Source organism: Lathamus discolor, chromosome Z (assembly GCF_037157495.1).
Source record: "Lathamus discolor isolate bLatDis1 chromosome Z, bLatDis1.hap1, whole genome shotgun sequence".
NCBI lineage: Eukaryota > Metazoa > Chordata > Aves > Psittaciformes > Psittacidae > Lathamus > Lathamus discolor.
Genome location: NC_088909.1, coordinates 109,527,605 through 109,815,962, shown reverse-complemented (window position 1 = coordinate 109,815,962; position 288,358 = coordinate 109,527,605). Strand labels below are relative to the sequence as shown.

At 48.7% G+C, this 288,358-nt stretch overlaps 2 protein-coding genes and 1 long non-coding RNA gene across 8 annotated transcripts; 2 read left to right on the top strand and 1 right to left on the bottom strand.

The window, feature by feature from the left end:
- The first annotated feature begins 37,001 nt into the window (after positions 1 to 37,001).
- On the top strand, positions 37,002 to 64,503 carry SMAD7 (SMAD family member 7). Of its 3 annotated transcripts, none has more exons than XM_065661602.1 (5): positions 37,002 to 37,133; positions 37,240 to 38,649; positions 39,231 to 39,284; positions 44,067 to 44,138; positions 62,606 to 64,503. In XM_065661602.1, the coding sequence occupies exons 2-5, from the start codon at positions 38,157 to 38,159 to the stop codon at positions 63,142 to 63,144; spliced, it is 1,158 nt and encodes a 385-aa protein (XP_065517674.1). In that variant the 5' UTR covers positions 37,002 to 37,133; positions 37,240 to 38,156; the 3' UTR covers positions 63,145 to 64,503. The 3 variants fall into 3 exon arrangements, with proteins under 3 accessions (XP_065517674.1, XP_065517673.1, XP_065517675.1); XM_065661601.1 differs by having other exon boundaries at positions 37,237 to 38,649; XM_065661603.1 differs by lacking the exon at positions 37,240 to 38,649 and having other exon boundaries at positions 37,006 to 37,133.
- A 24,256-nt stretch (positions 64,504 to 88,759) lies between these two features.
- On the bottom strand, positions 88,760 to 243,155 carry CTIF (cap binding complex dependent translation initiation factor). 4 transcript variants are annotated; one of them, XM_065662903.1, is made up of 12 exons: positions 243,010 to 243,155; positions 213,742 to 213,954; positions 207,830 to 207,913; positions 190,578 to 190,651; positions 189,581 to 189,685; positions 186,266 to 186,341; positions 157,951 to 158,027; positions 131,969 to 132,410; positions 129,895 to 130,224; positions 110,010 to 110,165; positions 95,079 to 95,132; positions 88,760 to 93,321 (listed from the first exon to the last, which is right to left on the bottom strand). In XM_065662903.1, the coding sequence occupies exons 2-12, from the start codon at positions 213,919 to 213,921 to the stop codon at positions 93,106 to 93,108; spliced, it is 1,794 nt and encodes a 597-aa protein (XP_065518975.1). In that variant the 5' UTR covers positions 213,922 to 213,954; positions 243,010 to 243,155; the 3' UTR covers positions 88,760 to 93,105. The 4 variants fall into 4 exon arrangements, with proteins under 4 accessions (XP_065518975.1, XP_065518977.1, XP_065518979.1 ...); XM_065662905.1 differs by having other exon boundaries at positions 129,895 to 130,194; XM_065662907.1 differs by lacking the exon at positions 243,010 to 243,155 and adding an exon at positions 196,067 to 196,201.
- A 94-nt stretch (positions 243,156 to 243,249) lies between these two features.
- Positions 243,250 to 286,281, top strand: LOC136005739 (uncharacterized). The gene is made up of 3 exons (XR_010608865.1): positions 243,250 to 243,306; positions 255,239 to 255,330; positions 286,030 to 286,281. It is a non-coding gene; the product is annotated as an uncharacterized LOC136005739 (long non-coding RNA).
- The last annotated feature ends 2,077 nt before the right edge of the window (positions 286,282 to 288,358 follow it).

Genomic DNA, 288,358 nt, shown 5'->3' with positions numbered 1-288,358 from the left:
TGACCTAAACAATAGCCATAAACTTCAGGCTGCCTTTATCTCCTCACTTGGTTTCTCCCCCTTCCTGACAGGGCACATTTGGGCTGGGAAAGTGGCAGCTCCTGGTGACGCTGGCATGGAGAGAGCTCATAAGACCCCGTGTCCACAGCGGTCCCAGAGGAACACGAGCATCACCAATGCCACACAAGGCAGGATTGCCTCTTTTCTTCCTTTCTTTGTCTTTCCTGCTTGCTTTGGTTTCTTGGAGGACGTGTTCATGGTATGTCAGAGGCCGCTTGCCCCTCTTACAGAACCATTGCTGTAGGACCAAAGAAATGTTCTCCCAGAGTCTGGCCGGTTTTGGAGTGGAAACCATCTCTGGTGGAGCAGTCAGTGTGGTTGGAGGTGGATTTGCAGCATGTCCATCCCTAACATAGACACAGAAGACGTTTGCCATTTGCACATCTTCCACTCATCAGAGCATTTTGTTTCTCTGCTCAATTGGGTGTGTTACATGGGATGTACAGCCACACCAGCACACGTCAGCAGCAAGACCAAGGGCCCATGACCAGGTCGCCATGGCCAACAGGACTAAGAGTGGCCTTGAGAGGATGCAGGTGATGCTCTCCTGAAAAGTGACCCTTTACCAGGGAAGAAGGTAGGAGTCTGAAGCACGAGGACAGATGCGTTGATGCCACATTGGAGGGTACCAACTTCCCCACTGGTGTGTCCTGGAGACAGATGGCAGATGCCCTTCTTGACTGGGGAAGAAACAGCCATTTTCAAGCAATACCTTCCTGCTTGTTGTCACTGACTCTCTGCAGCCAAGTGAAAGTCCAGTGTGTACAAGAAGGAGTTAGAGAATAAACCAGAAACCATGGTCCAGACCCGAAATACTAATAATGAGGAAGAAAATAGACTGGTTGGGAAGAGACCAAGACTAGACAGGCAGCTTGGATGCAGGTGTATATCTATATATATAGTATGTACATGTCAGAACGGCTATCATTATTCATTCATGGAATCATAGAAACACAGACTGGTTTGTGTTGGAAAGGACCTTTAAGTTTATCCAGTTCCAACGCCTGCCACAGGCAAGGACACCTTCCACTAGAGCAGGGTGCTCCAAGCCCCTGTGTCCAATCTGGCTTTGAACACTGCCAGGGATGGGGCAGACACAGCTTCTCATTGTTCTATTCTTCTTATTATTCTATCACCATCTATGAAACGTCTCTCTTTCATGGTACCACCCTACCTACTGAAGGGCCATCAGTGGAGGCACACTGCAGGTTGGGTTTGGGCAGGTGCCCTATGTAGTACACTATAAAGAGGCGATGGGTGAGTAGTTACTACAGGTAGCATCACAGCTGCATTTTGGGCAGGACTTTGAGGGATCACAAGGCTTTTCCCAGGCTGGTTTCATCCATCCCATCCGAGCTGGAGCTTTGGGAGCACGGCAGTGGGTGCTGGGGAGCAGGAGCTGCAGGCACCGAGGCAGCGCGCCCTGTGTAATGAGTCTGGTGATGATGGATTTACCTCGTCTATTACCTTGTGTGGCGCGTATGTTTATGTTCTGGCTACCAGCATTAAACGAAGGCAGATTAGTTGTGTTTGTGCAGCTGCCAAGCTCGCTGTTGTGACATTTCCATCTGCTTTGCTGTTGTATAACCCTCTGCTCACACTGAAATTAAGAGCAGGGAAGAAAACCTCTCCTTCCCTGCTCCTGCACAGGGGCTGGCAGGGCAGCTTATCCCCCAGCCCTTGGCATCAAGTCCCAAAACTTTCCCTTCAACATAGACCTGAAATCCCATGTCTTGCCCCATGGCCAACAGAGAGCAAAACCACTGTTGGCAGTGATGTCTTTCAGCATCACAACTGGCTCTGATAAGCTTTGAGGGCTGACAATCATCTCCAGGTCAACGCAATTCAGGACCTGGTCTTTGTGAGCCCTTATTTTCACCTCTCTGGTGTGAACCAGCAATAGCTATCAGCAAAGGCAGAGCTGTTTCTGACATGGCATACCCTTACCCTACCTCATCCCCCCCCAAAAAAGGTGGAGTAGGATGGAGAGCATCTCTGATGCGTTCCAAGTGACAACCTGCAGATACCTGCTGGCAATGGCTGGTGGAACCAGTGCTTTTTCCTCAGGTCTCCATGGTCTGGAGCTTGGGTCTGCAGCTCATGGTCTGGCCTGCTGCACCTCATCCCAGGCAGTGGCCCCAACCCTCCATGGACCATAAGGACCAGAGGTTGGCCAGTGAATCACAGAATCATAGAATAGTTAGGGCTGGAAAGGACCTTAAGCCCATCCAGTTTCAACCCACCTCACACTAGACCATGTCACCCAAGGCTCTGTTCAACCTAGCCTTGAACACTGCCAGGGATCTTCCTGATTTAAGACTTGGAAGAGGATTTGGCACCCTGCCCTCCCCATGTAAGGCCAGATGGAGAGGGGTTAGGTTTAGGACAGTTAGATAAGAGTTAGGATTCTTATTTATGCTGTTGTAGCTCTGCCCATTCAAGTGTATCCTCACTTCCTAGCTTTCTCCTACCTCCACAGTAACCTTTGGGATGGCAAGCTGGTGGGGTGAGTGTGGGAGATGATGAAAGATGGGGAGGTGAAGGAACTTGTACTGAACATACTGTTGGCTCTTGGCCTGAGATGCTGGGCCTGCTGAGGGCCTTGCCAAGATAATTTTTGCTGGGAGGATACACTGATGATGACAGCCAGGTATTTCTTTGATGCAATTCTGTGTATTAATAGGGAAAGTATGTAAAGTCCTGTTTCCTTGAACACCGCAGGACCAAGTAGGCTGCACAGCCTGGAGCCCAAGCCCAAGCCTGCCTGCAGCCACTCCTGCATTGCATCTCCCCAGCTCCCTTTCTGGTACCTCCCTGGCACTTTGCTGGCTTCCTCTTTGCTTTCTCATCCCTCTGACATCGATTAAAATATGCACACACACCCTCTATGTAAGCAGATGCAACCCAACCAAAGCCTTGGGAGAAAGAGCAGCCTCTCCTCCATCCTTTACAGGGATTCCCAGGCAAATGGCTCATTTTCCAGCCCAGCTTTGCCATGGTGGTTTGTGGCCTGTGTGAGAGTTTCTCCCATTTTGGCTTTCACCAAACAATGGTGAGAAACTCTTCTTTCCTTTAGTCCCAAGGCAATATAGCAAATTGGCCAATGTGATGCTCAGCTTCAGCTGAACATGCCCCTGGACCAAGCTGAGGACTGACGGCTGCTCAATTGCATCCTCTTGGAGAAAGGGAGATGCTCTGCAACATGCCTGTCTGTCCTGCCCCATGGAAAGGGTCAGGAGGCCCCTATGGCCATCATTGTCCCTCAGAAAGCTGCCCCAGGGGATGCTCAGCCTACACTGTCTGGGTACCATTACCCTGGGTATGGAGCAGAAGTCAAAGAGGGGTTACCTCTGGGTCAGCCATTGCTTGTGATAGAAAAATACCATCTTGGGGTAGAGAGGAAACCCCAAGGAGATGACTGCAAAGACCAGTGCTCCCAGAGGCTGCCCAGGACTGTAACGGACAGGCATACGAATAAGGCATGCCTGGACATAGAACCATAGAATCATGGCATGGTTTGGGTTGGAAAGGACCTTAAAGCTCATCCAGCTCCAACCCCTGCCACGGGCAGGGACACCTTCCACTGGAGCAGCTTGCTCCAAGCCCCTGTGTCCAACCTGGCCTTGAACACTGCCAGGGATGGGGCAGCCACAGCTTCTCTGGGCACCCTGTGCCAGTGCCTCAGCACCCTCACAGGGAAGAGCTTCTTCCTTAGATCTAACCTGAACTTCCCCTGTTTAAGTTTTAACCCGTTACCCCTTGTCCTGTCACTACAGTCCCTGATGAAGAGTCCCTCCCCAGCATCCCTATAGGCCCCCTTCAGGTACTGGAAGGCTGCTATGAGGTCTCCACGCAGCCTTCTCTTCTCCAGGCTGAACAGCCCCAGCTTCCTCAGCCTGTCTTCATACGGGAGGTGCTCCAGTCCCCTGATCATCCTCATGGCTTCCTCTGGACTTGCTCCAACAGCTCCATGTCCTTTTTAAGCTAGGGACACCAGAACTGTACACAGTGCTGCAAGTGGGGTCCTCATTTCTCTGGATGGGTGCTCAGAGGGATACAGGAACCAACAAATGCAGCAGCACAGCCTTGGAGAAAAAGCAATTTCTCGAGGAGGAAAAAGGTACTGAATTTGTGGGTCTGCATCCACCAAGATAGATTTATGCATGGGACATCCCGAGACAGAGGAAACCAGGGGATCTCGGGGTGTTGAGTAACCCAGATTCCCAACATGTGTTTAGCATGGGATGTTTTTTCTGGGAAAAATAAAAAACAAAACCAAACTTGTAGCATTCATGAGTGTGGTGCACACACGGCACAGCATAAGGAGGGAATGGCCTCTGTGCTCGGGACAGAATGTCTCAGGGCTTCTGACGAATCACAAATGAAAGACAAACATCATGGGGCTGCCGCCGCTGTGCATCACCCCACTGCAACCAAGGCGTGAGCTGGGAGTCGTGACCAGACTCCCACACAAGGCAGCATGATGGAGATACATGTGTTTTATTTCTTTTCTGCATGACGGACGCCTATGGCTCCTTTACAGGGCACTGAACCATCGAGCACTCAGAACACCCGAATGTGCTGCACACAAGAGCAGAACATCTGGATGTGCTGTACAATAAACAAGACATGGGCAAGTCACACCCCTCCAGATAATCCATTGTTCAAAGTGAAAGCTCGCCACAGAAATTTGGAAAGGGGGTGGGGAGAAGCGGGGCAGGACTCTTATTATGCTTGGAAACGATTTAAATATGTCAATATTAAGGGAGCATAATTACCACTCAAGCAATTCCAGCAAACAAGTCAGTAACAGTGCCTGCTTTACGGGAAGTGCATTTCCTCTTGGCAATCTCTGGCTGGGAATTATCAAGTACGCTGTGCTCCTGCTCCCTTCCATCCGCTTCACTGCTGGCACCAAAGGGACCAACATCTTTTAGCCAAGCCAGGCCTTGGAGAGATGTGTGCTGGGGTGCATGTAGTGCGCATGTAAGACCATGCTGCTCAACATAACCCACTTGGAAGTGATGCCCTAACCCCTGAGCAAGGTCTGCTGCAGGTCTGAGGGCACTGAGCAGCACCAGGCTACTGAGGAGCCCCATCCCATGCTATTCTTGGTGTCAGTGCCAGCTGTGGTCGAGGTCACCAGGAGCATCTTCGTGCTACTCTTCATCCCAGAGCATTCCCTGTAGTCATGAAAAGTCAGAGGAAGGAGAGGCCTGTGGTTAAGGGACCCTGCTCCATACCCAGATCTCCTGAGTCAGCTCCCAGCATCGCCACTGACATCCCATGTCACGTCGGTTGAGTGACCTCACCCTTGGTGACGCCAGCTTCTGCCTTATAAAGCCCTCCTGTGGTCAGCTGTGTGGCAATGCAGAGTTAAGCTCCGGCCTGGGGAAGTTACTAATGGTCTTTGACATCTTCTGTTTTGAAAACACTGAACCCAAAAGTGAGGTTCCTTGAACCATTAGTCATTGAAGGAAACAGCACCTTCTCAGAGCTGCTGAGAACCTTCCCAGGACTGCTGAGAGAGGACAACCTCCCTGTCCCTACTGGAGATGGCTGGGGTGCATCTGTGCTGGTACATGGTCCAAGAAGACAGTGAAACCAGACGATTCCAATGAACAAAACCCATCTCATGGGAAATCTACCCTGCAGAGGTAGCCACCCTGCATCTGTTCTCTCCAGGATCACCCATGGGTGCTGCTGACCCCTCGGGTACCTAGTGCCATTTATGCAAGAAACCACTGAGGACACCAAAATATAATCTTCAAAATACAATCAATCACCAAAGCCGTGGCGATTAAACCTCATCATTCCTTATCTAGAGTCTGTATATAATCCTTATAATTGATTCTATGTGTTTTCCAACATCCCGGTATGTTCTGGAAGCGCTTCTCCTTGCAAACGGTGAACCAAGACTGAACTCAGAACACTAACCCATCTCCACCAAGATGCTGAACCACTCTCCACTCTGTTGGGTCCCAACATGGGGCAACAGTAGTGCCCACAATCTATCCTTCATCAAAGACCAGTCCCAAAGTCCAGGTAGGGCAAAGTGATGCTCACATGACATGCTGCAGGCATTTGGGTTTGGTCATTCAAACCTATTTGGAATTCTTCAGGAATGTGAAGAGTCCAAATGACCAGCTGTCAGCAGTTTGACTAGTTTTGAAGTGCATTGACTCAGCATTGACCAGGATATTCTCACAAGCCTGATGTGACATGTCTGAGTTCTCGTTATAACACATAGACCATGGTATGGGCCCTTTTAAATTCATTAAAAGCGCCTGAGTATTTTTAATTGATTTTTTTCCCCAATATCTACCCAGTTTGAGTCCTAATCCCATCTAACAGCTGCAGAGGAGCTGTACCAAAAGATTAGCTCATGTTTAATGTCTGGCTAGTGCCTGAAAGGCATCTTGAAAATGTAAAATGCCACAGAAATGCTGAATAATCTTATTTCTGTTGTCAGCACTCCCCTTTGAGCAATGCCCTTATGCCTGACGAATACTCACTGCAAACAGAGCGAACATCCTCTCATTATATTTGAACAATCAGATCTCAAGCCCTGACGTACAGAAAGCCCACCACGATGGTGCCTGCCTAGCTGGGGACATTGTTTTTGCTGGGCAGCCCTGGTTTTGAGTCACCCCAGAATTTCTCAGTGAAAATTCCTGCCTGTTGCTCAGCCCCTGCCTGCAGTAGCTACTGCTGCGCAAGGTCCAGCCTTCGGTGCCTCAGCAAAAAAGGTAACGGATGGGCTCTCCCATCCACATCTTAAGGGGGAACCTGAGCTAAGCTGCTTCATTTTCCTGTGTTTTACCCTTCATGAAGAGTGTTGGCAAGTGTTGTGCTAAATCCTCATGAAAAGCCGCCACTGGGACAAGAAGTATTTTTTAAGCATATTTTTTTCCACTACATTTTACCTATTGAGGAGGGGATAGCCCCATTCCCTGCACCCGGAAGACACTCCACTCTGTATTCTTTGATTTCTTTCTTGCATCCCTCAGATCACACCAACTCATCCCATCACTTTTCTCCCCAAACTGCCCCAGCTCATGGCATCTGGGAGTTGGTCTAGATGACCTTTGAAGGTCCCTTCCAACCCAAACTATTCCATGATTCTATGCTTCGGGGGAGGCACGGCTGCCCGTGGCCACACTCCGCACCACATTGATCATCACAGTAATTCCTCCAGCGGCGTGGGGCACGCTGTGCATTAATCTGCTCCCGTTAGCTGTAATTTGATAACATTAATGCTTGGAGCCCAGCCTGCAGGAGCATATGGATGGCTTCCCAGTTGCGCCAGGCTCCTGCTCTTTCTCACAGCATGCTCTGACGCAGGGCCGGGCACCATAATGCGTGTGGTTTGGTGGGGGGGGAAGCCTCTTAATGTAGGTAATGCACTCAGGAAATCGGTTGTGGAGAGAAAGGTCAACAAAATCTTTGAGGAGGCAACGGGGAAAGGCCCTTTCCATTGCCCGTTGGAGCTCATTGATGTGCTGATGCGGGGTTAGAGTGATGATGGACTCTCACAGCATCACAGCACCAGGTTCATGTTGCTTATAGTGAGTCCTGGAGTTGACGTGAGCAATACCTCAGTGCAAGAAAGACATGGATCTGTTGGAGTGCGTTCAGAGGAGGCCACAAAAATGATGTGAGGGCTGAAGCACCTCTGCTATGAGGACAGGCTGGGAAAGCTGGGCTTGTTCAGCCTGGAGAAGGCTCTGGGGAGACCTTATTGCAGCCTTTCAGTACTTGAAGGGGGCTTAGAATGAAGACGGGGACAGAGATTTTAGTCAGGCCTTGTTCCCAGGCAGGATGGCAGAAGGGATGCTGATGTTCTACAGCATGGACCAAACCATTCTGATTTGATCTCCTTTGTCCATTGCAATGTCTTAATATTACCTCACCACTGCAAATGAGATTGCAGAGGCAGTAAAGCACAGCCACCACTGCACCAGTGTGCTGGGCTGCCTCAGGGCTCTCTGCATCCACAGTAGGTGCAGGGATGCTGTGAGTTTGACTCACTGGGAATCCCAGCTTCTGCAAGGTGAGAGACTATCGGGCTCCCACTGTCTGGCGATCCTGCATCGCTCTTCCCTCACCAGCACAAATTGCGGTCCTGGATCCAATGGCCAAGGCTGTGCTGGCCTTGTCCCCACTATAATTAAGGTATGAGCAATCGCTCTAGTTTTGGGGGCTTAATTTTTTGACAGCTAAAAGTAGGAGAGATGAATCTCAGCCAAAATTTGAAACTTTTGCCCCTATAGGATTATATTATGTATATGTGTCCCATCATGCCATCCTCAGAAGAGAGGCTGGTCTACAATGGTTGCTCCATCTCCATCACTCTTGAGTGGCCACAGTGGACATGGACGCAGAAAATTTGGGTTACTCACCCTTTGGCTGGATGACAGCACCCTGGAGCCAGAGCTGCTTTCTCGTCCTTTCCTGGTGAGACACATGGCTCAGTAAGAATGGATTTTCTCAAGGCGGGACAACAGTATTTGGTGCCTGAAATCAAGTAAGTTCTTTTAAATTTAAGGTCTGCTAGCAACCGCCCAGCCAAAACCTAATGTAGATGGAAATACAGGAGCTGGAAGCTTGAATCCTTTGAGATCAATGATAAAACTGCTGTTGTCTTCGGTAGGGCCTGAGCACAAAGAAAAACCCAGCTGTGTTACAGGGAGTAATCGTTCTCCTAAAGCAGTGGGTCATGCGAAAAAGTGATTTCTGGCTGTAATCCCAGCAGTATTATGCTCAGAAAGAGGACTGAGACATTAGTACAGAGGAAGCTCAATACTTTGTGTCTGGTTTATTTGTTTGATGAAAAATTATCAAGAAATGAATGGGAAAAGTAGTTATTTTCTCTACTACATAAATGGTATCCCAGAAAATAATTTCTCTTCCCTGTAATAAATCTTGGGGTGGAACTTCTCTGACGGGCATTTCATCCTGGCTGTCAGCTGAGATAGATGTATGGGAAGATATAGAAATAAAATAAGGAGATTTTAAAATAATCTAGATTCCATATCTCTATCAGACATAATTTAAAGTAAGCCTAACCATCCATGTTTCACTGCCTGAAGACAAAACAAGGTGTAACATATATCCCTTCAGAAGCCCCTGAGATGATTAAGAGAAAAGCTTTCATAGAGCATATTTCCCTGAATAAACAACAGCTCTCCTTCCCAGCGTCGGCACCAAGTACCCCTCCTTGGCAACCTCAGCACCTCAGAACATGAATTTCGGGTGGAAAAAAGAAACTGGGGGTGCAAAATGCGCCATGGAAAGAACATCATCTCCTTAGGCGACGCATGGTCTCCAGGGAGACCCAGGGCCAGCGTGGTTTTCAATCAAATATTTAATATCCACCTCTGTATGGCCTCAGAAACCCTTACCCTGAAAAGCCCCGCTGAGGCAGAACATCCTGCTCATGTCATGCTTTCATATGGACGCAAGCCTGGATTTTAACCAAGCGTCCTAATGGAGATTAAACAATTCCACAAGCAGCTGCTCTATGGCAATATTAAGTGGAGACTGGATGAAGTTATCAATTTAGATTGAACCAGGGAAGTTCTGCTAATGCACTTGAACAAGAAAGGTGCACAGATGGTAACTGAAATGCTTAGGAAACTTCTTAAGAAAATTCCAGCTGAGCCTTATAAACAAATGTCCTTTGTACAGCCAGCATCTAAGGAGCAAGTGAGGGAGATTGTCTGAACTCCTTTAATTAATTTTGCTTTTTTTTTCTCCCAACAGGGACCTGCCTGAAGTGTGAGATGTTTGAATTATCAGTACCATTCCAACATCCACATGGCCGCAGGGAGTAGAAAGGGAAGGCAAGAATTTACACGTGACCCATCAGTGCTTGTTAAAGAAATGGCAATTTGGGTTCTTAAAAAAAAAAAAAAAAAAACAGAGGAAAGAAACCAGCTTTATATAATTCTTTTCCTGCTCGTTTCTGTGGGGCAGGGGTGTTTCTGAGTGCAGCAACTTGCATCCATTCACAGAGGTCTTTGAAGCTGCCCAAACACAAAACATCAGGGCTGAAGACCCGATGGAGGTTGCTTGGCTTGACACGCATGCAACTAGCAGCAGAAGAAGGCAACACAGCTTAGCTGATGGCTTTGAACTTGTGCATATGCCTTCCAATTATTTAGATGGCCTGGTTAGATAAACATCAGCACCAGGGATTGCCATTAATATGCACAAGAACAAATGTTCCCGATGCTTAGCCAGTAACTTATTCAAACCAGTTGGTAGGGAACAGGGCTGTTGCACTCATGTTGCCTTCAGCCCCAGAGCCTTACAGGCAAGAGACTTGTCTGAACCCATTCACCTCTCCATACCCCCTTACATTCAAACAGGGGCCGAGTGATGTTGTGTTTGAAAGGTCTTCTAGTGTGCTTCAGTGTCGAAAGAGCTTTTCCTCTGCAAGAGGTCATAAGCAGATGACAGGGTGTTTGAATTTTGCTGGGGAATTGAGCAGGCTGCATTATCAGCATGCTTCCATTGCTGCTCCCCTCAAAGAATGGATCTGCTCACCTTCAGTTGGTTTCAGTGCCAGCTGGTTTCACCTCCATATATTTCAGTGCCAGGTCCCCACAGCAGTACCAGGAGGATGCTGCCTTCTGTGGCTGTGGCTCATGTCACCTTGTCCAAGTCCCTCCTTTGACTGTACAAAGAACAAAGGGCAACCAGGCTCCCCATGGGGTGCTGTGGGTCTTGCTGTCCATGGCAGGACTTGAGACCAAAGTGGTACCCGAGACATCAATGTAATTAAGTATAATTGAGCTCCTGGTCCTCAGCTCACCAGAACATCCAGAGGTGGTCTACAAAATGATCACCACTCCCAGTATGTAACATCAGGCAGAATTAGCAACACGTCTCATTAAAAGTTCCTGCCAGGTGATGGTGTCCTGAAAAGCAGCACACAAATCCCAGTGTGACATACAGGAGCCCAAGCTCAGCCTGCCTTTGGCAGCCATCCCCTCTCAAGCCCCATCGTAAACCACCATCTCCATTCACCTGATGGCTGTGTCAGGCTTTGTGCAGCTTGTCGTTGAAAGCTTGAGCCCTACCCTGGCACCTTTGGCCATCAGCAAGGCCGTTCCCCACCACCCGGCATTACTGCCATGTCTCTCATCTCGATCAAACTTCCCACTGACCACATAAACCACTGCGGAAGAGAACCTTGCACAAGGACTCCCCCAGAGCAGGGACAGTTGTGGTTGAGCACTGGCAGCACCCCAGCTCTTTCAAGATGACCATCAGCAAGGAGAAGCCCTGAGCTTTCCCAGACACTGGTAAGAAACGTTCTTCTGCAGCATGAGCCCAAGCACAGGACGATGCCCATTCATTGCTACCAACTAAACCAAGGCAGAGCAGGTGGGAAAAGAAAGTGTTAGCTAACACAAATAAGAGAAACAATAGGAAAATAAAGTAAACTAATGAGGTGACAGCACTTCCAGATCACTAGTTTTCCAAGTACTGCCTGATTCTGTTTAGCTAATTTTACCCTTGGTCCGCATAGGAAGGTGAGTTCATCCTACATGCCTGAAGTGCAGCACCTTGATACAGACATAAGCCAGATTTACAGATATATTTGGTGTGGTTTGTATGTCTGTAAGTTCTACTAGGTCTAAGCTGTGGTATAACCTGGGCTTTCTGGGGCATGAGACCTTCATTTGGTAGAGACTGATGGAGGGAGAAGAAGATGAAATGTGGATTCAGCCAAGACAAGCCAAGAGGAACAGTTTGCTGTTCCAGTTACGGGTTACCAGAGTTAAATTACTCTTTATGTAATGGTATTACTTACCTTTGCAAATCCAGTTGATTGAGGAAAAAAACAAGAAGACACTGACAGGCTCTTTAAAAGTAAGTTTTGCTATATATTGAAAAGATAAGAGCCAATGGCAGAGATGTGCACTGACATTTCTGAAAGCCAGGTGATGTACATTGTATGTGAACTAGGGTCAGTGATTACAATTTTGATGCGTTAAGGGGTCTGTGTCTTCCTTGCCTAACAACAATGTGCCACATGCAGGTAATAAGGACATTCTTGTCTTTGGAAGCACAGCAAAATTACTCACACGTTGGAAGAGGATGCTAGAGGGAGGAGTTATCTCATAATAATAAAAATGACAATACAGGCCAGTCAACTTCCCTTTAAAAACAAGCCCTACCATGTGCCTTATTCCCTGGCATCCAATTTTAAAAGTATTTCCCTTTTTTTTTTTTTTTTTGAACCTGGACAGTAAATGCTGTGATGTTAAGGGATTTTCACTGTGCAAAGTAAACTTTTTCTAGATCACAGCCAGCCATGGAGAGCAGACACCTATTATCCCAAAACCTTCTTGACTAAAGGACCCCAAAACCGCCCAGTTTCTCTGCAGCCGTGTAAATAATGCCCTGGGAATTCCTGTAAACTGTTGCTATTTAGATGAGAAGCACCTCATAGGGTAGATGGAGACTTATTTTCTCCCTCCAAAAATAATTACATATTGATGCTCAGCTTTATTCGTGCTTACAAACACATGCTAATGTATTGAATGCAACATAATGGCCGTGTGCTGAAAACCTTGGCCCAGAAAAGGACATCCTGAAGTCCACAATGCTGCTCACTCGAGTAAAGACCACTTGCAACAGCAAGAATTTGGGCTGTGCAGGCATCAGTGATTAACGAGAAACACAAATGGTTGAGATCAAAACTTTTCAGAAACCCATTAAAGAAAAGGCTGGTGCCAAATCCATACAAACACTCTTTGCAAGACCAATTAGCTGACGTATGAAACAGAAAAGAGTGAATAGTATAATCACCTTTCCTGGACTCATTTCTGGCACAGCCTAACTGTATTCCATAACTGTCTACCTGGATGCATTATTCACATGCACATATATTTCCATATAATCACATACTGGTAGAGAGGTTGCACTTCTTCTTTAAAACGCTCTTTATATTAGGAAAAGGAGGAATTTCTTCTTGCATCTTCACAGAATTATAGAATCCCAGACTGGTTTGGGTTGGAAGGGACCTTAAAGCTCATCCACTTCCAACCCCTGTCACGGGCAGGGACCCCTTCCACTGGAGCAGCTTGCTCCAAGCCCCTGTGTCCAACCTGGCCTTGAGCACTGCCAGGGATGGGGCAGCCACAGCTTCTCTGGGCACCCTGTGCCAGCGCCTCAGCACCCTCACAGGGAAGAGCTTCTGCCTAAGAGCTCATCTCAGTCTCCCCTCGGGCAGGTTCAAGCCATTCCCCTTGGCCTGTCCCTACAGGCCCTTGTCCCAAGCCCCTCTCCAGGTTTCCTGCAGCCCCTTTAGGCACTGGAGCTGCTCTAAGGTCTCCCCTTCAGGAGCCTTCTCTTCTCCAGGCTGCCCCAGCCCAGCTCTCTCAGCCTGGCTCCAGAGCGGAGCTGCTCCAGCCCTCGCAGCATCTCCATGGCCTCCTCTGCCCTTGCTCCAACAGCTCCACATCCCTCTTGTGCTCCTGCCCCACAGCTTGATGCATCTTGGCTGCAGATCTTGATGTATCTTGGTTGCAGATCTTGATGTATCTTGGTTGCAGCAGCCTCCTGTGTTTCATAGAAAGTGTTTTCAGAGCAAGTCACGGTGATGCAGCTTCCTTGTGTGCCCCACACCTTGTGCAGAGCTATGCCCAGCACCTCTGATGCATCATTGTGCATCAGGTTCCTGTTGGGAAAGAGTGACAGGAGTTTGCATCAACTCTGAAGACACCAAAATGGCCTTGATCTGCAAAAGTTTTTGTAAACCTGTGCTTGAACACCAAGAGGTAGGGATCTCCAACACCCCAACATCACACAGGGCTGACATCCTATCTGCCCCCAAGTAAGAGTCCAATGACAACAGCAGACTGGGAGGAGATTTGGCTGGTACTTGCGGGTATCCAAAATGTTACCCCAAGAAAATGGCCTCAGTATTTTTAACACAGGGTTGTTTCTCCAGCTGCATACAGTCACATATAAATTCTTTCTGCTTCTTTGCTTGGAGAGCTAATCCAGAAGCTAATTCATATGGTATTTAGTGCAAATCAATGCTGACAACAGTAACTCATTGCCTTTTGTGTTATCCAGTATGAACCAGATATCAAGAGCCCTACTCTTGCTCTGAAATTGCAATTTTGAAAAGGCTGTGCAGCTTTTAGTAATACACATTAGTTGACTTGATCTTACCTGTCAGCCATTAGAAACAAAAGCTGTGTATAATATTTTGTTGTGTAATTATGAGGTCCATTTCAGTACTCCATCTGCTGTTCTTGTTCACTGATGCTTATATTATAACGTATGTTGAATAATACCTTGACATTTTATCATCTGATAAAGCAGGCAGATGTACTGGTCAAACCAGGACAGCAAAGATGTCCTTAGGCTCAGGGCACCAGTCCCCAGTTTCTTCTTACCTGTGGTCCAGGAGAGCAGTGACCCTACTCACAGAGGGGCTTCCTGAGCTGCTGAGAAGCCATCCAGATTTTCTCTTGGGAATGGGGTTCTGAGCACATGGGTGTATCTTCTGCAAGGGTCCACATTCCCTCCCCTGGCAGTGTTCAAGGCCAGGATGGAGGGGGCTTGGAGCAAGCTGCTGTATGGAAGGTGTCCCTGCCTGTGGCAGGGGGTTGGAACTGGATGAGCTTTAAGGTTCCTTCTACCCACACCAGTCTGGGATTCTGCAGTATGTCACAACCAACAGCGGCTGCTGCTTTGTTGAGCTTTTCTTATTAAAGCACAACAGGTGCAATCCCCACACAGACAGCGTGCCATCATCAGAAGACATTCAAGACTCTTGCACACCTAGGGCAGGTTTCATAAGATCATAGAATCCCAGACTGGTTTGGGTTGAAGGGACCTTAAAGCTCATCCAGCTCCAACCCCTGCCACGGGCAGGGACCCCTTCCACTGGAGCAGCTTGCTCCAAGCCCCTGTGTCCAACCTGGCCTTGAGCACTGCCAGGGATGGGGCAGCCACAGCTTCTCTGGGCACCCTGTGCCAGCGCCTCAGCACCCTCACAGGGAAGAGCTTCTGCCTAAGAGCTCACCTCAGTCTCCCCTCGGGCAGGTTAAAGCCATTCCCCTTGGCCTGTCCCTACAGGTCCTTGTCCAAAGCCCCTCTGCAGGTTTCCTGCAGCCCCTTTAGTGGGGTTTCAAGGAAAATGAGTGAATCCTAGAGATGCAGCAATATAAGTAATAATCCAGTCCTGGATTTGGCAAATGGACAATGGTTTATATCCAGAAACAGAGTGGAGGCACGATGGGCTGATGCCACCCAGCAGGCAGCCAGGACTGCCTTTTCTCTGAGAGAATGGGGATTGTTTGCCCTGGTTGCTTTCCAGATTCATTCTGCTGCCTCGGAAGTGAAAGGATTTCAAGGAAACATTTGAGATGCTCATTCGGTGACACCCAAACTTTTTTTTATAGTATGGCTCAGCAAAATGACTTGGTATTTCACACGGGAAGGCTGCACGGTGCATCAGCACTGGGAAGCGTTGGAGCCAGAGCAATGCCACATGGACAGTGCTTAGTTCATTGGGCATCTGGAGCGGTCAAAGGCCAACAAGATTTTCCAATCTCCTCACTGGTGGTAGAAGGAAAGCGATGAAAAGTCTTTGGGGTGCAACATGAGCTGACTAAAAGAAAACTAAAACAAAAGCACTGATTAACTGTGCTATTAGAGGTCCATCCACTTTGCTGGAGGAAAGAGCAACATCTTCTAGGATGGATGCTTGCTAATAAATCAGGAGGGCTTTGTTCATCTGCCAGCTCCCCCACAGGCTGGCTGGGTGGTCTTGCTGTGAGTTAAATCTCTTTAACCTCAGTTTCTCTATCTGCAAGATGGGGGGGGGGAGGGAACTGTGTATTCCCCTCTCCCCTTTACTGAATGCTGAGCTCCCAAAAAATCTTTTAAAAATTAGGAAGTGCTATAGGTATCTGAGGTGAGGAGCCCCTTTCACCCTGCGCAACCACAGGGTTTTTTTAAGATAGGGGGGATCCAAGAGAGGAGATAAGTCAGCTTCTCCCTAAAGAAAGATATGGACAAAAATTTCTAAATCATGAACAGGACCCCTTCCAAATTCGAGGAATTGCCAGAAGCCTTCCATCAGCACACTGATAATCTGCCGCCTAGGAAGGTAGCTGGCAGGGACTATCTCAAAACATCTGATACCCCCTCGGATCTGGCAGGGTTTCCTACAGGAATGCCATGACCCGCTTCCCATGAGGAAGAGGACAACATGGAAATCAAAAGGCCATCACAACTCCAGCTCTGCTTCTGAGGTGTGCTGCAAGACACCATGGATGGGGAGGTGGATGGGGTTCACAAGCTTGGCAGGAGGAAGGAGCAATGTGGGCTGCAGCAAGTCCTCTTGCTAAACTCTGCCCCACCGTGCAAGACAGCAGAGGGGAAGAGCTGGTGGAAGCAGCATAGGAAGAGAAGAACTGGGCATGAAGACGGATGGGGTTAAACCTAATGGATCACACCCAACTCCTTGCAGGAACAATGGTCAGACATCAGGATGCTCATTAAACCAGATCAGGTTTCCCCATGCTCCCTAAATCAGGACTCATTCAGTTACACTTTATTAGCTTTATAGTTTTTCCTAATCCAGTCTGGTTTTTAGTTAATTGATTTTTACCTTGGATTACCTTGTTGTGTAACAGCCCTTGCTGAGATAAAAAAGTGTAATAAATAGAGCCTGGGTCCTGCAATTTGGTTATTTCGGTGGCCCTAAAAGTGTGGTCAAGAACATTGTAAAAAAGATAAATCTGAACATCCATGGGGTCTGCCAAGTCAAAGAGCTGCAACTCAAACATGAAAACAACCATCCAGAGGGAACTGGATTTTGTTTTTCAAGGTAGCCACTCTAGATGTAATTTTACCATCTTATACCTTTCTATTCTCCTGTTTCCTTCTTAATTGTCCTTTGGGGAAAATTTTGAGACTGCATTTCATTATTTTCTATCATCAGTTCCACAATTTGCTAATGCACATAGCAAGGTGTTAGCAAACAGGAGGAACAGTAAAAACCACTCTGCTCACTTTGCTGCTGTTGAGATAGCGTAGGTATAATGTATCTATTTACTGAATTATTGAATTACGGAATTACAGAAAATTGCTTTCCTCCTGCAGATGAGTGTTGGCAAAATTGGTCATTTAATTCTGAAAGACTGGGATAAAGGTAGCAGTAATTACATCAATGTCATGGCAACACACGCCAGCGCTGTGAGGATCATAACATCTCCTCGCTGCAGTCCTCGCTTGGAAAAGAAATAATATTTTTGGCAGCACTTCAGCTCTAAGTTTTCCTTGGACCATCTCTCCTGGGGAAGCATTCCCCATGCTACCAGGTCTGATGGGTTTGGGGGAGCATCTTCAGCCAGCACCACTCCAAGCACCCTTCAGGCAGCTGCTTCTGCTCTCCCCAACTGAGAACTATCAGCAGGCATTTGACAGCACCTTCCCACTTGCTATATAAATCCTCCCCAAAGCATGCACGGAGTTTTTCACTAGAGCAACCTCTGCAAGAGCACAGGGCCAACATTTCATGCTGTCTTTGCAGCCTTCTCAAACAGTCAAGCAGTCTAAGGGTCTTCGCTGAGCAGTGTGATAATGGCTGGTGTGGGTGTGGGGGCTCAGGTTTTTGGCTTCTCCATGTGACAGTAAATGTAAATTATCTTGCTATCCAAGCTTATCATATGGGAATAAAATCCTTACAGGCTATAAATTACTCTGAGTCTCCAGGATCTACAACTCACCCTCCCAAAAATCATCTCTCTTGCCTTCAGCCAGGGCTCAGTTGACTGTATGGGTGGAGTATGGGTGGGTTCCCAATGATATCATGGAAGGATGTGGGTTTGCCTGCGAATTCCTGTGTCTTCTCCTGAGCTAATTTCACTCTTTGTTTACTCTTATCAGGACCTCTGCAGCCAAGAATTAATTAGAAGCACTGCTTTAGTACATTGGGGTCCTATCAGTTCAAGGCATTGTATGCACACAAAGCCAAGAAGATCTGCACAGCTTAAAACACATTTTTAAAGGAAACCATTACTAAGCATTATTACTAGTAAAAAACAAAGCTAATTACACTGGCAAAAAAAAAAAAAAAACACTTGAGTGGGGAACATCTCTCCAGTTTCACTGCATAAAGCAAGCAGGGCTAGTGGGTAGGAAGAAGATGTTTTAGTAAGGACTTTGGCAAACTTTTTGGGTTGCTGAAGAGGTTTTCTACTGCCATCCACCAGGCCTGGTACCTGGATAAACCAGGCCAGGGAGGCTCAGTTGTTGCATTGCCTGGGGCTATAGATTTTTGCTTTTGTGATTGGTTTGGGGTTTTTTTAAGGATAAAAAGCATCCTATACAGAGTGATACTGTATCATGCAGCATTAATGCAGCTACTTGAAGTGAGATACGCGGAGGTTATTTGCTTCCTCTGTTTGCTAACATAAATAAATCGTGTGCAGATTAAGTGCTGTGCAATGAAGGCAGCATTGTGCACCATGGTCCCCAGCAGACACTTACATCTCCTAGATAAGATGCATGTCAGTGAAGGCTGATGAACTACAGACTTTCACATAAAACTTACTACTAACTACTATTGCTACTAAAAATATCACCTACCTATACCTTGCTAAAATAAACATTTATATGCAGAGATAATCCCCAAGCTTCCATGTGTAAACCAACTGGTGTTGGTTAACTGTTAGAAAAAGCTGTGCCAGTAAATGCATTGCTGCAATTTGCCTGTTATAGGCTCTCTTCTGGCATCATGGCCAAACTATTGACAGGAGTTGGGACACATCGGCAAGTGGAATCAAATCCAGGCTGTGTGTCCCAAAACAAACAACAAAAAAACCCTGAGAGATGTAATCTATTTTTTATTGGTTTTAATTTGAAGAAAATCATTAGTAAATATTTTCACTTCATCATTTTCATGCCGATGAGAGCATCGGACCAAAATAATAGAAGCCTCATTTCCTCTTAGGAAACTAAATGAGAAATGAGGCTTGGAAAGCAGCTCGTGAAATCAGCTAATCTGTTGCACAGCTCCAGGAGAGGATTACCCACAGCAAACGGAGCTTTAGGACCCCCTTTCTTCACTGACACTGTGCTAGGAAGCTCTGCATAAGCAAACCCTGGGATAAACCACCCCATCCTTGTGTTGCTTCTGCCTCCATGCATCTCCCCTTGAGATAAGTAAGTCCATATTCCATGTCTGGCAAGTAGACATCCTTAGCCATAAAAAGGTTTCCGACCTACAGGAGGCATTTATTTGTTTTTCTGTTGTGTGGGAAGACAGGTCACTAAGTAGTCATTTGCCAGACAAAATCAACTCCAGAATTCAAAACCTTCTACAATGGCAGACCAAAAGCCAGATGAGAAACTTATTCAAGCATTCTTGTGCAACATTTCTGCTCAGCGAATCTATGGTTTCATCTGAATATTTTGCAAGTGCACATGAAGTAATAATGTTACTAAAGTTACCCTTTATAACACTGATGTTGTTATTTTAACTTTTTTTCCCCAGGATGGACTGAATTTTGTCATTAATGCAATTCTAGGTTCAAGCAAGATGATCTAAAACACCTTGGAAGCATCACTGAAGTGCCTCAATGAACACCTTGTTGTTGATGCCCAAAGACTGGACCATCTCAGGCAAGGTACAGCCAGGTATATTGCTTGGTTTCTTCGTTTGGATAAATACCATAACAGCAACCTGCTAGTTTATGCAAATCAGACCAAATGCAGCTATCAGTTCTCTTAAACTGCTTTTGACCCTGCTTATTTTCGCATGCCTGGGATGGAAATACTGCGTGTGAGGCATCATCATGGCCTTGAGATAAAACAATATAGCTCCAGAGCCGTAAGAGAAGTAGCTGTCACAAGGAAGAGTTCATCAGGTAAATATGAATGCAAAAAATAGTGAGATACATGCCAAAATCATGTACTGGGGCTCAGTACATACAAATCCCAGAATAAAGATAAGCCAGCCTAACCATCTGGATACATATGTCATACAACAATCTATGCAATTTGGATTTTGCAAAAAAAAAAAAAAAAAAAAAAAAAGAAAGAAAGAAAAATCAAGTTAACTCTAAACAGGTTTTTTCTACCACGAACATCTAAATTGGAAACTCTTTGAGCAAGCTGTTCCTTTTCTATTCCAAATCTTAAAACAAAAAATCACCCAAAACAGGAACAATGAAATTCTGACACAGAAATCAACGCAGACAAGCCCCCTTTCAGTGTTAGATATTTGTTTTCCTCTATTAAGTGTTCCTAGTAGACACATGAAAGAAAATATCTCAATTTTCACCTTTCACAATGTGATTTCTAAGAAGCATTTTTTCAGTGCCAAGAAAGATCAGTCACGTTATTGCTGGCAGTAAGTAGCACTCCCACAAGCTGTTAAATTCTTTACCTGCAGACAAGTGGCTCTTGAACAGGTTAAAAAAAATATTTCCTGCCTTTTGAAAGAGACCCAAAAGGATTATGAAATCGCTGTAACTGATAACCTTCAGACAGCAGCTTTATCAAAAGGCAAGGATAAATGACGAAATTCATCCAACATCCAACTGTTTAAAGTCAATAAGTTCAAACTGGAGATGAATTGCCTTCAGCAAAGCCAGGGTCTACAAGGTGTTGTGTTAATGAGTACAGCGAAAGAACAGCAGATACTATGGTTGACAGTAGTAGTATATATATGTGTGTGTATATACATACAAAAATATGTGTGTGTGTGTGTGTGTGTGTACATAAAAATCTAGAAATAGAATACAACACTTCAGAGGATTGAAACCACAGATCTGGGGTAAAATTAACAAAGGTGCCAGCATGATACAGAAGCCTATTTCCCAATTTAAAGGAAAAAAATCCTACAGTCTAGACTGGGAGTCTGGAGCCAAGAAACTCCTGCGGTCACTTTGTCCAGGAGAGGAGACAAGCTCACCCACAACGTATCACTGTAAGAGCCCAGAAAGGGTCTGTTCATTGTGCATACCCTACAATCACTTATGACCAGGCTGCTACCTGAAAAGGGTTTTGATGGGTTACTCTCATATTAAAGCCGTAAGTCCAAGACCTAAGCATGCAGTGAGCACTGGGACTGGAACTGGGCTGTAGATCCTCCTTCCTAGGACCTACCACCTTTTATTCATTTCATTTATGGCTGTCCCATTATTACCTCTGTGACAGTAAGGTCAACATCAGAAAAACAAAGTCCACGCCACCATGTGATCTTCATGGTGGAACACAGACCAAACCCAGCTTTCCAGGCAGTGACAGCTTTATCTTTAAATACTTTCAAGCTCTCCATGATACCAGTAGTAACCAAGGATGTTCTACTTCCCGTGGGAACAAGCTTTGTTTCCAGACATATTAAAAGTACTTTAGGTTATTCTGGCATCTTACTTGAAATAATCTCATTGGATTCCTGCTTTGACTGCGTCGTTTAGGTTTGTCCTGCATTTCACAAAGCACAAGACCACGGTATGAGAACTAAGTAACTCAATCCTCTATGTCTGTGCTACCTTCCTCTCACTCATGTTTTAAAAATTCACAAGAAAAACTGTAATTGTTATTATTTGTTATCTGTCAGTGTTAGCACCTTCACAATCCTGGAGGATCTCTTCATTCTGAAGAGAATCCTGCTCCATGAATAGCTTAGCATTCAGCTGGATGGGTAAGTCAACAGAGGGCATGAACCACCTTGGAAACGAGAAGAAAGGAAGTAGCTTGTTGGTAAGACTTGAGGATTTATTGGCAGAGCTAATGTGTATCAGCAGAAATATCCCTCCAGTAGTGTAAACTCTGATTATCAATACAGACAGCTACACCTGCTCTTCTAGCCCATGCCACTTGGGAGATGAGGCTAAGCTACACAAGAGGAAGAGTTTTCAAGTCAGTACCAGATGTATTTCCTGAGCAATACCACTGCTATCTGGCTGCAGTGGTAGAATTCTGCTGCTAACTCCTGTGAGCATAGGCAAGTTCCTGGACTACCCATCCTCAGCTGGAGGGTTAAATATGCTGAAAAAGTATTAATTCAGAATATTCACCTACAGCCACACCTGATGGGAGCTTGTACCAACATCCAAGCCAGGAAAAGGGCAGAACAGACACTCTACGAGTACAGCACGAGCAGAGCTACTGGGGTTACTGAAAGACATGATGACAACTGCTACATTTTCCTATGTCCTTTGATCCCAGTCCAGATGCTTTTCTCTCTGTACCATCCACATCCCTCCATGAACAAGCTCTGGGTGAGTGAAGCTGGGCAAAGGATGGCCTGTGCTTGGGTTCACAGAGTATGAAGCATGTATCAGCAGGTAAAAGAAAGCCAGGAATTTGAGATTAACACTCTCGTAGATAATATTTTGTCCATCATACATGATAGGGGACTTGGAGGCAGACCTGTCACCTGCAAAGACAACTGAACTCATGTTTTGAAGCTAAGTTTCCCTTGAATTCCTCTCTTTATTCTATACCATAGACTACTGTCACTTTCTGGACATCTTCTCTCAAGCCAAACCTATCAGAATAACTGGATTTAATATTATATCACAAAGTGACAGGAGAAGTTAGTGATATGTGTCACCTCTACATGCCATTTCCCACGAGGCCTAGAAAAGATCATCATACTTTATTTTATGATCAGCGGGTCATTCATCTATATCTGCTTTGAAGCCACAGTAGACTTTTTGCCAATCACTAATAGAAACTAAATCAACACAGCCAAACAGTGTCATCTATCAGTGTGGTGAGTAATTATGAGGGATTCCTCTTTAAATAGATGCTTAAGTAAATATAGAAATATCATTTTACAAACTCTGGCTCAAGAAGAGGTGTTGGGGAATTACAAAGAAGGGGCACCTCCATATGCACATATATAAATCGCAAATGCGACCCTACACTGTTAGCAAGAACACAGCAAAGTAGTTTATTTTGGCTCTTATGTGTGTGCTTTCTGCAATGCACCGTGATCAAGATGGAAAAGTAGTTTTCTATTTCCAAAGCTTCATTCATAAAATGACCTTTTAATTGAATTGTTTTCATTCTAGTGTACTATGCTATTTATTTCCCAAGGAGGCTATTGGGGCACTACTTCATATAATACATTATGAGTTCATGCAATACAATGGAGGGTTATAGCCAGCTGTATGATCCTTCTGTACCTTTCACAGATATATATATACACCTGTTTATTAATGACTCAGTAGCACTGACCCCAAAGTATTCAGTGTTCTGGCGGATGTGAGTTATTTTTCTCTGCCCACTTCAATCCTCCCTCTGTGTCATCAGAATGCAGTTTTCAGCCTCATCTCTGCTCCTGTAAGGTCAGGCAGGTTGAGAGGTGGATGTTTCTCAGTGTCCAGTAGAGCTGTTTGCTACCCGTAATGAAGAAATATAAACATTGAGGATGGGTTAGTTTGGGAAGTTCTGCTCTTGTTGTGCAAAACTCAATTAACTATGGGAAGAGGGAAGCAGAAATCAGTAAGAGGAAGCAGTGGGGAAGCAGAAAGGATTTCAAATGCCTCTGTAATCATCTGGAAATCAGACAAGTGGCTGCTGACTCCCATTGACACCTACCAGCATAATACCATAACGGTTCACCCAGCCAGCTGAGTTCAACTCCCAGACAAATAATGGAGATAGTGGTATAGAGGGAACAGGCAGACACGCAAGAGAGACTGGGGTGCAGAGAACCACTGCCAGGCAGGAAACCAGGGCACCTCAGACTGGAGACAGAGGGAAGAGGTACCTGTCACTGGCAAGTGAATGGTTGCACTTGGACCATCTGGGCTTTGAGCACTGTCATCCCACATGTCAATCCCTTCACCTCCACACACTCACTGCCTCCCCTACTCCTACTGATAACCAGAAAGGAAGAAAAATGCAGAACTTCCGCAGTATCACTGACTTGGCATGAAAATAGGTTTGCAGGGAGGCCAGGAGTCAGGATTCCCCACAGCCACACAGAGGGAGGCAGCAACAGGACATGGGCTTTTTCAAGAGGATGTCCCCACTTCAGTGCTCAGCTGGCTCCGAGCTCAGCAGGATCACCTGGCAGAATGCCATATAATTGTTTGCTTTCCATCAAACGGGGCCATGCCATCACTTTTTTAATGGGAAATTGCAGCTTGCAGCTTACAGCTTGCAGCTCCTCAGTGGCAGCCATGGCCGGCACATGGGCTCGGTACAGCCAGTCAGCAGGTCACGGAGGGGATCCTGCCCCTCTGCTGCGCCCTGGGGAGACTCCCCCTGCAGCCCTGATCCAGCTCTGGGGCAGCAGCACAAGAGGGACGTGGAGCTGCTGGAGCGAGGCCAGAGGAGGCCATGGAGATGCTGCGAGGGCTGGAGCAGCTCTGCTCTGGAGCCAGGCTGAGAGAGCTGGGCTGGGGCAGCCTGGACAAGAGAAGGCTCCTGAAGGGGAGACCTGAGAGCAGCTCCAGTGCCTAAAGGGGCTGCAGGAAACCTGGAGAGGAGCTTGGGACAAGGGCCTGTAGGGACAGGCCAAGGGGAATGGCTTGAACCTGCCCGAGGGGAAACTGAGATGAGCTCTTAGGCAGAAGCTCTTCCCTGTGAGGGTGCTGAGGCGCTGGCACAGGGTGCCCAGAGAAGCTGTGGCTGCCCCATCCCTGGCAGTGCTCAAGGCCAGGTTGGACACAGGGGCTTGGAGCAAGCTGCTCCAGTGGAAGGGGTCCCTGCCCGTGGCAGGGGTTGGAGCTGGATGAGCTTTAAGGTCCCTTCCAACCCAAACCGGTCAGGGATCCATGGAACAGCTGCTCCCAGCTGGACAGCGGCAGCATCTCCCTGACTGCTGCAGACCTCCCTGGATGCAAGCATTTGCTGGGCGCAAAGCAGCGCTCCCTGAATCAAACCTCGCTGAGCTGCAGTGCACCACGCGCCTGCGCCGGATCCTGCTGTCTCACCTGGACCACGCGCCTCCCGGGTGCAAGCAGGGTCCCATCAAGGGTGTCTCACCCTTACGGTGGTGGGTGTTGAGGAGAAGGGAGAGGAACTGGTGTCTGAGGGGTCTGTGTCCTGTCAGCCACCATAAAGAGACTGTGGACAACCTCAGACCACAAACGTAACTTTCCTCTTGCCAAATTTCATCAAGGTGAACACCATCTTATAAATGTCCAGGTAAATACCAGTCAGTGACCAAGATTTCATCAACAGCGAAATAATCGTTCCAATCAACGTCGAACAGTCTCTGAATTCATGTTTTTCCTACACCGTGTGGGGAATAGTGGTGAAGTTCCTTGGAAGATGCTGGAACAGAAATGCACACTGCCCTCAGGGGCACACACAATGGGATGGGATTTCTGTACGTTACAGCATTCCTTTAAAACCATGTCATCTAATGACAGACCTTCTTTTCGGGGTTGAGAGAAACCATCTTTGTTATACGATTTCCTCCCTCTTAGCTGTGTCTCGTTCTGGTTTTTGGAGGGGTGCACACCATAGAAGACATGTTAAATAGTAGAAAAACTCATGCTTTGCTGTGTAGGGCATGCTTTTTGAGCGCAGGAGGGTTAATTGCGCTTCTATATACTGCACATAGTCCATACGACTTGGAGTAATGAGGTGAGGAACCTGTTAGTAAGACCTGGTAAACTGGGGCAGGGGGGCAGAGCATAGATTAAAGCAGGAATGCCGTGTACTCGATGAAAACCTCTGCGGGATTAAAATCTCCACGCAAATTGTGTTATTTAACGAAAAAAATTGTGTTTTCAACCTGAAATTTGCTGTGTTTTGGTTTTACTATCTCCCCGCGGCCCACGCAGGCCCACACAGGCCCACGCAGGCCCACGCAGCCCCCGGCTCTGCGGCCGCAGCCCCGCACCCTTCCCCGCAGCAGGGCCGGGCTCGGCCGGGCCCCGAGCACCCGCTGCCGCCGCCGCCGCCGCCTGAGTCACGGCCGCGGAGGGATGTGGCAACGCGGAGCCGCGGCGTCGGGCGGGGCCGGCTGCGGGCGAAGGGCGGCGGGGGGGAATCCCCACGCCCGCGGCGGGGGCTGCGCTGCCCGGTGCCCGTGGCGGGGGTCCCCAGCCCAGGCAGCGGCCCGCGGGCAGGGGCCCAGTGTGGGGCAGAGCAGAGGACGGACGGGTTCAGTTCCGTGTTAAACAGTAACTAATTGCGGGGTTCTTTTGTGTTTGTCACTTTTATCACGTGATAGTCATTGTATTATTTTTATTATTTGTATTTATTTCCTCAGCCTCGGTCAACGGCGGCTCAGGGGAGTCCTTAATCACCATGTTCCAGTATTTAAAGGGTGGCTACAGAGACTCCCTTTTGACAAGAGGTCCTATGGAAAATACAAGGGTGACGGGCACAGGTTGCTCCTGGAGAAATTCCTGCTGGACGCAAGGGAGAAACTCTTTCCCAGTGCGTACAACCAGCCATTGGAATAATCTCCCCAGAGAAGTGGTGGGTTCCCCAATGTTGGACACTGTTAAGACCTCACCTGGAGCATTGTGTGCAGTTCTGGTGTCCTCAACATAAAAAGGACGTGGAGCTGTTGGAACAAGTCCAGACGAGGCTATGAGGATGATCAGGGGCTGGAGCACCTCCCGTATGAAGACAGGCTGAGGAAGTTGGGGCTGTTCAGCCTGGAGAAGAGAAGGCTGCATGGAGACCTCATAGCAGCCTTCCAGTATCCGAAGGGGGCCTGTAGGGATGCTGGGGAGGGACTCTTTGTCAGGGACTGTAGTGACAGGACAAGGGGTAATGGGTTAAAACTTAAACAGGGGAAGTTTAGATTGGATATAAGGAGGAAATTCTTTCCTGTTAGGGTGGTGAGGCACTGGAATGGGTTGCCCAGGGAGGTTGTGAGTGCTCCATCCCTGGTAGTGTTCAAGGCCAGGTTGGATGAAGCCTTGTGTGGGATGGTTTAGTGTGAGGTGTCCCTGCCCATGGCAGGGGGGTTGGAACTGGATGATCTTGAGGTCCTTTCCAACCCTAACTATTCTATGATTCTATGATTCTAAGATTCAGCTGGGCAGGGTGCTGGACATCCAGTTTAGGTCATGGTTTCCTAGAAAGGTTGGACCAAATAATCCAACCTGTGATTCCATGTTTTTACTATTTATCTTAGCAAACATTTCATCCTGCTGCAACTGGAAGATGCTCTGAAGCCATATGGGAGCTCATCTCTTTTATCCCAGAGCGGCATCCCAGCGGGTGCTGTGTGAGAGCCTCCAGGGAGTGTCGTCAGCAAGAATTCTGTGTGCAGGGAGGTAGCACTTAAAATAGTTCAGATGTATAGAAAACACATCCTTGCTCCTGAGACACTGAGCAGTCTTGTGTTCACGGTAAGTCAAAGCAATTAAGAGGGCTTTCTGGCTTTACTTAATCTAATTTACCACATTTTTCTGTAATGAATATGTTGCAAAATAGTTTAACTACTCCAAACTAAACGAACCTTCAAATCAGTGCCAATTTACCCGACCTGCTGTTCTGCAGGCTGACGAGCTCACCATTGAGACGGAGGAAGACAACATACTTAAGACACTCAGCTTACAACTCACCAGAGGTATCAGGACAACATGTCGAGATGTTAACTAGCGTTAAACCTAGAAGCTGAGACCTTGATGTCCCTTCTTTCTCCTTCCATTCAAATTTTGCATTGAATTTACAGATCCTGTGACTGGAGCGGAGCAAGAAAATCTTGAATTTGCAAACATGAATGGCCAACTGTATGTTTGCTCGCCATATATATGGGTCAAATCTGTAATCAGGCTAATGTAACCCATCTTATCAGTTAAGCACATGTTGGAATTAGTGCCGCTATCTAACAAAACTACCTCCCTAAGTAGTTACCTCGCAGGGGAACAAGTGTTGGTGCGGATGCCCTGAGAGCTCTCAGCTCCCATTGACGCCCTTCGGAGGTGAGGCTACTCCTCGTAGGAGTCAGTTTGGTCTTGAGAAACCTGAGCTGCAGACTTCCTAGCACATCACCATAAACAAAGAGAGTAATAGTAATAATAATACTTAGCACGTAAGGACAAAAGCTGTTAGGGCTGTGAATGGGATGGTTCTTGCGAACCTCTGTTTATGGTGCCGGTGATATCACTCAGTCTGGCAGGAGGTCTGCAGCTCGGATTTCTTAAGGCCTTTAGGAGGTGGTAATTGTCTCACTTTTGCTTTAAACACAGTGTTAATTACGTTTTAAACAATGGCTATAAAGCCGTCCTTTAATTCTTTGTGAAGTGCTCTTGCCTGTCTCTATGATTTTGGACGGGTGAGTGTTGGAAGGTGCTGGGGAGAGTCACAGTTAAATACCATCACAAGGGCTTATAAAATGAAAAGAAAAAACAAATTGGCTCAGTGTAGTTGATACCCTTTAATCTCAAAGTTGTGTCTGCCTTTGAACTTGAAGGCACAGTTAGCATAGGATCCATTACGGTGCACTTTCCCTTTTTGCTTCTAATCAGTTCTCCTTTCCATAGGTGGTGGTGGGTGGTTCAACTTTGTGTCATTACATTATGCCAGCAAACCCCCTCCAAATCATAAAAAAAGTAAATAAAAATAGCATGCTTGTAATATCCTTTGGATATTTAAGATACAAATGTTACTTTTACTTTTTTTTTTTAAAACACCAAATATTAATATATTTAGGAAATGGTGGGCCATGTTCTGCAGTCCCTAGGACACCCATCCAGCAGCCAACAGGTATCTCAGCCAGTAAGGCTGCTTTTACCTTCTCACAGAATATGTAATTTTTCCTCTTAAATGAGGAGAACAAGTCTGGGCCTCCTTTGGATTAATCACTGCTATCAGATGTCATGCCTTCTTCCCTCCAGATGAAATGAATGTGCAGGTTTGGGTAACGTGCTTTTGAAAATCCAATCTTCAAATTACACTTTACTATTAATTCTTTTTTTTTTTTTTTCTTCAGTTTATGCAATTTGGATTATGAAATCAGGGCAGTCAGTTCCTGTCCAATATTATATTTCTTGTTTACCTGAAACTCCCTTATTTCAGGTTCAAAGGAAGTTTCTTATCCTGGAGGTAGCGACTATGAGGTAGGGTCCCAATTTCATTTCAGTGCCACTCTTCAGTTCTCAAGCAATTTCCATTACTCGGATATTTTAGAGAAAAACTCAATTCCATGCAGGTTGTTTTCCCTGGAACGGAGCCATGTGGAAGACTTGTCATGAAAGCATTTCTGTTGGGTTTAATATTTGTAAAAAGCTATTAAAAAATCCCAACCCTGCATTTAGACAAATGAGGACTTTTCAATTATCTGTTTTAATACACTGACTCTACTAATTCATAAATTATCGGGTTCGAAGGGCTATTCCTACTGTCTAGACTACCCACCTGAGTAACTCTCTGCATCCATACAGGTTTAAACCAGCTGGAGCTCATCTTCTGAATACCACCAAAACCTCACCTCAGAGTTATTATTGACAGAGCATCAACCACAACCAGTGCTTAATTACTCTACTTGGATCATTACTATTGAAAAACGATGCTTCGTTTTTCCCTTGTATGTTCCAAACAGAACAACTAGGTTTTGGCTGATCCTGTATTGTTGAGAGACTGAAGAAACAGTTATCAAAACTGGTTTTTTCACCTGTACAGGTGTTTCACGACTAAGTCATTGTGGACATACAGATAAAAGACATTATCTGTGTGCAACTGGCCTGATTTGGGAGCATCTTTTACTTGTTTACATCTTCTCCATTCCTTCTTAAGCACAGCATGGCTTTAACCTGCCAGAGAGGAGACTGAGATGAGCTCTTAGGCAGAAGCTCTTCCCTGTGAGGGTGCTGAGGTGCTGGCACAGGGTGCCCAGAGAAGCTGTGGCTGCCCCATCCCTGGCAGTGCTCAAGGCCAGGTTGGACACAGGGGCTTGGAGCAACCTGCTCTAGTGGAAGGGGTCCCTGCCCATGGCAGGGAGTGGAACTAAATGGTCTTTGAAGTCCCATCCAACCCAAACTGTTCTGAGATTCTATGATCATAGAGAGCCCAAAATGTTTATTAGAGATATAATGCTTCCATAGAAATGCAATATAAAGAAGCATTTGAGAATTTGTTATTTTAAATTATAACTTGTATTTGAGGACAAGAAAGCTAAACCATGTTCTTTCAGGCAGACTGTTGCAGAATGTTAACTGGAATACTCAACACTTAAAATGTCAGTGCTTTATAAAGGGCTTGTCTCACAGATGTCTGATCATTGACTTATTCTTTTATGTCAACCTGTAGGTCAGTATGAAGAATGCTGCTCCCAAACAACCCATCATAAACATGAGAATTTTCTTCTTACAACAGGCTAATCCCACTCTCTGGACAAAATTCCCATTAGAGCCAGTGGGAATTTTCCCTGGAAAAGACTGTGAAAAGCACAGGCTGATATCTCACCACACATGAGGACATGGCTAATATATCAGCTCCACACTGCATCTGGCTGAGGCACTGCAATAAATACAGAAAGACACATAAATGATGGTAAGGTTATGACCTATCCCATGAAAAAGGAAGGAACTCCAAAATTACACCCCTACCTGCTAGCAATAGGAAATAGAGAAGCTGGTGATTTTCCTCTTGCTTTGCTTGCTACTCTCCTATCCCTTTTATAGCTATTTCCTTCTGCCAAAAAAAGAGTTTGGCCAGGTTTGTTTGATTTTTAAAGAAAGAATTGTTCTTCCTGCTGGTAAACTGATCTGTATGGCAGTGGCACCTCAGCCCCCTCTTCTGGGTAAGCAGCCGATGCTGAGGAAGGGCACATCCCTGCATTGTGGCTGCCATCTGAGCAGCCCAACTTTCAGGACCTGATAAATCCCCCCTAAGGCTTGATACCTCCCACCAGAAGTCAGGAATTAGCCTGATAATGTTATGATTGAAATCCTGCTTTTAAGTTGGCAGACACCCCACCTTTCCCCAGTCCCCCCTGGCATAGGTGTTGTAATGTCATATATACCATATATATATAGCGTCCAGGAGGCAGTGGATCCACATGTGGGATGTACCCTGGGCTCTACAGGCAAACCGGGACCACTGGTTGAATCCAGAAAGCAGCTGTCTCCATCCCCACAGGGTAACAGACACCCTTGTTTCCAACAACAGCCCCAGCTCTTTCCATATACCCCATTATCTGGTACAGAGCTTGCTTGGACCAGATAAGTAACTACAAGTGTATGTAACTACAAATAAAACATAGCAGCTTATGCATCTGGCAAATGTACTTACTTGAGATGAAGATTTTTATTTACACCATTATTTTATTTACACATTAAAATGCTGAAAGTGAGATACCAGCAGTATTAGCCATTCTTGCAAAGCCGTTTTGCTGTTTCCTGATAGAAAAAAGAAACACCTTTTTTGAGAGCTTACCCACCAAAACAAGTCTCAAAACAGAAAATTGCTATTTTAGACATCTGAAACACAGAAGTACAAGGAAAATACAAATGAAGGAGTTATACATAAAGCAATGCATTAACATTCAGTGTTTTATATGAATATTGAGCCTCCCACTCTGCTCTTAAGGAGCTTCACTTTAGAGTACACACAGATCCCACGGGCATTGGGATCTCTGAGTTGGACTGCTGAAGGAAGAAGCCAGTCTCTTCTCAGCGTAGTAGGTCTCAGCAAAAGGGATTTGCAGGCTTTCTTTTATCTGCAAAGTCAAATATTCCACCTGCTTCTGAGCCTGCCTTTTACATTTTCCCCTCAACAGTGTTTTCTCTGTCTGGCCAGTGGCTCCCAAATGGCATCAGGTTTGCTTGTGCTGCAATCCCCAGCCCCTGGGGTCATCCTCTCCCAGACAGCCTGACCTAAATCCCTTTCCTTTCACCTCCAGGTCACAAATCCCACTAGTGACATTCAGCCAGAGCTGGACTGAACCTTGTGTTCCCACTAGTGACACTGCACTGCCATCACTGTTTATCTGTGGGATAGTGGTGTGACACGGGAAAAGATGCAGGTTTGACACAGATTAAGGGATGCTGCACGGCTGGAGATGCCACCAAGGGCAGGCTCTGCTCCTCCTGCCCACCTCGGCTTGCATCATGGTTGTGGGACACCAGATGCTCTTCTGCAGCACCTCCTGCCCTCTGCCCATGTTCATTCTTCCCTTTCCTGTAGCACTCTGGGTCTAGCCTGATCCCTGCATTGTGTATGTTCCCCTCTGATGGGCAATGTTATGCCAGCATCTTGCATTCAAACCAGAAATTTCTACTAGAATTAGGGAGCAATTATATGCATCTAATATTTATGTATCTATAATTTCCTTTATGTTGGCATAAATAATCCAGGTAAGGAGACAGCCTTATGTTTAACCCTTGCCTAGCTACAAAACCTAACCAGCACATTTCTGTTGTGGTCAAACTGTAAAGCTAACAAAATTTCAGCTAGAAAACACACATTTAAAGTCAGCTGTGTGTGAGTGCTTTGATAATCAAAGTATTCCCATGACTAAGCCAGCACCAGTGCCTGCCATAGCTAATGATGGACCACTTGATTTGCATGGACTAATTCCCAGAGCTGGAAAATGAAGCGTTTTCCCCGTGCCTGACAAGCAAAGGCAAGGGTCCATCTCACCAGGCTTTTTTAACTCGTTTATCCTACCTATCTGTAGTGAACCTCTTTCCAACAGACACAGTCTTAGAGTGCACCAGCGCTGAAATAATGGTTTTCTGCTTAAAGTACTGCATGATTAGAGAGCATGAGGTCCGTGTCTCCATGTGTCCGGACACTCAGCACTTAGCTTGTCCGGAGAACAGTTTTCTTTGCGGACCTGAGGTCTCGTAGCTTGGATTTGCTGCATTGATAGAGAGGAAGAGGACCTCGCGCGCAGCCAAAATGGCATCGTAACCCAGACTTTGAACATTGAGAGCTCTGCTCTGAAAATAAGGCGTAAAAATAGCAGCCGGGCCACAAGCTCAGCTATTCCCAGTGTGCACAAAAGGATGGGAGAATGCCAGGAGCCTGCCTGCGCTGCCTCTGCCCTGCCTTCAGCCTGGCTTGTTCTCTCCTACCTCCCCTGAATGGCTTTTCACTGCTGTTAAAAAGAGAGACATACCCCCAAAAGAGCAAAGTGTGTTTGTTCTTGACCCTCGCCTCGAAAGTGTATGAAGAGGGATCAGCTCTGTTTGTTTGTACCCGGTAATGATGTCAGGAAAAGGTTTTTTTCCCAAGTCTGGTTTTATCCCCTTTGTTGGAAGTGCCTTTGGTGAGTCTCACACCCTGGTGCTGTTAGCACAACAATTAGGTTAACAGTGCCTTGGCTCCAACTGTCTGTCAAAGGCTGAATTGCAATGCAAATTAACTCGGCTTTAGCTCTTCAAAGACAGATGGGTTCGGAAAAGGTCCCCAGAAACCTCCATGAGAACTGAGGGTGAGTGATGGGGAGTGTGGGCTGGGTGGGATTTTACACGCAGGACCTAATGCGTTTCGCACGAGGGATGCCATACATTACACAGATACATTATAGGAATGCAGTTCATTACAAATGCACGATAGAAATGCGCTGCATTATACACATCCTTCCAGTACTTAAAGGGGGTTTAGAAGAAAGATGGGGACAGAGCTTTTAGTCGGGCCTGTAGTGATAGGGCAAGGGGTGATAGTTTTAAACTAAAAGAGGGGAGATTTGGATTTAACATAAAGAAGAAATTTTTTATGAAGTAGGTGATGAAACACCAGCACAAGTTGCCCAGAAAGGTGGTAGATAATGGATGCCCCATCCCTGGAAACACTCAAAGTCAGGCTGACGAGGCTTTGAGGAATCTGATCTAGTGGAAGGTGTCCTTACCCATGGCAGGGGAGCTGTACTACGTGGTCTTTAAAGGACCCTTCCAAGCCTGCCCTGTGATTTTAGGACAGGTTTCTTATCCAGGCTGACATTTCCTGCCCAGGGGCAATGCAGTCCACAGGTGGCGGGTACCACCACCCCTTCTAGAGCATCTCCCCAGCCCAGGTACCAAGCCCATTTTTATCTGCTTCATTATACTTATTTCTGTATTTTCCATATGGGCACATACATATGGCCTGTTCAAACAAGTTTTCAGGGTTAATTAGAAAGCAGTTCTTTATCGGTTATTTAATATTCAGCACTTCTGGAGTAATTTTCACCTGCAGAAATCACAAAGACAGGCAAGGCTGGTGGTCCAGCTCTACTGATGGGCAACCAGAGGATCCAAAGCCCTGGTCCCTACTCACAGGGAACAGGGATGTACCCAAGGTCACCTGGAGTACCTATGGCAGGGCCCCCTGAAATATATTAACTCCCGAACCCCATTCCTGTGCTCCATCCTTTCAAGGCATACACCATGTTATATTTTCTGTCACTCTGTTCATGACAATAAAGCAATCAGTTGTCAAGTCATTGAGGCAAGAGGAAGTGCAAAGGGAGGGAAAAATCACCCTAAAGATGTCAATCTCATTTATAGCAGCATGGAAAGTTTAAACATCTTTAAAAGTACACTGCACATGTTAATGGGCAGTGTGTCTTTCACCAGCAGATATGGGAATGAGAAGTAACTTCTTGTTGGTGGTTTTCTTTTTCCCTATCAATTTCCCATATGCATCAGAGTAGAAAAGGGGTTGAGGCTTTCTAAAGAAACAAGGAAATTGGCCTCAGTGTGCATGAGCTCATTCTGGAGGCTGGTGAACAAGATGTTAAACTGAAAAAATACTGCCAAATTTCCACTTTTCAGGGTGAAGAAGTGACTGTTTTAAAAGCAATGGGATTTTCCTGCAAGTGAGGATGCAGACACTGATGCCGGCACGTCCTCTGGCACCCCAGGTGATGCTGTGAGCACCCTGCAGCTCACATAGCGTCTGCAATGGCGTTGGCTGTGGCATCAGTGACTGCAGAATTTGCTGGGACATTTCACAGGCAGGTTCTACTTGTGCCATTAATTTGGAGGTGAAGTGAGGAGTCCATCCGCTTCCCCACAATCCAGCTCCATAACAAACCTTTATGGTTAACTAATAAGTTATTACTTGAGATGCTGGCAAATAATGTTCTTCCTCTATTAATTTTTTTTCATGCTGTTTATCACAAAGCAGATTTTGAGCAGATTTTGGGCCTGGGTGCATGGAGTCTTATTAACATTTAATGAAGCTGCCCCAAATATAGCCCCTTTCTAACTAATTTAGACGTGTATTCTGCAAATACTATATGTGATTCCAGGCCCTTTAGGACTCTCCCTGACCTGCTCATGTGAGTATTTGCAAGACTGGGCTCTAAAATTATCCCTGCCTGTGCCAAAGGCAGGCATCCAGGACAGACAATCCTGGGAACACCCTGCATGCACGGCACGTTAGTTTTGTGCCCCCCGTCCCCTGTGTTTTGCAGCTGGTGTCCTGTTTAGCTGGGGGCAGTTGTTTTAGAATTAGACTTGTTTATAGCAGGTGTGCGTTGAGAGTTTTGGCTTCTGCTTGCAATGCAGTGACTGATTTATCAACGGCTGAAGCAGACTTATATGATAAAATTGCTTCTCATCTGTGGGAGAGCTGGTAGGATGGGTGCTTCTCCAGCTGTGCGAGCCTTGGCCCTGGGAAATCTATCCAGCCGTTCTGGCTCCCGTGCAGACCGCAGTATACACTGCCCCTTGGTGGCTCAGTTTCCCCATCTGCAGGTTCTTTCTGATAGAATTGGAATAGAGGGGATCGGTGGAGTATCTGGGATGCCAGATTACTACCGCTAATAGTACCCACAACAAGAATAGTCACAGTGCTATGTGCTGGTGATTTCTGCTTCTTGTTTTGTGAAAATTGGCTTATAATCAATGACTTATTTTCCCTTCCCTTGGTGACAAGTGCTAAGTGCAAAGTATTATTAGCATTATTGGGGTTTGTGCCTTGCCCTCTTTGATGCCCAGAATAAGCATTATTGGGGTTTGTGCCTTGCCCTCTTTGATGCCCAGAATAATATATCTATATACCTGTGTGGCAACAGCACACGAGGGACGTGGAGCTGTTGCAGCGAGCCCAGAGGAGATGCTGCAGGGACTGGAGCTCCCAGTGCCTAAAGGGGCTGCAGGAAACCTGGAGAGGGGCTTGGGACAAGGGCCTGTAGGGACAGGCCAAGGGGAATGGCTTGAACCTGCCCGAGGGGAGACTGAGATGAGCTCTTAGGCAGAAGCTCTTCCCTGTGAGGGTGCTGAGGCGCTGGCACAGGGTGCCCAGAGAAGCTGTGGCTGCCCCATCCCTGGCGGTGTTCAAGACCAGGTTGGACACAGGGGCTTGGAGCAACTTTGTGTAGTGGAAGGTGTCCCTGCCCGTGGCAGGTTAGAACTGGATGAGCTTTATGGTCCCTTCTCATGCAAATCAGTCTGTGATTCTATGACATATACTAATGTATTTTATTATTTTATTGTAAAAAAGAAGAAATACTTTTATAGGCGGATTTATATTTAATCCTTTAACATTTACAGCCTCTCCCATACACGCGTGCTTGAGCGGGACTCCGTACACTGATGGGTACGGACCGGTGGGGCTGGGGACCTGCCTCTCGGCACCCGCGCAAGGTCTGGGGGGGGGGGGGGGGGGGCGAGGGGGTGCTCAGCACCTTTAGGCAACCCGATCCGCCGCTTGCGCAAGGCGGTGCGAGATAAATATAATACACACACATATATATGTGTGTGTGTGTATATATATATTTATTTATTTTTCCCGGAGCGACACGGTGTCTAGACACCCACGTGACGGGGCCGGGCCGCGGCCGCGCCGCTGCGCACTGCGAGCAGCCTCCGCCGGCACCGGGAGGGACCCGGGCTGGGGCGGGGGGGGGGGGGGGGGGGGGGCGGCACCGATCCCCGGCTGCGTTCGCCGTTGCGGCTGCCCCGCAAGGAGACAGAAAGGCGAAGGCAGTGGTGCGGGTCGGGCGCGTAGTTATAGCGGGCGGCGGAGAGAGGAGGGGAAAAAGGAGGGAAAAAAACGCGAGGAGGAGGAGGAGGAGGAGGAGAAAGGGGAGTAGGAGGAGGAAGAGGAGAGAAGAAAAGCAGGAAGGAGAGGAGCCGGGGGCAAGAAGGGGAAAGAAGCACCAAGAGAGACGCTTCGGAAGCACGGGGAAGGGTGGCCGGCTGGCGGGTCCCCGCACTCATGTAAGTATCGCCGCGGAGGGACGCGGAGCGGGGCGGCAGAGAAGGAAAGGGAGACATAGCCCCACTTCATTTATTCCTCTATTTATTTTCTTTCTTTTCGTAGCAGCCGGACCAAGACTCTAGTTTGTGTGTGTGTGTGTGTGGATTAAAATCCTTTGGGAAGAAGGAGGGGGAAAAAATAATTATCACGCAGACCCCCGCATCAGGACGAGCTGGGCTTTCAGAAGGGATACAACACTCTGGATGCGCCGCTGCTGCTCTTTTGTGACAGATGCCTAAACCGATTCCGACGCCCGCACCTTAGGGTCGGTGTTTTTTTGGGGGTCCTTACATTTTTATTTAATTTTTTGTTTGGATAGGCATCTTTTTGGCTTGCTTTTTACATTTTAACCTCCCGATTGCACCCGGCTACGCCTCCGATCCTTTTTCCTCCCCCCTTTTCGCCCCCCTTCCCGGCACTGGCGGGTTGATGGGAGCCGCGGCCCCCGGGAGCCTTAGGATCCCCCGCGGCTCCAGCCGCGCTCCGCAGCCGCGCAGGGCGGCGCGGCGCCGGCAGCAGCGCGCCTCCCCCCGCGCGATGCGCCGCAGACTCTAGACGGGATTTATTTTTTTATTTTTTTTTTTTAATTTTTTAATTTTTTTTTTTACCCCTTTTATTATTTTTCTTTTCTTTTTTGGGCAAAAACCAGGGCGAGGAGCGTCGCTCTCTCTCCTCCCCCCCGCTTCTTCCCCCCTCCCCCCGTTTAATTTTTCTCCCCTCCCCTTTCAATTTTTGTATTATTACCGGTTTGGTTTTGCCCTCCTCGGCCCGCAGCGCGCACAGGCGCGGGCCGGCGCAGCCCCCCGCCGGAGGCGGCGGGACCCGCGGCCGCAGCGCGGAGACTGGCGCATGCCACAGCCCGTCTCGGGTCCTCCGCCACCGCCGGCCGCCGCTGCCCGCCGCCGCGCACTGGTTCCCGGCCCCTTCATGCGCGGCGGACGATATGCCCGTTTTGTAGCCGGGGGCCCCTCCTCTCGTCCCGCATGTTCAGGACCAAACGCTCGGTGCTTGTTCGGCGGCTCTGGCGGAGCCGTGCGCCCGGCGGTGAGGAGGAGGAGGAGGAGGAGGCGGCGGCGGCCGAGGCCCGGGCGCATGCCTGCGGCGAGGGGCGCGGGTGCTGCCCGGGCAAGGCGGGCCGCGGCTGCGGGGCGTCCGCGGGCGCGGAATCGGAACTGAAGGCGCTGACCCACACCGTGCTGAAGCGGCTGAAGGAGCGGCAGCTGGAGGGGCTGCTGCACGCCGTCGAGTCCCGCGGCGGGGCGCGGACCCCCTGCCTGCAGCTGCCCGCCAAGGCCGACTCCCGGCTGGGCCAGCACTCGTACCCGCTGCCGGTGCTGCTCTGCAAGGTGTTCCGCTGGCCAGACCTCCGGCACTGCTCCGAAGTGAAGCGGTTATGTTGCTGTGAATCCTACGGCAAGGCTCACGCCGAGCTCGTCTGCTGCAACCCGTACCACCTCAGCCGGCTCTGCGAGCTAGGTAGGGCTGCGGGCTGCGTGTGTGTGCGCGCGTGTGTGTGTGGGCAGGGGGGGTCCGATGTGTGCGACGGGTGCAGCCCCGCTCATCCCCTTCCCCACTAAACTCTTTATAAATTTTACCGAAATCCCCCCCAAAACAACCCCTCAAACCCCTTTTCCGTGGCCGTGATTTATGTGGTTTTTATTGCTGTTATTAATTCGGGGGGTGGGCGATCACCCCCTCCGCCGCCCCGTCCCGGCGCTGCCTCCCCGCCGTCCCCGCTCGGTGCCGGGGGATTAGGGGCGCCTGGCGCGGGCGGGCGGCCGCGGCTCCGCCGAGCCAAGGAGGCCCCGATCAGACAGCCCGAGCGGCAGATAGCAGCGAGACTGGCGCCAGACGGCCCCTTTTGTTTATCTGACAGCTAAATATCAAGGCAATCACCGCCTCGCTGCCCTGCCTCCAACCCCCAGAGCTAAGACAAACAGTTTTGCTAAAAGAATGCCACTGTTATCATAAGTTCCTATCTTTTTTCTCTTTTTTTTTTTTTTCTTTTCCTTTCTCATGGCTCTGCCTTTATTTTCTCTGTACTTTTCTAATTCCAGAGTCTCCCCCTCCACCCTACTCCAGATATCCAATGGATTTTCTCAAACCAACTGGTAAGTGGACTTTTTCAATGCAGACTACAGATGAAAAGCAAAATAAAAGGTGGTTGGGGGGAGGACTCAGACCCTTTCCCAGCCCGTTTCTCAGTCTCTTTTCTCTGAGGAGCCCATCTCCTGCCTTTGTCATGCTGTGATGCATTTTGCTATTGGGCTGGCTTTTGCGCTTCTGTGCCCCCCCTCCGATATCCCTGGAAGAATTAACATCTGATTTATCTAAGGCATCCTGTGCACAAAGTCGGGTTTTAGAACTCTGGCAGGAAACTCCAGGAGGGATTGCAGTGCAGCACAGGCCTCCCTTTGCCGCTGGAGCCACTCTGAAAGCCAGGAAAACCCACTTGTAAACCCACTTGTAAACCGCGGCGCTCCCGCACCCCTGGGTGAATGTGTGGGGATTTAGGTTGGGATCCAGCGCCGCATCTCCCTGCTGGCTGGGAATCCCAGGGAGTTGATAGAAATCCTCCTGTGTTTTAAAGGAGCCTAATTCCGCATCACCAGGTTGGAAAGAAAAACTGGGAAAAGGGATTGAAAAGTTACTTATTTTACCTGTTTCACTTTTTTTAGCAGCACTCTGCATGCCTGTTGCTTGTAATTGAATGTCAGGGTGCCAGGGGAGAAGCCCATTTGAGGCTGGCACCAGCTCTTTTGCGGTTGTCTGCATAAACTGCTGGTTGGCAGCGAGCTCGCCGGCTGTGAGATAAATCAGGCTGGGAGAAGGAGGAGAGGTGGGAAAAATCGGAAACGGGGAGGGAGGGAGCACGGGGAGGAGCGGCTCCCGGCTCCCCGGGCAGGATTAGTGGATGTGGAGCGTTGGCTGGAGCGCGGTGGTCTCTGTGGTTGTGTCCCTTGGTTGCAGCAGGCAGGAGGGGCACGGTGCTGCAGGGAGCAGGGATAGATGTGTTTCTGAAGAGCAGTATCAGGTCATTTGTTTGTTTTGGTGTTTGTTGGGTTTGTTTTGGGTTTGTTTTTTTTGGACCAAAAGAGCAGTTTCTGTAAAATTGCTGCTCTTCACTTCCTCGGGATTAAAAGAAACCCCAAATTGGAGGTTGCTCCAGACATACGGGGCACCGTTGTGGAGTCCCAGCCTTCCCCCCTTGGGGACTGGACTGTTGTTTCCCCCTGTCTGCAAACTCTAAAGACTAGTAAGTCTTTTTATGGCTTGTAGCAATAAGCAGAGCTGTTGAACAGATAGCTGTGTTGCAAAGCTGGTAATGTTTTGCTTCGGCGTGAAAGAAACAAGAGATAAAAGGCTGATGCATGAAAGAACAATATCGGGATTAGGTCTGACATCCCGAGCACATGCTGGGATGCAGGAGGGTTGTTCCGTAACAGACTCTGAGAGTCTGCTGGGTCATGAAGGTTTGTGAGTTTGGGTGAAATTGGCATGATTCTGCCTGCATCCGTCCAGCTCTCCCCTAAAAGTTTGTATTTCTGCCTCTGTTGCCTGCCTTTCTACCCAGCAATGATGCTTGCATGGGATGCCAGGGGGTTCGGAGCTGTGGGAGAGAAGGGTTAAAGCTTGTCTTTGGTTTTCTGTGAAGATGTTAGGGTAAATCTATTAGCAAGGTTTAAGCATCCAATCTGCCTCTGCCAGGACCTCATTTTCAGTTAGCCGAGTGATATATTTATTCATTAGCAAGTGTTGACATAAGGTAGCAAAATGTGTGTAAACAGAAAAGCCGCAGAACATGAATGTGCCATTTCGAAAGGAAAAGTTATTCCTATCGGCCAATAGGAAGTGATTAACGCTGCCCATCGGAAACGCAGAAACAACTGGGTTACTCACCAAAAAGTCCTCCTTTTTTCCCTTTTTGAAAGAAAACCCCATTTGGCAGCTGAACTCTGACTAACAGGGCAGCGACAGGCACAAGCGGAGCCTGGAAGTCTGTTGTTGCAGGTGGGTTTTGCAAGCTCAGGGTTTCTCAGTGTTTCCTCTGCGGAGGTTTCCCATCCCAGCATCAGTGCCATCTCCCGCAGCAGTTTCCCGGGCATAGGTTGAGGATTGAGAGAGGGACAGTAGGTGACAGTGGTGAGGAGTAAAGCCTTTTACCTCGCTGATGCACATGAGCCATCTTCTCCCCTTGGGATCTTGTTTGGGAACAGTCCCTCCATTTAGACTTGGGCAGCTGCATCTGCCAGTGGACATGGGAGTGTGCATCAAGCAGGAAACTTCTGCTTTTCCATCAGGTGTGATGGGGTAATAAAAATACTTAAACATTTAATGCTGCATCTTGTAAGTGCTTCATATGGACAAACAGACAGGAATACCTGGACTGATATGAGCCCTAGCAGTGGTTGTTAGTGCTTACGGTTATAGAACCATCAAATGGTTTGGGTGGAAGGGGCCTTAAAGCCCATCCAGGTTCAACGCCCTGCTACAGGCAGGGACCCCTTCCACTGGAGCAGCTTGCTCCAAGCCCCTGTGTCCAACCTGGCCTTGAGCACTGCCAGGGATGGGGCAGCCACAGCTTCTCTGAGCACCCTGTGCCAGCGCCTCAGCACCCTCATGAGAAGAAAATTCTCCCTTTTGTCTAATGTAAATCCCCCTTCTTTTAGTTTGAAACATTATGATGCGGATTACATTTGTTTTTGGAGGTGAGGGAGGCTGAGGCAGGCTGTGTTACTGGCTGGGGGAAAGCAGGGATGGTGGAGAGGGAGCTGGGGGTCTGCTGCAGGCAGAGTCTGTGTTGATGGGACAGATGTAGTATGTGTGTGCTTGCCGTAGAGCAGAAAGATCTGCCCTTGGCAGCTGGGTTACCTGCAGGAAGGTTGTAGGTCCAGGCTGCCTTGATCATTTATCAAGGAGAGGACATTCCCTCTTCCTTACACAGGATGTTTGCAGGGATATCTGCTGGTGGCTTGCATGGAGACAGGCTCACCTTGTCATTCTGGAGGCATGTGGGTGCTCAGCATCCCTAGTGTCCCTGCAGAAGCTGCTGCTTGCAGCCGTGTTGGAAGTGAGACACGTAGGAGTGCCTCCAAATAATTCAAGCAGATATCCTGACCGATCGTTAGGTGGGGCAGGGGGCTGCAATAGCTTGTGTCCTTCGTGCTCCTGGATGGCATGGTGGTGCTGGAGTGCGAGAGTGCAGGAAACCCACTGAGATGTGGATGCAAAGCTGAATGCCCTCCTCTGGCATTGACTTTCAGGGGAGCTGGAGGTTTGGCAGCTTCTAGGAACTATTCAGCACCTTGCAGGGTCAGGCTGGTGGCCACCGGGAATGTCTCCATGATGGTTTTATATTGCAGGAAGGCAGTTTTGGGAGGGGAGTCCCATGAAGTAGGCTTGGGTGAACCTCTGATCCTGTGACAGCTCTGTGTCCGATAAGGAGACTTCAGAGGGTAATTAGTTACTGAAGGGGACTTGCTGTTGGGTAATGGGACGTAGGAAGGGACCTGACAGCTCTAAAGAACTGATGAAAGCACATCACCCCATTGCTAAGGTTATGAATTTAACATCAGGATAGGATTCTGTCCTGCTATCCTGTCCCGTGTGCTAGCAGAGGACGTGGTCACTTACGATCCTTAGAGCAAGACCACACAGAAAAGCACAAATTATGTCCTTTATCCTGCAGGGACTCATCATGGAGCTGTAACTGGGGGCAGAGGGGGCCCAGTGCAGGGCAGGGTGGTCCAACCTGTGCTCAGAAAGCTTCTGTATGCCAAGCAGTTGAAGGCGTCTTAGGGAAGGGGCTGGGGGAATCTTCTGTATGAACTAGAAAGGGTTAAAAAAAAAGAAAAACCATATTTCTTTAAAGCGTAGAAAGCACGACAAGGCATTTAGAGAGTGTATCATATACAGCATTTCACAAGTAAGTCCATTTCCTGTCTCCCCTATTGTTTTCGGTTTGATTAAGTATATCCTGTTAAACTGTATATTCCTGTTAGGGCTTCTACTTTACTCTGATAAAACAAGGTTATGCAGACAGGAATTTCTTATTCACTGGGATTTCAGGGATGATATCTGGGAAAACTTACCAGCAGGGAGAAAACTATCTTTGCTCTCCTGGTGGTGGCCCTTGCTTTGAGATAGAGCCATGAACACCATGATGGCATTAAGGAACCGAAATTTGAAGAAACCCTGTCCTGGGTTCAGTTTGCCTTTAGGACCAGGGGGTCAGTGTTGGCTTCTGACTGTTGTCACCTGGGGGAGCAGGCTTGGGGTGGGAAGCTCCAAACCTTGAACTTGAACACCTCTAATGGGGCACCAAATCTAACCCTGCCCTTGCCCCTTCGTAGTGCATGGAGGAGTAACTCCAGTTGGCCACCTGCCCCGGGAGGTGACAGTGGGGTGTCAGATCTGCCACCAGCTGGTGGTGACCAAAACCAAGGGGGGGAACTCAAGCAGGGACCGTTTGCCACAGGGCGGCGAAGAGACGTTTCCCTTTCAGTTCCCATTTTGGTCAGTTCCAGATGTTGCCTAGATCAGGTGCGCAAAGCCACGATTTAAGCATTTTTGGGAGCTTGCTTGCATCAGAACGACAGCAGCCCTGATCTCATTACCCGGTGACTGGGCCAGAGAGGTGGCAGCCAGTCTGTAATTTCTGCTGGTCTATAATCAGCGTTGGCTGGTGATGAAGCGCAACGCGCAGCCTTGATTGAGGCAGCGAGTTAGGGTGGATGCTCCTTGATGAACTACCGTCTCTGCGCGGACAATTAGTAATCGCTTCCTGCTAAACCCTTTGGAATGTGTGTTCTGCTCGCGGCGATGCTGGGAGCCTGCACAGAACCGCCTGTGTACTTACTGATGGGTTTTTGTCTTCTCCTCTGCTCCCGCAGATTGTCCAGACTCTGTGCCTTCCTCCACTGAAACAGGGGGAGCTAATTGCCTAGCCCCTGCGGGGCCTTCAGGTAAGACATCTCTTGTTGCACTTGATTTTGACCATGGGTTGTGTTGACCAAAAGTCCTGACCTAAGAAAAAGGGATGTTGGAGAGCTCTGGGGATGTACATCGTTGAAGAAGGCATGCTCAAAGGGGAAATTGGGTTTTGTTTCAGTAGGAGCCATGTACCTCATGCAGAGGAAATAGGGGCTCTGTCCCCAAAACCCCGTATTTCCTTTGTATTTCAGCCTTACGCTCCATTAGTTTTCAGACTTGGGGTGAGTGATGTTGGCCACCCATTCATTTGGATACATTCATTATCAGAGCAGGTGCGGTCATGCTTTGCAGAAGGATTTGGCGTCGAGCTCTCCTTGACTTGGTGGTGGCACCTCTTGTCTCTGGGACAAGAGCTATGCTTGGCCTTTGCTCTTGGTAGCGTAACCAGCATCCCAGATCCAATATGTGAGGCTCGTGGTGCTTGGGGAGAAAAGGTGACCCCGTTTTTCTAGAGGATGTTGCAGAGGGAGTTGGACTCGGTGATCTCAAGGGTCTCTTCCAACTTGAGATACCCTATGATTTCCCTCATTATCCCATTTGCCATATGCTTCGGCCTCTGGGTGCCAGAACGGAATGGGGTTCGTTCCCCACCCTTCTTGAGCTGTTCATATAATAGGATGGTTTGGGTTGGAAAGGACCTTTAGAGGCCATCTAGTCCAGCTCCCAACACCTTTTCCAAGGTGTGATGTCTCCAACACCTCATCTCTCACCCCAGACCGGCCAGCTCTGTGGCTGGGCTCTGTCTCTACCAGGATTAAAGTGTCTGAAACCGTGTACCTGCATGTACTTGCAGATGATTGAAGGTGTTCCCTTTGTGGGAATGTCTCCCTGATTTATGATTTATTCATTGCCCTGAAACTGGAATTTCAGAAATAGGTCGGCGGCGGCCGCACGCGCGTGTGCATCTGCCCCTGCCTCTCTCCAGGAACTGCGTTTGGTGTGGATGTCTTTAAGTGAGCCTTGTTTGTTTTTCTTTGGGTGTAATATATACCCTGTCTGTTATTTGAGAGGGGAGCATATTGTTTGTTCAAAGGCCCTAATGAGAATTAATCAGAGGGGGAGAGGGAACAGAGAAACTTGTCGCTGTTTTGATTTTTTTTTAATGCAGAAGGCTTTTGGGGTTTTCTGTGTTTTGTTGCTATTGGAGCCCATGGCTTTAGGGAAGGAAAAAAAAAAAAAAAAAAGGGACTGTAAAAAGAAAAAAGACAAGAAGCAAAACAACACAATAAGGATGTTGTTAGATCTTTTTTTTTTCTTCCTTTTTCCTCCTGAAATACACCCGTTGCGGAGGGGAGGAGAGAGTTCAGTTCCACAGGATACCACATGAAATAAGCAGAGGAAGTACTCGCTTTTAAAAGGGGGCTTTCTGTAAGGTTCAGCCTATTGATAACATCTCGTCTGGCTGCTCTGCTCCCGAAGGGAAGGCGGGAGGTGGGGGCTTGGGCTGCAGGAAATAACACGGCTCGTTCCTGGTGCCTCCCAAAGGGCTGCGGGAAGGGGACCCCCAGCTCCTTGATAGAGCCTCCTCCCCAAAAGAAAGCACATTTCCCCCCTGGAAATGCATTTTTTTAAACTTACTTTATTATACTCCTGTTATTTCATTGGATCAAATTGGGTTTTTGTCTTCCTTATCAAAGGTTTCCCCCCCACCAAAGCCTGGAAACAGAACCTTTTACGATCATTAACCGCTCTTTTTTCCTCCCCAAATGTAATTGTAGCCATTTAGTTTAATGAGGAGCTGATAGGAGAGTTGACTCATGAAGGGATACGGTTAGCTACCCAAGCCCTGAAACAAAGCCGAATGCCTCCACATGAAAGAGCATTTGTTTTGAATTTGCTCTGATTTACTGGCATCTCCCTTCCGCGTGCAGAAGTGCAGCGCTGAAAACTCCCAACTGGAGAGACCCAGTCGAGAAAGGAAAATAAACGCACTTCGCAGCAATCCTCCAAAGCTCACTTTCTCCTCCTTTTTTCTACCCGCCTCCTGCATATTTTAGTTAGTAGAAGAGTGCATTCGAGAGGGCTTTAACAACTTATTGGCAGGGTGCATGGGGAGCACTTTGGCTTGGTTTTATCTACGTTAGGGCAGGTGGGAATGGGTGATGCTGGGTGGAGAGTCCAGCATCCCCTCTAGACCAGGGCTGTACATGCAGGATTTGCAGCTCTTTGAAGGAAAGATGGCTTTAAGAAAGGCGAAACCACACTGGTTTTGGTAGGTTTGGAAACTGGAGCCAGGGGGCTGAGGTAGAGGATGTCATGGGTGAATGGTGGTGATAGGTCCCTATAGCACCGTAGGCTTTGGCCACCATTGATGAGCCGTGGATGCTGATGTAATAGCAGTGTTCAAAGTGAGTAGACCTGCCCTAAAGTCTTGATGCAGGAAGGGCAGGATGTAGTGGGGCAGGCGGCTCTCAGCACCAACAATTTGGGAATGGGGCCAGCCTGGGGTTCACAGCCACTGGCAGGAAAACTTTATGGGGGGTGGAGAGGGTGATGGCAAGAGAAGCATGAAAAAAGGGAGCCCTTGCAACTTCCCTTGAGGATCCTTTGATGATGCGGAGTCTCAGGTCCAGCCACTGCCGGGATTGCAGTCTCCTTACGGAAGCTGAAGGCAGTTTCATTGATGGATACCAGAGGCACTGGAGGATGTAGGAGGGGGAGTGGTGTGATTGAGGGTGATGTATGGGGAGTGTTTCCCCCTTCAATAACTATCTGAGCTGCTCTTTCCCTCCCTGTGCTTTCTTTTTTCCTTCCTGGGCCAGGAATGCAATATTGGTTAGTCCTTTATGCCATGCTGGTGTCCTCTTCTCATGCCACCTGTGCTGTCTCTTCCCCTGCCATCCCATTCTCTAGCTCATGTACCCCTCGCCCCGTGTTCCCCAAGGCACTGCCTCTCACTTCCATACTCTTCCCTTTATTTGTTTTCTTATGTGTTTTATTTTTATCAGTGGTCACTCTGTGGGTAGGTCAGGACTCCTAGCTCATGGTGTCTTCCACCAACATGGTTGTGCTCAGGTGTTACTCCTCCAGATCCTTTCAACGTGGTTAAAGAAAGCAGAAATAGCCCATTGGAGATAAAAATAATTCCTGTAAATAAGAGACAGAGGGTGGCTTTTCCTGTATTTTGAGCTCCTCAGCAGATGTGTTTGGTTATGACTCTTCGTTCAAACAGGCAAAGCTGTGCTTGGAGAGCGTGGAGGTGGCCAGCCCGTAGCCCAGTGACATCTGATCGGTGGGAGCCAAATTCCCATGTGAGCCATGGAGAAACTGTGCTCCAAGGGTAGAAGTGCTCGATGGTGTTGATGTCCATGGGGTGCTTGATGGTGTTGATGTCCATGGGATGCTCTTCACCCAGCCCTGGATGTCTCCCTCTTGACCTGTGTATGGTGTAGGATGGGCAGCTCTTGGCTGGTGTAGGGTTTGGTGACCATAGTGGTTGAGAAGGTGGTTTTCTTGCAGGACAGATCTGCAGAATGGTGCTGGTTCTGCTCGCAGAATGAAGCTCTCCAAGAAACTCAGAGCTGGCCATCACAGAGGGAAAACAAGATGAGCTGGCTTGTGGCCTCGCCACCTCCACTGGGTTTTATTTATAGAGGCTGTTCATAACATACCAACCCAAGAGTTTACCCAGATTTCAGCCCAATCCTGTTGGCTTGCCCTGACTCTGGAACCGCCCCACGGTCTCTGGAGCCAGTGGACATTGAACAGTGGTGCTTGGTGGGTGTTGAACCGAGGTTCCCCATGAGACTTTTGGGCATCAAGTGCACCCTCAGTTTCTCCCTCCGAACTCCTCTGCGCCAAAGAGATGGGGGAAAAACCTCCAGAGGCTGGAGAAGCATCAGCATTGCTCCCTGCTCCGCCTCGGACCTTGTCAGGTTTAAGGGACCGCTAGGCTGAATGACATTTCATTCCAGGATTGCGGGCGGGCTGGGAATGTTTCACTATGTCTTTGATCCCTGCTGGTATCTGCTCGCTGGGGAACAAGCACCTTGTCCAAATCCGGAGCTATTCGCCCCTGAAGCGTCTCTCCATCGCTCCATGTAAACAGGATCCCGCATGGTTTCTCCGGCAGAGTCCTGCCTGTGTTTTCCCATTCCCCCCTCCCTCTCATACAGAGTTTATAACCTCCTGTGAAATGCTTTTATTTACAAATTGGCATCCTATTATAATCTGAAATTGAGACATCTTCCTGTGGAACTAGGATTGTATATTTGTCCCAGGCATAAACAATTGCTTGGGATTTTTTTTTTTTTTTCCTCAAAGTCACTTATTCTTGGTTTATTTTTGAGCATACGTCCTTCTAATACTTTTTTATTCGCTCTGAGCACCCTTTCTTTCCCAGCCTTATTGGAGACGCGATTCCCCACCCGACACTTACCTAAAACCCACCATCCTGTCCTGGAAAGGACAAGGTTATCAGGGGTTAACGCCAGGATGACAGCACTGGAGCCTCTGGAGCAAAGCAGGCTGCCTGCCAGACTAGGAGCCTCCCGGCTCGCCTCACACATCATCTGACCCTGGCCGGCAGGGAGGAGGGAGCCGGCGCTTGGCACCAGCCCTGCGGCTCTTGGCTTGGCCACCAGCTCCGGCTCCTTCAGCCCCGTGGGTTGGGTTTTGCTTTTAAGGGGGATCTCGCCCTGCGGGAACCCCCCTGAGACACAGCTGGGGCAGCCCCCGTGCTGCTGCGGGGATGCTGAGGGCATCCTCCCCCTGGCTCTTGGCCGGTCAGAATCCCCCCAAAGCAAATAGGACCTGTTTCATAATTACTTTTAAGTGCTTTAGAGCCCTTAGAGCTTTTCCTAGATACTCTTCTAGGATGGGTTTTAAAAAGAACCCTGATGGCAGGAGTGCTCTTCCCATTAAATGCTGGGTGTTTCAATCCATCCCCATACAGCTCCATTAAATCCGTTTTTCCGGGTGCCGGTGAGTTTTCCCAAGCAAGTGTTGCCTTGAGAGCAGCTTATGATAAAAAGCAGAAGACCCCACCACTGAGGAGTCCTTCACTGGGGACCGTGATGGGGACCACTCAGTTTTTATCCCACAACCTTGTGCTTTTTAGGGAGGAACAAGAACAAAAAGAGGTGAATTTTGGAAGCTGGGTGTCAATTCAAACCATGCCCTGCTCGCATCAGACGTCCCGATGAGCGCCCGCAACTTGATCGCTGGGGACATTTAAAACTCGATGGGACAAAAACACTCGTAGAGGAGCAGCCCCGGGCTGGCAGGGATGCGGGCTGCATCGTTTCCATCCCCGCTGTCTGCCAGCGGGTATCGCTTACACTGGAGGAACCAGTAACATTACCCACATGCATTTCCCCGCCGACGGCATGGGGGGATGCCTATTTCTAACCGCGGCGGCCAAGACCGTAAACCTCGATGCTGGGTTAACATGGGATATACCCCATTTTAGGGTGCACAGGGGAAAATGGGATGTGCGGAGCCCCTCCCGACGCTAACTAGGTGCTTTAGGAGGGCGATGTGCTGGGTGCTGGCTGGGGTCTGGTGTGATGGGTGCCAACCCCAACCACTGTCCCTGGCCGGCTTGAATGACCCACGCCGCAGCCTGGCTGCCTGCCTACTGTCACAAAGGAGCTTCCTTTCCAGTTTATTTTCAGCACTGAGATATTATTAACCGCTGAGGCACGGTCTCTGTTCTAACCACCCTTGCTTTTTGCCTAAATCTCTTTGTTTTCACCCCGTTGGCTTGCCGGGGCTGTGGTCTTGGCTCTGGTGCTATGGAGCAATGGCTGTGTTGGGGCTGCTGTTGAGGAACAGGAGGGCACTGGGGAGTGAGCAGTCTGATCCTGCATGGGGCTGAATTTGGGGAGCAAAGGAGCTCAGGGTCACACAGGATTTCCACCCAGTGGCTGTGGATTAGCCTTTGGGTTTGGTTTTGGGGTTCTTTTCTGTTTCCCCCCCCTCTCCTCCCCAATTTTTCATTTCTTTCAGTAAAAGCATCTTGCCAGTTTTGCCAGCTGCCTCTTCCTCTGCTTTTTTTACTAATTTTTTATTCATTCTTTTAACCTTTTACCTTTTCCTTTATTTTTCTATTTTTCTTTAATATGTTACCTTTTTTAACCTCTTTCTTTATTTGCTTTACCTTTTTTAATTCCCCCCCTTATTTTGCTTTTTCTTCTGTTTTTCCCTTTTTCTTTTTTCTCTCCCCCTCCCGCCCCCCTTTTTTCCTTCTTTTTAATCTTTGAAACTTCTTTAATGCAAGAAAAGATGTTTTCTTGGCAGGGATTTTCCATCCCAGTCCTGGGAGGGATGGGAGCACACATCCCCTGTGCATGGACCCACTGTGGGTGCCACTCTGGGGCTGGGGGCTGTATCTTTGGTGATGGGCTCAAGGTGTCAGGTCCAGCATGTTTTTTCCAGAGGGTTTTGTGCTCCTTGGGATGTGCTGTGCTGTGCTGTTTGCTGACAGACGGCCCTTCCCTCCCCTCTCTGTTTTTACTTTCTTTTCTTGTTTTCCTCTTGTTTTTTTCCCCTCCCCTCTTTCGGGTAGCCATTTAAATGGGTGATGATAACTTTCACCCTGTTAATTAACAGGAAGCATTGGGACAAGACAGGAAATTACATCAGTCTTTTATGAGGAAAGAGCCAAGAGGGAAAAAAAAACCACCCTACAAGAAAACATAGTTATTAGTGAAAGGAAAGAAAGTGCCGGGGGAGGAGGAGAGAGAAAAGGGGAAGAAAGGAGGAAAAAAATCCCCATCCCATGGGCTCTGTTTTTCCGAGGGAGGCTGCTCCAGCGCTTGATTTTCTTACTATGTTGAAAAATATTTGACTAGCAGGGTCACCTTTGCTTGAGTGCGACGCTCCAGCTTCCCAAGGAACCTTTTTTTTTCCCCTTCATGCCTTTTCTCAGCTTCCTTCCCCAAACTGTGAGGCCTAGGAAGCTCTTGGCCGGGAGACTAATTTTGGTTTGGCTGCTCAGCCCTTCAAATTGGTCCCCACCCAGTGTCATTATCTTGGTTTTAACTTGCAAGAGGAAAAAAAAAAACACCCTGTAAGAGCTGGCTCAGCCCTTCTCTACCCTTTTAACCTCGCTGCATGGAAAAACTCCCTGGTTGGGTTGTGCCGGCAGTGCCGAAGCACTGCGGGGTGGTTGCAGGAGGTCCTGGTGATGCTCCTCCATGGCTGATGGTGGGTACGTAGCTCTGTGGTCCTTCCTCGGGATTGAAGTAAGATGCCGGTGGGGTGGTTGTGGAGGTCCTGGTGATGCTTCTCCGTGTGTGACGGTGGGTACCCGGTGCTGTGGTCCTTCCTCATCCTCCCCAGGGATGAAGTAAGATGCCCTGTGAGGTGCTGGGTTTTGGAAAGCCATCTTTGGGCTGAAGTCCTGGCTTCTGTGGGCTTTCCTGGCTTTTACCTGAGCCAGGTGGAAAGGCGAATTTTGCCATTCAGTGAATAACTCGGAACTGCTCGGGCTGTTAAGCCTCATTGTAAATATGTACCTGTATGCGTATGTAATAAGTGAGGCTATGGATGGTTAGAAATTCCATGAAAATGTGTTCAACCTGCATGTATATGTATAGGTTGAATATATGTGTATGGAATGTATTAAATGTATCTGCTATATTACATGTCTAATTATGCATAATATATAGGTTATATTCAATATATGATGTATATATCCTATATAGGGAATTCTGTATTATATATAGGTTGAATATATTCATTATGTAGTGAATATAGCCTCCCTCTCTCTCGAATTATATCTGATATATATATTGAATATATTAAATATATAGTGAATATATTATCTCCCTATATAGAATTATATATACTATACATATAGGTTGAATAGATTTTGTTTGTAGAGCTGTGAAAACTGCATCAGAAAGAGCTTGCTTTGCATTGGAGAAACTCTGGCGATGGGAATATACTGAAGTTCAAACATTCTTCGCCTTTACATCACCAAGTTGTCTCTGGATTTGGTGATTTTGGTGATGGAAACAAATGGGTTGATTCTATAGGTGCTAAAAATTGCCAGGCATCACCACTGAGCAGGAGCTCCCTCCCCATAGTAATGGCAGAGGGGCTGTGTGTTTGCACATTGGTGTGCAAGGTGATATTTTTTTTGAGTAGAAAAGCAGGGAAAAAAGCAAAATAGTAGAGAAATTGAACCTTGAGATGGGTACTGCTTGCCCACGTGGGGTGGCTGTCGGTGACCCTGTGGCTGGGCTCTGGCTGTACCTTCCCAGGCAGAGCGGATAGAGTAAATAACTCCATATAATCATCCTTCGAGCAGGAATCAAGTAACAGGAGTTTTATTTGGAAAAGGAGTTGGGAGCCTGAAGTTACATCACTGCATTTGAACTGATGAATTCATTTACTTTGGAAGCCAGGCTGAGACTTTTTAGCTCATGATAAGGAACAAACTCATAAATCTTCTTGTGTAGAGGCCCGTAGTTTTCCTGTTCTTTGTCACAGCCAAGTATGGAAAATGTGTCTTGGGTGTCAAGAGCGCAAAGCCTTGACACACCTGAGATGTTGCACCGAGGTTTGTTTGCAGAGCAGTCAGCGTGGTGCTGGCTTTGCCAAGCGGTGGGTTTGCCAAGCTGGGTTCATCAGACTTGGCAAACAAAGTCCCTGGGCTTTGTCCCCATGGGAAGATGCTCTTGGCTCTTGATGATGCCTCAGATCCTTTGGGTTTTAAACTCATGGCAGGATGTTGCTGGGTCCCGGTGGTACCCAAGTGCCCTGAGCTTTGTCCTGATGGGAGGATGCTGCTGGGTCTTGGTGATGCCATCCGGGCTGTGGCGTGGTCCCCACGTGGGACACAGTTCTGCCGCTGGTGGGATGAGCACAAGGAGCTTTTTGGGGTTTTGTATCTTCTGTTAATCCGGGTGCTGCCGACCTGCCCTGTTTCATAGCCTGGGGCAAAACTCTGCCGGCCTCCGTCTGCGAAAGGGGGTGCCAACTCCGCCGGAGCGCCGGGAGGGTTAATTACTTAATGAATGTAATATTCTGTATAATTGCTAAGCGTTATTAATCCAGAGCAAAGTGAGAGGGCAAGGGGAGGGGTGTGTGCGTGGCCAGGCTTGTGAACTCCCATCCGAACGCTGTCTGTCCATCCATCCCTTGCCCCTGCCCCTTACCCGGGTCGGGGCTGATGCTGTCTGTCCGTCCGTCTGTCCGTCCCTGGGCGGTGACCCTGCCTGTACGCCAGCGTGCTTCGCCGCCTGCTCTTAGGAATCAGCGTGATTAGATTATGAAGGCAGACAGAAGTAATGATTAACTTTTTCAGTCTGCATGCTGTCTCCAGTCTGGCGCTGGGTGTTTTTTTTTCCCCCTAAGTAGGCCCTGGCCCCGCGTCGACAGGGTATTAGGTTGTAAAGAAAGCCAGGAGGAATGAAGGCAAGGGAGGGAGGGGAAAGGGAGCAGGGGGGAGCCTTTTCCATCAGATCCGGGACTGGAATTTATTGGCAGGAATGCAGTAAATGCTCCAAATGCCAGCCCAGCTAAACAGTTTTCATAATTGTTACAGAGCGGGGCACGACGAGCGTGAAAAGGACTTTTGTTCCAATGCTGCTTTTTCCATGGGTTTACATCCCTGTGAGGGATGCTGCTCTGGAAAAGGGAGCTGGGGTGGGGGGGGGGGGGTGGTCTTTCTTTTTTAGGGACACGCACACGTAATTACGTCTGTTTTCAGCATTTGGGGAGAATTGCAGGTCAGTGTGCTGCAGGGAGAGGCTTTTCTTGGGTTCAGTATTGAAATGAGAATGGCAGCGATGCTGTGTGTATGTGCATGGAATGCAGTTAGGAGGGAGGGAAAAAGGAATCCTAGCACACATCTGTGTATTAGGTATCCGTTTGGAAATCCTAGACTGCTCTGCTTCAGTTTTTATTAAGGTCTTTACAAGGGTTTTAACGTGTAACCCACATAGCTACATGTTGTCGATGTAGAGCTGTGGCTTTCCTGGGAGCTGTATCCCTGACCTCCCTGGGGCATCCCTGGGTACCAGGTGACCTCCCCACCTCCCTGTGACAGCAGAGCTTTGTTTTTAATTGTCAAAGCGTTTTAAGGTCCTCATCCTCTAAAATGGATCATGGTGGCTGTGTGTAGAGGGACTGGCCTGGCTTGGTGGCCCTTGGTGGCTTTGGCATCCCTGTCCATGATTTATCCCCATTGGAAAGGTGATGGGCAGGATGCTGTCATGGGAGCCTCCAGCACAACCCAAGCCGTAAGAGGTACTTTGGCAGACTCATCCTCGAGGCTGACTGGCACTGTAAGCCAGGAGCCCTTTGTGTGCTGGTTTCTCTCTCTCAGAAGGTTTCTGGTTGAGTCCTGGGATGGGTATGGGTGGAGGAGAGGTGTGTCTTGGTAGCTGCTGAGGTTAAAGCATGGAGGTGTTTGCTTGTCTTGGGAGCTGGGGCTGGTACCAGCCTCAAGTTGCTTGGTGGTCTCATGGCAGCATCTCATGAATGCTGGCCTGGGCTTCCTGTGTTTTCCAGAGGAGCCTCTTGGCTGATTGTCATTAAGATAGGATTATTCCAGGCTGCTGTCGAGGCAGGGGAGGAGGGTACATGGGATCATCCTGCAACACCTCCCGAGCCAGCAAGTCTTCCCAGGATATCCCCACCAGCACAGGAGAGCAGGAACAGGGACACATGGAGCAAAAATAGGATTTCTGGGTCTTTTTCCATACAAACCTGCACTCCTTCATGCCTGTTCGGGTGGGCCAGGGGTCTTAAAACCCCCGTGGATGTTGGCAGCACCCCTCTGGAAGGGTCTCCCCTCTTGAAGCATCCCTTCATCCCACCCAGCAGCTGGGTTGGAGCTTGGGGAAGGGATTCCCGTCCTACTGCTTTTTAGAAACAAGGGAAAAGTTTTCCCACACCTTTGAGGGGTGCAGAAGGAGAGGCAGATAAAGAAGGCTCTTTAAATTAAAACTTCAAAAATAATTAGACTGACTGTATACTAAACAACAGCAAAGAGGCCCATTTACTGTAAATATTATGAATGGATTTGGCTGGCTTCTTCATCCCCACCCTTCCTCTAAGGCTTTTCTCTGAGCTGAGTCGAAATTCGGCCTTCAGACAGCACGGTACTCTATAATTTGCATGGCTGATGAGGCCTGAAGCCTGGTACGGAGGAAACTGGAGTCAGCTGGCTCCTCTCTAACCGCTGGAGACAGGCAGACAGGCATTTTTGGTGTGTGCCTGCGTATTTCCCGCCCTGACCCCCCCTTGTAGCTTCAGCCTCGCTTGGCTTTTAAAGAAAATGGGCACAAAAAAAGGTTCTTCTCTTCCCGAGTCGTTTTTAGCCGTGGTAATTGATTAATCACTGTAATTAGACAGTAGCAGTGACTAATAGGATGTTTATGAATCAAATTTCTGGTTTGGTGGACTCCATGAACTCAGCAGTTTTACTTTGGTTCTTTCTTCACTGTCCTTTGATGCCCAGGACATGGGGGAGCTGGGGTTCTTTTGCACGTATGTATTGATCACCCTGTATTTTCCAAGCTTGGACATCCCTCCTGGGTCAGTCTTGGGCTTACTGATGCTCACTCTTGAGGGTTTGTAGGTCTGCAATATACTTGCAGGGACCCTTTCTTGGGGGGCTTTTATGTCCTATGCCTGAATTAATCCCCCAAGGTCAGGACTGGGTTCCAGATGGGGAGAAGGTTGACTCATGGTGCCGCCAAATTGTGTTTCCCAGCCATGGTGAAGGTGATGGAAGTTCTTGGTTGGGTCACCAGGGGACCGAGCAGAGCGTTCCCAAGTTCATACGTTGCCAGTAACGTGGAGTTTGAACTAAAACCCTCGTTACAACTATCAGGAAATTCCAGACTCCTTCCCCTGATGGCTTCTGCCAAATTTGACTCTGTGTTCCCATCATACTCGCAAGGTTTCAGATCTGTTGGCAACATCTCAGCTTCTGGATACCAGCCCGTAGGAAACTGCAGCAAACTGAAGTCTTAGAGGGAAACTAAGGTGGACCTTTATTTTCATGCAAGGGTGACTTACTTCGCTAGGAGCAAGAAGCCATTTAAGTGATTGGGTGGACAACTTGTTAATAAATTACATAAATAATCTTAAATCTCTTTAGCCTGAATGACTACTGTATATGTTGAGTAATAAGAGCTGCCTAATTAGACATAGACACAAATTTATGGTCTAGCCTGTCAATCCGCGGATTAAGGACTCCATAAGTACCTACAGACACGATGGGCTGTAATGGCTCCTAAAGAGATGTTATGGTCTATCGTGTCAATAATCCACAGATTAAAGGCTCCCTAAGTATGTGTTGACGTGACCGACTGTCCCAGCTCTTTGGGGGCTCTTGTGTTGCCGCAGTGGAGGGACCCCATGAGCCTGCAGGGATGCGGTGGCATCCGTGCAGTGGGTGAGGGTGTATTTTCTCTGCAAACAACAGGAGCTTAACTCATGACCATCCTCCAAATTAGCCTCTCAGAAACCATGCACGCCATCAAAAGCTAGGTGGGGTGAGGAGGCTGAAGCTGTCTAGCCCTTGTGTGCATGGAGACATATAAAAGGTTTGGGGCAAACATTGCTATGGGTGGTGTCTGTAGGCTGCCCACAAACTCCGTTACAGGCACAAAGACCCTTTTCTGCAGCAGGATATATCCTTTAATTTGGATTCTTTTTCTTTCCTTTGCTTTCGCAAAGCATACCTGGAAATCTGGCTTTTGAGGATTTTTCATGGGGTTTTTTTTTCTGTTTGTTCCCCCACCCAACTAGCCTGTAAATTACTCAAGAGACTATAAAGGAAGTAAAATTTCCCCTTTTAGTGCCCATTTCTCTTTGCTTTGGTGAGCTGTGTGGTTGCACATCATGCTCAGTGTTCTCCTCACCTCCACGTAATACCTCTTGGGTTCTTGAGTAGGGGTTCAAGCATGCTTTTTTCCTGAGATCCTGTAAAACCAGCACTTCCCAGTGACACCAGGGGCAAAACACAGAGCTGCCCTGGGGACCCTCAAGAACAGCACGCAAAACCCCATTCAAAGCTCCGCGGTTTGTGTCTCCATCTCTTCCACCTCGATGAGTAGGAGAAGATAGGACATGGCTTTGTCCCGGGCTCACAAATGCAGCTTAAGGTCAGCCAAGAGAGATTACCGGGTGTGAGACACGCTGAGCTTGGTCTGAGCCTTGGCCCTGGCCAGACAACACGTTGTGCTGACACCAGCCCAGCCAGGTTTTTTTAAGCACAGATGCCCTCCACGTGTGCTGACGGATAAAGGAGGAAGGACCATAGGTTCTGCTGGTTTTGCAGCAGAAAGCTGCCTCTTGCGAAGCCAGGCAGGGATCTTGCCATCCCTCCAGGTCTCCTTGTTGCCCCCAGGAGCTTGAACTGGGTCCTGGTCCTTCTAGGCAGGGTCCATAAGACCAGTCTCCTTTTGGTGCTGCAATTTCTTGGTAGATGTCTACATTAATTTATCTGCTGCCTTTACCCATTTGTGTTGGGTTATTGGTTGTGAGTGCCATGTCACCTCTGCAGGTGGCCCAGGGGAGGGTACCACAAACCTGAGCAGCCTGGTCTGGTTAGACATGTCCATGCTCATTGCAGATGGTTGGAATGGATGAGCTATGAAGGTCCCTTCCAACCCAAACCAGTGTGGGATTCTGTGAAAATGAGGAGCCTTCTGTTCACAGTTCAGGGGGGATGAAACTGTCATGAATATTGTGTCAGGGTTGATGTTTGGTGGGAGATCCATCTCCAGGGGTCGCAGAGGAATGAGGGGGTGAGATGGGTGAGAAGTTTAGGAAGAGTATGCTTTGGGTCAGAGCATGGTTTGAGCAATCTGCTCTAGTAGAAGGTGTCCCTGTCCGTAACAGGGGGTTGGAACTGGATGAGCTTTAAGCTCCCTTTGACACAAACCATTTGATGATTTTATAATTCTATGAAAGCAGCTCTTAGAAAAATAAATCTGTCTATATATAAAAGTATAAACACATAGTTTGAAACTCTTCTACAGTTGGACAATGTAATTTGCATCTAATCCTGATAGTGTTGAGGAAAAACCCAGTTACAGGTATTTAGAAACCTAATCAGGAATGCAGCTGTATTCCCATTTTCGGCAAGGGAGTTGCTATTATTGCGGATCCACCAGTGACAGTTTAGATAGCTCTTGACTTGATCAGATGGGAGTAGTCCCGGCGGGTGAGATAGCTCAGTGTGTGCTAAACTTGCTGTTTTCTTTAGAGGTCGGTTGATTACAGGAAAACCTTTAGCTATGTCAAAACAAAACAAAACAAAGCAAAACAAAAGATCCCCAGCTCACCTCCCCTCTCCGTTCATGAACTTGGCACTCGGACAGGGCTGAGATCCGAATGCTGGCCAGGAACTGCGTTGGTTTTGTTTGTATTATGTTTTTTTATTTATTTTTTTAAAAAAAATCAGTTTTGCTGAAATGTTTTGATTCTTCCTGAGTGAAAAAAAGAACGGTTTCTTCCCAAGCTACTCATAAAACTGACAGGACTTGGAAGGAAAAAGTACAGATTACAGGGTTTCATCATCTTAAAAGTGTCCATGTGTCGAGCAGAAAAAGCCACACCAGAATGTTCCTGCCATTTCCAAGGGATGGAAGGTGTGAGTCCTCCTGCTGCAGCTTGGGAGAAGCAAGTGTGGGGCCATTGCTGGTGAACTGGGGTGTTTCCATGGTGTGAATCTTCTGTACCCACCTTCATCTGGACCACCTTGGCTTCACCTTAGTTTGATTATTGCTCCCATGTCCCTTCCTGCAGGATTTCCCTGTGGAAATAGCAGTCTTTTCAGCTTTCCTCCGCGGCGCAGGGTGATGCTCTGAGCCCATGGGCAACATGTGCATTCAAAGCTAGAGAAATCCTGGCTGTGGCCTTTTATTGAGGAGTTTTGTGCAGGATTTGATGTTTGTGATGGTCAAGGCAGGCGGTGGGAAACCTCACAGCCTCTCACACTGGTTGGTGTGTTGGGAGGTGGCTGGGATGGTGCTTTTGGGGAGGACTCCTTTCTCACTGAGGGATGCGGCAGTAAGTTGGGGCAGCTTAGGAAGATGCAGGAGTGTGTAGAAAATAGGGGGAAAAGATCAGTTTTCCAGTGGGAATGTGATACTGAGCAATGTGGTTGTGCTGGGGTATCCCTGGTGATGAACCATCTGCACTGAATTCCTTAAAAATGCTAACCCAGAGACTTTGGGGTATCGAGTTAATGCCTTGATTTCTCCCCTGCAAGCAGAACTGTGCTCTGCTTTGGATCCATTTCTCCCTAGACCCGGCTATGAGTGATCAATACAACTAATTCTCTGCATTCCTGAGGGCAGACTCGCTTTATTATTTGTTTTATTTATTTATTACATACTTTTTTTCACAATAAGCTTGCACAATGCACTGGGGGGGAGCATGGCGGAGCCCCTGGGTGGGCTGTAATGCAAACCATGGAAAATACTAATAAACCAGCGATAGCAGCAAATGGAGGGATGCTTAATAACTAAATAATAGCACGGATGTTTATAGCACTAAACATGATCATTGTTTGCTGGAATATGGGAACGCTCCCAGTTCACTGGGAGTTTTCCAGGCATTTAGAAAGGGATGTGTTTGCTCTGAGGAGCTCATAAAAACGATGCTTTTAACTGAAAACAAGAATCCCAAAGCGTTTTCCAGCCATCTCTGGGCTGTCGCACATGAGGATGAGTTGAGGGTGATGTGGCTGCCAGTTTCCAGGGATCTGGGGTTTTGGGTGTATTTGCTGCTGCAAATCCCGGCAGAAATGGGAGTTGGATGGTGAGTCGCTGCCATGACCCCAGGTTGCACTGGATGAGCCCAGTGGGGTGTTTTGGGTCAGAATCTATCTGTTTGCTTCATTTGCCCAGGTCCATGGTCATCGCCAGCAAAAAAGCCTTTTGGGGAAAGAGATGCCGATCACTGTAGGAAGCATCAGTGTCATTTTTCCCTCTTCCCCTGCAGCTTTGTCCTTCCTCCGCTGCTCAAGTGATGCCATCAGCTTTTCTCACCGCTTTTCCCCGTGGATGCCAGAATTAGGGAGGCAGGTGGGAGTGGGGAGGCTCTGCTGGGGTCCCAGCAACCATGAAAAGCAGCTTTGGTGGCGGCTGGAAGGGAGGCCTGATCCTGTTTATCCGAGCTCAGCCCTTATATTCTCATGGCTTTTTGACTAGACATCCAGTCAACAGCTGAAGCCCGCAAGCGGAAGAGGCTCTGGCATATTTATACTGTGTCCTGGCATTGGTTCCCTAAGGAAAAAATATATCCCAGATTACCTAAGACTTGTCCTTGAGGTCTGGTCACCCCATGTCATTGAAAAACCTAGTGGGATTCATTCATGAACTTCCAGCCCTCCATAAAGGTCTGTTCATTCATAGCCAAGGCAGTTTTCCTTTTTTAGGGTTTTTTTTTTTCTAATGTGCTGGCAATTAAATAACTCTTTGTAAGCAGCAATGAGCTGCTTGTTAAGTGGTCTTCACTAATGCAGGCACAAATGTCAGGTGAAAAAGTCTTTCTCCCCCATCCTGGAGGGATGCTCTTATGTTCAAATAGGTAGAATCCTATAGGAATTTCAGCGGGGGTCAGTGGCAGATGATCCAAAATCCCCTCAACTGCTGTAAAACAAAACCCGGGAAGCTCTTGAGTCTCACTGGCAATCAGTGGGATGGATGCAACAGAGGGGGTTGTTGAAATGGGGATGGATCCAGGAGCATCCCCCCAAATTCTTCTGTCTCCAGGGCATCCCCCCCCTTTCCCAAATTCCTCTGTCCTGGGTGGGTGGGAAACACCATCCAGGGGGTCCTTCTTACCCTGCTGGGTGCACCCTTGGGCGGGGGGCACCCCATTTGTGTTAGGGTACAGGGAGCCCAAGCCATTCCCTCCCTCGGTCCTTTGTGCAGTGCCAGGTTTCAGCAGGATTTGTTGTTATCCACAACAAAGTCTCGGGAGGCACCGAAAAGGGGGGAAGGGGGTGTGTGTAAGGACAAACCAGGGCATGGATGCTGTCCCAGGGAATGCCCCCTGCCAGAACCCCCATCCCCAGTTCCACCCAGGAGCGAGGGTCCCTCTTTCGGGGCTTTCAGAGCCAGGCCCATTTTTAGTCACTGCCTCCAGCAACTGCAGAAATATTTTCCTCGCTGGCATAGAAATGAGGAAATTAAAAGTGTGTGGCTGGGCTTTTTTTTTTTTTTTTTTTTTCCCCTTTCTTTTTTAAAAGCACAGTGCAGGGCTTGAAGCACAACTCGGAGGCGGGAGAAAAGAGACGCCTGCGCTGGGGAAACGGGCTTATTAATAGCAAAAAAACTATAGAAAGCAGGGCAGCCAGCATTCCACTGCCATTGCTCATGCTGGAGGGGTTTGGGGGAGCCATTCAAGTGATGCAGGGAGAGCTTTTGGGTGCTGGGTGACCTGATGTCCCATAGCTGCTCCCGTGGTGCAGGGGATTATTTTGGTGCTCACTAACTCACATTCCCAGCTTGATTTTTTTTTTTTCCTTTTAATATATATATTTATTTTTTTTTAATGCAATTATAGAGATGAATAGTTCCCAGGTCTTGACATGCCTACTGAGGCTGGAAGGAATTACCCACTGCGCAGCGCCGGGCTGCTAGGGATCCTCTGTTAGGAAAAGGGGCTTTTTCATGTTTCTCAGCTCCCCGCTCCTTGCTTTTTCCTCCTGTGTCGTATCCTTGCTGCTTGCATAGGGTAGCTACAGGCAAAGGAGTTGAAAGGGCTACAGGAACGTATTTCGGGGGGGGGGGGGGTGTTCATGTTTTTTAGCTGTTTTCATTAAGAAGAGCAGTATTCCTGGTCTCCACCGTGCCACCATCTGATGGTGTTTCCTGTGGCTTGGGGTATCAACTGATGTCTCCATCTTCTGCATCACCCAGTCTCTTCCTATGGGCAAAGAGGAGCCCCATGGGCTAAAGCAGGGGAGTCCTCGTCCTCCCTGGTCCCATGGGGTGACCTTCAATGCGCTTTTCATAGCAGCACCTCATTTGTTTTGGTGTCTGTGCACAGTAGCTATTTATGGAAATGGATCCATTGTCTGGTGGATGAAAGAGAATCGGGGGGTTTAGGATGTTGATCTTGATGGATGCAGCTGCTGGAGCATCTCATCTCTCCTGTTGGCACTGAAGGTGGTCCTGGTGATGGTTTGGGTGAGGGATGGCTCCACTGTGGGTGCTACTACTGATGGGTCTCAAGCCACTTCTGAAGGTGGACCTGGTGATTTAGAACGTGTAACTCCAACCATAGCTAGGCACAGGAATCCTCCAAACATGGGTAATCTTAAATGGTCTTAATAGTAGCCTTAACACAAGGCTTTTGGAAACGGTGGGTGTGCTACGGGCGTTAGTGTGTGCATGGAGAATATCATGAAGACATGGGCCGGCAAAGACCTGCCAGCATTGTATTGCTTTTGGGTGATATTATACCCCCAGTGCTTAATTTCTCCTTTCCTTCCTTTCTTTCTCCTGTTCTGCAGATTCTCAAGTACTTCAGGAGCCGGGGGATCGTTCACACTGGTGCGTGGTAGCATACTGGGAAGAGAAGACACGTGTGGGTCGGCTGTACTCTGTCCAAGAGCCCTCCCTGGATATCTTCTATGATCTACCTCAGGGGAATGGTTTCTGCCTCGGACAGCTCAACTCTGACAACAAAAGCCAGCTGGTTCAGAAGGTCCGCAGCAAGATCGGCTATGGCATCCAGCTCACCAAGGAAGTGGACGGCGTGTGGGTATACAACCGCAGCAGTTACCCCATCTTCATCAAGTCGGCCACACTGGACAACCCTGACTCCAGGACGTTGCTGGTTCACAAAGTGTTCCCGGGATTTTCCATCAAGGCTTTTGACTACGAGAAGGCATACACCTTGCAGAGACCCAACGACCACGAGTTCACGCAGCAGCCATGGACTGGATTTACCGTTCAGATCAGCTTTGTGAAAGGCTGGGGCCAGTGCTACACTAGACAGTTCATCAGCAGTTGCCCATGCTGGTTGGAGGTTATCTTTAATAACCGGTGACTCGAGACAAAGTGGGCTTATGACATCTACTCTACTTTGCTGCTATCGTTTCCTTCTGAGTGCTTGCTTTTCATGCGAACTCTTTGTGTTTCGTTTTGTTTGTTACCCTTCCTGCCCACGTTGAGAAATAGCTTCTGAAGAGACTTCTTTTTTTTTTTTTTTTTTTTTTTTTTTTGCCTTGGGTATTTTGATAAATATATCTATTTTTTAAAAGTGTGAATGACCAATACTCAGAAGGGCGAGAGAAGGGTTCTTGGGGATAGATTGCGTACGGTAATTATTTCACGCCTCTGAAAGGGTTACCTATGTGATCAACAGATTTGGAAGCCACTTCCTATATGTTACAGCTCCTTCTCTTGGATAAAACAACAAGATACCTGTACTTTTTATGCACCACCTTCCCCTTGCCGCCAGCCAGCCCTGGTGATGGTGATACAGAGACCCCTTCCCCAGTGGTGCTAACCTGATGTTGCCACCGAAGGATGGTGCAAAACCTTCCAAACCAGGTCTTTACCCAATCTTTTGATTTTTTTATTGTATTGTTGCTGGGTTCACGTCTTGTCACTGTGTTCATCTTTCCACTGCTTTGTTTTTTTAACTTATGGTCATGCATTGATGAAAGGGGAGAAGACAAGAGCGGAGAAACTTTGTGCATGACCCATGCTTTATAATTTGAACTGAGATGTGAAGAGACCGAAGTTTAAACCTAAAAAAAAAAAAAGAACTCCCAAACCAACAAAACAAATGAAAAACAAATGAGAAAAAAATCAAGAAAAGGTGTCCACTATAGTTGGTGTGTTGTGACCAGCCTAGATCAGGTTATCCCGGTACCATCCAATCTGGAAATAAAGTTGTGCTTTCATTTCTTGAATTCATACACGAGTATGATACTTTTACACTGTTCTTGGCTCAATGAGCATGTTTAGACCATAACATAAGCTATTTTTCTAAATAAAAAGGTTTAAATGAATAAAAGAGCATTCTCATTGGCATTTTGGCATTACAGTGCTTTGAAATTAAAACGCAGGTTAAAAAAAAAAAAAAGACTCCTTAAAAACCCCCTGAGATTTATTAAAGAAAAAAAATTGTATTTTATGTTATATAAATATATTATTACCTGTAAATATAAAGACGTTTTATAAGCATCGTTATTTATGTATTGTGCAATGTGTATAAACGAGAAAAAGTAAGAAAGATGCACTTTGCTTTAATATAAATGCAAATAACATGCCAAATTAAAAAAAGAAAAAAAAGAACACGAGATAGATTGGTGATCTTTTCTATGGGTGTTGTCATCCAGATGAATGTTTTTTTCTAAAGGAGTTTATGTTCCATTAAGAAATAAAGATGTACACTTCATCCCAGGCTGTGCCGAGTGGATTCTTTAGTGACAGAGAGATTGAGATGAGCTCCTAGGCAGAAGCTCTTCCCTGTGAGGGTGCTGAGGCGCTGGCACAGGGTGCCCAGAGAAGCTGTGGCTGGGGGTTGGGGCTGGATGAGCTCTGAGGTCCCTTCCACCACGAACCATTCCATGGTGCTATGATTCTAAGTGGGTTCTGCATGGGGTCCGTGGTGGGGGCACCCACCCCAGCCCTGTGTGTGACCACTCTGCCGTGGGCAGCACGCAGATCGGGTCAGTCCAGAGCTCTGGGCTCTGCTGGGCTGATTCAGTGCACGTGGCTCTGTGCTCGCTGATGGTACCCATCAGCCCAGTTCTGCAGGGGCTGGCTGGGGGTGCCTGTCTCGCTGTCAGAACTTGCTGGGATTTTCTGTTATTATTCTTGGTTTTCATGATTTGAACTTAAAAGGGCCCCCGTGCTAAGGACCCATCTCCCACCTGACACTGCCCCAGTCCCTGAAATACCACGGGAAGCCAGGCTTCTGTGCTGGGCATGGGTGTCACCAGGCAAGGAGGAAAGCTGGGGGAGCTGGTTCTTGCCTCTTGTGGGGAGGGACTTTGAGTGGAAACCACCAGAGTCCTGGGGTCTGCAGCGTTTGGGGAAGCCAAAGGTCCATATGGGTTTGTAAGCTCCTTGGCAATGTGACCAGCCTCTGCTGCCCTTTGTGTGGTTGGTGGCCGTAGCAGTAGGTCAGGCTTCGTGCCCGTCTGGACCAGGTTAACTCAGTAGTGTGCCCTTCTGTTCAACAGAGACATGCCCAACACAGGGGATTCACTGAGATACAGTATTTGGTTTGTTCTGAATGTCCTGTGCTTTCATTTGGGTTCATGTCACTTAGGTCCACGAACCAGTTTCAAAATGGCTTTTGATCAAGTGCAAGGTGTGAATGGAAATTTCCAGTATCCTGTCTCTTGTCCTTCAGGTGGGATTCAGCAATGAAGGCTGAGAGCGTGATCGATGCACCCACTGTCTTGCTTGGTACACGCTAAGGGACAACTGAAAGGGCAGATGTTAGGGTCAGTACCACCTACACTACAATTTAGCTCATTTCCTTTCCATTCTGCACCAGCAAGACTTGAAATACCCAGTAACCACATCATCCCTTCGAGGTCGAGCAGCCAAACTGGCAGTGACAGCTTGCATCAGAAACACAAAGAACAGCACTCCCACCCTTGTCCTTAACACCCACTCAGGCAATGAACCATTAAAGGTTCATTAAAGGCCAAGGGGAATGGCTTGAACCTGCCCGAGGGGAGACTGAGATGAGCTCTTAGGCACAAGCTCTTCCCTGTGAGGGTGCTGAGGCGCTGGCACAGGGTACCCAGAGAAGCTGTGGCTGCCCCATCCCTGGCAGTGCTCAAGGCCAGGTTGGACACAGGGGCTTGGAGCAAGCTGCTCCAGTGGAAGGGGTCCCTGCCCGTGGCAGGGGTCGGGGCTGGATGAGCTCTAAGGTCCCTTCCAACACAAACCAATCTGGGATTGTGTGATAATACAAAGAGGAGAAATGATCCAGCAAAGGCCAAAGGCTGGCTGTGGAAATGTCCCCATTATGGGCACAGTGCTGGTGGGCTGTTCTATCCCCTGCAAGATGCAGCGATGGTCTGCTAGGTCTGGAGCATCTTCCAAACCCACCATTCTCCACCTTGTCCTGTGTCACGGCCATGGATGCAGACATCATGCCCTGGCTGGACCTTCAGCTGAACATGGCTTTCCAGATCAAATGTTACAGCGGTTGTCTGGAAAATGAGCTCAAACACCTCACGGAACGCTTTATTTTATGGGATCTTTACTTACATTTATCTGTTAAAATAAAAGACCATGCAACACTGTTCTCAGTGAGAAAGCTGGGAAATAATCGGCAAAAACTATGGCTGTTCAATACTACAACAGCTTTAGTTAAAATGTTCCAGTCTTCACCTCCTGCTGAGCTAATCTTAGCCCTCATTCAGTGCAAGAAAAGAAAGAGGAACGCAACAGAAGGACGCTGAGCACCAGCTCATCTGTGTCCCCATTCACCCAGAGCTTGTTCAGCTCTAGGGCTGATAGATGCACGGTAGATGGAAGTAGTCTGAAGCTTAAAATAGAGATTCGAGTTTAAAGGGAGGAAGCATTTCCCTTTGGCTGGGGTTTGCCGATGCTGTAAATCCATCTTCAGGGCTCAGCAAAGCTGCAGCTGCATAAAGCAAAGTGCTGACCTGGTATAAACCTGGTCTGATGGAGTTGTATTGTCCGCACCAAGGCTTGGTCTCATTGTACCATGCTCAGGTCACACGAGTCCCAGGCTTTAACACATGTGCTTGCACAAACCCCGAGTGCTGGAAGTAATTTGGGAGAAACGCAGTTATGTGGCTGCTCTTGATCTGGTCAAATTTGGACAATCCTGTAATGCCCGGATTAAGGAGCAGAACCACAGCCCTGACCTGCCCTTGGATGGAGGATCTGTGGGTAAAGCCAGAGCCTGTTCCTTCCCAAGTGGAAACACTGATGTCCAGCCTCCAGGTCAATCCTGACCGACAGTGTGATGCCCTTCTTGCTCCATGCCCGCTGCACCTGAATTCAGGCACCTCCCACCCCTCCAGCTGCATGGGCATCCAACAGAGCAGTGGTGACCCTGGGACCTCATGTATCAGTGTGCTCCGTGTGGCTTAGCAGTGGTTTCCACTCTTCCCTCCTTGGAAATCACCTTACAGAAATCTCATTCACTTAAGAGGCTCAGACATTAGCTGGTTGAGACAGTCTGAAGTCCTGATTTCCCAGTCTCCCTTCTCTCTTACTCGTGAAAGGATTTCTCTGGGAATTCGGGATGTCTGAAATCAGCCTGTTCTAGTTAACTGTACCCTTGCTTTGGACCACCAGCATAATCAGCGCTTAGTCTTCTAATGATATACTGCAATACAGTAGATTAGAGCATGGGTGGGTCTGTTTTTCCTCCCCGGTGTTGCTGAGTGGCAGTTGAGGAGTACAACAAAGATAGGCCAAATTATGTAATTTTTGCGGCTAAATATGCTCCAAGTGTGAACTGCTGATAAAAGATAATGATTGATGTACTGCAAGAGATGGAGGTAAAACTCTGCCATTTTGAGATCATGGTTTTCCACATGGGGAAACCATTTGCTAATAGGTTTGCACTGGGATCCTAGTGCATAGCCATGATCCCGGTCTCTCTTAGGTGATGGTCAGCATCTAATCTGCCCTGCATTGCCCCCAAGGCATGTGTGGGCTCTTGCAGGTTGTTTGCAAGCCCATCAGGTGAATGGATGCTTCTGTCCATATAATCCTCAGGACAATGTGGTGGTTATGGTTTGGTAGCTCCAGACAACCCAGAGTAAGTCCTGGGAAAAGTATTTGCTTTGTGCTGGTTGTACTTTGCTCTTCATGTTTACTGGTATAAAGTTGCCCCATTGAAGCTTAACTTAGGCTGCAAATGGTATTTTGGTTTATGTATATATATCATGTCCTGGTCTGCAAGGACTTCTGGAGGCAAAGTGGTGAAGAACGGGGTTAAGATGAATCGGTAAAACCCACCCATACATGGAACCAGCATTTTCTTTGTGCTGTCTACATGTGTTTAAAAACGCATCCTGGTTTACTGGGCACATGGTGGGAGACAAGATGTTGAGGTGGGGATACATCCGTGATGGTCTGAGTGAGGAGAATGAATGTGTGGTGGGACAACCAACTGGGAGACATGTTCACAGCAAGAAGTGATGGATGGAGCTTCTGCTGTGCCATTTGTGTGTACATCAGTACGGACTCGCATGAGGCCCTGAGCTGGCTTTTTGGGCCCGGTGTTAGAAAGAGAAACACACAGGCAGCCTATGAGCAATCAGCAATAAGAAGTGTGCTGGGGATGACAGCAAGGCCAGGCTTGGACCTGAACCCTCAGCTCACGGCTGGAGACATCTGTCCCCTGTGTCACCAGGCTATGACCTTCCGGCTGGAGGCCGGTAACGAGTGGTGTCCCTCAGGGATTGGTGTTGGGACCGGTCTTGTTCAACATCTTTGTCGCTGACATGGACAGTGGGATTGAGTGCGCCCTCAGCAAGTTTGCCGATGACATCAAGCTGTGTGGTCCGGTTGATACGCTGGAGGGAAGGGATGCCATCCAGAGGGACCTTGACACGCTTGTGAGGTGGGCTGATGCCAACCTTATGGAGTTCAACCACGGCAAGTGCAAGGTCCTACACCTGGGTTGGAGCAATCCCAGGCACAGCTACAGGTTGGGCAGAGAAGAGATTCAGAGCAGCCCAAGGAGAAGGACTTGGGGGTGCTGGTCGACGAGAAAATGAACATGAGCCGGCTGCAGTGTGCGCTCGCAGCCCAGAAACCAACCGGATCCTGGGCTGCATCAAAAGCAGCGTGACCAGCAGGTCGAAGGAGCTGATCCTGCCCCTCTACTCTGCTCTTGTGAGACCTCACCTGGAGCATTGTGTGCAGTTCTGGTGTCCTCAACATAAAAAGGACATGGAACTGCTGGAACAAGTCCAGAGGAGGCCATGAGGATGATCAGGGGACTGGAGCACCTCCTGTATGAAGACAGGCTGAGGAAGTTGGGGCTGTTCAGCCTGGAGAAGAGAAGGCTGCGTGGAGACCACAGAGCAGCCTTCCAGTATCTGAAGGGGGCCTATAGGGGTGCTGGGGAGGGACTCTTTGCCAGGGACTGTAGTGGCAGGACAAGGGGTAACGGGTTAAAACTGAAACAGGGGAAGTTTAGATTGGATCTAAGGAGGAAATTCTTTCCTGTTAGGGTGGTGAGGCACTGGAATGGGTTGCCCAGGGAGGTTGTGAGTGCTCCATCCCTGGCAGTGTTCAAGGCCAGGTTGGATGAAGCCTTGTGTGGGATGGTTTAGTGTGAGGTGTCCCTGTCCATGGCAGGGGGGTTGGAACTGGATGATCTTGAGGTCCTTTCCAACCCTAACTATTCTGTGATTCTATGATTCTATGATGGGAGAACATCCCTGCCCAGCCTTTGCGCACTGGCACAGTAGAGCCGGAGGGATGTCCCTGGACACTCCAGTGAGTCATTGTACAAGCTTTTGGGTGGCTTAAAGATGAACTGAAACACAAACTGAAACACTCGAGAGGCTCAGGTAGCTCTTGTGGTTGATGGGGACATCACTGCTTAGTCACGTTTACCAGCCAAGGTCCCTGTCATTAGCTTCAGTGGAAAAGCCTGGGACATTCCCTTTTCATCATGCTGGCTGGACCAGCGTCCTAAACTGTCAGATTACCCCTGGTGATGAATCTGACCGTCCTCTTTGTTTTGTTTAAACAGTCTGGTTTCTGAGAGCTCAGAGGCTCCAATGCTCACACGTCCACCTGGCTGTCAGCTGCACAAGTGACTCCTGAACGCTGTGACAATGCAAACCAGATTTGAAAGGTGATGGAAGTCTGAGGGTGGATTCAGTTCCTGCTTTCAGAAATGAGAAAGGCTGGGTGGAAGCAGAAGCCCTGTCCTGGAGCAGAGGTTGGTTGAGCTGTTATACCATTACTTGTCCTCCTTGAAGGACCCCGGCGTAAGAGCAAGGATGTGTTTTGCTGTCCAGGCTGCAGCAATGGTCCTTTGGTGGCCACATCTTGAGATGCTCATTAGTTCAGTGAGCAAGGAAAAGCAGGACTGAGAGGAGCAGGACTCAGCTTCAGTGGTTAAGACACCTTGTGCAGGGGGAGATTGATGTCCCCATCCCAGCCTTGGCATGTGCCTGTTGCCATATGTGATAGTGAGATATTAATTGCAGAGGATGGGAAGCCCGTGTGTTCTCTCTGTAAATGCACACCCAACTGAGCTGAAACAAGAGGGGGGCTCTCCTTACACCACCCACCCAACCACTCAGAGCTCATCCTGCAGGCACCACTGCGAGGTGGAAGCTCTGAGCTCCTTCAGACAGGAGGCATTCAGCCCCTTCCAGCCTGATGTTGTGGGCAGATGCTCAAACTTGTTGGCTCCATCGCTTGCAGTCTTGCATCTCTGCTGGGTTAAGGACTGAAGGAAGGGAGTTTGAGGCCCGCTGGGTGTTAGAGCAGCTCTGAGAGTGAAATCTGGCAGGTTTCATTAGCTTTCAGGGTGGTGAAGTGTTCACAGTCTTTCTTTGTATCAGGCAGGAACAAAGCAGCATAAGTCAGACAAGGGTATGGGTGCTGTTGGTTACCAGGGTTACAACATGCATAGGAAAAAGGAAGAAAATCATCTATGTATTGCAAGGAACTAACTATTAATGTTTCTGTAGTGGTGATACTTGGGACTGGCATTACCATGGATGTATTTATATCCTCTGTCCTGTAGAAAATGCGTAAGTTATTCCTAGGCACGTGTGTACCCAGAGCTAGAGCTGGGCTACCAGAGACCTCTGTGGGGTTGTCGTGCGAAAGCAGAGGGGGTCCCCTGTTATCCTTTACAGCTGCCCAGGTGAGAATGCCAACCTGAACATGCTTAAAGTTAGTTAAAAATCAGGTTCTAACCCCAAATGTATCATCTTTTGCACAGGGCAACCTGCAAATAAATGAGTAGGACAGCTTGTGGTTCCACACCAGTCAGTGAAGGGACATAACTGGCACCCAGTATCACACCTCCTGAAGCTCGTTAGCTCAGTTTAGAGAGGGTCAGAGAACGAGTTTTTCATCCCATCAGCAAGGCAAGCCAAGGCTGGGAGCTTGCAGGAGGAAGCAAGCAGAAAAGAAAGCTGTTATAGAAGGGGTGCCATGAAAGAAAGCAGAAATCAGGTGTCAAGGCATCTGATAGCTCCTGGTGGAGGTGAAAGAACGGCACATCCTGATCGTGATGGAGCTGGGATGGTGGTGGGATCCCCCGGAGCTCTGGGTGGGCAGGGTGCTCGCCGAGGTGGCCATGAGAGATCACCGGTCAAGGGGGAACATTGGTGCCAACAACACAACCCCCTAGAGATGCCCCCGCATCCCAAACCGCCCCACTGGAAGCTGCATTTACCCCTTCGCCTGGAAGCCCAGGCCCTGCGGTTTGGTTTTTCCAGCCCGGCACGCCATGGGGAAGCTGGGATGCATTTCATGGTTGGGGAATTCTCTGGTTTTAATAACTGATCGAGAGCGAGCAGTGGGACAGAAAGGCCTCGCGCAGCAACGCGGTGCTTGCGGGTTCCCCGGCCGAACCGCTTCCAATGGGGAGATGAAGCCCAGCAGCGCTGGAGGCAGGGCATTGCCTCGGCAGAATGGGCCATTAAGGGCTTAGTGCCTCCACAGCCAGGCAGAGGGGATTGCTTTCATCTTCCTGCCTTGCAACATCTGGAGCCTGGACTCGTAAAACTTTCATTGTTGCTTTAACCCTTCAGGGCCTTTTTGTTTTTAAGGGTTTTTCAGGGACGCGAGGCTGCAGTTGGTGCAGCGCTAAACCCGTGCAGCAGCATCGCCGGTTGGAAATGCTGCCAGCTCCGTCTGCTGCCCATGGAGAGAGGGACAAGGGGTCCTCAACCCCCAGGTAGGATCATCTCCTGAAGGATTATGGCCTGAGAGAGGCTGGTGGCTGGTGTCACCCATCACCGGTGCTTCAGTGGGTATCCTAAAAGAGCAGCCCTGAGGAGAAGGACTTGGGGTGCCGGGTGAGGAGAAGCTCCCCATGACCTGGCTTCAGTGAGCGCTTGAGCCCAGAACCCCCCCGTGTGCTGGGCTGCACCCCCAGAGCGTGAGCAGCAGCTCAGGGAGGGGATCCTGCCCCTCTGCTGCGCTCTGGGGAGACCCCCCCTGCAGCCCTGATCCAGCTCTGGGGCAGCAGCACAAGAGGGACGTGGAGCTGCTGGAGCGAGGCCAGAGGAGGCCATGGAGATGCTGCGAGGGCTGGAGCAGCTCTGCTCTGGAGCCAGGCTGAGAGAGCTGGGCTGGGGCAGCCTGGAGAAGAGAAGGCTCCTGAAGGGGAGACCTGAGAGCAGCTCCAGTGCCTAAAGGGGCTGCAGGGAACCTGGAGAGGGGCTTGGGACAAGGGCCTGTAGGGACAGGCCAAGGGGAATGGCTTGAACCTGCCCGAGGGGAGACTGAGCTGAGCTCTTAGGCAGAAGCTCTTCCCTGTGAGAGTGCTGAGGCGCTGGCACAGGGTGCCCAGAGAAGCTGTGGCTGCCCCATCCCTGGCAGTGCTCAAGGCCAGGTTGGACACAGGGGCTTGGAGCAAGCTGCTCCAGTGGAAGGGGTCCCTGCCTGTGGCAGGGGTTGGAGCTGGAGGAGCTTTAAGGTCCCTTCCAACCCAAACCAGTCTGGGGTTCCATAAACCCAACACCTCTTGGGACTTTCAAGGTCTTTCCAGGAGGCATCACCGCCCGTGGCAGCGCGGCTCTGAGGTCAGGTTGATTTTTCAGCGCAAGTCAGCCCTGATGCTCCTAATCCAAAGCCTTTCAGCTTGTGGAGGTCACGCCGAGTTCAGGAAGCAAATTTCTCACCTGGGGCATATTTTTTGTTGCAGGAAAGCAGATCTCCAGATAGGGACCTGCTTTGTTACAGGAAACCGATCTCCAGATACAGACCTGCTCGTCGCTGGGGAAACTCCGGGATGATGGAGATGGGGTGATTCTGGTATTTAGAGCTCAGAAGCTTCAAACACATTCACCTTCCAGTGGAGACGGGCAGCCCAATGAAACAACCTCAGCTGAAGCAATAAGGGGTATAGGATCATGATAAGGCAGGATTCAAGGAATGCCTAAAATGGGCCTGAAAACAGAGATGGTCCATACGAAGAGCAGGAAACCATAGCAGATCTTGGTCAGATGTTTCTGCCCCAAAGCTCTCACCCATGGGCTCTCCTTGGTGGCTGCTGGGTGCCTATCACAGGCTCACAAGAACCTGAGAGCTCCAGGAGCCGTGTGGGCATGAATACCCAAGAGCAGACCGGGTTCCCCACTCCTCCAGCTGCAGGAGAAAGGGTAAAAGGGCAGGCTCAGGGGCTGGATGGGCGAGGGGAGGACTGTTAGGAGCTATCCTGACTTGAAGAGGATGTAGGTAATTTCCCCTTATTGAAATGGCTGGGTTGGCAGAGCTTGTCTGGGCTCAGGGATTCCTGATGGGAGTAGCTGAGGGACATCCCCAGGCTTGACAAGCCCAGGGCTATGTAAAATCTCCTCCATCAGACACTGAAACCTGCAAACCTGAATGTTGTGAGGTATTTATCTTGTCCAAGTGAGCTGCACTGGGCTGAGTGATGGAGAAGGAGGAGGAATGTGAGACCTTAACAGAGACACACTGAATATGGGTATATCCTTCCCTATCCATCACCTCCTGAAGCAACAAACTTCTGCCCCTCTGTGGTTTTGCTTTAAGTGGTTGTATCTCAGGGTCTGCCCCAGATCCCTAAAAGCTGAACTTTAAGCCTGACTTTTGGCATCTGGACTATGAGTGTGGTCTCTGCTTCACATCCCACAGTTATCCACTGGTCCATGGTAGCCTCGCTCTGCCAGTTCTTCCCACTGCTGCAGCCTTTCTGAAGCATCCCTAACCTTGCCACATCGCAGAAACTCTCTGAACAAGCTCCAGCAAGCTGCTTCTGCCTCAGTTTCCCCTTCATCCCAGTTATCTGCCCCTGTGCCTTCGACAGCATCCAGGACAGCTACCTTCCACCACCACCAGAAGCTGCTTATTTTAGAGCCTGGTGATGGCGTCTCCCCATCCTTATACACCCATTGCCCAACGGAGTGCTGCAGATGAAAGCTGCATGGCTTCCTGAAGGAGAACATGGGAAGGGAAGGTTGCAGCAGGCACATTAGTGCTGCCGCCACTGCTGGTGTTTGTAGAACCTCCACGCCACGAGACATCAAAGAGGGGATGGCACCCTGGGCTTGCAGGCAGCGGGGAGCTGAAATGCCCTTCAGGTTCAGGCAGGCCCTGCAGTTTGCTAAAAAAACCCACTTCTTATTAATCTGTGATTGAAACTGTAATTATGTCATCGCTCTGAACAGCCTCATCGACAAGTTCAGGCATGGGGAGAGCCTGAACCACTGAGGCTGGTGTGCTGCTTGCTGTGCACAGCCCAGCCTGGGCCTCCGTCCTGTGCTTGCTGCCAGGGTTATTCAGGCTGGCAAACCCCACTGTGGTCCACGGTGTCCTTTCCAGTGGTGACAAAAGGGTGCTTGGTGGCAAAGATGCTCATGGGAGCTGTGATGGACTCATGTGGTGTGTGGGCGCTGTCGCCCCACAACACTGATTGTCCTAAGCTCTGCCACCCACCTTCATGGGTGCCCAGCTATCACCACCATACACCATCACTGAGGCTGGCTTCCTCTGTTTCATGCCTGAATTGGGCCCCCTTTGCAAATGCAGAACCCAACTGCAAGGTGCTTAAACCAGACAGAAGACACTCAACACAGCCAGCACCTTAACTGAGGGGTTCCTGTGTCCCAAAAAGGCCTTTTTTTTTCTGATGCTGCTGATCTTCAGCCTCCCTAAATGCCAGCTCGGGTGGCTGATGCTGCCCCTACAACGGGCACCGGCACACACGGGGCATCTCCCATCCTGGGGATGCTCAACCCTTCCTCCACCCAGGGCTGTGTGACCCAGCAATCCCCCAGAACCACATCTCCGAGCCTTTCTGTCCCCAGGAGCTCCCAGCACTTCATCCCCCAGGAATCCAACCCTGCTCCCCCATCCCCACGCTTGCTTCTGCTCTGAAAACGCTGGTTTCAGCTTTCATTGCTCTCAGATGTTTTTTGGACCTTATTAAGTAACATTGCAAACGCTGATGTTAATTAAAATTCCTCCTAACCGCTCGCTGCTCACCCTTGTCTTGTAACCCCTCCTTAAAACCTCATTAATTTTTGGGACCTTCCCAAGCCAAGGCTCTCCAGACCCAGCTTTATTTGATGTGTTTCTCCATGCCACATTGCCTCCTCCGTTAAAAACCTCCAAGATGTAAAGCGTTGTCTGCTTTCTCTTCATCACCATCTTACTATCATTTGTCTGTCCTTGGAGCTTAGGCCTGAGGAACATCAAAAGGATTTATTGTGCTTAAGCTGGTCTTTCATCTGTGCCAGGAACACAAGGGCCGGCACTATCAACAGATACATGACATCTCATGGAAACAAGCCTTTGTCTCCCACGTTCAGGGTTGGTACAGGGGACATCTCTTCAAAAGATGACATTTTAGGAACCGAGCTCCCATCTGTTCATGATTGGACCTGGATATCTGGAAGAATGTCTACTAAATCTCTAGGGTTTGCCATTAATAATGTCTGATCTACAGGTTTTTTGGCATCCGATGCGTCCTTTGGAGATTTGTTAGGAGATGCAGACCAGGGAGAAAAACACTCAAGTGAGAAAAATCCTTCAATTTCAAAATGCACCCAACCAAGGAAGAAAAATGAACTGAATAATAGAAAACGGGGCTGGAAAAGAGCACTGGAAAACAGCTAACCTACCACTCAAACCAAGGGCAGTTCAGGTGTCCTTAAATCACTTTTGATCTATGTTTTTCCAGCCCGTTCTTACAAACCTTAAATGCAGCTCCACTGTTTTTTTTCAGGCAGTTTTTCCAGGCCTTAATTGTCCCCTCTGTAGGCAAACTGCCCTCTGTTACCCAGGCTGCATCTTCCTTCCTGCAGGTTAAACCCATGACTTCTTAGCCCTTCCTCTGCTATTATGAAGGGTTTATTTCCCTTCTCTCAGCAGCTATATTTTACGATTTACTATGTCCCCTTGCTGTTTTTCTTCTCTAAACTAAACAACCCCAGGTCCTTCAAGCTTCCTTTTCGGGATATCTTTTTATTTTCTAAGCACTTTACAGACTCTCCTTCAGACTCTCTCTGTTCACCACCTTTATTACTAAAGCATTATCTAGCATTTATTAAACATTACTTATTCAGGTAAATGCTATTTATTACAGCATCTTTATTCTTCTCGTTATTATAGAGAATTTCTATAATAGCTGTTGTCCAGCCATCTGCCAGCTCTTTATTGCTTCACAGAGGTGAGGGATGTGTGTGTTAGAGCATTTATTCTCTGCACCAAATTGCAGTAAGACCATAGGGAGGTTGGGGGGGGGGGTGGTTAATGAGAACCAGCTCAGTGGTTCCAACTTCCCAACCACCACTCGTATGTGCTTCAGGATTCCATTTCCAAAGAGGTGTGAAACACACGACAGAAATTTGTGGTTCCTCCGTGGTCCATGTAGGTTTCGGGGAACCCCTGGATGGGCTCAGTCTTAACTTGCAGGGTCCCATGGAAAATCAAGGTGAAGTCCCTTTGTCTGTGCTGGGCATGGAGTAGCACAGCAGCCCAATGTTACACGAAAGCAAGGACAAAACCACCTTTAATCCATTTTCAAATGATGATTTTCTCCACAAAGACATTTTGATAAGAAAATATATTTTGTCTTATTGCAATTAGCTTTGAGTATACAATTGCCTCCACTGATGATAAGGACCCTGGGATGACAGGAACAGCATCAAAGGTGAGATAAGCAACGGCCATCAGTACACAGCGGGTTTCTCCTTCAGACAGCGGACATCAGACCCCCTGCTAGAATAAAAACATCCAGCCCTACCCAAACACACAGAGATAGAAATATTTTTCCCCTTGAAGACCTGGCCCAGGATCAGTAAGATAAAGCAGCAAACCGTGTGCGTGCACTTTGTGTCTGCTAAGGGTGTTTTGAATGCAATGTTTTGGTAGAGATATCTGGACACATTGCAGAGATACTGGGCAAAAAGCTCCATTTACTCCCCTGCAGATATTAATTCAGGCCGTTTGACACTAAAATACCTCTGACTGCTTCTTCATACAAAGAAACATGGAGAGGGGCTTTGGACAAGGGCCTGCAGGGACAGGCCAAGGGGAATGGCTTGAACCTGCCCGAGGGGAGACTGAGCTGAGCTCTTAGGCAGAAGCTCTTCCCTGTGAGGGTGCTGAGGCGCTGGCACAGGGTGCCCAGGGAAGCTTTAAGGTCCCTTCGACCCAACCTGTTCTATGATTCCATGATTCAGTAGCATTGAGTGGTGTCAGCTCCACCGAGGGTGATGATGCTGAATCCCCCTGAGGCTCAGTTTCAAGCCCACCGTCGGTTAAAGAAGTGGCAGGAGATGCGACGCCCATGGAGTGGACATCGTCCTGGAGTTGAGGCACCGCCACCAATGCTGGGCAATGAACCGTCCCCACAGCCCCCCTTCTGGATCGAACATGCTGGATCTGGGAAGGGGTAGCTCCCAGAGCAGTTTGTACATCTGAGATGCTCAGTTGTGGCCATTACTTGAGAGGGAGAAAATGCCCTGGCATTAGGGAAATGGAGGGGAATGTAGGGAGCAGAGGGCCAGGAAGGAGGTGTGAATTTTCCTGTGGGATCCTAGTGGCTTTTCCCCTCCTTCCTTCACCTTCCTCCTCTTTGTTTCCCCTCTTTCTCCTTCCCTCAGGCCAGGACAAGTTCTTTTATAAGTTCCAGGTCCCTTGTGAAGTGACCCTTAGTCCAGGTCCTTTTAGGTGAGCAAAGCCCCTGCCAGCCACTGCTGATTAATCATTACTCCCATCCTCCTGCTTCTCAGCCTTGGTAAACTGCTCTCTATTTTCTTTTGTGTTCACAAACGGACGACAGTTAAAATAAAGCTTTTTAAAAAAACCCATTTCCTACCAAAACCTGCAGTTCGGAGACAATAAACCCTTTTGGAAAGGGTCCATGGGTAGAGGGGTTGTCCTTCTTCAGAGGTGTAGGTTAATCTGCACCAGGGCAGCAGTATCTGGAAACACGATTTCGTGGTGACATTGGTGGCCTGGCAAAGGGACATGGCAGAGGCTGGCTGTTACAACACCGAGCACTACAGCCCTCGGCATGATTTCCATTGGCACCTGCACTTGGAAGCCAAGCGGGGGACCTTTGCTCAGTTTCCTATTAACCATTTAGCTTTAGTTAAAGGCATTCACCAGTCAGCGGTCACTGGCTAAAGGAATAATCCCTAACCATCATGTCCACCTATTGTTTTTGTCACTGATCTGTCCATTTTGGTACTGAAGAGGAAGGGAGGAGATGGGTGCAAAGGGAAAAGAGGTGCGAGCTGGAGCTTTTGGGGATGAAAACCCTTACACTGCAGTATGCACAGGGATGAAGGACTGAGCAATGCCGAAACCCCCATAGTGCAGACTGAACTTGAACCCTCTCCCTGTGTATGGTTGTGAATGGGCAGTTTTGGGGGTGCACACTCATGAAGGAGGGTGAATGCATCACCCCAGTCTGCCCCAAGTGCTTTGGTCCTGGTGCCACCCCGCTGTCCCAAAGGACCAGGGGCTGCCCGTGCTGTGCTTAGCTGCTGCAGGGCTGCAAGTACCACTCCAGCTGTGTCCCTGTGTCCTTCCCACGCTGACATCCGTCCCTTGTAAGTCAGGGGGACAGCAGCAGTGACCAGGCTGCCGTCCAGCCCTTATCTCCTTCCTATTCCTTATCTGCTTCCACTAGAAATTGGATTGGGAACGGGTGCCCCGGGAGCAACACGGGGAGCTCGAAACGGAGCAGCCGATGGGGGTGGCTGATAACGGCGTTTCCTGGAGACGGAGCACTTGGGCAAGGACTCGTAGAAACAGCTCGAAGGGGCTGAGATGGGTGAGAATAAAGAACCCCTCTGCAGTGCTGGATTCATCTGCCAGCACCGAGATCCTGTCTGACACCTCGGAGGGGAAACAAACCTGCAAGGGACCCTGAGAACCACACCAGGCTGCCCAGAGAAGCTGCGGCTGCCCCATCCCTGGCAGTGCTCAAGGCCAGGTTGGACACAGGGGCTTGGAGCAAGCTGCTCCAGTGGAAGGGGTCCCTGCCCGTGGCAGGGGTTGGAGCTGGATGAGCTTTAAGGTCCCTTCCAACACAAACCAGACTGGGATTCTATGGCCCGGGGTGACCCTGTGAGGCTGCAGAGGATGGACAATGCTGGTGGCCAAAGCTGTACCTCTCATGAACTGGGAGTGAAAAGGGCAGCTCATGCACTTGGAGCGGGTCATGGCTGGAGATGAAGACTTGTGCTGTGAAACACCCCAAGGCAGCAAGGTCAGGCTGCCAGCGGGTGAGTGATGCGGGTCAAGCACAGGTATCGTAGTGAAGCACAGGTATGGTCCCCTGGGACCAGTGAGGAATTAACACCAGGGCAACTCACCCCCACATGCCCTCATCCCATGCATACGTGGTCCCAGGTGGTAAGGGGCAGTCATACCCCAGTGAGACCTTGGGCTGATGTGGGGTTGGGGTTTGCACACACACACAGGGGTGACAGTAAGGGACAGAGGCCACCGGTTGTCCTCCAGAGACCTCCGTAGTGCTCTGGGTGGAAAGCGCGATGGTGCCCTGCCGTCTGGGCTCAATTCCAGGCTCGTCATGGGACTCCCAGCAAATCCCCCGGGGCAATCCGATCTCCGGGGCGCTGGGCACCTATCCCTCCCTCCGGCACGCAGGGTTTTCCACGCTTTAAGGTGCCAAAGTCCATTGACAGTCCTGGTGTGACGGGCACACCCGAGGGCAGCCTGTGCCACCCTTCATAGGACAATGCAGGTCACCCAGCGGGGAGGAAAGGAAGCAAAGTGCGAGAGGGATGAAGCCACTTCACACCAGTGTGTGAAACCTCGGAGAGAAGACATCAATCACCCCTGTGACACATCCAAACAGCCGAGGTTACACCGCTGCTCCTAGATGTTAGCCGGTTTTATTTCACGGAGCAGTCAGACTTGATGATGAAACTGTCTGAAGCTTCATGGAGACAAATGACACATGTTTCCCAGTAGTCCTTGAATGGCTATCAAATGTGTCATAGTTAGGAGCCAGCCTGGAGGGACTTTTTCTCCAGTAGATCCTATTCCAGGAAATGAGTCTGCCCTGTGCATTCCCTAAATTTGCCAGTGATCAGGGAGGCTTCTTCGTTAAAAGTAGAAGGTCTGTTTTGGTGAAGTTTCTACTAACTCTTGAATAACTTAGGAGGTGAAATAACCATGTGGTTAAAGTCCCTGCTCTTGGAGGAGATGGTCGGCTCGTCAGGAAGCACAGCTCTCCCAGGAGTGACGCAGTGCCATTCCTCCTCTGCAGCTCTGCTGGGGTCTGATGTGAAACCTTCATAACCATGTCCTTGTGCTGCTGCTCATGGCCCAGAGGGGACCTTCCTCACCCCAAGTGAGGTGCTCAGCCTTGTACGTGCTCTCTGCACCATCCACACACCTTTGCATGGGTGCCAGCAGCTTGCACAACCCACGGGGATGGGGTCAGGGATGTGGAGCACAGCACTGGCTCCCAATCCCATGGCGTGTGTCCAGGCAGGCAAATTCATCTCCACTATGGGGTGGCCACTTGGAAACTGAGGGTGCTGAGGCGCTGGCAGAGGGTGCCCAGAGAAGCTGTGGCTGCCCCATCCCTGGCAGTGCTCAAGGCCAGGTTGGACACAGGGGCTTGGAGCAAGCTGCTCCAGTGGAAGGGGTCCCTGCCCGTGGCAGGGGTTGGAGCTGGATGAGCTTTAAGGTCCCTTCCAACCCAAACCATTCGATGGTTCTATGATTTGGAATAGTGTCAGGTCCATATGAACCCCTTGGTGATGGTGGAAGGCTGCCTGGAAGCCAAACTAGCTGGCATGGGACAAAACTGTGCCAAAAAGCCCTCAAAGCATCCCCAGTGTAAGGAACTGTGATCCTTTTGCACAGTGTGGTACCCACCAAAACTGCTCCCATCCTGGGCTGGGCTGAGCCAGACTCAGGGCTGACCTATGTGTGGCACAAGGAAGGCTTGGTCAGCCTGCACTACCCCAACCCCAAATACCTGACATGAAACAAGTGACTGAGGCCACCACATCACCATCTCCAACAGGAAATAACGGCAAGAGCCTCTCCAAGCAGATGAGGCAGCCAAACTCCAGCAAAATCACAGACAGAGCAGAAGAAATCCAGTGCCCCCCCCCTTTATGTCCCTCCCCATGAACTCTTTTAAACTTGGAAAAGCCAAACCAGGGCTGAGTTCAGCCTCAGTTCAAGTAATAGATAAAGTTCAACTCATTTCTAATTTTATCCCTAAATTTCCCACCAGGAAGCAGGCTCCGGCACATGTGGATAATCCAGCTCTGACCATCACCCCTCCATCAGCCCCCTGGGGTGTCCTCAAACCACCAGGTGGGATGAAGAACAAGGACATGTGTCCCAGCCATCCCATGAGAGCATCTCCTGGATGCAGGATCATGGTGCATCGCTATCCCATGTGGCTGGCCAGGTCTCCACATCACGGCTGCTTGGGCTTGCCTTTCCTCAGGGCTCTTCTGGGTATCCCTGTTTCACTGCTTCCCTTAGGATCCAGTGCCAAAGGGGGCAATTAAGTAGAGGAGAGGGTAATTAGGGGAGGAACAGGGCTGTTCATAGAAAGGCAAGAGGAGCATGAGGCTCCCTGCAACCTCCTAGCAGCATTTCCATGGGTGATGCTGGTGCACATGGATGGTGGCGATTGAAGGTGGGATTTTGGGATGTGAACCCAGAAAACCCCAGTCAAAGTGCGTGCAGCAGCACAAAACCCTTGCGCAAGGTGGTGGGATCTAAATGGGAACTCCAGGGAGCAGGATGGTCGCCTCTATCCAAAAAGGTGAGTGCAGATGGGGACAGGCACAAGGAGAACTTGTTATCCCTGGGGAGCAGACATCCATGGCTGTGGAAAGGGAGAGGAGGTGGCCAAATGTGAGAGCATGGAGCTGGAGAGGGGAAGGAGCCCTGTCTGCAAGCACGAAAGAAGCAAAGGGAAATTCGGGTTACAGGACAGAGACCAAATAGGGCAAAAAATAGGTAAATAAGGCCAAAAATCAGAACCCAAGCAGCAAAGCTGGGCTATTTGGGCACTGGGATAGCAGTGAGCCCCTGCAGCACTGCTTTTAAGTGCTCACAGAAGCAACAGAAGTGCAATTTTATATGAAGAATACACATGAGGATGTGTCCACGCAGTGATGTAAAAACCACCTGCAATCCCCACATGCAGCACAATCCCTCTCCAAAATGCTCCATCACCCCCCCCCCCCCCCGAGAAAGACTGCTTTTATCTTTAGGAAACCAGCCCAAACCCCTTGTTTTCAAGCAGACACGCTGCATTTTTGTGCTTTAGAAGAAGAGCAGAGCAGGGCTGCAAACTGGGGTTTGATTTCTCGCACGAGTTGTAAAACACAGCCCTAGGGATAGAAGTTACCTTTGCTGTAAAACAATCCACGACCTGGATTTCACAACCGCTGTCGTCTTTCTCTCCCCAGAGCAGTATTTTACAGCGTTTGCCCTCAAACCAGTTTTTCACCAGATGATGTGTAATTGCCACCAGACAGGTTTCTGCTAACCCACCTCCTGACGCAGTTTGTCCTCCCACCCTCACGCTGCTGCAGTCGCTGATTTACCGAACCTGGCCTCTTCCAGACTTGCTTTGAAGGGTGAATTTGAGCTGTTTCAGAGCTCAAACATTAAAAATAACAGCAAATGTTGCTACAAAACTGATCTCTGAGCTTGAAGGTGCCCTTCTCACCCAATGTGCTGGTGGCACTAACTACTGGGAGAGTGAAAGGCCAAGGGGAATGGCTTGAACCTGCCCGAGGGGAGACTGAGCTGAGCTCTTAGGCAGAAGCTCTTCCCTGTGAGGGTGCTGAGGCGCTGGCACAGGGTGCCCAGAGAAGCTGTGGCTGCCCCATCCCTGGGAGTGCTCTAGGCCAGGTTGGACACAGGGGCTTGGAGCAAGCTGCTCCAGTGGAAGGGGTCCCTGCCCGTGGCAGGGGTTGGAGCTGGAGGAGCTTTAAGGTCATAGAACAGAGTAGAATAGAATCATAGAATAGAATCATAGAAGAGTCAGGGTTGGAAAGGACCTCAAGATCACCCAGTTCCAACCCCCCTGCCATGGGCAGGGACACCTCACACTAAACCATCCCATCCAAGGCTTTGTCCAGCCTGGCCTTGAACACTGCCAGGGATGGAGCACTCACAACCTCCCTGGGCAACCTATTCCAGTGCTTCACCACCCTAACAGGAAAGAATTTCCTCCTTAGATCCAATCTAAACTTCCCCTGTTTAAGTTTTAACCCGTTACCCCTTGTCCTGTCACTACAGTCCCTGACGAAGAGTCCCTCCCCAGCATCCCTATAGGCCCCCTTCGGATACTGGAAGGCTGCTATGAGGTCTCCATGCAGCCTTCTCTTCTCCAGGCTGAACAGCCCCAACTCTCTCAGCCTGTCTTCATACCCTTAAACACAAACCATTAAACCCAAACCAGCCTGGGACTGTGTTATTCTATTATTCTATGGTTCTATGGTTCTGTGTGGTCTCATGTCTCTGTCCCTGGGGCTGATGGATGAGGAGAAATACCTGGAGGTATCTGAAGGATTAAGGGCTGCGCTGGGAGTTTCTGGGAGGGCCAAGCCCCAGCTAAGGTCCCTGATTGCCCACTGGGGTTTGGAGAGGGGACGGCAGGTGAAGAAGATGGTCCTGCAAGGCTGCTGGAGGGGATGAACCTGCAGGATACTGCATCCATCCCACTGCTATGGGCCCTTCTTCAAGGTATTAAAACACAAACTTCCCCTTAGTGTAAGTCCTGAGACCTGTCTGGGACATACTTACCTGCAGTAAGGGAGATCTGTAGCTCTGGGGCATGTCTGGACAGCACAGTGGAGGATTTCTCCCTCTCCGTGGTGGTCCAAGCTAAGAGAGAACCGCTATGGTTCAGGAGATGTTATCAAGGATGGGAGCAGTCAATGCTCATCGGGATTTCATCCAGGTTTTATGCCATGGACAAAGAGGTACAAGTGGCAGATACTTGGCTGTGGTTGACATGTGGGACCTGGGGAACCCTCAGCTCAGCCAATGCATGATCATGGCACATCACGCTGATGCTGCTCACATGTGCATGGCGCTCTGGCTCTGGCTACAGCCACAGGGGATTGCACATCTGATGCTGGGGCATGGGGCTGTGTGCCCAGAAAGCCCAGGCTGCTGCAGACCTCACTATCGTTATTTCAAAGGGGAGAGATTGCTGCTTGTTCCCCATCTCCACTATCAGGACAACAATCAAAGGGAACTCCTGTCTGGTGCAGGCATGAAGCAAGAGCTGATGGGATTTGTCTTTGGACCAGGAAGCCTGGGGATGGCACTGGTAGCTCTGAGCATCCCCCAGGTAAAACCCAGGGCTGCCTGCAGAAGTGTGGAAACGGTCCCTATAACCACCCATTTTGGCTTTGCACAGGTTCTAGATGCTCAGGAACCTCACAGGCTGCTTTCTACACCTCTCCTGCGTGTTCAGATGCTCACTGCAGCCCAGTTCCACAGCCAGCCACATCAATACCAGTTGCAAAGGCACTGATCTGCTCCAGGCCCTGGTTTCTTCTCACAGCTCCATCATCAGTGGGTCACCAGCAGCATCAGCAAGGTCTGTGCAGCTCCCTCCCCATCTTGGCAGTGAATCTACACATTCCTGCTATGTATTTGGACATCTGGGAATGACACATGGGGATGGACTTTAAATGCTGATGTATTTCCTCTGGAGGGGCTGGAAGATGAGGTGCAGAGGTTGAAGAAGCCCCAGCACCATGCAATGCGAAGTGGAGGTGACTGCTGCTCCCATCAGGACTTTGCCACCTCCCAGCATCTCTTTAAAAAGTGGAAACTCTTGATGGGAAAGCTCTATGGGAAGTTATTGAAAAGGTCTGTGCTAATAAAGTCCACTTTGTTTAAATGTTACTGCTACAGCAACATAACATACATTGAAACAAAATGCTTTGTTTGGTGAAAGACTCGGGCGATTTAGGGCGGAATGGTATTTTGAAATCTCGGCTTTTCTCTTGAGAGGGATGTTTGCATTTTTCCCCATTAACTCTGTGGCATGGCTATGACTGGTGGGAAATGGTTAGCCAGCGTTGATCCAGCACAGGATGAGGCATCCGTTTAGCATTCAATCCACCAAGGCTTTGCTCTTTGCAACCACTAACCCCCCTTGAAGGCTGCAGCTCTGAGGGGAGCGATGCCATTTCATGGGGCAGAGGAACCTAAACCTCCCTAAGGCAGCTCCATTTCCGTGGCCTGCCCTGGGACCATCCATCCTTGAGAGCCCATGCTCATCTTAACAATGAGGATAACCAGAGCAACATTCCAAGAGTCACAGGCATCCCTGGAAATCAAATCATTACATGACAGCCCAAAGATGGGGTATGTTTTGTAGGAATCCGCATCTAGGAATTAGTTCAGAGAAGTCCTGAGGAGGGGGACAGAAAAAGCCAGGCTCAGCAGTCACATTTATGTGGCCACATGAGAATTCAGCTTTATAATTAGAGATCATAATATAGGATCCAAAAGGAAGAGTTCGTATAACAGAAGGCTCAGGGGAAACCTTACCACTATGTTCCAGTATTTAAAGGGTAGCTACAGTGCAGGCTCCCATGGAAAAGATGGGGGGGTGATGGGCACAAGTTACTCCTGGGGACATTCCAGTTGGACACAAGGGGAAAATTCTTCCCAATGAGAACAACCAGCCATGGGAATAATCTCCTCAGGGAAGTGGTGGATTCCCTGAAGTTGGACACTGTTAAGACTGGGCTGGACTGGGTGCTGGGGTATCTGGTGCAGGTCATGCTGTGCCTAGAAAGGTTGGACCAAATGATTCTTGAGGTCTCTTCCAACCTGGTATGACTGTATGATCCTATACAATTTTATAATGTGCATTATTGCTTTAATATTGTTGCTCGTTCTGCACCCCAAGCAATAATTGCTTCAGCTACAGATCAGCTTGCAAAACACAGCAGCAATGCTGCTACAGTATGTGTGAATGTGCTTTGTCACTTAGGATTCATCTTTGTTACCCACTTCGCCAACAGCACGAGCATTTAATAACTCCTTTTAGTATCCAGTATTAGATATAATGCTGCTGGAAGAGGAGAACAACCTCTATCTGCAGGTTTGCTGTGTTTTAGGAAGGCCGAGGAAACTTTGATTCATGGGGTTGCTTTATTTGCTGTTGTCTGGGGTTTTGGCAGCCACAAGGAATTCACAGGGATGCTCCTGCACCTTGAAAGCTTCAGATCTGAGCAGTGCCCATCCATCTGCTCCAGAACCTTGTGTTCGCTGCAGGCTGCTTTCTCATTTAACATCTCAGTGGTCCCAGGGAACGTCCCCTCTCTTGGCTGCTCCAATCCCAACTCCACTGTTGATAAGCTCTGCCTGAGCTGGTCCAGATGCCTTGATGGAACAAACCACACTCCAGTCCCAACACACCCTGGAGCTGTAGGGCCTTGTTAGGGAGGCTGATGGGGACATTTAGAGATGGATCCTTGGAAAGGGTGGCTTTGGAGGAGATATGGATGGTTTCATCCCTCATTTACTAGCAGTGATTTGTCTCGCTTGCTGCAAAACTTCCACCCACTTGAAGCAGCAACAGGAATCATGGGAAGGACACAGGAGAGTCATTAGAAGTACCATGATAAACCCAGCTCCTACTGGGTCAGCTTTTCAGTGGCAGATGGCATGGACCAGCCCATTGTTTTTCCCTGTGCTATCATCAAAATAACCCAAAGCAACATCTGGTGATTGCCCAAAGGACTGAACAGGGGGTTTACAGCTTACGCAAATAGCCAGGAATGAGCCCGTGGTCCATCACAAGGCAATTTGGGGAGGCAATGGGAAATCTGCCCTCCATCACTACAGGTTTTACGATCAGGTTGGAAAACTCCCTCAGGAAGGGTGCTGGTGTGTTTGGTCCTGCTGTGGGGCAGAAGGACGGAGCAGATGGAGCCCCACATCACAACAAACACTGCCCGGTACATCATGTCGTTGACCTTCTGTGTCAGCACTGAGATGAGGTGTGGGGACACTGCTGTCCCGCGTGTGAGACCCACTCTGGGCGTGCTGCTCTAGGGACCTGCAGCAGAAACGGGTTTTGGGGGCGAATAAAGCACAAGGGGTTGTGAAAAAGGGAAGCAAACATCATGGACCAGCTTGGCTCCATGAAGGACATGGGTCACTCTCCACCACCTGACCTTGGCTATGTCTAATTTACTAGTGTGGATGTTGCCTGTGATGGCTGAGACCTTAAATGCAGGCAAAAGGGCGGAAAAAAATGAGCTCTTTGGGAAAATTGAGTTAAGCTCATATAAAATGCTTTCCATGGACTGTAAGGTTAGTAAGTAGATCCTAGGAGATGCAAGAGGAGATGATCCTGAAAGCTAGCAGCATAAGTCAGGAAGCATTTAATAAACCCAAGGCTCTCTCCCTAAGCAGATACGGGGTTGCCTGGACCACTGGGTCACTTGCACTGCCTCTCATTGATTTACTCATGGGCTCACAGCGATGAGCGGAGCCCCCAGCCAGGAGGGATCCCTCTGCCTCAGCCCCACCTTCTACCACCTCCTGTGAGCCTTCATGCTGCAGGTCGGCCGGGGTCCCAGCACACACACGGTCACGTACAGCGTTTCACAACAGCGTTTCTTCAAAAGCAGGAACTGTTTCACCTCCAAGCCGCTGGCCACAGCCCAGTAACACAGGGGCACAACGCTCACCTCCTGTGACCTGCGCGGCCTCCCGAGCCAATGCATGCATTCCAGTTAGCCAAAAATGAATTGGCTCGGCTTAGAGAAGGGTTTTCCAGAGCTGACTTCTATGAAAAACTGCTTTCCCAAACATGTTGCAAAAGGTTGGATGCCCCATCCCTGGCAGTGCTCAAGGCCAGGTTGGACACAGAGGCTTGGAGCAAGCTGCTCCAGTGGAAGGGGTCCCTGCCCGTGGCAGGGGTTGGAGCTGGAGGAGCTTTAAGGGCCCTTCCAACCCAATTCTGTGACTGTGCTAGAAGCAGAAGTGGTTTGTGAGCCCTCACTGCTGCTGTGTGCTGCAGCACTGGGTGAAGTGGATGTGGTACATGTGGGGTCCTCAAGCAGACCTCCAGGTCCAGCTGAGGTTGGACACAAAGAGGTGGCTGGGCAATTCCCTTGGGACAGAGGCCAGGGAGTAGGTGGCTGTGGAGGCAGAGACAAGAGAGGGGCCTAATCCATCACCTAAGGACTTCTGAGCCCTTTGCACCACTCCCATGGGCTTCATTCTCACCCCATAAGAAAGGGGTAGAGGGATAAACTCAACCGGAGCCATATCACTGTGAAGGATCCGACCTGGCACCAGGACAGAAGGCGCAGTCCCTTTGCCACATTTCCAAGCAGAGAGTGGGATGTTTTGTTAGGGATGTTCTTGCCCTCCATATCTTCCCCTTCTTCCATCATAAACAAAAGGAGGGTCTCTCCCAGACCAGCACAAGCGATAGCGCACACCCAGAAAGAGATGGGAAGATGTCAAGCTTTAAACATTTATTACTTGATGATCCATTTTATAGCATACAGTGGGTCTGGATGTTCTATAAACAAAGACTGAATTGCCACAAAGAATTATTAGCTCCCTTGTTGTAACAGTCTCTGGAATCTGAAAACAACAACTTTGTGTTTTCTCTAGTATGAATACCTAGCCTTTATTCTCCCCAAAACATTTTTTCATCTTTTTGTTTTCTTAAAAGCGCTCAGTTTAACAAATAGGATTAAATTAAAAATGTCGCTTTTTCAAATGCAAATAAATACATTTAAAAAATAATAATAATGAACTGCTAGCATTAACTCTGTGTTCTGCAGGGCACCGCAGCTCCCTTGGTTATCCACAGTGGACTTTGCAACCCTTAGTGTCGTTCCTCCTGAAAAAATACTGAAAGTGTCACTGGGACTGGCTAATAGCTAACACCAAGAAGAGCAAAATTAGTGTAAAGCCATAAAATACCTAGCGGAGAAATAAAGTAAAATAAAATCATATTTAAGATTTTTGGGAGGCTTCCAAGTGAGGGATGTTATAAAAATAAGCATGAAAATAAATCATAAGTTATTCTGACAAGTTTTCCTTCAGAGCCATCAATCATGACAAGAATAGACACTAATTAGTCTCCATCAGGGGAACAGAGGAACCAAGCAAATTGCCTAGTTTTCCTTTTTTTCCCCCCATTTTCATTTCACCTCCATAGACATGAGACTTCTCCAAGCAGGGGTGAAACCCCTCATGGGAGAGAACGGAGCAAGTCACTTTGTGGGTAGCAAAAACCTTCAATTTGGAAATGATTTCACTGGGAATGAGGTGAATTGGATGCTGTGGAGTCTGGCAGGGAGCTGGCAAAGCTGCTCTGCATCCGAGGGGGACCAGCACGGTGGTGGTGCAGAGCATCGCTCCTCTGCAGATGCTTCAGACACTCACCTTTACACTAGCCCGAGGTTTGGCCACACACACATTTGGCCTGAGGAGGTTATTTTCCCCTTTGCTGATGTAGCCACATGGGGACAACACACTAAATCCCCACACGGACACTCCTATTGAGCAGTGAAGACAAAACCTGTCTAATTCAGGGAGACATAGCCAGTCGCTTTGCGCCTTCACAATCTGGTCTAGTGGAAGGTGTCCCTGCCAGTGGCAGGGGGGTTAGAACGTTAAGGTCCCTTCCAACCCGAACCAGCCTGGGATTCAGTGAAACACACTCTTTGGTGACTGTTTCTGAAGAAAGCCAAAAAAGAGAAGTAAATACTCAATGACATCACCAGGAATCCCAAAACCTTCCCAGTGCTGCTCCCCGTCCTGCCCTATCAAATGAACTTGTGGCACCTCTTTTCCCAGCATGGTTCTATGGTTAATGATGCCACGTGCCTGCCAGCTCCGTCCTAACGGACTTCAGCAAGGTAACATTGGCAGCACATAATTATGGGAAGAAAAACCCAACATTCTGGTCAACATTTTGACTCTCACACATTAACAGAGTGACCGATGTACCAAAGCAGTTAATGGCTGCATGAATGTACGTTAATAGCAGAGATAAATGGCAAGACATTAAAAAACAACGCATTTCACATAGAAGTTCTTCAGTGGGAGAAACCCCAGTGTTGGAGGGGAAAGCCTTGGGCAAGCCTGGTTATTGGGGGGTTGCAGGATTGCACCCCAATGGGAAAAGTGAATAAACCTTCACAGCTGGTAGGGATAGGGTAATGCTTAAGCAGAAATACGGCCATGTGGCTTACACTTTGCGGCTGAATGCCTCCTGCTGCGCTGATGGGTGAAAATACAAGATTCTTGAAGCAAAATCCCCAATTGTCCGGGAAAGGGATAAGTGGCAGAGGCCAGAGCAGTGACCTGGATCACTGTAGGGAGGATCCCTGGCACCCCAACTCATCAGGCTGTCCCCTGGTTTAGGGACTTTCTGTTCTTTAAAAACAACAAGAAGACAGAAGTGGTTTTCAGGTCTTCTCCCAGAAGACCAATGCTGTGCCTGGGTGCGCTGCGATGGGTTTTATATCCCCTTCACATCTGCTCCCCGAGAAACCAAGGAACAGGAAAAGCCAAAAGCAATGGGAGCAACCCTGAGCCTTATAATACTGACGGGCTTTGCTGCCTTAATCAGCTGCTCATTAACACTATCAAACCCCATTGCTAATAACAAAGTTGACCCAACGCAAGGCGCCATCACCATGTGAAGATCCCAGGCTTGAATCCACGAAGTAGAAATCAGTTTTTCCAGACAGTTCCAGGGCATTCCAGCAGTCATTTTGCTGCTTTCTGGGTAGACTGGAGAACTGAATCTGCTGTTTCCAGCTCGTTCCTCTTGCTGCATATGCGGATTTGAAACCGCATCTGCAGACAAACAGATGAATATTCAAATAATATCGAACTACAGCAGCAGGTCTCTTGCCTCCTGCAATGTTTTGTCTGCTGGAAATTTCTGCCCTTTAAATGTTGCAGCGAAAGCTTCCTCCCCATCACAGACAGACCAACACATTCATAAGGCACCCGAGAACATACTGCACATCCAGAGAGGTCAGGGTGAAATCTCTCTTCTCTACAAACCATCAGAAATTCAACATCTTGCTTGAAAAAAGGGGTTTGAGCTGCTGAGTTCAGACCCAGGCTGCCTGGTCCAGGGTCCATGTGTGCTGGCGTGGTGGCGTAAATTCTCTTCTTATCACCAAGAAAGGAAAGGAAAGGAAATAGTGAGAAGAAAACAGGATGGGCTGCCAACATCATGTCTTCTCCAGCTCCCATTCCACTGCGCAGATGGGATGGTGCAGCTCACATCCCCATTAGGCTTCACCAAAATAAGCACCTGAAGTGATTTGGTAAGTCAAAACATTACTAGACAAGCAAACAAGGAGACCACCAAGTCTTGATCATGCTCTGGGGTGTGATGCAACTGTGTGGCATTCCTCCCTGCCAGCCTCCTTGCCCTCTGGGCATTTCCACACCAAGCAGCATCTCTCCATCACCCCCTGCAGCCACCCTCTCTCTCAGGATGCTCCAGCATGGAGCCACACACTGATCCCAGAGCAAACTCTCCCTCTCCAAATACATCACCCAACCCTCAATGACATGGTGCTACTTACACTAAACACAGGACAGAGCCACTCCTGTACACCGCACACCTAGAAACACTGGATAGCAAATTCAGCTAGTTAGAAGCCAGCCTCAAAACCTCTATTTTTGGCTTTTCCTATGTTTTCCTTTTCCTTTTTTTCCCTCCTTTTTGCCATACGCTGCTTGTCTTCTCTATGCAGTCTCCAAAAGAACATCAAACCTTCATTTCTCCCTCGCCCCGTACGTTATTAGGCCCAACTATAACAGGCCTGGATTTAAATGTATAATTACAACCATAACAGTAATTACAATAAAGCACTCCTTCAATGGAAACAAAAAAAGTTACTACAGAAAAAAAGAAGGGTTATAGTGGCTGAGGGATAATGGCGACTTGAGCAGCAAGAGCCGCGGAATCCCCTGTGTCCCAGAGCTCACAGCTCAAGGGACACGTTTCTCAATCCATCGAGGAGGTTACTGGCAAGATGACGGTGGGTACGTTACTTCTGATCCCTTTAAAACACTCCTTTTGCTTCAGCATCTTCAGGTAACCCGTCATTCAGCTCACGGGAAGGCATTGCTTTTCCTCACCCCCGAGCTGCTTGCAACTGTCCGTGCGACGATACAGTGAAATAGGAGGAAAATACAAACACTTGAGAGAAAGAAAACCCAGTGCAAATGAGAAAGTCATCCCGCTCTCTGATCTGCTTTCAAAGGGGTGGCGAGTGGAGGGGACACACACAAACACACACAGAAAGTCAAAGACAAGAGGAGGGGAGGGTGGGGGGGAGAGAAAACCTAACGCAAGCCCCACTCGACAAAAGCCATCAATTATGAGCGTCTGGTGTAGTGTGTGTCTGGCTTTGTCCTCCCGAGACATCTGCTGCCTGCTGTCTCCTGCCAGTTGGCGGGGCAAGGCAGGAGGACGGCGTGAAAACAATACTAGCCCCCACTTGGATTCATTTTTTTCCCTTCAAATTCTCTGTCTTCTTTCGAAAGCCAAACAATAACCCGGCGGGATGCGCTGCTGCTGCTTGAGCAATGAGTTCAGGAAAAGAAACCCCTAAAACAAAACCACGGCAGGGAAGAGGGGTGGCACTTGGCGACGCAGCCAAAAAAGAAACATGCTTCTCCCTCCCCACCCCACAAACGTATTCTCAAGCATGCTGGGGTTTGGTCTGCTGGGGGATTTAAATCGGAAAAGCTCTTGACACATCCCGTCGAGGCGCACATCTTCTTCTCGTCCCTTCCCACCCCATCTTGCCCTCTCCCCTCAAGCCGTCAGTTTTTGGATGGTCTTGTTGTAGTACTGCGTGATGGTGGGAGTCAGCGGGTTCCAGTTGTTGGCGTGCAGCTCAATGACCTCCAGCAGCAGGGACCGCGTCAGCATGGACTCGGAGGGACACAGCATCTTGTCACGAGCTATCGCCAACAGCTCCGTCATCATCTCGGGCAGCTGCTCCTCCAGCAGACGGCCGCTGCTCTGCAGCTGTCAGGAGAAGAAGGGGTCAGCCATGGCATAGTGATCCTTAGGGGTCCCTTCCACATTGAGATACTCTATGATTCTATCATATTAAAGCACCCCACCAGCTCCTACAGGCGCCTTCCATCCCTCCAATTCTCCCCTGCTCGCTGTGGCAGGGCAAACAAGCAAGGTTAAAGGCATCATGGCTTTTGAAAACCAAAACCACCCGTCAGCAGGCTCCAAGAGCTGAACATGAAGGGTGAGGTTTTCAAAAGCATCCTTGCCGGGCTGCTGGAGGAGTGAATGGCTCAGCTCCCACTGACTTCAAAGGCAGCAACACGGGATTACCTTTGGAAAGAAAGAAATCCCACCTAAAAATCAAGCTATTGTCAAAACAAAGTGCAGGCTGTGATGTGGTATTCCTGCCTTTTACCTGGCCCTTCATTTACACGCTGATTCACAGCTGTCAGTGACTCCCAGTCATTAATCGGAATAAGCAGAGCCCTCCTGTATGCATAACAAATCCTGCCCTGCGAGATCTGCATTTATATCCGTCATGCTGCTTCTCTGAGGGCTTTTTAAGACAATTACTCCTTGGAGAGCCTCTATGGAGCAGCACAAGTTCCAGGTGGTCCCACAGAGGAGTAGGTCCGAGGATGGTGTGGACAGCAATGAGTCCACCATCACAAAAGGCTCACGAGGTTTGTACACATTGCTCCCCAAAGCCCTGACATTAAATAATCAAACTCTCCTCGGTTGCCTGTTGCTTTGCTGAATTTCAACCATTCAGACTGCAATTAAACCACTCTTTGCTAGGAAAGCATCCATCCCCATGGACCAATCACTTCCCAAAAGCAAAACTAACGAATCTCAGCTATATTTGTACCAGCATCTCCCTGCAAAGCTGCTGCTGAGCACAGCAAACCTCTCCATGTGACTAGGTTTTGCTCAAATACAAGTGTTTTTGTGCTTAAAAAGATAAATGGGGGGTGAGGTATGAAGGAATGAGGATGATGTAATTTTGTGATGAGAGCCCAGCTACCAAACTTTTTTGCATCCATTTGCATGCATCAGAAGTCCAGTGACACAGCCTGAAGGGCCTTTCTTATCTCATGGTGATACCTCTTATCTGCCTTGATGAGACCCCCCTGCAGTCCTGCATCCAGCTCTGGAACCCTCAGCAGAGGAAAGACATGGACCTGTTGGAGGGGGTCCAGAGGAGGCCACGGAGATGCTGCGAGGGCTGGAGCAGCTCTGCTCCGGAGCCAGGCTGAGAGAGCTGGGCTGGGGCAGCCTGGAGAAGACTCCAGGCAGACCTTATTGTGGCCTTTCAATACTTAAAGGAGGCTTAGAAGAAAGATGGGGCAGAGTTTTTAGTAGGGTCTGTTGTGACAGGACAAAGGGTGATGGTTTTAAACTAAAGGAGGGGAGATTCAGATTAGGTAGCAGGAAGAAATGTTTTAACAATAAGGGCAGTGAGGCACTGGCACAGGGTACCCAGAGAAGCTGTGGCTTCCCCATCCTGGCAGTGCTCAAGGCCAGGTTGGACACAGGGGCTTGGAGCAAGCTGCTCCAGTGGAAGGGGTCCCTGCCCATGGCAGGGGGTTGGAACAGATGAGCTTTAAGGTCCCTTCCAACCCAAACCAGTCTGGGATTCTATAAGGCAAAGTGGCAACAGGGGCTGTTCGGGTTTGGAAGCATGCTGCTTGGTATGTGTGTAGCCAAGGACAAAAGGGGCAAAGCAGTGAGGACTGGAGTTGGTAGTGCAGATGCTTGCCTACCTCCATGGAGCAGCAAAGCACAGCATCTTCCTTCACATCCTGAGACTGCAACAACTGCAAAAGAGAGGAGAAAAAGGTGGTGAGAAATGCACAACCTCCTGCTCCTTCTCCCTTATGACCTTCCTTCCATCTCTTCGTCCAGTTTGGCTTTTGCTGCTTCCAGGAGGAAAGGACAGAAAATCAGAAAGAGGGGAGGAAAGATATTATCAACAGAATAAGATAAACAGTGACAAAATGCAGGGTGAAGGGTTATCACCTGAGTATCCACTGCTGAGAGGGGCCAAGTGGGGCAGAATAGAGAGAATTTGGATGAACAACTTCCAAAATAAATTTTATTTAGGTTACACTGCTTTTTTTATCCCATGCAGGCGATGAGAAAATGCACTTGTTTCACATACACAGCGACTAAATACAACCATCAGATGACAACACTCGAGCTGCACAGCCCTGTTTGGAAGGGAAGGGCTCTGCCCAAAAGGCAGCCACCCACCACCGAACCTCTCCATTCCCTTAGGGACACTTCCAACAGCCACAAAATTACCTGATGGGAAAGCATGACATCCAATACACCGTAATTAATACGTCTCCTTCCAGACTGATTACATAGTGGTGTAAGTGCAATGGGTTGCACTGAAACTATAGCGTCTTAGGTGCACCAACTCAAACCCTGCTCTCCTCCCTATGAACTTTCCATTACAAACATTAGCTGGTATTCAAGCAGCTTTTAGGAGAGACCCAGAATGTTGCTGTGCATGGAAAGGCTGATGCTTACCCCTCTTTGTTCAGACTCAGGGTATTCAGTGAGGGTCAATGGCTGTACCAGGCAATGGCAAAGTGCAGGAAATCAGCATTCCAGAAACACTGGAACCATGGTAAGGACCCACAAAACTGTGTCAAATATACATGTTTTTTTCTTTGTTTTCAACTTTACGACTGTGTCATTCACACACGAAATTGCTACTGTGAGTATTTTGCTAAAAACAAGAGAAACCACCGCTGTTCTGTTTTTCAAGTAGACAAAACACTGTTATTCTCCATCAGCCAACGAAGTGAGATGGAGCGTTATGAAAAACACTGTGCCATGAGATGGCTGATAAAATTCCAAGTGCTGTCAACATCTGAAGCTACAGCCACAACCATTCCATAACCTTGGGCTGAACAACCGCTGCTGGCCCTGTTTAAGCAACAACCTTGTGTGCAGTGGAGGGATGAATGCATGCACTAAACACAGGGAAAAAGGAGAAAAACTGTGAACGCTGGCTTCATCAGTATCTGAAATTCATCAGGGCAAAGCAAACTCTGGAAAAGTGGATGAATTAATTAAAACTGCCCATATAAAAATTGCTCAAATGTGCTCCACCGCCTTTAGTTAAAATCACAATTCTGATTCTCAGCCTTATCTCCATTCGTTCGTGTTTCGTTTCCTTTACAAATAAACACCTACTTGTTTACCAGCTGCATAACTGCTGGAAAACAGCAAAGGAAAAAAATAGGTAATTCTAGGAATTATCTTCGATCTCAAGGTTTTGTCTTCCCCCTCCTCTGTTTCCAACAGAAAGCGGTGTGTTTGCTTAGAAGATGTTTATACCACAGCGATGAACATGCAGTCCATTGTTTTTTATCTCACACTAGCCAAAGGTTCAGCCAGCGTTTTGCAGATGCAACAGCTCTGCCCCTCAGCCCCCTCCAGTTTATCTTTCTGCTGAATTGTTTGGAAAATATTAGTTAAGCCCAAGGCACATGCTCTGAGATAAGTTCTCACAAAGAGTTCGCAGATTCCTAGCAAAAAACGGTGAGATTATTTTAAACCCAACAAGGGAAAAAAAAAGAAATCACTGAAGGACAAAGACTGAACTTGATGATCTTCAAGGTATTTTCCAATCTAGCTGATTCTATGAAATATAAACAGGCATTAGCCCAGAAATTCATCCCTGGGTTATGTAGCTCGTGAACATGGCATGAAGCAGGGCTGCGAATTAAATATTTATTCACCTTTCCTATTTTTGGTATTCTTAAGAACATAACATGAAAATTAAAGCTACAAAAGTGGAGTTAGGACTTGTTAGGAAAGACCTATGGTGGCCTGACTCCAGCCTTTCCTCTGCCATGGTCCCCTTGATGACCATGCTGGGGATATGTGCCAGGGAAAGGCTGCAACTTCACTTGAGCTTTCCGTGCCCCAGCTTCCCACCTGCACTGCTGGGACATGCCTCCCTACCTTACAAGGTGTTTTTGAGGATGAATATGTCACTGTCAAGTGACTGGGTATTTGGCTAATGAGGAACAGTCAATGAAACAGAGATCATATCTTGTCCCCAGAGTTGGGCAGGCACCCTCTACCTTCACACTGCCCTCCTGGACCTCATCTGATGTGACCTGGCTGAACAAGGAGAATGCATGTGTTCCATCTTGTCCATCACATAATCCACCTCATCCATCCAGGCACCATGTGTCCCATCTCATGCATCCAAGCACTATGGGCTCCACTGCTCCATCAAGGTACCATGTGTCCCATCTCATCCATCCAAGCACCACGTGCTCCACTGCTCCATCAAGGCACCAAGAGGTACCAGTCCCAAGGGCCACAGTTCAACCTCTGCCTAACACTAACACTAACATTAACACACTAACACTAACACTAACCCACTAACACTAACCCACAGCCTGCCCACCAAACCCAGGCACAGCCCTGTGCAACAGAGCAGGGCCCAACAGGTAGATCTGCTGGTGCTCTAGGAATCAGAGCCCCAAGTTCACACCTACATGAACATTCTTTGCATGTTCCTGATCATAACTATGTTTCCAGCATGCTGGAGGGGGTCTCTGGAGCTTCCACAGGGTGCAGGCACCATCTATCTGCTGCTGACCCCTGCATGCTGGGACAGAAGGAGATCCAGGAGCTCAGTTTGCCCTCACTAGCTTGGCATGGGCACTGCTGAAGGCAGATAGCAAGGGCAGCACTGCAAGGGCTGTGCTGCATGGGGTTCTGCCACCGACGTCCTCAACCACCAATGACGTTTTGCATGGATTTCTCAAAGGATGCTTCATCCCTACCAACAGCTGCCCCATGCGAGCACCAGGCACCCCAAAGTGTGGGCTGGTTGCATCAGCAAGAGCACAGTGTTTCCCAAAGCTGTTTGACCCCCATGTTGGCCCTGATGACACTCCAAGAAAAAATCAGTCACAGCATCCCAGCCTGGTTTGGGTTGGAAGGGACCTTAAAGCTCGTCCAGTTCCAACCCCCTGCCACGGGCAGGGACATCTCACACTAGACCATGTTGCCCAGGGCTCTGCCCAGCCTGGCTTGAACACTGCCAGGGATGGAGCATTTACCACTTCTATGGGCACCCTGTGCCAGCGCCTCACCAGCTTCACAGGGAGGAGCTTCTTCTTTATATCCAACCTGAAAAATGGTGGAAACACTTCTAGACCTCCAGGGAAATCACAGTCCTGAAGTGCCAGCACTTGTGTGACCATAAACCTGAACTCAAGCAATTGCATCCATCCTTTGCAATCTAATTCATATTTACTTAAAATAGTTTTAACGTAAACATGCTATACCCATTTACCTCAGCACTCCCACACTGGAATTATTATTTAACTATTTATAACCGCTCCTCCCTGCTGTGCGCATCTACCCAAATCCCACCATCCCATCCCTCTCCACCAGGTTCCCACATGGTCCAACCTGGCTGATGAAGGTGGACGAGGGAGTGTGGGGCAGACAGCAGGGCAGGTGAGCTGAGACTCACACGCTTCTTGGTTTAACCTGTAATCATCCCCTGGGGCCGGGGCTGTCTGCGAGAAAAACTTCCCTTTGCTCTCCAGCCGGTTTCCCCCGTATCGGGCGAAGCCGGGCAATGAAAGCAGCAGTTCCTGCTGGAAAGCAGACAAAGAGTCTGCTTGATTTCCTAAGAGAGGAGGCTGCATGCCAGAATCTGCCCGGCCAGTCATATAATACCCAGCCTCGGTTGCGAAAGGTTTCTCACTTTTGTTTCTAGTGCTGGACTAGCAGCTTTGCACGCTGGTGGAAGATACTGGGCTCCTCTTCCAAACTTAAGTGTCCTGCTGAGAGATGGAGCACTGGCCAAGGTCCTCTGTGAGGCCAGCTGCCCATCTGGGCTCTGGGTGCTAAGAATTTTCGTAACCAGCCCAAAATAAATGGTAGGTTCTGCTCCTGGATGTGCTGCGTGTGGTGGGGGAGCTGCAGTGCCTTGCAAGGAGGCTCCTGAGTGCAACTGGTTTCTGTGGGATGCTACTGGAAGCAGTCTTCCCTGGCCTCCCAAAACCTGCTCTTCACATCTTTTCAGAGGTAAGCATCATCAGCCCCATGGGGTGGGCACGCAACAGAGGTTGAGGGGGCAAAGAAGCCCAAAAGTACATCTGTGCTTCATCGTGGAGAGAACCAGCTTGGTCCTCTTGAACAGCAATGGAAGCACATGTCCTTGGTGGAGCCCTCCATGAGAAAACCAGAGAGCTAAGCTGACAGGATGCACATACCAATGAAAATTTGGGTTTATTATCTGCTTTCTGAGATCATCTGGGCTGCTGAGCAGCAAAAGTGCTTACCTGGTACTCTCAGAGGTGCTCGCACCACGAGCAGGACCCGAGAACCTGCCCCACCATCCCTTATCACCAAACCACACAGGTTTAATTGTGTTCTTCAGCAATTCTCCCCAGGAGATGGAGTGGGAGCAGCCCAGTGCATACATTACCCTTTCCAGCTGCAACGATATCTCTCCTACGAGGCACAATACTAATTATTGTGTATGATATCTCTTGCAAAATGACATATAAGCAACGCTTGCCACAAACTACCTCTTAGCATGCAGTGTTTTCTGATGCTTTGGTGATGACTCTGGTATGAAAGCACAGAAAGCTTGAAAATATCCACCCAGAGCCATGGAGAGGTTGGGATGTCTTTTGAGACATGGTGAAAGCTGGACTGACCACAGCCCACGTGCCGCTTGCCCCGGCTCCCCGACGGGCATCTCCGGTTCATCCATCCAGATGGCAACATGCATGGACATCCAGACAGCCTCGGGCAGGAAGCTCCAGCCTCACAACCGCTCTGCGGTCCCTGCCCACAAGTATGCTTTTCATCTAATGTGGAGGTCATGACGAGGTGCCTGCTGGTGCTCACCATGGGGAGCGTGGACCACAACCACAGAGCAACTGATGTGTTGTGAACGCATCATCCAGGTGTAGCAACCACTGGTGTAAAATGGGGTAACGGGTGAAAATGGAGACATATTTTGATTAGGAAGAAGGAAAAATATCAGCTGCTTGTGCCACTTGGAGCTCAAGCAGAATGAATGTGCTGTACTTGAAAGGGTGCAGCAGAGATGGTGCTTCCCAGACCCGTTTTTAACCAGAGGAGCCCATGGGAAGGGCTATGGTGGACTTTGTTATCAATAAGTTAATTCTGTTCCAGCTCTGTGGTTGGGGTCATCATGGAGACCCCGCATAAGGGGGTTTGTAAGAAAGATAGCACAGTTTTTAGTCAGGCCTGTGGTGACAGGACAAGGCGTGACAGTTTTAAACTAAAGGAAGGGGGATTCAGACTAGGTAGAAAGAAGAAATATTCTACAATGAGGGTGCTGAGGTGCTGGCACAGGGTGCCCAGAGAAGCTGTGGCTGCCCCATCCCTGGCAGTGTTCAAGGCCAGGTTGGACACAGGGGCTTGGAGCAAGCTGCTCCAGTGGAAGGGGTCCCTGTCTGTGGCAGGGGTTGGAGCTGGATGAGCTTTAAGGTCCCTTCCAACCCAACCCAGTCTGGGATTCCATGATTCTATGATCATCCCCTACAACCACACAAGTGCTTCCTGCTGACATAGCTCTGCAGGCACTCTTGGTGGACTAATAGACCACAGCTGGGGAACTCCTGCCCCAAAAACCTCCTGGAAGCCCTGTGGTCTGCTAGATGCATCCTCCCAGGAGAACAAGCCAGTTCTGCTGCACTCCACAGGCGTTCTGCAGAAAAACATCAATAGCCATTTTCTGCTCTTCCAGTGGCCTCTTATCGAGCTACTGTCACACGTCTTTAAGATGCCTCGGATAAGATCCATGGGACTGCTTGGCTCCCCTGCATGGGGACAGTCACACACTTCTATGAGCTACAAGCCATTGGTACAGCTCCACTTCTCCAACTGTCACAAGGCACGGTGTGGTGAAAAAAGCCAGACTGGGGAAAACGCGAAGTACAAATGAGGGTGTGTGGGATGAGTAATTACAAAGCACTGCACCAGTAAGGCCAGTTTCTGGATTTCTACAATCCACTCCTGTTATAAGAATCAGCTCCTCAAACTAGGACAACAGAGGGTCAGCAGGGCTGATCCTGCAAACACCAAGGTGTGACAGTGCTACCTCTCTAAAGGGGTGCTGAGCTCCTTTCTGGGCATACCCTGGGAGCGAGGGAACTCAGGCGAGACCTTTCCCTAGAGAAGAACCAAGTGAGCACTTGTAAACAGAAGGCCTTTAGAAGTCCACAGGCATAAGTGGCATCTTCTCTGCTCATCCATTTGATGCTGAGGTTGCCCAAACACAAAGTTTTGGGGAAAACCTTTTCCTTTGGGGAAAGCGTAAAGCACAGGCTCTGCTCCAAAACCTTATCTGTTGGGGTCCAAAACCACAGCTGAGCTGGGAGAGGCAGTCTGTGTTGGGCTGTACCCATTAGCAGTGGTGTTTCTCTCCGCGCCACCTTCTGCTCATGCCTTCAAGCCCACTGAAGATGCACGAGCTGCCACATGCATCTCATGGAGGGGTCCCTGACCTGGGTGGACTGGTCTCAGCCTGGTTGAGAACATGCTGACAGCAACTCAAGCTGCTCTGTTATGAAGAGGCCACCAGCATGGGTCACTGCTGGTCCCACAAGCAGCTGCCCAGAGGAGGTGGCACAACAGGGAAGGAGCTCTGGGTTGGAGTCGCTTGCAGTAGCATGGCTGCATCAAGAGCTATGTCCATAGGAGACACTTTCCCTGAAGTATTTTGGACAACTTGAAGGAATTTGTTTGGTGGCACCTACTCGTTTTACAGTGATGTGCTGGTCTCAGCTGAGGAGGAGACTTCTGTTCCTCTATTACCCAACCAGGGCTTCCTGGGAGGATGGCAAGAAGAGATTAACTTGTTTATTGCATCTAGCAAACCAAAATACTGGTTATCCTCCTTGTCAGACTTCTGAGGAACTCAGAGACGCTTAACAGCAAATTGAATTAAGGCCAGAGGAACAAAACCCTGTACCCAGTCATGGGAAACTCCTCCTACTCCTTTCCATTGTAGACAAGGAAAACCATGAAACATGACTCTCCCCAGATCTGGAACAGCAGAAAGGATTCCTGCGAAGATGGAAACCATTAAGAGGCAATTACTGCAGACAATGATGAAGAAAATCTGGTCACTCATCAACCCAGACACTGCAACCCCGCAGTAGCCCGATGGTTACACATCCCCTGGCTGGAGGTGGACCTTCAGGACCTGAAGGTGGGTGAGACAGACGGACACAGCCACCCAGTCTGTGTACACAGGGAGACCGAGCCACCCAGACGGCCGGCTTCATCCTGCCCCGGCTGAAGACATAATAACCCTGGGAGAGGAGGATGTGATCTCATCCCAAGGGTCCCGGGGAAACACAAAACATGGAAAGAAGCAGTGGCGGGACCATCGCGCTTGATTGCGGCAGGCTCCACCCTGGCTCGCCGGACGCTCCCGGCTTTCCTGGCTCTGCCGAGGGCGAGAGCGCATGGCGGCGGACGCAAATAGTTGTGTTTACATCCCATTGAAAGGGGTTTTTGGGAAGTAACAATGCCTGGTTCGGAGGGCGAAGGAGAAAAACAAAGCCACGCGAGGAGGAGGGACCATCCTGTGAGATGGTATCTAGCCGCGTTTCTTTATCTGCCCTCATTGCTTCCTCTGCCTTCTCCGTGGGTCCCAGGGAAATAAGGGTGGCATTTCTCCTCCCCTATTTAAAATATGCCAAATGAGTCCTGTAGCTTTCCAAGATTACAAGTTCCTGCGCACAGAATACTCAATAGAGCAGCTGGGCTCAAAGGCATCACGCAGCCCTCCTCGATTTGGTCTGTCCTCATGTGCTTGCAAATAATACCCTATCTTCCTTCACCTTAACTCTGCCCTTTGACCAAATCAATGCCAGTTGAAGGGAATTACCTTTTTCCCATACAAACTGTGTTTGCAGGAGGGTTTTTACCAGTACAGCTATTGGGGGGGGGGGGGTTGCCTATGTGGGAGCTTTTCTGCATGGCTATTTATTTATGTATTGCACAGCTATTTATTTATTCATTGCACAGAAGGCACAGAGGCACTGGGACATCCCTCCCTGCTGGGAGCATGCTCTTACAGACACACATGGACCTGTCCCTGCTCTTTGCAGACTCCTGCTCCTGCATGCTCCCTCGTGCCAAGGATCCAAACGTCCACATCACCCCACTTTCTCCACATCCCAGACTTTTATTCCAGCTCCTCCAGGTCTTCTGGATTCCCGTGACATTTCCCCACTTGTTTGCTCTCCCCATTTCTCACTCCTTTCTGTGTTCCTCTGTCTCCTCTTTCTCCCTTCTTCTCCAGCATCCCTTCCCTCCCACGCCCACATCCCTCATCTCTCCTCCTTCTTTTCCCTTACAAACCACTTCCCAGTTTGTCCCAGTCCTGCCGTATTGGAGACCAAAGCACTGATATTTGCAGAACCAGATGGGGGGAACCAGAAGGGGCCTTTTATGAGGAAGTAAGTCCTCTTCTTCATAAAGGACTTATTTCCTCCGGTCAGATCTGGCCTCATGGAGCTACCTGGGTGGAAGGGTGGCACAGGGTCAGGATCCAGCCCCCTTCCTGCTTATTCAATACAGGAAAAAATCTGTCTCATTCCCTGACTAGAATAATCTTAAAAATCCTAGTATCTCATTATAGTGTCACCCCCCCCTTTTTTTTTTGACTCAAGAGGCTGATGCTTTTTTAAAAATGAAAGTGATAAAAAAAAAATAGCAGCACCCCATGTTAAAAGATAGAATTTTCTTTTCCAAACAGCACCACCCTCCTCGCTCATCTGACTGGAAGGTTTTCCTCTCTCTTCCTCTGAAGGAGACAGTGAAAAGGCAGTGCCCTCTTGAAGTTCAGACGTTAATTACCGTGTTAGAATATTTTGCTAAATTACACAGCATGGCCCCAGGAGATAACAGGCACTAAGAGAAGGGAGGGGAGTGGATACCCGTCTACACGCTGCACCGCAGACTCAGACGTAGGGGGAAGGCAATTAGACAGGGAGTATTTATCCTCCCTGCACCACCACCCCGAGGCTTTCAGTTAGCAGCGTTTACCAAGGCAGGGAAGCGATGGGAGTGTGCCAAGATTTTAAACGATGCTGAAATGGGACAGTCTCTGCCAACCAGACTGGAGGTAGGAGACAACTCCTGCAGAGCAGCAACTGTCCTGCCTGCTGCCAGCCTGCTGGGCCTGCTCCCTGCTGCCTCTGTGGGGCTGATTCACCGCTCCCAGGCGCTGCCCTCCATCCCCAGGGATGTTAATGAAACCATAAAAGCATCTGTCTTACGTCAGGTCAATGCCCACATCTCCGTCATGGGTGGTGATGCTCAGGGTGATACCCCCTGGGTACTCACCCAGCCCCAGGAGCAGTAACCCCCTTACGGTGGAGGGATCTCCGTGAATGGATCCCATAGACAATTGCACAAAGGGGTTTTGCAGTTTGATCAGTCTCTCTGTGATGAAATGCTCCCTGGGGTTTGCTTTGAACCTGCCTTAAAAGCCCTGTCCTATGCACCCACGGGAGCTCAGACTGGGACAGTGCCACAGCAACGCTACTCCTTGTCATCCCTGTAATCCAGCCACTTGCATCCAAGATAGGATGTCGTGGGTGGACAGCCAAATGGGTAAAAACAATGGTTGGATGGTTGGGTTTAGAGGCTTGTAGCTACTCCACCTGGAGGCCAGTGGAGTACTGAGGCATCTATCCCACGACCTGCCCCATCTTTATCCATGACGTGGAGGAAGCGGGACCATGCTCTTGTGAAGTAGATGACACCAAGCTGGGGGGATCACTGAATGTGCTCAAGGAGCTGCCATCCAGAGGGACCTACATGGGCTGGAGGAAAGAGTCAAGAGGAACCTTCAACATTCAACAGGAAACAAGCCCTGCACAAGAGAAGATCACGGGGGCATGGGTAAGGGGTGGGATAGGGTTATTATGGGGGGCAAGATGGGGCAGGGCCCACACTGTGCTGCTTGCCCTTGTGGGACCCCAATCAGTGAGGTGCCCTAAGGGGACCACAGTGACAATGCCACATGGCATCTTCTTCATCTCTAGGTCCCACAAGCCTGTTTTTCCACCTCCTCGCTGCACTGCCGTAGGCAACTGCTCAGGTTACCTGGCTGTAAAGCCGGGTCTGACTGCTGAATGGTGTCATCAAAGTAAAGAGATGCACCCAAAGCAGCACTCGACACCAACCACCTCGGCTGGAAGTGGCTCCTCCTGGCACAAGGCTGGCAGGAAGGTGGCAGCTCCCAGGCCCAGAGGCACCTCCTGGCTTGGCATCCGAACAACATCCGCTCAGGATGAGACCGAGACGCAAGAGGAGCCAAACCTCCTGACACCACTCATCTGTCGTGGCTTCTGCAGAGCATAGCCATGGACCCAAGCTGGATATGACCCTTCCTTCCCTGCAGACTTCAGCCATCGCAAAGAACTGGGCTAGGTCCTTCAGAACCCAGCCCTAATGCTCCTCCTCACCAGCAGCATCAGCGGATGAAGCAGGGAGGGCAGTGAGCTGGGCTGGCCCATACCAATGCTGTTGACAAACACAGATCCATGAGCAGCACAGAGCTGGATGAAGAACAACCAGCTCCAGCCATGGTTAGGAAATGGCTACGGAAGGCAAAAGTGGTGACAACCAGTGAACAATAGATGGGAAACAATATTCATTATCCCTATGTCTTAGGAGCCATGTGGCACTTGCCGCACCAGGCACAGGGCTCTGGAGTGCTCCTGCCCCTTAGATGGTTCAAATGGCATTTGCTGGTCCCTGGTCTTCACCCATTTTCTCCATTCTGCTGACTGCTGAAGGCCACAGAAAAGAGTAAGTGTGGCCAGACTGCGAGAACCAAAGTCCCTTGGTTGCTCTCCTTGGTTTTACTTGCTTTTTGGGGACATACAATGTGAAGTATTGTTGGAACAGTGCTGAGTGTAGTCCTCTGTTTGGGCCTGGGGCAGAGGTTTTGAGGCAGAAGGATGTCAGCACGTTGACTCCCCACCATCCTGGAGGGGCAGAAGGAGATGTACAGGGACAAATTTGGCATGGTTTTGTGAAATAAAGTGAGGCCAGAGTTGGGAGCACATGGGCTTTAGGGCTGGAAGAATACAGCGGGACATCCCTCTTGCTTAGACCATCACAAGCAGGAGCCAGGAGAACTTCCTGAAACTGCTGAAAGTGCTTTCATCGAGCCAGATAAAAGACTAATGGAGGAATGTGGTCCTGGAGGATGCCACCACTGGTCCCATGCGAGGAAGGCTGGAAGCAGGCAAGTGCCAAGCTCGTGGTTCCCTGGCTGCAGCACAGCTATCCCCAGGGGAAGCCTTTCCCTGGGAACAACGCCCTCTTCCAGCTCGCCCTCCATTCCCCGAAGCACCGAGGGAAGAATAGGAGGAAAGCTCTTTCTTTTATTTCTATTTAACTTCTCTGCTTTGTTATTCTTTTCCCAGGCTCCCCAGATTCGATGGCTGCAATAGCCCTCTTGTTCTCATCTGTGAAGGCCTCTCCTCTGGTTGCCACAAAAATCCCTCCTTTTCCCCAGCTGTCTTCAACCCTGATCGTTGGGCTGAGCTTGGGTATCTATTTCCCTTCTCCAACCTAAACAACGTTCTATTCCAAGCAGAAAAATATGTTTTGATCCAAACCACCATCCAAACTCACCGTGCTCCATCAAACCATTTTAACGAGACCTGGACCCACCTTTTACTTCCCTTGGCAAACCATCTCTTTGCCTAAAAGCCCAACATTGACCCCACCAGACCTTGTTGTGAAGACACTCTCTGCCTGCACAATCTCACCCCAAACCCTCAGGATGCTTCTCAAAATTGAACTTTTTGATTCAGCAGACAGCAGACGCAGTCACCATGTTGGATGTGGTGGGAGACACTTCCTTCTCCCCCCATCCTGTTTTCCAGCCCAGGTGATGGGCACAGAGGAGGATGTGGCAGAGCCCCCCGGGATGGGGCCTTGGTGTGGACGATGTCTGTGCCAATGGGCACAGCCACTCCCTTGGCTCCAGAAATGCTGCCCAGGCGAGGGAGCAGCTCTGACCCAAATTTCCTTTGCTGTGATTAAACAACCGTTGCCGTGGCTGACATAAAGATCCAGAGGTCTGCCCACTTCCCTGAGGACGGCGATGAATGCCGGTTCCATTACCCAGCAAACCCCAGCATCACCTGAAATGAACTGCAATTGTGATTCTTGATTTGCTTTCCCCAACCCACAAAACCAACCCGTCCAATAAATAACACTGGCATTACCACCCAGTGTCCCAGCCACGTCCCCTCCTCACCCATGTCCCTGCTGCCATCCTCGCTTCCTCTCACGCGGCCCAGCTCCACAACTAATGGTGTTAATAAACTTTTATTTCTGGGGGAAAGGAAAGGAGCTGGAGAGAGGAAGCTTTGCAGGGGTAAGGGAAGAGACATTCCTGCCTCAGTCATCAGGCAACTTTCCCCTTCCTCTTGCTTGCTCCCTCACTGACCTTTGGCTGAGCCTGCCCAAGCTATAAAGGAAAAGGGAAAAAGAAAAAAGAGACAGAGAAACTAAAAAGCCAGAGGAGCTGAAAGGACAGGGAGAGGGAGAGATGTTATCTCACCTCTGCTAATGATTTATCATCAAAGGACGGTGGATGGAGGCAGGGGGAGCTATTTATGACTGTAGGCAGCACAGAGGGGTTTTGCTGAGGGATGCCCAAGGGGAATGAGTTAGGGGTGAGGGGCTGAGACTGAACATGGGGATGTATGTGCTGATTGGCAGGAAGGGGAAAAGCCCCATAATGGTGCACGTTATGAACCATAATGTACTTTATGAACCTGTCCTCATGCAAGCAGAGGTTCCAAACCTTATAGGCTACAGTGACACCCCCTCCTTCCCTGGGACACCAGCCCATGAAGCTCACCAAAGAATGAGCACTGTGAGTGATTAGGGAGCTTCCATCATCTCACAGAGCACTCAGCAGGGCCAGCCTGTGTAAATGTCCCTGTCCTCTCCTGGGGGCAGCTGGAAGAGCTCACCACCACCACTTTGGCTGCACCTAGAGCTTGGCTCTGGCAACCATCTCAGAGCCTGGCACCTATCACTGCTGATAAATAGGTGGTCCTGTTCTCCTGGCTCGGCCCCGCGTTTCAGAGTTAGCTGAGAGTGGCAAAAACCCCATCCCAGAGCCACGGAAGAGGAATGGCAAGAGTCAAGGTCACAACCCCGTGGAGTGAGCAACCACAGATTAACCACTGTGATGGTTGATCAAAGACTCAGGCTCACCCATGTCAGGTAAGGGAAGAGTCTTCTCTGACAAATGACACCACAGGGACAGAGCTGTCCTGCTAAGGGACAGAGTTGTACCTTAAAGAAGCAAAATTTACGCATGACACCTTGATATAATTAGTAAAAGCTTTTTATGGAGCTGTCCTGTAGCAAAAAATATTCCTTATATGTGAAGTTCATGTCCTTCTGCACACCTTTAGGCCACCACTGTGCCCCCACATACCAGCAAGGTGACAAGAGGGGCTGTGGTGGCATGGTGAGGGCAGACAGGAAAAATACTGGCAGAATCTGTGTCATGGCTGTGATGGGAAGCGGATGGGAATGGGGACTTTGCTAGACGCCAAGATCTTCCCCATAAGGTGACACATATCCCTGTGGGCAGAGATTTTGGGGAAGTTAGGCTATTCTTAGCATCCCTTTCCCACCTCCTCCTGTGGATATGTGTGCCTCATCACGATGCCCGGACTCTTTCTCACTGCTACAGTCACCGTCTGTGAACCCTACCCACAATATTACTGTGAAGACAAAATGTTTATGATGTGTTTGCATTCAGAGGAAACTTCCCATGCGTGTAAAAAAGTCATCGCTGGCAGTTTCTTTATCCTTCCCTTGCCCAAGGTCTAGCGGAGAACTTATTTTACAGCAAGTTATTTATGGCCCAACAGAAGCACTGCTGACAACTTGAGATTCACAGCTCCAACCCTGGGCAACCAGGCAGATTTTTCTGAGAAAGCCTTCTACAGACAGCAGCAGGAGACAAAACCATCTTTAGAACAGGATGGGGGAAAGCCCTCTCCTGCTCTGCTGAACATTAACGCTTCAGTTGCCTTTTCTGTTTGCCCACACCGAGGTTTTCTGCTACCACCCCAAACCATGGGGAGTTCAGGGTCTGAAATGAGCTCATCAGGAGCTCAGGTTCTGCCACCCTGGTGGCACAGCTGGGCTTCTGCTGCTCTACATTGGGAGTAAGGACACATGGGACCTCACCTCTCCCCCCTCTTTCCTCCCCTTGGGTCTGTCTCATCTGTTCAGGTGGCTTCACCTGCTTTTAAGAAGCTTTTTAAGCCTTTTAAGCCTCTTATTGGGGATTTTCACAATGTTGGGATTTGCAAACTCCAGCGTCGAGTTTGCAGATCTCAACTGTTGGGCTTTGCAAACCCTTGGACAAAGGGGTCTTGCTTGGAGGACATGCTTTTAACTAGCAAAAATACAATACGCAGGAAAAGCCACACATCCCTGCGGATGTAGGTACTTTTGGGGTGAGAAGTGTTGATGCTGGCAAAGCAAACCTCTAGGAATCATAAAGCAAACATCTATGAATCATGGGCTCCTCACTGCTGCAACACAACAGCGTGGCCCGCAGGTGGAGAAAGACAAACTGTGAAGGCATTTACCTCCCTGAGGCAGGTATAAATGGGGCAGACAAGGACTCGGAAGGGCTCTCCGGTGCTGCTCCTCATGGTGCCGAAGACCTCGCAGAGGAAGGTGATGAACCCCAGCCAGCGCTCCACGTCCCGCTGCTGCAACTCCTCCCGCATGGTGAAATCCTTCTGCAGGAGGGACAGAGACAACAGGCTGCATCAGCAAAACCGCATCACCCCGGGAGAGGCAACGGCTGTCTAGAGAGAGAACTAGGAGGAAACTGAAACTCAGGGTGGTGGGGAGGAAGACAGACAGACTGACTCTTTAGTAACAGTGGGGAGATTACTCAATGCATGCAGAGTGGCTGCAATTTCAACACAAGCAAAGTCACCAGAAAGCAGGTACTGTAGAAATGTCACCAACCCCTGCAATAACTGTCATGGCTTGCACTAGGGACAGTGTCCCCCGTGCCCTGCCCTTCCCCTCAGACAAACACAGGGGCTTTCCTCCATATGCACAACCAATATTGAATGAAAGCAGCAACAAAGAGGTTGAATGATACGCAAGGGGAAACGCAATGGATGCTGGTGGCCATGGCAGGGTGGTCAAGGTGGACCTGCCTACCCTGTTGATTCCAGTAACTTCCACAGACCTGGTGTCTGGCCAGGGGCATCCTAATGGACTGGCTGTTCCCTGGGGTCTCATGAAATTAAGGTAGAGACTGGCTCCCTGCCTGAACAGAAGAACATCAGGGCATCCTGGTCTTGGCATTAAAAGGTCACCCTTCCCCGGAGCTGACGGTTGCCATGGCCAAGGATTATCCGAATGACGTGATTTATGGAACAACATCAGGAGGAAGCATGCAGGGAGGTAGCTGACTCCCCATCAGTCCTCCAGCAGGGGAGAAAAACAAGGGCTTTACCTGAAGGCAAAGATATGAAAATGGGTACGTGCGTGTTGGGATTGTGTGGCAAAGGGGCTGTGTTTTTAAAGGGGGAACACAGAGAAGCAAATAAGAAGCCTTCTACGGGACTCCAGAGCATGCATCGCACTTAGAGCCAAGAGGTCTTCCCTGGGCTCTCAGCAGTGCTGCAGAGCTTCCAGCAAGATGTCCCACATGAATTTGCTTGTCCGCCTCTGTAGCGACTTCTGTGTCACTGTGACCTCTCTCTATCGAGTGACCTGTCCTCGGCATTAAAAACTGGTAGACATTGAGTACAGGGAAATTAAAGAACAGGACAAGTTTGTTCTCAACACCATGTGTTCCCAGGGCGGGTTGCACAATGTTTGAAATCCAGTGACTAAATAAATCATCTTATTTCTTTTTCATCTCCGTTTATTCCTACTGCCTGAGACAAAAGGGTTTGCTGCTGCGAGTGCTCCAACCTGCAGCTGCACTCTGCAGAGGCAGGGAGATATAAAAGCCACCACACCAAAGTTGTCTCTCATGCCCCGGACAACACACGGGAGATATTTCTTTTGAAACAAAGGTAAGTAAAGCAGCTGCTAAAACAAGCCAGGCAAAGGCATGATGATTGCTTTCATGACACAACCGTATGCATAGAAGATCCAAGACAAGAGCTATTTATATGTTTCATTACAAAAGGGGGAAAAAAATACATTTGCATATGCAGGAAAAAGACTTGTAAAATAACCGAGGCACTCATTAACCAAGCAGTGATGACTAATTCCTCTCTACACCCATTTCTATAAGGCAATTGCCCAACTGTGTCTGTGACTCTGAAGTCAACCTGAAGCCAGATCTTGTTGGGTCTTTGCGGACTCTCTGGGGGAGTCTGCAGAGTTTGTCCTTGCATTACCCAGCCAGTCCCAGGGTGGTGATGGAAGAGGAGAATGGCTATTTGCAGCTCAGGTTATCATCCCGGAGTCACCAAATTACCTGTTCTGGAGTTTTCACTTAAATAAATGGTTACATTTATTATTAATAAATTATTAAAATAAATTTAAATATTATTAAGTAAATAGTATTAAATAAATACTTAAAATAAAAAAGCAAAGATAGACGAACTCCTACCTATTGAGAAATAGAGCGCAAATGAGAGCATCCCATGCCCCTTCTCTGCACTGACAGGGACCTCCAGCCTTGCCCACCCACAATGCAACCCACTGGTGACTTTGACCCTGGGACAAAAAGCACCCTTTCAACCCTGGAGCTCTTCTGTGATGCCCTGAGACCTCTAAGCGTGTCCTGCATCTCACACCACATCCTACCTGGCTCCATCCCCATAGCCATCCTGCTCCCCCCAGCCTGGATGCCCTCCAGTAGCCCCCATGTCCTGCCTGGGATAGTCCAACACTGATGTGTCCGGGGAGCCAGGCGTATTTTGGGATCCCTGGGGAACGCTGGGAAATTCCTTGCAGGTCGGGATAACCGCACAAGCTCTGTGGTCCCAGATTACTGGGAAAGATAAAAACCACTGCAGGAAGCTCTTCTCCTTCCTGTTCCTGCTTCGAACACATTGCCCCGCTCTGCAGCCTTGCAAGGGAGAAAACCAGCTCTTCAGCGTTTTATCATTAAAAACACTTTTTTTTTCCCCTCTAAACCCCCCCCACAAAAACAACCAACCAAACACAAAAAGTCCGTAAAACAACCACCAAACCAAGCCAAACTCATCATGGGGGCTGGGCAGGAAGGGATGACACCACTCAGCACCCTCTTCCCTTCATCCTATGACACCCAGTGGGTGATGCCACCTGGTGGGGACACCAATGGACACTTTGCCAAGCCTGAAGAAGACCCTTGCAAAATAAAAAGGGACTGGGGTCCTCCTTGGACCCAAAAAGCTTGTGCAGGCTTTGATGGAGCCCATGAACGAGGGAAGAGGGGGATGGAACGTGGGATGGATGCAAAGGTCACTGAACATTTTCACCCAGAATGTGATACTGCGGTAGGAATAATTTTGCCCCATTTGCAGCCTCAGAATTGGCCCAAATGCTGCAAAAGGAAATCATCTGCATGCACTCCGCAAATGGGTGTGATACTGATTCCTTTGACCAAGTAGGAAAAGGAATTGCACTTTTTTGGGACAACGACTGCCTATAGGCAAAAGTTGGGCTTGCCAGAAGTGAACCTCAATAGTAGCTGGACTTGAGTGCCAGGGCTCTCCTGAAGCATTCTGAGATACCCATCCCCTCCAGCCTCACATGGTGGTGCTACACCAGTGTTATGGTGCACATGATGAAGATGATCTGGGGTGGATTTGTCCTTAAATTTGTCCTTCAGATAGCAGCTCTGACCATTACCATGGCACACACAGACAGGTAAACCAACACGAACGCTATGCAGAAGTATCCAGCCTCCCTGGGGAAGTCTATGTACAAAGAGATCACTGCTCTCATCCAGGTAATGTGGTCAATGAACTTGTATGTCTGATTGACCTGGTAGCACACCGACTGTGCTCCCAGAAGGACTCACAACCCATCACGCTGGGCATGGAGAATGTGGAGACCACCTCAATCTCTTCTCCAAAGGGTGTGCCACCAAAACAGATGAGCCAGACCAACAGCATGGGTGAGGTGAAGAGTTGGCCAGCAGCAAAGAGCGGCTCAGCATAGAACAAGCCCATGTCCCGTGTGCCCAGGGCACATCCAATGGAGCCGTGCCCTGACCCACACACCTCCATACCAGCAATGGGGAGCCTTGAGGAGGCTGGAGAGTGCTGAAACCACATGGCTAGGTCACTGCCCTGCCCAGTGACCTTCATTTGCTCTGGAAATGCCTCACGGAGCTATATAAAAATAACTAGTGGATTGGCTTGCCCCATGCTTAGGTGGTGATGTCAGCGCAGTAAGCAAATTATCTTTCATCAGTTTGGCTGTATTTTTAAACATGAATTGTATTACTAATTTGGGGGTGCCCTGGCCCGTAGATAATCTGGGCGCGTTTACTGGATGACCTTCCTTTAGTGCCTATCGCTTAAAATAAAATGTATTTATACCAGGTAGCAGGGTTGACTTCCCTTCTCTGCCTGGTTTGGGAGAAGAGTTCATTGGGAAACCATGTGGCAAGTGGAAGGATGCCAAGGGGACCTCTGAAGAGGTCTCATACAGGACAAGTTTGTGGCACAAACCTGAAAGCTAAGCATGTTCATCATGCTGGGCCTCACCATGTGTGATGGGTAGGTCAGGGCTCAGCCCACCATTCGATATCCCTTGTTGGACTCTTTCTAAGCTTTGCGGAAGCTCCTGCCAGCAATGGAAATAGAAAATGCCTTTATCCTGGGGCTCTCCACTCTTGCACCCAAGTGAGAACCCACTCGTAGATGGGCCTTGTAGATGCAGCTCACACGATACTACCCTTTCTTGGCCCAGACGTAAGACCTCTCCAAGACCACGATGAAGACAGAAGAGGCAAGTGGATTTGCGACTTCATGGGATAGGAGGAAAATCCACTTTAGGTGGGCAGCAGAGTCAAGTGGGATGAGAAGCAGCGTTTTGCCATCAGATCTAAGCCCTTGCTCTAGCACAGACAGCTGCAGCCGAAAATTCATCCCTTGGGACTTTGCCACACTGTTTTAAGACGAGTCCCAAATAACTCTTCCCTAACTCTGGGCCCACCGCCTCATGGGTGACTCTGTCAGCAGCAACTCGGAGGGCAAAAGTTTAGCGTGGGATAAAAATGAGGGTTAATTTAAGCATCGCCACCTTCTGATGGAAAAAAAAAAGGACAGATTTAGGCTTGTTGCTCTGTAAACACAGGGCTCTTCCTCTGGCAGTTCTGCTGTTTACTCAGTCATTGTCAAGGAGGCAGGAAATACTGAGTCAGAAATACTGTGCAAAGAAGAAATGTATAATGCTTAGATATCAGTGCTAGGCGCTATATAAAAAGCTGAGAGAGGCTGTGCTAAATACTTGATCTTTTTGGCAATGTGCTCCAACAAAAGGTTGGAGCCTTAAATGGCTCTTCGGAAAAGGCTTTGAGACAAATAAAACAGGTTGGAGGAGGGAGCTGGTAGATAGAAGGTGAGACAGCATCCGTCTCTTGTTGCTGTCCTGCAGAAGCACAACCTCCACCTGCTCCCTCTCCAAACCCTCCTAGAGAGGGCTCCAGTAAATGACATTTTCCACACTTAACAATGATGCATTATTCCCTGTTTGCAATTTCAATAACACCTGTATTTAGGTCCAGGCTTGGGGGAGGCTCTGGAGTGCAGCTTTGCTTTCTGGGGAGTATAACCCAGTGAGATGAGTGGTTTATAGCACTGGCATTCAGAAGGAGCTCAGGAGGCGCTGGAGAAAGCTCTGTCCGCACCCAGGAGTGACTGAACACCCCCATCCATGGATGCTCAGGGTTCAGTGAGTGCCTCTGAAGCAGAGCTACCTCCCACATCTCACCCCACATGGACACTACTACATGAGCTTCTCTGCTGTACAACCCACTGGAGATGGTGGGACATGAGGTGGGACCATCAGCTCTTCTATGGGCTCTGCTTTCCTCAACAGCCTCTCTGCCTGCATCACGTTGACACTCCACAAGGACTGAACCATACCTAGGTCCCACCACATCATCCCTGCCCTTGACAGCTGCCCTGCCAGCACAGGGACACTAAGACAAAGCAGAATAGGATGATAGAAAACCTGCTACAACTTCCACACAAGACTGGGAAACAGCAGCACAAAAGACAGTTTTATTTCCAGTCCTGTGTGGGCTCCCATCACCTCTGTACCCTGATTTCACAGCTGGAAAATGGGTATTATTTGCTCATCTTCCTCTGCAAAGCACTTTGGGGTGTGTGACTGAGACATGCAAATCACGACAATTATTATTACTCCAACAAAGGAGCTATTGTCATTTAAAGCAGATAAACTTTCAGATTACAGATGACACCCTGTGCCCAGCCTCACAAAGGTTCCAGCTTCACCCAGCCATGAAGCATTCTACTCCCACAGACTTTCATCACTCCATTTCCTCTGGATTTGCACCAGAGGAACGTGCACCGGCTTCTTCTTGGGGTGTTCTGGCCACTTTGGGAAGAGCAGCAAATCCTAGTGGTGGCCTTCAATACGGACCTAGTTTCATGATGGCCACAGCTCTGCAAATGTTTCTAATCACAGAGGTTTCCAAAATGCATTGTGAGATGCAGATCTGGGTTACCAGACAGTGGTCACCATCCTGTGGGCACCTACCACCCACAAACCGGTCACCAGATAACACATAACTTGCATTAAATGACTGATTCTACAAGAACAACTCAACAAAGATCCTGCAGCCATCAGACAGACACAAGTAGTGCTTATTCCTCTCAAAAAGATTTGGGTAGGAAGGGAAATAAGGTCAAAACCCCCTGGTTCTTCTAAAGGAGATGCTGAGCAAACTCCCACTCCCAGCATTGAGAACATCCCTGAACCTGAAATTCCTCAGGTTTGGGTAACCCGTCTTACCCAAATCCGTGTCCCAAACACCCTGAGGTGACCCAGCGAATGGTCACTTGAACCTCCTGCCCCCTGGCCTCACCATGACCTCTCTGTCTGGCTCCAAATCTGGGATCATCAGCAATTACCCACCCAATGTGGGTGTCTCACAGCTTGAGCTAGCAACACCTCTGAGGTCCCTGAGGGCTGCAGAGGTGCAAGCAGTTAATTATTGATTTAGGTGAGGTTTAAAGCACCCAGGTGGGAACATAATGATGGATGTGCCAACAGAAAGGTGTTGCTATTGACCTAGTGGTTGGTAGAGATCTTGGAGCACTGTCTGAGTGGAAGCTCTAACATCATAGCATCATAGAATGTTTGGGTTGGAAGGCACTTTAAAGCTTTAAAGCAGTTCCGGCCCCTAGCCACGAGCAGGGGCATCCTCCACTAGAGCAGGTTGCTCCAAGCCCTGTCCTTGAACACTGCCAGGGATGACCAGGAGCAGTTACCAAGGCTGATACCATGTTATCACAGGAGTATTTCTCCTAATGATTATCAAGTGGGACAATGCACAGAGCAGAAATACTCCGCATAAGAGAGTGGGATGCCCTGGGAGCTCTGGTTGCTTCACCAGAGGATGTCTGCCAGCACCTCCTCCAGCAGTACCCAGGTGACAGAGCTGTCTTCCTCATGACTTAATTTTTATTGCCGCCCTTCCTATCTAGCACCTTTCTGGATTCCCAAACACGTGCCAGCATGTCCGCTCAGCTGGATAACAGCAGTTTATCACCACTTTAAAGCCCTGTTATCCCATGAACCCAGACACAATCACACAGCAAAACGTCACTGCCTTCCCCAGCCAGACCCTACAGCAAGCAGAGGGAAACAGACAGACAGCAGCACATGTAGATATAGGGAACTAATGGTATCTTTGAGAGCCAGAACTCAACCTCTCAGTCCCGTGGAGAGGGACTGGTAGGGAGACAAAGGACCATGAAGAAATACAGATTGATTTCCTTGCTGGGTAGTTGTCAGAGCAGCCGGGGTGCCTCTCTGACCACACTGAAAACACCCCATAGCTGTAACTGTGCCATCCCTGGCAGTGCTCAAGGCCAGGTTGGACACAGGGGCTCGGAGCAAGCTGCTCCAGTGGAAGGGGTCCCTGCCCGTGGCAGGGGTTGGGACTGGACGAGCTTTAAGGTCCCTTCAACCCAAAGCATTCAGTGATTCTGTGAGCTCAAGAGCATGCAGTCCCTGGGCCAGCAGCTCCCTGCCTGCTATATGGAAGTGGTAGGAAGAGAGAGATCAAGCACAGTGGATCCCTGCTCTCACCAACATCCGCAGCAGTGTTAGCACCCCCACTGCATGGAAAAACGTATTAGTATAAATCTCGCAGCCCACGGGCTGCATTCCCCAAAGCATGAGCTCAGTGTAAAACCATGCTGGTTTGAAGAAATCCCCTAACCAAGCGTATAGGAGCTGGTTTATATGTGTAAGGATGGTTTGATGGGCAGCTTTCAAGCCCTTCCCTGCCTCAGGGCAAGGTCTGAGCCCCAGCACCATCCCCAGTATCTGCTCAGAGGCCACTTCTGTGCCTGAAAAATGCCAATCCCACAGCCAATGATAACTTGGGGTGATGACAGGGACTCCTACAGAGGCTGATGGATGAGAGGCTGCTTGCAGATGCCTCAGCTGGAGATGCTCAGCCTTGCATCCCAGAGGGAATGCATCAGGAACTGGATTTTGCCAGCAGGCTGCTCTCTTTATTTTAAGCTCTGCTCATGCAATGCTTCCTCTTTGTAAGAGGGGTCAGTGAGGATGGGCCAAGTTTGCATAAGAGGAGGAAAAGTGGCTGTGGAAGCAGGTGTTGCTTCGTCCAGGCTCAATGGCTGTAGAGATTCTGCTTGCATTCAAAATGAAGCTGTGCCCACTGAAATGCCAGCCTGCCTGTGTATGAATGAAAACGGGAAGGGAAGAGCAGCAGGCAGCTAATCCTGTTTGCCATCAGCAGTTTTGTAAGGGTGCTCCTGGTTAACAGTTAGGGTTGGACAGCTCAGTCCAAAGAGGGATTTTCCTGGGTGCCTGGATGCTTTCCTGTGGGATGCAAAGATCTTTCTAGAGTATATACTGGGTGGTGTTTCACCATGCAGTGGGACCATCAATCTGGCTGTGGAGTGCAAGACACCAAGGCTTGACCTCTGCTTCTCCACAAGCCAGAAACGATGGACGAATGAACCCCAGTGGCTACCCCAAAACCTGCCCCTGAATAGGAAGCTGCTGAGCTGGGTGGCACCGGGAAGTGGATGGACCTCAGTGTACACATGGCTACAAACAGGTCCAAGAGTATCGGGCATTATAGAATCATGGTGTGGTTTGGTTGAAGGGAACTTACAGCTCACCCAGTCCCAACCCCTGCCACGGGCAGGGACCCCTTCCATAGAGCAGCTTGCTCCAAGCCCCTGTGTCCAACCTGGCCTTGAGCACTGCCAGGGATGGGGCAGCCACAGCTTCTCTGGGCACCCTGTGCCAGCGCCTCAGCACCCTCACAGGGAAGAGCTTCTGCCTAAGAGCTCAGCTCAGTCTCCCCTCGGGCAGGTTCAAGCCATTCCCCTTGGCCTGTCCCTACAGGCCCTTGTCCCAAGCCCCTCTCCAGGTTCCCTGCAGCCCCTTTAGGCACTGGAGCTGCTCTCAGGTCTCCCCTTCAGGAGCCTTCTCTTCTCCAGGCTGCCCCAGCCCAGCTCTCTCAGCTTGGCTCCAGAGCAGAGCCACTCCAGCCTTCGCAGCATCTCTGTGACCCCCTCTGAACCTGCTCCAAAAGGTCCACATCCTTCTTACACTGGGGGCCCCAGAGCTCTATTATGGCCAGAGATCTTGCCTTTCTCCTTTAAAAGGAAGCAAGAAACCCAGAAAGATGGATGTATGGAAATGTTTCGGGTGGCGGAGCACGGGGGTCGTGCAGGCAGACGGCCAGATTCATCATGGGATGAGATTGTCCTCCATCTGCTCAGAGCCTGAACCGCACGGGTGAGGAGGGAACCAGAGGAGTTAACAGACTCCCAGCCAGAGATATTCGTGGCACCCAGAGTTCATGCAAAGTTTCATACCGGGACCCTTTTCTAAATTCTTTCGGTCATGGGAGAAAACATTGCAACTGTTTAGTCTGCAGGGAGGTGGTGGCTCTGGCCCAGCACTCGACATCGCTAAGCAAACATGCCGGAAAGCAAAGGGGCTGACAACCCTCTTATCTCCTCCGTCTGCTTTTCACCCGGTCTCTCCCGCCGCCGTGGCCAACTATCTGATGGGCATCGGGTACTGAAGCTCCCCGCTGGAAACACAGCTCTGTGGTCCCTTGGATGGGAGATAAGTGACCACTGAAAGATAGGACTGGAAGTACCAGTCTGCTAAAAGATGTTATTTACACAAAAGAGCTCTGAAAATCTTCCTCAGGGGCTAATATTTACCAATCCTATGAAGCCAGATAGCTTCTGCTATAGCAAACGTCATACTTGGCTGTTTGTTTTTAAATAATGTAAAAGATGCATTGATCTTTCCTGCTCATCCCCTGAAGCATGCAGGCACCGAGCACCTTACAATGCCTCTAAAGCTGCCCATCCATGCTGGAAAAGCTGAGATGACAGAAAAGAACTGCAGAAAACAACATTAACCTGCAAACCCCCTCGATCCCTCCAAACCTTCTATGTCTAAATGGATGCTCATGATTACCATGACATATTTTGAAGCATATGCCCCATTACTAGCAAGGCCAGGCTGGACTGAGCTTGGGGCAACCTGGTCTAGTGGATGAGCTTTAAGCTCCCTTCCAACCCAAACCACTGTGTGATTCTATGACTCTGTATTGGCAAAGGAGCTGACTGTGAGCATCACAATGTAAGACCACCAGATACCATGGCTAGAATATTAAAAGAGACGCAAGGTAACACACCTTAATCTTAACGAAGCAGAAATTAAAAGGTTTTGCTTTTCCAACCTCACAGTATTTCTTTAGCTGGTTCATTTTTTGCTCTCACTGTCACTGCTTTCAATTCCTGCTGCTCCTGCACCAGAGGTGATGTCACTGGATTTGGGTTCCCTGAGCTGCCAGAGATGCTCCTTCTATCCCTTCTTCATTAAAAAAAGCCAGTATGTAGAGCAATATTAATCAAAAAAACCCCAACAAAACAACAAAAAACAAAGTGGAATTAATCCCTGGGAGGGGAAAAGGAAGAACCGGCTTTGGATGCTCATCAAGGGAGAGAGTATGGGGGTGCTCCATGGGTGGCAGGACCACTGATGGGGTGGCACCATCCAGCCACACATCATCTGCTCCTGGCCTCAAGACCCAGATGCTGTGTTTCACACTGGTATCAGCCCTGGCCAGGCATGGGACAGGGATCTGAAGTAATTCTCATGTGTCCCCTTCCTCACCTGCCATGTATCCTCTGCCTCCTCCACTCCAAGGACTTGTCCCACTAAAGCCACCATTGTTCTGCATTCGCTTGTTTAAATGTCAAAGGCATTAAAAAGATGAGGTTGTGCAATACAATACCCACGGGGAAGGTAAAGGTCCGTGGCAGCAGTGTTCCTCCAAATCCAGGTTTTGACAGGTAGGTACATACTGAAACGTCCAGCAGTGGAAAAAACCCTGAGCCTAATCCTGCCTGTGGGTGACCGTGCTGTGACACCAAGGCTGCAGGTCTTACATGTCCCTCCGGGGGCCACTGCAGCAGGCCAGCTATAAAAACCAGCCAATTATCTGCTAAGGGCAGCTTGTGCTTGAGCGTATCAATCAGCCCACTCAGATGGAAATTGAATTTGGTACAAATTCCTGTGGCTCAGAGAGAAGTCCTTCAAAAAAGGGGATTTACTGTGGGTGAGTAAAAGAACGTCCTCTGTATCTTGTGTGCTGATGGACGAGTGATGCCAGGCATGGGCAAAGCACAAGCTACCACATCATTCCCCCTTCCCAGGAAAGAACAAGAGATGCTGCCCTCTCTTCTACCCAAACCCTAGCTCTGTGCTGACCCTAGTGCCTGCATCTGCTCTGGCCTTGGCTCAGGAGGTGTAGTCCTGCTTATCCAGCATACTCCCCCTTCCAGAAGGGTGCTTCATCCCATATCAGAGTGACTGGGGGGTGTAGGGGTTTGCAAATAGATCCCAGTCAGGGTGATGCATTGTAGAGACCCAGTGAGCCTCGTTAAATCCTGTCCCCAGGTGAGGTGAAGGGAACTAGCTGAGAGAAGGGCTGGGGATGGCAGGGTGACTGTGGGTACCAGCAGCGGGGAGCTCCCAACCCCACAGCATCCTGAAATCCTCACCCTGAGCCGGATTTATGCTGGAGCAGGCAGGAGCAGATGGTCTGTCAGGAGGGTGCCTTAGGCCGGCTGAGTCCCTGGGCTGGCAGGAATGTGCCCCTGCATCCTGGGGCTGGATTTGAGCCTTCCAGGAGAAAACAGAGAGCTGGAGCTGATGCCAGTCCAGCCTGGTCTGAGGGGATCTCATCATTACAGTGCCTGCCCTGCCTCCAGCACAGCAGGCTGGGGTGGGGGTCCTCAGGCATTTCCTCACCTCTCAGTCCAGGGATAAATAGACTTTGAGGCTTTTTGTTTTGCTGCCTTTCCTACCACAGCCTCAGGGGGACCTGAGCATCCTCCCCTCACCAAGCAATGGCTGGGAGCAGGTAGGAGCCCACCACACCGGTAGCTCGGTGCCTGGATCGGTCCCAGAGCTGCAGCAGGCTGCAGGCAGGCTGCACAGTCTGCAGTCTCCACCTAGAGCCCGGCAGAGCTGCTGCTCCGTGTTGCCAGCGCGCTGCAGCCCGTGCACAAGGTGTGCACAGGTCCCACAGCCCCTGGTCTGAACGTGACTGTGCTTGCAGCAGGCAGCCAGGGATGCTCCTGACAGTGCACACCGCCAGCCTGCAGAACCACGAGGAGCCTCCGCTAAGTCTCACCACCGTGGGGAGATGCCCAGAGAAGGCATCCATGGGCCAGTGGAGATGGTGGGACAGCAAGTACCATACCTGAGGACACCACACACTGGACCAGTGGCTAATCCCCACCATGGCCTTGCAGACCCGGTCTCTCCAGGGGTAAAGGAGCCATGGGATAACACACACACTCACAGAGCAAAGGTGATGGCTGCTTTTCCACAACACACCTGAGCCTTGTAATATAAAATCTTATCAGCACACTGAATTCAAGTAAAATATGTCATTCTTTGAGGCTTTTCTTTTCTTGTGACTTACTCCTGCTTCCCACCAATCTCTCAATTGCACAATGTCCTGCTGCTCAACACTAAACACCTTCTCTATGCAGATCCATGAGCATAGCTGCACTGGATGGACTCCAGCCCCCTGCTACCCGCAGAGCACTGGCCCTATGGACACCTCGAGATGCAACTCAAATGCTTGAGGAGCTGCAAGCCGCAAAACCCACCCCCAGGACTGGGCTGAAGACTGATGTGCAATGCAGTCCCACAGCTGATTTAACCTGCGATCTGGCTCCTGCTGCTTGTGGGGCACAGCTCCTGTGCCCATGCCCTCCTTCCTATCAGTGGGAAATTGTTGCCTTTTTTTTGCACTTCATTAAAAGCCCAGATCTTGGGATAAACCCCTGTTCGTGCTCCATTAGAACTCCAGATCTTGGGTAAAACTCCCTTTTGCACTCCACTAACCCCCCCCTCACCTCACCATCACCCTCCATGGAGGTGATACCCGGCGCTCCCTCATAGCCGCCACATTCCCACGTCATGGAAAGGCTCTGAAGGAGCCAGACGGCTCCGCTTGGGAAAAGCGGCAAGTTTAAAGCACGCAGCCCGATATTTAATCCGGGGCTCTCCGATAGCTCACAGACCCGCATGGGACCTTGTCCGCCAGCGGCTCCCGTAACCTCAACCAGCAAAGCCAAGCGCTGTCACTGTGGGCAGACAGCAATGGCTTGGCCAGACCCATAGGTAACACGGGTCCGGCTCCAATTGATGCCTGGCTCTGCTCTTTACCTGCTGGCACATGCCCCTGGCTCCCTCTCCTGCTCAATGCCAACACTTGCACGGGTTACAATTGGCTCTGATGGCTATGCAACATTATAATAAAAAACATGATAACCCATAAAAATATAGAACAATAAAATATAAATAAAATTATCAAAATATAATCATAATACTAAAATAATAACTACTCTGTCACAGAATTACCAAGCATCTTCAGAGACGCTACCAGGGGCAAACAAGAGGGAATGTGTCTCCCTCCCGCTCCTCCTTTTCTCTATGCTTGAGAACAGGCAGCTGGTGATGCTCCTCAGAGCCATGCCTGGGCTCCCCATCCTCCTCCCCATATACACACTATATATATAGGTGTGTGCATGGATTTAGAATTGCCTGTGAACTCCCTGGGAGTACAGAAAATAAATCCCCCCCTTTCACAGTGAGTCCCTCAGTGGTTTAGCAAACCAGGACAGTGCTGTCAGCATCAGCGCAGAAATGTGAGGAAAAAGGGTTTCCAAGCTCTACAGGTTTCTGCAAACCCCAGATGAAAGTGTTTCAGCATGGGCAGCATCATTTGCTATTTCTCTGCCCATGATGGGCTCCTGTGGGGCGCGCACATGTGGCCCACGCACACACCAGCTCTGGGGTTCAGCACCAAGATGTCCCTCATCCCCCCAGAAAAGATGCAGGGAGCAGCTCGAGCTGAGGAAGCTTTCACCAGTGAATCACCACCTCATCTGGGTAAGAGCTCATCAAACTCTCCTGGAAGAGACACCAAAGGCAGCAATGCTGGGCTTGTGCACAGATTGAAGAGGTAGATGTGGAGCTGAAAGTGCAAACCCTCACTGCTGTGGCATTAGAGACGCACACCTGTAAAGCTTTAGGGTTTGATCCAGGGACCTTGGGACCTTTTTTCCCCTGTCTTTCGGTGAAAAAACCTTTCTGATGTCTCCTGGCAATGTGTTTTCCTAGGCAAGTGGTATCCCTTGTCTTGTGTGTACAGAATCTGGACCATCTGCAGTTAAATTAATTAAAACCAGCCATGGAATGAGGGCCGATGTGTTTGCAGACAATGCTGGACACAGTGTACAGGTCAGATGCTCTCCAGCCGCACTCAGACTCTCCTGCCTCCACCTCTGTCAAACCACAAGCTGTGCCCCACTGAAGACCCAGACCTTCACCATGTTAAGGGGGAAAAACTCTGTCCTTTAGCATTAACCATGTATATTACCTCCACATCCCAATCCCTGCAGTGTCCCCTTGGTGTTTTTATCCCCACAACCCCTACGATGCAGATAGGGCTGCTACCACCGGGAGGCTGTTTGCTCAGATAAAGAGGAAGCCTATGGGAAAGGAGGGATTTCAGCTGTTTCCCCCTAAAGCTTCATGCTCAGCATGGTAAACACTTGATTTGCACCCTGATTTGCTGAAGGGAATCCATCAATCCTCTAGTACCTTATCCCACAGTATCTAAATCCCAGAAGGAATTCAACCTAAATTTTCCTTCACCTGGGCTACAAGAACATACTTTTGGCCACCTTCCTGGTTAAGCCCCTCCAGAAGTGGTTACAGCGACCATATTACACCCAGAGGAATCCACTGAAACCCAAGTACAACCTCTACCAAAACACACAGGATTCAACTCAGGTTTCTACAACCAGAGCAAAGCCCAGCACTGACCCAAGGAAGAGCCATTTCTGGGGCAACAAGAGATTAAACTAAGACAATGAAGAAAGGGGGAAGGGACCTTAAAGCTCATCCAGCTCCAACCCCTGCCCCGGGCAGGGACCCCTTCCACTGGAGCAGCTTGCTCCAAGCCCCTGTGTCCAGCCTGGCCTTGAGCACTGCCAGGGATGGGGCAGCCACAGCTTCTCTGGGCACCCTGTGCCAGCGCCTCAGCACCCTCACAGCAAAGAGCTTCTGCCTAAGAGCTCAGCTCAGTCCCCCCTCGGGCAGGTTCAAGCCATTCCCCTTGGCCTGTCCCTACAGGCCCTTGTCCCAAGCCCCTCTCCAGGTTCCCTGCAGCCCCTTTAGGCACTGGAGCTGCTCTCAGGTCTCCCCTTCAGGAGCCTTCTCTTGTCCAGGCTGCCCCAGCCCAGCTCTCTCAGCCTGGCTCCAGAGCAGAGCTGCTCCAGCCCTCGCAGCATCTCCATGCCCTCCTCTGGCCTCGCTCCAGCAGCTCCACGTCCCTCTTGTGCTGCTGCCCCAGAGCTGGATCAGGGCTGCAGGGGGGGTCTCCGCAGAGCGCAGCAGAGGGGCAGGATCCCCTCCCTGAGCTGCTGCTCACGCTCTGGGGGTGCAGCCCAGCACACGGGGGGGTTCTGGGCTCTAAGAGCATGCTGCTGAGTCGTGTATGCATTAGGGTGTGCATTAGGGTATGCCACAGAGTATTCAGTATGCATTAGGGTACGCTGCAGGGTATCCGACAGGATATGCAACAGGGTATGCAACAGAAATAGCCTTCCTCCACTGGCACCAAGGCATTTCCAAGCGCAGGGATGTACCAAGCACTGGCTCTGGCTGCAGGCCAGCCTGTGCTCTGCAACAGGCTCTGCTGTGTCGAGATGTTCACTTCGTGGTGGTGTTGGCTTCTTTTTTTTATTAAAAGAAGGTATCAGCCTTCTGTTTGATGTGCTGTTGGCCGCGGTTGCTAAGGGGAGCAGTGTACAATTACAGCCCCAGTGATGTCCACTCTAATAATACACTTGGCTCTGCATAGCTCAGATGCAGACACAGTTCTGCTATAAAGAGCACGGCCATTTCAACAGAGGAATACTCCAACTTATGTTACATGTGAAGGGTTTGTGGCACGTTGCTTAACCGAAAGAAAAAATACAAGCACCACAGCCTGGGCATGCCAGTGAGTGAAACTATGACAAGCAAAAACCTCTCGCAGGAGACTCACTTTCAATTTATTAATTAAGAAGGCATTTCTACGTGTCCACCAAGATGTTCTCCCATGCCCCCATCTGCCCAAGCTCACCAGGCCCCGTTTGGCCAGGTCCATCCCAAGGGCTCGCACAGCTCAATGTTGCTCTTTGTACCAAACACCAGCCCCAACAAGCAGCTAATCAAACACAAGTAAATGAGCATCCCTCAGTGCCAAGCTCCTGCATGGCAGCATCTCTCCAAGCTCAACCCATGACTCCCCTTTCCATGTCTCCCCGCAGTATCCCGGAAGGTTCTCAGCACCCAAATTCAAGCTCAGCCCATGATTTGGGACCAAAACACAGAGTGAAGGACAAATTCAAACCAGAGTTTTCCTGATAGATCCCCTTAGAGCCTGAAATAGTGCAGCACTGGCCAGAGGGATGCTCTTTAGAGGAGCTGCTGGCCGGGAGGGGGATGACATGATAGCATTCCCATCCTGCGGCGCTGGCATCTGTTTTGGGATCAAAACAAGCCCCCTGAGATAAGCTGCGAACATGTGCAGCCCCTGAGCACAAGCACCTTGTCAACAGCTGAAGACACAGGAGGGGCCAGGTTAAAAAGACAGTTTATTGCCTGTTCCATTGGAAAACCCCTTGCTGCTTGCTTTAAGGGCTGGTGGGGTTATAGGGATGCTGTCTATAGGTACCGGCATTCTAGTTTGGAGCCTCGATGGGTTAATGCACTGATTTATGAGATTCTCTGGTGCTGTTGCCGTCGCAGTCCCAAGAGAAAGGGACAAACAAGCCCCTACAAAACAGGAGCATCTGCCAGGAGCAGATGTGGGGGGGGCGAGCGATCCAGCCCCAGGCGCCAGCAGCACAGGGCAGGATCACGTTGATCCCGATTTATCACACCCCGGCAGAGTAATTCCCCAGCTCGCCGGTGCCCGGCGAGCCGAGCTCCTTACGTCCGGGGATCAGATTAGTCTGAAAGGTGCTAGAGAGACATAAATCCTGCTCTGGAGCAAGTGTTTTATTAAAGGCTTTTTGTTTTGTTCTGTTTGTTTTCATTTATTAATGGTAAATTATCCAGAAATGGCTGATGGAAAACATCTGATGGTAGAGAGGCCAGGACTGGAGCTGGGAAACGTTACATTATTGACCCTATATCAACATGTTGTACTGATATATATGTATATCAATATATCATATTGATATTGAACTATCAACATCATATCATCAAACATATCTCAGTATATCATATTGATATATTAATATGGTATCCACATTGCTTCACAATATCCATATATTACCCAGTATACCATATGGATAATGTATCATATACCAGTACCGTCAACTCCCTGATCAAGGGAACTGCAATGAATCGTTTGTGCTTCATACCCGGGTCTGTTTCCAGTCAGGGCTACCAAGCCTGAATACATCACAAAAATTCCCAGTTTTGGGCTTGACCAGAGTACTTAATGAATCTGTGTGAATATATCCGATTGTTTTGGTTGGAAAAAGAAACTGTGCTTGGAGAAAGTCAAATCCTTTACTATACGAAAGGAAATGTTACATTATTTAATCTCACATAGCACTTTGCTTTTGACCTGTAGTGATCTGTCACCTTTTGCCCCATCAAGACGTTTTCCAAAAGATGTGCAGTTTGGGGCTGAGCAATTCCCTTTTGTGCATTTTTCTATGCTCCAGCACATGAACTTGGTCACCAGCACTCCCCGCTTGCTCTTTGCATTTCACTTCTTCCCACCTTTCCACAACGGATGTCATTCTCCCATCACACTGAGACTGGCTACATGTTTCTGGGAAGCACTTTGGGACTCTCTGGAGATACGAGATATATTATTTATCCTATGTTCATGCTATGAAAAGCTGAATACGAAGCGAGTTATTATTGAACATGACACTGTGGATAAGTCAGTCCACTGGGTCTGTTGGTAGGGGTGGAAATGCTGGGGCAAGAAAGCAAGTTAGAAGGGATGATGGAAGAGAACTGCCATCATCCTCAGTTTTTGGATGACACCCTGCTCCTTCCTGGCCATTGCTCCTGGACTCTATTTTGGACTTATTAGCATTGTTCAAACAAATGGGGAAAGACACAAGAATGTGCTGGCATGGGAAAAGCAGGATGCATGAAGGGTTTAGAGCCCCCTCCAGCTCCTTGCATCTAAATCTGGGACTGATGCTGACAGCAGTTTGCCTCCTCCTGCTTTATAATCGCCTTGGAAATAAATTGAATGGAAAAAAATCACTACCTGGTACATGTAATGGGCAGATGTGTGTGCATCCCAAGGGAAAAGTAGAGAAGGGGTGGGCACAGAGAAAGATGCTGGGTTTGATATATACCCAGAGCAATGAGAGAAGCAAATCAGGACCACTGACTTTGCAGAATGATCCTAGGTTACACTAAATATTGATTTTTATAGTTTTATTTTGCTCCTTATTTCCCTGCTTGCTGTGTTGCCCAAAAGGCAATTCAGCCTGCACAAGGCAGAGGCAGCCAGGCACAGCATCCAAAGGATGATGTCCAAGAAGTGCAAGGCAGGGTAAGATGATGTGCCAATAACTGAAGCAGTGCTGAGCACTGAACGTGTGCAGCAGAGCAGAGAAATGGAGCAAGAGATTGTACATGCCACAGACGACATGTGTGTGTGAGGGAATAGCTAAATGGAAATGCATATTAAATTAAAGACAGAAATTAATGGTTTCAGCTCCAAAAGTACTGTTTCCAGAGATACTGAAAGGTTCATATGAAACCCTCCCAGAAAGCAAACCCCCTTTGACAGTGGCACTGATCCCCCAGCAGACCATGGGTAGTTGAGGACAGGTATGTTTCCCCATTATCCACCACTATCATGGACCAGTTATTGCAGCCACTGCTTTCCTTCCCCCCACCCCCCAGCTCAAACTTTGCTGTCATTCACAGTTTTGGAGCAGAACAATCAACCAGCACTGCATAAACCAAGTCACCCAATAATCAACAAATGCCCAAATTACTATAGTCTGGGTCGCAATCAGAAACCAGAAGTGAGCTCTTTATCCAGGTGATGCAGCCAACAACCTACTCAGGGACCACGGAACCACAGCACCACAGCCTGGTTTGGGTTGGAAGGGACCTTAAAGCTCACCCAGCTCCAACCCCTGCCACGGGCAGGGACCCCTTCCACTGGAGCAGCTTGCTCCAAGCCCCTGTGTCCAACCTGGCCTTGAGCACTGCCAGGGATGGGGCAGCCACAGCTTCTCTGGGCACCCTGTGCCAGCGCCTCAGCACCCTCACAGGGAAGAGCTTCTGTGACTTGGTATCTCTCCAGACTTCAGTCAAAAAAAGCAGTAAAGACCCTCCACTGTAAGACCCTCCAAGTTCACTTCTCTTTATGCCATGGGGATGCTGCCACAAGCAAATCACTTGTTTCGCAGATGGGCCCTGGTGTGAGATACCATAATTCCGCGTAAGCTCATAAAATGGGAATGAAGAGCAACTTGACATTGCCCTACACTGCCATGATATCTATGGCAACCACTAAATATGTGCATAGACAAAATTGCAGGTACCCTTCTGTTCTCATCAACTGGCTCCAAAAGGAATTTGGTAATGGCTCAGCTCCTGCCCAAATACATGGTAAGACCAGGCGGGGTGATGCTGGAGGCATATAACCAATTAATTTTATCTCTTTACCTGCAACATGTTGAGGAGCAGACTCCGGAATTTGGTTCCTTCCACCATGAAAAGGGCCATTTTGTCACACAGCTTGGCTGCTGTGGAAGCAAAGCTGCGGTCTGTCACCGCTTTCTGGTAAATGGTCTTGACTATCTCCCCCAGCATCTCCTCAGAATTGGTGGAGTTCTGAGCCTCCTCCATGAAGGTGGTGAGCTTGGAGTCAACGTCACTGCTGTTGTTCCTCATGCTGTTGAGGATTTCAATTAGTTTGTCCATTTTGTTCTTTTCAGGGTCGGTGGTTTCCACCGTGACTTCGTCCTGGTCCGTGAAAAGGGAAAGACAAGGCGTCTGTTACACAAGGAAAAAACAGACATATCAGCCCATGTCCTTCCACAAACTGCAAAGGGGAAAGGGGATTGGGAAGACATAAAAACAGACATAGAAAAATCAAAGCATCTTTTAGAGTGGTCTCATCTCAGCATTGAAAGACACAAGTGAATGAGTCCAGCCCCAGAAATATTCTATTTCTCCATTCCCCACAGCACTCAATCCCAGAGTCCACCCCCTAGGCTCAAGTAAAAGATGTGCTCAAGGGTCCTGAGCTGGGATATTGCGGTCTGACCACCCCTGATTGCCTCTGGCATCCCGGACCAATTTCTGGGGGTTTCTGCAACATGGTGATAATGGACATTTTTGTCTCTATTTTGAAAGCACACTGATGTTTGCAATATACTCAGATAACAACCCTACAAAAATGTCTTTTTAATATATATTTAATAATCTAAATTGAGATCAAATGACACATGATCCCAGCATTAGAAAAACTCTTAACTTCTCCATCTCTTGGCTGTTACACTTTTCACTTCACATCATTACCACAGAATTCATTGCTTCTTTTCAACATTTAATTATGCATTTGCCCTTTTCCCCCAGTGTCAGCCATGCATCCTGCCTAGTTTGAGTTGCTCCCTTCTGATCTTAAGATGTGCTATACAAGATACACCTGTAGCAATTCCTGGACAACCCCAATGTCAACCAGCAGTTGGAGTTGTCCAAAACTCTCATCAGGAGGCTAGTTGTGTTGACAGCACCCACCCAAGAGTAGGTGCTTATGTGATGTGTTTCTTACAAGACTGTAATTCACGTGGAGAACATTAAAATTAATATTCTGAAAGTCTCTACTATACTCCCATTGCTTTAAAGAACATAAAAATAACCAAAATAATCTTTTCCTCCCCCTCATGACACATACATAAATAGTAAAGGCACATGCATTCAAAGGTATACATTTCCAACATGCACTCCCATGGAACTGTATATGTTCAGGTTATTTTTGCTACGTATTTTGGAAACCTCATTGGAGATACCCCACAGATGCATTTTCCAGTCTGAAAAAAAGAGTCTCAAGAGAAACAGCCTGAGTTTCACAGGGGCGAATGGATGTATCATCTCCGAATTCCTCAGAAATCTGAGGCTGAATATTGTTTCCAAAAAGGATTTCTCCTCCGTCACTTTTATGCAATAGTTTTGTTATTGTTGGTTTGTTGGAAGGAAGAAGGAAAGATAAGGGCATTTCAATTCATTGCTGAGATAAACAGATATCAGCTTCTAAGTAGTTGACTACCTATTCAGCACTCAAAAGTTGATGCTTGAGATTTAGCTCTGTAACTGTGGATAGACAAATTGCCTTTTCAGACCTCTTTGCAAAGTGGTCTGAATGTTGAGCTCTGCAGACTGGGAGGCAGATAGCTGGGATCAGCCTTCAGGGAAGGGGCACCCAAATTGCACCTCACATGTGCACCACCCTTCTCCAGTGGTCTTTGTGTGGGTAGGGAAAGAGTTCCCAGTCCTTCTTGGAGAACTAAAGCTGGTAGCAACCTCAACCAAGAAGTCAAGCTAAGAGCTTTAGCACTGTGTCAATAAAAGGCCTCCTGAAGAACCACAAAAACACATCAAGAGAAGTGTTGACACTGGGAGTTTGTTGGGTGCATTCATGGAAAGGTCCCTTGAGCCCACCACCCTTCGTATGGAGAATGGCCAACAGAAAGATTGTTTGAAAAAGGAAACTCAAAATTTCTCTAAGATATAATACCTTTTCTTTTAGCCTCCTCCGCAGCCTGTCTTTGGAGGACTGAAGCAAATTGATCTTGGGTCTTTCCCCAACGCGCTCATGAATACTGTCTTTCCGCTTGGTCTCTGACTCCTGGTTGTACTGCTGAGACTGCTTCTCCACAGCCTCTGGGCCTCGGTGTGTCTCCACGGGGATATGCACCGGGCAGATGGAGGTGTCCTCGATTTTCAAATTCTCAGTCTCTTTGGCGTTTCTGTGCGTTTCTTTGTCGTTGGGTGAGTGCTTCTGGTTGTGGTGCCATCTCCGGTTCTGGCTGTAGCCATGGTGGCCCGTCCTGCCTGAGGAGTGAGGGGCCTGGCCGCCTTGGTAGAGTTTCTGGTGGTCCCTGTTGTGTTTGGTTCCACCTTGCTGATGATCTGCGTGCTGCTGAGACTTATTCCCACCAGGAAGTCTCTGCTGCCGCCTGGAAAGCCAAAGAAAGTCATTAGTTCACCCTTTCCTTCATGGTTCCGTCTGGTCAACACATCTGTCCCACCAAGCAGCCTGGACCTTGATGGGTTCATCCCTGGAAACGTTCACAAACTGTGTAGATGAGGCCCTCAGTGACATGGTTTAGTGGTGGCTTTGGCAGCGCTGGGGAACAGTTGGACTTGATGATCTTAAAGGTCTTTTCCAACTGAGCTGATTCTGTGATTCTGTGGGTGGGCTCTGTGAGTTTCCTTGCCACAAAGGGGAGCCAATTTCTTGGCATCTAACACAACCTAGTACCAATTCACACCTCTAAATCTCTTTCAGTAACAAACATATTTCAGCTGAAAGTTTTCATGAACAGTTAGAAATCTGGGGGAGATTTTCCTGGAAACCAAAATCATGCTATCTGTTTTCTGTGTTGCTTCCACAGTAAACCAGGGAAGACCTAGACAGTGCCAGCTGAGCAGCAGGAAGTCAGGCAGGCAAGAAATAGCAGGAGATATTTTGTCCTGAAGACCTAAGGAGCTCCTGATACACCTGGCTTACAGCACCATTCGTTCCTCTTGCTGCCACCACTGCTGTACCAACATAGCATACTGCTTCACTGGTTTGCAGTGAACCATTTGAAGTGTACCAATAATTTCAAATTGGAAAAAAAAAAAAATTGAAAAGCAAATAATTGAGTAAAAGAAGTGCCCACGCCAATGGTTTTGTTTGGCCTCTCTTTATGCATGCTCTTCATCTTTGCTATGGTGGGACAGGATGTGTGTACAGACATGCTTGGCTCTGATACACGGAGCCAGGACCATTACCTCCAGATAGGAGGCTATGTGAATACAGCTCCAAATGGATAACACAGCAGCCACAAAGAGGAGGAATTGCCTGCAAATTGTTTGCTGAAGTGACTACAATAGCTCAGAAGGGATGAGCAAGCCCTCGTGTGCTGGCTGTAAGCAAAAGCTGAGATGGCAGGTCCCCAAAAAAACAGTGGTTGAATGGAAGAAATGCTTTGGCAGTCTTAAACATTTCATATTTCCACATGGGCTGCAGCATGGCTTTCCCAAGTGGAGAAAGCAGGGCTGGAATGCCATCATTAAGGATGCAGTTAAGATGGAGATGGTCCTGGCATCAGCTGCCTTCACTCAGGACAGCACAGGGCTGGCCCTAGTCACAGTGGCCACACTGCTGCCCTTTTAACACTCATTATTTGCTCTGAGAACATGTGGGATGTCTTCCCTAATGCTCAGCTCCTTACAAGGCTGCTGGGAGCAGCACTGGCTGCTGACACAGGACATAGAATTGTAGAATGGTTTCGGTTGGAGAGGACCACCCAGTTCCAAACCCCTGCCATGCACAGGGACACCTCACGCTAGACCATGTCGCCCAAGGCTCTGTTCAACTTGGCCTTGAACACTGCAAGGGACAGAGCATTCACCACTTCTTTGGGAAACATCTCCCCAGCATCAACCCCAAAAACAGGGATATAGCTGTGAATGCTGCAGTGACCACACCAGTCTGCATCTGCACTGATTACAGCTGTTATAATCCCCCTGCTCAGCCTCATCCCTTACTCCAAATCCCTGTCTCCACTACGATAAACAGCAGCATTTATTTTAAACCCATCGCAGAGCAATTAATTTTGTTTTCATCATTTGCACCACTCAGGGGTGCTTGAATGAAGGAAGTGGCCATTCACAAATACATTTCAATGGTCAATGGCTAAACAGTCTCCAATCCTGCCTGCCAAAGCAATCTCACCATCAAATTTGTATTCCTTGGCATCTCCAGGAGTTAAAACCTATTTTCCAAGGCCAACTGGCTCTTAACCATAAAGAGCAAGGGCTCGTGTTTGGTGAACGCAGGACGAAGAGGCTTGTTCCTTGTGGCAGTGGAAGGAATTTGTGTTTAGTCTCAGACCACCAGATCCAGTTTTCTGAGATATTCAATGTGGGTTTCTTTTCTTTTTTTGCAAGCTGAATGGCAGGGAATTAAAAAAAAAAAAAAAAAAAGGACCTCGGGGAAGCTTTCCTGTTTTCTGGAGCTTACAAGCATTTTATGAGTACAGATTCTCCACATCAAGTTTTCCTGGCATTTCTTTGTTTCCTCTCAGTAACGCAATCACATAAACCGCTTTGTAAAGGGCAACGCTTATTAAAAGGGGAATGTCAAAATAAAAGTTAGTTAAAGCCCTTATCTAGCACTAAGCCCTCACATGCTTAAGTGTGCAAGAGTTTTGCTGATATAATTCAGCAGTTGCTTTCTGTGGTTTTGCTCTTCTCTCCTCTCAAACATCGGTGTTTAACTGTTTGGGTGCACTTGCAGCCATGGGTTATAAGCCACACAGGCTGCTAGTGTATTTAAGTTGCAAATATTGTACAAAAATTATTAAAGTTGCACACAGACACAGCTTTAGTTTAAGCAGAGGTAAGGCAAAATGCCTGGAAATGAGCTGGGAACCAACCTCTGCTGTAAATTCCTGCAAGAAATGTGTGCAGAAACACTTTTTTTCCCTGAAAGACAATGGTATTATAAACCAAACCATTTCTGTTTAAAGGCTGTGAGAGAAAAAAGGTTTAAGATCAAAAAAAATACCCCAAACAGTTAAGCCAATGTGGAATGTGTGAAATTGTTCAGTTTGGGGCTTTTGCCATAGGCAGAAGACAAGCAGTTCCGTCCCTGTACAGGACAGCTAAAGGCAATATCCCCATGGCAAGGGGCAGAGCAAACACAAACCAAAGCTCTGCAGTCACCAACCACAGGACGGAAAACACCAGAGTTAAACAAGTTAGGGGAAAAAAAATGCAAGAAATAAAAGGCAAAGGAAGGAGAATGGCAAACAAGGAGCAACGTCCGTGACTTGGCAGCAGGCAGGGGTCTAGACAATCATCCAGCATTCAGGCAAAGACTCGTTGTGTGCTTTTATCTTCCCAACACCCCAGCGAAGAAGAAAAGCCAAGAAGAAATAGGACTCTGCAGGGAGGAAGAGCCAAAGCAGGGAGAACGGGGCCCAGATCTTTAAACTTTCTTTAGATGCACAGCACTGCAAAGACTGGGAGGCTGGGATGACCCATCCTTGCTCTCAGGTATGACCAAGGTGCTGGGGACGTAGAGAGCCCCAGGAAGGGGCAAAATGGGGATCAGAGCACCCCACCACATGCACCCACAGTGGGTTGAGTTGATGGAAACAACCTTGTGCTTCTTTAAGGGCAGGAGTGTAGATGCCACTATGGTGGCTTGAGGTGACTCGCCAAGCTTAGGGAACCAGACCATATAGGAACCCAAAGGGATTTTCCAACCCAGGCTTTTAAGTTTGCAACGCTGAAGGAAGGAACAGCTGAAGCTTGAATCATGCACCAACACCTCCAAGAAAAGCAAGGATTCACCCCAGAAAAATGCCACAGTTCAGGGGAAATCCTCCTTCTGTCCCTCTGCTCATCCTTTGCTGTAAGAACATGGTGCCTTGCAGGGAACTGTACTTCAGCTACAAGAAAACGTGTCTAGGCAGCACAGTGGTCTCTTACCTCTTGACTCCACTAACACCAAATAACTATTTTCACTTCAAAGGCCGAATTCTGATTCAGCTCAAAACTCCCCCTGTCTTCAGAGGGACCGGGGATTTGGCCATCGGTCAATGTGGAAACTAAAGAGACATTCAGAGTCACAAAGAAACTCCAGAAGTACTAAAAACCAAGGGGAGACAGTCAGGGTTGCCAAGCTGGAAATAGGATGGTATCGCTTCTGCTATCGTTTCTGCACTGATTTTATTTAATTAACTAAACGAGATACCTTTCAACAGAATTTAGATGTGACAAATGTCTGCTCTGTCGGAGGAGCCTACACAAACAAATCTAAGGCTTCAGCTGTCTCGGTGATTACCAGCCTACGTGCTCAGAAATACAGGATTCCTGCAAGTTTTTACTACATGGTTTGCTCCCAAGGAAAGGGGAAGGCACAAGGCTGGGGAAAATAACTCCAGACACGTGGACAGCTGTGGTCTAAAACACAGTTGCTCCGTCCCGTCAGCCCTGCTCACATCCCCCTGAGCGAGACGAGTCCTCTGAGAGCCCCCACCATTTGTCTGGCATGTGGAGAGCTGGAGGACAATGCGGGGTTACATTCTGGTGGTTGCACGGAGATTTGGTTAGGCAATTCTTGCAAATAGTGAGAGGAACAGAGTTGCAACTCCAGTGGCACTCGAGACATTTACCCTGCGGTGCAGAGCATCCCGTACGGCTGAATGGATCGTGATCCCATCTGTGGGCTCAGGGACTGGGTGCTCTGCGTGTGCTGGCTGTTGCCTTTGAAGAACAACATTGGATGCCACTCTTGCCCTCAATCCCAGGCAACCTCCCCATGGTACAAACCCTCTGGAGCATGCTAAGCTCCTCACAAGGGAGGGATGCTGCTTTTGTCCTGCTTTTTTGCAGTGCCTGAAACCTCACGGACGTGGATGTGGCCACCCAGCAATTCACAGCTAATACAGACTTGCAGCCACTCAGGCAAGAGGCTGAGAATGAAGATTGGTGCCATGGTCAAGGTCAAACCTTCTGCATCCCCTTCATCATTCTGGTACTTGAATGGCAACATTCCTCACTGCATTTTGCAGACAGAAGTTTCTCTCCACCTTTTCTTCTGCCCAGGCAGGATCTCACCTCTGTGCCAAGATCAGGCCAGGAATATAATGCTAAGTCTCGGGAGCATCTCATGAGCATCTTCGCAATTAACATGCCTGTGATTAATTAGCAATTGCTGTTGTAAGAGCCAGATTAAGATCTTCTGCAGAAATGGACTCTATGGGACCTTCCACTCCCATGAGGACCCCAGATCCCACTTATCCTCAAAGCTGCAGGAGCAGAGCACCCTCAAGGCATGCAGCAACTGTACCTCAAATGGAGGACTAGAGAGATGGCTCTATGGGATGAAGGGCCACCTCTCTCCATCTTCTTTCTGAAAATTCCATACTATTGTCCATTGAGGTAGGAAAATTAGTAACCCACATCTCTGAGTCACCACTGAAAGAGTTAAATTCAGAGACTGATAGTGACTAGGTTCTTCCCAGGATACCCAGCCTGGAAAGGGAAAGGGCAGGAAGAAACAGAGTCCTCAGAAACATCCCCTGAACAAACCAATTTATCCAGGCCCAGCCTTTCTGTACTAAGCATATTCCAGCCAGACCAGCTGCTTCACCTTGTGTGATGCAGCTCCACATATAACCAGACTGGCACAGGTGCTGCTGGAGGTGTTTGGGCATAGCAGTGCTGTTGTGGTCAAAACACCCATCACCACTGGCTCTGGGCATCAAAGGGACACTGTGGTCCAAACTACAGAGCCTGAAGGATCCTAGCTAGGAGCTGGTGCAATTTTATAGGGTCTAAAACTGGTCCTGGATGTCTGGAGAATATTGCTATTAATCTAATGAGGAGAAAGGTCTGAATTTCTTTTCTAGAGGCCTGACTTCCTCCAAAATTGCTCTTCACCAATCCTACCTCCATGAAAGGTATTCTGGTGTTTTATGGGCTTATATAATGAGAACTCAGTGTTGCTGTGGTGCAGGAAGCATCCAGTCATGGCCATTTTCTATCCTCACCATGGCTGAGTGGGAAACACTCAAATAAGCTTGACAGTTCCACACAATTTAATCAAAAACCTCAAAACCCCACAGAAAGCAACAACCACCAGCTCCAAGGATGAAGAACACAGGACTTCTGTGTGTTTTCCCTTTGGCTTTCTCTCTCAAACTGATTTCGCTTGGCTCCAGTTTAATTTTTGTTTGCATTTTTGTCAGATGAGAAGGGAACAAGATGTCATGTTCACTCCTGAGAACAAAAATGAAATTATTCACACTTCTATTATGCCTTTCTGTCAACATGGTTAAAGTCTACCCAGATGACCAGACCCAGACCACACATCTGTATGGACACAGCATTCTGGAAGCGTAGAATATCCACTTGTCAAAATGGTGGTGATTAGGATCTAATATCATCTTTGCGCAGTTTAGATATAATGCATGCTTTAGATCTAGCATGTACGCACCCTTGGAAACATACAATGAACTCCAGAAGGCAAGCACAGCCAACAAAAACAACACTATGAGGGTAGAGATGTTTTTGATGAGGCTCACAGCATCTGGCTGCTGGGAAAAGCATTATGAAACCTTCAGACGAGCTGCATAGTCAGGCACAACTCCTCTTGTCAACACCTTGGTCTTGGGGTACAACCGCTGCTGACAACCCAAGGGAGAGTTGTCAACAAAATATCTGTCTTTGTTTGCTAGATATGAGTTAAATTGGCCTTTAAAACATCACTAGGTTCACTATAAACCAACAGGGTAGTACTGACTTTTACAGTGAGGGTGCTGAGGCGCTGGCACAGGGTGCCCAGAGAAGCTGTGGCTGCCCCATCCCTGGCAGTGCTCAAGGCCAGGTTGGACACAGGGGCTTGGAGCAACCTGCTCCAGTGGAAGGGGTCCCTGCCCGTGGCAGGGGGTTGGAGTGAGTCTTAAAGGTCTCTTCCAATCCAAAATATTTATTGATTCTATGATTTTATGATGGAAGAGCTTCTCATAGAGACACTCACAGTACTAATGCATGGCTGTAGGGTTAATACAACGCATGGTTCATCTTGGGATGCACTACCTTATGTTATGAGATGCTAAAGGATTTGACCTTTCCAAACACAGAAATGCACCTGATTTCTCCCTGTGCCTTCCTGCAGCATCACTTCAAACAATCGGTGTCCGCTACTTCCCCCACCACAGTAGTGGACACGCCATTCACATAGAATCCTAGAATCAACCCTTCCTAGGTTGGAAAAGGCCTTTAATATTATGAAGTCCAACCATTACACCAGGGCTGCCAAGGCCACCACTAAACCATATCGCTGAGAGCCTCATCTACACAGTTTTTGAACACTTAAGAGGACTTTTGAACACCTAAAACACTTATGGGACCACCAGATGAGCACACACTCTGCAGGCTGTTCTGCAGGAACAAAGACAGCGCTGCTGTGATGAAAGGACACGAGACAAAGTCTATGGGAGCAGACTCAGCAAAGCATCGAGGAACAAACTTGTCTATTGCTGAAGTCCAGTGCAAGTCCTCACGTTCTGCAAGGCCTGGCCGCACAGCCTGACTGAGTCAGCTATTTTCTTCTAAGCTTCATGGAAATGAATCTTCAGGAGGAATTTAAGTAGCTGTTTTGTAACACCAGCTTGGGAAAGACATCCCAAGTACAGATGGCATGTGAGATAGCTCCAAAACAGCTCTTTAAATGCTTTGCTGGATCTCCCACAAATCATTAGGGATGTCCAGATGGGGGCCCTTGTTGCACAGAGCGGGCAACCAGCTAGGAAGACACCCCCCAGTCTTCGAGGCAGCCTGCCCAGACTGGTGTAGAAATCACTGCAGTGATTCCATGTAGAAATTGCTTGGAAATCGTTCTCTCCATAAACTACATTACTTGGAATCATGTTTTTGGATTCTCAGCGTACTGTAAACATGATTGCAAAAATTACATGAAAACCATAGGAAAATACAGTGACGAGGAACTGGATCCAGTTTAGATGGAATAGTTTAAACTTGAAAGACACATCCACAGTACGCAAGGTTCGTTCCCACAGTCTGCTGAGGGGATGCTGGTAAGAATGTGACTTGAATGAATATAGATCAATCTTTTACTACTTTGCAATAAAAGAGCTTATACCTCAGACTCCAGGCTGCCTCCTTTAAAAATACACCAGGGCTGATCAGTTATCTCGAGATCTGATAATCCTCCAAGAGATCTAAACTTTAAACCCATGCCAAGATGCACAGACACAGCCCACGACCATCCCTCCATGGTCCTGTCCCTCAAGATACAGCCTAAATAGTACGTACAGGCAACCACCTGCTGCCTTTTTGTTCAGCTGTCTTCCCTTAGACCTCTGTGACTCTTTGACCTGCAGTTAGGAGACATCCTAGGTTTTTTCCATATCCTATTTATACCAGTGCTTTCTAGTGAAGAAAGAATTGTCTTTCCTGTAGAAGCTAAGGCAAGATTTGACAGGATCTCCTAACAGCTGTCCAGACATATGAGATGACCCAAAGTCAATGGCAAGCAATTACTTCCGACACGGGGATCTGGTAAAACACCAACCCAAGGAGCAGAGATGCTTTATACATAATGTGTGCCAGAATCCTTTATCAACACATTAAATAAATTGCTTTAAAACTGATGCAGTGTGCTATAGCTTAGTGTAGAGCTTTGAGAGCTAGGATTCGTCTGGACATTGACTCACTGCAACCCAGCGACAATCCTATGCAGTTTCCCAAATGTTCACCTAAGTCTGTCCCACTGTCAAAAGAGTTGTGTCCTCTTGAACCCATTCCCACCTCTTCTCCCATGCTACCCCCAGCACTCGCATGGATGTACTGGGTTGATCTACTCCCAAAATTAACTTTCTTCTGGCTATCATCAGTTTGAATGGGAGCACACTGCCTGGGGGGGAGGCACAGAGCAGGGTCACTTTCTGCAGCTCCAGTGCCACGTGGCTGCTGGCCCTTGCTTTAATCATGGAATTGGGATGATCCATAGCATCTGCACAACGCTGGGAATGGATGGAGCAACGTTAGTTTAAATGAAAGAAAGAAGCCTGTTGTCCACTCGTGCCCCGGAGGCTGTCACGCTAAATAAAGACATTATCAGAGAAAGAGCAGAAACTCAGCGCCTTCATGCCTGTTAATGACCCCGGCACCTTCCCAATCAATCCAGGGACTCTCTTTCCCACAGATGGTCCCTTGGAGACAGACTGCTGTGGCTTTAGTAGGAATAAATGGAAACAAAACAGTTAACAAATACCCAAAAATAGAGCGTAGTTAACTTTCTTTTTTTTTTTTTTTTTTTTAATATGGAGATGAAAAATCCCTGGGTGATTTACATGCCAGCAGAGATATTAGCTGCATATAATAGATGCAATATTTTTAATACTAATATTTTGGGCTGAGACAAGAGTGGGAATGGAAAGTATTTCCAGTGCCTTGACTTCTTTATTTTGCAAACATCAGTTGCTAACTGGGGTCAGACAGAAATACTGTTTCTGCAACAAGAGCCCAAACAACTCAAGCTGGCAACTTCTTCACACACTAACCATGCCAGGAGGCCCTGCAGAGCTTCAGCACTTTGCTCCCTCCCAGGTCTCTGGGGCCAACATCCCCATCTTGGGCTTGCAGGGAGAAGGAACGAGGTAGTAAATGCTCTCCTGCAGAGAGGGTGGCTACTTGCCATGGCCGAAAACTGGAAGTCACCACCCAAAGCATGCAGCCACACCACTGGAAGTGCTGCTGGGCTTCTTCAGATGGGCCGGGTCTTATGGGAAGACCTTGTGTGACACAGGGGATGCCATGGAACCTTTTTTTACCCATCAAAAGCATCGACCTCTGATTGCCCTCAGTTCAGCTGCCAGATAACTCTGGAGAACAACCTGGCAGCAGAAAGCCTTTGGTACTTGTTCCAAGAGATCACCAGCAACAGCACATTTATATTTTCTAGTGAAGAAAGAATTGTCTATAGAGGAGCATTGAAAACAGGATAAATAAACAAGTTATTTCACTTCATATTCACTCCAGCGAACAGCTGCTGACAACACCTCCATGAAAGCATGCTGGAAAACAACGTGTAGATGGATAAATCCATTTCCAGTACTGAGGAGCCATGCCGGAAACACTCCACCAAAGAGAAAGCCATTTCAATAACAGATCGGTTTCCTAGTGCAGAGGAACCTGCCGCTATATTTCCTTCCCTCAATTCTGCCTGGCTGAAATAGCATCACGTAGACGGTTGTGTTTTGCACTCCATGACACTGAAAGAGCAGCCTGGAAGGACAGTCTCATGGGTGACAGGGTTTGCATATATGAGGATCTGGTGCCACGGGTTCACTGCAAGGTCTGCAGCAGGGGAAGGTCCACTCACGCCCCCTTCCCTTCTTTCTGCCTTGGTTTCCTCGCAGGGAAAGAGGGGATGCTGAGAGAGCCCTCTGCCAATGCGCACATTGAGGTCGATGGGCAACAAAACACCACAGCGTTGCTTCATCTCTGGCTGTTTTCCCTGGGGACAGCTCTTGCATTGGTTCCCTGTGACTCTTCCTACAGCTGATTCTCCCAACACACATTGCCCATGCAATGCAGACTTTCCTGACAGGTTGGTTAAAATTAAGTCACATCTTCAGCTACCAAAGCAACACCAATACAAGCAAGATAACCAAGGTGTCCTGGATGCAGGGCGAAGGAGATGCTCCAAGGTCCAGAGTACCTTTCCAGGCTGGGAGACTGGCTGAGAGAGTTGGGGTTGTTCAGCCTGGAGAAGAGAAGCATCCAAGGAGACCTCAGAGTACTCCTTTAAGCGACCTTTAAGTACAGGGAGACCAGGAAGGGAGACTTTCCAGTACTCAAAGGGAGCTTAGAAGAAAGATGGGGACAGAATTATTAGTAGGGCCTACAGCGACAGGATAAGGGGTGGTGGTTTTAAACTAAAGGAGGGGAGATTCAGAACAGATATACGATGAGGTGGTGAGGCCCTGGCACAGGTTGCCCAGAGAGATGGTAGATGTCCCATCCCTGGAAATGTTCAAGGCCAGGTTGGATAGGACTTGGAGCAGCCATTCAATGGTTCTGTGATCCCAGAGGCACTGCAGAATGCTTCTGTTGATGGTCTTGCTTTCAAAGCAAACTCTATTTTAAATGCTGACTCCCACTTTGCTGAACACAACTGAAGCGCTAAAGTACTGCTCAAAAGGCACTTAATTTGCAGGCACAGCCATGTGAGCACTTCTCATGACATGAAATGAAGAATGGTTCAAAATAACCAAAAGGAGGTATTCACATAATGAGCCATTAAATCCATTAAATTCACATAAAACACCATTAAACCATTAAACTGTTGAGCTATGCTATAGGGTGTGAGTTCCAGAAGTTTGCAAGGATTGAAAAAGCACACTGCCAAAGTCATAAAAGAAAAATCCATCAGGATGTACTGGATACAAAGATAGGCAAATGTGGTCCTGTCGATCCTCAAAGTATAAATTCCTAGAGAATCATACATTTTGGTTGGAAAGGAACCTGAATATCGTTGAGTCCAATTAAGATGACAGCACTGCTGGGAAGGAGCATTACATGCATACCTTGCTCTTTACATGCTCCTCTTGGTGTCCATTTACTGATGATCAAGCCTGGTAGTCTGGTGTTACCCATCACACCCCTCCTCCTGCTTTTACTGACCTCTCAACCAGCTCCAGCACACCATTAGCCTCTCTAATTGCAAACTAAGAACTCCTGTCCTGTGCTGATGCAGGATGGCATGGCAATGAGAAGCGAAGGCGAGTTATCTCCCAGCTGGGTAAGGGGCTGCGGCACAAGGCTCTCTGCATGCACAGCCAGCGGCACACTTGGGCAATTACTGCTGCCCGGCTCACGTGCTGTAATTCATTAAGCCACAGTAACGCAATCACCCAGCTGAGCCCTTTTAGGAACAAACCGCCGAGACAATATTGTCCTCTGGGGACCTGCAGTTCGCAGAATTAATTCAGTGCAATAACTCCCAGCGATGCTGCGGACAATCAAACCGAAAAAGAAATGATGATCTGTATCTAAACTGCCTGTAACCAACACCTCGGCTGATGGCCTGCGACCGCTGGCTCTGCTCGGGCAGGCAGGGCAAGTGCTGACTGTGAACTTGGGATTTTCACTTAATCCTTGAGGAACCTCATTGTGAAGGACCAGCGCTCCACTAGACACAGAATCACAGAACTATTATGGTTGGAAAGGACCGTCTAGTTCAAGGCAAGGGCCAGAGCAGGTTGCACAAGAACGTGTGCAGGCTGGTTTGAATGTCTCCAGAGAGTGAGACTCCACAACCTCCCTGGGCAGCCTGCTCCAGGGCATCTGACACCCTCAATGTAAAGAAGCTTGTCCTCATGTTGAGGTAAAACTTGTTGTGTTTTAGTTTATGGCCATCGCTCCTCATCCTGTCACCGGGCACCACTGGAAAGAGTCTGACACCATCCTCCTGGCACCACCTTTGAAACATGTGTGAGTTGTTCTAATGTTGTTCTAATGTTTGAGACATTAGTGAGTTCTTCACCTTGTTCCACAGGATGCTCAGATTCGGCTGGTGCAACCTACTCATATGGTTTAGTTTTAGGAAGTCCTGCGAGGAGCAGGGAGTTGGATTCAGTGATCCTTATGGGATCCTTCCAACTTGAGAAGTTCTATGATTTCTTTCTGAGATGCAACTTTAGTGCAGCTGTTTCTGAAAACACGGCCTGTCCTTCACCATTGGTTCAAAGCTTCTCAGCCTTAAGCAGGACAGTGACTATTATTCTAACAGCACCTCTGCTTAGGTGCTGTCAGCTGCCTGGAAGAGTTTTTTGCATCGCTGCACCCTACACACAATGATTTAGTTAGATGCTAGTATTGCCACTCATCACCGCACGCAAGTACACCACCAGAGACTTACTTTTGTCCTTAAAAAGAAGGAACTTCTCCCTAGTTTGCTCAGGACAAGAGCTCTCCCAGAAATGGCGGCTTTTCACAGCCACCATCACACTGGCTCAGTTCTACTCCCTGCTCAGCATGGATGGCTGTGACATCCTGTGTGGGTTTGCCAATGTTCCCTCTGCATCGCCAAAGAGAGTCTACATGGTGGCTCCAGAAACACCCACCAGCTCCCAGGAGAGCATGGAGAAGACAGAAGCACAAGGAGGAGGATGAAAACATGACTTCCAGATGCTGCTTCAGGGGTTCAGACCCAAACACCATTACACCTAATTAATTAATCCTACTGAGAAGGAAAAGAGTGTTTCAACCTTTTCAATTCCTTGCCTTTCTTTCTCTTTTGTTCCAACACCATGTGTTTAGTAAATGCAAGGCAAATCATTTAGCTCAATGATATCTTTCAGCAAGCACCCAGTCCATCTGAAACATTCCATTTTGTTCCAGCTAGGAACAGCACTTCAGCACTAAAATAACATCTTTATATTGTTGCTTTCTTTAATAAACATCCTCTCCTCTCACTGCAAAGCCTTCAGTAAATGGCCCTGGAAGAACAAAAGACATTTCTGTATTGTTTTAAGTTCTCTTCCTTTCTGAAAACCTCAATTAAAACGGTGAAAAAGCAAACGTGTCACTACTATACTCTGTAATTATGAACTCATTTCTATTCACTTGCCCAGCAGGAGAGGTTTGTCCCGGTGACCTCTGGGAATGGGTTTCTAAGGCTTTTCCAAAATTTCATGGCCTTAAAAACGACACGTTCATGTCAGCCGTAAAACACGTTCACCTTCCCCTTCACCCAAAATAACTTCCAATCTTAAAATCCAGGGTGAGGGCCATTCCTGTGCCTATTTTTATTTGTGAAAGGAGGCCTAGCGCTGGCCATGAATAGATCGGCATGGGAGCGGCTCTGGAAATAGTGCAACCCTTCAAGACAGCGTGCAAATTGCATGAATATGGGCTGCCAGCTTATTGTAACAAGTTTTCAAATAAATATCGTGCATGGCACGCTCCTGAGTAATAGTCAGGGTTCTCTTGGCCATCTTTCCAGAACAAAAACTATCTGGCTCAAAGAGGACACGTGCAAGTGCGATGCCAACCTCTTGCCAATGTGATGCTTGCAGGAATAAGTGTGTTTTCAGTAGTTAAAGTCCCTCTGAGAAAACATTTTGTGAGACAAAAATGCTGGTACAACTTGGTTATATATGTATATATTCTGGTTAGATATGCATGTGTCTATATATATCTTTATATATATATATATGTGAGAGTGAAAGATAAGGAGGGCAAATAAAAGGCAAGACCATTTTGTCACGAGAGTTTAAATAGTAGACAGGAAGATCATGCCTGAGAACTCAGAATCAGGTAATAACAAATGCAGAACTGCAGATTTTCACATAAAAGAATAAAGTAATACTGTCCTTTTTAAAAGCTAGAAAATTGCTTTAAAATTCACACATAAACCACAAGCCACACTGCTTTAAAGTCCATTCCTGATTGTCCCATGATTTCATGTGCTCGTGACACACCTAGGCAAATGCATGTCTTTTCTTTCAAAAGTTAAGACCAAATACAAGGGAGCACACAAACATCCACCACACATCTTAGGTAGATCTGAGGTCTCTACAGCTCATCAACCAATTCCCCAAATCCCACCAAGGATTTGGGTCATCTCATGTCTTCTCTGAAATTTAAGTACCAAAGGCATCACTGCTACGCACATCCTGAGATGCCACCGTCTCCTCAGACTCCCCCAAGTTCAGTCAGCTCCTACCCTAGGATTCATTATTTGGGCATCCACCATCAGCTCCCTTCTGGAAGAAACCTTCTAGAAGAAGATGAAAATTGTTATTTGAAGTAAAAACAAGTTCAGGGTTGCAGAAGGAACTGGAAATGCTTTTAAGGGGCTTAGAGCTAAACCCTTCCACCTCTAGTGGCAACAGCTCTGTTGACACCTGTGTATGAAAAACCAAGGGCAAAAAAGCTTACTACACACTTCACCCGTGAAACGCCAATGACTGCCGTCAACTCCTGCTCATTAGCAGCGCCAAGCCACCTAAGCTGGTAGACCTTGGTAGGGTCTACCTACCTGGGTAGGTAGCTACCAGGTGATCCATCTACCTTCCTTCCTGCCCAGTTGATGGGTAAGAGGTGCTCCTTCAGGCCAGTGAAGCCAGGCAGCCTAAAGAAGGGGTTGAGCTAAACACAAGATGAGGGATCTCACCCGCCTCAAGAAGTGCCAAGGCAGCACTCTCCGTGAGCCTGAAAACATCTTGGTGGAAGCCCTTGCTTTCCTTGGCTAAGAAGAGATTTCCCCTCCATGAGATGGGAGAGAACGGGATGCCCATTCTCAGGTCTTTGTTCTTGCTGAAGAGAGACCACAAACAAATCCCTATCCCAAGTCCTTCCTCTGGTGTGAGGCATTTTGGCTCAACTCCTCCCACAGCTCTTTGTTTTTCAGACTTCCTTGGTTCTGGTCAACATGGGAAGGCAAAATAAAGCAAGGAAACCTGCTCTCATAAGATGGGCAGATTCATTTTTATTATGTGAAGGCCAGAAGATCTCAGTGAGAATCTTTCCAGGGCTCTCCAAGCATCTCTGATTGCCACCTTTGGGAATTCTCACCTTGTCCCAGGAGAAGGGGATTCCTCCCTCCTCTCCATGCAGCACTGGATTATTGTAGGGTTGCTCACAAAGTTCAGTCTTGTGCAGGACAACTGTTCCCCACATAACTTACAGCAGCAAGATGCACTTAAGGCATGGAGAACGTAAGCATGGGGTAAGGGTTACACAGATGGTGGGTTCAATTTGCCTGATCATAGGTGTCTGCCATGTCAGAGGCCAAATGTGAGGTGGGGATCTAAACTCCATGGCAGCCAAACCAGGAGCTGGAGACTGGGGAGCGAGTCACCTGGACAAATGCTGCTTCACACTGAGGTGAACCATCCTCCAAACTCCACAGACCATCTCTAGGTATAATGGGAACTTTAGTACCGAATTCATATATGGTTAACATAGTTATGGACACATGTGTGACACAGATGGTGGCATCACTGGAGGTGCTTTATGGCATCTTGTCTGGCTCCCACGCCATTTTGGTGCAGGTTACACAAGGTTCACTCTCTCTAGCTCCTTGCTTGGATGTCATGATATGTGAGGGCATCTGCAACAGCATCTGTGATCACAGAGGTGAAGCTCAGCAGTTCTGATAAAGGTGAGAACCGAAATGAGGTCTTCCATGTGTCCCCCAAGGCTGGATATAGAAGAGCTGTTGCTTTGCTAACCTGCTCCTTAGCTTCAGAGCCACCCTGAGCTCTTGCTCCCTAATGCTCACAAGAATGGGCAGCAGCAGAAAAGGAGTGAACAGCTTTCAGTGTCAACGACTTACTGTCCTTCAGATCAGCCCCTACTGCCACACAGGAACAAGATACCTCTTAAATACAGAGGTTTGATGAAATTAGATGTCCCTCCACCACAACCACACACAGAAGTTATGGATATTTTTGCTGGAGCAATTATTTTTCTTTCTGTGAATTAGCATCATAAGAACCTGACCTTATCCAACAGGCCATTACATATCTATTGAGGTTTCATAATAGTAACGTGTTTTGCTGGTGGTACATAAAGTCTTTCAATCAGCTGCAGAGATGGAGAAAAACAACCTGCAAAAGCTTCCTGATGCCATGAAGTCTACTGGCAGCTTGGCAATTCAGATTAAATTTAGTCTGCAGGACAGGGGTCACTTCAGTCACCATGATCATAAAAAAAAAAAGGAATAAAAAGTCTTGTGTTGTAGAGTATTTATGTAATGACAAAGCTGCCCTCAATAGAGGTGGCAACCCTGCAGCTGGGAAACGCACCCAGTTCTCTCCTGCCACTGCCTCCTGGCATTAAAAATAAGGAACAATGAAAGGAAAGGATTAAATCTGCTTAGATGAGTATCTTTTAACCCTTATGCACCATGCCTTTAGGTAGGCATAGAAGCAGGATGCAGCAGATATGGAGAATGACAACGGATTCACATCTCCTGAAGATCTGCTCATGTGGAGCGTGTCCTGTTGAACTCATGCAGGTTTATCTTTCTCTTTACATTAGTCCTGAGCCCACAGAGCTCTGATAATTACAGAAGTATGTTTTCCCCACATTGCAAGAAGTGCAAAATCCTTTCAGTTGTTGCTGGCATCGGGAAAGGAGCTGTAAATATGGCATTGCCTCTCGTGGTGTGTTTTGCCGGCAGGATGGCAGCCGCACCATCTGCCTTGAGGGTGACTCATGGCTGGGCATATTCTCACTGACACCCTCAAATGTGTAAGGGCTTAGCGCTGATCACAACGGCAGAAACAAGAGCAGCTGGGTGGAAAACCTCTACTCACCCCGCCACAGCTTGAGGCATGGGTGACAGGCAAAACAAACACCCCAATGGGTGCTGAAGACCAACTGCTCCACCTTACTGTTACTGGTATTTCACATGGACCACACAGATAATGGGAAGACCCTACAAGTGGTGCTGGGGCTGGCAAGTTGCCCTTAGATGAGCCAGTCCATCTCCGATGCTAGATTTAAAACTGGCTGAACTTCAGATGGCTTCTACAGAGCTATTTGATCATCCATGCCCCGGAGGTACTGGAGCTGGGATTAATGCACAGGGATGGTGTTGGACTATTACAGCCCTGTGCCAGGCTGTGTCCTGTTCACCGAGCCCAGAGCAGGGTACAAAGGCAGCAAGGGGTCTTGATGGAGCCAAACCACCACGGAGCTGCCAGCTCCAAGAGGTCCCTCTTGTTGAGAAGCTGCAGTGCTGCCCAGCAGCTCCACCCGCAGCTGAGTCACTTCAGCCGGATGCCCATGGCTTGTCAGGCGGCAGCTTTTTGATCACTGAACGACTGCTCCTTCGACAGCAGCCTGGTACAGGCTTTGTTCTCAACAGCGCCATGACCCCTGGCAGAGTCTTCTCCTCGACGCCTGGAAGGAAGGGCAGTGGGGCTGGGTGATGCCAGTGCGTCTGGCCAGCCTGGCTCTGCAGGTCGAAGGGGCTCCCGCTTGATCCCTCTTGATATCATCTCTGCCCTGCTCCATCACTGCCTTGGTCCCAGGAGCAGCTGAGGGACTAACCACGTCCCAGTGACACCAGGTCTTCGTATGGACCTACCCAATAGCCTCATGAGAGGGTATGGGAGTAACTACAAACACAGGGAGGAAGGACCTTGTGCCACTGCAACCCCCTCCAGTTCCCTACGTCTATTACTCCCTTGTTGGCAATCAAGGCAGACATTCCTCTGATTTCCAGCTTTAATTAAATGGCCAGTTTTATCTGCTTGCTGTTCACAGCAGCGTGTTTCTTCAGCAGAAACAGCCCTTCTCCCTTAGTGCCATCTAACCCCGGGTACTTCGAGAGCATCCGCATCCGCTCCCAGCCTCTGCTGGGCAAGGCTGAGCCAGCCAACACGTGAGAAGCAGCGTTTCCTTCTCTGAACTTTCAAGTTTATTTTATCCTCCGCATCCCTGGGTGACCCTGGATCCTCACATTAACAAACAGAAAAACCCCGAAAACCAAAAGCAGATAACTTCTGCTTTATATCTCACCTCAAATCTACCTTGCTAATGGCTCCATCTCACTCCAATTCCTGCAACTTCCACCCGACCACATACCTTCCCCCTCAATGAGGAGCTCTTGCCCTTGAAGGAACGAGCTGGGCAAAGCTGATCCCTGTGATGTTTTATGACAGGGTAAAGTGGTAGAGTGCCCTTTATGGTGTTTTGAAAGGAAATTGTACAGGAACAATGTCCTGAGCAGCGTGGCTATTGAAAACCCTTCACAAAAGGAGTTTGCCACAAGAGGAAAAGCAGCTTAATCAGTCAGACTAATCACTGTAGGTGGCTGAGTGTCCCCGAGGGTCTGTAAAATCAAACATAATGGGAAAAGAAATACATCACAGCTTGCCTACGCTCCTCAGCGGAGCCGCTGGCGGATCTGGGACATTCCCTGCCTGGCCCCGAGCCCATCGTGACCGTCCTTTGGGCTGTCCTTATGCAGGACCACACTTGCATAGGAGGAGGTGGGCTCTGGTTGGGGAGTCAGGACAGGGGTGCACTCACCCCAGCTAACCCAGCTCTTGGTGTGAGCAGGACGGGTCAGCGCAGCTTGCACAACCCTCCTGCTTCAGGAAGAGGAAACCGTCTCTGACAGCCACTGGGGCTCTCCAGGGAAGGAGGATATTTCTGCCTCCCCCGGCTCTAAGTCTAATTAAAACCAGCAAACAACACAAAAATAATAATCCAGACTGTTTTTTCCTGATCATTTAAGTGTAAAGCCAAGCTAGCGGTAGGAAGCAAACTGGGACAACTTGGGGACATTTCTGTAATCCTGCTGTTGAAAGGCATCAAGTATTTGGGGCATGCTGAAGTGAGATGGGGAAAGGACACAGAACCACAGAATCATCAGGGCTGGAAGGGACCTTTGAAGACCATCTAGTCCAACCCTCCTGCCTATGGGAGCCTCTTGGCTTCCACCCCTTCTCTCCATGTGTAAGCCAGTCTCCTGCTCCAGCTCCTTACCCACATACGAGGGCTTTACGAAGGATGGATTTCCCAGGTGCAGAAACACCCCTCCTACCCTGCCATCCAACAGGAGATGAGGAGATGACACAAAGCTCAGGCATAGCTAAGGGTCCTTCACCCAAGGCTGGCTGTGGTCCCCAACAGCCCTGGTGGGATAGGCAGAGCAGCCCCTTCTGTCTCTGCTCATCCCAAAGCCTGAAGATGGAGGAAGGACATGGGATCCTTTTTCTACTGAGATGACAAATTCAGATGCCTTGTTTAATGAGGGGATTGATTAACACTTAGGCTTCTCTATCTTCTCCAAGGCATGAGGCTGCCCTACCTTGTCATCCTCTTCTGTCCTTGCCCGCAGACTGACCACGAAAAGCCCCATGAGATTCAAGCCAACATCTATGTGACTACATGGAGATTTATTTTTGGTAAGGTATCCAACCTGATTTGACTTTTGAAGCCAACAAGACATGGTGATGACAACGGTGCAAACTTCTTAAGATTTCCCCAGCAACATTTTCCTGGTCCTCAGCAAGACTGTCCCCTTCTTTAGGTGATGCAGAACGATTTCAGTACTGCTTTAACCAGAAGATTAAAGGAATGAGGAGTTCTTGACCTTGAAGGCACGAGCTGGGCAAAGCTGATCCCTGTGATGTTTTATGACAGGGTAAAGTGGCAGAGTGCCCTTTATGATATTTTGAAAGGAAATTGTAGAGGAACAATGTCCTGAGCAGCGTGGCTATTGAAAACCCTTCACAAAAGGAGTTTGCCACCAGAGGAACAAACTCACCTGTCTGAACTCACTGCGATTTTATGTATTCCTTGTAAATCCTATCTAATCCGGGCAACATTTTTCACCACTCCTACAAGGTTGGTGCATGCATTTCAGGCTATGGGGTTTGGCCAGCTGGACCCTCCATCCCAAAACACATCATATCAGGATGCCATGGGAACTGGAGAAACACTGTGCAGCACCAAGCTGACCTGTAGTGCTTTGACAGATACTTAAGAAATGGTGTTTTGGGCAACTTCCTGAAAACACAAGGGGTCAAACTCAGAGCCCACCAGCCCAAGAAGACCACGTCCCAGCACAGCCTGTGCTTGGCTAGCAGAGAAGCATCAGGCTGGGAAAGGCTGAAGGAAAGAACTTGAGAAATGGGTCCATTGTGCCCCATATCCAGAGTCTTTTTTTTCACTTGACCGCTTGCATGAGAAATCATGCCAGGAGAGGTCCTGCCACTGCCCAGGGAAGGTTCTTCCTTCCCTAGAGGTGGCTGCCTATGGGAAGTCAAACCAAGTCACCTTTGGGTCTTGTGTGCCAGCAAACATCGGATCAGTGTTTAGGTCAATCATAGAATCATAGGATGGTTGGGCTAGAAGGACTTTAAAGCTCACCTGGTCCCAACCCCTGCCACGGGCAGGGACCCCTTCCATAGAGCAGCTTGCTCCAAGCCCCTGTGTTCAACCTGGCCTTGAGCACTGCCAGGGATGGGGCAGCCACAGCTTCTGTGCCAGCGCCTCAGCACCCTCACAGGGAAGAGCTTCTGCCTAAGAGCTCAGCTCAGTCTCCCCTCGGGCAGGTTCAAGCCATTCCCCTTGGCCTGTCCCTACAGGCCCTTGTCCCAAGCCCCTCTCCAGGTTCCCTGCAGCCCCTTTAGGCACTGGAGCTGCTCTCAGGTCTCCCCTTCAGGAGCCTTCTCTTCTCCAGGCTGCCCCAGCCCAGCTCCCTCAGCCTGGCTCCAGAGCAGAGCTGCTCCAGCCCCCTGAAAAACCCTCACTGGTGTTTAACACTGGGACACACTGACAGCTACGAAAAACTTGTCTCTGCTCCCCCATCAAGCTGTGATGCTCTCCATCACACTCATCAGGATGTGGCTGTTACACCTCAAGTGTTAAACCAACAGAGAAAACACTGGCTGTGGGATCTTTGCTGGGTGAGGTGGGAAGTGCAGTACTTCCACCAGGTCTTTTGCTCTCATTATAAGCTCTGCAGCAAGAACCTCACCACCTCTGTAGGCTTTTCCACTACTCTGTGCAACCAAACCCTCCAGCAGATGAGCCTCTGACGTTGACCGCTGTTACTAAAAACACGTCCACACAGTGATCCTTAACTGGGAAGGACTGTTTGAAGCCTGTTTTGATGATACCTCTGATTTGGTCTTCATATCTGTCTTATGCAACAAATGAAGCATGCATCCCATGAAAAAATGACTCATGGGATTGAATATAAGGAGGAAATTCTTTCCTGTTAGGGTGGTGAGGCACTGGAATGGGTTGCCCAGGGAGGCTGTGAGCGCTCCATCCCTGGCGGCGTTCAAGGCCAGGTTGGACAGGACCTTGGGTGGGATGGTTTAGTGCGAGGTGTCCCTGCCCATGGCAGGGGTTTTGGAACTAGATGATCTTGAGGTCCTTTCCAACCCTAACTATTCTATGATTCTATGATGTAAATAGCTATTGTATATGCAAGGAGAGAGCTATGGCTGCACACCCATAGGGTTGCTTATCCTGAGGGCAGAGAAAGGTGCACAGCAGAGACCTCAGGGTAGGTGAGCCACTCTCCTTCACAACGCAGTGACAGCATTTCCCGAGGAAAGGTGACGGGAAGGAAGCGGGACGGGCGCTAATTATAGCACAGCCGGACGTCAGCATCGCTTCGCATGAGAAACAAAAGGTGCTTCGCTAGCCCAAGACGTGGCCCCTTCGGAATGTCACTGTCAGGGAGGGGAGAGGCAGCATGCGCTCTGCGCAGGGAACCAACATCATCTAAGACTGCATGGAAACAAAACAGGCAGATTTCTGGGTACCAATGTGCTCTATCAGCTCTTTATGCTAGCTGTTACATACAGCACCAGCCAACCTGAAGGTCAGCTATGAGGCAAGGTCAGGTGGACCTGTGCATCGTGCATTGGCCAGCTTGGGTTGGCTCCTCAACCCAAGCTGGATGTGTACTTGTGAGTGGTGACTCCTCCACATGGCAGCAGGATGCCCACCATGATCACCCAGGATGTGCCAGCACCCCTCTTGGATGAGGGGGATCCTGGGCTGCGAGGGTTGTTGCACCACATACAAGGATTGCTCCTGAGATATGGGGCACAGCTTAGTGCCAAGTGCTCACCAGTTAGGGAGAACGGGGAAAGCTCTTTGATGAAAACCAGACCAAGGCTTTGAGGCCACATCTGCTTCTAACTGCTGGATCAGGAAAACCCTTTGATCTTGCAAATCCATTGCACGTCAACCCTACTCCCATCTCTGGCTGCTGCCAACCACTTTCTGAGAAACCAGCTCTTCCTCCCTTGGGTCCACGCATCCAGAGCTGCTTCCTAACCCTGCTCCCAACCCACGTACCACCAAATGGCCCTGCTCAGCCTTTCCCAAGCTTCACTGCTTTCGACGCCTCATCCACGGTCAATTTTGAGTCTCTCTGTATCCAGATGAGGTTTGTAACAAAAACCCTGTAACTCCCAATTCTTTTTCTGGCCATAAAGTCTCAGCTTAAGGGACGTGTGTACGACCTGTGTGGCTCTACTAGCTCCAAAATGAAGCTTTTCTCCCTCATAATGATGCCTGGGACATTAAGATAATAGCACTGCAATAAAGTGTGAAAAGCTTTGTAACCTCTTTGTGCTCCAATAGAGTATAGGGTTTTTTTTTTTTCCTATTCCCTTTTTTCTCTTTATTTCTAACTTTTGTTCCCTATCTCTACCATATTTTTCTCAAAAAATAACTATTCTGAGAGCTCTGATATACTGCTGAAATCAACTTGAACAAGCAAATGCTCTCTAGGGGCATCTCAAACAGCGCTAGAAGGACTAAAACTCTCTTAGAATCATAGAATCATAGAATAGTTAGGGTTGGAAAGGACCTCAAGATCACCTAGTTCCAACCCCCCTGCCATGGGCAGGGACACCTCACACTAAACCGTGTCACGCAAGGCTCTGTTCAACCTGGCCTTGAACACTGCCAGGGATGGAGCACTCACAGCCTCCCTGGGCAACCCATTCCAGTGTCTCACCACCCTAACAGGAAAGAATTTCCTCCTTATATCCAATCTAAACTTCCCCTGTTTAAGTTTTAACCCATTACCCCTTGTCCTGTCACTACAGTCCCTGACGAAGAGTCCCTCTCCAGCATCCCTATAGGCCCCCTTCAGGTACTGGAAGGCTGCTATGAGGTCTCCACGCAGCCTTCTCTTCTCCAGGCTGAACAGCCCCAACTTCCTCAGCCTGTCTTCATACGGGAGGTGCTCCTGTCCCCTGATCATCCTCGTGGCCTCCTCTGGACTTGTTCCATCAGTTCCATGTCCTTTTTATGTTGAGGACACCAGAACTGCACACAATGCTCCAGGTGAGGTCTCACAAGAGCAGAGCAGAGGGGCAGGATCTTCCTAGTCCCAGACACATTGCAGAGGGAAAGAGACCCTGAAAACCCCCAGCATCAAACCATGTGTTGTGTGAAGAAGGAGCTGCTGAGGTCCCCAGTGAAAGCTTAGTGGATGGGACCATGCCTTTTCTGCTTAAAGAATTATTTGAGAGACTGTTGTTCCCCTCCAGCTCCCTCTATCTGAGCTTTTTAGCTTTTTGCAATTAAAATAAGTATGCTTTTTGTGCCTAAGCTTTGACACCACCATGGATGTCTGTGGAGGAGTTAGGCAGGACTGCATACCTTCTGCTCTTTCCATTTTATTGCATTCATGGCTGCTTAGGGCTGAAACAGCCTCATGTCTCCTGCCGCACGATGCCCTATCAACTGGGCTTTAAAGCTCCTGTATTTCCTCCTTGGATGTTATCTGAGTGCTACTTGGTCTGGGCTGTATCTCACCCAACCATCTTCCAACCCCAGCCCAAGGCAGTTTTTTTGCTATCAATCCCTGCCATCTGTGCAGGAGACAGGGATGCCCAGGGGAGCTGAATACTTCTGTCTGCTGATGGTTTATCTGAAGAGACCAGGAAGAAAAATAAATAGAAGTACACGTCTGGTGTGGTCCCTTGGACCGGATGGTTTTTCAGGTGGGAGGGAAGAACCAACACACAATTCCATGGCTATGGTCCGCGCGTAGCTTTGGGCATGGGTTTTCAGGCAGGAGACCCTTTGGGCTCCTTTCCCACAGCATGATGCACTCTTTAGATGGAGAAGGAAGACTCGGGTGAGCTGGAATGGGAGCGGGATGCTCTAACTTCCACTGCCTTTGCTCAGGGAGCCCAGCGCAGCGTGTGAGGAAGCCCACCCAGCTCGCTCTTGCAACACAAGCAGACCTCATCCTGCTTTTAACCATGTTTTGGTGATCGCAGGGCTGTGACCCAGCTGAAACAAGACCTTTTTTTTTATTATTATTATTATTTCTAAATCACTAGACTAAATTGCCTTTTAAATTGCGCACAGGAAAAAGGAGGGAGCCCCAAAGAGGAGAGAAAACAGAGTCTGCTGCTGCTGAACTGCCCAGCCCACAAAAGAATGTATCTAGGATGCCTGAGCAAACTCTTTTCAGCTGTTTTTCAGTCGCTTGGGTAAAATGTGGGAAAGCCACGCACAGAGTTAACTGCATCACAAATGTTTGTGGGTCAAGAAGTGATGGGGAGACTTGAGGACACCAAGTCCTATTACAGGTGCCTGTAGTACTTCCCCGAAAATCCCCCTGTGAGGAGGCATCACAGCTCAGACACAGATTTCAGCTCATTCTAGGAGAAAACATCAGCCACTTTTCCTCCTGTTCAACCACATTAACGTTGCAAACTCCTAGTTCTAGAAAAGCTTTATTGCCATGGTTGTGTTGTCTCAGCCACAGCAGAATCCGCTGGCAAAAATAAAGCTGCATGTACAACTAACTCCCTTATTCCCTGTTTATTTTCTCATTTAACCATAGTCACAATTCCTATCAAGGACTCTAGATGCCCTCATATAATTAAATATGCAATTTACGCAATTAAATACCCAATTGACCCAACTAAATTAACTCAATGGACTGAAATTGCCAATGCTACAGGAACTCAGCTGCCTATTTAACACATCCCCTCCTTTACAAAGAAGGCACCCAAGGCATGCTGCAAAGCCTTCCCAACCGTATCACTTCGCAGGTGACCCTGAAAGTCAGCAAATTATGTTTTTCAATAGGAAGAGAGGAAGCATGTTGCAAGGACTCAGCTTTTTATGGATAATACTGTGCCAGCTGCCTCTTCTAATACAAGTGGGGGCATCTGACTATGATAGAATAAGTGTAAGTGGAAGAGGAGGTCCTTAAGATAGTCCTGGAGCAATATAGGATGTACACCAGATTTAAAAGACAAATCAGGGGGACGCATAGACCCTGCATTTTCAGAATGTTAAAGCTCTAATAAGGGTTTATGCATTACCCCAGAACTGATAAACACCAGTATTGTACAAACGCACTCCAGAAGACAGTGGGGGAAGATGTACAATGAAGAAGAGAAGATCAAAAAAAACACCCGTCAGTGAGATTTCACCTACCTCCGGTCGTTTCTCCTCCTTCTGAACAGTTTTTTGGTGTGTGCGATCTCAGCTTCATGAGGCAATGGGTGGTAGCCCTGTAAAACAGAGGGGAAAGCAGTGATCAGCTCCAAGATACAGGAGGCATCAACATGGAAGGGCACAAAGTGAGACAGAGCTGTACACCCTGCCGGTGCCGATGTACCTAAACCATCCACTTTAACAGAATCACTGGTTTGGGTTGGAAGGGACCTTTAAAGCTCACCGAGTTCCAACCCCTGACACAGGCAGGGACCCCTTCCACTGGAGCAGCTTGCTCCAAGCCCCTGTGTCCAACCTGGCCTTGAGCACTGCCAGGGATGGGGCAGCCACAGCTTCTCTGGGCACCCTGTGCCAGCGCCTCAGCACCCTCACAGGGAAGAGCTTCTGCCTAAGAGCTCATCTCAGTCTCCCCTTGGGCAGGTTCAAGCCGTTCCCCTTGGCCTGTCCCTACAGGCCCTTGTCCCAAGCCCCTCTCCAGGTTTCCTGCAGCCCCTTTAGGCACTGGAGCTGCTCTCAGGTCTCCCCTTCAGGAGCCTTCTCTTCTCCAGGCTGCCCCAGCCCAGCTCTCTCAGCCTGGCTCCAGAGCAGAGCTGCTCCAGCCCTCGCAGCATCTCCATGGCCTCCTCTGGCCTCGCTCCAGCAGCTCCACGTCCCTCTTGTGCTGCTGCCCCAGAGCTGGATCAGGGCTGCAGGGGGGGTCTCCCCAGAGCGCAGCAGAGGGGCAGGATCCCCTCCCTGAGCTGCTGCTCACGCTCTGGGGGTGCAGCCCAGCACATGGGGGGGTTCTGGGCTCAAGCGCTCTCTGAAGCCAGGTCATGGGGAGCTTCTCCTCACCCAACACCCGCAAGTCCTTCTCCTCGGGGCTGTTCTCCAGCCCGGGCTGTCTGCCTTTCACTGTGTTGTTTCCTTTGTGTTTATATATTTATCCAAAACCCAGCTGTAAAAATATCGGCGAAGGGATGATGTGAGCAGCATTTCGAGGATACTGGAGCGACCCAACATGAGCTACAGCTTGCAGGTTGGTTGGGGCTGTGCCACAATGCCATTAGCAAGTCAATGACCACATCACGAGCACCTCATTGAGACTCTCCACTCCTGCTAGCCCTGTGGGCAGCACAGGTGGCATCCACCTTACTGGAAAGAGCTGAGATGACAAGGATGTTAAATGACTTGCCCAAGCGAAACCAGTTGAAGAACTCTGTGTAACTCAAACTTGTTGCCTCTCCACTGAAGGTGCCGACTTTGTGACTTGGTATACTCAACTGATAAGCGGGATGCTGTATTTACCATCCTACTATGGGCATTGTGAGGCTTCATTAATGTCAGCAAAGAGCTCTGAGGTTCCTGGATGAAAGGCACTGTGCAAGTGCAAAGTATTATTTATTTTCCAGGGACCACAGAGCTGTCATAACCATAATGAATTTTATTTATGCAGCTTTGTACTCTCCCGGCTGGCAATAAAAGCCCTGTAAAAGTCTCTCCTTTTATTTCCATCCCAATCTATCTTAGCTTCGGAGCTCCAGCTGCTGCTGGTGAATCACCACACATGAAGGGCCACGAGGGAGCAGCCTGGGCAAGGGCAAGGCAAGGTTCCCTGGGTGGGAACACATTGAGCAGCAGCTTTGTCACATTGGCATGACAACATAACACACCGAAGAGGCTTCAAAATGACTGTTAATTTTAGTAGCGGTTAGTGAGATAATAACATTTTTAGTTGCTCTGGTTCAAGATCTAATGGAGGAGTTGCTGGGGGTGGTAATGAATTTAGGCTTGCAGACCACAGGAAGCATCCCTGAGTTCAAGACCAACAGGGTTTATTGTGACCATCCATGCTGGCCATCTACACAGAGCCTGGAGAACCTGCAGTGACCCTACAGCTCCCACAGCAGCTGGAGCCTTCCACTTTGGAGATGTTCCCTCTTTCAGACTTCAAGCAATGCAGAACTCGCCAAGCCCTTGGGTAAGTCCTGGTGCTGGGTTGCACGTCCCCATGTACCCAGAGAAGCTGTGGCTGCCCCATCCCTGGCAGTGCTCAAGGCCAGGTTGGACACAGGGGCTTGGAGCAAGCTGCTCCAGTGGAAGGGGTCCCTGCCTGTGGCAGGGGTTGGAGCTGGATAAGCTTTAAGGTCCCTTCCAACCCAAACCATTCTGGGATTCTATGACTTGAACCTTGCTTTGGACATAGTCTTGAAGTGTTCTTCTTGAGAAGGCAGTTTCTCTTCTAACTTTCTTCTCCACTTTTAACTCTTCCGGAGAAAAACAGATGCACCATGATCATACAGTCTAGCACAGACGTCAGAAAGCATGTTCAAGAGTAGCACCCACTCTCAGTGGCCAAATATCCTTCTCCCACTAAAACTACCTAACACCCAGAGGTGCCACACCAGCCACATCATCCTACATAATCCTTCATAGCAAAGATACAGGGGCCATTGCAACACGAAGTTGCCTTAGCTTTCTTGCAGATCTGCTCACCCAGCAAGGATGTGCTCAGTGATATGCATTGGTCTGTTATCCTCTGCTCACGTCCCTGCACCCAGCAGCAGAAGGAGCTCTCCTCATGTTCCCTACATCTCATCTCACTGCTCAAACAAAGCCCATCTTTGAGTAAGAGTTAGTTTGGGAGTCGGGAAAGCTGGCAACCTGCTCTCTGGTGGCTGGGTTCTCAACTAGTTAAGGTCTCACCAGGTCTGACTCGGTTCTCCTGCACCCAAACAACTCGTGGTTCACTCTGTATGGCATCTTTGATGTCTAATAGCTTAGAATCACACTGAGCGTTCTCCATCACCGAAGGACTGTGGTTTGAGTCTTCCTTGTCCCTTACTTTCACTGAATGCATAGGAGGAGCTTAATATCTCCAAGATCTGTGTTCCTCTGACAATTTACTTGAAAGTGGCCAATGGTTATCAAACCAAATGAGAAAAGGAAGGGAGGGAGCAGACACACACAGCCCAATCACAGCAGCCGAGCTAGTTTAGGCAATCAGGTTAAACACAGTACAATGCTCAGGAAGGCTGTTTCCAAATGCTGTACTACCACAGCAGGCTAAAGCTTGGGGTATTTTTAAGAATTTAAGCTGCACTGCAGACATATGCAAATACAATTACCCTGGAAAATGAAACTATCTCTGCAGAACACAAGGACCTAAAGCACTGACTTCCTCAATGTGGAGCCTTCATTTGAGTCTCAGGAGCTGCTCTTTCCAACTAGAAACCATATATATGGTGGTGCATTGCTGCATGTCCTGACATGCAGACAGCACTGGGGTGACAGATGCATTAATTACATGGGAATAAGGCTCCTAATCCAAGGAGAACTCTTAGACACTGCCTGTGCCTAAGCAGCGGAGCACTTTGTGTCCCCGTTAAGAAAATCAAGCATCTCCCTTCTCCAGCTGAGCAGTTCCCTTCCTCAGTCCCCGTCATGAGACAATGTTTTGGAAAAAGCCCGTCACCAATCCCTACTCTTGTCTATTTTGGTGCCTAAACAGAGCTAAATTTGGAAGGGAGAGAAGTCGACTCTTTTTGTGCAGCAAGCTGATGTAAAAGGAAATATCAGCAGCTTGCAAGAAGGGTGGAGTGGCTGGAGAAGACAGAGGGTGATGGGTGGATGGTGACAGGCCAGAGCCCCGAGGCGCGATGACTTGGCTCTTGGGTTCATGTGGAGGCTGCTCCCCACCGTGGGTCATGCAGGACAGCAATGAAGTGCCTTCAATAAGGACAACATGGATCTGAAATGCAGCTCGTCCATTTTTCAGTGGACAAATGCTTTATGATGCTGAAATCCCTCAACAGAGGCAAAGGGAAACGTCTTTCAAGGCACAAGACTATGCTATGCTCCACAGCGGGTCTACAAGAAGACCTACACAAGAGGGATGGGTTTTGCTCCTGCTTGGGCCTGAGGATACCATCAAGCCCAGGTGCTCTTGGTTTTCATAGGCAGGTTTGCAACTTCTCGGTGGGCAGCCAAATCACATTTGGTGTCTCCCCTACATAGGTTTTAGTTTGCTATTTATTCACAGGCGGCTGGGGAAGAACATGGCAAATCAACATCTCAGTGCTGCTGGTTCTGGAAGCAAGGGGTATGGGAAAAGGGAAGAACAAGGAGCCCATGGTCTGAGGACGGATTGCTAATAGAGGTAATTTTCAGTTTTGGAGCTAAACACTGCGGTTTACACAGTGGGAAGCTTGGAGGAGAACCTGAGAAGCCCATGGGACCTCTAATGCGTGTACGTGTAAGTCAAGTTAAAATCATAAACATGCACGCTCTAACAGGAAAGGCTGATTGCTCTGGAAAACAAGGGGCGTTCAGGACTGGTCTGCTCTCTGGGCAGCCCCCTAGAGATCAAATATGTTGTGATGTGCAGATTCATTTTCAGATGTTTTGGGAAAAGCAGCTCTTGGAGAAGAAGGAATGTGATGAGCGGCAAGCTTAGGTCACTATCATATGGCCAACCAAGGGAAATGTGTCATCTACTGGAATTGCTGCGGACAAGATGGCAGAGGGGAGTGGGTCTGATGCCTAAGTGCACTCTTCTGCACTTTACCTTCCTAACAAAGGTGTCTGTCCAACCTCAACCCCCTCCATCTGCCTGTGGGAATCTGGAAAGCCGGCAGCTTTCTGGGCTGTCCCAGACCCATTTACATCAAAGTTTAATGAAAGAACAAGTGAAAAGCTTTCAAGATCTTGTTGGCAATATGCAGCAACCTAAAAGCCTCTGCCTCTCCCTTCACTGATACCTGCCTCTGGCCAGCAACATCCCTCTCCTGAGCCACCCCACCCCACATCTCAGCTCAGTAACCCACGGGGTACTGGCCTGGGAGGGACACAAGGAAGAAGAGCAGGACCAGCCTGCTATGAGCAGGAGCTTTACTATCCCTTTTCTCTGGCCTCCTCTGCAGCAGCATCAACTGAAGAAGCTGTAGGAAGGCAACAGATTTGCTTCTTTCACTGGTGATAGTAAATCACATGGCAAATCACTAACAGATAAGCAGAAACGAGGCAGGGGCTCTTCTGCTGCTGCTCCTTCTGTGACCACCTTCAGATAGCAAACCCCAGGGACTCCTTCAGCATCTGATAAAAACTGCCTTACAAAAGGGATGGTCCTATTTGGGACCAACCTGTGCCCTCCTTCTTCTCCACTTCTGCACTTCTCAAGTGCAATTGTTGCCTGGGGTGGCCAAATTCATGGGTATTTCACAAAGACTCTAGGGGCTGTGAAAGGTTGGGGTCCATTGCTTCATCCCCATGATCTTATGCCTAATGCAGCCTGACTTTGAGATGTGAAACCTCATTCCACAAAGTGACTGTCTTCACTCATACCCACTCATTCAGCCTCCTCCACAGACATGCCCCATGCAGAAAGTGATCTTCACTCATACCCACTCAGTCAGCCTCCTCCACAGACGTTCCCCATAGAAACGCTTCCAGCACACAATGGTCAAGCAGACAAAGATGCTTGAAGAGGAAACAGCAACACTGAAACCTTGTGAGTGAATGAAAGGTTGAGAAAAGCCACTGGACCGATGGAAAATACCCCAATGCTGGGTTGACAAGAGAAAGAAAAGAAATGATCAGGCCATATCACAGGATCAGTCCGCATGAGCTTTATCTCAAGAGCCTTTTGTGCCCTTAAGAAACATCTCCGCCCTTGCTTATCTTGAGCAAATGGTTGCAGAAGGCCTGAACTGAACAAACAGGTTATTAGGCCTTCGGTAGGCACTGGGAGTTTCACTCGCCTTTATTGCACACAAAGTTCAGGGTGGGATTTACCTTCCAGGGAGGTGGATGGGGTGAGGTGGGGCTGGTTGAGTGCAGCCCTGAGGATGCCCCATCTGCCTGCGCAGAGGGAACAACAGAAGAACCTTAAAAGAAATAAATATATTGTGGTTCCAGAAATGATCCACAGAAACCAACCCAGTGACCTCCAGTACCCCGAGATAAGGCTTTCATCTGCCTACAGGATGGATTATCCGTGCCAGGAAAGCCTGGGACAGCACAGACCTGCAGCTATATTTAACTTCTATTGTGCAGGTCCTGCATGTGTGGTGCGTATGGGGTTGAATGTGCCAATGCTCAGCATACCCATCCCACTGCACATCAAAAACACGGCAAAGGAGCTGCTACCTCCCCACTGGTATCACCACCACCACCCAAGGCCAGCATTTATCAACACATATAAGTCCTGTGGGAACTTCCAGCAGAGCCATCTCCTTGGAGGCCACTTGCTGTTGCCGCTTCCCCTTCCAGGAACTCCCAATGGTCCGCTGGCCACTCTCCTCTCTTACACAAGGGGAATTCTTTACCTCTTGAAAGGAGAGGCACAAACCAAAGCCTTGACCTGCTTTGGAAGCCGTGGAAGAAGACAAAACGATGTCAGGAAGCTGCTTGGAAATTATTTCCTCTTTCTGTTAGAATCTAAGTGATAAATCTGTTCCCTCAAATTGCAAGCTATTCATTTTTTTCCTGGAAGGTGCTTGTAATAATAGCTGCTTTTGAAAAAGGAATCAGTCGGTGCTCAACATCAATGGAATAGGAAAGTGCAACAATTTTACAAAATACTCCTCACCCAAGATAAAAGGCAGGTAAATCCTTACAGCACTTCACTGTTGTGGCTCTCCCATCTCTCCTCACCCACAACACAACACGCACAAAGCCTGGCAAACTCCAAGGACTCTTTCTTCAACTTCAACCATTGGAGCTAAGGCTAAATTAAACTACAGGGTTGGCAAATAGGACTTAGCTTCCAGCAACGCAGGAGCTGGAAAAGGAGCAAAACTCCCCTGGCTTTGCCATCACTGGTCCGGTAAGTCCCGTGGTGGAGAAGGGATGCTCCGTGAGACCTTGACAGTAGGACGTGCTTGCCAGATGAATCACGGCATGGTGCAACATGCCTCGAAGAGGAGGCATAGGAAGTTGTTTCTTGGGAGATGTCCCGGTTTGGAGGATTTCCTGATTAACTGCATCTTTGAGGAGCACACCATAAATCATACATCACCAGCAAAGGCTGAGCATGTAGCTGCAGCAGGCATGTCTCGGTGAAGAGCACCTCGAAGGAGACTTCTTATAAAAGAAGAGGGGTGGAACAGAGGAGCAATAGGACTGTCACGGCTGAACACCACTCTTTAGCTACCATTAAAATCACTGACACTATTCTCTATAGGGCTTTCCTCTAAGGATGCAACCTACTGGATTCCCACTTGCTGAACATTAATACTGGTCTATGGATGTAGCTCCTGTCACGAAATGATGGGTGTTTTAATGACTCTATGCTTGCAATCCCAGACCTGAAGAAGTATCATTTAGATCCTTATCTTCCCACTGCCTTCCCTTGGCATTTGTTATCAGCTCCCAGCAGACAGTGGACACCCAGACAGAGGTAAAATAGCATTTAAGAAGGCATTAAATACTTGGTGGCAGCTAAGTTATCCCACCTCATCCCTCTGCATCCAACTCTGGGATGAAACAAAAGACACACAGAATGGCAGAACAACCCAGTGTGAAACTCCCTGTGTGGGGTGAAGGATGCAAATGCAATTAAAGCTTTAGAATAATTAGGCAAAGGATCCCAAGTGAAACATACCCTGAACCTTCCTCAGTGCTCTGCTGATTACTGACAGAGAGTTTTCCGGGGTCTATTTTTAACTCCCGGCCCCTAAGCTCCTGAATTATGCATAATTCAGAGATAATAAAACTTTAAAATCCAGGACAAAGTCTCCTAAGGAGGAACTGCCTCTGCAAACACACACACACACAATCAATGCAACCAGGATGGGCCGGAAGAAGAGCCCAACTGGTGCCACCAAGCCCCATCTAAGCCACCAAGATGGGGACAGGCTGGAAGCACACTGCACATTGAAACAGGGTGCTCCAGACACACCGACACGGACACACGGTGCCATAGGAAGAGTATAAATAACAGACAAAAGAAATCCCCTTTTGTTACAAGGATCCGCAAATCCAAAATCAGTTACAAGCTGACTTAGGAAACGGAGTTTTTTCCCATGTTATAGCAAAATGGGAACAATACTTTGTGAGTGGAAGTAACTCTAATTGTTTTAACTGATGTTATTTTAGTGTTGTTTAGGTTTATTGCTTATTTGTATGTATTTCCTTTACCCCGGTCAGGCTTAAAAACAAACCTTACTGTCAGCAGTAAAGCATCCCATCCATAAATAAATACATTTATCCAGTAAATATAGATACAGCCACACCACTGCTTGCAGTCCTCAAATCAGAACAGTTAAGAATCATTAAAATAAATAGCTTTGGTGACCTGTGTTTGCTTTTCCTTAGAAAAGGGAGCCTTTTTCAGCTAATATTTGGAATAAACACCTCCCACGTTACTTGCGACCAGGAGGCACCACACCTGGTATTTGGTTTGTGGCCTAAGCTCATCCTGAGAAAGGGCTGTGCTGCTCTGAAGAGCTTTTGCTGCATGTTCATAGAATCATAGAATCACAGAATGGTTTGGGTTTGGAAGGGACTTTTAGGATTAGATTTAGCTTAGATATAAGGAAGAATTCTTCCCTGTGAGGGTGCTGAGGCGCTGGCACAGGGTGCCCAGAGAAGCTGTGGCTGCCCCATCCCTGGCAGTGCTCAAGGCCAGGTTGGACACAGGGGCTTGGAGCAAGCTGCTCCAGTGGAAGGGGTCCCTGCCCGTGGCAGGGGCTTGGAACTGGATGAGCTTTAAGGTCCCTTCCAACACAAAGCATTCTATGGTTCTATAATTTGTGCCATCCCCCAGAGCCAGGTCCCCACAGATTCTCTTCTCTTGGGTGGACCGCAGACTCAGCCCATAGCTGCTCCAGCTCATGCAAGCTCCCTGGAGTTGAGACAGTTCAACAGTGATGAGACCTCTTATTTACGGAGTGGTAACTTCACAACACTAGAAATAAGATGTGGCTTTCTCTTTCCCTTCAGCGTGGGTAGATCCAAAGGCTCTTGGAGAACTTCGTCACTGCTCAGCCCTTGGCACTTCCCATTGGAGGCCTTCTAAGTGCATGATGTTTTGCAATATCCTCAGATCGCAGGCAGCACTTAATAAGTCAACGAGCATTTTTTGCCATGATCCATATCACTGTGATCAATACACTACACCACCAAAGTAAAAGGGGATTTTGCCATCAGCTTTAATAGGTGGTGACAGCCTCTCTTGGTCCAGTAGCAGACCCTTCCTGTAGACCTTCATGGCTAAAGCAAGCTGTGCAGTGTATCACTGTCCTTTCTGCCTCCAAGCTCCTCATATTGTGCTGGAAATATATTCACACAACAGCCATTCCTGCTTGTAGTTGGCTGAAGACACAGCCAACACTCTTTCCCCAGGACTATACCACAAAGGGATGTTTTCTCTCCTTTCTGAACTCTCTGCTTAGTCTAGCTCAGCCCAAAAAGAGCAAGTGAGGATCCCATGTTGCAGCCACCCCAGTCTGAAAAATACCCCAATGTGCAAACACCAGTTTAATCCTATAAAAGCCTCATTCTTCCCTTTGACAAGTCCCATTCCTTTGCAGGAGTGTGGGCTGTGCAGCACAAGGGCTTGACTTTCTCCTTGCCAGGTTACTGGCAGTTTGTGCCTGGGTGGAAGAAACTGCTGCTTGAGTGTCCATCTGCTCCCTCCCAGGATTTTCCTTTTATGCATCGAGGACTAAGATTTCTCCTGCTGTAATGGGTTTTAATGCAGGGACAAGCACAGAAAACATGTGCACTTGCCACAGAGTATCAATCATATCACATCATATATTAATTACACTGATGCTCTGCAGACCTCTGGGAGCCATGGAATACTTTGAACAGTAAAACAAGGACAAGTAAGGAAAGCATGCTTGTAGCTCCCTTACAGCAGTCTCCAAATGTGACTTTTGGAAAAAGATCTGTCATTTCCACCAAAAAATAATCCTGAAAAACTTGGTTTTTATCTAAAGCTGCTGCAGAACAGGCAGAAAAATTGCCATATATGCTCTCCTGTGTCTTGTAAATCTCAACCATGACAACTCCAAAGGCACTGGCATCATTTAAATATCAGCTTTCCTGCCAGTGAAAGCATGAGTTATGACTGCTTTTGTGATGACTGCCAGGAGCTGGGTGAAGCCCCTTCAATTCATTTCACATTGGCCAGAGGAATGCACCTTCACGTATTCATCAGAACCAAGCAGGGACAAAGAAGATTAGATTTAGAATTCTTATGAGGAAAAAATTAATCACTGGAAGGGTTGTCAAGCATTGGAACAGGCTGCACAGCAAAGTGGTGGAGTCACCATTCCTGGAAGTGTTTAAAAGACATATAGATGTGATGCTCTGGGACATAGTTTAGTGGTGGACTTGGCAGTGCTGGGTTAACGGTCGGACTTGATGATCTTAAAGGATTTTTCTAACCTAAATGATTCTATGATTCCATAAGAATCAGAGCCAAAACTCAACAAACCAACCCAGCTCCTGGATATTTCCATATGCCACACAACTGGCACCAAAGACCTTGCTTACTGGGATGTCTCAGGCCATGCTGCCCCTCTAGGATAGGGTTTTTCAGCTGCTTCCTACTTTCCTTGGTGCCCTGCTTGATTGTGTCCATGTGATGGGCTCAGCTCCAGAAGCTGGGAAAGGTCTGAGATAGCAGCCATTGAGAGTCGTGTGGCCAACGAGCAGAAAGAGGCATGACAGGAAAACCACAGATGCACCGCATGATGAGCAACTTGGAAGCGGTCACCAAACCACTTGCTACCAAAGATGGGAATTCTGGCAACCAGCACATCCTCCATGTCCATTCAATCAACAACCTTCTCTACCCAGAACACCTGCCTGCCACCATCACTACTGCAGCCATAAGCATCCCACAGATGCTATGCCTTCAGGGCCTTTGAGGATGGAGACAAGAGCTGCGTGGTCTCTTTTCCCAAGCAACAAGTGACAGGACAAGAGGAACCGGCCTCAAGCTGCACCAGGGCAGGTTTAGATGGAGCTGAGGAACAATTCCTGCCCCAGAGGGTGCTCAGCATTGGAACAGGCTGCCCAGGGCAGGGCTGCAGGCACCGGCCCTGCAAGTGCTCACACACCGTGGAGACGAGGCCTCAGTGCCATGGGTCAGTGGTGGCCTTTGCAGTGCTGGGGAATGGTTGCACTTGATGATTGAATCAGCCCAGTTGGAATCAACCCAGCTGAGTCCATGATTCTAAGGTGGCTCTGAAGCCACCTGGTCAGAACGAGGTCTTCCATGGTATGCTCCATGTTCACCTGGGTAGCCCTCCTACGGCTCTACCTAAATTAGGTAGCCTTACATAAGGTAGCCAAATACCTCACCAAAAGCAGTTTTAGACATCCTCACTGACACACTGCTCTTTGCACACTGTATATAGTTACTCGCATGTACAAGATGCTAAAGGCATGTGTGCTTCTTCCTCCCGCTTGCATCTCTGCTGGAATCAGAGACAACCCAGCAAGCTGGGATGGCTCAAGCCTGCCCTTCCCAAAACCAAGTCATCAGATGCCTGTGTCTCTGTGCTTGGCAGCCTCAGCCTTTCTCTTGTTATCACTGCCAAAAACTATTCATTTAACATCCATGGCCTTTTGCCAGCAAGAACGCCGTGTGAGGAGCAGAACCGTCTCCTCCGCTAAACCCAAGCAACAAGAGCAAGGCTCTTCCTCGTGTTAAGAAAAAATTAACACAAATTCCCACCAGCTAGGAAAAGCTGGAGGTTAATATAAATTCCATGGGTTTGAGGGGGAAACGGAGCAGCATTCAAAGACTCCATGGCTAACCACGCTTCCTTCGTCTGGCAACTGCCCGCTCCTCCAGCAGAGTTATTGAGGAAGTTAGATGAGCACTGTATTTGTTCCAGCTGCAGATTTCCCTTAACCCCTGGTAGTGGTGTTTTCAGAAAACACAGACCTTGTTTTCCGATGGTCGCTTTCCATTTTCGTGCCTGCCACGGCTCCAGTTATTAGCTTTAAGTGCTGTCATTCATAGGTTGAAAATAAAGAATAAAAATGCCTTTGCAATTCTAAGAAGTCCAGGCTGGATGAGCAAAAGGGGGATTAAAAGAAGGCTTTCAGGAATTAGCTTGGAACAGGAAAGAAGAAGATAAAACCATTATAAAAGCTTGTGCTAATACAGGAATCCTTTTTGTTGTAAGTGTTAATGCAGCCGCACAAATTCCTATGAAGATTTATTAGTCAGGTCATGCTCTCCTTCCTCTTCTGATGTTGTATCATCATCATTTTACGATGATAAAAGCATGGCTATGTTTCTTCAATAAAATGTTCCTCTCTCCAAATTCAGAGGAAAAAATTGCATGTTTTTTCCCCAGACTGCGCTTGTGGTATACACAAGGCTAAAGGTGAGGCTGGTGCCTTCAGAACAGTGAAATATAGACACTGAAATTAAGGTACCCATTTAGACACTGCACTATGAGGATGCTCCCCATAAGGCAAGCACAACCCCAGGTCCATGGTTCCCAATGCTGAATAACCTGACAGGGCTAGAATACATAGCACTACCCCCTTCCATCATCCCAGACCTGCTATAACATCCGCTGTCCCATGGGACTTCAGTCCAGTAAAGCATTTACTTTATGTGAATCTGCTCCTAAGTCTACTATTTGCCTTGGCCTTCAGCCAGACGAGCACTTAGGCACATGCTTAAAGTTAAGCACAAGAGTAAACAGATTGAAGTCAGGGGGACTTAAAATTAAGCACATATTTCAAGGATTTTCTGGATAAGGGCCTTAACCCTGGTGTGCAGCGTTTAACTGGGATGATTCCCAGCTGATTAGCTCCCCCCTTTCCCCAACCTCCCCTCCACCAGACCAGGCAACAAACAGTTTCTGTTTTGCCACCACACTAAAAGCTTGGCTTTAAAGAAACCTTGTCTAGCCTCCAGGCAAAGCATGTCTTTCTTTAATTATACCTGCCTGTGAAATACCTTCCAGAAATCCCCACCCAAACAAAGCCTCAGGAAAGGAAATAACGGAAATTCTTGATGGTTTCCATGGGGGAAACGATCCTAACCAGTGAGACGAGGCGCACGTAAGATGAGGCTGATGACTGCTCCTACTGTACACAGCTCCTAACCCAGAGAGACTCCTACAGCCCCGGACACCACAGTCCTCACCTCACAGGGCAGGAGCCTCCTTGCACCTTGACCCTGGATGTGGCTCTCTGCACATGCTGAGATCTGAAAAGCCTTTTGGTGGACACACAGGGGAAGGAGAGACATGTGGCAACACAAAATCCATGAAACCACCATGCTCTCCTCCATAGCAAGTGCAGCACTCAACAGAGAATACTCCAAGAGGCCAAACAGCTTCTAAAGGTCACCTGCGCAACTGTTTTTTTGCCTTCCATGCCCTTTCATATCAGCTTTTTCACTTTACTTAAATTGCATTTATCAATGCTATGGCCTTGGTGGCTATGGGCACCATGTGCAGGTCTGGCATAGTGAAAGCCCTCTTGGCAGAGAGAGGCAACCACTGCAAACAAGCAACACAGGCAAGGCTTGGAATTTACAGACAAAACAGATGAGCAGAAGATTAGAAACATGGACGCAGAAGATGAAGATTTGCTGCTGATTTCTCTAGCAATAAGATTGCTCTCACAAAGGAGAAGCAACTTGCCCAGACTTGATAGGGGCTTAATGGAACATCACCAAGTCCCACTCCTATCCTTTACCCATCCCCATCTAATTCACTTCTAACCATCCTCAGCTGCATAATCATATGGTCCTGAACTCAAACGTGAAGTCAAGTCTGAAGTCAAGTCCTTCCCACCAGGGCATGATCATCTTATCTACCTGTGTTACCCATAGCAATAGCACTAAATAATCACCTATCTTTGGAAAAGCACCTGTGAAAGATGCCTGGAGTACTCCATCCAAACTGAAAACCACTGTAGATGACCACTAGATCATCAGTTTTTGCACGCAGAAAGACTTCTGCACTGCCAAAACACCTTCTGTTATGATCCAATCTCATGTCAGAAAAGCTACCATAGACCTCCTAGAGGAAGTGTAGGGCCAACAGTCTTGCCCCTCCTGAACCAGCTCTCAGAAGCTGAGGACTGGCAAAATACATTCAAAGCCTGTTTTGTATGCAAATCACATCATGAAGTGATGTGGAAAGTACGAAGCCAAACAAGGCACCCTGCTTCCACTGCAGACAGGAACAGCAGGATGGTCAGTAGTCAACGAGCTCCACCTCTAATGCTCTAATTAGCTCCTCTTGGAGCTAATTGTGATATATTTTTGTGGCTTGCTGGCCTTGGGGAGGTGGGCACTATTTCTTCTTCTAGATGAGGAAGAGCAGCAAATGAGCTGTATTTGAAAGCCAGTCACACTCCACCTGCCCTCCACCAAGGTCAACATAGCCCATGTAATTATAATTTATTACCTGAATAGCTATGCTGCTTGGAAACACCACTGAAATCCTAGAGCTAGATGCTCCAGTAGAAAAGGGTATAATACCAAGGCTAAAAGAACTTGCAGCTTGCCTGCTTTTTACCTTCAAACAAGGGCATTCGTAAATGAGTTTAAATAACAAATCTGTTTGCATAAGCATTTACACCAGTTTTCCTTTCAACTACAGCACCACATTTGTAGTCCCAACACTGTGGCACTGCAAGAGGCGTGGATGCGAGACTATGAAGTTCTCCCTGGCCATGAGTGCTCCTACCATGCCCTTGGGACAGCAGGCAAGACATGAGACAACGTCCCCATCTCCATTGCCAGACTTCCATAACCAGGTTTGGTCTTGCTTCTTCATCTGCAGAAGAGGAGCTCCCACCCGCCTGCACTGACAAAGCGGATGAGAGGAAAGAGGAGCCGCCGCCGTGTTCTTCAGATCATGTCAGGTCGCACGTACGTTTGAAGTTGGCCACCCAGTTCTGAGCAGCCAGGAGCAATCTCGTAACGGCTACTTCCTCCGCCGCTCGCAGAGCTGATCTTCAGGAAAGCTCTGTAGTGCGAGGAAATCCTGACCATCGCCACCACAGTGTTATCGACACAGTGAGGAGATAATAACGACAGGAACTGCCTTACGGCAGAATCACCATCATGATTCATGCGACTGCTTGGTGCCAAGGTCCAACAGGCTGGAACACAGCGAGAGGAGGTCACACTTGCTGTTAGCTGGTTGTTGTGTAAAAAAAGAAAGGGAGAAAATAGAAAGAGGTGGGTTCCTACAAGCTGATGTGCATCATCCAGTCTCCCTCTGGCAAATGAATCAGGTCTTCAGTGCATGATATGGCTTACGGCATTGAATTGCCTTCTCATAGAAGGCCACAGGTCCCACATCCTCCTGTGGGAAGGCAGGTGGTATCTAGCCCAGCAGGTATCAAATGCCACCTGAAAAAGGTGTCATCATTCGTGGTGGCAGAACCTAGCATGGTCTGCATGCTCTGTGACTGCTCTGGATTCATAGAAACCACAGCAGCCCTCTGATCGTCTACAACCATCCCCAACAGAGAGATGCAGGCTGCCTTAATGATGGACAGGACTGGTGGGCACACTGCTGTGGGTCACATCACCACAGCACTTCTCCGAAGACCTTTTTGTCCAGGGACTGCTGTGTCAGAACTGCATGGTCTGTGATATGCGTTTGAGGAGCAGCAGGCACATCATTAAAGGTGCCAGCTTGAGAACCCGGGTGCTGCCAGATGGTGTTCAATCCCTGGAGCAAGCACAACATGGCAAACGGCTGTGCCTCCTTCAACCCCATCCTCACTGGAGACCAGACACCACCAGCACACAGGAGAGCAGCAGAAATTCCCCATCTTGGACAACCAGAGAAACGAAGGTTAAGGGCTGGTGAGACACGAGGGTTCATCTGCTCTCTGTGGGGATTTGGCCACTTGTCGAGCAGGCACTGTGGAAGATGCGGCTGTGGCATTGTGGAGGAGCTCCTATGCATGGTCAGGGGACAGATTTCCCTTACCATGAAAACCTCTCACCGGTACCTTCTCCATGTGCGATGCTACACCAGAAACAGAGCACCTCGGAGACTTCATTTTGTGTTTTCTTCCTTTTTTTTCCCTTTTGCAGCTCAGCATTACTGAGTTCGCAGAGTCTCTCTTTAATGTCACATGTGCAGCTCAGGTCCCTCAGGCCCCAGCAGAAGCAGCCTTGGATATTTGCACAGACCCCTCACAATGGAAGGAAGAGGGTGTAGGAGGGAGGATCAGGCTGCTGACCCCTTTATTGTTCTTGGGCCAGAAGAAAGCTTCCTCCTGGCTTAAGAACCACGGCGCTGAAAAAGTTTTCCAGCCAAAACGAGTCAGATGGAGTCACTGGGTGGTGGTTTTTTAGTTCTTATTTTTTTCTTTCTCCTTCCCCTGCCTCCCCCTTCGGCCGAGCGACAGGGAGTCACAGGGTTGTGCTCCATTCACAAAATACCTGCTGCATATCACGTAGTCCTTCCCCCCGACGGCGGGGAAAGGCGCTGTAACCCAAGCAAATGAAAATAAACCTTGGGTTTTTTTCCTTTTTTTTTTTCCTTTCTCTGAAAAAAAAAAAAATAAAAACCCAAGAAAGGAAGAAAGGACCCTGCTCCCATCCTGATGTCTCCAGCGTGCCCGCGGGGAAGAGGTAGGCAGTGGGGAGAGGAGGGGAAACAAGACGATACGATACAAAACAAAACAACACACCCCACACCCCCCTTTGCAAATTCTGCTCCAAAAGGATTAAATGGAGGTTTTCCAAAAAAACACCCCGCCATTATATAATGAGGCTTAACTCGGAGTCACCGGGGTCACACGATGCAGCAGACTGGAAAAACCGAAGCGCAGCGCAGCCTTTCAATTGTTAAGCCAACCATGAAAAATAAAGATAAAAAATGAGCAAAACGATACTGTGATGGCAGGATCGCACCCTAACGGTCACGGTATATTATTTTTTACACCCTTTGCTCTTTCTGGCTGAAATAACCGTTTCAGTATGAGTTCAACCTCTCACCTTTCTGCCTATAGGGGTGGTGACCCGTTTTGCCAGGACACTGTTGGTGCTGGGTAGTGATGCCATAGGGAGAACAGGGACTGCGCCAGCTCCCGAAGCCTTAAGGCACTCAGGGGTGGTTTGCAGCAAAAACAAAAGAGAGCACAAGCTGAAACTCTACTGCAACAATCCAGGTATCAAAAGGTGTCACTGGGTTTCCAGATCAAAGTCTGCATGCAAGGTGATTTTTTAGCACACTGGTTGCAACTGCAAGTTCAACCACGATGTGCCTAGCCCCCTGATTAAATTTGAGTTGGTTGTTCAGCCACAGGCAACCCTGAAGCTCCTCCATCCTTGGTATCTCCCAGCACTGCCTACACCAGAGGTCCTAGCTACAGGACAACAAGCTCCACAGACATAGTGGTGTGGATGGGAACAACCCAAATGACAAGACAGCTTTAAAAAAGCCCACTCTAGCCCAACGCTTTTGGAAGACCAAGCTGTCATTGACCACAAGCCCAATGGCTGGAGCAGATCAGCCACCACCATCATGCTGTGGCTTGCCCAGCAGGTGCAGCAGCAGCAGTGGGACCTGTTGGCACCACCAAGCAGGAAATGTGGAGATTATCCCGGACTCGGGTTTTCTTTTAAATTGCAACAAATGAGAATTTGTGCTTCTCACCTGAATGTTAAAAACTGGCCTTGGTCCGGACTACCACTGCAAAGCAATCGTAAAACAACAGGGATGGACCCTTCATTAGGGACTGTAGTGACAGGACAAGGGGTAACGGGCTAAAACTTAAACAGGGGAAGTTTAGATTGGATATAAGGAGGAAATTCTTTCCTGTTAGGGTGGTGAGGCACTGGAGTGAGTTGCCCAGGGAGGTTGTGAGTGCTCCATCCCTGGCAGTGTTCAAGGCCAGGTTGGACAGAGCCTTGGGTGACACGGTTTAGTGTGAGGTGTCCCTGCCCATGGCAGGGGGGTTGGAACTGGGTGATCTTAAGGTCCTTTCCAACTCTTAACTATCCTATGATCTCTCCTGCTGCTGCTTCAAACCATGCCCATGAAACTAGCAACCCCAAAACCTTTTCATTGTCATCTAGAAAACATGCAGCAACCAGAACTTGAGGAACACACATTTTTATGTTGTATTTATTCATAGCCCCAAGAGGAAGGATGTCCAAATGAAGGCATACGGAGCCCACCAGCTTTATGAAATTATACTGCTCTCAGGCATGTGACGGAGTAAGTCTCAACAGCTCCCTCCCCAGGACCAGCAAGCAGAAGCAATCTGTATCTTAGGCAATACCTGCTTATTTTGCCCAGCCAAAGGGAAACAAACTGCCTCCTATAAGCATACATATTTCCCTTCCGTTCGGACAAGGCGCCTCAAAAGAATATACAATGAGAAACGAAATAATCAAGTGGGTCACAAAAGCAGGAAGAAATGAAGCTTTATCATTCTCCAGTGGTTTCTCTGCTCATACATTACAGGAATTAAACAAAATAATAGAAAGCAAGCCAACAATGAGGAGTTTCTCCACAGTGGTACCAGCAGGTGAAGGGCACAGTAGAAAAGCCCGGGGACGCATGGACACCGGTGTAGCATCGTGTGGCCGAAGGCATGGATACCACGCTCCTCTCACTATTTCTATTAGCCCTGATGAAATCCTTCAATCTCACCATCCAGCAAAGGCATTTTGGGAATGGCACAGAGTTTTCTTTCACTGACCAAGAGTACAGCCAAGCACTTGCCATTTTTAGAGCCAGCGGAGAAGTTTATGGAGTTATCTTCCAAACCCCAAATAAACCCCAAGGATAGTTTCAAAATCATAAAATGAAGGATAATATGGATGTGGGACTAGGAAGAGCTTCTGTGTTACAGGACTTGGGCTGCTACTGCAAGCGAGGACATCATTTAATTCCCTTTATAAACAGTCTTTATTTTCCCTGCAGAAGAGATATCCAGGTGTCTTGTGAAGCAATAAATTTCCCACTTAAAGGACAATCTTTGACCAAACCACCCTGGATTGCAATAAACACTTAACGCTGCCACCAAATACCTATATTTACACCCATAGCTATATACACATCTCCCCAGGCTGGACAGGATTCGCTTACCTGCTGCCTCCAGGCACGAAATTCGCTTTTTAAGAACTTCTGGTCTCACTTATTGTATGAGTTTCTATTTCCATAACATGAGAGGAAAGGCAGCAGAAAAGGGGGAGGGAGGCATCTTCTGTTTAAGAAGAAATTGTTAAATGCAACAGGAAACATTAACCTCATATTTTGTCAGACGAGGGACAAGGACATCCCCCATTAGCAGGATTTTTAGAGAGTAATGTGTTTCTAGGCTCTGCAGGCCCCTGTGCCAACGGGGACATACTCACGTCTCTGTGCCCTGGTCCTCTGGTATATCTGCTTTTTTTCTTTAAGAGAAAATTCCTTCCTTCCCTCGATTTTATTAAAAATTCAGGTCTTTCACAGGGAAGGGGGAAGAGGATTACGATGTGGAAATAACCAAGCCAGCAGAAATAGCTGCCTGACCAGACAGACATTGAGTTTTTATTCAGGATCTTTAGAAATACGGATTTTTCTTTTCTTTGTTACTTCTAATAACTTTTTTTTTTTTTTTAACTTATTCACTATTCCACAACCAATTTCAGGAAAATATTCAGCAAATTCAAGGGAGTGCAGCAAAAGCCCTCTCATACTTGTAATGAATCCTCTGGGAAAACAAGGGGGAATGAGATGTAACACTATTCAGAAGTTAAAATTTTGGGAGGGAGTGTGCTACTGTCTATAGAAAGCACTGGGAAAGAACCAAAATGAAACATTCCAGGCTTGCTTTGGATGTTATATAGCTGCACAAAAGCAAACCTTTTTGAAAGGAAAGTCAATTGTAAGGCTGAGAAGAGCCTGTGTTGTTCTCTGATGTGTTCTAGCCAGAGCAAAATATGAGGAGATTTCTGAGCCTCAAATCATAGAATAGTTAGGGTTGGGAAGGACCTTAAGACCATCAAGCTCCAATCCTTCCAACTCAAATGCCTGTTGAGTTGCTATTTACTCCCCAGTACAAGTCCCCATACCCAAATCAGTTAAAACTCCACTTCTCAGATCTAAGCCTGTGAACTCCTTAAAAGCAAACCACAGGATATTTCTTCAACATCCTCCTTAAGAATGGACTGACCCACCCAGTTCTCCCGATCTCTCCTCTCCTTCTGGTCTCTAACTGTGAACACAAACCCCATCTGCGATCTAGGGCACAGAAGTGGTCCAGCAGTAGTCACCACCACGGTCTCCATCTCCCTCCTGCTGAGGCTGACATATCCTTCAAAGTGGTGTGGGGAAAATAGAATAGATGGGGGAAAGGGACAGAGGGACAAACGGAAATGTGGCTGTTCAGAGGAACATCCTACATGTCATGGGGCAGCAGCACCTTCTGGAGAAAGGGAGGACCCCTCAGCACATCCGGCACAGCTCCCTGGTGTGAAGCGCATCACTTCGGACTGAGCCCTGCCAGATCATCCCATAGGAAATATGCAGAGTTGAGGATTACATTTGCAAAAGTGGGATTTCCAAGAGGAGTCAGGAAGGTGCTGCAAGGCAAGCAAAGGAGACCTGGGCTGTGGGGCACGTCTAACCCTGAGGCACCAGCTCCCCTTAGGGCTGTGGTGCTTGGACAAGGCAACAACAGGGGAGTTCAGACACCTCCAGCTGCACTGCTCAGTGCCTCCAACTGCTTTGAAGCTCACAACAATGCACAATGATAATCACACACAGTCCCGGGTGCAGAGAAACACCTTCCCCCTCTGCAAACTTGGGTCCACCGGGCTGGCCACGCACGCTGATCCCGAGGCGGCCGCAGCCCATGGGGAGCAGCATGACCTGCTGCAGGACAATGCGAGACTCCACCTCTGCTCTTGGAAAAAGCCTTTGCGAGCAGCCTCCGGTTCCGGCTGCACAGAGCGGGGCTCCGGGGCCGTGCTGCGGGGCCGCAGTGCCCTCTAGTGCTGCAGGGCTCCCCGCTGCCACCAGCGCTGTCCCCTCGGCCACCAACACCCGGACGCTTCAGAGCGGCCGCCCCTGCCCTTCCCACCCCACCCTCCCAGCACATCCCAAGCCCGCATCTCTCACCCCAGTGCCTCCCATCCTGGCAGGAGCTCGTTACAGGACCACCACATCAGGCCAGCCTGCCCCAGCCGTGCCCAGCTGACAGGTACCAGCCACAGGAACCACAATAAACAAGCACAGAATCATAGAACCATAGGATAGTTTAGGTTGGAAAAGACCTTAAGATCATTCAGTTACAACCCCCCTGCCATGAGCATCTCTGCTTGGGAAGGCATCCCCATGGATGATGAGCCAACACTGAGAGGATCTGATTCTATGATGAGGTTTGTGACCATCTGAGGAACCTGAACACACGTTAAGTCCGTGGGTCCTGATGAAATGCAGGGTAGAAAGGACCCTGGGAGCTACCAACCTGTCAGGTCACCTGTGTGCCTGGGAAGATCATGGAACAGATCCTTCCAGGAGCCATGCTAAGGCACATGGAGGACAGGGAAGTGATTTAAGACAACCAGCATGGCTTCTCCAAGGGCAGGTCCTGCCTGACCAAAATAAGGGCCTTCCATGATAGAGTTACTACATCAGAGGACAAAGGAAGAGCTATGGATGTTGTCTATCTGACCTTCTGTAAAGCCTTTAACAAAGGCCCCCACAACATCTTTCTCTCTAAACTTGAGAGATATGGATTTGATGGGTGGACTGATGGGTGGAGGAGGGCTTGGCTGGATGATCACATCCAGAAGGTAGTGGTCAATGGCTCAATGTCTGCATGCACACCAGTGACGACTGGTGCCCCTCAGAGGTCTATACTGGGACCAGTACTGTTTAGTATCTTCATCAGGAACACAGTGGGGTTGAGTGCACTGTCACAAGTGTGATGACACCAAGCTTAGTGGTGCAGTTGAGACACCTGAAGGACAGGATGCCATCAGCGGAACCTGGACAGGCTGCAGAGATGGAAACATGCAAAGACCATGAGGTTCAACGGAGCAAAGCACAGAGTCCACCCCCCCGGGTCAGGCAACCCCTGGTAACACCACAGGCTGGGGGATGGACGGATGGAGAGTAGCGCTGAGGAGAAGGACTTAGGGGTTCTGGTGGATGGACGGGGGGGCACGACCCGGCTTCAGTGTGTGCTTGAGCCCAGAACCCCCCCGTGTGCTGGGCTGGGCCCCAGAGCGTGAGCAGCAGCTCAGGGAGGGGATCCTGCCCCTCTGCTGCGCTCTGGGGAGACCCCCCCTGCAGCCCTGATCCAGCTCTGGGGCAGCAGCACAAGAGGGACGTGGAGCTGCTGGAGCGAGGCCAGAGGAGGCCATGGAGATGCTGCGAGGGCTGGAGCAGCTCTGCTCTGGAGCCAGGCTGAGAGAGCTGGGCTGGGGCAGCCTGGACAAGAGAAGGCTCCTGAAGGGGAGACCTTATTGGGGCCTTTCAATACTTAGAAGGGGCCTATAAGAAAGATGGTGAGAGACTTTTTAGCAGGGCCTGTTGTGATAAGATGAGAGGTGACGGTTTTAAACTAAAAGAAGGGAAATTCAGGCTGGATGTGAAGAAAAAATCCTTTACAATGGGAGAGTGTAAAATACTGGTACAGTACCTGGCTGCCCAGAGAGGTGGTGGATGCACCACCCCTGGAGACATTCCAGGCTGGATGTGGTTCTGGCCAACCTGATGCTGTTGAAGATGTCCCTGCTCATTGCAGGGGGGAGTTGGAGTAGATGAGCTTTGAAGATCTCTTCCAACCCAAACCTTTCTGTGATTGCTAAGTCTGCTTGAACTGGGTGGCAGCCAGAAAAAATAAAACCAGTCTTCAGAAGGGAGAGTCTATCTCAGTTGTTACACTCAGAAACCAGCTCTGAACAGTAACAATAATAATGAAAATAATGACAACAGTAACAATGAGGGAAACACAAAAGCTCTCAGCCATTTCCCATATGTTTCTTTGTGCAGTGAATAAATCTGTCATATGATATAGAAGACAACCATAATCTGAAAAGCCCACTGGAAGACATCTCCTTTTCTGCATGTCCAATAAATCCATAGGGTTTATAATGTGGTTCAGGGCTCGCTACAACTGCAGGAGCCCTGCCAGAGGCCAGGCATGTACCTTGCAAGAACCTTCAAGCTGGTGACCTGCATGGGACATACGCCAGCCATGGTCCAGACCTTTCCTCTACAGTGCTTTTGGAATTGCAATGGTCTCATCCTTCTTCCTTGGTCAGGGGTGGCCTTAACTCTAACATAGGAGTGATGCTGAAGGCATTACAGATGACCATGGCAGTCTGCCCTTTTAGCCCAAGGAGATGGTTGTTGTCAGTTGGGTTAAATACAACAAAAAACAGGCCAGAGAAAGACCGTATCTTACTGTAAGTCACAGCAAAACAAAAGCTTTACACTCAGCAGTGCAGAACTGACTCCCAATACATTGTGACCTATACTCAAGTAAACCCTGGCCCGTTGACAGGGACTTTCCACTGTGGTTTTAGCAGTTACTGTATTGGAAAGACCCTTGGGATATGGGAAGCTGGCTTCTTAGACTAGAAACCTTCTCTGAAAGCAATGACATGCCTACACGCTCTGGATGCAGTCCAGCAGGATTTGGGCAGGGACAAGAAATCCCCCCAGTCTGGGGCACCTAGGGAGCAACCCCAGCTTGTTCATAAGCGTTTGCTGGACACAAAAAGGATGTTAGGGCTAGACCTGGTGAGTGGCAGGAGGAACAGACAGCACATGGGGTGCACCACCAGGTCACTCCCAGTAGGATGGGATGCCAGACAGGGAGATGAGCCCAACCCAGTTCCAACAGTGCTGAACAGCCTACTCAGAGAGAGTCAGGTTGCTGTAGCCACAGCTCTGAAAGAGGAGGGATCTGGGCTGCCCAACAAGCTGGATGAAATGAGAACTACCCAGACATATAGTGCAGAAAGAGCAGGCTTGAGAGGATGTGGACAGGATGAAGACTCTGTATGGTGATAACAAATAAATAACACCAGCCCACCAAAGAGTCATCCCTAAGCTCCAGAGAGACCTGTCCCATTGCCACCACCACCCTGGAGGGGTCAGCAGTCTAGTCTAGAAGGAAGCCCTCATATCAGTGCTGGACACTGACCTCCTCCCTCACATGCAGAGTGACAGCAGAGGAGATGCTTGCCATGATCCACCCTTTTCACCCCCTTCTCCCCATGGACACCTGGGTTGGCTTCATATCCCTTCAGGAACCTACTATCTGAACAAATCCATGTGTGTGAGCTGGCCCCTCTGAGCTCCTTGCAGGGCTAACAGGGAAAGGCATGGGTATCCTCACACAGAAATCATCCAGCCTTCTCTAGACCTCTACACTGAGATAACGTGTATGCCCTAAGATAATGCCCTAATGTGCCTATTGCCTCTCCTATGGCAGGAACCCCAAGTGACTAGCCCATGCACAGGTCCCACCCCTACTCACACCATCTCTGCACTGAATTGTTAAGGTCTGACTTGAAAATACTCATCAATGAGGAGAAGTCCCAAGGAGAGTGGGCAGAAACACCCATTAGGTGCCTAAATTCAGGTGGGATTCCAGCACAGCCAAGAGTCCCACCACTGCTAAGCCTGTTGGGACAAAGTCAGGAAAAGAGTGGTGCTAAGAGGAACATGAGCCACTTACAGACTCTGCCTAAGGAGCTGTTCCCTTGTTTCTCATCCAACAAGGAAGCTGGGTGACAACTGTAGCCAGAAGAAAAACAAGCAGTTTATTGTAACTCTGCATAAGCATATGACAAAAAGGGTCAAAAATCATTCAGGAAACAATGGAAGGAGAGGAGCTGCAAGGCAATTAAGACGCCAAAACAAATAATACCAGTGCTGTCTCCCAAGCTTATCCTATAGCACCAGTTAAGCCCAGCTCACCTTTTCAAAGTGCCACATGATTTCTACCTCCTAAAACACAAGACAAGGAGCTGCTGGCTAGCAAAGGCACAGCCACACTGTGCAGGCCCATCTTGAAGGCACGACTCCAGCAAACTGAAAGCTAAAACCTGCAAGAAGCCAGTCCAGAAACCACTTGGGATGTGTCCCAAAACTCTCTGATCGTGTCTAGCAGCATTCACAGCATGTCCCCATGACAGGCAGACTCCTCTATCCTTTGTGAGCTACAGCAGCTTCACAGGGAGGATGAGGGATATCTTGTAGGACCTGACCCCTTGGGTTGTTTTCTGTCTTAAGTGTAGGGCTTGCCAAAGGCTTCCAGTCTGAAGACCGTATCTATGACCAGGGCATTTGGCAGCGACATATCCAAGCCGGAAAGCCTTTCCAAGCATCTGCCAAAGGGAGTAAAAGCAAAATGCACTGACTCAGCCCTTGCAGTGATGTCTCCATGATGCCAAGATGATTACATGGTCTCCTCCACAAACCAGCTGAGGTGAAAATGAGGAGGATGATGAAGGCTGGCTCTGCATCTGAGCTGTGCCTTTGAAATACAGCAGACAACTGATCCTCCCTGGCATCCATCAAAAACCAGATATTATGAATGGGGAACACTTATCTTCAAAAGATTATTTTCTTCCAAAGTAACTTTTTGGCAGCACTCAGGTGAATCAGTGCCCAAAGCCAACTGCAGACTCCTATGGGTAAGCAGAGATGAAGAGGTTACGGCTCATGAGCTGAGCCAAAGCACTGACTTCACTAGCTCCCAGCCACGGAGCTTTCAAAACAAAGCCTATTTACCGGTAGAAACAAGCACCCCACAGCGGCTTTGAAAAGATGGGGCTGGAGGAAGCTTCAAACACCAGTTGTCCTGAAGGAATTGCGCCCAGTGCGGAGCGGAGCCAGGTTCGCTTCCCCGTGCATGTCCACGAGATGGCAGAGCTTGCCGTGCTGAGAGCCGGCCAACAGCATCCCCGGGATGCACGAATTCTCCAGTTTCAAAACAAAAGGCTGGCGACAAGCCCTGTTCCCTCAGACAGCTATGAAGAAAGAGGGTCTGGGGGGAGGCTGTCTTGGGTTTTGGTTATTTTTTCACCTTCTAACTGCCAAATAGTCACAGGCGTTCCTTGCAATCTTTTGTTGAAATGCTATTGATAGATTCCAGCAGTAAAACTCATGGATCTGTATTAACATCCAGATATTCAGAATATTCTGCTTAACCCATTAGTGGTGTCACTGTGTTTCACTGTGTATATATATAGTCACTGTATACCACTGTATATATTCACATACAGACCTAGCTGTATGCTGGACACTAATTCTAAATTCATGTTCCATGGCTATCAAAAGAACCCAAATTTCCAAAGCAGCCTGCAGTAAGACCTCTCTCAAACTTGCTTGCTAAAGCTGCTGAAGCACACTCAGCAGCAAAACATTTTTCCATCTCAGCCATGCTGGAGGATGCTCTGACCAGCCCAGCTGTGCTGGAGTACCACAGAATCATGGAATGGTTTGGGTTGGAAGGGACCTTAAGCTCAACCCCCTGCCATGGACAGGGACACCTTCCACTAGAGCAGCTTGCTCCAAGCCCCATCCATGACCAGACCAGCCCCTTCATCCACGCACAGCTGCTGTAAGCAGCCCATGAACTCTTAAACACATACAAGAACAAGAGTTTATGTATCTCCAAACTGAAAAGCACCTTCTTCAGGATATGACATGAACATAACTGCAGTGTGGAAAAGCCCCATGGAAGGTGAAGGATTTTTCTTCCATAGTCTCATATAAATATTTTCCCTTATGCCCTCATGCATTGTGCCCCACAGAGCCCTTTAAAACAAGAGATAAAGACCAGCAAAATCACAGTGGCACTGCCTGGTCACGTTCAAATCCGGTTAACAATGACATGTCAGGATTAAACCAGCTGTCTGCAAGTATTTCACTTGTCAACACTGCACAAGATAAATCCTCACCCAGAACTACCCAGCCTCTGATTCCCACAACACACACATGACTGTATGTGCCTTGGTAAGTACATCTCCAAAATAAAGCAGCATTGCATGAGTCTGCCCAGAGGCACAAAGAGAACACCAAATCCATCATTCCCACTTCCAGCTTAGAGATGTCACACTAACAATTAAGCTAGGTATTAAGGTATATATTGGAATTAATCCACTGGAGTCGGTGGGACTCAACCAGGTGTTAGGACAGGATGAGATGACAAGCAGACCAGGAGGACCTGGCTTATTTAATAGCTGTTGATTAGAAAATAAGTTAAACCCTAGAGAAGAAAGACAGCTCCAAGCACCAAAGATGGTTTGATTCCTTATTTCCAATTATTTCCCATGGAAAATAACCTTATTTTGCAGAATTACTGGGTTCTGTATCAGTTGAACTTAATGTTTTCTCCCTGTGACCTAAACTCCAGACATACCAAGCATAGAAGAGACTGAGCAGAAAGCAGCTGCAGGCAGTGCTCCTCCCTGCCAAAGTCAGCAGCACTTCTCCACTGGTTCAAGTATTTAGTGCCAGCTAGCTCACCCAAAAGAAACAGTGAGGCAGATCATCACATGGTTTGCAGAATGGCCAAAGCTCTTCCTCACATGATGCACAAACAAGAAGCCTGGTGATCTCTTTGCTCAGCACTGAAAAGGGTAACGCTACCACAGCACGAGATGTCCTTGTCCTCCCCTCTGAAGGCAAAGAGGACACTAGAGCAGAAACACTCAGAAACTTGCCCAGCCCAGGGCACCCAGCTCCTTTAAGGCCTCTGGAAACTGGAAAATTACGTGATGCTGACATACTGACCTATTCAACCGGACTTTTTAACTGAGGGTCTCACCCTGCCATTCCCCAACACTGAGTATCAAAAGTCATTTAGCCAGAACTACCAAAGCTGGGATGTAAAGAGAGATGTGAAGAAGGAAGAGGCTGGAGAAAACATATGAGTGGATGAGCACTGCAAATAAACATATGCACACCCCACAGAGGAAACATCTGGGTCAGCACACCGCCACTTCTGGCTTCCTGGCAGCAATTTATTTTGCAGCTGCCAGGAGGGCTGGTGCTTTTCAGAATCTCCTTTCCTAAAATAAATGAGCCCTGTGTACATATATACATTTATATATGTGTGTGTATATATATACGTGTGTGTGTGTGTATACTGCCCTCAACTTTTCACCTCCCAACAAAGCCTACATGGTAACTGCTGCTGCTCAGCACTAAGGTTCACAGCAAGGCTTGCTGACACCACAGGCTTCATTCTCAATCGCAAACCCCAAAGGACCAGAGCTCAGCACATCCAGGCCAGCAGCCTTCCCATTTCTGGGGAGGGTTTCCTAAGGAAAGGTATGGCAGGGAGCTGCTGGTCTCCACCACACCACAGGCACGATGTCCTCATCACTTACCTGCCACACTGGAAGGACTTTCTCTATGTCGTTCAAGTTGATGCTGTCTCCATCCTCATATTTTCCTTTTCCAAGCCTGGAGGAAGAAGAAAACAAACAAAACCATGTGAAACCTCACTGGAGCCAAAGATAATTTTCTATTAAGGCACATGGGGAAGATTAGTTCTTTCTGCAAAGGACCCTCATGTAAACAAAGAGGCTCTCTGAAGCAAGTATGCTATGCCTCCAAAACACTCCCACACAGGCACAAAGCTGTTAATATAAAATTAAATGATTTTCTCAGCCCTTTCCCCCTGTACTATCCACCATGGCACTCAAACGCTCTTGGTAACAGTGAGAAAACCAAAGGCAGTCCTGAGCAGTAGCACTGGGTGATTCAATTCCCAGACCAAATAAAACAGAAAGCACAGCCCACCTGGAAAAAAACAAATAAGGACACAGAAATGGAATGAAAAATGTTCCTCCTCCGCAGGAGCTCCAGTTCCCCTGCTGAGAAAGGTGCCCTCAAACAAGCACAAACAGACTCAAGACAGCAAACAGCAATCATTATAAATACAAACATACAATTCAAAAGGCAAAAGAAATTGGGGTGGAAGGCCAGGTACTGACAGACGAAATGCGTAGCTGGCAGCTGGAGGACCTTCTTGTAACAAGAAAAGAAAAGAAAAGAATCCATAGATAATTACTAGCTGGATGCAGAGAGTTTCTAATGACAAAAAAGAAAAAACGTGGTCAGTAAGTACGTTCCTTCTGCATTTATAAACAATTGAGGCGATCTCTGTTTATTTTCTAAGAATGGCGATTTGTTTTTTTCATCAATTAGTGACAAGATATTGTTAAATAACGTGTATTAGACAGAAATTCTGGTAGATGCAGACCCAGGTAATCATCGCCTGTAAGTGAGAGAACAATAGATCTTGGTGGAATTAGAGCAAACACTGAGGGGAAAGGGAGAATCCAGAAAAATGGCATGTGCTAAAGCACCAGGCTCAAAACCAAAGCAAGCTGCATGGAAACAATTTAATTAACATGCTAATTGATTTATGGGAAATCAGTGGTGTTTGACAATTGACTTTCCCTCATAGGTGAAACACTGGCTTTTATTTACAAAGGCAAACATATCGTGTGTGTTTATATATACATTAAAAATACATTTATGTGAAAAAAATAGGTATATTTATACATGTATGAGGCAGGGGATGAGGAAACAAGGATCAGGGGGATGAAGGCAGCTTTCCTCTAGAGGCAGCATGGCTGAGCCTCAAGTACAGAACCATAGGTAGCTCTGGCAGTCACGTTTCAATGAAGTGGTAGAGAAACTAAAGTGATGCCAAGGCCAGGTTGGATGGAGTCTTGGGTGACATGGTTTAAGAGTGTGAAGTGTCCCTGCCCATGGCAGGGGGTTGGACCTGGATGATCTTAAGGTCCTTTCTAGCCCAAATCGTTCTGTGATTCTACACACAGGCTTGAGATATATCTGGAATGAAGAGAAAGTGTCAGCTACAAAAGGCTGTTTGAACTGGAAGAGTGAAAGCACAGCAAGAGTGAATATCGGGATTTAATGGTGGACAAATCCAGGTCAGAAATGCAGTACAGTTCCCTGGTTTTCCTTAACCTCTCCACTTGGGTTATTCAGCATACCACCAAACTCCGTATTTTCCAATAAAATCAGATGTCTTTCTGGAGGGAAAAGGCTTCAGCCAAGCAAAAGTCATTTGAGGTCAATCATCTGGATGCAAGTACATGGCCCACCCTGGGCAAGCAACTGAACTAAGGAATAAAATGGTCCCTTTGGGACAGTAACTTTCCTCTTTTTTCTATCAGCTTTTCCATTGCACAGCTAGCTCATTAAAAACCCCACTCCTGCAAGAGGGAAATGCCTAGCTAACAGGTGGGGATTCTTAGAGGTTCAGCAAGCTGAATCACACTCTGCACAGATTTGGAATGGAGAGCTGATGAATGCACAACACAGACAACTTGATAAAAATAAACCCAGCTTCTATTCTAGTGCAGGTTACCTGTATGATTTGCATCCTGGGAGATGCACTGATTATGCTAACAGCATCCGTTTAACTTTCCTGCATATACACTAATTCCTACTCCACTTTTACAGCTGTAGTATTTAGCAGTGATTAAATATCTCGCCTCCATACTGCCTTCTCCACATGTTTGCACCCTGGGCATTCACAGTACACCAGGAATCGCAGGCACTCAACAAAGCGGAGCCTGTTGCTTTCTCGCTATACACAGCAGATGTCGCTGATAGGATCATCTGGCAAGGGCCATCCCCGCGGAGCACATCCTATCTTATTCTACAGAGGGCGCTTCATCTCATTTTTCATCTGTGGAAATGGGAATAAACATGACCAAGGCACTTACCGACTCAGAAATCTAGTGTTATATTGTTTGAAATATTCTTAATATTGCTGTTTATATATCTGTGTAGGTATAGATGCTGAATCTGCGCTGGAGTGGGATTGCTAGCCTGGAGTTACTTGCACAAGACTTGCACATGGTGTTGGCCTAGACTTTGGCACAACCAACTCTGAGAGAGGACTTCCATCCCTACATACAAGATGGCAATGAGCTACCACCTGAAATCTTCTCAACCCCATCTTTTACACCTGTTCTGATTTTTTTCCTTCCTCTTTGCCCTGATAAGGAGAGGAAAACCCAAACTATGACTGTTTCTTAATCCGCAGAGAAACAGTGATGTCCATCTAAGCAACATCAGTGATCAACTTGGTTCCAGTATGCATCTATTTGGCTTGACCAGCCAACAAACCAAAGAGGAATCCAGCAGTACTGTGGAAGCTCCTGGAGGCTGTCACCACCAAAAGGCACTGTTTAATGTTTTCAGTTTTATGACTAAAAGGAGCAGGTGAAGGATGAACACTTCGATCTACACAGATCACATCAATGCTCTCTCCTCACCTGAAGTCTTGCTGGGGAGAACAGCAGAAGCCCTAACACTTGTGGGAACAGTAACCAGGATCAGCACTAAGCCAGAACCTTTCCTCCAATATTCAGAAGTGTTTAAATCTACAAGTCTTGGATCTGGAAGACTTGTATCCAGCATGGTAAAGACTGAATTCTACCAAGAAATGCAAAATAAAGTGAGCAACTCCGCTCCAGCCCTGAACTGGATGAGAAGAGACAGACACACTGATTGTAGCATCCTCAAACCCTGTACATGGTGCAGCACCTCTTCCCCATGTCCTCCACATGAGCCATGCCACCAAACCAGTGTTCCTACAGCAAAGGAGAAGTTAGAGATCTTGCTGTGGAGTATGGTATCGCACACACGGCACTCACCCTTCTCTGTCTATGTGAGGCAACGGGTGTTTGGAGGTGTTTCGCAGCTTCCTGTGAAATTGGGTGAAATCTAGTTTTTCAGGCTGCAAGTCCCACGTCGCACCACTAGGAGAGAAAAACAGGGAAAAAAACAAGGAAAGAAAGTCCACTACTAATTAAACACCACCAAGCTGAAGAGCAGAGGGCACATCGGAGCCTGCAAATGAGGAACCCTGGTACTTCCGGAAGCACTGCTCCCTGTGCTGCACAGCACATGGATGCCTCCAACCTTCAGACTGTTGCATCATGTTTCTTTTCATTTCTTCTGGGGTTTTTTTGGAGATGCAGAGCTCCTGTTGCTTGCATTAAACGCCTAGTTTTGATATATGATGCAGCATGATGCAGCACAGACCTTGCAAGCTATACTTGTTCTCTGTATCAAGCAGGTATCACAACAAGTAATGGTCTGGTCCATGCAATGGAGATGTCCTCTCTGGTCCTACACAACCTGTCTGCTCCAGTGGCCTGAACCAAGTCCTAGGTGGGAACTCAATCCCTGCAGACTCTTGCACTGCTCCAGGCACAGAGAGATGCGTAAAACTGAACAGAGCACATATTCACCACTTTCCTCATGCAGAAGTGGCAGATGAAGAGCTCTTCTCAGCAGCTGTGATGCCAACGCACGATTGCACCTCCAATTAATGGAAGAGTAAAATCCTAGAGTAGTAGCTCAGAGCTGCTTTCAAGTCTCAGATGATTACAACTAATCATATCAGTACCAGCTTCAGATGTTTGGACTGCAAACTCATCCAGCGGCCTCTCCTGAGCACGTAGGATGCTTTAAGTAGATTGACTGTGCTTAGTGCCATGGGCTAAATGGGGATGGAGAGGAGGAGGAGCAGCAACACGAGTACCAGCAGGGTTCTCACTGGTGCCTGGGTACCAGCAGGACAGACACGTGGGCAAAGGCTAAGAGAGGGCACAGTCCATCTCTCAAAGCATTTTAAAACCAGCTTACCTGAAGGAGTCAAAGGTGTTGGCAGCCCAGATGTCTGTGCCTAGCATGTCAAGGTTGCTGTCCTTGTTGCCATTCTAGGAGGAAGGGAAAGGTGGTTACTTGCCAGAAGGCACATGGTGTTATCCAGAGCACAGCACAGTCTCTTTCACCACCAGCCATGGAGGTGTCCTAGCTCTGCACATGGGCTCCTCTACCCACACTACAATCCACACACGGCAATGCAATGCAAAGGCCCTCTCCCACTGCAAAAGCAGTCATGTGGGCAAGGCATGACACAGCTTCAGCCTTGTGAACACAAAGCTGTGGACAACACGGAGCAGAGAACATGTAGGCTCAGCTCTAACTCCAGCCCTGGCCTCCTACCCACTGTCCACAACCTCCAAGATGCACCAAGGTCCAGTGGGCAGCTGCCGTCCCAGCCATGAAGATGCTTAGCTTCAGAGTCACAGACCAGTTAATGCAGTAAGGGACCTCTGAAGCTCATGTGGTCCAACCCTCCTGCTCAAGCAGGGCCACCTACAATCAGGTGGCCAAAACCACATCCAGATGGCTTTTGAGTATCTCCAAGGATGGAGGTGCTCTTCACTAGCAGCTATCAGAGCCTGCTGTCACCGATAAGAATGGTGAAAGCTGTCTTACTTCTTCAAGGAGTCATGGTGGCATGACGTCTCCTTGGTCTAACAACACGAGTGAGATGTCAGAACCCTGCACTGTTCCATCTCTGCCATGCACACCAGCAAATGAGTTCACACGTACTAGAATAACCATGTATTTAAGTACTAATGCTTAAGGACTAATATTCCCACCAACATTAAGGCGACGATTCCTTACTCTTACATGAAGCAAAAGCATCATGGTATAATCATGTGGGAATTATGAGAAATCTCCAGCAAAATGAGAATCACCCTGAATTTACCTCTGCAGCTGCTTTTGGCAAAACCGGTGACCCAAAGCAAGAGCATCTAAAGCAAAGACCTAACACTTATCCTTCATAGCCCCTTTACACGTCCAACCTACAGAAAGAGGGATGCCTTCTCCATCCTTTACAGGCAAAAAGGTAAAAGGGGTTGGATTTTGCCTTTCAAACCATTCAAGAAATCAGACCTGACTCAGACTTTTACAGGATGGACATGTAAATGCATTACGAATAGGGAATCCCATGTTACCAATTTTCCCCGACATTTCTTACACATAGTCGGATTATTCATAATCTTGCACATTGAGATTATGTAAGTATTTCAGCCCAAATGGCCCCACTCCAATGAAATGTGCTGGAGAAGGTGGCTTCCATATATTCCTCATCCTACTGTCCTGGGTTCAGCTGTAACAGTTATTTTTCTCCTTAGTGGCTGGTGCAGTGCTGTGTTTTTTACTTTAGTCTAATTAGACAACGCTGATAACACTCTGATGTTTTTAATTGTTGCTAAGTTATGCTTACCCTGATCAAGGACTTTTCAGTCTCATGCTCTGCCAGTGAGGAGGGGCACAAGAAACGGGGAGGAAGCAGAGACAGGATGCCTGACCCAAACTAGCCAAAGAGGTATTCCATACCACAGCACGTCATGCCCAGTATGGAAACTTGGGGGACTCACCCAGAAGGGCTGTTAAAAACTACACTGAGAGCAATGGGTGGTAGGACTTTCAAACACTGGCATACACACTTAGCAAAAGCCACATGGCTGGTCGTAGAATCATACAATCCTAGAACAGTTTGGGTTGGAAAGGACCTTAAGATCATCCAGTTCCAACCCCCTGCCATGGACAGGGACACCTCACACTAAACCATCTCACCCAAGGCTCTGTCCAGCCTGGCCTTGAACACTGCCAGGGATAGAGCATTCACAACCTCCCTGGGCACCCTGTGCCAGTACCTCAGCACCCTCACAGTGAAGAACTTCCTCCTTAGATCCAATCTAAACTTCCCCTGTTTCAGTTTTAACCCGTTAGCCCTTGTCCTCTCACTACAGTCCCTCTGATGAAGAGTCCCCCTCCAGCATCCTTGTAGCCTCCTTCAGATACCGGAAGCTGCTCTGAGGGCTCCATGCAGCTTCTCTTCTCCAGGCTGAACAGCCCCAATTTCTTAGCCTGTCAGCACTAGGGGATCTGCCAACAGGTCAGGATGGGTATTGGCTGGGGGTGGTGAGCAACCACATTGTGCATCACTTGTGTTTATAATTTTTTTCCCTTTACCCTTTTAGTTTCATATCTCTCCCCTTATTATTTCCCTTATCATCATTACTGTTGGTAGCAGTAGTAGTTTTGTGTTATCTCAACCCATGGGATTTATATTCCTTCAATTCTCTTCCCCATCCCTTCAGGAGTGGGGGGGATGAAGTAGGGAAGTAAGAGAGCGGCTGCATGGTTCTGAGTTATCCTTAAGCTGGGCTTAAATCACGACACCTTCCCTTTCTGACATTTTCAAATATTATTAGTAACAACCAAGACACAAAAATTCGTAAAGATTTGACCATTTATTAATGAAGCCCCAGATTTCCATCTGCACGCAAAGTGATCAGTCTCTTCCCAATGAGCAGGACATGCATCTTGGCGCACAATACTGAGAGTCATGCTTTGCAGCCATTCCCAACAACAACCAATTTAGACACCAGACACTCCAAACACAGCCACACTGCTCCCTCTTTTGTCTCCTTCAACAAGTCTCTGTGGATTACAGTTTTAACCTCCAGGGATCTGCAGGTCAACATGTGTCTGCACAGAAACTACCAGAAATATATAAAATTCTCAATTACGGAACCTGAGCTTTTTATTTGAGGCAAAATTCTCTCCTGCCTAGGAGAGAAACTAGTTTTCTAAATCTTTAGAAGCATCCTCATGCAGTATAATGAAAATACACATGTGCAGGTCTTCATAGCTATCATCCAAAGAAGAGATACCTCTTGCTGCAGACAAATCAATTTCTCTTTCCATTTCCTATGACATGGGATATTTATGTTCCTGTCAACGAGCCAGCTAAAATTGGATTTCTTAAGCGTAAAGTATTTGGGTTCAGGGAAGAAGTCTGGGAACACATAACCAGTTGAAATGAGGCTGAGCCCAATCAGCAATTACGATGCAAAATAGCAATAATTGAAGAAAGGTGGGTTCCTAATGCAAAAGGTTGCATCCTAGAATTGTTGCCCAAATTCAGCTCGGCACAGGACTTCTGAAAACCCTTTTCCTGAGCCCTGAAACAAAACATCAGGCAATTACCCTTTGATGCTCAGCTTGAAATCTGTTTGGATGTGATGGAGAGCCTTGACACCTCTTAATCTGCAGTAGAAGTGGATGCAGCACAATCTGTCCCACCCAGCTCCCCCTCACCTCCTCGTACATCAGCTCATCAGTGCTCTGCTGTGAGCACAGGCAGGTCAGCCCCGGCACTGATCCCAGCAAATTGCAGATCCCAGGAAATTGGATCGATGATTGCAGTGATGATTCAGATGCTGCAGGATGTCAGATGGATGTAAGCATCTAGGCAGATGCTCCCACCCAAACCTGGTCCTCCTACACAATGTCCCCATGACCTCTTGGAGGCAGTCCAGTCATTAGCCAGACTCCATAAAGATGGCACCATGGCCAAATGACAACACACCTTGTCATTAAGTCATGAGTCACCACAGTCATCTCAAGACACCCTTTCAGTCTTCCGATGGATGATCTGCCTTTATATCCAGTTTCTGTCTCGACTCACAGGGCTGGAAGCATGCTTTCCACCCAAGTGAACCTGCGCTGCAGGGTGCTTGGTAAAGTGCTCACAGCATGGTACCAAGACTTAACAGCTAAGACTTTAAAAAAGCCAATTCTGAATTCTGAGGACACAAAAATAATCCTAACTGCATGTATTTAAGAAAAGAAGTGACTTGCTGACAGTTCCCACAGGACTGCAATTATAACCATAAGAAGTTTCAACATGATGGTCCCAATGACCCAACCCTCAGCTTCAGATAATCATTTTCACCGCAAAGGGTTTAATATAGCTGAAATATAATTAAGCCACTAGGAATGATGGTTGGGAGACACACTGACAAGATCAGCGTCAGTACTCAGATCAGAGATCTGGTAAAGCAGATCCTACCTGTGGTATGGTTTAAATGCACGTCCATAATGTGTGTCCTCCAGCCCCTGTGAGCACACGTCACCTTTGCCTGTCACCACCGAACCCATACAAACAAAGGGATGCACCTCGCTACAGTCCACGTGGACTCTGACTGTTCACCCATGCATGCAGCTTCAGCACATTCCCCACAGAGTCAGCATTTGCATGTACACAGCAGCTTTTCAAAACCCAGCTCTGCATCCCACCGGCTCCTCTCGCTCCTCCTCATTACCATCCTCCAGCAAACCAGTACCAATACAGAATCATGCTCTTCATCGCACTATTGCAACAGCGTTAGCTCATCCCTGTGCTTGGCATTAACGCAGAACGAGTCAAGTGGTCAGTGGTATAAATTCAGGGATTATCCTGTGTCACGTGTTATTTCTTCATCATTTTTCAGTTCTATGTATGAGGAGATTCCCTCACCTTTCTGCTTCTCAGCTGCCTACAACCCTTGGCTGCACTTAGGTAGAAAACCAAAAAGCTACTGAACTGTCTGAAAAACTCCAATGGAAGGTTTCCTTGGTGAAAACAGCATGTTTTCATGAGAAAAACATAGACATTTTAAGGAAGACAGTACTGTCCCTGCTCAAAGAAGGAACGGTATGTCGAGTCTTGTTCCCAGACACAAGGACCATCGCTTCCCAGCAGCAGTGTCATTCTGTGGGTCCTTCTCCCACCAAAGCATGGCTCAGGAGGGAGGACAGGCTACTTCCTCAAGCACTCCAGGATGGATAAGATGGATGAATGGCCCAAGATCTCCCAGAGTCCATCTTCCACTTCTGGTACAACTCATAACTCATGTGTGCAGAATCAGAGCAACTCCGAGAGGAGAGAGGAGGGCAGAGGCTGACAAAAACATGCATAAAAGGTTCCTGGTCTGAGTTCAAGGAATGGACCTAAAACCAAATCAAAGGCAAATCCTTACAGTGTTTTGCAGGGCAGGGAGTTAACTCCCCATCTAGCCCTGCTGACAGCTCAAGGTCACCATTTAACACCATCTATGTGGTGTCCACTCATGCATCAACTTCTAATGACGACTTGCCAAAAAATAATTACAGACACCTCTTAATTTTCCAAAATTAAAATACTCCAAGACTTAAAATAAAGAAAAACTAATTTTCTTTGCACTAAAACAGCTGACTAGGGACTTCTTTCCCAATATTATGGCACTCAGCAATCCTCAACTGCTTGAGGCTGCAGGACAGCTACAGCCCTCAGCAGACAAGTCACACATTATGCATGAATTAAATAGGTCTCTGAGGTGTCCTTCATAATTGACATTCACTCACACCCTAGATGCAGACACACACACAAAAGATGTTGTTAGAAGGGTGCCTCTGATAAACAGCAAGCAAAAGACATGACTTCAGCATGCTGATACCAGGTATACCTTGTTCGATTGCCTGAACCGGATGCTTGTCCTGCGGCTGCCAAACCTGGATCCAGACCCAGATCCAGACCTGTGCCTGGGGCCAGACACTGGCTGGGACCCTGCTCTCCCAGTGCTGCTGTGATCCCACTCTTCCTGGAAATAAACAGCTTACTTTAGTCAAGGGCGACGCTGTCCTGCACCCGCAAAACCACACTGACATGGTGAGCCAGGAGAGCTGCAGCTTGCAGAGCACACATGCAAGCACCTGCAAAACCATGCCCATGCCTAACCTCCTGATCTGGGGGATTTCTCAGAGACCTTTAGCATATTCTGTTTACATACTGCAAACGAATAACACTGTGGGAGGCTTCAATGAAGATAAGATTTGGCTCTAGTGCTCCAGTCTAGGCATGGGCAACAACACCACTTACCTCCTATATCATTATGAGCATCACTTATGCATATTCAGCAACCCACATCCTCTAAAACTGCTTAACAGCATGCTTTAACTTTTGGTCAGCTCCGAATTGGTCAGGCCAGCTGGTCTAGATGATCATTTTAAGTCCCTTTCAACTGAAATAGGTTTATTCTATTCTGTGCTGTTCGATGCTGTTCTGTTCTATTCTGTTCTGTTCTCCTCTATCCTATTCTACGTTCTTAATTTCACCCCCCAAGCCCAGATCAACTTCTCAGTCAGTTTTTACTTCTGCTGAGCCCACTCTTGGAGCCCAGCCACTCGTATACCAGAAAACATACAGAGTTCACCAGGAGACACATTACACAAATAACTATTTTTCCCTCTTCAGGAGCTGTCCTTACTGTTCTCCTTTGTTCTCTTTACACTTGTTCTGTTGTCAAGCAACCTGCAGGTTTCTTGTTCAGCCAGCAGCCCTCGGGGCAAGATGAGTCATCTGAAAACCAGAAGAACTCACCCAACCAGCTGCTTCTACCCAAACATCCCACAAGGTGTGTGGGGAGAAAGCTGAGTATTGTAAGGGTAATTTGCTCCAAAAGCTTTGCTCAGAGGCTTGGGAAAGACCTTTAAAGTGACCTAAGATCATTAAAAATACACAAAATGACGGAGTGCAGAATATTCAACTCTTCAAAGTACTCTGAAAATCTGGGATATACAAAGGGGAGCCTGTGTTTCAGGACTGGTGTGAGAGCTGATGCTCCAAGACAGATTCTCAAGTCTCAGACATCCTCATGGGGCTACATGAGTTTCTGTGGACACTGCCTTGGGCTACAAGGGCAGAGCCACCTTGGCCTATGAGAGCTAAAAGGATTCACCAGCAAAGCAAGGTGTAAACTCCCCTTCATACACAGCAGCCAAGTCCAGGTCACTGATTTGGGAGCACAGATCCAGTCCCAGCTCCACCACTGCCACATGGGTTGGATGGGGCAGTGAGACAGCTGCACAGGAGACCCTAAGCTACCTAAGGTGATGCTATCCAGTGGTCCAGCACTGGCCTTAGTGAAATATAAGTATTTACCCAACACTGGAAAGAAAACACATCAGTACTGGTTTCTGCATTGCTCCAGCTGCATGTTCTCTATGCTCAGACATAGCAAGTCTCAAGTAAGCTCAAATACACTGTGGTTGCTAGAGATGAAAATCACTGACTTCAAAAGAAGAGGTCAGCTGGTTTTCAAGTTTTATATTGATTAAATTTGAGAGGCTGTGGTTATTCCCACCATGTTACAACAACATCACAAAACACCTTCTTCCCTCCGCATCACATCGTGACCCAAATCCCCTGATGGTTGAGAAATACCAACTATGGCACATATTTAAGAGAGTTGTTAAATTGTCATGGAGGTAACAAGCAACTTGATCTATGCCACTTCTGAGACATGGGCAGGTGGCCACTTTGGGAAGCCTTAGGGAAGAGCCAGCCTTGTGGGCATCCTGAGAAGTGAGAAATGTCTCATTTGATGTGGGAAAGACGCACACCAACTGGAAAGATGGTTGGGAGAAAAGAAGCTTCACCACCCAGATGTTTGTAGGATTAATCACCAGTTTACTGTATCTGCACACTGAACATCTTGTTCATCCACATATGAAGAATTTCTGTGACAAATGCTGCAATGGGTCATGGTCAGTGTGCGTACTTTCTGCTTTAAAAACAAACTGAAAACAAACATTATATTGAGTCGACCCAACTTCTGGTCATGGTTGCCTGCAGACAATCTGAGGTTATGCAAATTCCAGAAACATGGCTGGCCACAATAAAAGCCTTGTGGGAAACAGGGAGATTGGTACCACCATGAATCAACACCCAGATTCACTGAGACAATCTCCAATGGATACAGCACGATCCAGTTAGATAAAAATCACAGGTTCCCTTTCACCAAATCACTGCCTGAGGTCTTTACCCTGTTCACATTCATTATCTTATAGGGGTTGAAACTAGACAATCTTATGGTCCTTTCCAACCTTAACCAGTCTACGACCCTAATTTTATCACACCCTAACAATATTTATATTTAAAACCAAATTATTAAAAGAAAAACAATTATTGAACTAAAACTTGATGTAACTTCTGTTGAAGCTGAAACAGTTCAATCGAGTATGGCCTAAATACACCCATATTCAAACTCACCAGCACAGCCAAGCTCAATATTTTACCTAAATTTCTGACTAATTGCCAAACAGCTTTTTACTGCTACCTTGTCCTGAAGAGAACTAATGTCCAGCAGAAACTCTCCCAGACTTTTCTTGTGTCTCTTTTGTGCTAAATATGCCCTTTTGTGCCAAAACAAATGCTCTCTGCAGAGCTTTCTGCAGGAGCAGGGAAGCTTAGTCCAACCCCATAGGTGATGCTGGAGGAGCAGGCGACAACATGCAGGCAAGGATCATTCCTTAAAAACAGCCACTGGTAACAAAACCCCTCCACCAGCACCATAAAAGCCCCATCCCATACAGGCAGCGGGACTCCAGCAGAAAGCAGAGGGAGGCTCCGTGGTGGTGAGACACGGCACTGTTTGACCTCCATCCTGCAGCACGGCCACCTACGTGTCCCCCACACAGTGCTCTTGCCTAGTTAGCTCAGCAGGAACAGGCTTGTCTGCAGCTCTGGCAAAAGCCAACGAAATAGTTGCAGTAGAATCCCATTCGCTTGCCTCATGTCAACCCAATTCCCCATCATCCAATCCCGTTACTCTCAGCTGTGCCCTCAGAAGACCAGGACTATCTTAATCCCTCCAACACCCCAAACAACCCTTGGACTCTTGTTCCCAGGTCTTATTTGGGCTCCTCCGCCTACCATTCATGGTCTACACTCACCAACAGGAGATGGGACCTCTGAGTCACACGCTGGGGCTTGGAGGGAAGCATCATCACCTCCAGAGACTGATTCCCAGCCGCTGCTCTCATCCATGCCAATACACCCGGGTAAGCTCTGTACCCTCTTGGGAACAGTGAGGCTTGCGTGCATTAACACCGGCAGCCACCTGCCTTTGGAAACTACCTGTCAAATCTAACATTTGCATTTTAATTAGCGGTAATCATATGTTGCACTTACACTGCAATTTTCACCTTCGCAGATAGCTCTTTGAGGCATGAGCTAATTAATCCCATTCCCTTTTCCAGCTCAAGAGTCAATACTTTCTGCTGCTCCAGTGCAAGTCTGAAAATCCTACCCGCAGAAAAGTAAGAAAATTTTCCTCAATACACAGGCAATAAATGGAAACATGGTGACCACCTATGTGGTTCCTCTCAGTTACATTAAGTACAGGTGAAATTGGCTGTGTTGGTAGAGGTGTAGACCAACCATGGCAACCCTACAAGTTTTCAGCAGCCTGAAGACATCAGTGGATTCCTGATGGGATTCATATTTAACAGTACATAAAAACCTCAATATTCAGTGTGTAGCATTCAGAGGCTAAGGTGGACCAAAAAAAAAGGAAAACCTACAGAAAGCTAGAGGACTTGTCAGGACACAAAGCCTTCTGAGATATCCCCCACCATTAACAATGGTCTCACCATCGCAACTACAAGGAGCTACCTAGATCTAGTTGTGGGGTGTTCTTCAAATTACTCCCAAACTTCGAGCCTTAGTCCTGATCAGAACAGAAGATAGCAATCAAGTAAAAGGTCTTTTCTGAGGTTTTTCTGGGTATAGGTTTTCACACACACACTGTGTGCTGCAGCTAAATCTTCCAGTCATACAGAATTTTGCCACTAGACTCCAAGCATCTCCCTGTTCTTTTAGACCTATTCAAGAAAAACCACTGCAATTTTCCTATGGAAACATAATGGTTTAATTACTACAGTAATTTAAAATGCACCTTTTACGTAAATAAACCCAAAACTTACTCTAAACATTTTAGTAGTTACAAATTTCCAGCTTTTTTCTCCTCAATGTGTTGCATAAAGCTGTGAGAAAGCCAGAAAATTTAATCATGGAATCACAGGCAGGTTTGTGTTGGAAGGTCCTCAAAGCCCTCCCAGTTCCAAGCCCTGCCAGGGATGGGGCAGCCACAGCTTCTCTGGGCACCCTGTGCCAGCGCCTCAGCACCCTCACAGGGAAGAGCTTCTGCCTAAGAGCTCATCTCAGTCTCCCCTCGGGCAGGTTCAAGCCATTCCCCTTGGCCTGCCCCTACAGGCCCTTGTCCCAAGCCCCTCTCCAGGTTTCCCGTAGCCCCTTTAGGCACTGGAGCTGCTCTAAGGTCTCCCTGAAGTCTTCTCTTTTCCTTATAAAAATATCATGGATCTCATGGGCTTGGAAGTAGGACATGAAGCCTATTAGATCTCTCTGGACTTCCCAGGAAAAGGGAAAGCCTGTCTGGTTGTATTTTTTCTGGACAACATTGGAAAAGATGTGTTAGCCAAGGATGTGCTAGGTACCTCGTTGTGTGTAGCACAAGGATGAAAATGAGAAAGAGCACTGAGAGCACTCCGAATAGCATCAAGAACTTCTTATGTGCCATGGAAACCCAGCAGCAAGCCCTTGCCCAAGCCTTGGAGGAAATGGCTCATGTCATTCCCTCCCTGCCAAGAACTCGGGCACTTGTCGAACTATTCAACCAAATCTGGTACAAGAATGGAGACCTCAAAGGTAACTCAGTTACAGCAAGTTTCACAAAATTAGAGTGTGGGAAGGTCTTCCTTCAGTGGGCAGACCAGCATCACCCTGTCCTCTCTACACAAATGGAATCTGCGGGTGATGAGATGCCTTCGCACAAGTCACTAGTGACACCAGGCCTAGAAGACACCTTCCTCCATCCTCGGTAAGCACCAACAGTTTTCCTAAATCAGGCAGCAAAGCAGTGAAGCATTTCACTCCCAGATCTTCAAAAACCCAAGCAGCTGTCTGTTTCACAAGGTGTAGCCTGAACATAAGTCGCAGAGAAAGTAAAACCTTATTAGCTAAAGGACTTTGTTTCTTTCTTATAGTCCTCTCTGACTGTAATTGAAGAGGCTGGATTCCCTACATGGAGGGAGCATTGCCCCGCAATTACAGGCAGAAAACCATTAAGTGACTGGTTTTCTCAGAGCTGCTCTTTGATCATGGGCAGGTCATCCCACTTAAAGGTTTAATTTCTTCCTCTGTCAGGCAGGGCTACACCAACCTGTATTCACTGGCAATACCTCAAAGTAACTCCCTGTCTTTCACTTTCTCTTTTTCTTCTGGAAATGAGACAGCTGGCATTTGCCAGCACTCACTTGTCCCAACAGGTCTTCAGTGTGGTGGGCAACCTCAGCCAAAATCAGTGTACAAACTGGCCATGGGCTATGATACAAGCAGGTAGATGCGATGGAGAAACCCAAACTGTCCCAAGAGACAATCCTCACACACTGCCCCAACTCTGCTACTGCATTTGCTTTGGCAAAGTAGCAGCTTTTTCAGCCATGATCTTCTATAGTTGGAAGCTCAGTGCTCATCATCAGAGTGGGTTTTGAAGTTCAGGCAGGACACATGAAAGAGGGACCTGCTAGGTTTAAACGGGTCTGCTCTGCTCCCATGCCACAGCAAAGACACCTCCCCACTTGCAAGCAGGTCAGATGTCCTCTGCCTACAGCCTAAGCTCACACAAAGTGAAGCATCTCCTGCCTGGAAATGCTTTGGCACTAGCACAGCACCATGCTTTTTTAAGTGTAGGAGAAAACATATAGTTTCATGTAATCCTGCATTTGACTTTGTGGAAACTTCTTATGTTTTCCCTATCAGCAAGGCCTGAGCTTGGGTTCAGACATCCTTTGGCATGCGACAGTGGCACACAATGCCAGCAAATCCCTCTACATCTCCATGCCACCAAACAGCACAGGACACTCAGCATCTTACACTGTTAACTTGATAGCACAGCCTTTAGAATCATAGAACAGTTAGAGTTGGAGGGGACCTTAAGATCCTCAAATTCCAATCCCCCTGCCACGAGCAGAGAACACCTCACACTAAACCATGCCACCCAAGGCTCTGTCCAACCTGGCCCTGAACACCGCTAGGGATGGTGCATTCACAACTTCCTTGGGCAACCCATTCCAGTGCCTCAGCACCCTCACAGTAGAGAATTTCTTCTTTATATCTAATCTAAACTTCCCCTGTTTAAGTTTGAACCCATTACCCCTCGTGCTATCACTACAGTCCCTAGTGAAGAGTCCCTCTCCAGCATCCCTGTAGGCCCCCATGAGGTCTCCATGCAGCCTTCCCTTCTCCAGGCTGAACAGCCCCAGCTTTCTCAGCCTGTCTTCATACGGGAGGTGCTTCAGTCCCCTGATCATCCTCGTGGCCTCCTCTGGACTTGTTCCAGCAGTTCCATGTCCTTTTTATGTTGAGGACACCAGAACTGCACGCAATGCTCCAGGTGAGGTCTCACAAGAGCAGAGTAGAGGGGCAGGATCACCTCCTTCGACCTGCTGGTCACGCTCCTTTTGATGCAGCCCAGAATACGGTTGGTTTCTGGGCTGCAAGCGCACACTGCAGCCGGCTCATGTTCATTTTCTCATTGACCAGCACCCCCAAGTCCTTCTCTGCAGGGCCGCTCTGAATCTCTTCTCTGCCCAACCTGCAGCTGTGCCTGGGATTGCTCCGACCCAGGTGTAGGACCTTGCAGTTGTCATGGTTGAACTTCATAAGGTTGGCATCAGCCCACCTCACAAGCGTGTCAAGGTCCCTCTGGATGGCATCCCTTCCCTCCAGCATATCAACCGGACCACACAGCTTGGTGTCATCGGCAAACTTGCTGAGGGCGCACTCAATCCCACTGTCCATGTCAGCGACAAAGATGTTGAACAAGACCGGTCCCAACACCCATCCCTGAGGGACACCACTCGTTACCGGTCTCCAGCTGGACATCGAGCCATTGACCAGAACTCTTTGTGTGCAGCCATCCAGCCAGTTCTTTATCCACCGAGTGGTCCATCCATCAAATTGATATCTCTCCAATTTAGAGACAAGGATGTCGTGTGGGACAGTGTCGAACACTTTGCGCAAGTCCAGGTAGATGGCGTCAACTGCTCTACCCTTGTCTCTCAGTTCTGTAGCCCCATCATAGAAGGCCACCAAATTGGTCAGGCAGGATTTCCCCTTAGTGAAGCCATGCTGGCTGTCACCAAGCACCTTGTTGTTTTTCATGTGCCTTAGCATGCCTTCCAGGAGAATGTGCTCCAAGATTTTACCAGGCACAGAGGTGAGACTGACTGCTCTGTAATTCCCCGGGTCTTCCATTTCCCCCTTCTTGAAAATGGGGGTTAGATTTCCCTTTTTCCAGTCATCCTGAACTTCACCTGACTGCCATGATTTTTCAAATATGATGGCCAGTGGCTTAGCAACTTCATTCGCCAGCTCCTTCAGGACCCAAGGATGGGATGCTCTTGACCATAGCCAGCCATTCATCTACAACCAATGCCAGCTAGCCATCAATGCCAGCTGCCACAGCTGTGCTGCTGTTTCTACTGGTTTAATGGGAAGGCAAACCAAGCCATCTCCTTCACCACCAGCTCCTGGGGTGGTGAAGGAGAAGGCTGCTAGGAGCAGAGTGTTGGACAATCCCTGTGTGATTCACACAACCTGCCTGCTCCCTTCACTGCCCTGTAGATAGGCAACATGACCATCAACTGGAGAAGCCTCTGACGTCCCAAATTATGCAACAAATCCCTGCTGAACCTGGTGGGACATGGACATACGTGCAAGTAGGCAGTAAAATAAAATGCAGTCTCCTATATTGCCAGTTACACAGGCTTTTGGTTGGTGATGATGGGCGACAGCCAGCCACCATAGGGGAAGGAACAGACTTGGCCAGGAAGAAGGATTTCAGCTCTGCCTCCCTCTCCCACCGCCTGGAGAAATGGGGCAAACCCGCAGAGTTGCTCTGGTTTTTGTTAATGCACTTTACATAAGGGAAGACTGGGATGGAGCTGCTGCCAGGCCTTTCATGTACCAAGAGCTCCTCTGGCTCTGTAAATACATACCATACCAGAAGCCTTTTACTTCATGAATTGCTCTCAGAAATGTATCAAAGAACTTCCTACTTTCAACAGACTCAGCAAGAGGAATGCAAATAAAGCATTACATAAAATCTTCCCACTGGATCTTTCTAGGAAAAAAAAAAAATAAAATCCAAACATAAAAATATTTAAAATGATCCCATCATCTAACCTTTCCTCATTCACAGAGGCAATATGCTGCTCAGATAGTATCTTGTGGTACCTCAATGGAGTGGTCTTCACCCCAGAGGTGCCAGCAGGCCTTCTTGGGGGGTACTGCTCAAGTGCAGCAGGGTTTAGTGGAGCATGGCAATGCCATGCACAAATGAGAGCCTTCACAGTAGGAAACAAGGAGGATTATAGATGAGCTGAACATAATCACGAGGCCAGGATCTTCTCAGCACAGCAGGACTTCACAAAATACATCTCATAAGATCTCCATGAGCAGAACATCTTCTCCTGGATGGAACATCTTCCACCCAGAGAACTGGAAAGACCAGTGTAAAAGGCTTCCAAGGGGAATTTTCCCATCATTAAGCCTTTGCTTTGTAAGGGATGTACAAGTACCAGCCTATGGTTACTGGCCCCCCATTTAGTCTCCCACTGTTGCTAATAGAAGTTTCACCAAGCAGTGCTAGAGCAGGGCAAGTATGGGGTGGTCTTTCCCAGAGATACCACATAATACTGGAAAAACAACAGTTTAGGAATATCCTGGACTGCAGGTTGCATCAAGACACCTCATTTTTACCCTTAAATTGCACATTATCCATGAACTGCTCTCAGCCCTGCACTTACACAACATCCTGTGGATGCTGATACGCACGCATGTTATATATAAATGTCTATATAGAAACATAATACACCTACATGCACACACACGATATCTTTCTTTCATTTGGCTTAACCTTGCTGGATAATACAGACAAGAATTTTAAAGTCATCACTTACTTAAGGGATACAGAGGGGGATTTTTAGGCATGGGAAAGCCAGCTTCACCCTAGGCTCCCCTGTAACCTTTAGGAAGCCAATTACTTTTGAAAATGTGGCCCTGGATTACTCTGTCTTCACAGAAAGGGAACCAGACACTGAATATATATCTAGGACTAACCTGGGTTTCCACATAAATGACCTTTCTGATCTCTGCATTAGAACTGTGTGAGGCATATCATGCTTATGGGTATATAATCCATATTTTCACTGTAGCTGAAGCCAGCAGAAATCTCACATCCAAGCGTTTTTCAACTAAGATGGTGCAAACTGTACAACGGGCAATGCAGAAATCCCAGCTGGAATAAAATAGGGAAATCAGGAATTCTATTTTCCAATCAAACCCCTCAAAATCCATTTAAAACGACGTAACAAAAAAGCCTCTAACATCCCTGGGGAAATAATTAGCTAGGTTTTCCCTGGCAGGTTTAAAGAGTGATTGATCATTTACATTCAAGACAAACACCTTATTATTTGGGGTATTTTTTTTTTTTTTTTTAGCATTTAAAGCTACTAGTGAAAAATCCACAGCCTGAAATGGTAATAAACTGAACCTAGTCCTCACCAGCAGTGTTTCACCCGTGTATCAGTAACAGCAAGAGAAATGCTTGCCTGGACAGAAGAACAATAGCTTGCAGCTCCTCTTTGGTGCCAAGGAAAATTTGTTACTCACTGTTAAAGGAAGCCCAACATGGAGAGAGATAATTGCTAGCTCTGCTGCAGGCTGGGAGAGAGCCCAAATGCAGAGCAAACAGCTTGGGCACCGTCAAATGTTATTTGTACATAGAAAGCAAGCTCCCTGTTGGAGGAGATCACATAGGCTTAATTCCCAGGGGGGAAAAAAAAACCAAAAAACCCCCACAAAACCAAAACACAACAACAACAAAACCCCGTAAGATGAAACAAAAGAGAGCACGGCAGCAGGCAGATGGAAGATGTCAGGGCTGCATTGATTGGAAAGCATCACTCGCACGTGACTCCTGCATCCTCCTGTGGTACCCACCAGGGACTGGCACATCAGCTGAGCCACTGGGTGAAGAGCCAGGGACCTTCTTACCCAGCAAAAAGACCCAGCCCTGCTAACACCCCGTGCCACCCAAGGAGGCTCCATGGAAAGGGCCAGCCTCCCAGATGGATTTCAAGCTGAAATTCAAGCTGGCTGCTGCACTGGGAGGGGCGCCTGGATAAGGTTTTGATGCCGAATATTTCGGAGCAGATCAAAGCTATAACAAATTACATCCACAATTTTGTCTGGCAGCTTCCGAGCTCATCCGAGGCATCATCCCCTTATAGCACGCACCTTCCTGCACAACAGGGTCTTGTCTTTGTTGTGTGCAGGTTGCTGTATGGATGCTCCCAGCATCTCTGCATCCAGGCAGAGAGGGGATGTGTGAATCCCTATCCCACAGTCAAGCAGCTTTCAGCATGGCTTTGCGTGGGAAGAAACCGTGCCCAAACTGGGAACTGCAATACACACTGCTCAGAGTGACACAGCCTCTTGCATCATCCTGCGAGGGGTTCCCAGGCTTCTTCTCATACATCTCACATGTGGGACTGAAGCCTGGAGGGTGTCAAGCAGGGAAAAAGCAGCAAAACCACTCCTGAAGCCTTGGGACATCCACCAGCCACAGAAACTGCAAATGCTGCTTTACCCCTTCCTGCAGCCAGCTCCAACTCACATCTCAGGTCAGTGCTGGTCTTACACAGTTGATGCACCTCATGGTGGCAGAGCAGATCCTCAACCACCTGACAATGGTCAAACCCATGCCTCCATCCTTCCCAACCCTCTCCCACACTGGTGCTCACACAGAGGAGGGACAGTCACCACCAGTGATGCCAGCAGCATCTGGTAAATACATTGATGTTCACACCAGGTACAACCACCAAAACCAGCTCACATCTGACTTCTGCCATTGCAAACCCAACACATGCTCTCAGCACACCCAATTTTGCTTCTTCTCCCAGTTCACTGAGGCAGCTATTTAGCCCTTTTCCCCTTCAACACCATCCTTGTGCTGCATCACACAACCAAGTAGCACAGCTACACAAAGATCCCTCATCCCAGCTCCATCTCATACTTCCAAGTCAGCTCTCCAAGTAGGTTCCTCACACAGGTGGCAAAAAGAAGCTCTTCAGGAATAAACAGGACACTCATTTTCCCCTTCCATCCACACATCCATCCATGTAATCCATCCATCCACACATCACGATGTTGCCCATCTCCCACGGGTTTGGTGGGAGTGAGCTTTCGGATGCCAAGCAGAGGGACACATCTCCCCTTCCACAGGAGAAGGAAAGCTGACAGCATGGGCAGTACAAGAACAAAAGCAAAGCTCTGGTGAGGAAGAGCTAAGCACAACCCCTACCTGACTGTGTTCGTGGGACGACGAGCCCTTCCCTCGGGATGGGGAACAGCTGCCATCAAGCTGCTCGTTACAATCTGCAGTCCACTGTAAAAGGGATAAAAACAGGGATTGTGTAAAATAATAGCCAGGCTGGAGAAAACTGCTGTGTCAGTCTGCAGTGCACAGCACACACCATCCAGCCACAGGCATCAATGCATGTGTGTGCCCCCCCCCATGTTTTGAGGATGATTCCAAAGCTTTGGCTTGGAAACGCTCTATCCGATGACAGCGAGCAGAGGGAAGATGCAGGAACAATTGCAGGAAGGCACTTGAAATGATGCTTTGCAATAAAATCCATCCCCCCTGTTTCCTTGCTGATTCCAACAGCATCTGGTATCTCAGGCTTGTGGTACTTGAATTGATTACTCTTTTCCATGGAGTCTTCCATGGAAAGTTGGGAAAAAAGCTGCTTTTCCCAACTCTGCTCACTTCAGGGACAGACAGGACTCCTGAGCTGCCAAAACCCCACGATTCTATTTTAAACAACACAGAAAACAGAGCTCAAAGCTACATGTTTGGCCACTGCTGTATCTTGCAGCTGCAATGTGTAGCCTGGATGGCAGCCCTATTGTCACACCAGCTTCATCCCATGGTGAAGGACATGGGTACCAGGTGACTTCCTTGCCACAGGCGACCATGAGCTGCACAGGCCAGCTTCCCCAAGGTTTGACAGCAAGGTGCCTCCACCAACATAATCCAACTTGTGGTCATTTGGGGTTTTTTTACCTCCCTCAAAGAAAACTGCATCATACTGGGGGAAAAAATTTAAAAAGCTCAGTTTTCACAAGACAAACATGAAAGATGGTGTTTAAGCCTAAAGCAATTTTTTCACCCCTCAACAACATTTAGACTCTTGGTAAGCACCCTTATTCCTGAGGTCTTTCAAAACGAAAAGTAAATTCCATATAAACAGCAACTCCCTGAGAGCTTCTTGACAGGTATAAGAGGAATACAAAATAAGAGCAAGAGCTACCACTAAACTGCCATGATCACTGCATAGCTCTGCCTTGCTCAGAAAACCCATTCCAGCTCACCAGATGGGAGGTCCTCATCCATCTCTTTAATAAGCTCATTAAAGAGCTGCCCACCACTCTGCTGCTGCCCCTGTTGATGAACTTGGAGACTCTCATGATGCTGTCATGCTTCAGAGCCTTCTACTAGACCTATGCCTTATCTCCTTTAACAATTTTGAGTGCAACCATGTGCCTGGAAAGGTCTCCCAAGGTACGCTTCACTGATTATTATGTTCATAGCCAAAAGAAAATTGCATTTTCCCTCTGACTTTCCTCTTTTTCCTGGTTGAAGCAAGGCTGGAGACACCCCCACCATGGAATCCCCCTCATTGGGATTCTCTAGACTGGGGATGGATGCAGATTCCCTGCAAGCAGTACGGATGATGAAGCAGTGTGCAGTGTGCCTTTCCTTCCTTCCCTGTAGCAATAGGACAAGGGGTGATGGGTTTAAACTGAAAGAGGGGAGATTCAGGTTAGAAATTAGGCTGAAGCTCTTCCCTGTGAGGGTGCTGAGGCGCTGGCACAGGGTGCCCAGAGAAGCTGTGGCTGCCCTATCCCTGGCAGTGTTCAAGGCCAGGTTGGACACAGGGGCTTGGAGCAAGCTGCTCCAGTGGAAGGGGTCCATGCCCATGGCAGGGGCTGGAGCTGGATGAGCTTTAAGGTCCCTTCAACCTAAACCAGTCCGGGATTCTATGAATCCCTAGGCATGGAGAGCAGTTATCCAGGGCTGTGGTACCATCCAAGCACCTCACACATGTGGATGAGTGGATTTATCCTCTCTCAGACAGGGTGAACATTATTACAGGCACAAGGAAATGAACCCCAGACAGATTAAGTAACTTGCCCAACAGTGAAGATTAAGCTGCTGGCAGAACCTTGCAATTAAAAGCAGTTTTCTTTGCCTCAGTCCACTGCCTCCCCCCTAAACCCATCCTTCTTCATCCAGCTCTCATTAAGAGGGGATGTGCCACCTTCAATCAGTCTGGCTTCTACTAGGTTACACCAACAAGCTGCAGGATATAAGCATGTTTATTCCCTGCTTTGATAAGAAGCGATCACGAAGAAAAAAGTCAGAAATAAGATTTCCTGACTATTTGGAAATGGGAATTTTCCTGACTATATGGGAAATGAGTATCACTGGAAAACAAGAGATAGTTAATATCTTAATAGTCTTAATGCCGCCCCTAAGACATGGCTTGATAAATCAGGTGACCTATGTAAAAGCCCATTCTTCGATTCTTGTTCCATATACAGCCCTAAAAATATAAATACTGGATTTTGCTGGAGTTTGACATAGAAATCCTAATTAAACTTTTACACCAGAGGTCTGGGGAACAACCACATTTAGCTGTTTAATTTAAGATGCTTCTAAATCTGTTTTAATTGAATTGTTCAGTGTTCAGATCTTTTACTATTATTCATTTTTCTTCCAAAATAAAACCTGACCATCTTTGAAGACAGCATTACCAGAACTGACATTAAAAACCCAGCAGCTCCTTTCTTTCAGGGTAGGCAAGGGGAAAAACTAAAATCACATTTTCACCTCTGGAAGACAGATATAGCTGCTGCCACCAAGTATCTTATGGATACTTGGACAGTATTATGGACAGTGGGATTGAGTGCGCCCTCAGCAAGTTTGCCGATGACACCAAGCTGTGTGGTCCGGTTGATACGCTGGAGGGAAGGGATGCCAACCAGAGGGACCTTGACACGCTTGTGAGGTGGGCTGATGCCAGCCTTATGAAGTTCAACCATGACAACTGCAAGGTCCTACACCTGGGTCGGAGCAATCCCAGGCACAGCTACAGGTTGGGCAGAGAAGAGATTCAAAGCGGCCCTGCAGAGAAGGACTTGGGGGTGCTGGTCGATGAGAAAATGAACATGAGCCGGCTTCAGTGTGCGCTCGCAGCCCAGAAAGCCAACCGTATCCTGGGCTGCATCAAAAGGAGCGTGAGCAGCAGGGCGAAGGAGGTGATCCTGCCCCTCTGCTCTTGTGAGACCTCACCTGGAGCATTGTGTGCAGTTCTGGTGTCCTCAACATAAAAAGGACATGGAACTGTTGGAACAAGTCCAGAGGAGGCCACGAGGATGATCAGGGGCTGGAGCACCTCTCGTATGAAGACAGGCTGAGGAAGTTGGGGCTGTTCAGCCTGGAGAAGAGAAGGCTGCGTGGAGACCTCATAGCAGCCTTCCAGTACCTGAAGGGGGCCTGTAGGGATGCTGGGGAAGGACTCTTTGTTAGGGACTGTAGTGACAGGACAAGGGGTAACGGGTTAAAACTTAAACAGGGGAAGTTTAGATTGGATTTAAGGAGGAAATTCTTTCCTGTTATGGTGGTGAGGTGCTGGAATGGGTTGCCCAAGGAAGTTGTGAATGCTCCATCCCTGGCTGTGTTCAGGGGCAGGTTGGACAGAGCCTTGGGTGGCATGGTGTAGTGGGAGGTTTCCCTACCCACGGCAGGGGGGTTGGAACTTTATAATCTTAAGGTCCTTTCCAACCCTAACTGTTCTATGATTCTATGATCTCAATGCAAAACTTGTACATGGGCTGCCACAAGAATTAGCAGGTTTTGTCCTTAAGATGCAGAGGGAGCATCTTAAGATGAGCAGAGCTGTGGACAGGCTTCAAGTGCTTGTAAAACTTTGACTATTAACTCTTTTCTACTTCAATAGTATTTCTAAGCTTGATACATTAAATAAAGCAGCACTTACCCGTTTAACCTGAAGCCCCTCCAAAGCACCACTTCAAACACAGGCATTTTCCAGCCTTAGGTTAAATTGCACTATAAAGTACTTCAGAGCTCTTGATTTTTAAAAGTATTTTCTCTCACTTCTAAGAGCTTTGATCCTCAATTTGTAAAAGGCCTCTTCAGTAAAATCTGTTTTTGAAAAGGGTACTTTGACAGGTAATCTCTCTACACCAAGCTAAGAAAGAAAGGGTCCAAATAACTGGATCAGATCCTCAGCTCTACAGATGTGCACAGCTGAGATAAATCAGACAAACACTGCTGGTACCACGTAAGGATGGGATCCTGCATATACAGAATGATGGACTGGTTTGAGTGGGAAGGGACCTTAAAGCTCATCCAGTTCCACCCCCCTGCCACGGGCAGGGACCCCTTCCACTGGAGCAGCTTGCTCCAAACCCCTGTGTCCAACCTGGCCTTGAGCACTGCCAGGGATGGGGCAGCCACAGCTTCTCCGGGCACCCTGTGCCAGCGCCTCAGCACCCTCACAGGGAAGAGCTTCTACCTAATGTCTAACCGGAATCTCCGCTCTTTCAGTTTAAGGCCCAGCTAAGGTGCAGGACTTCGCACTTGGCCTTGCTGAGCTTCATGAGCTTCACATGGCCCTACTCCTGGGGTGCAAAGAAAGCTCCTCTGTGCTGTACTTGAGGACAACGGCTTCTGTGATCATGAGCACCAGCATGTGGGGTGCACATGGCAGGGGACAAGAGAAGCAGACACCGATGGCAGCTGTCAGGAGAGCTCCTTCTCCTCACTACCCCAACCATTCCTCCCAAGTTAAAGCAAAATGAAGCCCTAGGAAGACAGGGCCTCATCAGTAAGCAATTAACAGACCTGAGCAAAAAACTTCCCTGCATGCTGACAGAGGTCACGGTCCTGGACTAACCCAGCCTGGACTCTGCCCTTCTCCCCATCACCATACCCCCAGCATGGCTTTGCCAGGCAGTCTTGTTAGCTGTTAAACTAAAGATAAGGCTTCATGTGAAGTGGTGGGGGCATCTCTGCTCAAGATCTGTCTCCCTTGTACCTCATATGAAGAGACAAAGACCCAAATCAGACCAGCAGACCTCTCCAGCAGCTCAAAAGCATCTCAGCTACCTAATGATGGCCATATCCTGACCCTTATGTCCCTTCAGTCTTACTATTTTTATTTCAGTCCCCTAAGTGGTCTCTAACCTAACTATTTTATCCAACTGGCAGCCTTGCAGGGCAGGAAAGCACCTCTATCACAGATGGAGGATCACAGCAGCCTTACCAGCCCAAGGGCACAGACCAGAGCTCACTGCTCCCTGCACCATGGGCTCCTTAATCCCGTCAACAGTTCACATTTTCAGCACACATCTGGCGTACTGTGGCACCAGAATACATATTAATCTGTCTGAACAACAACAACAGTTCAGGAGGTTTAATTTCTCCTTGTGTTGGACCTAAAATGTCCATTTTAGGAACAAACCTAATTACAAATACGTCATTCTTAATGACAACACCAAACCACATCCCTGCAAAAAACACCCCTCTGTTTTCTGGGTATTCCCATACTCTGAAATACAGCAGTTTCCTTCTTTGGCGTAACAACCATGAAATGAGCAAAAAGGCTATTACACATATTAAAAATGCCCACAAACCCCACTCTTTGGGGGAGCATCTGGGGTTTCTGATTGACCTTCTGTTCTTTGTTATTTCATGTACACTCCCATGCAGACAGACCAGAGCATATCTCAGTACTGAACATCACCCCACTGCAGCCCTTGCAGGTCTTCCCAATCCTCCCAGGACTTTTTCACCCTGGGAAACCAGTCTGTGATGAAGAGAGGCTTCCTCCATTTACAAATGAAAGGTCATTTCTTTGTAAACCCTGGAGGAGTCAAAAAGCTTCTGGGCACACACCTTGAGACCATTCAAAACCAAAAGCCGGTTGGGCAGGAGATCTCTACGAACTGGTTGGAGACCTCATACATATACACAGCCAAACAAGCAAGCTGCCCAAAATTCAGTGATTTATTATGTCCTGCTTCACATCCCAACTGTGGAAAAGCAGCTTCTGTTGGACGTGCATCCCCAACCCAAGACACCAGTATTCCGCAGGCCCTCTTCCACCCAACACCTTTGCCTACCTGTGAGACGTGGGACTGTGTCTTCTCACTCTCGCCATCCGCCTCTGTTTTGTCCGTCAGCAGCCCCTGAACCTGGTACTCCAGGACGTAGCTGTCGATGAAACGCTCCAGCTCCTCGATCTCCTGGGAGCGGCTACTCCCTGCCTCCGAGGAGGCTGATGCCACCGACGAGTTCTCCATCCCTTTGGGACAGATGCCAAGAACAGAGGGGGCCTGCAAGAGCAAAACACAGAAAGGCAAGGAATGACTTCCCAGTAATCACAAAAAGCAGTCAAAGCCTATCAGTCACCACAGGCTGAATACCTTTTGCTGTACATCTGTGTTTCCAATAACGTTCATAATAATCCCACATGGTCGCTGAGTTTCCATGTATGCAAATAACATCCCATTTCTGTAATATTCCAACATCTAAGGACAACAACAGACGTTTTGCCTACCTCCTTCTTAAAACCTGAGCTAAAACCTCCAGACACATGCACAATAAAAAAAAAAAAAACAAAAAACAAAACATCCCAAATTAAAAAGCTTGATTTAAAAATCCCATGGCATTAGCTGTGCTGAATAAGGGTCATAAGCAGGGCATAATGGACAAGGGTGTGAAGAAGAGGATGATAACTGAATAGCTTCTCCAGGACAGTGGCAGAAAATGATGCTGAGTCAACACTAGGACTGTAAATGGTTCAGTGAGGAGGTTTGCATGTGGAGGTGAAACGGATATCACATCAGAATCTACTTTTAAAACCTCTCTCTCAGCAGAATGGCTCTATAGAAGATACAGGGGCTTTTAATGCTGTCTTCCTCCTTATTTCTCCATGGCTGGATGCCAATCACACCTTAAAGAACAGAAAACATCAGCTCCTGTACCTGTGCTGGGCATGTCTGCTCACAAATTAGCCTTTGGGCCAGTGTCTTGTGGTAAAGACTCATATTCCTCCTTCCCTGAGGCTGTGAGGGAGGAGACACTTGAGCTCCCACCACACTGCAGGACACGGCGACTTCATCCCTCAGCCTCTCCTTCACCAGGAGCCAGTATTTACAGTCGGCTTTGAGACAAGTATAAAATCACCAAGCAAATTCGGAGTGAGTCACATGCCATCCGGAAGGGAAGGGGGGAAAAAATCTGTTCCCAGCTCAGGCAGTTTCCAGCTTCTGAACTATTTCTCATCTGTCACTTCTGAACAATTGTGGCTTCATTTGGCAACCACTGAGAACGAGCAGTTCTGGCCGAAGGCCTTCATCTGCTCAAGGAATTATTCCCAATTGTGCCCCGACTGTCAAAAAGGCTCATTTTGTAGATCAATATCACACATTAGCTCCTGAAGAGGCATCATGTGGCATATTAAAAAGGAGAAAGGAGAAAAGAGTAGGCAAGGAAATAAAAGGAGGCACTACAGAGAGCATGCCGCCCTGGAGGAGAGCATGCTACTCCCCTTTTAGCTAATTAGTGCCAATTACCAAATGGAAAGTACCAATTATTACATGAAAAGTGCTAAAGAAAAAGCTGGTGGAATAGGTGGCTGCAATGAGTCCTGGAGGGCATAATGGCAGGGGGAGGTGATCACAAGAGGTAGGGCACAGCCCATACAGGGGGCAACACTTGAGTATCCTACATCCCCTGGGGCCAGAAAACACAATCCAAAAGGTGGGGGTTTTTTTTGCTTATTTTATATTTTTTGTTAAGATGGAACTGGAGGAAATTAACCCCAGAGGATGCTCCCCTTTGAATACACATGATAAAGCATAAAGCAGGGCAAGGGCTAAGATATGACTCTGCTTTTGGGGGGCTCACTGCCATGCACAATCAGCATTTTGCTGATTAGCAACAGAAGAGACAGTGGACTGAAAGGGAACAGGTTTGTCAGAAGTCACCAGGTCCAGCAAACACACACAATACACATATCTGACGTATTTATGGATCTCTAGTAGGAAACCTTAGGACCAAACCATCTTGCACTACCTTCACCTCTCTCTAAAGAAAAACCAGAACTCAGCATAAAGAAAACTCCCCTATGTTTAAGGCTGATGCGTTACCACATACACCTGAGATACAATCATCATTACAAAGATTAAGCACACAAAGATCCCTAGAGCAGATGTCCAAGCATTGACAGTGAATTGGTTGACATCTAACCCTTGTAATAAGATAAAAGATGAGCAAGTCACAGTCTGTAATCTTCTTTGGGGCTTGGAGCAACCTGCTCTAGTGGAAGGTGTCCTTGCCTGTGGCAGGGGGCTGGAACTGGATAAGCTTCAAGGTCTCTTCCAATCCAAACCATTCTATCACTCTATGATTATATGCTTAGTTGCACCGAGTCGGTGTGAATCACATAATGACACAGAGACCAACATGACCATCCCAGCGTGCTGGCTGTGCCAATGTGCCACCATCCTCAGCCCAGGGTGTCAATACAACAGGCTCAACAAGTAGAGAAACATCCTGATTCTGTGGCATCTCCTGGCACTCCCTGGCAATGACCAGTTCCGGGTTTTCTGAATTTGTCCTTTGGATTCCCCTTCCAACCACACTCCATTCCTATTGCAGGGTTCACACATGCCTACATGATCACTACAACAGGAAGATAATGTCTACACTCGATGCTGACCCTGCTTTGGGCAAGTGGTTGGATTAGAGACTGCCAGAAGTCTTCTCTAACCTGAATTGTTTTGTGACTCCATGAGATGATGTTCAAGCACTTCATCACTCAGGAAAGCCTACTCTGCTCTCTCAGCCCACTTTCCATATTTCTTTCTACTTTTTCCATACTTCATCCCTTTTCAGATGTGTCTCTCCCAGTTCTGCAATTGCCTTCTCAAATTCCACCAGACTGCCCAGAGATGTCCTAGCACTCAGACAAGGGTTTTGGTCACCACCCTCTAGAAGACTTTTCAAGGCAAGGCTTTTTCATCTGTTACCCATTGATTTCTGGGGCTCCACGCCAATTCTATCGTTTAAAACACACAAAAAATGTGCTTGACAAAACAGACCCAAGATAACCACAGGTTTACAGACACCCATTTTCTACGTCCTCCAAGATAGTTCCTGGTCCAAGCAGGAACCTTGCATAAGGGACAGGTCTTGAGGCACAAATGGTGTTCCTTCCTCCTTGGCAGGAGGCATATTGGGAAGGGAAGCATCCACCTAAATCCAGGCTAATTCAAATCCACCCACAAAAGTTTATTCTCCACACTAATACTAAAGGATCTCTCCATTTCCAAAATTAACCCTCTCCACCAGGAAGGCGGCATGGGCTGGATGGTCTCCTGCCTTTTTCAGTGCCGAATGTCAGGAAACCTCTGTGCCTGGAGCAGGTTTTCCATCTTGTCTTACCCTCAAAACATGCACAAACAAGTAAAAACCTCAAACCCACATCTGAGCATCAAAGCAGTTGATGCCTTCCCAAACTGAGCAAATACATATTCTTGAGAGCTCTTCAGGCAGTGGTGATCCTTTGGGTTTGTGTTGGCCTAGTGCCTACCACCAAGGATTCCCAGACCCCAGACACATTCCTGAAAGGTAATTAATAGACATCAATCTCAAATCTGTATTTTAATTCCTGTTCCCCCCTCTTCCCCCTACTTTGTCAAAGCACAACCTTACCTGCGCAGCTTATGCCGTGCTCATTACTATGACCATAAAACAAGGAATCAGCAGCAGAAAATGTCAATAGATGTGCAAACTGCTTATTATAACTTAATAATTATCAGCATTACTATAATGTATAATTATTATTAATAGCAGTTATTAAAAGTGGTCTAAATGGGGTTCTTGCTCTAGCAAGATTATACAGTTTATGGCAATTATACAGTTTTACCCTTAACTGGCAAATAAACTCAATAAGAACAAGCACTCTTTATGACAGCTGATGCTCATTCCCCTTCTCCCAGAGGCGCTCCAGGCTTGCTGAACTTGTGGAAGCAAGTTGTGGTTCTGATAGTGAAGAGCAGCAACGGAGAAGGAACCCATTTTGGGCAGGATGTGTGGGAGGCAAGAGCACAGGGGAACTTGCTACCAAAATGATGTAAGAAAAGGTGAGTCCATGACGAGAACATGACAAACATGCATGGACAGCAATGCATGTCCATCAGCTCACCACTGGGTGAGAGGACTCCATATATACATCCTCCCACAGGGAAGATGCTCCAGCCATCCTCTCTCGAGCATAACAAGACAAAGCTTCTCCAAAAACTGGACTGCAGCAGCCCAGCTGTGCCAAAGCAGCATCTCATGGCAGTTCTCCCCTGTGAAGCATTTCTACCTGTGCCCCAAACATGCCAAGGGAGCAGGGACTGCAGCCCCATACAAATATAATTTCTGAAGTAAGGAGTGGAGCTTTTAGTCCAAAACAATGCTGACATGGCAACCTTGTCAGCAAGACTGCTGCCCATGAAGAGATCTTCCTAAGCCAATTCTTGCTCTAATTCAGCAAGGCAAACCAACACACTAACCTACCATTAAGGCAACAACCACATACCTTCTCACTCCTACCCAAGGTCCAACCTGGTTGGGCACTACCAAAGGAAATAAAATAAAGAGGTCGCTTTTGCCATTTTTTTCACTCCTATTGGATGGATGCTGAAAGCCTAAAATGCCTTCTCACACATGACAAGTTTCTTTGAAGGCTGGGGCCTTCAAAGACAAGAACATCAGGATTGTCACACTATTGAATGAAAGTTGGAAGTTGATTTACCGGATAACTATATCGCCAGGAGTTAATAGTACTAACACCTAGGTAAGGTAATTGGAAAAGATCTCTAAAATACAGTCAGGCAGAACTGCTTAATCCAGTGCTTAGTTAGCATCAGGCTTCTCCACATTTAGACATGCGTCTCAAAAGGTCCAAGGACCACCAAGCCCCAACAAACAGCAAGCACGCAGACCATCTTTAAAACCACATGTCCTCAGCTATTTAGATGGGGTTTAAATAACTCACTTAAGGCATCCCGGTTGGAAAACCAATGTCTTTTCCTTACTTATCTTCCATCTAAAGGCTAAAAATGTTCCCATGCCAATCCTGTGCTCCTCCATGAGGAATGAAGTAATGCAGAGCAACCTCACTCTGTAGAAGATTTATTCCTCACAAATTCCATCGCAGGCTGGCCGTTGGAGACACATACTGTGACGGGCTCCAGACCTACCCTGACAGATCACTGAAAGCCTTTTTCTTGCCATATGGGATTTATCATCCCAGGTTTTTCAAGGAACAGGAGATGATTCCTATAAAAGGCAGCCACAGTGCAGATTCTTCACATACCAAAGCAGCCATGTCCTTTCAGAGTCTTCTGTGGTAGGATATTCTTCATGCATTTGCTCACCCTGAGGAGTTTATCATACATAAATTTTAAATTCTGCTGTGATCTAGCAGGTCCCTTCTGCTCTGAGACACCCAAGACATGAACCAAAAAGCATCGCAGCAGCCCACAGATGTATTTATCGGTGTATGAGATAATGCTAAAACCAAACTGAAGAGTCCCAGAGCGAGACCCAAGGAGACACTCCAACCCAGCCCCAGCCAGGAGAAACCATATCCTGCCCCATCAGCAGCTAACATAAATATTCAAGTCTCTTGTCAAGCCTCAAGAAATCAACCCATTGCTGTCCCTTCCCTAAAGCGAAGACCTGCTGGTCATCACCTCTTAATGAGATGATATCCTCTTCTCCTTGGTGCCTCTCGGGCTGGGCAGAGAGGAACAATACATGGTCACTAGAACTAGATGATCCAATGGGGGTTGGAACTAGACAATTGTAAGGTCCCTTCTAATTCAAACCATTCTGTGACTGTGGTTGCCCCATCCCTGGCAGTGTAGGGACAGGGCAGGCTGGACGGGGCTTGGAACAACCTGGTCTGGTGACAGGGGGATGAAACCAGATGAGCTTTAAGGTCCCTTCCAACCCAAACCATTCTGTGATTCTATGATTCAATGATCAACCCTCCACCATCACCTCCCTCACACTACCTAACCATTATCTTCTCCAGGCTAGGCTTTCCAGGCTGCTGAAGTGCACAATGTGAATGGGGAAGGAGGTCCCGTTGTCTCCAGACCTGGGAGGTGAAGGGTGCTTTGGCCACACAGACCAGTGTGGAGCAGCTCGTGCAGGACAACTCTTCAACTTCTTATCTGCTTCTTAGCAAATCCAGGTCGGTTGAAACCCTCCCTGCGCTTTGCCTCTGCAAACAACCATCCAACAGCTAACAGTGGCAGCAGTACAGGCAGAAGGACCTTTGACCATCTGCGTTTGGGGCTTGAACTCCTGCCTATCAGCACGGTTACAGACGGCTCGCTTCCCACCATTTCCTCTTAATGAGCTCCTTCAGCAGCAATATTTTCTCTCTCCTAATCCAGCCCATTTCTAACAACAAGTAATTAGCAACGTGTCTTTCTAAGGCGCTGAGAGCATCTCGGAGCATGAAATGAGCAGTTTATTGCTGGCAGCCAGCTTTCATATCCAGTGAGCCGCAGGAACAGTTACTATGGAAAATGAAAGCAATTGAGATGAACCATGACTCCCCGCATCCAGGTATTGCTGCATCTCCAAGAGCACAGATGAAGCATTGTGTGTCTGGTTTGGATTTCCTGCTCCAAAGCTGTTATCTCTACAGATGCCAAAATATCAAGCATGGAAATGTAAATTATTATATCCTGGATCTCACTCTTTTCTAATTGTAAACATCTTTGGAAACCATAATGACTGACTGCTGCTGGAGCTAGCCTTGGGCTTTTCATATACTGATGCACCCATGGCTGGCTGAGCATTTAACATATTTCATCATCCCTCCAGTGTCAGGTCTGGATTCTGGTACCTCGTGATGCAGAAAAGCCCAAGTGACAGGACAGGAACCCAACAGCTGCCACATTGCAGTGCCATCCATGAGCCTGGCATGCAACAGAGCAAGCGAACACCACAGTGCTTCGAAACAGAATAAACACAGAAATAAATGGATTTGCGGAGAGAAGGAGGGAACCGGGAGACAACCAAGTGCAAATGGCCACAGAATCCAACCCAAAACAGTTGCCTTGACAAAGTGATACAGCAAGGGAGGAAGATAAATAACCAGAAAGCCAGAAATCTATTGTTCTCACCCAGACAGTAATTTATTATGTGGCTTGCTTCACTGCAGTAAGGATCTTTTTGTCATTGGAAATTGGATTTGCTTTTTTCTTTTTAAACATAATCAAAGCCTCATCCTTTAGAAACACAAAGTCTCTGAGTGTGCCAAATCTGTGCACAAGGTCGAAGTGGTTTTACATGAGATGGAAGACAGGCTTCATTGTCTTGCAGAGGGAACGTGCTACCTTCAGCCTGTGATGGATGTTGCCAAGGAAAAGAAAGGGAAAAAAAGCATACAACTAAGAAAACCACTGTCTGAACTTCAGGAGATGAACAGAGGAGGGTTTATGGGCCATTTGATGGATGCTGGTCCCACTCCATGGTGGGATGCTCCACTACATGGGATGCCAGGGCAAGGAGTCTACTGGAGCATCACTCCGGCTGCAGAACAACAGCAAGGCATGCTCCCCATCCCCTGTTTTTTATATAAATTCAGTATGTGCAAATAGATCAGCATTTCTAGAGATAAAACCTGAAATGGGTCTTATAAAACACATAACCATTAACCCCTGAATTAAGAACAGCCTGAGTTTTATAACCTATTACTAGAGCGGCTGATGCTACGAACTGTGACTTAAGTCAAACGTAATTCATTTTCACGTTCCCCTGCTTTTTCTAAAGGCTAATGGAACAAGAGCCCACGTTACACCTAATACTTCTTATTTTTCACCTCTGCAAAGGAAACATCACCAATTAAAAGTATTTGAAGCAATAGCAAAAAAGTGCAGGTTTCACACATGCTCCAAGATCTCCTCTTTGAAGCTGCACTGCTTCTCCTCAGAGAAAACAGCATCGCTCTGGCAGCCTGGGTAGGACATGATGGCTGCAGGCATTATCATAGAATCATAGAATCCCAGAGTGGTTTCAGTTGGAAGGACCTTAAAGCTAACGCAATTCCAACCCCTCCCACTGGAGCAGCTTGCTCCAAGCCCCTGTGTCCAACCTGGCCTTAAGCACTGCCAGGGATGGGGCAGCCACGGCTTCTCTGGGTAACCTGACAAAGTATGTTCTCCTACCTTGAATGCACACATACACTGTGCACACGCACATGCCCCCTGTGATGCACAACGCAGGCAGCAATCCTCAGGGAACCAACATGTATATTCTGCCCACCTCCTCTGCAATCCCAAGGGATGACCCCTGATCCCATGGAAGCAGCAGCCAGGGTGCAAAACTCCCAGTGCACGCAGCGGTCTGCAGGCAGAGAGCAGAGTCCATGTCCTAATTAGAGTCCTATAATAACGAGCTGATCCACGCACTATGCAACTGCACGTTCAACCACCTGCCTGCACGCTGGCCACCACATACTGGTCTTTTGCAAATAACCAAAGGGAAACCATTATCAGACAGTAAATCTTTTCTTTCTGGGCACCCAGGCAATATAATGGGCACTTGGGCTGTGAAAAGCCCTGTAATCCTAAAAGACACATCCCACTCTAAGTTCCGATGTCAACCTGCTGAAGTAATCCGTCCCGCGGGCTGCTGTGGCATCCCCCGGTCAGCAGCAGGGCAGCCCTGGAGGGTGCTTAATCCCTATTAAACCATGCTCCTGGTTTGCTGGCAAAGAGCATTTTTGCACCCGTACGCCGGCTTTTAGCAGCATTCAGAGGATGCGTATCTCGGCTGCCAGCCAAAATGCTGGAGCTGCCACTGCGGATGGATGGAGGGGATTTTATGCTAGGAGGAGCCAACTATCCTCTCCTCCGGGGAATAACAGACTGTTTTGGGTTGGAAGGAACCTCAAAGCTCTTCCAACCCCCTGCCATGGGCAGGGACACCTTCCACTGGAGCAGCTTGCTCCAAGCCCCTGTGTCCAACCTGGCCTTGAGCACTGCCAGGGATGGGGCAGCCACAGCTTCTCTGGGCACCCTGTGCCAGCGCCTCAGCACCTTCATGGTAAAAAATTTCCTCCTTCTATCTGGTCTGAATCTCCCCTCTTTTAGTTTAAACCCATCTCCCCCTTGTTCTGTTGCTACAGGTTTCCCTCTTTAGTGGAAATGAAGCTCTTCTGTGCAACAAGGCAGAGGTAGGAGAGCTCAGGTACCTCCCACATTCCAGGTCTTTGAAAGATAAAATAGGAATAAGGATGCAAGATGCTTTTTCAAGCATCAGCCACCTTCTGCACCAGTGAGCAATGGAGAAAAGCTAGTCATCCTTGGGGTCCTGCTGCTCTCATCAAGGGGACCTATTCTTCCCTGCATTGGATCCAATGATGCTTGGGCTTGGGTTACATGGGCAAAGCAAGGAGCAGATTTCAGGGAGAGACAATCCCCTATGCCCTAAATCTGGCTTGCTTCTAAGGGACCTCTGTGCATTCCACCTAACCTGAGCTGCTCAACTGGAACTGGAGAGGAAATTAATCCAGTAAACTTGTGCCATTTTGCAGAGGAAAAGGAAAATAAACAAGTTACCATGCCCCTCTCTGAGCTAGTTAAACTCATCTGAAAAACCCCGTGCACAGATAAGTATATTCAAAGCTTTTCTGAATCTTTAATTACCTTCAGTGCTAAAAAAATCCCTAAAAATCCCCACTCAGCAACACCCACAAACAAGGAAGATTTCCAAAACTCTGGATCCTGGACCCCCGCTCCTCCACTGCATTCGAATGTTCAAGTTATAAAACAAGCAGCAGATTGGCTTTGCACCATGTCCACCCTGGGAGCATCAATCATGGACTGCTTCAGGTCCCATACAGGCAGCAGCCACAGCACCACCACCAGTGAGATGTTGTAAATACCCAAGTGGAAAAGAACAAGGATTTGGGAAATGGGCAATTCTGTAGATGCTGAAGGAAAACAAATCTCTCCTGAGTAACAGTGCTGGTCTAATAATAATACATTAAGAGGCAGGGAACCAAATGAAGCCCTGGGGAAGCACAAGGGGACAAGGAACCCTGTGGGGTTGGTGCTCAATACTGTGCAAGTAAGTCCACCACGACACACAGCTGGCCAAGGACGGAGGACATCAGTGACAAGAGAGCTGAGCTTTCTGGCACTTCTGTCACTGCTTCTGGCTTCCTCCAGGTTTAAATATACCCATATAAGAGCTTCAGCCACTTGGAAAGACAGGCAAAAAGCCATGAGCACCATTGCCCATGTCCTACCTACTTGTTGAAGATTCTGCTTGGGAAAAGACTGAACCAGAACACACACCCAGCAAGGTGTCTGACCCTTGCACACATACGGACAGGGTTTTGACTCAGAATTCAGCTGGTCACCAAAACTTTCTCTTCACCTGGGACTTGACAGTGCCCCCCTTAGCTCCTGCTCCTGGCCCCACGGACTGAATGTGGTGCAGACAGACAAGTTTCCATCCAGCAAATCAACTGCATCATGGAGAAGTGGCTCTCATTCCAACCAGAGGTACCATCCGAATTAAATCCAGCTCCCTGAGGCTGCTGTGGGCAAAAGGCATCACCCAAGACAGCTCTCACAGATTGGGAAGATGCCCTTGCAGACCCAAAATCCATCTTTCCGCCTACAAGGATTTCCTGCATGTTCTCCCATGTATTTTCCAATAGCAATTATGAGAGCAAATGTGATACCCAAACAGAACCAGGTTTTGCATTGGGCTCCCAATAGCTGCGCTGGAAAGGGAGAAGACCCAGCTCAGGTATGACAGGTCCCACCAAGCCAAGGAATGGCACCATATAGCAGGGATGGGCTCCAGCTCCTTGTGGTCCCAGCAGCAGGCAATGCCCAGCCCTGGATGTGTGGAGATCAGACCCTCTCCAAGCTTTGCTTTGCCCAAGCAGCATGGACCAAGCCCCCGAGCTTTACCCTCCTTTTGAACCCATCCCCAGCTTTTATCTCCTTCCAGTGGCTCATGACACAGCCTGAACCAATCCACCAGGATAACACCTCCCCTTACGGAACCAGCCCTGCAAATACCAAGCAAAGCACCGCCCCAGACAGGAATTTTCAGAGTTACTGGCAGCCACCAGCTCCTTTTGGAGGCATGAAACAGCTCCTTTCAGAGTCATTAAATGCCTTTTTTTTCCACAGTCAGTCCCACATCTGCTTTCTGCTTCATATGATATTCTGCAGCAGTGATACAGACACATAGCTCCCAAAAAGCCCTTTCCAGGTGACCCTACTCCCCCTTTGGTTATTCATCCCTAAATCATAACGAGTGATAGGGATGGGAAGCGCAGCCTGCCAAACTCCAGGGAGTAAAGATGCTTCAAGTATTTGCGCAGCCACATCTATCACCCAGGGGACATCTGGGTTTGATTAATAGGAGGTAAATGAAGTAGCTCCACTCAGCTGAGCAGCAGCAGGCAGGAGGAGGACAGGGGGGGTTGCATTAACACAAAGCAAACAGAGACAGGTACTTCCAGGACACGATACCCGACCTATTTTGAGATGAACATGAGATCAAGAGAGCTTAGGGAGTGTCTATTTACCTCCAGCAGCAGCAGCGACAGTCTAGACGACTGGCCCAGATCAAGACAGCTCATGTTCAGCCTTGGCATCCACCAACCCTATGTCCTAACATGCCCTGATGTCAGCGTGCTTGACATCAGTCCCTTCTCCAAACCCCAGGTCCTGGATGTCCCGCTGAGCCCCAGCACTGCAGCTATATGGGTATATGGTATATGGGGACAAGAACCTCAAGCTCATCCCAAAATGTCCTTGAGCTGCTCTGTGTGTCCAAGTGCTTCATCCATCGTGCACCCAAATGTGCCACACGCTGCATGTGTGATTGGGCTGTATTGCTCGCTCCTCCACCGTGCCTCACTTCCCTCTTTTGTCGAACACAACAAGTCTTATTAGGGCTTATATTAAAGGCTCGGCTTTCCATTATAACTTGGGAAGGACAAAAGAGGCCTTGGAGCTTCAAGGTGCTACTACAGGGAAGGCATCACAGATCTAGAGGGTCTTTGATGAACATCAGAAGTTTGGCTTTAGTCTTCAGAACGCCTCTGGGACGACTGCACTAAATATCCAGCAGCTCAGGAAAAGCAAGCCAAGAAAGCACCAAGAGAAGCTTTTTCCCCACAAACACAGCCTGGCCAGGGGTAATGCCAGAAATCCTTCTTTTTGTAAGTTTTCCTCCTGGCCCCAAAGGAAATGCTGTTCTTACAGAGCTGGATGATGACTGTAGGACCTAGGACTACCTGCAGACATCAAAGACCAACAGGATCCATCTTTCAGGACAGCTTTGTCCACCCCAAGACACCACTTGCAGCGGAAAACCCATCTACTATGCCTAGCACTGAAACCTTCCCGTGACTGGAGAACCTGCAGGCATGAGAACAACCCAGAAACACATCCACAAATGAGTTTTACACTATTTTATGTTATTTTGTTGAAGGGTCCTTCATGTTCATCATGAAGGTCTTCCCATGGTGACCTCAATCATGTGGCAGCCCCACTGAATACAGCTGCAATAACCAAAAGAGCTCATGCCAAGCCATGTCAGCATCTGAAAGTCCCCTTCTGCACTGGCCAATCTCTGCTTACACCCAAGGTATTAACAGCCCCAAAGCAAATAATAATGAGGACATTGTGGGAGGACTGTAACTGCAGCAAAGGGAAAAAGCACCAGCAGTCTCAGCAGAAACACCATAGCAGGACGCCTGCTATTCACATACCTTTGACCTCAGAGAAGTAAATAAAGAACCCAAACTGTTTAGCTTTGGATAAAAAAGGAAAGAGGTAAGAGAGAATTTGATTAATCAAATTCAAAGTGTAATGCTGCATACCCAGATGGTATCTCACTCACATTAAAAAGCCGTGCAGGTGGAAGCCCATTATTGCGAGCTCTTGGATGCCTGTGCAGTGCAGGTCAGATGAGGGCATCTGAGAGATCTTTATGACCCACCAATTAAGTAGCTGAGGTAACAAGAGGCTGGAAAAAGCACTTCTGGAATAAATTATACAACATGAACGAACACTCTGCGCCTACCCCTGAGTTACCGCAAACACTTGGAGCCTGCAGAGGAAGATGGAATGAATGCCAGCACCAGCAGAGAATGCTGGGGCTTGGGTCAGGCTTTCCTCACACCCACCACAGCTTCCTTCAGGGCTTCTCCTTCTCAGAGGGATGCTGAAGAACCTTTGTGCTCCCTGAGGTGTCCATGGGGATACCCTGCTGCTGGTGAGCACCCCCATATCTCCACAAGGTCCAGAAGAAGTCCAATGCCTTCCAGTATCAAGAACGAGAAGTGATACCTGGCACTCAAGCCCCACATATCCTCTCCTTCAGTGTGGGATGAGGGTCCTGTTTCTCCCCAGCCACATTCACCCAAGGAACTAAATCCACTTTTGTAGAAGCAAAAGGCTGAACCCATCACAAATAGATAAATAATAATAATAAAATCATCACTTGTTTGCCAGCAACCCAGCTTTGGCTTGGTGAATCTTAAATAGTTTTGGTCAAGTCACTGCTGCCAAAACATTGGGAGAAAAATGCTGGAAAAATTTAGTTCTTTTTTTTTTTTTTTTTTAAGGATTTGGTATTTTTAAACAAAGGGTTTTAACTTTTATTTCATGGTGACATACAGTAAATTTCCACAGCTCTCCATTATGGTGTAAAATACTTTAAAACAGATTTCATTTTGGAGTGAATCAAGCCTCTTTGACTAGCCATTATTTTGTTTCCTGTTTTAACGAAGGAAAAATACCTATTTTTATTGACACCAGCTATAAAGCCTCTTATCGCCCACAATTATCCTTAATAGAGGCTTATCCACAATGATCCTTTTTACAGGCTAATTCACTGAAAAATAAATACAGTTAGCATCAATTATTTGTTTCATGGGCTGATGTTGAGGAGTATTCAGAGTATATGAGGATAATTTGGGACACTGACCCAAAGGGTGCAGCACTGCTCCAGGACAGAAAACATAATTCGAAGTGTTACTGTAATTCACATATATTTTAGAAAGCTTTAGGAACTTCACTAAAGTTCAAATATATACATGAGAAGAGGGAAATAATGAAAATGGGAACCCACATCCCTTCAGAGAGGGGAGGATCTGCTGCAGCCCCAATTCTGCAGGCAATGAGTGATGCAGGACACGACCTCAGTGCCAGCCCTTTCTGGCTTCCATCTTCCCAGCAATGTCCCTGCTTTGGCTTGTTCTCACCTCCTCCACAGGCTGTTCTGCACAAGAAGAAAATGTTTACTCCCTGGAGACACTGAGTACTGCACAAGATAACACCCCGGGCTGCAGAAACGTAAACAGAGATAAAGCCTCTCAGCAGCCCCACTGCATCCTCTCCTGCTCCCTTTCAGGTCAAACTGGATCTTGTACATGACAAGGGAGTAAAAGGACAAACCCAAAACCAGACAGCTTTTCAGGATAATGCTGCTGACTTGTTTTTTAAACCCTCTGCCACCAAGCCCCTGTGGTGCTGCTCACCTCTGCTGATCCCATCAGGTGGTTTAACCAGGAAGCTTAGCGGTAAGCTCTGTCCATGCAAGGAGGCACCAAGTTACATCAGGTTATTCTCTGCTTGACAAGGACCATGGAGAGTTTTGGGTACCATGGGGGTAATTCCCATTTTCAATTTACAGAAAGAAAATTATGAATGGAGGGAACTCACCCCAAGATGCAATGTTTCATTGTTGGGTTGCCTTGGGTTTGGTTTTTGTCTCCTAGGCTTTATTTTATTTATGTTGAAGTAGATGTTAAATCCTGTTAACATGCTGCAAATCCCTGTCTTGTTGAAGAAAAAACCTGGCACCTTCAAAAGATAACTGACCTCTATCTGTCCCCTTATGAACAGGAAAGTGGGAAGGGAGAATCTGCAGCAGGAGGGGTCTGTCAGAAGGAAGAAAAAACAGGATAGGGAATAACGACAAAATGGGATAGGGAACAACAACAAAATGGGATAGGGAACAACAACAAAAAAGGGACAGAAATTAACTCTGCACCCACGAGGAGAGCAGAAAGTGTCAGTGCACAATTTTCACCCATTAACTTCAGCAGCCAGAGGATTTCCACAGTAAAGAGGCTGTGGTCAGGGCAGGAGGCAGAGGAGGGCATCACATGAAAAGCAAGGCTGCAAGCAGAGCATGCAGGGGGGCTGCCTGGAAGGTTTGGCAGGCTGGAGCCACCAAATGTAGCATGATGACCATCAGAGCAGGAAACGTAGTTCACAAGTACTGCACCATATCTGGCTACAAACCTTATTCCCTGGCTTCACCCAGCCTGAGTGAATGAGTAATATTATTAAAAGGCAGACGAGAAATCAAACACCAGCTTGGAGAAACCAGGGACGCCTCCTGAGAGCCAAGGAAACCTGCACAATGAGGGAAGAGTAAGATTATAATAATTAGGTCAGCTGGCGATAAGCCTCAGTGCACACAGGCACTGCTGCCTTGCTCAAAGTGGTGATGTCCCCAAGGAGCTGAGGAACCCAACAGTGAATGCCAGCAGCATGGAAAAGACTGGTAGCAGAAAGCTCAAGCAGCAAACCACAGCAGCTGCTCACCTCATAGTCTGAGGATCAGTAGCTGCAGCATGGCAAACTCCAGTGGGATGTCAGGGAATTACTTCAGTGTAAGTGTGGTTTAGTACCCAAGAGGTGACCCAAGGGGGTGTGCAGTCTCCATCCCTGGAAACAGCATCAAGGCTCAGCTAGATGAGGCCGTGAGCTGGGAGGTTTGATGTAGAAGCTGTCCTTGTGCCAAGCAGAGGGCTGGACCTCAGGACTTCCAGCGCTTGTCAATCCGGACTAATTGTGGATTTGCTAGGGAGACCTTTGCTTAGACCAGACTTCCAGGACAAAGCACCACATCTTACTTCCAGCTTAATCAAAACAAGAAGAAACTTATTCCCAGCAGCAAGTGGCCTGGAATTCCAGGCTGACCTTTAGGAGAGGTAACTGAGGTTGACACGAAGCCCTAATACATGATGATCACCCACAGTAATCAAAACCTTCTACTCCAGGAGGCAAAGAGGACGGTCCCTGCAATTGCTGTACAGGGTATGCATGCAGATTTCCCTGTAAAAAGGGATCCGATTTCTATTACCCATGTCTTCCTTCCTGGATGGTCTGACATCAGCTCTGCCTGTCTTGGCAGCCTCAGGGCTCAAGGACTTGGAAAAGCCCCAGCCAGAGCAGGAGCTGGGGTGTGCTCACATCCAGGTGTCTAACACCAGACCAAGCAAACAGGAAAGGGATATCAAATACAAGGATGTGCTTGCTGCCCTGATGACTCCTCCTCTCTTTCTCCCTGTCTGTACCAGGCAAGAGCTATTATCTACCCCCAGCTGGGCTATTCAACACCAGGGCCCAAAGTCCAATCCACTAGTCACCTACTGCTAGGGCTTTAGGGTCTCCTTCCAGATGGCGACTTGAATGAAACCCTCACCTTCCAGAACCCACTTGCTTTTGTTAACAGTGAAGGCAGGTATTTCTTCACTGGTCTCATCAAAATGTTTTTTAAGCTGCTTCTTTATGAACACCTCACCACTGCTCCCTCTTGCCTGTACAACCCACATCTTGTCCCTGGACAGCTCAGGATAACCCACACATCAACCCACAGTATGAGATGCTCTTGTGAAGCCTCACGCTTTCAGACCACACAGATGACCCTCCAGCAAGCTGTGTTGATACCAGCATGCTTTTACAACCAACTGCTCAGTACTCCACCAACACATGAAGTCCTTCAGGCCATAAACATGTCACTGATTGATCCAAGTCAACCCAGACCTTTACACAAGAAGAGCATCCTACAGACTCAAGCATCCAGTATGTGCTTCATGCAACCATGATGTTTCTGCAGTCAATACAGTTCATTAGCCAAAAAAACACCAGCCCTTCTTAAATATACACACATATCTTTCCATACTGCTAAGTCATGCGGAAAGCTGCATGCATGTTGCTCATATTCAGCCTGCAAACTCCTCTCCTTAGCTTCCCCACTAATGCTCTCAATTTGGTTATGGATCCAAACTCCCTCCAGCACATTAGAAATCAGTGTCTACAGTTTCTTATGTACTTTGAATCAAAGTTCCCTGCTTTTTTGTTAAAACTGGCTAATCAAAGCCATTCCAAGCTGACATTCCTCCTAATGCTGTAATCAATAGACAGAGACGCTCAGAAGAGAGCTAATGTGGCCTCAGTTGAGTGTAGGTGCTGCAAGGACAAGGCTCTGGCTTTTCATCTGCATCAATGGATGATACGGAGGAGACCCAAGAAGAGACAATCTGAAAGCACAAGATGGATGTGTCCGCTGAAATAAAATGGATAAACAGAATTAAGGAAATAAGGGGAAAATTACAGTCTGAGGCTATGGAGATATTAGCCTATGGAAAGGAAGGCGTTACTCGCTGACACTTCCCATCAAGCTCAGCGTAACGCTTGTAGACATGTGAAAAGGTCAGAAGTATTAAAAGACAGAGGGAAGGACTTGCTAACAGATCCATCTCTTGACATCCAGTCTGACGGATCTGAGAGTCACGCCACTGACTGCTTCACAACCACCACACTGGTTAACTAACGGCCTCTGACAGGCTCATGATTTGGTTGGGTTTCTTAACAGAAAAGAAAAAAAGATGAACACAAGGAGGTAAAACCCAAGTTGGGTTACTGAAGCACTTCTAGATGACCAGCTTCAGACTTCCCAGTACAACCTACACCTCCAAGCAAGAGACAGCTTCACCACCAGCAGATCCATCAGTGTACCACCACATTTGTCCCATTACTGGAAAAGTTGGGCCAAGTTGGACACAGGGGCTTGGAGCAAGCTGCTCCAGTGGAAGGTGTCCCTGCCCATGGCAGGGGTTGGAACTGGATGAGCTTTAAGGACCCTTCCAACAGAAACCATTCTATCATTCTATTATTCCTTCCAAAGTGCCTCCTTTGTCTTTCCAATTATCCTTTTTCCTTGTGCATTTATGGCTGGCACTGCAGGAGAGAGCCTTCTCCATGCACTTAAAGAATCACAGAATAGTTATGGTTGGAAAGGACCTTAAGATCATCCAGTTCCAACCCCCCTGCCGTGGGCAGGGACACCTCACACTAAACCATCCCACCCAAGGCTCTGTTCAACCTGGCCTTGAACACTGCCAGGGATGGAGCAGTCACAACTTCCTTGGGCAACCCATTCCAGTGTCTCACCACCCTAACAGGAAAGAATTTACTCCTTAGACCCAATCTAAGCTTCCCCTGTTTAAGTTTTAACCCGTTACCCCTTGTCCTGTCACTACAGTCCCTGACGAAGAGTCCCTCCCCAGCATCCCTATAGGCCCCCTTCAGATACTGGAAGGCTGCTATGAGGTCTCCACGCAGCCTTCTCTTCTCCAGGCTGAACAGCCCCAACTTCCTCAGCCTGTCTTCATACGGGAGGTGCTCCAGTCCCCTGATCATCCTCGTGGCCTCCTCTGGACTTGCTCCAACAGCTCCATGGCCTTCTTGTGTTGAGGACACCAGAACTGCACACAGCGCTGCAGGTGAGGTCTCAAACAGCTCCTTGAGAAGGCAAGTAATGCGATGGGCAGGTGAAATCTGCCACCTGCAAGGCTACCACACCTTCTCTAGAAACATCTGGCTGAACTGGACTGGTCTCATTCAACAAAGATCCCAATAAAGATTCGACATAACTTCCATGTCCTGGGCTCTGTGCTCCTTACCCCAAGATTTTGGGCTAGTCAAGGCCATATTTTGGGGCACTCCATGCAACACCAGCATACTGCATTAGCTGTTCAATATGAGGACTCCCTGGCAGCCCCTATTCAGCTTGATGTACCTTAGTGATGCTTCAGCCACACTGCAGAAGCTTGGTCTAGCCCTGCCGGATGAGTCTAATATCACCAAGCTATTAGAAGATCTGCTGCCACCAGTCCTGTGACATGAGGCCACCATCCACCGTGCCAAAAGGCCTTGCTTTTCAGTTCTTCTCAAGCACAACAAGGTCAAGAGGAAGGTCTGTATCAATGGCTACAATCCTTGATGCCAAATGAGGTATTAAAATACACACGCAAAAAAAAACCTTGAATCTTGTGACCACCAGAGAAGTACTGGTCACAGTACATGAGCTTCAATAAGGCTACATCTGGAGGTACCAATATTGTACCAAAGGCTTGTGAAACCATAAAATGCACCAATTCAGCCATGTCAAAGGGGGATCAAACTTTGCTGCATGCACCACATGGATGAACAGTGAGTATAAACCTATTACCATAAGCTACCAATAAAACAGTGCCCAGACTTCTGAAGCACATACAAGATATTGCTCCCAGCCGCAGCCAACCCAGGAGCTGAGGGAGCACATGGGAGAACGGAACAGCAAAGTCTCAGGACTGCTGCTGTGGAGGTAAGATCTGCCCAGCCAGGATTCCCTCACATATACCCTCAGCAACGATCCTGTCACATACAAATTACATACATATATAGTATACACGCACTCCTGAGAGTAATGATTTGAGAGAAGACAAAATTTGAGGGAAGAATAATTTGAGGCAAAACTAATCCCTGCTCCAAAAACTTTTTAAAACAAAGGATTAAGTGGTGCATGTTGGAATTTCCTGAGCAGATCAAAATTGCTTTCAGGACTCGAGTCTCTGGGCTTTGGAGGGGAGAGAAAAGGTTGGGCGTTTCTTCTTCTTTTTATTTTCACTTCTCCCCTTTAAAAAGAAGCTGAAACTGCAAACTAATGCCATTGTTTTTCATATAGGGCATGGCCTGGTTTCATTTAGAGTGGCAGACGACTTAGGGACTCCCTTGCTGAGCAGCAGCATCTGAAAGCCCTGTGGAGAGCAAGGAATGCTCTCACCCTGGTATTTAGCAGCTGGCTCAGCTCTGCCGTGAAAGGCGAGCTGGCAGCAGCCCTGCACGGAGCAAGTGTCACCATCCATCCATCATCCACGCGGACCTCTCCCATCAGTGCCCAGGCAGCATGGCATCCTTCAGCGGGGCCGGCAGCACGACCGGAGTCCTCTCCTTGTGTCCTGGGTTCAGCTGTCACAGTTATTTTTCTCCTAGCAGCTGGTACACTGCTGTATTTTGGCTTTAGCGTGAGAACAATGCTGGTAACACACCGATGGTTTGGTTGTTGCTCAGTAGCACTTATCCTGGTGAAAGACTTTTCAGTCTCATGCTCTGCCAGTGAGGAGAGGCACAAGAAGCTGGGAGGGAGTAGAGACAGGACTGACCCAAAGTAGCCAAAGGGTATTCCATACCACAGTACATCGTCCCAAGCATAGAAACTGGGGGGAGTCACCCGGAAGGGACTGATTCCTGCTCGGGTCAGGCTGGGTATCGGTCGGTGGGTGGTGAGCAATTGCATGGTGCATCACTTGTGCTCCTGAGCCTTCATTTCCTATCTTGTTGTTTGCTATTATTATTATTGTTGGTATTCTTTCTACTATCACTTTATTGTACTTTATTTTAGCTATCGGACTGTTCTTATCTCAGCCCGTGGGGTTTATATTCTTCAAATTCTCCTCCCCATCCACCCTGAGGAGGGAAGCCAGGGGGTGAGCAAATGGCAGCGTGGTGCTGAGTTACTGGCTGGGGTCCAACACCTTGGTTAGTCCATGCCACCAAATTTCATCATTTTATACAACATGGCTAGGCTAGCTCCCCAGACTTCATTTGGCTGGACTCGCCTGCCTCTTTGCAGACGTCCATGCTCATGGATGAAGAGCAGAGCAGGAAACAGGGCACTGCCGCAGGCCTGGCAGCATGTCCTCGTCACTGCATTACTATCCTCCTGGCACAGGCAAAGCTCCTGCCAACGGCTCATCCTCCTCCCCCCAGTGTCCTTCCCCACCAAAACGTGGGGTGAGGAGGCAGACAGGCTCCTGCTGAATGAGCCGCGTGTAACTGGAGGTGCTCAAGGGAAAAGCTCGGTAAAGCCAGCAAGGGATGACGGTGCAAACCGGAGCAGGGGAAAGGCTGAGTCACTTCCTCCCCCAGAGCCCTAAATAGAGTGCAAGAAAATCCATTCCCCAAGCTGACAAAAAAGGAAGAGAATTCCCAGTTTTTAAAAAAATAAATAAATAATCAAAGTGCACACAGCGACGGCAAAAACGGAAGGGACAGATAAGGCAGCCTCATGCTGCAGATGGAATGGGAAGGGCTGTCAGGAGCAGAGGGGGCAGAGCATCATTCCCGGCACCTCTGGGAACTGGGGTTCACTCATCACTTTAAACAGCAGCTCCAGCTCCAAGGCAAGTTCGTGAACAATGGACAATGCTGGAATACCACTGTACTGCTGCCTCATCTCCTTCAGGCGTTGCTGCCAGCAGCACCTGAGTCTTGATGGGAAACTGCAGCGAGTCTGGGCAGAGCCCGGGAAAGCTTTTGGGGACAGATTTTATCCACTCCTCAATGTCCAAATGCTCTAAGAGAGCTTCTAGGTGGTACATGAAACATTACTACTAGAAGTAATAGTATAATAATACCTCATTATCCATCCCAGCAGGTAGGTGGCGAGGCTAAGCTCAAAGCTGGAAAACCCTTTTGAACTACTGTTACAGGCAGGAGACTCCAGAGATAAACCAGCCACCAGCTTGTCACTGCACGCTTGGTGGTCATGCACAAGCACAGAATCTTGGGAACAGTGTGGGAACATAGAAGAGAGTAGTTCGGGTTGGAAGGGTCCTTTAAAAGTCATTAGAATCATCCCATCACACCGTCCCTGGCAGCACCCCTACTCCAGTTCTCTCCTTCCCCATGTTCAAGATGATTTGGATCATTCATTTGAAGAAAATTTAGTGAATTACTAAAGGTATTTCTAGCTAACTGACCCACTTGCACCCAGACAGACGACATATAAGCTCACGATTGCTGCAGCTTCTCCTTGTAGGCACAGAGAAAAGAAAGAAGAAGGAATTTGTATTTCTCTCTTCCACCCTCTTTCTCACAGCCTGTAAGTTCTTATCTTTGAGACCTGCAGTCCTCTGTCTAATCTGGCTGAAATTAAACCCTGGGTTAAAAAAGCTTCTGGAGGAATAATGAGCGACAGCCAGTCTGTGTGCATAAGCCTCATTTCTATTAATTAAAAAAACCCCCAAACAAACAAAAAGGAAGCACTGAAACACGCAGGAGAAGCTTCAAAGCAGCCATTTGAGTCAGTAAATAAACTGTTCACCCCATGTAATGAAAATACATTTAAAAAAAGGCTGAGTAAATACCCTTTCTTGGAGCTGACTCCGAGAAGGATGATGTGTGCTCTGCAGATGTTCCAAAACCCAGGAGGGAGGGAGAGGGACCAGCACCCTGGGGTGAATCTTTGTATTAAAAGCATCAAGGCAGGGAAGGATGCTGCTGTTCTGCTGACAATGAAGTGCTCTACAGGGCCATGATGTCCTGCCCACCACCAATGCTGCTCCAAGCACCCGCAAAGGCAGGAGAAGACGCTCCTCTGCCTGCGCCAGGCTGGCACAAGGATGGACAGAGCAAGGATGCAGGAAGAGATGGAAAACTCACCGTTCCCCAGCAGAGCTTTCCAGAAGCGCGTGTTTTCACTGCAGAGCTGCCGCCAGGATGTGAGAAACCGCTAGTCTCAAAATAAGGGGAAAAAGCTGTTGGAGAAAGACATCCATCACCTCATCACAGCTGGTCCCCTGCGGCTCTTCAGCCTCTCCATCCACATCCGTGACCTCCTCCACCTTTAGAGGCATCTCATTTAGAGGTTTCCTTTAGCGCTATAGTGGTGAGACCCCAAGGACCCTGAAAACTCTCCATAACCCATCTATGAGCTTGCAATGATGAAATATGCACGTGACAAGGAAAAGAAAATATATCATTTCCTAAAGCACCCCGAGCATCCTCCTGCTGCTGTTGTAAAGCCTCCAGCTGCAAAAAATATTGCTGCAAGCTTTAGGATCGCTAGCCCAGCTTCCCTAGCTGGGAAAAATGTAATCAAGGATGCCTTCAAGCAAATCACCCTGCTGGGAAGAGACATATGGATCACCAATATACCCTGATTTATCCACCCCTGTCTCTTCTCACCATTCAAAGCAAACACCACCTTAAACATAAAACACTTCTCTGTTATTAAAACTCCACCTGACAACCACAGCACTACCACAACCCTTCCTGTTTTCTTTTCCTCTCTTGCCCAGACACCCATAATGGTTATTTTTGACAGCACTTTATTAAAATCCCCTCTGGCTTCGCTGGAGCTGGACGCAGCATTCAGGAGCCCTCCAGCCCAGAGGCTTGCTTCTGGCTGGGTGATGCAGGGAGCACCCAGAAGCAAAACAGCATTTGCAGATCACTGCTTTGGGCTGGCTTGGTTGGATTCAGCCTACACCATAGTCCAAACAGTGACCAGAATGCACAATTCTTCGCAGGACAAAAAATCCTTTTAAATTAACCCCATGATTATTCCTGCAAGATCCCCCATTATCAAACACCAAAATACGCTTTTGCAGACATGAACTCCTTTCAAAACCTGCCACAGAAGCTGGTAGCCCCAGAATAACATCTTCATGGACCATATAGCAGAAGGGGCAGCTCGCAGCCCTCTCTGCACCAGCCCCAATCCCACCCAAGGCTGTGCCACCCATGCTGGTTGGCAAAGCTCTGCCTTCACAAAGATGCTCAATGCTTATGATGGCTGAGACACCTTAAACATCTGCAGTGCATGCTGTTCTAGCTCTGAAGTGTTCTGATTGCAAAGACAGACTTGTGAGATTCAATTAAAGGATGAAAAACACTTGGGATCACATCTACTTACTTGTAGAAGACCTTCTCAGCACTGGCTTGGGGATGGACTGGGTGCCATCGCTGCTACATCACATGGCATAGAGACCCAGACTGCTGCAGTGTGCTGCACTGCAGGCTCCCATGATATTCTCCCCATGCCACCCCAGCCACTCGCCTCCGGTGCCAGCTAACACCCAATGCAACCAATGGCAAAGGGATGGTGACAGCTTGGTTGTGAGCAACAGCTTCTCCCAAGGTCCCAGTGAACACAAGCCAAGCTCCTCCAGGATTTCATGAGCTCACAAACATGTTTCAGAATGAATTACGCACCCTGTTAATGGTTCCCCATCACAGAAGGAAGCTGGTGGCTGCTGTGTGTGTCCCTGTAGCTTCTGCTTCAGTGCCGGGCAGGCTCCAGTGGTGGTGAAGCCTTCTCAGCTTTCCTGGGTGTACAAACCAGTCCCAGCAAGCTGGGCCAGCTACAGAAGGAGGAGGAAGGTTGGTTGGGTCGGGCTTTTTTGCATTAAGGCCAATTAAAATCACTGGTGGGAAACAAGAAGCTTGTGGGCACCCAAGTGCATCCTCAGGTCACCCAGGTATGACGTGACACCAAGGGAGGGTGCACACCACACAGCCTCACACCTTGCTCCTCATCCCTGGGACATCATCACCACAGGCACATCATCGCACCCATAACCCTTTCCATCCTGCCACCTCAGGGCTACAGATGTCTTCCAACAGCACCCAGCAGCACGGCAGACATAGGCATGCCATGGAAGGAGGTGAAGCTGAGCTAATGCTGGTGGCCACAGAGGAGACGCCCTCGATAAATTGCTGCACGTTATGAAATCCTCCTGCGGCAGGCTCCTGGCTGACAGGCACAGCAGGATTTGGTCCTGCAGAGATAGCAGAGACACAAGTTTAGTTGTGTCACCACAGCTTCTCCTGCCACCCAAGGAACCAGGTTTTCCTTCTCCTGTAACATGACTGCTACGTGCCTGGGGGACAGAGGAGGTGAAGGGTTACCTGTGTAGGAGAGGAGACAGGAGCAATGGCTCTTCTGAAGTAAGCATAAGACTACTCCTCTCAACCTGTGGTCCCTAAAGCCTCAGAACTCCTTGGACCACCTCAAAGGAGTCTTCAAAAGCTAATCAAAAACAACAGATCTTTAACACTTTATAGAGACACCATCCCCAATCCTGGCCACTGTTGGGGTACCTCTACATCACAGAAGAATGACAATGATGATGCAGAGTCCAACAAACCAAAACCAACCATGGCACAGCCTGAGGCAGTCATGGAAGAACCAAAACCTCTCTCTTCAGCAGGAAAGTTGGTGGTTAAATACACAAAACTTTTGAGAACATCCAATGTCATCCCCATTTCAGTCTGAACTGAGCAGGAAATGTTTTTCTTAGGATCATCAGCAAGGCATCTATGTTGTAAATTAGTCTCTCTGTATATATATGCATGTACAAACATATACATAAATAAATAAAAACAAAACAGCCAGTCTCTCAAACAAACAGAAAATGATTGGTTGGCTGCACTAGTCCTTTACTTTGGATGACTCAGTAATGTGCTAATTATACTCAGGTAGCAGAATTGCACCTTCTCAGAGGAGTTTCACAAGAACATCCCAAAGCATTTATGGAGATTCCTCATCCAGAAGCCTCAATGCTTCCAGATTTTTGTGACAGGAACAGTGGTCCTTTCCCCTGCCTGATGAAGACCATGACCTACCCTGCAGACTGTTAACTCTGAAACTCAACAATGGCATGTGTAATGTAAATGTCTTTATGCTTCTGCCAAGCTGAAAAGCGAAATCATTAGCAGTATTTAACTGCTCCATTGAAATAGTCAGGCAATATACTAAATGTACCCCAAACAGCTGCTGAAGTAGTTCGTCTGCTACCCCAGCTTCCATAGAAACCACAGGGTCTTGCTATACTTTTAGGTATAGCTCCCCACAAACACACGGGGCCCCAAAGATTCAGTTGAGCAGCAAGAACTGAGGAAAATTAACTAAGGTCCAGGAGAATTTTCTTGCTGCTCTGCAAAGACCTGCAGGCAAAAATTCAACCAGTGATAACTACCACAATTTCACACTGCAGGAGCTGGGAAAAGACCAAGCAGCAGCAAGGATGGCTGCAAGGAAAAACAGAACAGAGAGACCCAAAATGAGAGGGAAGGGGAAAGTCACTATAGCAAAATTTGTCCTCACAAGGAGACAAGGGTAGAGCACTTCACCCCAAAGCGAGGAGAAAAGAGAGAACAAAAGGAGTGTTTTTCTCACCCAAGACCAAGGGCTGAAGGAGGGACATCTGGAGATAAAGCTCAGCACCTTGTCATCTTCCCTTCCACAGTTTGGATCAAGGGCTAACAGCTATAACAAGTCTGTTTTCATGCTTTGCACATTATTTTTCATGGATCTCAGGAACCCTCCATAGATCACTCCCATCCTATTTGTGTGTGAGGTTGCCTCAGCTCCGAGAACAAGGGTGTCAAAGCCAGCAAAGCCCCCCGGGTAGCTCATTCCATTCCCAAATCACATTGCAAAGGCAGAGATGGTGTTCATTTCACCTCCACAAATGGTTTCTCTGGTCTCCCATTGGATGGGGAGCTCCTGGCACTGGGCTTTACCCTCCAGCTCCCCCGAGACATGTTGCTTCCCTGCATCACCTTCACCTGCAGCATCCAACCACTGCTGTTCTGCTTTCCTTTAAAATCAACCTGAGATCTTATAAATTATATAAAAAGAATGCTCTGTAAGAGCTGGATAAGTCCTACCACACAACCTTACATTCACAGAACCCTCTGGTGCGGTACCCAGATCGTAGGGAGGGCTCAGACAGAGCTCAGAGGGAGATAGCTTTAGGTACAAGCACAGCCTGAGCTTCCCAAAACAGACACCGCTCATCTCTCTGCCAAAGCTAACACACTTAACGTGGGGAAACCACAGCCTACAGATTTCACTCAAGGCTCAAGGGAATAAAATCCAGCACAAGGGTTTGCTTTTTGACCTCGGGATCAGCAAGGGCAGAGCAAAGCCTTTATGGTCCTTAAAAGGAAAAATAACATGGACTGACACAATAAAATGGGGTTGTTTTCCACTCACTAGAGAAAAAGTGTGAATATTTGCTTGTCAGGGTCATCTAAGACGTAAGCGGAGCGGGATGCTTCACTCCCCATCCCGCATGATACCTCCCTGACAGCATCTGGGTATTTAGAGCATGGTCCACCACCAAAAAGTCCTTCTATATTTTGGAGAGGAGGGACTGTTAAATCACCTGGTCTTATTTTGGTGTCTCTAGATTGAGGGAAACAACCTGGAAGCTCAGTGTACCTTCTGCTTCCTCCTGTCTCTTCCGTTTCTGTTAACAAGGCTGTGACTTCATGCTTCGTCCTACACCTGCCTGAATGCTGGAGGAAGAGAATGGATTACTGGTTCAGGAGAGAAGGTGGCACATGTGGAGATGTGGAAACAGCCTCTTTCAGAGGAGGCACCAGGTCTCCTGAGAGGCTCACAGCACTCCAGCCCTCATCATGCTGGGAAACAACGCCAGCCCCTTTCCAATCTAATGGAATTGTTGCCTCATCCAGTGTGGGGTCTTACTGGTGTGGGTCTCACCCCTTCCAGAGAAGCCCTGAGTGAGTCCAGACGAGGCCATGAAGATGCTTCAAGGGCTAGAGCATCTCTGCTCTGAAGACAACTACTGGGAGTGGGGAGGACAAAGGAAGTCCTGGAGCTTTTCAGACACTTAAAAAAATAAGAATAAAAATAAAAGAGTATGATTAAACCCAAACCATAAAAAACCAACCACGTTCCCCAGAATAATGACTATGGGGGAAAGCGCCAAAAACATTGTATAAGCCTCTTGAGCGTGGCAGGAGAAGAGAACGGAGAGTCCTCACTGCTGGGGAGAACGGGGGGACTGCGGCCGGGACAGAGGGATGCTCCAGGCAAGACAATGAGAAGGTTTCACATGGATTTAGCTGCCTGAGAATGTCTTTAGGCACCTGGTTCTGGTCACTGCAAAGCCCCATTGTAGGCAAACTCAGACCCTTTAGATACAGTCTGGTTGCCCCCTTACTGTGCTCTGGGGAACCCCCCCCCCCCCCCAGTCCTGACCCAGGTCTGGGACAGCAGCACAAGAGGGACGTGGAGCTGCTGGAGCGAGGCCAGAGGAGGCCATGGAGATGCTGCGAGGGCTGGAGCAGCTCTGCTCTGGAGCCAGGCTGAGACAGCTGGGCTGGGGCAGCCTGGACAAGAGAAGGCTCCTGAAGGGGAGACCTGAGAGCAGCTCCAGTGCCTAAAGGGGCTGCAGGAAACCTGGAGAGGGACTTGGGACAAGGGCCTGTAGGGACAGGCCAAGGGGAATGGCTTGAACCTGCCCGAGGGGAGACTGAGCTGAGCTCTTAGGCAGAAGCTCTTCCCTGTGAGGGTGCTGAGGCGCTGGCACAGGGTGCCCAGAGAAGCTGTGGCTGCCCCATCCCTGGCAGTGCTCAAGGCCAGGTTGGACACAGGGGCTTGGAGCAAGCTGCTCCAGTGGAAGGGGTCCCTGCCCGTGGCAGGGGTTGGAGCTGGATGAGCTTTAAGGTCCCTTCCAACCCAAACCAGTCTGGGATTCTGTGAGCCTGACAGAGGGAGCAGCCCCAGGAGATGAATCTTAATGGAACCACAACTCCCACTGACTCTGTACCGAGGCGCTGGGAAGCCAAGGACACCCAACAACGGCACCTCCAGACGTGCGGCACTGCCGGTGGCAGCTGCAGCAAAACCCATCCCACAACTGCCGGCTGCTCGGTGCCACCAGCATCTGCCATCCCTTAGTGTCACCCACGCTCCCCGAGACCACGTGCAGCCGGAGTGACTCTGCAGGAAAGCAGTAACCACCGAACAACAACAAACCCTCGTCCGCGGCGAGCCCTCCCTCCCTATTCCCAAACCTACCCCTGTGCCATGGACGCGGCAGCGGGTGGGAGATGCTCCCAATGGGCACCCCAACTGGGGATGTCTCCCCTTGTAGGGGGTCACCCCGGGTGGCACCGCTCGCTCTGCGCACAGCCGCCCTACAATGAACGCCAATAACCGCGGTGCGGACGGGCAGCACGGGTTCCCCCCTCTCCTTTCCCCTCGCCAGCAGCAATGGAAGCAGAGCCCAGCCCTGCCCTCCATCAGGGCTCACCGAGCGCTCCGGGAAGCTTCCAGAGGCCGAGCAGCGGACACGAACCCAGCCCTGGCCCTCCGCTATGCGAGGCGAAGGCAACACCGGCTCTGGAAGGGGGGGGCTCCACGTCCGCACACCAGCTGCCAGCACAGGGAGGGGAACCCACCCGGGACGAGGCCGCCCGACGCAGCGCCGCCACCGAGCCCCAGCCCCCGAGGCCGAGCCCCCGCCCGGCTCCATCTGCGGTGCCAACCGCCGCCCCGCAGCGGGTCCATGGCTGCTGAGGGAGACAAAAGGCGGGACGTGACCCCCCTCCACGCACACACACACACCCCCCATTGCCCCCCCGTGCTGTGTCATGCCGCCGCCTTACCGGGCCGCGCTGTCAGGGCCGCGCCGGGAGCCGCATGGGCGCCGCGCTGAGGTGAAGGACCGGCGGCGGGGGGGGGCTCACACACAGGGACACGGCGGGGCCGCCGCCCGCCCCGGAGCACACGCCGGCTGCGGAGGAGCGACGGGACGGGGCGGCCCCGGGTGACGCGGCCGCCAGCTCCGCCCCGCCGCGGCCTCCCCCGGCGCTGCCGGGAGTTGTAGGCAGAGCCCCGGGGCCGGCCCGGTGCTGCCGGCCCCGCACGCACAGGGCTCGGGTTCGCCCCACGCGTTCAACGCGGTAAGTCCCGTTTCGCTCCCCCCCCACCCCAGGAGGCGTCCCAAGGGATTCAGGCCGGGAACGCTGCTTCGCCCACCCGTGCTCATCATGGACGAGCGGCGTCCATCCAAGGGTGGGGGGTTTAACTGGGCTTAAAGGAAGGAAATGGCGAGTGTTTCCATGTAGGACCCCAGACTGGTTTGTGTTGAAGGGAGCGTAAAGCTCACCCAGCTCCGACCCCTGCCACAGGCAGGGACCCCTTCCACTAAAGCAGCTTGCTCCAAGCCCCTGTGTCCAACCTGGCCTTGAGCACTGCCACGGATGGGGCAGCCACAGCTTCTCTGGGCACCCTGTGCCAGCGCCTCAGCACCCTCACAGGGAAGAGCTTCTGCCTAAGAGCTCATCTCAGTCTCCCCTCGGGCAGGGTAAAGCCATTGCTTATTGCTACAATCCCTGGTGAAGTCCCTCTCCAGCATTCTTGTAGGCCCCCTTTAGGCACTGGCAGGCTCATTGATTGGAATCAAGTGTTTCCGTGTAAATCAAGCATTTTATAGAATCATAGAATAGTCAGGGCTGGAAAGGACCTTAAGATCACCCAATTCCAAACCCGGTGCCATGGGCAGGGACACCTCACACTAAACCATCTCACTCAAGGCCCTGTGTCCAACCTGGCTTTGAACACTGCCAGGCATGGGGCAGCCACAGCTTCTCTGGGCACCCTCACAGGGAAGAGCTTCTGCTTTGTATCTAACCTGAACTTCCCCTGTTTAAGTTTTAACCCGTTACCCCTTGTCCTGTCACTGCAGTCCCTGACGAAGAGTCCCTCCCCAGCAACCCTATAGGCCCCTTCAGACACTGGAAGGCTGCTCTGAGGTCCTCACGCAGCCTTCTCTTCTCCAGGCTGAACAGCCCCAACTTCCTCAGCCTGTCTTCATACGGGAGGTGCTCCAGTCCCCTGATCATCCTCGTGGCCTCCTCTGGGCTTGCTCCAACAGCTCCATGGCCTTCTTATGTTGAGGACACCAGAACTGTACGCAGTGCTGCAGGTGGGGTCTCATGAGAGCAGAGTAGAGGGGTAGGATCACCTCCTTCAACCTGCTGTTTTCCATATAAATCCACAAAATTCTGAGTCGAGAAAAATGGAAAACAACAGAATTTAAACACCTTTTCAAACAGCTATTAAACACTCTTCTAACCAGCCTCCATCCAGGCTTAAGGAGGTGGTCTTAAGCTGAGCTTGAAAGTGGGAAACTGCAAATGTTCCCATATAAATCAAGAGTTTCCATTTAAATCCACAAAACGCTGAGTCAAGAAATGTAAAAAAAACTCAAATTTAAACATATTTGAAACACCTTTTAAATACCCTTTTAGCCAGCATCCATCCAGGCTTCTAAGGGGGTGGGCTTTAAGGAAATAGCAAGTGTTTCAATATAAATCAAGCATTTCCATATATATCAAGTGTTTCCATATAAATCAAGTGTTTCCATGTAAATCAAGTGTTTCCATATAAATACTCAAAAGTATGAGTCAAGAAATATAAACAAACAGAATTTAAACACCTTTTAAAGACCCTTGTAGCCAGCATCCAACCAGGATTTAAGGAGGTGGGTTCAAGCACAGCTTAAAGGAAGGAAATGGTAAGTGTTTCTATATAAATCAAGTGTTTCCATATAAATAAAGTGTTTCCATGTAAATCCACCAAACTCTGAGTCAAGAAATGCAAAAAAGCCCTGCAGAATTAAAACACATTTAAAACACTTTTAAAATGCCCTTCTAGCCAGCATCCATCCAGGCTTGAAGGAGGTGGATTTTAGCAGAGCTTAAAGAGGAAATTGCAAGTGTTCCCTTATAAATCAAGTGTTTCCATATAAGCACTCAACGTCTGAGTGAAGAAATGTAAAAAACACAGAATTTAAACGCCTTTTAAACACCACCTAAACAGCATCCATCCAGATTTACCTTCTAAACAGCACCCATCCAGATTTCAAGGAGGTGGGCTTTAAGCTGAGCTTAAAGGAAGGAAGTGGTGAGAGTTTCCATATAAATCCAGTGCTTTCATATAAATCCACAAAATGCTGAGAAATGTAAAAAACCCCCAAATTTAAACGTATTTGAAACACCTTTTAAACCAACGTCCTTCTAGCCAGCATCAGTCCACTTTAAGAAGGTGGGTTTCAGCTGAGCTTAAAGGAAGGAAACCGCAAGTGTTTCCTTGTAAATCAAGTGTTTCCATATAAATACAAAAAACTCTGAGTTGAGAAATTTAAAAAAGCCTGGAATTTAAACACCTTTTAAACACCCTTCTAGCCAGCATCCATCCAGGCTTTAAGGAGGTGGGCTTTAAGGAAATAGCAAGTGTTTCAATATAAATCAAGCATTTCCATATAAATCAAGTGTTTCTGTATAAATCCACAAAACTCTGATTTGGAAAATATAAAAACTCACCAAAATTTAAATACCTTTTTAACCAATGCCCTTCTAACAGTATCCATCCTGGCTTTAAGGAAGCAGGTTTAAGCTGAGAAATACAGTAAAAAAGTGACTTTAAATACTTCCCTAGACAGTATCTATCCAGGTTTTGAGGAGGTGAGCTTTAAACAGAGCTTAAAAGAAGCAAATTGCTAATGTTTCCATATAAATCAAGTGTTTGCATATAAATCAAGCATTTCCATATAAATCCACCAAACTGAGTCAAGAAATGTAATAAACACATAATTTAAACACCTTTTAAACACTCTTCTATCCAGCTGGATCCTTTTTGCCCCTTTAGACCTTCATAAAGCCACTTGGAAATGTCCCTACAAGCGGTTTTAGCCACCTTCTCCTCACCCCACCAGGCTCTCAGAAGCACCGAACTGCCTCATCATTCCCCTTTTCCTCATTGTTTGGGTTGTATCCAAGAGCTAACTTTATTTCTAGCCGTGGATTCCTTGTCACTCCCCACCTCACTTTGCCCTAACATTCATCAGGATAAATGGATCATGTTAATGAACATCAGTGGAAGAAACGCAGACATAAATTAACCCGGAGAAGGAACCTGATTCTTCTTTGACTGCAAAGAGGGATTCAAAAGCTCTTTCTCCCTGCTGTGCTTTATTTTTGGCCACATCCTTTGCTGGGCAGGTTGCCATGACAACCTTGTATTCACCGGAGGGTGGCTATAATTGGGAGAGCACATTGTTAATTTAGCTCCTGATCGTATTTATTTTTTTAATTTATTTTGTCATATTTTAAGCAAAGGGAACCGCCTAGATTTTCGTATTTTTATCTATGATCCTACTACAGTTTAATTATTAATCCCAGTGCCCACAGCATCACTGAGCTGCCGTGCAGAGCTCACTGGGTTAGACAATGGCTCTGCATGTCCTGTTTGCCTGTTCATCCCTGCTACAGTCTAGCACATCCCCTCCGGCCCCTGAGGCCCTCAGCTGAGAGCCCCCAGGACCAGTATTTCCCAGGGATGCTCGTGATGCACAGGAGCAGGGATGGGGATAAAAAAAAGATAGGATCCACTTTTGCATCAATGATCATCTTTTTAAATGATAGTGGCAATTTTAATCTGATCATCATTCGTCTCAGCTGGTTATTCATAACAAATCATAGGATCCCAAACTGGTTTGTGTTGGAAGGGACCTTAAAGCTCATCCAGCTCCAACCCCTGCCACAGGCAGGGACCCCTTCCACTAGAGCAGGGTGCTCCAAGCCCCTGTGTCCAACCTGGCCTTGAACACTGCCAGGGATGGGGCAGCCACAGCTTCTCTGGGCACCCTGTGCCAGCGCCTCAGCACCCTCACAGGGAAGAGCTTCTGCCTAAGAGCTCATCTCAGTCTCCCCTCGGGCAGGTTCAAGCCATTCCCCTTGGCCTGCCCCTACAGGCCCTTGTCCAAAGCCCCTCTCCAGGTTTCTTTTAGGCCCTCTTTGGAGAACACCAGCCTGTAATACTAGTAATGTGAACACACTGGCATATCAAGTCTTGCTCCCAGGTGGGCACATCAGGTCCCATCAGGTGTATGGGGATTCTCCATGCATTCCACTCCTGCCCCAGGCTGTTCAGGGCATCCTTGGCCTCATCACATTGCAAACTGCCACCAGGCACTCGCCTCCTTGCTTGCTGGAAGCAGGAGGGTGGCAGGGTTTGGGATAGGGGGCTTCAGTTCAGGAGGCCACACAGGTGCTGAATCAGGGCACACAACTGAGATTATTCTGGGGGGAGAAATGACCCATCCCACAAAGCGCAGTGTCTGCAGGAGCTGTGGTCATTCCTCTAGCGGTTAGTGGTGGTAGGGGGGATTTGGACAGGGATGATAGCAGGGTGGCTAAAGGTAAAACCAGGGAATATGGTACATGGGATGAGTGCCAGGCAGCATCATCTGGGACTCAGGAAAATGTCCCATCTCACCCCCGCACTCCCACCCTTGAGTGGGTTTGAAGCTCCATGACCATGCTGGTCATGGTGTACATTATTAACATGTCCCAGCAGGAAGAAAGTGCAGCTTTACAGTAACCGGGGACTTCTCTTCAGGAAATGGCTCCAGGTTCAAAGAGGAAAGTGAAGCTGCCGATCCTGTCTCTGTGAGGGTGCATCTCTGCTCCATCCTGCCTCATGGGCATGCTGAACAGCTTGGCATCCTTCTTTTATCCCCGCTTCAGGCTTAATCCCATCACAGCTTAGTAAGGATGGAAATTGTGAAATTAGAGGGTTTGTGCTTAAAAGAAAAAAAAAGAAATAACAAAAAAGAGAGGAGTTGTGAAAAGCCGGGGATGGAGGCGGGAATGAAACATCCTCTTTCAAGGAAAAGATGCTGTGACTGCTGTTCTGGGTACCGTGTGCCAGGTAGTGACACAAGATGACTCAGTGCTTGGGATATTAAATTGGCTCTTTATTAAAGCATGTGTTTAGGAAGGTAGCGAGGCGTCAGGCGAGTTCCTCCATCGCCTTCACAGGGGGAACTGAGGCAGGCTGCCTGGATCCTTGTGCTGCCAAGCACAGGGTGCTGGGATCCACGCAGGCAGACCTGTATCCTGCCTCAGCATCCTCACAGGGCTGCTCCCGGTAAAAAGCTCTGGGAAGATGTTAAGAATCTCCCAAGCTCTCTCCTAATTCAGTGGGAACTGGTGGATCTTTGCCAGTGGGAAATGTTCCAGCCTCAAGAGCAGCTGAGGACAGGGAGATATTTGAGAGCGCAAACTGCAACCAAAAAGATGCTGTGCCAAACTCTGCCCTCGTACTGGCAATACCTTTCAAGATGGCTCAGCAATGATGGGAACCTGCTGCTTCAAAGGGGAAATATAGAATATTAACAAAGTACCTTGCTCATAGCTGCAGTGTGCTGGTAGCTTGGCTCTCCCTCGCTAGCTTGAAGCAAATCTTGGCTTCAGAGAGTGTAGCTGAAGGCAAAATTCAACATACTGTGTTCTGCTCAAGTTACACATCCCCTGTGTGGAAAGTTTCGTTATACACACAGATAGGTACTGAAAAAATAAACTAAAGGAGAAAAATCCTTTGTTCTTCCCAAAGTACTTCTGGTACTTGGGTGAGAGATTGGCAATATCTTCAAGGATGGAGACACAGTGATGCCTTCAGCAGGATTCTAAGAAGTGATCTGCAAAATGTCACCGTGACCATCAAGTGTTTGGGTGCTTCATCAGAGACTTCTGCAGGAAAAGAAACACTTAAAAGAAGCTGGGTAAACAATCTTCCTGCTAGATTCAGAGGGATCATTATTCTGGCCAGGCTGCAGTTGAGTTGAAAGCAAATAGACCTCCTTTAAAAAGCCAAATAATAGCCCTACTGTAGAAGCAAGGACTGGAGACAGACAAGGTCTTTATTCCCGTCCCGACAGAGCCTGAACAAGTGGCTCTACCCTCCTTCCTGAGCACGGAGACGTCTGTCAGTGCTTGGGGGGCTGGTGGCGTTGGATGTGGGGTTCCGGTGATTTCTCCTCCACCAGATCTGATGGGTGAGATAGCCTGAATGCCAAGTTGGAGAGAAAATGAGGTGATGGGATATGAATGTGGCCAGGCAGGTTGTGTATGGCGAAAGATTCAGCACAAAGCTTCTTATATCTATATGTATGTGAATTAAACTTCAGAGCAGGGTACCTATGGGTGAAGCAATGCTTTGCTATGGCAAGAGGAGAAGCTGGTTTTGAAATGCTGATCATTCAAGTTCCTTCCCCCACTTCTCAGTTATTTTTAGAAGGGCACTTGTATCCAACGCAGTGATCAGTGCCAAGGCTGTTTTCAAGTCAAGGCTAAATTCATGGTATTCAGCACAGGTCTGAAGAGCGATGGGTCTGCAGATGGGGTGAAATCCAGCCCTGATGCCACTCTCCGTACTACAGATGAGAAGCTGCAAATCAGAACATTTGGATTTTCTCCTTGACCTCACACATTGCTTAAAATAATAACCCTAATTTCCTGTATTTCACATAACTCAGCTGACTAATGAGGCTACCTGGACATAATTCATTACTCTCCTCCCCTGATTTAATTCACAGCTATATCTTTGGGTTAAGGAGACCTTACAAATGCAAAGTATGATTAGCCAGGTAAGAACAAATTGCCAGTTTAAAGGATTGCCACTATTCCAGCTGCAAGGAAGCACACGGGCATTTGCAAAGGTCAGGCTGCTGAGGAGGCTGGCAGAGATGGGTGATGAAAGATCTCCTTGCGCACCAGGCAAGGTGGGTCCTGTCTGATGCCTCCGCAGGCTGACAAAAAGCATCTCTGACAGGGACATCAATAACTCGGTCTGTGCTGGAGAATGAATTCAAATTAACCATTGACCAAGCGCGTTTTGCAGAGGCACAGCTGGCCGGGAAATATTCCAGTAACCCAGAAATATTTCTTTCTTCCTCTGGCTGCAAATGGGATTTTTTTCTATAATCCCTTATGGTGGGTATTAATTGCATCAGAGGATTGTGATGCTGCTTATGGGGTGCAGCTGGAGGGAATGGCTAATCAGTGCAGTGGGAGAAGCAAGGGTATTTCACTGGCATTAGGGTGAAGGGTGTGGAAAATCCAGGGTGCTGGATGGGGGTGACAGCAAGGCACTCTTCCTGTTTGACTCTCCAGGGGGATCTTAATGTGGCCTTTCAATACTTAAAGGGAGCTTAGAGGAAGGCCGGGGACCGAGTTTTTAGTTGGACCTGTAGCAATGGGACAAGGGGGAGTGGCTTTAACCTGCCAGAAGGGAGACTGAGATGAGCTCTTAGGCAGAAGCTCTTCCCTGTGAGGGTGCTGAGGCGCTGGCACAGGGTGCCCAGAGAAGCTGTGGCTGCCCCATCCCTGGCAGTGCTCAAGGCCAGGTTGGATACAGGGGCTTGGAGCAAGCTGCTCCAGTGGAAGGGGTCCCTGCCCGTGGCAGGGGTTGGAGCTGGATGAGCTTTAAGGTCCCTTCCAACCCAAACCGGTCTGGGATTCTGTAACTTGGCCATTTCATCACTTTCAAAACTCCCATCACACATCTGTATTATATTCTGTATGCTCGGGTTTATTGACACAGTTGACTTTTTAAGCAATCTGTAGCCCAAAAAAGCTGCTTGAAATGAAGTATTAGCAAGAAGGAGACTAAAACTTTGGAGGAAAGCCATGCTGGAGCAGTAGCAGTCTGGTCCTGGGTGCACTGCTCATTAGAAACAAGGCTGAAAAGAGCAGGCTGGGCACCACACGGAGCTGTGATGGCTGCATCTGGATGTGCTGGCTCTGCCCAGAACAAATTACTAGTTTAAAGGATTGCCACTGTTCTAGCCCCAGGGAAGCACATGGGCATTTGCAAAGGTTCCTGGGCAGGAACCACTGTGGGGCTGGTAGCCCAGCCCTTGGCTAGAGAGGGGTGGCAGGCAGCATGACTCCATGGGCTTGGGTTTGGATGACGCAGGCTCTGCCACTGATGATGATAGATGAAAACCTTCAGTTCTTGTCTTCAGTTTTGCTCCTCTGAAACAGGCACAGCTCTGCCTATCCTCTTGGTAATGTACTTTGTGAATCAGCTTTCACCAGGTGTAAATCACCACTACTGCTTGTGGAGCAGCCCCGGGTTAGCAAAGGCTGAGGAGTACTCTTTCATCTTTCTGGTCCTCAGGACAAAGTCCTAGCAGAAAATCTTCCTCTTAGGGACAGTGAGAAGTGTCTCAGGGTTACTGTCCTGTGCCTCATCTTCAGGATTTTGGCAGCTTCTTTGCTTGACCTTCGGTTACTCCAGGATCTGGTGGGCAAGAGCACAAAGCCCACCAAGGAGTCTTTCACCATATGCCTGCTCACACCAGAAGCCCAGCACCTTGCTTCTCCTGCTCCTGGGAGCCCACATCCTCTGCACTCACCTTCCTGCACCCTCTGTTATCTCCAACACATCTTTTAATGATGCCCTTCCTGTCCCTGACTCACCTGCAGATATGCAGACCCTCCTTTTCCCCCTAAATCCTATCTCATCTCCACCAGCACAACCACCACAAACAGGAAGGAGGCAGCAAACAGCACTCCAGCACCCAGCAAACATGGGGGAGATTGGAAAATACATGTATTTTTTATCAGATTAGTTTGTGTATTACAGCAATGGAGAAACTATCAGGGTCGCTCAGACTCCATTCTTTCAAGGGGAAGGACTGACACACCAAGGAGATGTGATATCCCAGAGTGCTCGAATCTTTCACCCTCTTTTTCCCACTGGGCATCTCCACACTGTGAAATGATAGCCCTTACCCATGTAATAAAACCTTACTGAACAAGGCAACTTGTGGTTTGCACACATCAGCAGGCCAGGCTGTGCCATGACAAGAGCGCAGGATTTATTCTTGGTCAGCTAATAAAACAAACAAGCTTATCTTCACGTGGCCTTTGCTTCTTATCATATTGCTTTGGTAAAAATACACCTGGCTGAAGTCCTCCCTCCCTTCCCTCAGCTGCCAAGGGCTCATATCCCAGTTTAGACCGCTTTGCCATCCCAGTGAGGTGACTGGGGAGGAAAGGGAGATGGTTTCATTCCCTGCTTGCTGCAGAAGATGTTAGGAGAAAAGGGCTTGACACGCTCCTGCTTTTGATGGGGGAAAAAGGAGATAACAGTATCAAACCACAAGCACACCAGTCGTATAGTAGATATTTTATCACTCTGTGGCCTTCAGGAATCAGAGCAGGGCAGATTTATAGTAACTGTGCTGGGAAAGCAATATATCATGGTACAGATAACCTCATATACACACAGGATAGCATTTATACATGAGATGGAAATTTGCAGCTGTGGGATGAACAGTGTGAGGGTACCTACTGACCTGCTCAACTAAAGTTAGTTATCCCCCCAGCACAGACACTGGTTAATGATGTAGCTGTTTCAGAGCAAAAGTTCTATTTATGTGCCCCAGAATACACAGTTTAGTCTGAAATTGCTTTAACCTGCCGGAGGGGAGACTGAGATGAGCTCTTAGGCAGAAGCTCTTCCCTGTGAGGGTGCTGAGGTGCTGGCACAGGGTGCCCAGAGAAGCTGTGGCTGCCCCATCCCTGGCAGTGCTCAAGGCCAGGTTGGACACAGGGGCTTGGAGCAAGCTGCTCCAGTGGAAGGGGTCCCTGCCCGTAGCAGGGGTTGGAGCTGGGTGAGCTTTATGGTCCCTTCCAGCCCAACCCAGTCTGGGATTCTGTCATTCTATGAAATAACAGAAATAACCAAAGGTCTTTTCACCCAGGTCCAGCCAACACTTTCCTACCCCATGAGCCGGAGTGTGTCCTGCAGCTCAGGGCATTGAAGGACCAGAGGGGCTGGGGGAACCTCCTGCCTCCCCACCAATCCTGGGTGCTGCTGTCCACCCAGCCCTTCCTCCAGTAGCCCAGCATCACCCTGACATCAGGCTGACTGGCACATCTGAATTTGTTTCCCAAGCAGAGCAACACTCCTTGGTTAACATCTTCCATCCCGCCCCCCTTGGCATCCCTCACTGCTCTCACCAGAGATACCTTACCTGTCACCTTTCTTTTCTCCTAGCTCTTTCCCCAAAAGCCTCATTTGACCCCCACACCATTACTAACATGTAGAAGGGTAACAGAGGCCATTTCAAAGCAGTTCATGGGGCTGCCTGCATCACCAGGGGTGTGGGTAGCTTTTGCCCCACAGCCTCAGCAGTTCTTAAACACATCCTACTGCACGCTGGATATGTGGTTTAGCTAAATCAGGTTGTTTAACTTGAATCTCCTCAAACCAGCCCGTTGTGCTGACTAGAAGAGACAAGAGGAGCTCTGTGCCTGGAGCATGTCTGCCAGGATGCTCGGATGGGACTTCACAATGAGGATCGTCAGGAGCCTTCACCTCCTGATACCCCTTCTACATCTCTCTCCACCCATCAGTCAAGGACAATGTATGAGACTCAGATTCCTGATGACAAATCCATCAGCAGCAAGGCTTTCACATCCTTGACATTCATGCCCAAGGAGGATGCACACGTTCCTTTTCCTCTCTCCTACCTCCCCCTCCATGACCAGCCCATCCGAGTTGCCTATTTCTTAGGTTTCTGATAAGAAAAAGACAGCTGAAGGACCATTGCCATGAGAGAGCTGCAAATCAGATCATATCCGTGGCTGTCCTTAGGATGTTTGGACTCACACACTCACTACGTATTTTATTGGGTTTCCCATCTTAAGCAAGAAGCCAGTTCCTATTTGCAGGGATGCGACATGTTTCTGCAGGACATCCCTCATAGTGTGTGCACCCTGGTTGCTACAGGATTTCATATTGCACATGCTTTTTCCTAAAAATCCTATGAAAATGAGTCAAGCTTTTCCAGAGCTCTGGCTGTAAAATAAACTTGCTTTTCTAATATGTCACTGTAGCATGATGGTGCTCTAATCCAGCTGGGAACCCACACAGGGATGGTCCCACAGCACCCTGGCTTTCCTGTGTACCAGCACTCCACCATTTTTCCCAGGGATGGGACACAAGAAGATGTTTTCCTGTGTTTCCTCCCTGCGTTGAGTGTGGACATTTCCTCTGTTTCAGAAGGAACAGTGAAATCTGGGAGGATGCTGAGCCCATCTCTCTTAGCTTTGCTCCTATGAATAAGTACTAGCAGGTCTTTGGAGCTAGACCAAGAAAGAGCAGGCACAGCCCTTCTGTCAGCAGTTATTCCAGTGTCCCCTCTTCTACTGCTAAAATAAGATGTTTAATTCAACTCAATTTTGAAATTATCCTAATTAAAAAGGGCCAGCAACACAATCCAGTGCACTCCACAGAGAGAAAGTGGTAGCTTGAAAGGGAAGTAATAATGAAAGACCTGCTTTTGGATTCCAGATAATATAATTTCCAGCAGATAATGTTTAATTCCTGTATAACAAACCCATGTTCCCCAGCTGGGCTTCATTCACACGGGCTGAAGTGCAGACAGTTCTAGCAACAGTAGACTGAAACCTTTGATAGCATCTTTTGGGTCCTGGTGCTGAGAAAAACCTTATTGACTAGAGGTCCATGGCATTTGGTCTACCTTACTTGCAAGGCATTTGTAGCCATTTGGAGAAGCAGAGTATTGCAAAGTCAAGGACCCCCAAATCCTCAGCATCTTCTGTAAAACCATGAGATTTTGGGTTTTAGAATAGTTCAATTGGACAGGGCCTACAACAGTTATCTAGTCTAACTTCACTCTTGCCCAAGTTCTGATCGTTTATAAAGCACTTAGCTATCTCACCAGGTAAAATCCTTTCTAAATTATATATTTGAATTCTTGATGATATATTTGAATCATTTTTTAATTCTAGCAAGTAGTAAGGCAAGGCAGTAAATATCACTAGGGTCATGCTACGAGTCATGGGAGATCAAGGTGACGGGAGATGATTTTCTCCAGTTCTAAAGAAAAACCCCAACCCGGACACCTCTCCCAAGTGACATATTCTCTTAGGAGGGATTAGACTTCAGAAAGGGTTGAACTTTGCTACAAAGATAGCCCTGAATTAATCTCCTTCTATGTGTTCTCTCCAGGATACAGTGATTGTAATTGACAAGAAACTCAGGGATGCATGGCAGGACACAAAAGATGGACAAATTTCAGTTGCAAGCATTTAACAGCAAAGGTAATTAAGGGTGTGGGACCTGCAGTCTTTAATCAAAGTTGTTTTCTTTTTTTGTGTGTGCATTTAATATGTGCATTTAATAAAGGCTTCTAAAATAGTGTGCTAGGGCTTAAAGAAAACAGTGAACATTGTATGGGGATTAATGGGTGAGGTCCTTTGGGCTGCATAAGAGAGGGCATCAGAGGAGACTGTGCCTGCTGGCCTTGAGCTCAGCAAGTCTGCTTCTGCTCACCTTGGGAAACATCCACATGCAGACATTACCTTGGAAATCCTGGATTAATTATTTGGGTGTGCTTGGATGCAAAGAGAAGAGTTAGACCTTGTGGCATCCCTGGCTGTGACAGGGCTGTGACCACCCTGTGAGGGCACCAGCCAACCAAGGGCGCCAGGGAGGAAATGCATGAAGGAAAATATCTGTAGAAACAAGAGTTTTGTTTTTCAATAGATTTGAGTTTGTGTGAATTGAAACAGGCTCTTTGTAAAGGATTTATCCATCAACCAGATCTCAGGCACTGGTAGCACCAACATCCCTGGAAGCCTAAAGAGCAGGTAACATATCTGATAGCCTCGAGTAGCTAAGATACTTCCAACATACATAAGGTTTCTATTTCCCATCTTCAGCCTGAAACTATTGTTCATGCATGCTTTTGCTTTCTTCTGCCTGACTCCCATGGGGTCACCGGGTTTAGAAGAGGTGCTGATAAACCACATCTATGTAAAATATGGGAATATGTTCTTCTCCGTAAGCGTATACCTTCTGCTAATATATGGGAATATATTATTTCCCCATAATAATGGGAATATGTAATTCCTAATATATGGGAATTACAGGGAGATATCTCGGAGCAGCAAAGTGGGGCTCAATAACAGGGGTCCCAATAACTTTACCAAGGACCAGACTGAGAAGGTCCTCAGAGTCTTACTGGACTCATTAACTCAAGCTCGTCCTACATACCCACAGCCCCCTCCTTCCCCATCCCCTTCCAACATCTTTAACATCCCAACTCATTGGAGCCAGGAGCAGGGAAGTGACTGCCTCTCCTGCCGCAGCAGCACCACATCCCACACCGCATCCAGCAGCAGCTCCAGCTTTGAACCCTGGTGCAGACAAAGCAGGAACCACCCTTTCCAACTGCTGCCTTGGGTTCCTGGGTTGCAGTTCATGGCAGGTGAAATGTGGCAGCAAAGTTTACATAAACATAGTCAAACAGAGCTGGATTTCTGCCTCTGAGCCATCGACTGGCAGCTGCTGTTTTGTTGGTTTCTCCAGGCTTCATGCAGAAGTCGGTCACATGAGGAGCAAATTATAGGAGTGCTTGTGACTATGAAGGGAATAGGTTCTCACTACCATCACCCTGATCAACAGTAAACCTATTTCCAGCCCTTTTCCCACATCATTGTGGCCAAACCCCGGACCAGCCTCACTCAGGTACTGAACAAGCACCGAGAACAAAGGACTTGTTGTTGTTCCTCCGCAGTTCCAGTGCACGTCTTGTCCCAGCTTTGGACGTTTATTGCTCATGAGATAGGGATGTTTGCTGACGTTCACCTTCTCACCTGAGAACGCCCAGGTAGAAACACAATTCCTGGACATTCAGAAAACTGACTTGGGGCCACAGTTCTACATGAATGCTGCTGAAACACAGTTTCATAGAATCCCAGACTGGTTTGGGTTGGAAGGGACCTTAAAGCTCATCCAGCTCCAACCCCTGCCACGGGCAGGGACCCCTTCCACTGGAGCAGCTTGCTCCAAGCCCCTGTGTCCAACCTGGCCTTGAGCACTGCCAGGGATGGGGCAGCCACAGCTTCTCTGGGCACCCTGTGCCAGCGCCTCAGCACCCTCACAGCAAAGAGCTTCTGCCTAAGAGCTCATCTCAGTCTTCCCTCGGGCAGGTTCAAGCCATTGCCCTTGGCCTGTCCCTACAGGCCCTTGTCCCGTCCCTACAGGCCCTTGTCCCAAGCCCCTCTCCAGGTTTCCTGCAGCCCCTTTAGGCACTGGAGCTGCTCTCAGGTCTCCCCTTCAGGAGCCTTCTCTTGTCCAGGCTGCCCCAGCCCAGCTCTCTCAGCCTGGCTCCAGAGCAGAGCTGCTCCAGCCCTCGCAGCATCTCCATGGCCTCCTCTGGCCTCGCTCCAGCAGCTCCACATCCCTCTTGTGCTGCTGCCCCAGAGCTGGATCAGGGCTGCAGGGGGGTTTCCCCAGAGCACAGCAGAGGAGAATCACCAGCATTTATCTTAGACCATTAGATCATATCTCTTAGAGACCCTCACCCTCAGCATCCGTAGCCATGCCATAACATGGAATACTGCATCACTGCCTGATAATGCTTTTCTCACACAGATGTTGTTGCCATCACTCCCATCTTCTGTCTGATTGAAGTCACCAGCAGCGCTGACATGTGGAGTTGACACCAGGACATTTTTCTTTCACATGTGGGAGATCAGGGAGAGAAATCACAGTTTGGAGAAAAAAAAGGTTTTCTTTTGTATTTAAACCTTTTCCTCCTACTCAGAGGAGGTCTGGTAGAGCCCCCCCTTTACTGAGTTGCTCTTTGGTTCAGCACATTCCCAAATATTCCTCTGTCTGCAGAATTGCTGTGCCAGTGTGAGTCTTGGGACGCTGGTTTCTATCCCGGATGGCATCAGCATCAGAAATAGAAATTTTAGAAATATGAAATAGAAATTACTTAATTGCCTGAACGTTGCTGACTTACGCCAGCTGAGACACCCTAAGTCATCTGCATGGGCACATGGGTGACACAGGACCTCCAGCAGCCATCCATCAGAGCATCTCTGATGGAGCTGGATACCTGCATCCTTGCAGCTCAACCAGCTCCAAAATACCTCAGTTTGTAAACCAAAATGAGATGGTACAGGCCCAAAACAGGTGTTAGGAACACCATTAACTGAGGAAACAGTGGAAAGTTCTGCTCAGTCTGCACCGAGGTGTGTGCTTTCTGTCTCCACCCTCATCTATTGCAGCCCCCCTGGTTTTCCTCCTACCTCTACTGCTCATCCTTCCTGCATGCAGCAAAGGAGGGATCAAAGATGTCTCAGTGCTGAAGGTCCCAGCTCCATCCCTGCACAACACAGCTTGGGCAGGGCAATAAACCCTCCTTAGGAAATGCCACAGCTCTAATTTAGGTGTCCTAAATCCACTCAGGGGTTGGTGGACAGGAGCTATCTCCTTTGGTAGGATCAGGCCTCTCCCTGTGGAGATCCTGGAGACAGTGAGGCGCCTGTGAAGCTCCTCTGTTGTTTGCTCCCTGCCCCTTTGACCTCGTCAGGCTTTAGCATTTGAGACACACTAAGTCAGCTGAATCCTTTCACGTCCCAAATGCCCGGACCCCCTGACTATGTTAACAACAGCACTATTGCACATTTGTTTCCAAATGCTTTACAGTCAGATCAAGGCCAAAGCCCTGGGTTTGTTGTTTACCTGTAAGTTTGGGGGATAGAAAATCAGGGAAGGGAAATAGAAACAAGGAGCGTGACCAGCAGGTGGGAGGAGGTGATCCTGGGGAGTCTTCATCAGGGACTGTAGTGACAGGACAAGGGGTAACGGGTTAAAACTTAAACAGGGGAAGTTTAGATTGGATATAAGGAGGAAATTCTTTCCTGTTAGGGTGGTGAGGCACTGGAATGGGTTGCCCAAGGAAGCTGTGGCTGCCTCATCCCTGGCAGTGTTCAAGGCCAGGTTGGACAGGGCCTTGAGTGAGATGGTTTAGTGTGAGGTGTCCCTGCCCATGGCAGGGGGGTTGGAACTGGGTGATCTTAAGGTCCTTTCCAACCCTAACTATTCTATGATTCTGATATTCAGTTCTTAACAGTGAGTACTTGAGAGCAGGGAAAAACATTCTTACTTGGAGTGAGAAGTCCATGTTTCTCTGTGAGTCTGTCCTTGAATAGAAATAGGATAAAAAAATGCAATTAAATGTAGAATTAATATATCTATATATGAAATAATTCTTAATGGATATGCAAGATATAAGAAAGCAAACTCATATCTTCATGAGAGGTTGCCATTGACTACGGCACTGAATTGAACTCTCTCTTCTTTGAATGATCTTGAATGATCACGTCTCTCAGGAGTTCAGAACAAGCAGATCTCATGCTCATCCTTCTCAGTCTTGAATTGAAAACTAATGTCATGCTTCCCTGTCTTTTCATCTCTCAAATTGCTTCCTGCTGACGGCAGGAACATGTTCTCTCTGTCGGCTAAAGAAGCCACTGCTGTCAGGCCTGGGTGCTTCAAACCCTGGGGCTGAGCCAGCTCAGGTCCATCGTTTCGCACCAATGTCTGCAGCAAACACACTCTGCTGTCACGACAGACACAATTAAAGGCAGACAAATTACATTAAGCTAAATACTCAACTCCCATTGAAATAGCTTTGTTTTAGGAATGATCCCTGCATGTTACTTAAACCAAAACATCTCCTATTTAACACTCAACACACCTGTATTTAGAGTGCTCTTTTGCCATCCCAGTCCAGAATGTTATCCTGAAATCAGAGCACTGTTTGCTTCATCTGCATATAACAATTAAACCCATGGGGTTGCACCTGCCCCATATTTGCAGCACGGAACCAGCAGTGTGTCCCCACCTCCACCCATCCCTTCTTGTGCACCCTTTGGTGCCCCCATGGAGACCAAGACTCCCCTCTTGGCTTCTCCAGTGTGCATCATTTCACAAGGGGCAGTAGGGGCAGGACAGGCGGAATGACTTTAACCTGCCAGAGGGGAGACTGAGATGGGCTCTTAGCCAGAAGCTCTTCCCTGTGAGGGTGCTGAGGCGCTGGCACAGGGTGCCCAGAGAAGCTGTGGCTGCCCCATCCCTGGCAGTGCTCAAGGCCAGGCTGGACACAGAGGCTTGGAGCAAGCTGCTCCAGTGGAAGGGGTTCCTGCCCGTGGCAGGGGCTGGAGCTGGATGAGCTTTAAGGTCCCTTCCGACACAAACCATTCTGTGAGTCTACGTTTCTATGAAAGACCAGAAAAGCAGCTGTTACATCTGTATATTTGGTATTTGTACCCTCTGAGCAGGGCCTTTGGGTACCTCTCTACACACACATGCAGCCAGGCACCTCATGGGCATCACCGGGTCTTCAGCACCACACCACAAACCCATCTCTGTGCCCTGCACCAGTTGTTCCACCTCCAGCCTTTACAAATGGTTGGAAATGGGCTTGCCTCTGGTGCTTCTCCAGCCTGGGGCACCTCCACCTCCCTGCTCCTGCATCCGAGCAGCCCCTCCCCATCCTCATGCTCTCCATCCTGGTGCTCCTGCACCTCTGTAATCACCCTCCCCTGTTCCTGCATCCCAGTGTGCTTGCATCCCAGTACCTTCACCCGTCCTGGTGCTCACCCATCCTGGTACCCACCCCATCGTGGTGCTCCCCATCCCAGTACTATGCCTTTCTCCCCATCAGAGTCTTCCTGCATCCCAGTGCTCCTCAGCCTGGCACCTCCACCCAGGCACCTCAATCCCAGTATCTCTCCTGTCCTGATACCCCTCCCATCTTTGTGTTCCCCATCCCAGTACCCTATCCTGGTACCCCTCTTATCCCAGTGTTTCCCGTCCCAGTACCCCTCCCATCCTATAAACATCCCCCCTTCCTGATCCCGATATCCCGTATCCTGGCATTCCACATCCAGGTACCCCTCCCATTCCTGTACCCCTACCTTCCCCCTCGATCCCCATATCCCAAATCTCGGTGCTCCTCAGCCCGGCATGTCCATCCCAGTGCCTCCATCCTGGTACCCCCACCCGGTACTCATCCTATCCCAGTGCTCCCCATCTTGGTACCCCTCCTATCCTGACACCACATCCCCACTGCCCCTGATCCCGTTACCTTACATCCCCTTGTTCCTCATCCCAGTACCCTTCCTATTCTTGAACCCTCTCCTTCCCCCTCGATCCCGATATGTCCTTTATCCCTGTACCCCACTTCCCTATATCCCACATCCCGATACCCCACGGTTCCCTCTATCCCGGTGTCTCCCCGCTCCCCGGTGCCGGCTGGCGGTGACGCTGCGGCTCCCCCTGGTGGCGGCGGCTGCGCACTGCCGAGTTCCGCCGCCACCCCAGCCCCAGACCCGGCGTGACCCCGAGTGACCCCGGCAGCGACACAGGCGACACGGCAGTTCATGGGCACCCACCGCGTTACCGGGGTGCCCGCGGGCCCCGGGGCTCAGCCGCGCTCCTGCTGAGGCATCTTGGGGCGGTTTGTGTTGGAAGGGACCTCAAAGCTCATCCAGCTCCAACCCCTGCCACGGGCAGGGACCCCTTCCACTGGAGCAGCTTGCTCCAAGCCCCTGTGTCCAACCTGGCCTTGAGCACTGCCACGGATGGGGCAGCCACAGCTTCTCTGGGCACCCTGTGCCAGCGCCTCAGCACCCTCACAGGGAAGAGCTTCTGCCTAAGAGCTCATCTCAGTCTCCCCTCGGGCAGGTTCAAGCCATTCCCCTTGGCCTGTCCCTACAGGCCCTTGTCCAAAGCCCCTCTCCAGGTTTCCTGCAGCCCCTTTAGGCACTGGAGCTGCTCTCAGGTCTCCCCTTCAGGAGCCTTCTCTTCTCCAGGCTGCCCCAGCCCAGCTCTCTCAGCCTGGCTCCAGAGCAGAGCTGCTCCAGCCCTCGCAGCATCTCCATGGCCTCCTCTGGCCTCACTCCAACAGCTCCATGTCCCTGTTGTGCTGGTGGCTCCAGAGCTGCACACAGGACTCCAACTCGCCATGCAGGGTCATCATTGTGAGATCCCTCCAAGCATAACCATGGTCAGACCCACTCCAGATCTGGTGCTGGCCTGGCCAGAGCAGGCTGTGGAGCTCTGCCCCTGCCATGGGGACAGGTATCACCTCCTACACCCAGCCCTTTAGGATGGAGGCTGCTGGGGACATGCTGTTAGGAACAGCACAAGCAGTGACCTGGCTTCCAGCAGCCACGGGTTAAAGGTGTGAATTGTACACAGCTCCCAACTCAATTTCTTCTAACAGCCCCTTCCTTTGGGAATACAGCTTAGGGACTTCCTGGATCCAGAGTTAGGTATGAAAAGGCAGTGACAACCTGCAGTGGCAAGTCCCATAGCTGCATCTTTGCAAGAAGACACTTTAAAGTTTGTTTTAACTTGCTCCTTGACCCCCTTTGGATGCTGTCTTGTTCTTCCTCTGGAAGTAATGAGTTTTCTGTTCTCCAGAGGCCATCCCCACACCTCCATGTGACTATATCTTCCCTGCTCTCAGATTCAAGACTTCGTGGGCATAGCCAGGGACCTCTTCCATTCCCTGAGCATCATGTGCACTGGGAAAAGTGCTGTGAGAGGTAATTGCAGCTGCAGCTTACTTCACAATATGACAATTTTAAAGTACAGGATTCTGCCAGCAAGCTAAGAACTGGATTCAGACATGGAGGTCTGGTGGGACACAAGGCTGTTCTTCCATGCACAGGAGAAAGTCCCGGGCTGTGTCTGTGTCCTTCTGGAGCAGCTGGTTCTGTCCCAGTGACACAGCTCTGTACTGGGAAGGATCTGGACCAGGACATCCCTCCTGAGTTCCTGTGCATCCCTCCAGCAACACAGTAGCATGAGGGCCTTTGATTTTAAGATCAGGACCTTGCCTCTGCCTGTGATGGATGAAGCCTATCAGCACTGGGTGGAAGTCTGGGTGGTGCACAGGCTGCTCTGCTTGGCCCAGATGCCCTCTCGATGGTCACAGTGCCACACAGAGGCTAGCATTTGGTGTCACTGAAGTGACACTGAGCCCACTGCCATCTTCCAGATGAATCTAAGGCAGGCCTCTGGGACCTGCTTTAAGCCCTTGGGCTCCTTCCTATGCTCTCCGCCACTTGGAGAAGAGCCCTTCCAGGCTGTTCTTGCTCCTGTCATCACCTGAGGGACACCCCATATGCATGATACCCACGCATGGCACAGCCACATGCCCACCATGTCCCTGCACATGGCCCAGGAGGGACCAATGTTTGCAAAGGCCAACCCTGCCCAAGGCGACTTGTTCAGAGCAAGAGATCTGGATTCTGCTCCCAACCCTGACACCTCAGCAAGGTGAATGTCACAACCCCCCCCGCCCCAAGTGTTTCCCCACCTCTCCCAAGAGGCATGGAGAGGGGAAGGAAGTGGGGTTGGGGAAAATCCAGCTTTCCTGAGCTCCCAAGGAATGGGAATTAAATTAGGGAGTAGGTTGGGGACCAAATGTAATGAGAGGGACAGGTAACACAGCAGGGTAAGCTGGAGGCCAGATGAACGGGGGTGGAAGGAACTCACTGTTTCTCATGGCACCTCACTGGAGCATCATGATGGTGGCCTGGCCGTGGGCAGACTGGGGTTTATTTTGGTTATTTTTGGTTCCTCAGCTGTTTTACCAAAGAATTTGGGGGTCACACAATAGTGTTAAACCCAGCTAACAGCATCACTGCTGCACCACCCAGAGCCTTTCAACACCAGCTTTCTGCCATTTAAGTCAGATTATAGCTATCACCATAAACTCTCTGTGTAGATACGACTCATATCTCTACTGATAGCAGTGAATCAGGGTAAAAAAAAGCTCATTTCCGTGCTCCCCTCTGTCACCTGTAGGAACAGAGCACTCAGGATCCCACCCTGTGTCCAGGCACTGAAACCCCAAGGCCTGGTCCCTTCATTAGCACTTTGCTCGAGGTGCTCACGTCCATTAGGACCATGCATAAGGACCTCCTGCCCTGCAGGGAGGACAGGGGGGCTCCCATCCTTCACAGGGCGTGCTCCACAGGCACGATTCAACCTCCCCTCTAGACCCTGCAAGAATGCTGGGGTCTTCCATTAACTGCTCCGCAGGGAAAGCTGCGGAGTCCCTCGGGCTGTGATTGTGCCAGTGGCCACACAGGGGTGCCAGAGACTGCAGGTGGCTGCAGCCGTCGCGCACAGAACATCCTCTGCCAGCACCAAAACAACGCACACAGCACCCTCTGCCAGAACAAAACCATCGCACAAAGCACCTTCTTCCGGCACCAAACCATTGCACACAGAACATCCGCTGCCAGCATCAACCATCGCACACAGCACCCTCCGCCATCACCAAACCATCGCACACATCACCTTCTGCCGGCATCAAACCATAGCACACAGCAACTTCTGCTGGCACCAAACCATCGAACACAGCACCTTCTGCCGGCACCAAACCGTCGCACACAGAACATCCTCTGCCAGCACCAAACCATCGCACACAGCACCTTCTGCCAGCACCAAACCATCGCACACAGAACATCCTCTGCCAGCATCAACCATCGCACACAGCACCTTCTGCCAGCACCAAACCGTCGCACACAGAACATCCGCTGACAGCATCAGGCATCGCACATAGCACCCTCTGCCAGCACGAAAACCATCGCACACAGCACCTTCTGCCAGCACCAAACTGTCGCACACAGAACATCCTCTGCCAGTACCAAACCATCGCACACAGAACATCCGCTGCCAGCATCAACCATCTCACACAGCACCCTCTGCCAGCACCAAAACCATCGCACACGACACCTTCTGCCATGACCAGACCATCGCACACAGCACCTTCTGCCAGCACCAAACCATCGCACACAGCACCTTCCGCTGGCACCAAACCATCGCACACGGCACCTTCTGCTGGCACCAAACCATCGCACACAGCACCTTCTGCCAGCACCAAACCGTCGCACACAGAACATCCAGTGCCAGCACCAAACCATCGCACTCAGCACCTTATGCTGGAACCAAACCATCGCACACAGCACCCTCTGCCAGCACCAAACCATCGCACACAGCACCCTCTGCCAGCACCAAACCATCACACACAGCACCTTCTGCTGGCACCAAACCATCGCAAACAGCACCTTCTGCCAACACCAAACCGTCGCACACAAAACTTCCGCTGCCAGCACCAAACCACCGCACACAGCACCTTCTGCCGGCACCACACAATTCCACACAGCACCTTCTGCCGGCACCAAACCACTGCACACAGCACCTTCTGCCGGCACCAAATCGTCGAACACAGCCCCTTCTGCCAGCACCAAATCATTGCACACTGCTCCTTCTGCCGGCACCAAACGGTCGCACACAGAACATCCTCTACCAGCGCCAAACCATTGCACACAGCACCTTCTGCCGGCACCAAAAAATCACACACAGAACATCCGCTGCCAGCACCAAACCATCGCACACGGCACCTTCTGCCGGCACCAAACCATCGCACAGAGAACATCCGCTGCCAGCATCAACCATCGCACACAGCACCCTCCGCCATCACCAAACCATCGCACACAGCACCTTCAGCCAGCAACAAACCATCGCACACAGCACCCTCTGCCGGCACCAAACCATCACACACAGCACCTTCTGCCGGTACCAAACCATTGTACACAGCACCTTCTGCCGGCACCAAACCATCGCACGCAGCACGTTCTGCCGGCACCAAACCATCGCACACAGAACATCCGCTGCCAGCATCAACCATCTCACACAGCACCCTCTGCCAATACCAAAACCATAGCACACGGCATGTTCTGCCAGCACCAAACCATCACACACAGCACCTTCTGCCGGCACCAAACCATCGCACACAGCACCTTCTGCCGGCACCAAACCATCACACACAGCACATTCTGCCAGCACCAAACCATCGCACACAGCACCTTCTGCCAGCACCAAACCATCACACACAGAACCTTCTGCTGGCACCAAACAATCGCACACAGAACATCCTCTGCCAGCATGAACCATCGCGCACAGCATCCTCTGCCAGCACCAAACCATCACACACAGCGCCTTCTGCCAGCACCAAACCATCGCACACACCACCTTCTGCTGGCACCAAACCATCGCACACAGAACATCCTCTGCCAGCACCAAACCATCGCACACAGCACCTTCTGCCGGCACCAAACCGTTGCACACAGAACATCCTCTGCCAGCACCAAACCATCGCACACAGCACTCTCTGCCAGCATCAAACCAACTCACACAGAACTTCCGCTGCCAGCAACAAATCATCGCACACAGCACTTTCTGCTGGCAACAAACTGTCGCACACAGAACATCCGCTGCCAGCATCAACCACCTCACACAGCACTCTCTGCCAGCACCAAAACCATCGCACACAGCACCTTCTGCCATGACCAGACCATCGCACACAGCACCTTCTGCCAGCACCAAACCATCGCACACAGCACCTTCTGCTGGCACCAAACCATTGCACACAGCACCTTCTGCCAGCACCAAACTGTCGCACACAGAACATCCAGTGCCAGCACCAAACCATCGCACACAGCACCTTATGCTGGAACCAAAGCATCGCACACAGAACATCCGCTGCCAGCATCAACCATCGCACACAGCACCTTCTGCCAGCACCAAACCGTCGCACACAGAACATCCGCTGACAGCATCAGGCATCGCACATAGCACCCTCTGCCAGCACGAAAACCATTGCACAGAGCACCTTCTGCCAGCACCAAACTGTCGCACACAGAACATCCTCTGCCAGTACCAAACCATCGCACACAGCACCTTCTGCCGGCACCAACCCATCGCACACAGAACATCCGCTGCCAGCATCAACCATCTCACACAGCACCCTCTGCCAGCACCAAAACCATCGCACACGGCACCTTCTGCCATGACCAGACCATCGCACACAGCACCTTCTGCCAGCACCAAACCATCGCACACAGCACCTTCCGCTGGCACCAAACCATCGCACACGGCACCTTCTGCTGGCACCAAACCATCGCACACAGAACATCCAGTGCCAGCACCAAACCATCGCACACAGCACCTTATGCTGGAACCAAACCATCGCACACAGCACCCTCTGCCAGCACCAAAGCATCGCACACAGCACCTTATGCTGGAACCAAACCATCGCACACAGCACCCTCTGCCAGCACCAAACCATCACACACAGCACCTTCTGCTGGCACCAAACCATCGCAAACAGCACCTTCTGCCAACACCAAACCGTCGCACACAAAACTTCCGCTGCCAGCACCAAACCACCGCACACAGCACCTTCTGCCGGCACCAAACAATTCCTCACAGCACCTTCTGCCGGCACCAAATCATTGCACACAGCTCCTTCTGCCGGCACCAAACGGTCGCACACAGAACATCCTCTACCAGCGCCAAACCATTGCACACAGCACCTTCTGCCGGCACCAAAAAATCACACACAGAACATCCGCTGCCAGCACCAAACCATCGCACACGGCACCTTCTGCCGGCACCAAACCATCGCACAGAGAACATCCGCTGCCAGCATCAACCATCGCACACAGCACCCTCCGCCATCACCAAACCATCGCACACAGCACCTTCAGCCAGCAACAAACCATCGCACACAGCACCCTCTGCCGGCACCAAACCATCGCACACAGCACCTTCTGCCGGTACCAAACCATTGTACACAGCACCTTCTGCCGGCACCAAACCATCGCACAAGGCACCTTCTGCCAGCACCAAACCATCGCACACAGAACATCCGCAGCCACCATCAACCACCGCACACAGCACCCTCTGCCAGCACCAAATCATCGCACACAGCACCTTCTGCTAGCACCAAGCCATCGCACACAGCACCTTCTGCCAGCATCAACCATTGCACACAGCACCCTCTGCCAGCACCAAACCATCGCACACAGCACCCTCTGCCAGCACCAAAACCATCGCACACAGCACCTTCTGCCGGCACCAAACCATCGCACACAGAACATCCGCTGCCAGCATCAACCATCTCACACAGCACCCTCTGCCAATACCAAAACCATAGCACACGGCATGTTCTGCCAGCACCAAACCATCACACACAGCACCTTCTGCTGGCACCAAACCAACGAACACAACACCTTCTGCCGGCACCAAACCATCGCACACAGCACCCTCTGCCGGCACCAAACCATCACACACAGCACATTCTGCCAGCACCAAACCATCGCACACAGCACCTTCTGCCAGCACCAAACCATCACACACAGAACCTTCTGCTGGCACCAAACAATCGCACACAGAACATCCTCTGCCAGCATGAACCATCGCACACAGCATCTTCTGCCAGCACCAAACCATCACACACAGCACCTTCTGCCAGCACCAAACCATCGCACACACCACCTTCTGCTGGCACCAAACCATCGCACACAGAACATCCTCTGCCAGCACCAAACCATCGCACACAGCACCTTCTGCCGGCACCAAACCGTTGCACACAGAACATCCTCTGCCAGCACCAAACCATAGCACACAGCATCTTCTGCTGGCACCAAACCATCTAACACAGAACCCTCTGCCAGTACCAAAACCATAGCACACGGCACCTTCTGCTGACACCAAACCATCGCACACAGCACCTTCTGCTGGCACCAAACCATCGCACACAGCACCTTCTGCCGGCACCAAACCATCGCACACAGCACCTTCTCCTGGCACAAAACAATCGCACACAGAACATCCTCTGCCAGCATCAACCATCGCACACAGCACCTTCTGCCGGCATCAAACCATCGCACACAGCACCCTCTGCCAGCACCCAACCATCGCACACAGCACTTTCTGCCGGCTCCAAACCATCGCACACAGAACATCCTCTGCCATCACCAAACCATCGCACACAGCACTTTCTGCCGGCACCAAACCGTTGCACACAGAACATCCTCTGCCAGCACCAAACCATCGCACACAGAACATCCGCTGCCAGCATCAACCATCTCAGACAGCACCCTCTGCCAGTACCAAAACCAGCGCACACGGCACCTTCTCCCAGCACCAAACCATCGCACACAGCACCTTCTGCTGGCACCAAACAATCACACACAGAACATCCTCTGCCAGCATCAACCATCGCACACAGCACCCTCTGCCAGCACTAAACAATCACACACAGAACATCCTCTGCCAGCATCAACCATCGCACACAGCACCCTCTGCCAGCACTAAACCGTCGCACACAGCACCTTCTGCCGGCACCAAACCATTGCACACGGAACATCCTCTGCCAGCACCAAACCATCGCACACAGCACTTTCTGCCGGCACCAAACCGTTGCACACAGAACATCCTCTGCCGGCACCAAACCATCGCACACAGCATCTTGTGCGGGCACCATGCCATCGCACACAGCACCCTCTGCCAGTATCAAAACCATAGCACACGGCACCTTCTGCTGGCACCAAACCATCGCACACAGCACCTTCTGCCGGCACCAAACTGTCGCACAAAGAACATCCTCTGCCAGCACCAAACCATCGTACACAGCACATTCTGCCGGCACCAACCCATCGCACTCAGCACCTTCTGCCGTCACCAAACCATCACACACACAACATCCTCTGCCAGCATCAACCATCGCACACAGCACCTTCTGCTGGAACCAAACCATCGCACACAGAACATCCGCTGCCAGCATCAACCATCGCACATAGCACCCTCTGCCGGCACGAAACCATCGCACACAGCACCTTCTGCTGGCACCAAACCATCACACACAGCACCATCTGATGGCACCAAACCATCGCACACAGCATCTTCTGCTGGCACCAAACCATCACACACAGCACCTTCTGCTGGCACCAAACCATCGCACACAGCACCTTCTGCCAGCACCACACCGTCGCACACAGAACATTCAGTGCCAGCACCAAATCATCGCACACAGCACCTTCTGCTGGCTCCAAACAATCGCACACAGAACATCCTCAGCCAGCATCAACCATCGCACATAGCACCCTCTGCCAGCAGCTAAGCATCGCACACAGCACCTTCTGCTGGAACCAAACCATCGCACACTGAACATCCGCTGCCAGCATCAACCATCGCACACAGCACCCTCTGCCCGCACCAAACCATCGCACACAGCACATTCTGCTGGCACCAAACCATCACACACAGCACCTTCTGCTGGCACCAAACAAGCGCACACAGCACCTTCTGCCGGCACAAAACCGTTGCACACAGAACATCCGCTGCCAGCACCAAACCATTGCACACAGCATCTTCTGCCGGCACCAAGCCATCTAACACAGAACCCTCTGCCAGTAGCAAAACCATCGCACACAGCACCTTCTGCCGGCACCAAACCATCGCACACAGCACCTTCTGCCGGCACCAAACCGTCGCACACAGAACATCCTCTGCCAGCACCAAACCATCGCACACAGCACCTTCTGCCGGCACCAAACCGTCGCACACAGAACATCGTCTGCCAGCACCAAACCATCGTACATAGCACATTCTGCCGTCACCAAACCATCGCACACTGAACATCCGCTGCCAGCATCGACCATCTCACACAGCACCCTCTGCCAGTACCAAAATCATAGCATACGGCATCTTCTGCCGGCACCAAACCATCGCACACAGCACCTTCTGCTGGCACCAAATCATCGCACACAGCACCTTCTGCCAACACCAAACCGTCGCACACAGAACATCCAGTGCCAGCACCAAATCATCGCACACAGCTCCTTCTGCTGGCTCCAAACAATCGCACACAGAACATCCTCAGCCAGCATCAACCATCGCACATAGCACCCTCTGCCAGCAGCTAAGCATCGCACACAGCACCTTCTGCTGGAACCAAACCATCGCACACAGAACATCCGCTGCCAGCATCAACCATCACACACAGCACCTTCTGCTGGCACCAAACCATCGCACACAGCACCTTCTGCTGGCACCAAACAAGCGCACACAGCACCTTCTGCCGGCACAAAACCGTTGCACACAGAACATCCGCTGCCAGCACCAAACCATTGCACACAGCATCTTCTGCCGGCACCAAGCCATCTAACACAGAACCCTCTGCCAGTAGCAAAACCATCGCACACAGCACCTTCTGCCGGCACCAAACCATCGCACACAGCACCTTCTGCCGGCACCAAACCGTCGCACACAGAACATCCTCTGCCAGCACCAAACCATCGCACACAGCACCTTCTGCCGGCACCAAACCGTCGCACACAGAACATCGTCTGCCAGCATCAACCATCGCACACAGCACCTTCTGCCAGCACCAAACCGTCGCACACAGAACATCCGCTGCCAGCATCGACCATCTCACAGAGCACCCTCTGCCAGTACCAAAATCATAGCATACGGCATCTTCTGCCGGCACCAAACCATCGCACACAGCACCTTCTGCTGGCACCAAATCATCGCACACAGCACCTTCTGCCAGCACCAAACCGTCGCACACAGAACATCCTCTGCCAGCACCAAACCATCGCACACAGCACCCTCTGCCAGCACCAAACCGTCGCACAGAGAACATCCGCTGCCGGCATCAACCATTGCACACAGCACCTTCTGCTGGCACCAAACCATCGCACACAGCACCTTCTGCCGGCACAAAACCATCGAACACAGCACCTTCTCCTGGCACAAAACAATCGCACACAGAACATCCTCTGCCAGCATCAACCATCACACACAGCACCCTCTGCAAGCACCTAACCATCGCACACAGCACCATCTGATGGCACCAAAACATCGCACACAGAACATCCGCTGCCAGCATCAACCATCGCACATAGCACCCTCTGCCGGCACGAAACCATCGCACACAGCACCTTCTGCTGGCACCAAACCATCACACACAGCACCTTCTGCTGGCACCAAACCATCGCACTCAGCACCTTCTGCCAACACCAAACCGTCGCACACAGAACATCCAGTGCCAGCACCAAATCATTGCACACAGCACCTTCTGCTGGCTCCAAACAATCGCACACAGAACATCCTCAGCCAGCATCAACCATCGCACATAGCACCCTCTGTCAGCAGCTAAGCATCGCACACAGCACCTTCTGCTGGAACCAAACCATCGCACACAGCACCTTCTGCTGGAACCAAACCATCGCACACAGAACATCCTCTGCCAGCATCAACCATCACACACAGCACCCTCTGCAAGCACCTAACCATCGCACACAGCACCATCTGATGGCACCAAAACATCGCACACAGAACATCCGCTGCCAGCATCAACCATCGCACATAGCACCCTCTGCCGGCACGAAACCATCGCACACAGCACCTTCTGCTGGCACCAAACCATCACACACAGCACCTTCTGCTGGCACCAAACCATCGCACTCAGCACCTTCTGCCAACACCAAACCGTCGCACACAGAACATCCAGTGCCAGCACCAAATCATTGCACACAGCACCTTCTGCTGGCTCCAAACAATCGCACACAGAACATCCTCAGCCAGCATCAACCATCGCACATAGCACCCTCTGTCAGCAGCTAAGCATCGCACACAGCACCTTCTGCTGGAACCAAACCATCGCACACAGCACCTTCTGCTGGAACCAAACCATCGCACACAGAACATTCGCTGCCAGCATCGACCATCACACACAGCACCTTCTGCTGGCACCAAACCATCGCACACAGCACCTTCTGCTGGCACAAAACCGTTGCACACAGAACATCCTCTGCCAGCACCAAACCATTGCACACAGCATCTTCTGCCGGCACCAAGCCATCTAACACAGAACCCTCTGCCAGTAGCAAAACCATCGCACACAGCACCTTCTGCCGGCACCAAACCATCGCACACAGCACCTTCTGCCGGCACCAAACCGTCGCACACAGAACATCCTCTGCCAGCACCAAACCATCGCACACAGCACCTTCTGCCGGCACCAAACCGTCGCACACAGAACATCCTCTGCCAGCATCAACCATCGCACACAGCACCTTCTGCCGGCACCAAACTGTCGCACAAAGAACATCCTCTGCCAGCACCAAACCATCGCACACAGCACCTTCTGCCGGCACCAAACCATCGCACACAGCACCTTCTGCCGGCACCAAACCGTCGCACACAGAACATCCTCTGCCAGCACCAAACCATCGCACACAGCACCTTCTGCCGGCACCAAACCGTCGCACACAGAACATCCTCTGCCAGCATCAACCATCGCACACAGCACCTTCTGCCGGCACCAAACTGTCGCACAAAGAACATCCTCTGCTAGCACCAAACCATCGTACACAGCACATTCTGCCGGCACCAACCCATCGCACTCAGCACCTTCTGCCGTCACCAAACCGTCGCACACATAACATCCGATGCCAGCATCAACCATCTCACACAGCACCCTGCGCCAGTACCAAAACCATCGCCCACGGCACCTTCTGCCGGCACCAAACCATCGCACACAGCACCATCTGCTGGAACCAAACCATCACACACAGAACATCCTCTGCCAGCATCAACCATCGCACACAGCACCTTCTGCCGGCACCAAACCATCGCGTACAGAACATCCTCTGCCGGCATCAACCATCGCACACAGCACCTTCTGCCAGCACCAAACCATCGCACACAGAACATCCTCTGCCAGCATCAAGCATCGCACACAGCACCTTCTGCCGGCACCAAACCATTGCACACAGCACCTTCTGCCAGTACCAAACCATCGGACACAGCACCTTCTGCTGGCACCAAACCATCGCACTCAGCACCTTCTGCCAGTACCAAACCATCGGACACAGCACCTTCTGCTGGCACCAAACCATCGCACACAGCACCTTCTGCCAGTACCAAACCATCGGACACAACACCTTCTGCCGGTACCAAACCATCGCACACAGAACATCCGCTGCCAGCATCAGCCATCTGACACAGCACCCTCTGCCAGCACCAAAACCATCTCACATGACACCTTCTGGTGGCACCAAACCATCGCACACAGCACCTTCTGCTGGCAACAAACTGTTGCACACAGAACATCCTCTGCCAGCCCCAAACCATCGCACTCAGCACCTTCTGCCAGCAGCAAACCATCACACACATCACTCTGCCAGTCCCAAAGCATCACACACAGCACTCTCTGCCAGCATCAAACCATCTCACTCAGAATATCCGCTGCCAGCACCAAACCATTGCACACAGCACCCTCTGCCAGCACCAAACCATCTCACACAGCACCCTCTGCCAGCACCAAACCATCTCACACAGCACCCTCTGCCAGCACCAAACCACCACACACAGAACATCCTCTGCCAGCATCAACCATCTCACACAGAACATCCTCTACCAGTACAAACCATTGCACACAGCACCTCCTTGCTTCTCCAGCAGAATGGGGAAGTCAGGGATGTGGTCCGGCATCTTGGGTGCTGCAGACCCTTAAGATTCTGCAAGCTCTGACAGCTGAGCATGGAATGCTGCTTGAAACAGCAGAGATATGGTCTTCTGAGAGTGTCACCTACTATTTTAAGTGCAGAGCAGGATGGGGAGTACTGGGCAATGGCCCATGGTAGTTGCAAGTCAGCCCTTCAATAACCCAGGAACAAGGAAAGAATTATGCTGAATGGTTTTTACCCATGTTCTGTCCCTTTGGAGTAACATTTTTCTGTTGGTTATCTGAAGGTAATGAGTATTTGCAGGTAAAATTGTAGAATCATTGAGTCTGGAAAATACCTTCAAGATCACCAAGTCCAACCCTTCCCCAGCACTGGCAAGGCCACCACTAACCCATGGCATTGCAGGCCTCATCTATGCAGAAAGTGAACATGTGAGTCATGTAGGGCTCGGACACATCATAAGGAGCGATCCATGGTTTTGAGGAGATTCTCAGCCCCAAACGTGGTCTTCAGGGAGACTCAAGGAAGATTAGAACATTTTCTTTGGGCCTTTGCTAAGGAGTTAGAAATCTCTCCCATCAAGTCCTATGAAAGAAGGATTAAGCATTCCCTGGGGTAAAGCTGGTTTTAAACTGTGCATTATAAACATACATAGGCTGGAGGTTCCCTAGGTCTGAGCGTGGTGCAGCTGAGAGTTGCTGCAGTATTCAGTACTCACATGTTCTGCATCCAGGCAGATGCTCTTTCTTTATTCAAAGAACTTGCTGGATGCTCCCTGTGCTCTGCTCACTTGTCCTCCTCTCTGCCTCCTTTCCCCCGACTGCTGCAGAGGAAGAAAATGTTTCCTGGATTGCAATTATTAAAATACATCCATTTTAATGAGCATTTACGATGCCCGGTTGCTGCTGCAGTGATCGTGTAGCTGGCCAAAGGTGTGTTTGAGCAGAGGCATTGCATAAGGCACCTCTCAAAGGCAAAAGGAAGAGCAGAGTAAGCTGGAGCAGCTCAGGATAGGGGAGAACAGCTGTAACAGCTGGAGGAGCAAGGAGGCTCGCTGGGAGGCAAAGACAGGGGTGTTTTTATAAGCTAAATACTCACCCACAAATCACAGAACTCCTGCCAGTTCCTTGACCTCTTGTGTTAATGAGAAGGCAGGATCTGCAGGCAATTAAATCAGGAGTCAGACTGAAGCGCTGCCAAATTTACCATAAATCACATAACAACGTTACTTAGGGCCCTGCTCCAGGGGTTATAGCATCTCCTCTCCTCTGCCTGTAGGAACACCCCACCACAACCCAGAGAACAGTTAAGTTCCTGGTCTTCCGAAAAGGCTGGGGAGAAGAAGAGCAGAGAAACCTGGAAAATATGAACCAAGCTTAACCTCAAGCAAACCCAGAGAGGAAAGGAGACTTGGAAGAGTCAAGGAGGGGGCTGAGTCATGGTGTTTGAATGCCTGGGGTCAGCGGCGCTGCCTGTTCCAGACCAACTCATGAAATCCTGGAAGTTTTGCAAGACACTGTTGGATGGTTTCTAGACCAAAGCTATGCTGTGGTTTGGAGAGTCCAACCAGCCCGCTTCCAACTGTGACATCGACTTTTCAACCTCTGTCCAGGAATCCGTGGAAGAATAACTGAATAGGACAACTGAGGGCTGACATCCCTGCCATTACTCTTGTCCTCCAGACAGGGAGGCCCAGAGCATCATGCTGGAGTATGGGTTTGGCACCAATCATGAGCACAGTAGTGGTTCCAAAGGCCACGTGGCCATTCCAGACACAGCCTGACTTGGGGACGAATCCATGTGAAGTTTGTGCCCCCTCCCCAGCACTTGTGGCACATTAATAACAACTAATTTCTTCACATGATGGAGGAAAGCCTGTGGGTTTCACAAGGGCAGGAAGAGGTATGCTCCTGTGGCTGTGTCTTCTGATACAAGCAGTGCAGAAGGGCAGGAGTGAGATGTAGACACCCCATTAGGGATGTGAACCCCTATCCTGGTGCTCAGCCACTAAGCTCCTCTGCAAAGCCTTGGGCCAAGTCTAAAGATTATGCCAAGAGCAGATCTTGAACGCCAGGTTTGGAGATGTCCACTCTGTGAGGCTTGGGAAGGGTACCACAACCACTGTCTGGCAGCATCAGGAGGAGGTGGAGGCACCAGAGGGAGCAAGGTGATCTGAGGAAAAGGGAGAAATTAGTGAGTGCAGACTCACTATCTGCATAGGGTCTGGCTCAGAGCCACAGATCAGATCTGGAGATGCAGGTGTCCTAATGCTGCTGTCTGAGTAGCTGACCCAAGGCAGCTAAAAATAAAGGCAAGTAGACAAAACATTGCCTACTTCTCTGTCAAAGCACATTAGTAACTAAGGGGGGCTTTAGAGAACCAGATTAGTGGCACAGATGGATTCTCTGCAGCCTGCCTGATGCTCATCCTGCAGCCAAGGACTTCTGTAGCACTATTCTGCCTTGTCAGTGTTTCAGGGATATCCCTGACAGCTTTCCCCTTCTTGGGGCACTAGGGACTAGTGTTTCTCTTCTGCCTATCACCTTATTTCCACCTAAGGCATAAAGATATCTTTGGGACTCCTAACCCTTTGCCAGCTTGAAATATATCTAATAGCTTCAGAGGGGGAGACAGGCAGAAGTTTCTATTCTATGGCTCCATGATACCTGCAGTCCTGGTACAGCTCTGGGGCAGCAGCACAAGAGGGACGTGGAGCTGCTGGAGCGAGGCCAGAGGAGGCCATGGAGATGCTGCGAGGGCTGGAGCAGCTCTGCTCTGGAGCCAGGCTGAGAGAGCTGGGCTGGGGCAGCCTGGAGAAGTGAAGGCTCCTGAAGGGGAGACCTGAGAGCAGCTCCAGTGCCTAAAGGGGCTGCTGGGAACCTGGAGAGGAGCTTGGGACAAGGGCCTGTAGGGACAGGCCAAGGGGAATGGCTTGAACCTGCCCAAGGGAAGACTGAGCTGAGCTCTTAGGCAGAAGCTCTTCCCTGTGAGGGTGCTGAGGCGCTGGCACAGGGTGCCCAGAGAAGCTGTGGCTGCCCCATCCCTGGCAGTGCTCAAGGCCAGGTTGGACACAGGGGCTTGGAGCAAGCTGCTCCAGTGGAAGGGGTCCCTGCCCGTGGCAGGGGTTGGAGCTGGGTGAGCTTTAAGGTCCCTTCCAACACAAACCAGTCTGGGATTCGATGTTTAATGAGGTAAATCTAACCCCCACCCCACCTTCTGCTTACCACAAATGAAGAATCATGGCAAAACACAACACTGCAGAGCACTAGCATGCTCCCAGCTTCCTTTCCAACTCATATGTATCAGGGTGAAGTGAGACCCCAGCACAGCTCTCAGTCATAAGCCTAGAAAGATGGAGAGGTAATATATACCAACCTGCTCCTTCTCCTCACCACTTTGCCCCTCACCTGCTTTCTGGGGAGCACAGGGCTCCCACTGACTCACTTGCACATCAGGAAAGCTACCCCAGCTTTAAGGGGCTCCTGAACCTCACTGAAAGCCAATAAGGGTAAAACTTTCTTCTGTTTTATTGCTGGGCTCTTACACTGGCCTCTGCTGAGCCCTGTCCGCGGCCAGCGCAATCTGCTTCTTCCTGGCTGTCTCAGAATATGCATCTCTTCTTTATTCGCCTCTCTTTTTGCTTCTCCTGGGTCTCTTTCTCCAGTTCAGGGATGCAATTACAAGTCCAGATCTCTTCTGTTTCCCATGGAGAGAGTCGCAGAGTCACCCCTGCCAGAGGGGGGATTTCAGACCTTGATCTCTGATGTGTCTCACCTCCAGTCCTTGGCCTTGCCTAAACTTTCCCAGCCCTTTCTTGTGGCTAGGAGGAGAGCTCTTTGCAGGATGCATCATCAAGAGACTTGGGTAAATCTGGAATGCGGGTGCTGTTTCCAGCAGTATGTGTTTCCCTGGAGCATTTGGCTGCTTCCTAATGGGAAAATTGTCTGCTAGGATGAATCCAAGGGCTCAAAGCTCTGAGCTCTTTGAAGAACATTATGCCCAAGTCTACCGTTTGAGGCAGGTAAGTAACATGGTTTGGGGGTTTGTTTTGTAGAAAAATAACCAGAGGTACAAAGATCCTGAGTGCAGAACATACCCACAGCAAATTTTTAGGGATTTCCCAGGCTTCTTGTTGCCATCATCCCTCCCTGTTTCTTTCTATTGCACTGTAGAAGCGCTGGAATACAGCTCACATGAGAGATGCCGTGTCTAGCATCCTTGTGCTGCACACCAGCACTTGCCAATGTGACCTTGGTTAAAACTGGAAGCCATCCCAGATCCTTTCCCTCCACTAATATATTTAGAAGCCTTTGCTGAGCCTGGCAGAGCAGCACTAACCTGTGCACTCACAAGGTGTCAGAATAAATGTGCTGTGATATATCGCTTAGGAACTGCAAAGCAGCAGGCGTGGGATTGGGCTGGGAGTCAATGATGATCGAAGAGTCATCATGTGGACCTTGAGTAAAGGCTCACTGGGAAGCAGATGATAACACTGCCCATCCCAGAGGCTGTCCAGGGATGTGTATGCTGGGTTTGAGGGAGTCTGTACTCTGCTGCTGGGAACTGCCTGGAGAGACCTTTCTGAGCTGTGCATGCTGCTGCTCGGGTTTCTGAAGCCCTGCTGAGATGAATGTCAGGATCAGCCTCTCTCTGCGCACTTCCCAACTCTTCCTGCCACTCGAGTGAAATATCTTGGCAGGAGATGATTTCTCTTTCAGGAGCATGAGAGCTGGGAGCAGTGAGCAGGGAGCTTGCTGGGGGAGGTCTTCCCACCCTGGCTATTCTGGAAGTGCCTGATTGTAGTTATGAGTTATAACACTTCACATTATCAGGACTCAAGGGAAACCTTCAGGTGACAGGCACAAGGACTGTCACCACCTCCTACCAAGACAGATAAATCTGTGTATTGCCTTCCTAACCCATGCTCAGTGAAATGCCATCTGAAAAGAGTTTCTCCCGCCTAGTTCCCCATCCCTTTCTGGTGCCACCACCGTTTAAACTGGAATAGACAGGTGGGATATACTGGTACCTGCAGGGTAATAATGTTTAAAGTAAGGAAGCTGAGAGTGCAGACAGAGCTAAATAGGGAAGCTCAATGGTATCCTACCACAGCTGAGTATCTGTAACTTCTTAGTGCATGATCTAAGCCCACAGCAAGTGTCAGGTATTTCAACCTACTAACTACTGGTCACTAACCAGAGGGAACATACAGAAACCACAGCTCCAGTGGTGATTGGTCACTTGTGTATAGAAACATGGAAACATTTAGGATGGAAAAGCCCTTTAAGCTCATCCAGTCCAACCGTTCCCCATCTCTGCCAAGGCCACCACTAACCCATGGCACTGGGGGTCATCTTTCTCAGCGTTAAAAAGATTAAACAGATGTGTGAGCTTAAAATCACTCACAGTGCTGTAGAGCCTCACTGATGCCTGCGAAGAACTCTACCTGAAGGCACTGCTGGTGTGATTTCTTCTGGATAACCTTGGAGGACTCCTCCATGAATAGAGTTTATCTGGGTGATCGGGGATGTCTGAGACAAACTCATTTCTAGCCCATATGAAGTAAGTTCACAAAAGACTTCTCGTATACAGTGATTTATTGGTGATGAGAGGTACCAGCCTGGTCCAGGCTGTATGGAGTTGTATTTGTTGTGTCCACACATGCTGTGTGTAGCAGCACAGAGCACATGCTTGAAGAGCCACCTCAAAGCTCAAAGTGTCCACCTTCTATCTTGGCTTTGTCCCTTGGCCTTTTTCCCAGCAGCATTATCTCCAAACCTTGGAGATAACTTGGCATGTTATTAGTCTACTTCTGTCTGCACTGAACCAGCCACCAAGCCCTCTCAGTCACCTGGCAGTGGCACCCATGCACATCTGGTTGCTGCTTGATGGTTTTATCTGGTCTTCTACTTGCATCTTATCATCGACATCCAACACAGAACTTGCAGAGCTGTTTGTGCTGCCCTGGAAGATCCCTGCCTGAGATCTGCTTGCGCTGAGGTAATGCTACATCCAACTGCAGCGAAGCAGGACTGGTAAAGTGACACCAGTGATAATGTGCTTTACAATGAGTCATTAATAAAGAGAAAAGTGCTCAAAGGAGACAAAGTTCCTATTAAGCTTAACAGCATTAGGCCTGTTTAGTTAAGTTTAAGAGATAATTGCTATAGTGACACATTCACATTTCTAAAGTGCAAAAACAATAGTTCCTTTTTGCAAATGTTAAGACATTTCTCTTGGAAAAGAGAAGGGAGGAAGGCATGAATAAATATCAGCTTGAGGAAATGAAGGCACATGCATCACTGAAATAAAAAATTGAGTTATAGCTTGGAGCTCATTAAAAAATAGAAAGAGGGAAAAAATAATCCAGAGATTCTCCCTGCATAGGGTTGTGCTCCTGCAGGAGGAAAGGGCTGCCTGCTGTAGCCAGCCCTGCTTGGGAGTGATTTGATATCTCTGCTGCAGGAATAAGTCTCCTGAGCACGTTATCAGGTGTTGGAAACCTCCAAGGTCACGACTTCCAGCCCAGGCACCCTGTTAATGCCAGGTAATGACCTTTTCATGGCAGCTTAAACTGGTGGAAAGCGTTAATGCTGTGGTGCCACCCTTGGCCATATGCCAGTCAGAGATGAGATGTCATGTAGTGTTGGAAGCTAAATTGGTCCAAAAAAAGAGAATTACTGAAACATCACATATCATAGAACGGTTTGGGTTGAAGGGACCTTAAAATTCATCCAGTCCCAACCCCCTGCCACAGGCAGGGACACCTTTCACTAGAGCAGCTTGCTCCAAGCCCCATCTAACCTAGCTTTGCACACCGCCAGGGATGGCGCAGCCACAGCTTCCCCCTCGTCCTGTCTCTACAGGCCCGTGTCAAAAGTTCTTCTCATCTTTCCTGTGGACCACCTTTAAGTACTGGAAGGCCACTATAAGGACTCCCTTAGAGTCAAGTGTCTGGTGGATTGCCAAGCCAACCCGCTCTGTGCCTCCTCGGACATCTCATGCACCTCCTGGCTTCAGGCAGCCCAAGTATTTCCCTGGCCTGAAGAAAGGTTTGTGCGCCTTAGAGCTTGTCTAGTTCTTCTGACTCTACCAGTTGGCCCAATAAAAGATAGCATCTCTCCACACACACTACTGACTTCAAGGAGACCTTGCATGTAGCTGGTTCTGCCCAAGACAACCTGTCACTCCTCCAGCTCAGTGCTTATCTGTGGGAACAGGGTGTGTGCAGCGGGAGCCTCTCTCTGTGTTTCCCTCCCTCTTCTGCACCTGAATGCACTCATTGTTTGTGCGTCTTTGTCGGAGGGGAAGAAGGAGGCCTGGAATGAATTGGGTCAAACAAGTTTTTCAGCTGCATGCAGGTTAGGAGAGGCCACAAGAGAAGAACCACAGCCCTTTGAAGTCAGGCTGCTCCTTCTCTTTTTCACGGGCTGTTTTTAATTCTGACAGTGAGTGATACTTTCTCAGATGGAGATCAATTCACCAAACACAGGAACAAAGGCTCTCTAAACACACCACTCACTGTCTAAGGACTTGCATGGCAATGACATATCATTGATGGAAGGCGAGGAGGCAGCTCCAGCTAAATCATGTTTGTAGTAAGGGCGAACCTTTCTTCCAGGGTCTTCCACACTAAAAACTGTAGGAACTGGGCGAAAAATAGAGTACATCTCCATTCCTAAAAAAGTAATCTGTCACCAACAGATGTGGGTAATTAGGAAGAATCAACTCTTCCAACCAAGTCAGGCTGGTGACAAGCCTTGTATTCCCCAGACATCCTCTTAGTTTTATCACTCAGATGTTAATGTGGCAGGTACTTTCAAAATGCCTGGTCGTATTGATGACATTCAGTCCATGGACAGACTTGGAGCCCGAGGTCCACAATGAATTATGTGGTCTCTGGATGTCAGTGATCCTTGGGCAGAGGAGAGCACAGTTGGCTTGGAAACGCCACACCTATCTCTCCTCATTAGTCTTGTTTTAACTTTCTGGTTACCTTTGGGTACAAAGAAGGTCTTTGGGCAGAGTCTGTAGAGTTACACGCAGTTTTGTGTTTAACTTAAACAGTCCTGAGAACAGGGACTAGGTCTTCCCCTTCTAGATGAATGCCTAGGCAATGAGCTGTAAACTCACATGTTCTCTCTCTCCCTATTCTCCAGTTAATTACTTTATACAAAACAGAGGAAGAAGCTGAACAAGCCCCACTCCGGAATAACTTGCCATGTAGCTCATCTCCTTGAAGCTGGGAAGGGGTCTTCAGCATCTCCTCAAACACTTACAGAGGTGTGCACTAACCCATGGGTTATTGAGTAAAAAGGCACAGCTTCCCAAGGGCATTATTTTGTAAGAAAGGATTAGCTTGTATGTTAATCTGGAGGAGATGGTCCAGCACAGACCCCTCAGAGTAAGGCTGCACCTCCTTCCTGTCTGCTCCCCATGGTCTCAAAATCCTCATGGTCTCATCATCCCCAGGGTCTCATCATATCTTTGCAGATGTCTAAGTCACCTCATGTGAGCAGCCTTCAGATTGTGTGATCAACTGGGCACACATCCAGAAGTGGTCTCAGGGTTAGATCTTCCCATTGTCTTTGCTGCTCAAACTCAGACTAAGATGGCATTAGGCTGACCTCTGAAGCCCTTCCCTTTGTGACATAGATGTAGCCCAGCTTCACCCACATGGATCATCTCACTCAGGGCTGAGGTTCTCCTATAAACGTGGTGCAGCACTGCTGAGCTCTCTTCTGAAGCATTTTCATGTATGCAAATTATGTTCTGCAGTTGTATTTTGACACAGGCTGAAGAGTTGGCATCACAAAACTAGGATTTCTTCCAAACCGCCACTGGGACTCCCTACGGACATTCTGGAAATGGCAGGACTCTTCCTTGGGGTTTTTGAAGAGCCTTTCTGAGATGAATAACAGAACCTGCAGAAAGGTTAGCATCAAAATAGCTGTGGAGCAAGAGCATCTGTAGGGGACATGTAGACAGGGGTTCAGTGTCACCTGCTCTGTGTGGCTGTCCTACAGCTAATGCAAGAGTCTGTATTCTGAAAAGGTCAAAAAGGCAAATAAAGAGACAAAAGACCAGCCCTTTCCAGAACCAAAGCAGATGTTCAGCCAAAACATTTGCCTGTAAGATTGTAAGATTGTATTTCCTTAAGGTTTATTAACCATTAAGTGTTTTTAGGGACGGGCTCATAAAGATAATGAACTGAACAACAAGTATAGTCAGGATTCTTTCGCAAATTATTCCCGTTGGGTTAGACAAGAGTTTGAAAAGCAAAATGCTTCGTTATGATTTTACAGCAAGAGGAGACCCTGAGCTTGGCCCTGGCAGCTCATCTCTGCTTTAACTTGCTGGTGGAGCCAGGTAACTGCTGGGTTAAGGGAGAGCCAAGCAGAGCAGTTTCATTGAGCCAGCAGCAAAGTGGTCTACTGTGAGGGTGCTGAGGCACCGGCATAGGTTGCCCAGAGAAGCTGTGGCTGCCCCATCCCTGGCAGTGTCCAGAGCCAGGTTGGACGGGGCTTGAAGCGACCTGCTCTAGCAGAAGGTGTCACTGCCTGTGGCAGGTGGTTGGAACTAGGGACTTTATGGTCCTTTCCAACCCAAACCATTCTATGACTCTATGATTTGTAAGGACTTTCCCCCTTGCAGCAATGCTAGCTTAAAGGGATTCTGCTCTCCCCACCCTGACTGCGCACTACAATACTATCATCTTGTACTCTTTAGTCGTCCTGGCATTAAAGTAGGCCAGTGAACTGATGAAGCCTAAAAATAAAGAAGGAGGGAGTTTGAAGAGGGATCTGGTGCACAAAACAGTTTCAGTCCAATTAAGTTTTCAAATGCAATCATGTTTGAAATCATTATTTTTCATCTTGTTTTGCGATGAGACTATATCTTTTTCCAAGGACATTCCCTAGTAACTATTAATATATGCTGATTTCCAGCTAAATATAACACTTTGCTAAATTTTGGTTAGTAGGTGACTATGTGATCAAAGTGGAGGTTGTGGAATATCCATTACTGAAAATCATAATAACACACGAGATGAAGCTGGGCCAAAAATCACAGCTAACCTTGCCTTGGGTGGAAGGATGGATGAGCTGAACAGCCAAGCTCCCTCCCAGCTCTATTCTGCTGTGGCTCTAGGACAGGAACACATATTTAGGTCACTGTATAAATGAATACCCATTTTTCAGAATTTTAAAACGTGGGTGTTTTACATTTTAGAACAATGGGTGTTGCACATCTATTTACTCATTTGTACCAAATCACAGAATTTAGTGGAGTTCAACTAAATTGCAGTAGACAAATGAAGTACTAATGAGTTTATTCAAATTAATTCTCATGGACCTGAGACCTATGCCTCAGCAGTTTGCAGGGGGCTGCTCTGATTTGAAGGATGAGAGAGTCAAACAGCATGGACATGAGTTGCTCCTGGCCAGAGCTATCCGGGATGAAGCCTGAATGTGTTGGATAAATAGAAAGGGAAACGTCAGCTTGTTTAAAACCAACTTAGATGGTGAAAGTCCTGTTGTCAGTGACCTAACTTGACAGATGTATGTAGTGACCAGAAACAAGGTTTCTAGAACTAGTGGATTTTCACACCTCATGTTTTCTATGCCCAGAGGATTAAAACACACCTTGTTGCTTATTTCAATTGCCAATTCTCTTCTGAGTCCTGGCTGAAGAAGTCGTTGAGCTGAGCGAGGCAAGCAAATGGAAATGAAGTGAATAGTCTCCCTGCATCTGCAGAAAAGTCAGCTTCTGTCAAAACATTCATTAGTTCCTCTAGAAACCAGGGTTTTATGTGCTTTGCCTTGACTGTGACTGCTCCACTGAACTGGCAGCATTTGCAAGTTTGGTGATTAAGGAAATTTAATAGAGTGTTATAAGCCTAAGACTTTCAAGAAGCGGTAACCCTTTGTTTTTAAAGGTATATGTAATTTAAATATAAAACCCTGCTCTAAGTGAAAACCATGAGAAGAGATTGTTTTTGGACTCCATCCAGCTGGCTTACTGCACCTCAAGTAGGAAATGGGGATGTCTTTTCTGAGTTCAGGGAAGGTCGAAGTACAGGGTGGGAAATGAGGCTTGTTCTGCTCCTGGAACCGGACCCTACGTCCATCATCTGCTCTGGTCCAGCTCTGGAGCCCTCTGGAAAAGGGTGGCTGAATATATCCACTACCTTCTCATGGTGCATGCATCCAGACAGCCTAGTTGAATGGAGAGCCCAAGAGCTGAGCAGCAGAAGTGACACATCCCAGGACAACCTGTGTATAGAATGACCATCAAGAGCTCACTTCATTTGCCTAAAGGTAGGTCTCCGCAGTCATGTGAGATGCTCTAGGTACTGAGATAGAGCCTGGTGGGCATGAAACAGGGCTCACAGGAGACATGTCATGGGGTGGTGCCTGAAGACAAGGACAGAGATGGCCTCAAACATCTCAGCTAACACAGGAGACCCCTTTTAGGCAACCCAGAGGCCCATGAGCCTGAGGTACAGCCATGCTTCCTCTCCAGTGAGGATGGGAGCCACATGGGTTAAGAGACTCCAGTTGTTGTGACTGTTCCAATCCACTTTTCCCACTGCAGGGCAAACAGCCCGGAAATCTGAAGGACTCCTGGGCAAAGCAGCTGGATGGAGCCAACAGAGAAGCCAACACAGAAACCCCCAGGACCTCTCATCTAGACCGAACCTCGCTGCCTCACCCACCACCCAGACCCAGGGGCAGGGATGCATCCAAGGCAGCAGGAGTTGGACAGGGTGTAGTGCTGAGGCTCTTTGTACTCTGATTTATTCCCAGATACTGTGTGATGCATTAAAATACTTTTCACAGTGGAGAATACGTGCTTGTGTTCACAAAGCTCAGAGCATGGAGAGAGGAGTCATCCCAGTCTCTGCCTTCCTCTCTTCCCCATTGGGGAGGTGCCACTCAACTCAGGCTGCTAAATCCACAGGCCCCTCCTGCTTCTCTACCTCTTTCTGCCGTCAGATCTGTATTTCTTGATTGTACCTGCTAATGCCGGCTTTTGCTACACCCAGGGAAGGCCAGCAACAAGCCCATCCAAGGAACTGGCAGCCGTCACTTGCATGGATGAGCTTAAGAGGGACTCTCAGCAGAGTTGTGCTAAGCTCTTTTTCTCCTGGAGGCAAAATCCTCATTCCCAAAGTACACTGCAGCCAATTTACCCTGGCCCAGAGCCTGGGAACAAGAGACTATTGCTAAACTCAGACAGCCTCTTGAACTAAGGATGCTGCTCCGTGCCATTTGCCCCAAAGGCACTTTGTGTCAACGCCTCCCTTCCTAACAATCTTGCCTCCACTGGATGGCAAAAGTGTGTTTTTGGCATCTGGTTTGCGGCATTATAAAGGAAGACAGTCTTCCTGCCAGGACAAGAGGGAGTCAGATGGTATCTGCACTTGCATCCACGGGGCACGCTGTGGGGCTGTGTCCAGACACACAGTGCAAGCTTTAGATGTCAGCAGCAGGGTGCCGCAAGGAGTAGCCCAGAGCTCCAGTCAGCCTGCTCTGCATTTCTGCAACGGCAAACACTGCGGGATCATGGAGCGCATCTCCACCACATGCCAGCCGAAAGTGCCCTAGACATGCCCCTGGGGCATCCCGGCTTTCCCACTGAAATCGCCTCTGGGATGACAGCACAGCAGCCAAGCTCTGAATCTCTCACCGCTGTCCCTGTAGCAGCTATAAGAAGAAGCTCTCCCTGCATGGGAAGGTTGCTTAGGTGGGGATGCGACCCAGTGTTGAGGGCACATACCCTTCTTGTTCCTGCCACCATGGGAAAGCATTTCTGGAGGAGCAGGGAGAGAGTGCCTGGCTCTGCACTTATCATGGGAACTTCTTCATCATTAACCATCTTTTTAGGCCAGCTTATGGTATAACTTTCATGAAGAGATCTCCAACAGCGCCTGCCCATTTCTGACCCCATCATAAAATCAGAAACAGGTTTATGTTGGAAGGGACCGTAAAGCTCATCCAGTTCCAACCCCTGCCACGGGCAGGGACCCCTTCCACTAGAGCAGCTTGCTCCAAGCCCCTGCGTCCAACCTGGCCTTGAGCACTGCCAGGGATGGGGCAGCCACAGCTTCTCTGGGCACCCTGTGCCAGCGCCTCAGCACCCTCACAGGGAAGAGCTTCTGCCTCAGAGCTCATCTCAGTCTCCCCTCGGGCAGGTTCAAGCCATTCCCCTTGGCCTGTCCCTACAGGCCCTTGCCAAAAGTACCTCAACACCTCCCGCACTCACTGTAGAAATCCCTCTGCTCTCCCCACCTTTCCTCACTTTCTCAGCTCTTATTTCCATTGCTGGAAGCAGCCATTTCATGCTCCAACCCTTGCAGCCCTGGGCTGGAGCTTGCCTGCTGCAGATAGTCCTCAGAGAACAGAGTTGTTAATCTGTGACTGGATCTGTCGAGCACATGCAAACCATGATTTGCAGAGCTTACAACTAATTCAAAATTAAACAAACTTTCCTGGAAGTGGCAAATGGCACTTTTTGACAGCAGAACCACATTTCGTGCTCTTTCTTCGAGGCATGGAGGCTTTTCCCTGTTACAACTGTTTCATGGAATTATTTATTTTCAAAATCTGGGCAAAACACTGTGCTTTCCCCTCATTCTTGGAAATGATCAAATTAGTTTGGTTGAAACTTTCCAGAGAACTTCAGCCTAAGGCAGACATCTGGCATGGAAAACTTTTTGCCCAAACAATTACAGTTTGACGACACTGTAAGTTGAATTACCAGTGCCTTCAAATGCTGGGCTTTGTCACGCTGGTAATTCTGGATGTGCTGGGGACTTGCAGTGGCCTTGGGCATGCTTTGGCAATGAGATAAAGCTTTAGGGTCTTCTGCTTTAGGAAAAGGTAAAGGAGAGCATAGCCATGGGATGGAGTGAACTCCCTTG

What these genes read in the sequence shown, in the direction of transcription:
- CTIF (XM_065662907.1), bottom strand. Translation starts at nt 213,921, where the DNA reads ATGGAGAACTCGTCGGTGGCATCAGCCTCCTCGGAGGCAGGGAGTAGC. An exon ending in AACACCTTTGACTCCTTCAG is followed by an intron (nt 189,686 to 190,577) that starts GTAAGCTGGTTT and finishes TTTCTCTCCTAG; the next exon opens with TGGTGCGACGTGGGACTTGC. An exon ending in TGCTCCTCAACATGTTGCAG is followed by an intron (nt 110,166 to 129,894) that starts GTAAAGAGATAA and finishes TCCCTCCTGCAG; the next exon opens with AAGGATTTCACCATGCGGGA.
- SMAD7 (XM_065661602.1), top strand. Translation starts at nt 38,157, where the DNA reads ATGTTCAGGACCAAACGCTCGGTGCTTGTTCGGCGGCTCTGGCGGAGC. An exon ending in CAGCCGGCTCTGCGAGCTAG is followed by an intron (nt 38,650 to 39,230) that starts GTAGGGCTGCGG and finishes TTCTAATTCCAG; the next exon opens with AGTCTCCCCCTCCACCCTAC. An exon ending in AGCCCCTGCGGGGCCTTCAG is followed by an intron (nt 44,139 to 62,605) that starts GTAAGACATCTC and finishes CCTGTTCTGCAG; the next exon opens with ATTCTCAAGTACTTCAGGAG.